General features: G+C 43.2%; 9 protein-coding genes across 12 annotated transcripts; 5 read left to right on the forward strand and 4 right to left on the reverse strand.

The window, feature by feature from the left end:
- Positions 1-67067: 67067 nt before the first annotated feature.
- Positions 67068-107209, forward strand: tmem121ab (transmembrane protein 121Ab). The gene is made up of 2 exons (XM_070987421.1): positions 67068-67369; positions 104238-107209. Exon 2 carries the CDS (start codon positions 105110-105112, stop codon positions 106052-106054), a length of 945 nt encoding a protein of 314 aa, XP_070843522.1. The 5' UTR covers positions 67068-67369; positions 104238-105109; the 3' UTR covers positions 106055-107209.
- Positions 107210-119411: 12202 nt separating this feature from the next.
- slc24a4b (solute carrier family 24 member 4b) lies at positions 119412-150549 on the reverse strand. 2 transcript variants are annotated; one of them, XM_070986751.1, is made up of 17 exons: positions 149511-150549; positions 144333-144440; positions 134040-134116; positions 131424-131498; positions 131234-131318; positions 130983-131086; positions 130609-130683; positions 130462-130487; positions 129924-129977; positions 127471-127562; positions 124153-124322; positions 123770-123911; positions 123384-123550; positions 122488-122602; positions 121696-121808; positions 121452-121517; positions 119412-120786 (listed from the first exon to the last, which is right to left on the reverse strand). In XM_070986751.1, the coding sequence occupies exons 1-17, from the start codon at positions 149671-149673 to the stop codon at positions 120637-120639; spliced, it is 1782 nt and encodes a 593-aa protein (XP_070842852.1). In that variant the 5' UTR covers positions 149674-150549; the 3' UTR covers positions 119412-120636. The 2 variants fall into 2 exon arrangements, with proteins under 2 accessions (XP_070842852.1, XP_070842853.1); XM_070986752.1 differs by having other exon boundaries at positions 123770-123905; positions 149511-150254.
- A 12903-nt stretch (positions 150550-163452) lies between these two features.
- On the reverse strand, positions 163453-170529 carry cpsf2 (cleavage and polyadenylation specific factor 2). Its single transcript, XM_070988179.1, has 15 exons — positions 170382-170529; positions 169794-169960; positions 169544-169703; positions 169331-169436; positions 169114-169243; positions 168886-169001; positions 168452-168639; positions 168075-168365; positions 167791-167891; positions 167288-167491; positions 167033-167185; positions 166540-166762; positions 166095-166412; positions 165387-165521; positions 163453-163935 (listed from the first exon to the last, which is right to left on the reverse strand). Exons 2-15 carry the CDS (start codon positions 169940-169942, stop codon positions 163843-163845), a joined length of 2367 nt encoding a protein of 788 aa, XP_070844280.1. The 5' UTR covers positions 169943-169960; positions 170382-170529; the 3' UTR covers positions 163453-163842.
- Positions 170530-170685: 156 nt separating this feature from the next.
- LOC139347283 (NADH dehydrogenase [ubiquinone] 1 beta subcomplex subunit 1) lies at positions 170686-172446 on the forward strand. The gene is made up of 3 exons (XM_070986746.1): positions 170686-170811; positions 171883-172027; positions 172236-172446. Exons 2-3 carry the CDS (start codon positions 171888-171890, stop codon positions 172270-172272), a joined length of 177 nt encoding a protein of 58 aa, XP_070842847.1. The 5' UTR covers positions 170686-170811; positions 171883-171887; the 3' UTR covers positions 172273-172446.
- A 43-nt stretch (positions 172447-172489) lies between these two features.
- riox1 (ribosomal oxygenase 1) lies at positions 172490-178284 on the reverse strand. The gene is made up of 15 exons (XM_070986745.1): positions 178171-178284; positions 177804-177956; positions 177542-177687; positions 177240-177339; positions 176713-176826; positions 175766-175872; positions 175573-175680; positions 175423-175457; positions 175042-175220; positions 173785-173889; positions 173552-173693; positions 173314-173434; positions 173086-173185; positions 172916-173002; positions 172490-172744 (listed from the first exon to the last, which is right to left on the reverse strand). Exons 1-15 carry the CDS (start codon positions 178273-178275, stop codon positions 172685-172687), a joined length of 1662 nt encoding a protein of 553 aa, XP_070842846.1. The 5' UTR covers positions 178276-178284; the 3' UTR covers positions 172490-172684.
- A 1185-nt stretch (positions 178285-179469) lies between these two features.
- extl3 (exostosin-like glycosyltransferase 3) lies at positions 179470-211130 on the forward strand. The gene is made up of 6 exons (XM_070986747.1): positions 179470-179694; positions 200709-203343; positions 204576-204703; positions 206039-206183; positions 206307-206435; positions 207903-211130. Exons 2-6 carry the CDS (start codon positions 201208-201210, stop codon positions 208110-208112), a joined length of 2748 nt encoding a protein of 915 aa, XP_070842848.1. The 5' UTR covers positions 179470-179694; positions 200709-201207; the 3' UTR covers positions 208113-211130.
- A 994-nt stretch (positions 211131-212124) lies between these two features.
- syt14b (synaptotagmin XIVb) lies at positions 212125-227526 on the reverse strand. 3 transcript variants are annotated; one of them, XM_070986749.1, is made up of 9 exons: positions 227456-227526; positions 224264-224311; positions 220492-220638; positions 218156-218293; positions 217342-217601; positions 216208-216645; positions 215607-215787; positions 215199-215255; positions 212125-214422 (listed from the first exon to the last, which is right to left on the reverse strand). In XM_070986749.1, the coding sequence occupies exons 1-9, from the start codon at positions 227466-227468 to the stop codon at positions 214106-214108; spliced, it is 1599 nt and encodes a 532-aa protein (XP_070842850.1). In that variant the 5' UTR covers positions 227469-227526; the 3' UTR covers positions 212125-214105. The 3 variants fall into 3 exon arrangements, with proteins under 3 accessions (XP_070842850.1, XP_070842849.1, XP_070842851.1); XM_070986748.1 differs by lacking the exons at positions 220492-220638; positions 224264-224311; positions 227456-227526 and adding an exon at positions 218498-220478; XM_070986750.1 differs by lacking the exons at positions 212125-214422; positions 215199-215255; positions 215607-215787; ... (2 more) ...; positions 224264-224311; positions 227456-227526 and adding exons at positions 216921-217062; positions 218498-220478.
- A 3868-nt stretch (positions 227527-231394) lies between these two features.
- Positions 231395-235339, forward strand: LOC139347474 (cytosolic 5'-nucleotidase 1A-like). Its single transcript, XM_070987122.1, has 5 exons — positions 231395-231460; positions 232460-232583; positions 232753-232875; positions 233919-234103; positions 234974-235339. Exons 1-5 carry the CDS (start codon positions 231395-231397, stop codon positions 235337-235339), a joined length of 864 nt encoding a protein of 287 aa, XP_070843223.1.
- A 2125-nt stretch (positions 235340-237464) lies between these two features.
- LOC139347473 (cytosolic 5'-nucleotidase 1A-like) lies at positions 237465-243536 on the forward strand. The gene is made up of 6 exons (XM_070987121.1): positions 237465-237714; positions 237877-238044; positions 239637-239766; positions 239962-240084; positions 241872-242056; positions 242269-243536. The coding sequence occupies exons 1-6, from the start codon at positions 237601-237603 to the stop codon at positions 242632-242634; spliced, it is 1086 nt and encodes a 361-aa protein (XP_070843222.1). The 5' UTR covers positions 237465-237600; the 3' UTR covers positions 242635-243536.
- Positions 243537-243793: the final 257 nt, after the last annotated feature.

A 243793-nucleotide genomic window follows, 5' to 3' on the forward strand; every position in this document is an offset into this window, starting at 1 on the left:
AGGCTGTGAAGGCCGAATGGAGGGAGGGAATGTCGTGAAGTGGATCATGGGGGAAGTGGTGTTTCTTGATGGAGCGTATTAACACTGCTGGTGCGTGGACTTACAAATAACAGGCAGAGGTGTTGTGACACACACCATAACACCACCATATGTGTTGCCTTTACCTTTGAGATGCAAACCATTTAGCTTGCAGATCGAGCAACCTTTATTGCACGTCTTCATCCTTTTGCTGCATTCCCTCTCTGTCACATTCAAATGTCAAACGAAGGCAGAATGCGATAAAAATAAACCTTGTGCAGCTTCAAACAACTGCTTCTTACACCAGCATGATACTGATGCCTCTTTCTTTACCTGTTTTCCTTTTTCATGGACAGGAACTGATGTAAGCCTGGGGAGTGTTACATCCACCGCTCCTGCAAGAACACACATACACAACAGCACTCACCCACATGTTTACATCTTATATCTGTGACCTCTGACCTCTGGGTTCTGAATCACTGGCTTATCCATATGCCAACAGTCCCCACAGCAACATCTCCTTCATCTGTCTCTGGTCTCTGCTGTCACACTCCCCAGAGGAACGGAATACAAACACACACACTTCCACAACCCTCCATCCGACCACCTCCACATCCTGCTGCCATCTGATACAGCAGCACTCTCCCTCCGACTCCTCGCCGGAGTTAATGTCCCCCAACTCCCCCCACTCTCATACCGGCGATGTACTCATGAATATTCATCAAAGCCGAAGCCAGCGCCCAGAGGGGAGACTCATTTTGGGGAACTGCAGTGATTGGCCACTTCATCTTCAGGAACAACACTCGTTTTATTTAGGTCTAGCTCTGGTTGTTTTTACTCCGCCTCAGCCTGAACTTGCATTATAAGAAAGAATCACTGCAGTGTGTTCTCTATGTGGGTTTGCATGTCTCTAATGTTTGCAAAGGGACTTCAACTGTACAAGTCTGTCCTTGTGTGTGCGTGACTGTGGTTACATACAGCATGTGTTTAATGTAAAGGTTTGAATAAAAGCTTCTATTCACAGTGATGTGCCTCAAAAGTCATCGAAAGAGGTAAAATTGCCAATTCTATAACAGCTCATAGCACTAGTGCTACACAGTATCATCTCATGAGGCAGTCGTCTGTATATTCAGATCATGTCATACCCAATATGATTTGATGGTGGGTTTGGGGGAAGGTGGCCTTACTCATGGTCTAAGCCCACTCATCTTTGGTTTGTGAGTCATGAACTTGTTAAAGTCACCTATCCATAAGCCGTGCTGGGAGTGACAGGACTTCCACTATTTTTGGCAGTGTGACTAAAAAGGTTAGTAATTGCTTTCATGAAATAAAATGACATAATTACAGTTACTGAGATACAAATGGGCTTGTTATGCATTACTTCTGTCAACATAATTAACATTTCAGTGTTATATACAGTAGCTGAGTAGTCTCTAAGTGCATTTCCATCATGTTAGCGTTCCCCACAGTGTACCGATTAGATATATCCCATGTGTCTCCGTTGATTAATTAAACTAGACTACATCAAGAGGCCGAGTTTCTTGCACTGATTAACGTTTTTTGTTTTTTTTTCCAGCCTAGTTAGCTGTCAGCTTCCTAAAATGTCACTTACATGGCAGTTTGTAAGAGTATAGTGACCAGACATGACTGAATGGCAGCTGGTGCTGGAGGAATTCTTCAAGAGTACAGACATACAAAAAACTCACTGGAGGCAGTGTTAAAACAAACATTAAGGAAGTCACTCGTGCATTACCATGAGTGTTATTGCTTTTTTTTTGCCCCACAACCCAACAAATAGTCTCAAAGTTGGCAAGGATTGACTGACTGTCTCTCAGTCACCTGTAGTTTTTAATTGCTGCAGACCTGCTGTATACATGACACTGACCAGTTTTCTGTTTTTTAAGAAATGATATCTGTCAGTGGAAAATATGCAACTTGCAGTGTGTATGTGTATGAGTATGTAAGTCCAGTATCTAAGTGATGAGGCAAATAGGAGCTTCCAAAAAAGAATAAATACTGTCGCCAAGTTCCTTCACAGATGAAGTAATCCCACATGTGCCTCCGGATCTGTTTGGTGTTGCTGTTGTTGCTAGCAGCCTGCCTCTGTGCTTGTTAGCAATGCAAAGCTATCACTTCTCAAGACTGCTGACATGAGAGGATGCAAAATCTGTGAAAGTCAATGCAGCTTTGACAAGCAGAGAACAAAAGGACCAAACAACAAAGGGACGCGTTTTGATACGTTTCTCCAGTTATCTGGAAATAACGTGGGTTCAGTGGGAGCCTACAGTAAAAGCTTGGAGTAAGTGACTGCACAGCAGCCTTCTTTTTTTCACGTCCCCCCTCGCTTTGCCCTGGCTCTTCCTCTGCTTCTGTGGGGCTACATCCTCTGGGTGGATGGGTCTATGAGTTCAGCACTGGCTGGTGATCACTGTTGGTGTATATTTATCTTCTTCTTCCTCTCTGGCAGAGCTCTGACACACTCCAGCTCCAGCACAAAGGTCTCCCTTTCTCTGGCCTGTGGTATTTTAAGCCTTGTTGTTAGAATTACCTGCAGATGTGATACAAGACCTGGCAGTGAAGCGCCAGCGCAGGCTACAGATAGCCTCTGGTACTTAGCATTATCTGTACATGTTGCAGAAGGCGCTGAACAAACTATTGCATAAAACAACAGTATGTACGGCATACCTCAATGGAGCACTAATGGCGGCACTTATGCCAGTTACACTGTAGTAGAGGAACAATGGCAGCTTCTGTGCAGTCCTCCCACCTAGAATCATTACCTCAAGTCACTAATGAGTCTAATTGCAGGTCCATTCTGAGATTCTGAGTGTGGGGGAAATCCAATAAATGTGCTTCATGCTATGATAATCCTCACTTTGATGAAATATTATTCACTCCTTCTGTTCATCGGCACCAGCACAGAATGGACCCATAGCTCTTCTCTTCAGTGCACAGAAATCACGTCTTTTTTGGGCTTGGTTCTCTACCTCCCCTGCCCTTTTTACTCCCTTTGTCATCTCTCTGCCTTTTTTTCTTTAGCTCAGACTCTCATTGCCTCCCCAATCTCGCCATAAATTGGATGGCAGGCAATTAAGTGAGTTGTCGGAGGGCTCGCTGACAGCAATTACAAGGTGTGCAGGAATTCATGTGGAGACGCAACGCCCTGAACTTTTGATTCCTAGACGCGTCTCTCTCTCTCTCTCTCTCTCTCTCTCTGTCTCTCTCTCGCATCCACAGTGGAGATAAGTTCAGAGAGGGGAGACAAAGAAAAGTGAGGAGGCAAAGAGGGTTCAGGGAGGGCTCATAGAGATAAAACAGGGGGAGGGAGAAAGAGAAAGGAGGCAGGATGTAGATGAAGACAGAGAGGAATGTGGGATCAGGGGGAAGATGTAGTGAAAGGGTAAAGAGAGCAAAGCGATCAAAGCCCAGTCGAGGTTTTGTCAAAGGCTGTAGGGCAAACTCAAAAGAAGCTGCAGATAACCTCCACACACACTCAGCAGAGCACACACACAAACAACGGCACCTATAGAAAAATGTGGCCATGCACAGCTGTTTTTTTCATCGCTTTTAAGGTTGTACAGGGTATTAGGGGAGAGTTAAGCAAATTAAAACACTCGGACACCCCCACACATTGCACAAGCATTTTCAAGGCTAATGGGATTTTACATTCGATCCTCTGCTTTTTAAGAGTCTCATATTCACTGTGAAAACCACATCCTTTCACTGGGATAATCTGATTCTGAGTCCGCCATTATCTTGTTAAAAAAAATCCAAAACATCCTGAAATATCATGTAAACAAGAAGCCTGGTTTCTGTAACAGAGTGTTTTTGCATCTGGGTGGAATAGTCACATGGCAGCTATTCGGCTATTTCGACCCGTCACCAGGTGATGTTGTATAAAGAGTATCGGGGCCCACAGAAGGCCATACTGGATGAAAGAGTAAAACACAGGACTTTCTAACAGGACACTGGTTTAAGTCCAGTGTCAAACCAAAAATCTACTTTTTTTTGTATTTTTAGACGTATTATTTTCAGTTTTCAGTCGCAGTTTCAGGACCAAAAATACTTTGTTGCATTTTGCTGCATTTTTGGCTTCAGACACCTGGGTGCTACTGTCATTTGCCTGTCTATAATCAGGTTAGGGTATTAGAGCAACCTGATTTCCCCAGCTAGATTTCTCCTGGAGAATGCAAATTTCTTTGCCATGTACATTGGTGAAGACTGAGTGAGCAGCAGATTGGCTGGAAGAGAGGAGTGATAATTATGCACAATGCACTGTGGCATATCCAGAGTCAGACTGAAATTTAAACTTTCACAAAGTAGCATCTGGAAGTTTAAACAAGTCGGTTTGTAGAGTTGAATGTTTGACTATTAGTGAAATGTAGTCACATTAGCGCAGTGAGGAAAAAAAACCCAACATTTTCTTCTAATTACAACATTCAACATACAGCAAAAAAGAGAAAAGCAGTCAGGGAGTCAGGACTGACAAAGTGTCTTCTATCAAATAAATAAAAAAATTATTCCAAAAGAAGGCTGTGGGGAGCAGATTATGGACCTGCTGTGTGAATATGTGGATTTATATACACAGGTTACACAGTGCATGTCAATCCATCCTCCAGTTACCTACGTAACCTGGTTTCTCTGAGTAAACTGGTTACTTAAAGGGCAACTTCTACAAATCAAAGTCACGGGGAGTTCTGCTGGACGAGTTGAAGAAGAAGTGGCACCAGCTTGACAAGGAAGAAGAAGACATTGAATAAAAATGGAGGGATCTCTGGTTCTGCTGCACTGATCCTTTTTTAAAGCTAAGAAACTGTTCATTCAGTCCAATGACGCTATAGGTGTGCAGTGCTAAACTGGTAGTCTTTCAAGCAAATGTAAACCCACTGATCATCAATAAAACAGCAGCTAGGAAATGCACTCCATTCGTCTTATTAGTGCTTCATTATTGCAATTTACTCTCAGTTTGTTGGGCCAAAGTGGACAAGCCCCCATCCCCCTGTCCCTACTGCTCTGGAATTTGAAACACATCGAAGGATTAAAGGAGCTAATTGATATTTGTGTTCTGTCCATTTGGAGCTGTGTCAAAGACCAGCTCACACTTTCATTACCATGTAAATCACACTGCATTTTTAATTTCAGTAATAGCAGCAAAGTTCCTGGTTCATTAACGCTGCCCTTGTGGCCACGGTCCACAACTGATGAACTCAAGGCTGACTCTTGGGCAGTGTATACTAACACCACACTCACACACATTCATGCTTGTGCAGACATATTTTGAAAAGCATTTCATTTGAAACCGCTGTTGGATAATAGATCCCGACACGCACACACAGAAGCATTCTTCATACACCCACACGCATTTTAAATGCTTTACTTGAATTCACTGTTGAATAATACATCAGAAACATGGTTTAAGGACATAAAGAAGCACAAAGCAATTTCACAACCTCAGTGCCTGGTTACCTGTTACATCACCATTAACGCATGCATAAATTAAGTTGTAGACAGACTTATTGTTCTGTTCAATCCACACGCTAAAAACAAAAGTACAACCCCGGAGCACAGGACAATGGTATAAATACAAGGTGTACAATAATGTAAGCAACAGTAAGCTTTCAATCACATTCTCACGCAGGCGGATAATCCGTCACAATTACGCAATTACTGAAAGCCACCAGTTGGTCGATGCAGGGCTGAATTAATCCGATTGATTTTATGCAAGAGTGTGTATATGTGTGTGTTTGTTTACTTCAATGCAGTTGCATCAGGGTCAGTAAAGCTGTATACACGCAGATTTTTCGAAAGGTAAGAGATTTCCATTTTTTTCTTTTCATGCCTACTTTGGTGAAAATCCACACGCTGACATTATTGAAGGTGGATTGAACTCAACCCTTACATTCATGCACAAACTAAAGGAATGAAGAGTTCGACAGGCTTCAGAAATTTAATGAATGTATTTTAGGCGGTGGCTGTGTGGTATTTGTAGAAGTGAGAGAGTGCTTTGTCGACAAAAACAGGCTCCTGAGTAGCATCTGCAAGTAGCATCAGCAGTGTCAATAAGTGATGAACAGCCTTGGAAAACTTTTTTACTCTCCTTGCTTAGTTTCTGCAGGACTACACAGCAGCAGCACTATGTGCACTATGTGGTTGGCTCCTGCGCTAATCACTTGTGGCAGCCAGCTGGGCAGTACTTGTTCAAATTTGTAGCCTGATAATCAGAATAAACTGGCATTTTAATTCACTTCATTCAATCATTCTGACGTGCTTGTTCATGCTGTTTCTGAGGGTCTGGAGAGGCTGTCATTTTTTAGTGGAACATGGAAGCTATGTGCAATTAGCTTCTTTCACAGTGATTGAAGTAACAGTTTAAGAGCAGCTAGCTTCTATTTCTCTGCAGTATTTTCTCACGGATTTAACTATTTTTCTGGCTTTGACACAAGAAGTTGATATCCACATTTTAATCGTACCCACACAGCTCTGGTTGGTCAATTGACTGTCCAACAATGGGCCGCCAGCCAGCAAAACTCCAGATCAATTGCATTTGAATCCTTGACAAAGCAAAGATGTGGACGTCTGGACGCAAAGCTGCCAAATTTGGCCATTGATATCATGCTAAAAATGTCAGTGATGTTAGCTGAGAATCAACCAAATCAAGCAGGTACGACGCTCTGCTACTAAACACTCAGAGGACAGAAGAAGACTGCATCGCAGACAGAATGTGATGGAATCGAGCTGCTGATGCATTCGCTGAAGGTTACTGATGACTGAAAGCGCCATTGTCTGCTTTGTGATGATGTACAGTACAGCGCTGTGTGGTTATCAGCTTACTGAAAGACCATGAAAACTATAGACATAATGTGAGAACTCTTGATAGTCTCAAAGTGTACAGGTCTAGTGGAGTCCCACTCCATGTGTAAAAAAAGTTGCATAAAGCCTTTCGTGGCTCCAGAGGGGGCTGATAAATGTCCTCAAGTGATGTCACTTGAGGCAACATTATTGGGGCTGAAGACTACAACCTGGTGGTGAGGACTTAGTGAGTTCAGACCTCTGTAGCCCACTTCTCTTTTCTGCTTCAGGCTATGTTCAAGGCTACATTAGCCTTGACTAGCACAACAAACCAAAATCACCAATCAAATTATCAGCAGTTGAGTTGCGTTGTGGAAAATGTCGGTTTGACAAGGAAGAAGATTGCCTGGGGCAAAAAATACGAGAGCTCTGGTGCCGCCGCCGTGGTGGCACAAGAGTTCGAGCGGGTCGTCCGCTGATCACAGGGTTGACGGTTTGATGCTCCTCTCCACATGTTGAAGTGTCCTTGGACGAGGCACTGAACCCAGGATGGTGAGGCCAGCTGCCTGCGTGGCAGCTCGCTGTCATCACTGTTTGAATGAGCAGTAAAAACCTTGTGAAGCTCTTTGGATAAAAGTGCTATAGAAATGTAGTTATATGTCATTTATTCTGCTACATCACTTGAGATCATTTTTTTGAACACTGTCCATTGTGAGTCCGGCAATGTCAGAGCAATGCAATGCTAAATCTGTAGAATATGCGTTTCAATGAGAATCCAGCAGTGCTTTAGCTTTATGAACAGTTCAGTTTTTCAATGTTTTTCAGCACCGCAAGCAAATTGATCTTTTTACAAAAGGCAACATCCATTGCCGACACCTCCATGCCCCTTCACAAGCCACTGTATAATTTTGAAATAGAGGACTGCTAACCTGAAATGTTGGCATTTCGGACATGGACTGTTACACAACTCACCTGACGTGAGCAACATGTGTTTGTTTGTCTTTGTGTGCTGGAATACACGGGCACAGCACGGGTGATGGATTCACTGAGCCGCAGTTAATCTAAGCTGACAGTGACCTTAACCAGGAACAAAGCTCTGGGCTATGAGCTGGAACACAGAGAGAGAGAGAGAGAGAGAGAGAGACAGCAGGTGATAATGGAGACAAAGGGGGGGGGGGGGGGGGGGAGTGAGGGAGGTAAGAATGGAGGAAGAGATGGGAGAGGGGCAGGAATAAAGAGTGATAATAGGAAGAAGGAGAGAGGAAGAGAAAGAGACAAACATGGTGTGTAATAGACTACATGGCCAAAACTATACGGACACCTACTTGTATGTTTAGGCTTGGGGGCTTTTTCTTCTTCATGCTTTGGGTTCAGACCATTTTTGATGACTCGCCTTTCTAATCTATCCAATGAAAACTGACGTGGGGAACATGTCTAACCCTGCCTGTAATGTACAGCTTATGGGTTGTAGAAGCCAGCAGAGCAGTTTAAAAGTCACCTGGCGAAAACTTTGGTTTACATTTCCAAAACATGTGGTCAAGGTCAAGTTTATTCACTCCTCCCTCCTCCTGATCGAACGATGCAGGAGAGGGAGGTGTGTGTGGAAAACCTCTGCAGCTCACACCGTTTACTAAACTACGAACAATCCAATCAAATCCATCATAAGTCAACCCCATCCACATATTCTGTTTCACTCAGAAATACAGAAGATAAGCATGCTCTAATTCCTCTTTCACTATGACTTTAATGCTAACCTGCACAATGATATTTTACACAATAGCATGCCGTGTATTTTTTCGCCGTGTGGAGCCAGAGATCAAACCACCAAACCCTTCAGTTAATGACCACCTGCTCTACCAACCTGAGCTCCAGCCTCCCTTTCACAGGCCTGCACAGAGGCCTGATCTCAACCCCATCTGACCCCATCTCCCTGAGCCAGGCCTTATCGCCCAGCATCAGTGTTCAGCCTCACTAATGCTCTTGTGGCTGAATGGGAGCAAATCTTTGCAGCCAGGTGCTAAAATATTGTGGAAAACCTTCACAGAGGGCTGCGACAGAAGCACATCGATGCCCACTGTTTTAGAATGAGAGGCTCAGTAATCACATAGGGCTGTAATGCTGTTAGTGTGTATGAAAAACAGGTGGAAGACATGAAGGCAGATACAGAGAGGGCGGCAGGATAAAGGCAGAACGGGTTATAGATAGAGATGGATGGATGAAGAGGTGAGATGTATCACGGAAAGAGGAAGTCTAAGAGGCATCAAGGATGATTTTTATAGATGAAAGAAAAGAGTAGCTGGGGAGGAGAAGGAGAGATGGATGGATGGCAGCAGTAAGCAGCCACGAAACGACAGGTGAGGTAGATGGATACAGGGATGAATGCGAGGAGGAGGGGTAAGTAGGGGGAGGCTGAAGGCAATGTGTGGCCCTGGCTGTGTCACTACAGGGTGTAGTGCCGGGCAGCGAGCCAGCCGCAGGGGGAGAACCAATCCAATCAGCTGTAATGGAGTCAAAGGTCACTGTTCACTCCTGCAAAATTGCTGTGGCCAACTGCCTGAGCAAGAGCTAAAAAGCGCACACACACACACACACACACGCACACACACACACGTCACTCACTCTCCCAGCAGCTGTAGTATATCCTGATAATAAGAAGTGTACACGTGTGTGGGTGTGTGTGTGCGCTTTTGTCCTTGTGTGTCCTCGTGAAATATGACGAGCGAGCAGTGAGGAAGAGTTTTACGCCTGTCGTCTTGTTCATGTCCACCGCTGTGAAATGTACAACCGGGACTTATTGACAGCATTGGTAGATAAGAATAGGGTTTATTGAACTTTCCGCTTGTCAAGTGGGGGAAAGAGGGTTTAATTCATGCCACATGTTGAGCTGAGCTTATTGGTTATGGCTTTATTTTCTATATAACGTCTGGTGATGCTCTATATTTTTCTTATTGTCAACAAATAAAAGTTGTGTAGCCGAGTATGATATAGTTTATTCCTCTGAGCCGTAAAACTCTAATGTTGTCCAAACACTATTAAAAGCACATTAATGAGGCACACTCGCACTGGGTGACATGCTCCTTCATTACCATCAACACGGGCAGAGGAATTCATTTTGATATGATCCCACATTAGTCCTGCTGCTGTAAATCAGAGCTCATTTGTGCCAAATCAGCAGCAAAATAGTTCCAGAAAAATACACTTTTTACTATGTTTGAGTTACACTACATGTTACGTTTCATAGGGGCTACAGTGCCCAGCTGTTTTAGGACATTTTAGCCTTTTTTTAAAAAATAAAAGCGCATATTTTCAAGAGTTGTGCCACCAGAATAATGGTCAAAAAGTTTTGGAAACCTCCTGCGACTGCTGGAATGGAGGGATTGAGCCTCTGGGGTTTTTCATGTCTGTCTGGAAATGTGCACCATTATGTCTCTATTCAAACAACTGCTGCGTCTCGCCTCTCTCCATGACGGCCTTCTGGCGCGGTCAGACGACACATCAGTTCAACCTCCAACATAGCAATCAATGGGTCTGTTGTGCGTCACAGAAAGGCTGGGATCGTGTCGAGAGATGGATGCATTGTTAGCTGTGTTTGTCTTGTGTGAGGATTGTTGAGACGAAGAGCAGAACTGACAGAAAACTTGCTCTGCAGAGTTATTAAAGTGAAGATATCTTGTGGAGTTTTTGCCCACTCGAGGTGCTTCACGCTCTTCAAGCGAGGAAGCACACGCAAGCATATGGGCGTCGGGTGCACATCGCTGCCGATGGTTTGAAGACAGTTGGTGGCGGGAAGACATCAAGAAATGCAGCAATGCACCAGCAAGAAGAGGAGACAAAGAGCGAATTCAAACATGGATCCAAGCAATGCAGGTTGTGATATACTCAAAACATTGGCTCTGCAACTATTTTATTCGTTCATCCAATTCATTTTTAGCCCTCAAGGATTCACGCTGTGCAGTTTGGTGAGGAACAGGTAAACATAACTGTGTTTATTTAGAGGAAAACTCCACAGGGCTTTAACTTTTCCAGCAGATATATTTGGTTACGACTCTCAGCTCGGATGCCACAGATTAGTCACAGTTCAAATATTACGGCGTGTACTGCTCCAGATATTCAGCTCCATTCAATCGTGTTTTTGAAGATTACTTTACTTCTAACGTGCCAACTCGTTCATAAAATGTTAATTCATCTCAGAAGCTCGTGCCCTTGATGGTTACTTCTTCTCCCTCACGGACAACTTCGATCTAAAACACGGAGCCGCATCACGTCGGTAGTGAGGTTTCTTGCCAAAACATACCTGTAGCTCTGAATTTGTGCACGAATCGACCTTTTTATATCATTGCTGGAAAGGAGGAGGAATGAGGCAACAAGGGAGTTAATTATTTCCTTTGTTTCATATACCCTGAAATTGAATTTCACTTTGTTTGGCAACCCACTTTCTTCCAGATTACAGGGACTCTCACAGCGAAAACAGCGACCAGAAGCAAATGTGTGCTATAAGAATGTCACTTATTCCTGTTTTGGAGCTGAACATAAAGTCATTTCATTGTTGTTTTTGGCTTCTTCTGTACTAGATTTTTATTGATCTTGACTGTTTGTTGACTGCGGATTAATATTGCACAACTGCAGCATAAAATACTAGGCCCTCTGCCGTCTTCCATGTAGCCTTTCCATATGTTAAATGACCAAATTCCACTTTCCCTGCTCAAAAAGTAGTTTACTTCAGTGTATTAGAAATATAATTTAAGCACAGAAAAGTCAGTACGCTTTTACTTTTTTGTGCTTCATTCAAAGATAGATTCAAAGTATGTTTGACATTGAAGTGCACTTTTAAAAAGCGTACTTCTAAATAGACGTCATTAAGCTCCACTTAAATGTATTAAAAATGAATACACTAATTCTGCAGTGCTTAAAGTGCTATTGTAGGTCTACAGATGAACTAATTGGCTCCAGGACTACAAATGTTTCTTTGAGCAACTGGGGAAATTGGACAGTATTAGAGCAGCCTCTGATCCACGTGTGTGCAGGGCAGAGGGCAACCAGAAAAACCTTTTAGAATAATACATGTGTTATAATCATTATCCTTTCCCTCGAGCCAAACTGCACTGTAAAAATAAGCCCTGTCAATAGTCCCTGGCCGGGCTACAGTATCTGTTCCCATTCTGAGTAATGATCACTGAGCTGCAGTGCGCTACAAAAAATCATACTGTTCAGACGCGGAGCCCAGAGGCGTCAGGCAGCAGGCGGCCGCACTCGTGCTGCTCTCATCCACTTTGCCTCTCAGGGTCCAAGAGTCGGAGATTGTCAAGTAATTAGATACTACACACCGGCATGATGCGCGTCGTCTCCAATTACTATCTGGACACCCCTCGACAGCCTGATTAATGTCTGCCACTGCCGCTCCTTTTGTTTCGTGCTTTAGCTGTGACTTTGTTGACTTGCCCACTCTCCACTGCATCTTCGGTGAATCTCAGAGTGCATTTCAGGCATGAATTATGGCTGCCTTATTGTTTTTAATTAAAAACACATTTTGCTCAATTTCCCCTCGTTACCACATGCAGTGAGGAGAGGAGGAGAGGCGTCGTTTTCTAAAGAGCAACCAGGACCTTTCTGCTCAAGGGTGTCAATTTGTGGTGATTTAAAACTACTTTTGGATTAATGGGGAGAAAACAACATTAGAGGCTTTTTATGAGGTGCTTAAGGGACAAATGGTCTGTTATTTCAAACTGTCCTATCATTTAGTAGGGAGCTAGTCCTTGAAGCACCTCAGCAGGGGTGCTAATGCTAAGACCTCACAACAAATCCTTGAAAATCCCCTTGGTTGGATGCTGCGGAAGAGCTTCAATGTCAGCTGCACTTCGTGAATTAAAATTTTGGAAATTAAAATCCAATAGGCGGCGTAATTGATCCTCCTTCGCCGACCTTAAAAAAAAAAAAAAAAAACGCTCGCAGCATAAGTGAAAGAGACAGAGAAGTAGTAGGGATAAAAATCGATAGGTCTCAGCATATATTACCAGCAAAGGAGATGGAGTGAGGTGAGAGGGAGACAGGAGAGGGGGACACAGACGGCCCAGCGAGGCAGCGATCGCCGGGGCGATGAGGCTGACAGCAGCACAGGAAGGAAGCCATGAGGTGGGCACGTAATGAACACATGCACTGTGACGGGCAGGGATGTCGAGGAGCCACTCGACAACGGGTTTCCATTTATTCACCTGGAGAGGTCAAAGGATAGTTTCAGCCGTCAGGCCTTGAGCAGAGGTGAAGCTGATCGACTCTACAGCTTCACAAAGCACAGCCCGCTCCGAGCTGAGATCACGATTAAAGTCATTTTCACGCAACAAGAGTGCGAACGTCTGGATTTGTGCCCCTCGAAACAGACATTTAGCATTTTGCAATTAACAGATTTGGTCAGTGTGAATGTGTGCACTGCTTGTGATTTCCCTGGAGCCGTGGCCAGGCTGAAGCTAACCGAGAGGAGAGAGGTGAGGAAAACACTAAACCATAATTATGATGGGTTTCTCTGCTGGAGAACTGGCTCGTGTCTATCTACCTCGTGAGTCCACTAATGGGAGTTGTAAAAGTGGAGATAAAGTGAGTTTTAGGCCCAAATTACAACCCTCTCACTCTAATTAGACAATATGAGTGTAATTGACTTTGCACCTTTCTTGACTGGCATACCAAACAGGCACTTCTCAGAGATTAAATTATGAGGACTTTTTAATGGTCTTTATTTTCCCCTTGAGTAAAATCATCTTATTCCATACTGTGAGAGGAGCACTCAGATTTGAAGAAGTGCATATATGATACAGTAACATTTACAACTTACAAAGCACCTAACCACAGACCATAAACTAAACTTAAGCTAAACCCTAAACTATTAGGACATTTAATCCATCAGTCTAAAGTGATTAAATTGGTGAGATAGAATAAATTGTGACATATAATAAGTGGAAATAACAGTACAATTTAAAAGGATTTTTATCGTAGAAGCTGCCGCCTTTAGCTCCTTTGTGTCACACAGATGATGACATTTTTATAGTGCTCATCGTCTTCATACCTCTGCAACACACTAAACCTGCATTTAAGTTTTTACTCTTTTTTTATGCTTCATAAGGTGCTTTTTTTCTAACCTTATAGGTATGCAGGGGAAAGCAATTTGGAATAAGGTCACAAAGATCATTGAGCATTTGTACATTAGATTATTACATTATATGTATATTATTGGGCTGCACGGTGGCGCAGCAGGTAGTGCGGGTGCCTCACAGCAAGAAGGTTGCCGGTTCGATCCCCGGGTCAGACGGGGCCTTTCTGTGTGAAGTTTGCATGTTCTTCCCGTGCATGCGTGGGTTCTCTCCGGGTACTCCGGCTTCCTCCCACAGACCAAAAACATGCTCATTAGGTTAATTGATGACTCTAAATTGTCTGTAGGTGTGAGTGTGAGTGTGAATGGTTGTTTGTCCTTGCATGTGGCCCTGCAATCGGCTGGCGACCGGCTCAGGGTGTACCCCGCCTCTCGCCCATCGTAGCTGGGATAGGCTCCAGCCCCCCGCAACCCCGAAAGGGATAGGCGGTATAGATAATGGATGGATGTATATTATTATATTAGATTATACAAGCGGTTTGAACGATATTGCATTCAGAAAGCTTCAGCTTCCTGTAGCTGTTGAAAAGAGGGTCAGTGGGAGCACTGACCTTGGAGCATGATATCACACTTCTAACTGTTCTGTAAAGATAACGAGGAAAAGTACTGCACCACACAACATTACAGTCATTTATATGAGGCTCAAACACAGACTGAACTGAAGTGCTTTAAGTGGAAGAAAAAGCCTCAGCTTGAAAAACAAGCCAGCATATTTGGACAATATTCAGTTTTATTTCACTTCAGTTTTGTTTTTTTTCTGAATTTCTTGCAGAATTTGGGTCACATCTGTGGTTCTGTATCGATGTAGCTCAACCTTTGATTCATACTTGTACACTTGTTGTTCTTTACACCCCTACACATTTGGTATTTTTGGAAACTTTGTGATCTCCACTAGACTTCTAAAAGAAAAGTTCTGTGAGTCTGATCGACGTCTAGCCTCAGAGCATGACTTTATAATGACAGCACGGCTGGCAGGTCAGTGGGCTTTAACCAGTTAAAAACACGCGACTCCCTGGAGGTGTAATCGAGTTTGAGCCGGCGCTCGTCGTTCTATCTTGGAGCTTCTTTATTAGATTTATCTTCTCTCCATAAGCCATAGCGTCTGTCTGCTGCATCAGAACTACGGTGTGCTCTTTCAGCGGACTAACAAGGGATTGTGAGCGATTTGAGAGAGCAAACACTCCCTGGAGACGCAGCTGAGCAGAACAGGTGATCCGCAAAAGGTCGGAGGTGCAGCCGAATAGCTGGGCTCTCTCAGAAGCTCTGTCTGCTCCTGCTGCTCTGTGCAGCAGCTCGGTGACAGCCGGCTCTCTGCTCCCGCAGCCTCAGAGGTCAGACTGAGGCTACCGTGCACGAACATATGTGTGTCTGTGTACTTTATCTCCTCCGAGCCTGCACCGTGACCACTCGTGTCCGGGAATGTGTGTGCAGTCAGCCGTCTTTACACGTCTGCCTCTGGGGGCATGTATGTGCGGTAAGCAAAGGCCCTCGCCTCCCGCTCCTTCCAGCTTTCTCATCAGCATTCAGTCCTCCACCCTCCTGCCACCTCCGCTGGTGACCACCGGTGTGTGTTGCTGACATTTCTGGCAGCCTGAGGACAAAACCCACACATCTCGCTGCTCTGTCACCCCACTGGTCGGGAAAAGGTGAGTAGCTGTTGTTATTATTTTTTTTCTCTTCCTCGCTCTTACACAAACACTCGCCTCCTTTGACCAAAAAACCCCCGCTGAGGCTACCTGGAAGGAGCGAGCGGACGACAGCGATGCTAAAAAATAGCCTCTGTGGCCTATTTAGGTCCGCTCCAGACAATCAAGCAGCCATCACATCAACAAAGTCTGAATGAAATGTTTCCATGGCAACAAAAACATGGTGCAATGACATTTAAATCAAGGCCACTCTTTATTAGCCTCCCTTTTGTTTTCATTCCAGGAGACAAAAGAGAAATTGAAAGCTGCCCACAGGTCTTCACCCTCCACAGGGTTTCTCGCTCCTGCGTGGAGTCTATCAGCGCTCTATATTAAGTCTACCAGTAATTTGTCAGCAGCACAATGCTCATCAGGAAAGCGGGATCCACTCATTGCTTTCCTCTACACCATTTCATTCCCGATTTGAACCTCATTTGTCTCTCAAATTTCCACACGCTCCCTCGGGATTTGTCTTTTAAAACAGGAAAGCAGACTGATTGCTTTTTAAACAAGACGATACAGAGGCGGTGGAGTATTTAAACAGTCCATTTGTGGTGACGCAATGCTCTGCGCACACCACAGCTAATGTTGAGAGACGGCTTTCTCGTATTTTTAACCAGGCGGAGAGCGACGGCAATAAGATCCAGCTCTAATACTCCCAACCGGAGGAAGTTAATACGCCACGCAGCCAAACACGGCATCTATTTTTCTCTCTGCGCGTCTCCTCGTTTCCTTTCTTCTCATCCCAACTTGCTCCCCTCTCTTTATTCTTCCCTCCATTTTTCTACTTCTCTCAAGTTGTTCCCACTAAATCTGTGATTCAGCCACTGAAATCATCTTCTTTCATTTCTATTTCTGGGCGCTTCCCTCTTTTCACTGAAGGTGTACGTGGGGAGCGATGAATGGGAAGGTTATCGGCAGCGAGCTGAAATGGAACCGTCTCTTCAGATTAAGATGCATGCTACCGTGCGACGTGCAGTGAATGAGAAAATATTGTAAGGCTGAGTCGGCGGCGAGTGGGGGCAGCTGGGGTTGCGGGTGGTGTCTATGTGAGGTGCGGCGACTGCTGGATTGGGGGCAACACTGTGAAACATCAGCAGTGATTCGCTGTAATTTGTGCGACTTCATCCATTTGAGCCTGAAACCCTTTGTTTACTCTGACTTTCAGAGCTCTGTTGAGTCAAGCGCTAAATGTCAAGAACTGGAATTGAAAAGCAGCGTTTCACTCTCCTCAAAAACACATCAAGGTGGGCTATTCGGTGGCGAGTGTAACGTTATCAAGATGGGTGGGATTTCGCAAGAGAAAAAGCAAACAAAACACTTGAGGACTAAGCGCCAAGGTCAGCCACAGGTGTGCGGGATTGAAAAAGTTTTGCTGAAGAATTAAAATTCATCTGCTCACTCACAGCTTGGATCCAACTTTGCGACTCCTTTATACTCATGTTGACTTTTTAACGGTGCCAGATGAATTTCATGAATCCTGGGACAAGTGCAGCTGTTCTGAGCTACGCATCGCCCAATTAATCACTGCTTTGACCAATGGCGTTTCCCTTCTCATTACAGGTTGCTCCTGACCAATCCCAGCCATAAACACTTGCTTCACTCATGGGCCCACGCGTTAACAGACTCGGGTATGAATGCTCATAGCCCATATGCTCTGGCTGCTTCCCTGCTGCTTCCTCTGGGGAAAACCAGACGGGTCCCACGAAAAGCCTAATTCAAACCACCACCTGGTTAATGAGTGAATACTAGAGGAATGATTCATGGCAGCTGCATACAGGCTATTACTCTTTGACTTTCTGTGCCACTCCAGGGCTCAGGGGCTGACTGACTGATGGATACGGCGGCACGGCATAAGAGGAAATAACAACAAAATTCTCACCTAGGCAATAAATTGTTTGCTAATGGATATGGACAACGTGCCACAGGAATTTATGACATTTGGGTCCTCATTTGTTGAGGCGGGGTGATATTGCAGATGACATTAAATGCGTCCGGCTGCAGCTGCAGCTCACATTAATCATACTCTGGGAGTCAGGACCTGTCAGACCAGATTAGGAAGGGAGCAGAGCTAGCTTCATTACGCCTCTCCCTCACTCCTGGGTCAAGGAAGATCACAGAAAAATGTGTGTGTGTGTGTGCAATAACACCTGCACGACGATGTATGTCCTTGTGTGTGTGTGTCTTTGGTAATAACCTGTGACGGGTGTCAGGTCGGTGTGACACGAGTGGCCGGGCGGTTTGAAGCTTCGATTGGCTGCGCCCGGCGAGACGCGGGAGAGTCGATCAAATCCGGCAGCAGTTAGCCACAGCCCATCGGCAGGGTGACCTTACCACCACTCTGTGAATTTCACAGCTGTTTTTCAGGTGTCATAAAGATTATACTTAAACACCAGATAGCAGCTGATAAACAGTGATGCTTCATAAACTTCCAAGCATCTGATAAAACCCCTTGCTGCAAGCAGGACATATTTGATAAAAAAAAAAGGAAAAAAAAAAAAGCCTTATCCCTTATCGTCAGGCTGTGCTTTTTTTTTTTAATGGAGTTGAACTTCACTGTGATTGACTGCAGGGGAAATAGAGTGTAGGCGCTCGTGGTTTTCTACTCTGATACTGGGAGGAGGGCCTCAAATTTCGAGATAAGAATTTCTATTGCAGTTATGACGGATGTGGTGCTGCAGACAGCGCTAAACTCAACAGGCTGTGCTGAGGCACCGGGAAACATATGGACGGGAGAAATTATGGAAAGAGCGAGGCAGAGGAAGGGAAAACAAGTGTGGGAGAGGACGAAGGGCAGAGCATAAAAACAATTCAAAACCAAAGCGTCATGAGTAGACCATCGTTCCAGCAAAACACGAGGCTGAAGTCTTTTCTCATGCTTATCAATGCGCGACGTTCAAATTCCTTCTTACAATCAAGAAACTATTCATATCCTCAAACAGCAAAAATTACTGTACGCCATCGGGACGCTTGGGCGGCCTCCTTCTGTGTCGCCACGATGATTCAGCAGTTGGAGCTGACAGATTGGCGGAATAATGAACAGCGGCATGCTGGGTGATTGCGGGTGCAAGCGCATGCCTTCCTTTGCTCTTCAAACTTCTGTATGCCAGCTACAGCGGTGGCAGTCCACCCCCCCCCCCCCCGCTCCCGCTGTTCCTGGAATGGTAGATGCTCATGCATAGAAACTCTTTGAGCGAGCACGACAAAACAAACAGGTTTGAAAACTTCTTCTCCTTTAGAGGCCCCAGGTGACTTTACTGCCTTTGTGTGATCTGGGCGCCTTTCTTGTTCTGTCACACTTTTCTTTACTTATTAATCCATCTCCGTCTCACCGTGGCTTTGATGCTGCTGACAGCGGAGCTGTCCTGATTCTGTCACCAAAGAAGCTCCAAAGGTGGGGTACAGTCATTGTGATGGGACTACAAGGGCTTTGGAGAACCCCAGATGAGAGGAAGTAAAACAGCCCAGAGTCCACGCAGACAGTTTTGGGAGCAGCATCTGAAGGCATCCCTGAGACGAGGTACATTAACTGACAAATTGTCAGTTAATGTACAGTACAGCACTGCTGGGCTATTTAGAGCAACGGGGAGATTTCTGGGATGGCACGCAAACACAGAGATACAACACACACACACACAGGCTTCAGTCACAATGCCAGAGCAAGGTACATTAGTGCATTAGACATTTTCTCCTCCGCACGAAACCCTGTGTAATCCCCCCCTGTGGTTAGAACAGGCTTGGCGTTTGTGATTCCTTTGGAAGAAAGCAGGATTGAAAGCTGGCAGGATGGAGAACATGTAAGAGATGGTTCAGCAGGATTGTAGCCAGTCGAAATATGTTTCAGAAAGGGACATAATGCACCCTCTGGGTGGATTAGCTAACACTGATACTCACAGTGGGGCGGCCTGTCAAAGCTCCCAGGAACATGCAAAAGCAGCGAGTCCATTGTTGATTCAGCAGCTTCATGTCTGAGCATGTTATTGGACAGAACACTGAAATAATTTATGAGAAGAAGTTGTAAATGATTAATATAGATTATTTGCTTTTTTTTGCTCACTGTTGACAGACATGTTGCCTCTGGCTGCGGCTATGTGTGTCGTTTCTCTTCCAAACAAACAGAGGCTATTTCAGAGATGGCGGCCATCCCAGTTGTAAATTACTTTGGAGTGGAGTCAAGGGTGAATGTGTATCTGTGTTTGTTTGTGTACAAGTAGACGAGGGAGAATGTCTCTCCATCATGTCAGCCGTCACATCGGGTTAAAATAATTTAAAAAGTGTTGAACTTACAAACAAAAACATTGGAAGAAAGAGCTTCAGAGAGCGTGGTGAATTAATTTGCTCAGTACATGAACAGCTGTTTGTCTCTATTTACCCTAAGTTTGTGCAAAGGAATACAAACAACTAATCTGATGTGGTAAGCGAGACTTGCTGCATTTGATTTCCCTTTTAGCGCCGGTGCCCCTCTGTTCTCAGCTGCCATCTTTCTAATCCTCGTGTAGATGTTGGGGTATATTCTTGATGGGGCTCCTGTGGGGACGATCTGTGAGTTACGGCATCAAATACCATAAACACATGCTGTTCAAGTCTGTGAACAGATGAGAAAACACTTTTGATAGATAAGTTTATGGAAATGCCATGCAAGGAGGAACTAGATGGATTGTCAAGTCATTCATATGCAGGGATGTAAATGTTACCCAGACAAGGAAATTGCTTCAGCTAATTAGAGATCACCCACATACCAAGGGACAGCTTGTGCTAAGTGGCAGATTGATGGAAGCGGCACCTTTGATGATGTCTGGTGACAAAATGGCAGGTGTAATTGTCTTGTACAGCCATGACAATGTACATTAACAAGAGTTCAATCACTTAACTGCTCTCCCTTGGTGTCAGCCTTATGTAACCGCAGTGTATCACATGCAAGAGACAAAGAACATAATGGTCTTACAGACTCCTCGTGCATGTATTAATGTTAATATTCACGGTAATGTTTGAAATTATGCAGTTTAGAAAGGCAAAACTGTGATGTTATATACAAAATAGGACACTGGCACCGAAATCAAAAATTGAAGGTAAAAAAAAAAAAAGGAGAAGCCTTGGCCTTCAGAAACTTGTGCTGGCAAAATTTGCTCTGGCGCTGAAAAAACACCCTGGCATTAAAAATGGCAGCTGAGAATAAAGAATGTAACACACTGGATCCGTTTTGACCGTGGACTTAAAATCTTCCTCTGAGGCCAACAAGCTGGGCACGTTCTGGAAATTTCCCCAGTTTATGTTTATCAGTGCTGAACGGAGTTGGGAAGCACCAAAGAGAAGCAACAAATATGTAATCAAATCCACACGCATGATGTGAACGCATTCACACAAGAGTGACAAACAAAACCGACTGCAAATTAGGCAGGAGACAAAAGAAGTGCGGTTTCATCCACAAAGGGCTCTGATCAAACAATGAGCATGACGAAATGAAGTGATTAAAACAGCCAAAACAAAAAAGTACCCCCAAAACAAACTAAATGCTCCAAAATAATAAACTAACACCATTAAACCTCTCAAAACACATACTTCAGAACGCGCAAATGACTTTTCATTCACTCGTGATGAAAAGTCACCATTGAAGATGGAGAGCACTTAAGCTCTGATGCTTCAAAAAAGCAGCATTTGACAGATTAAAAAAAAGGTGCGCAGACTCTGTATTTGTACATTAAAATTTAACAAATTTTAAGACCTTTTCCAGACCCGCTGACGTCCCATCCTCTGCACTGATAACTGCAACGCACTGAAGAGTGTTTAACCATCTGACCGGCTAACATCTCATGAAAGAAACGATGGCTCACTCTCACACTTAAATTGCTGCAGGACATGTCGTGACAGCGGTTCAACAAAATGACAAAGGGAATGGTGCAGGAGGACTGAGGCTAAATGGCTGTGTTCATATAGGGCTTTTACTCAAAGCGCTTTAAAGTGACACTCACTCACACTGATGCTGCGGGACAAGGTGCTCGCACTGGGAGCAATTTGGGGTTCTCTGAGGACCCTTCAAGGACTCTTCGACATATGGACAGCAGGAGCGGGTGATCAAACCACCAACCCTGTGATCAGTGCTCAATTTGCTCTCCCTAGGTCCTATGGGGCCATTACCTCACAAAGGCTACACACACTCCTGCACAAAACACATATGCACCACACAAAACTGGTGTGACTGCGGTGAGAATGTGTCAATCAAAGGCACATCCTAAATTATTCATGTTTATTTACATTCGAGCCACTGTGTCCCCTTATTAATAAGCTTTTAATTTCATCCTGACTTGAAAAGTGCAAACTTTGTTTCAATATGAGCTCTATAAATTAATCATGGCTCATCATCTGATCTTTAATAATGACTGAGATATCACCACAGTGTTGGCTTACAGATCCATGTGATGAATGAGCGGTACAGACGCTATAAATAGCCGCAGCCTTGCATAATGACAGCTGCTCTTATGCTGTTGGAGAACCTCGCTGATGCAACTCAGTCGGTGAAATTGTTTTGTTTGAGTGTTGGAACGGGCAGAAGTAAGGTTTAAAGACGTTTCTTCATCCATTTATGGCGAAATGCATGTGGGCCCAGTTCAGCAATGACTGAGCTTTAGAAAACAGAACCAGGCAATGCACCGCTTTATAAATCTGATAAAAGAATGCGTGTACGCATTTCTGCCTTTCTGCGTACACAGAGCTTTAGTCGTGAACGTACACTGAGTTTAATGCGTCTGGCCCCGAGTGTATCCGAAAGCTCTTCAAAAGCTATGTCATGCAGTCTGAGATAGATCAGGGACTCAGTGTCATGGATGTGAAGCCCCCTGCAGATAACAATCCCTCCTCATGAGTCACCAACATAAGTGGGTAAAAATCTACTGACTGCTTTCAAACTGGCGTGGGCTGAGGGGCTTTAAAAGAAGAAAATGACTCTTTTTCTTCAGCAGACCGAGGCAGCTGCAACAAGAAGGCATCTCTGGAAGTTCCTGCAGATTCTGCCTTTCTTGGACGTTTTTTTTCCCCAACTGAAGAGACACCTGCTGTAATTTCCCTTTAGCTGCTGAGGCCTCCCTGTCTGACAGCACCACTGTGGCGTTGTCTCCTGCTGCCATCATCAATGAGTTCATGCCTGCTGTGGACACTTTTAGCTCCATGCCTGTTCTTACTGATGCAGCCTGCATGGCTCCATTGCCACAGAGCCTTTGTCTGTCCACACTGGGGTCCAATGACTCTCTCTAGCATTGCAGCCCTACTTCCTCTGGCCATCATTACAGACAGTCTGTAGTGTCACAGCTTCTGGAACGACATCCATACCTCTCTATTGCCACAGCCCCCGTGACTCACCTGCCTCTGCCCACTGCTCCCGCTGCTGCTCCAGTCCAGTGTGCATCCTCTGGGTCCAGCTGCCGCAGAGTGGTCCTGGAGCCAGGTGAAACCAGGTTATCAGGGGCCATGGATCCAACCTGCCTGCCCCTCTTCATTCCTTTGGAGAGAGATGGCAAACAGGCACAAGATGAGGCAAACTATGAGGGTACAGTGTCTGCTGGGCGCCAGTTTTTTAAATAACTCCCACAACAAAAGAGCGTAACATTTACCAGCTTCTCTATGACACAGACTGGCTGCAGATTTAAATCTTGAAAACAGTTTGTTAGGTAGCATTCATATGAGATATCCAATGCAGACAAATGTTCTGATAACCTCTGTCAGGCTGCTCACACGGCTAGCTGCTGAACTACTGTAGCTGGCGAGCTAACACGCTAGTCTCAGATGCTAACTGTGGTCAGTCTCTTGTGCTTTACATTACGAATTCAATATGGGAAAACGAGCATGGGTTTACGAGGGAATTGCAGCGACGCCTCGGAATGAACTAATTTTGCCATGAAAGTTGGATGTTTTATATACCGGTGTGTTAAGTCAGATCTGCTGTGTTCATACAATGATTTATTTATTTTTTACTTTATCCTTGGCTGTCAATTGATCTAGTTTTGTGTCTCTGTGGTTTACACAAAACAAAACAGTTTTTTCTTCATGCTGCTCTTGACAAAACTCTCCTGGAATGAAAGGAATTGCCAATTCAGTCATTTCATTGTCATTCTGAGGAATATTAAAGTAGTCTGAGTCAACGGTGGCCTCAAAGTTCTGCAGTTCCCGCTGAAGTAACTTAAACGGAAAATGATTCCCAAATTTTTTTAAAGACATTTCTTACTGCTGCAATAATATTCTTTCATTATCTATGACACCGCGCTACCATGGGGAATAAGAGAGTTTGACAGTTAACAGGAAAATGTAAATCTGCGGATTGTGCATGAAACGCGCCATCTTTGGCTGAGCTTTACCTTTTGTTTTTCTCTCTTGATGCAGTATTCATCTGTCAGCAGGCCTCTGCGTGTGAACAGAGAGGCTTGGATGAATGTTCTGTTGCAGCGCTGAAGAGAGACTGTGGTTTCATGGATTTAATTAGAGTCTGTTGGGTACACTGTACACTTTTGTTTTTTTTAACCAGAGAAATATAGATTTTTAAGTCATCTTATTCGTAATTTGATTTTTAATTGAGTCTGTTCGCAATCTTATGTGATAAGATGGACCGTTATATCAGTGGCAACATGAATATAATTTCGAAATCAGCATGACATATGAGCAAAACACAACAGTATTAATGAAGGAAAGGCAGAAAAATAAAAAGCATTTACTGGCACATTCTCACATGTAGGGTCTATTGACAGTAATGCCGGCCACTCCAGCCCAGAAACCGGTCAGTCTGTGTGCTGGCATTTGATAAGGTGTGTACATTGTAGACATACTGTATGATGGAGGATGATAGGTTAGAGTGTGAGCGTGTTACCTTTGCGATATAGTGGGTGAAAAACTGGTTGTGGCCTGTTATCCAACACCATCTTCATTGCTTCCTGCCTTTGTGAACACTCATATTTTTGGACCTGGAGAGCACTAAGCTGAGAGAAGCAAGGGCTCAGAGAGAAAGATAAGAGATTAACGTAGCCTAATAAATGTTCACCAGTACCAAGCACACCTGACTAAAGACGACATTATGTCACTTGGAAATCACTAACTGCTCCTTGAACAGCGTCACTTTGTGCTGCTGAGGGAGCAAACGTGGTCAGGTCACTCTTTGGTTACCACCTGCCATCGCCAACTCATGCTTGGTGGCTTCGGGGCAGTCCTCCAGCAGTGGCTGTGATGGCACATGTGGCTTTTCTCCTGTTAAATCCTCCAGTGAGATGCCAAATTTCAAAAAGTGTTCTCCACCACCAATCTGTGCTGTCTGTAAAAACAGATTGGATTGGGTCTTTGGCATGCAGAGTATGTCCTCATCAGATTAATCTCAAAGGGAAGGCCTTGTGCAAGCTCCACGGGCCCAGGAATGGGTGTAGACGGTGGAACTGCCGGGGAGCCGTCCTTGTCGCTGTCTAAAGGCTGATGCACAGAGTGTACCAGCGTCAGTGTTCTTGCCAGAGGCACCGACATCGTCGACTTGGAAGCACTAGTTTGCAAAAACAACAGCCAACAGCACAATGGCTCCCTTTTCAGCTGTAGCGCCGCGACCCTGAGTGTGGTGGAGCCTGAATGACAAAGTGCTCACTGTCAGTGGAGCCATCATGATTTGGAAAATTGAATCTCTCCCAGAACTCAGCAGGTACAGGTTACAGATTACGTTTTCTATTTATCAAAAGGTTGGCAGTTAATTTAGCACTTTGAGCACATGACAAATGTTATTAGCTGCTTTCCCATTAGCAAATTTAGCAAGAAGTGAGAGAGTCTAGATGCATCTTAACTGCTGTGTTATATTTCTTGCTGCTTCTTCTTCTCTCCCAGCTCCTCTTTCAGTCTTCTGTGTTTCCCTGACAACCTTCTTGATGTCTTCTAGGACATTCTAGAAGAAGACAACCTTTATTAGTCACATTAACACACAACATGCAGAGTTAGGGAGGGAAACTGCACACGCCATGCTTCTTGTGAAATTTCCTTGGTCCGTCCTTCCTCTGCAGTGGACCAGGAGCGGTGGGCTGCCAGCCGACCGGCACCAGGGGACCCAGTTTCTTTTGTCACCATTGGTCAGGTGGTGATCTTCTTGCATGTTTTTAATGGGGTCTTTTTTAAGGAGGAAACCCCAGGTGAACTCCACACAGAAAGGCCCCTTTTCCCTCAAGCAGCAGGCACCAAAGGCATGGTGGAGGACACGCCCCCAGCGCCCACAGCGGGAATCGAACCGGGACCTTCTAGCTGTGAGGCAACAGTGTTTCCACCGTGCCACCACTACTACTACTAGGAGTGGAAGACAACGGAAAAAAATGCCATATAGGGTCACAGTAAAAAATCAGCTAATACATTAACTCCTAAGCAAAACCTACACGAATGCTTACTTAACTAAAGCAAATTCTTTTTTATTTCCGTTTAACACGGCATCCAAACTTCTTTGGCTGTATAATAAAGACTGACATCTTAATATAATGCTGCCTCCTCGTTGGATATGCCATGCCTATCTGTTGCTGTGGCTGCCTCAGTTTGAACAGGAGAGGAAGGCGACAGAGACATCGGAGGACTGACCCGCCACCCTTCAGACGAACAGCGCGCTCAGTGCCTGTCGTTCTGTCTGGATTGGCAGCAAACAGCGACAGCGCTTTCTGAAAGACTTGAAGGAACAGTTCTGCTATAAAGTGCGCAAGGACAGGGTCAGCGATCTTTGTTAAGGCCTCCAAATAAGAGTCCACATCTTCTTCCAAATCCACTTTCTTCACAAAGAGGGCGACCTCAAACAGGCCTGTGTGGGTTGTTCTTTCCACTCTTTCAGATGGTTCACATGGTAAATCTGTTTCTGCTGCTTTTTGTCTGGGTGATGGATCACATAGGTGAGAGGGCTTATCTTGCCAGTGATGATGTATGGTCCTTGCCATTTGGCCAGGAGCTTGTTGTTGGAGGAAGGAAGGAGCAGAAATTTTAAGTCGGCACTCGAGCAGAAGTGTGTTGATGTGCTGCCACACACATACAGAGAGCACACAGACACGGAGGTTAGAAATGCAGCCTTTTGTAAGAGACTGTAGAGTTTCTAGAATGTACATATATGAATTGATTAACTTTTACTTGACATACTTGGAGGGCGTATGAACTTTTGAATGCTTAAGGGGCTTTCCAACAACAAAAAAATCACTAGGAGGGTAATTTATGACAATTCTGGGTTGCCATCATGTATTCTGAACTGCCTTCTGCCTTCTTCAGCTGCTGGTGAGTTTGCTCATCTGATCTCAACAATACTTTATGCAAAATTAGACTCTGAATGCACAGAATTAAGATTCACACATCTTCTAAGTCATTAAGCTAATTCTACTTGAATTATTGTATTTCTGAATTCATATCTCCTCCAAGTAGTATGTCGAGCAAAAGTTAAGAAATTCACGAACCTCCTGGAAATTAAACACCCTCTGACAAATAATGACACTGGATCTGCAATCTTCAAGTCGAACTGTAAAACTGCCACAGGATACTTGTTAAACAGGCCCTGGACACGAGGCGCGTAGTCAGATTACAGAGTCGCTCTGTGAAAAAATACACTTTATGTATTTGAAGGGTTCATTTGCAAAAACAGAGAATATAATTTTCAACACCAGTTCCTGGAGTGCACAACAAAGCATGATTTAGAAAATAAATCACAACAGAGATACCTGCTTTTGCAAATGAACCCTTCAGGAGTTTTAACTGCATTATTTATAGACACATTCTTCTTTATAAAGCCATTATTGAGTTACGCAATCTCACATTCAAAAGCCCAAATACAAATGTGAAGGTCCACAATCCACGTGTGTTTTATCATCTTCTACATGCAAATGAAAAGAAACGGCAAATCTTTGTCACCATTTTTGTAGTACATGATATTCATATATAAACACAAATTCATACCCGTGGGCCCAAACCATGATCTTTCCTTAGTTTTTGTCTGAACTAACAAAAGCTTTGCCGTAGCGCTGCCACATCATAAAACTGATTTATTTTTCAGCAGTGCTTTCTAATAGTTTTACATTTAGATTTTGACCCCTGTCAAAGTTTTGATTTCAATGCTTCAACACTTATCCCATAATGTTCTGTATCTGTATGTTCTGTGCTGAATACTTAATGGCAAATTGTTGTCTTAATAGCAATGTCACTCCAGACCTCATGAGATGATCTACAAGACAGGGCTATTGGTATGGTTCAGGTCTTTTACAAGGAGAGGGCAGCACAAGGTAACGCTGCATTAGAGCCACAATTAACTGTGTTAATATGTACTGGATCCTCGGTGCTTTCAGCTTTCTGACAGCCAGCAGTGGCTCTGACCCTCATTAACCCGGCCACTGTACCTGCTCCTCAGCTCATATCAATAACCGGCTGGCCCTCACACTGCACAGTAATAATGTTGGACAAAGTCACATCTGCAAAAAGTATGTTATTCAGGAGTGGAGGGAAAAAAGTTAATTTCTCATTTATACTCAAATATTTTCAAAATTAGAAAACCCCGCAGGCAATGACACACCAATGACTGCATGAGCTTTTCATTCTGTTAAGAAAAAACTCTGAATAATTATCAATGTTTTACCCGCTGGCACCGACAGACGGAAAGTAGGGAGGAAGGCCTGAGGATTTACTTAAGCTAAGAACAATGGTGGTAAAATAATTAAGAGCTGGTATGTCATGCCCCGTCCAGTCCACCAGAACTGACCAAGCATCATTTCTTGACCTTTCTGAATAATAAAATGTTGCTGCGGCCGCATTTGTTTCTGTACTTCGTGACTTGATTTGGATTCTTAACTGGCCCCTTTTGCTAATCCTGGATTAGAACAACAACAAAAAAAAAAAAGACAGGAAATAGATGTTTACACTGACCCATAAATACCCGTTCGGACTAATTTCGGAGCTGAATCTCACATCTCACAGGGTCCGGAAGCAGACAGACGAACTCTTACGCCGAACAAATCCATTAGCTGCAAGCATGGCTTAGTGTGAAAAGGGCGGATGCAGAACAAAAAGCAGGTCGGCGGGCTGGACTCTCAGTCTGGGAATGGATGCCCAGAACATGAGCCAGTGGACGGCAGATCATAGGAGAGGAGTTGCCAGTGAAGTGGGCAGCTGCCTTCCTTTAACCCCCCCAGCTCCGTTTTCCCTCCATGTTTCTCTCCCTGTTTCTCTGCTCTTTCTCTTCGGGGATTAGATGCAGCTGCCTGCCTGTGTACAGTTTGGATCTGTCTGTCTACCTGGTGCCTTGACAAACACTCTCTTGTTTCTCTCCCTCCACATTTCGCTCTCCTCCTCTGCACACGCCTTCCTCTGAACCTCTGTTTAGAAAATCGACAGGCAGACAAGCGACATCTGGCTTTTTAAAAGGACTCGCTTATGCATCTAAAAGCCAAACAGAGTCGTCCTGAATAATGACTGAAGCATATCCTCTCATGTAAAAGATGGCTGCCACATTTGTCTCCTCATGTACTGCCCCACGTCTAACAATGTATAAAAAAAAAAACAAAAAAAAACAAGAATTTTCTGCCCTTTCTCTGAACCAGGTCACTGTGATCAGATAACACGGAGGACTAGCGGGCAGAACTGATTGTTTATGCAAAACAGCCTCTTTCATACTGGTACAATGGCGAGGAGATGTGGTCCTTGACCCAGTTAATTAAAATACTGGTGGAGATGTAACACAATATTGTCTTTGAAGTTAAACACAACAGTCCTATTCATGTTCCAGATTAGCATTCCTTTCTCAACAGTTTGATTTAATTTGCCAAGGACTATGGAATTACACTGCAGCTGGAACATACTGGCACTCCACCATGTTAAGTAGACCAGTAAGTAAGTACAAGAGCTGTAATTAAAGTCGAACTGAAATTCAGTTTTGCAGGGAAGTCTGCGCAGACATGCTTGGTGTTTGTTTTGAGTTGTATACTTACTGTGACAACATTTTATTAGGCGACATTTTAACACGTCACAGCAAAGCACAGATGGAAAGAATAAAATTAATGATGGCATGATTGTGCACGCTGGCTCACTGTCACACTGTCATAGCTTACTAAGACATTTGAATGCAACAGTCAATGTTATTAGTGCCACCTGTGCCTTTGCTACTATAACAGTGTAAATGTCTGCTGTGAAAAAGGCCTATAACCAATGAAAGAAAGAAAGAAATGTAACTTTTATTTATTTTTCTGTCGTGATAGCGCTGCCTACATTAGTGTTTTGCAGGGCGTACGTGAACGTGAACAGTAGCATGAAATATCACTTCATCTCCTTCAACCACAGCTCGGCTGACATTGTTAACCATATATTTTTCTGTGACTCTCACTTTGTGCTGTGATTCAAACCACTGAATAACGTATGAACTGTTTAGCTAAAAAGACTACCTGTTGCTATGAGTTTTGACAGACTGCTGCATTTGTCAACACTACAACTTGACCCATGTAAGAAATGCTAACGTTAGCTAGACCCCATCATGTCATGTTAGGAGAACATAATGAAATCTAACATCTCATGGGAGTCAGTGCTAATGTTAACTTCCACTTTATGAGTGAAATACAAAATCTAACAGCACAATGGGTACTTATAAATGTTGAATGTTAGCAAGCTAGTTCACCCAGCTTGCTAGCCTCCACTTTAAAAGTGGAATATAATCTTAACACTACAGGACCTCACAAATGGTGAATGTCAGCAAACTAGCCAAGCATGCTAACTATAATTATTATTAGACTGTAATTCGAAGAGCAAAATGGGTCCACACAAATGTTGCATGTTAGCATGCTAGTTAGCCTAGCTTGCTAGATTTTGTGCGGTAGCAATAGGGGGGTAAACACCCTTTTCATAGCATTAAAAAACTAATTACAGCTATCAGAAAAATTAACACTTGAACATACATCAACGTGATTAGAACTGCCTAAAATGACACAAACCATCTTCAGGAAAAATTTATTTGACATGTACTTTAATTTTTTTAGCTTGGTCGACAGCCCAACCACTGATATAGAGGGGGCAGGATTTATGACCTACACTGCAGCCTGGCTCCAGAGGGTGATCGATATGTTTTGGCCTCAATTTTGAGATGCTGGTGTGTTGTCCATCTTTATATACAGTCACTGGTCCTCCCATCCAATATCAAATATTGTCCGTCATGCATGGACAGAAAGCTTGAACAGCAGCTTAAAATGGTACATACCATCATCATTGTATGTCAAACTACCATGCAGGAACACCCAAGTCGCAGTCTGTCAACTACAAGCACTTCTCATGTGAAAATTATTGGGTGTGAATAAGTGTTGTGTGGCAGTGAAGAGCCATAGCGTACAAAGTGTGAGGAAATGAGAGAGGAGAGGAAGTCGCAGCCAGGTGACAGGACTGGGTCTCCGTGCAGATGGATTGTCTTCTGACAGACAGAGGCCGGCCCTCCACCTCTCTTCTTCCCAGATAAATAATAGGAGGGAGCAATGAGCAAAGACAGGCAGGAGGGATTGAGTCTGTGAGAGCCCCTACTCAAAGTGCATCGCCATTTATCAATGTCACAGAAAACAAGCCATGTTAGGCAAACACACAAAGTGTACACATACACATAATGACCACAGGCAACAGCCAAGGACATACAGTCCATGCAAGAGATGTCGATTCTGGCGTTTTTCACCAGACTGGATTGAACTGATTTCCTTTTCTGATTTCTGTCCCCATGCACCTCAGATTCTTCAAATTTCATGCTGGAATAAAAACTGTGACTGCCAAAGTAAGTAAAAACGATGTCCTCCCGCAACAATCACAGCTCAGAAAAACTTTTGGTAAGAGAAAGTGGAGAGACAAATGGGGAGCAAACACAAATGAGCTGCTGATTGTGCAGTGCTTGGCTTTAAAAAGAAAGTTTAACCACAGAGTGGGATTTTAAAAAATTGATTTTTACACAGATATTTGAATCAGTGATTTTTTTTCCCCCCTCATCAAGCATATCATAAAACAAGTGTTCAGACAGCACAGTGTAACTCAGTTATACTTTTACATATTCACTGACAGGGATTTAAATAACCATATTTACCCTTTGCTTATTGCACAGATGGGAGCAAACAAATACAAAGAATCCCACAGAAGCATCCAAACAAACTGCGCACACAAATTCACCAATGAGAACACGGTTGTAATATCACAAAACACTAAACAAAAACATACAGTCTGCCTGTGCAGCCTCCCGCACAAGCACGTCAAACCCTCTCACGGTGAGATGATATAAATAGCTTATTTCCTGCATACAGTATCACTAATGCATAAAACGGAATATTTAGCATTCCGAGCATCCAGATTTCAATGTAAATTTGAGTCCCGCTGTGTGTGACCTCTTGTATAGTATACAGAGCCTGATGACGGAAGTCTTAACTCAATATGTGTGACAGCTCAATCCTGTGTGACACGCTCCTGTCTCGTTGTCTTTATGCGCCTACCTCCCCAGGCGACCGGCTGACAGCTCTGCAGCAGCTACAAAAAAGCACAGCATCCCCACTCCGTCACGCCACTACAGCAGCCACTCCTTCCTCTTTGCCTGACACCCAGAACAGAGAGGAAGATTGAGAGACAGCGAGTGAAGATGGGAAGGAAGGAATACACAGATATGCTGTGCAGGGAGTGGGAAAAAATGTAGGAGAATTTAAAGCAGGCTCACAATTTGTCTTGAGAGCAGCCTCTTTGGATTCCTTTCACGTACCTCCCCGAACTGTGTGAAGTGGATGCTGGACATTTCCTCAAGCCTCCAGCTCTTTGAGGGGTAAATAACGTCGAAATCTAACCTCCAATCAAAGGTTTAGTGATAATCACATTTGAAGATGTGGGAGCCTTTTTGAGATTTTACTTGAGCTGGAAAACAGCATCATGGAATGGGAACATCATGAGGCAATAGAGTTTGCTCCTTAGGGGTGCATCGATTTCTTGGCCACAAACATTAGACCTGAGGCCGGTATCACATAGTGATATTCGTGGGTTAGGCAGCTTCCCTTGTGCTTACAGTAACTCAGGCTCTTCTGCAATCACAAAGCTGGCTGGAGGATCACAATGGAAACCTGTGCTGCATCGCTAACCCGGGGTCTTTTTCAAAAAGCAATTACATGCAGATCACAAATAGCATCACGCTGATTGGCGCTTTCGCAAATTGCAGATGAATTTGCAGGTCCTACAGGGTTCTGGCATACTCGTGCATGCGGCGCACTATGGTGCTCGTCTTGATTAGAGAAACATATCAAAACGGGCGAGAGCAAATGATTTTCATTTTGGAAATGTTTTGATGATGGTTCCTGCTATGTGTAGGTTAAGTTCAGGGCTCAGATAAAAGCGTACCAACGGCCTGCCTGCTGATCAATCACTGGATAAATGGCATAATCATTCCTACAGGATCCCAACTCTGACACACTGCATTTAAAAAGAACACAGTGACATATTTATAGAGCAGTGGAAACACCTTCAATGATAATTATACCAGAGAATCAGAGCGTCTGTAGCACAGCCATGTACCCACTGTGGTTTTTAAAACAGAGCCTCTATTAAACAGAGAGGCTATAGCTCACTGTACTAATGGCCTTTTGATTTGTCTTCAGCTGCATATTAACCGTCCCTTCCAGTGACTGCTGCAGTGTAGAGATCTCTTCAGTGAGATGGTGATTCGAAAGTATTTCCACTGTCGCCTTTTTGAAATATCTGCACACTGTTAATTAGCTTTCATTAAGAATGCAATATTTTGGTCCAATAGACCTTATCAAGCATTACATTCTTTTGCATGAGCCTTTTTTTTAGGATATCTGCAGTCTTCCTCTTCTAGCTTTGACAACAGAGAGTTATTTTTAAATGAAAACTGTTTTGCTTATTCATGATAGTTTGTTCATCATGATATCAAAGACAGCAAATATCTGTTACCAATTATTTTTAATTCTGGGATACAGAAGGTGTTGAAAATGATTTCTAGCCATAGCCTTGCTTTCAGTATTTGGATGTAATATTTTTCCTTCCATAATAGTTTTATTGTGATATTGCATATATTTTCACCTCCCCAAATATTACTTTCCTCCACAGCAGTAATAAAATTTCCCCTTGAGAATCACCGTTTCTTATTAAGACATATCAAATGCTCCACTCGATGCGATGATGTTGCCTGTGATTGGCTTGAATTAAGAACTTTGGCTCAACGCTCACACTTGCAGCCCATCAAACCAGTTGATAACCAGCTTCATGATAGCAGCAGTTAGCGTTCCTATCTTGCCTGCTTTCATTTTTTCGGGGAATACAGACGTTTGGGAGATGTTATAACATCCAACATCTCCCAAATGTTGAATGTTGTAAGAGGATTTGAATCATGAGAAATGGCACATAATTACTGCTATGTTGGTTTGCTGAATGGGGGAAAAACTCCCGTAGGATGTACAGTATGACATACTCCAGTCAGCAGTGCACCACTTAAGTTGACAGCGTGTCTTCTACCCACACCGGCCCCGAGATGTCAGTCAACCGCTCACATGGTAAATATCAGTTGAGAGGGCAAAAATTGGTCCAAAAGTGTCCAAAATTGGATTCATCCTCTTTTTAAGAAATTAATACAATATACACAATAGCTGTAGTATCATTAAAGTCGATATTGTGGTTGATGTGATATGATATGTTAAAATCTTCCAATCAGTCACTCATTTTTCATAACTCATTTCTTTGCTTTTTCTAATAAATAAATGAAACTAATCTCACAAAATGTCAAGAGAGGAAATATTGCTACGCTTATTTTCCTTATTGAACAGAAAAATGCAACCACACACCTTCAGAGTTCAAGTTTCTCTGTCTCACTGAAATAAGATGAGCTTAAGTCAACTCACCGTGAAACACACTATTAAAACTCCAAACAAACACAATAAAAGTGTCTTTGTTAGTCTTTCCACTGTTTCCGCACAACAATAAGCAACTCTGGTCAAGTGAAATGTGAAAATTTTCTCGCTCTAGACGCTGCTTCTCCCTCCTCTTTGTGCTGCTGGGCTCGCTGAACTGAGTCTGTCACTGAACAGCGGCTCTCACTCGGTCTTTGGAGGCAGACCATTAAATTAGCAAAGTAAAATGACAAAAATCTCCCAAAAAAAAACACCCGACGATGGACTCAGTCGATATATTCGTCCAACCATAGTTAATATATTCTTACACAAAAAGACAGGAGGATGAAAATTTCAGTGTGACTTTAATGGGTGCACATCGATTTCCTGTCGCAGAATTTGCTGTTGACAGGATGTACAAGTGGAGCCACGCTGTGTCTGAGTCACACAATTCAAATGAAATACACAAATAAACACTTTAAATATAAAGAAAACACAGACTGTAATTATGTGTTTGGTAAATGCTTTCAGTCCCTATTGATGCAGTAAGATTAGCCTTTTGGGGAATTTAAAGGCGAGCTTTATGACTGAGTACACCATCATTTCCACACAACTCCTTGGATGGAAAAGCAGCTTCTGTGAAGCACACCTCCCTCAGATTCACCACAAGCAATACCTGCTAGGAGTGGCTTTGATTGACCATCAAGGGAGAACAGAGGTTCACCGACACTTCAGTGAGAGACTAATAAGGATTTGGGGTCCAAGCAGGCATCGTAGGGAACGTCCTCTCTTCAAACACTAAATGACTATTGGCAGGTTGCTGACGTTCAGCAGGGAGGGAGAGCGGTTTAAACACACTGCTGGAGGGACACTGCAGTGTCACAGTCACTCACAATCTGATTTCTGGGTCCCGGTTCAGGAAAGCATCCAATTGGGAATCACTTATGAAGTGTCTGGTGATAACAAGTGGCGCTGAGGCTTCTATCAGGAGCAGACAGATTCACGATTGAGGCCTGAGTCCAAACGCAAACCCTTTTCTGCTCAGAGGAGAGACTGAATCCCAGCCACTGGCAGTACGGAGCGTTGGCTTCGGTGTTTCTGAACACTGGTGGGTGACATGAAACAACGAGGGAAGGACAGGCGAGATTGATCATGGGAGGACAGAGAATACTGATCCCCATGGAACGGTCTGGTCCATTACTAAATGTTCAATTCTTCATTCATTTTCATTGCGACCGTGATGGTTTGATTTATTTCTTCCCTCAGAAAATAAGTTTTAACACAGCAGAAGTTCTCACAGAGTTGAACAATTCTTCACCTAAACATGATCTCTGGTGAATCTGGTGAATCGTCATGGGAGCGGATCTGATCTGACTGACATGTGAGCTCGTTGTTATTTCATTCACAGCACCTCCAGCACCTATCGCACATGCTGGCTTAACAGCGAAGCAGGAAAGGCTGCATCTCTGCTTTTCTTTCTGCTGTTGCTGGAAGCCTCAGCACATGATTGCAGTGTTCTTGAAGGCAAATGGTGAACAAGGGATTTACCAATGTAGCTTGGTTGTAGCCCATTAAGGGCTTTGTATTCTGGGAGAATCAATCCTGAATGTTACAGGAAGCCAGTGCACAGCGGCTAAAACTGGACTAATGTGCTCTCTCCTCTTGGTTCTGGTTAATAGCCGAGCTGCAGAGTTTTGAATGAGCTGAAGTCTGTCAGTGGCTGTTTTTCGGGAAGCCAGCAAATAGCGCATTACAGTAATCGAGTCAGCTTGAAATAATGGCATGAATCAGTTTCTCAGCATCTCTTTGATTTAGAAATGGTTGCGCTTAGCTCAGCTCGCATGTCAACAGATCCATCGCCATGACAAACTCTATAGAGGGTGAAAAGTCTGTAAAAAGCTTGTGGATGGACCCTCAGTTTGGATTGTTGTGGAGCTCTTTAACCCTAACCCTAACCCTAACCCTTTCCTTTCCTTTCCTTTACTAGAATCTTCACCAGGAGTCACCTGTGATCGACCAGATTTCCAAGTCGATCAAGGCGCATTTAAGTTTAAAGTAATTCATTTTAATGAAATCACTCTGCCAGAGCTTCATCAGGACTGTGTCTCCTGTGTCACATCCAATCCAAAGCCATCACTTCCTGCTGCTCGTTTGACATTTAAGCCTTTGCAAAGGTGAGTCTTCTTTATGGAGTAGCTAGAGGAAATGCATTGTCTTTGTAACTGAGGTGAAGGCTAACAGGTATTGCTTGTTCCAACAAGAACATTTTTCAGCATTTTGGTTTTTCAGCCGGCAGCCACAATAAGCAGGTTAGATGAAAAGCTGTAAGTGAGACACTCTTCCTACGGGTAAACCCACCAAGTCCTCCAAACAATAAATTACGTTGTTTGTCCATGTCCTCCAGAGCAACAGATAAAAGCACTTTTCTTTGGGGGACAGTCTGGGAAAACCACAAAATTGATCTGATTGTAGTTGTCACAGCATGGCAATGAACAGGTGTCCCACTCCTGTTATTTACCCGTTCCCTGAGATCGCACACTGTTTTCATTTCAGTCTTTCCCATTTGAAGGCGCATCTTGAGGCTTGTTCTTGAGCAGGTGAGGGTCTGTCATTTCGTGCCGTGTGTTAGTTTCCCCTTTGAGAAAATGTAACGAGTAGATCCTGGCTAATATGTGGACATGAAAAGTGATCTTTGCTTCGAAAAAGCTCAGAAACGATTTTATTTGTGTCAGTTTTTGCTTGTTTGTTTCACTTTCACTTCAGATATGATCTCGCTTAAGGAACATTCTGCTACAATAATGCTAAAAAAAATGACTCCTTGATGCCTTAAATTTGTATTGCCCTGTGCATGTATTATCCTTTGCATAATATGAAAATTATATGAAATATTACACTTCTAATTTAATTGCCTTAACATTGAGAAAGCATTTATGTAACAACTCCTGAAAAGGTCCAATAACCAGCAGCAGTTCAGGTGTAGCAGTCAAAGTAACGATTACCTGCAGATCCATCACAGAAATGCCATTTCACATACCTGCTCCTTTCATTCACAGTTGAAAGCTAAGCTTGATGGCCGCCTGCCTGCCTGCCTGACCTGAATTTTCCATTTGGTGCCCCCCGACCAAGCCGTGGGAGAAACAAGACAAAGGATCGCGAATAAACTGATGGACGGGAGACAGAGAGCAAGGGAGGGATGTGACTGAATTGTTGATTCGTGCACATCACATAGATACAGAGATGTAAAGGAGGGAGAGTGGCGAAGCGAAGAGCCATGCCAGTCTTAGAAACTCTTGCATCACAGCTGGAAGTCCATCACAGCAACAGAGATGAGGCGTTTTTTCTGAAACGAGCCCAAGGGAGGCAGAGCTGGGGGGGGGGGCAAGACGAGTTGTAAGATGAGGCGAGGTCAAGAGCATGAGCATGATTGAAATGTATAATGCCGAAAAGTTGGCATCTTCAGAAGGCTTTCTGTCAGCTTTTACTGAGACGTTTATATGAACGCTGTCGTTCCAGAGAAGAAAGCTCCCCACAGACCGACAGCTCCTTTCCAAAGGAATTTTCTGGAGTCAAGCCTTACAGTTCCGCTCCCTCGCCTCCTCGCTCCAGCACTTCGTCCTGAATGTGAGTTCAGGTCATACGGAAACAGCATTGAGCAAAAAAAAAAAAAATCCCAAGCAGCACACGTTTTCCCACCACTGCGCACCACTTATCCCGACTTAACGCTATGTTGAGCCTTGTCAAGCACCTCTAGTCTTCGTCTGAGTGTCTCTGGGGCTGTGATTGTGAGCGTCAGGCCGAAGCACAGCACTGCGTAAGTGACTATCTGGTGCTCCATTTGGGAGCACTTAAGGCTCTCCCTCCGCTAATTACGTAGCTCTAATTAGCTTGTGGGCAGAATCCAGTAAATGCCTAATTGTCTATTGACATTATGCAATGAGCTGCAACAAAACCCTCTATCTCAGTTACCGTATCGCCTCAACAGCAAAAAAATATAGGCTGCTGAAAGTGTCGGTCTGCGGGGTTTGAAGTGCCATCGCAAACACGAGCGCACAATGGAAAGGGAATGGGAATATTCATATTCAGTATTCCAATCATGAGTTTTCAAAGTCAGCAGAGATGTGAAAGACTCGAGCCTGTCAGAGTTAGGCAGAAACGTCTCTTGTTTCCCGCTCGCTCTGTCTCTGTTTCTGTCTTTGTTCATCTATCAAAACCAAATTAAATGAGCTTTACTGGAGCAAAATGCTCATGTTTGAACAACAAAAATAACAATATGAAGTTAATGAACGATGCTGAATTGCCACAAGACAAAGACAGAGATGAAAATGATCAGCAGTGACAAACACTCTCTCTGCTACTCTGCAACAGTCGATCCCATGAGCATTTTCCACGATCCTCAAAAACTCTCCGTCTATACAGTCAGAAAGTTTATTATATAGAAGGAAGCGTCTGCAGATTCTGCTTCTCGAGCTTTGGGACTAAGCTCACATTCAGTACTTGTGTGCTTACATTTTATTCTCAAGGCTTTGGATATAATAAGAATTAGCACACCAACAGCAGTAATTGATGCATGTTATTTATGCTTTTAATCCAGCCCCTCTGCTTTGCAGGTGGAACATTTGAAGCATCAGCAGCAGCAGCAGCAGCAGCAGCAGCAGCAGCAGCAGCAGCTCAGTGAATGGTCAGCTTTTCAGGGCAGAATTGGCCAAATATAGCCATTTTGGTCCTCTTTTGATGTTGCAAACAAACTGAGGACAGAGCAGATGCATCCAGGTGGTTTGATGTGGTACTTGAAGTTTTTAGAGCGCTTATGAAACCAGCAGCTTCCACATTTCAGAGCTTTTCCATGCGGTCTTATTTTGGCACTGTGTAGGATGTAAAATTGCTGTTGATTCGAAGTTTATTCAGACTCAATCAGGGTGGTTAAAATGGATCTTACTCTTCATATGTATTAAAAGACAATATTGTATTAAAGAGAAAGCTTCAACGTCCTGTCAGCTAAAAGCTTCTTATCCTGACGAAATGTGACTGAAACATCTACTGATGGCGGTGATCACTGTCGATACAGGACGCTGTGGGAATATAAGGTTTATATGCTGTAGCTGTGATGTTTAAAGCAGTTGTTCCCTCACAAAATCCTTCCTGCTCTCATGTTATTTTTTTTCCATTACAATAACACAAGGAGGCCCTGAATCAAATGCAGTGAGAACCACAGAGGAGCAGATTCAGGCGATAATGTGCTGAGTCGACTGTTAGCTGACAGGAGCTAACATTAGCTCATGAATCTGTATTTTCCACCCAGTACGTTTGCAGACAAGCTGCAGCTTGATGCCAACACTCAGGACATGCACGCCCTGTCTGTCTTATGGGACAAATCTGTCAGAATCTGTGAGAACGATGAGAGTGACTGTCCTCAGGATTATTTCTCTGTACTGTTTTCAAATGAGTCAGAAAGGGTTAGCAAATGATCAAATTCTGTTTTACTGATGCTTCACGCAGTGTCCCAGCTTCTTTTTATGATATAATATAGCAGACTTTTCAACATAATACTTTTGTCAACATGTGAATATAGTTCAGGAAAATGTTCACTTTGATTAGAAATGAAGGCTTGAAATGCTTCTGAAACTATACCCACAGATCAAATACATGAAGTGACATTTAATATCACTGCATGTCTTGTAAATTAAACTGTAGGGGAAATGTTCAGCTTATCTCTGCCATCACCTCATGTGATTCACACAAATACTTGAGCCTTTCTTCTTCTGTGTCTTCCTCCCCTTGTTCTGTTCGTCGCTGAAGGTCAGCTGTGATATCTTTTTGTGTTGCAGTGCATTCCTACGAGGGAAGAAAATGACTGATTCAGGTGAGTGCAGACGACATAAAAATGTAACTTAAAAAATTATATTAGTCTACCTCAATAGACCTGGCAAACTCAAGGAGAGAGCATAACACCGAGAGATATGAAAACTTTCACTCTAAAACATGAATTAAGATGATCCTTTTTATACATTCTTCATTTCCAAGGTGTGGGCTTTGTTTATTGCATTTTAAAAACTTTAAAGACCCAGACAGACGGAGTTTAAGAAACAAGAAATCAGAGAGCCAGAGCCATCATTCACACTGCTGAACTCAGTCACTTTGCAGGTGCTGTTTCAGGAATGTTCCTTATGAGCCGGTCCTTCCCCCCCCCACATATCGTATATACAGATATTCAATAGGTCATCTTGGCTGCTGAACACAGCTGGTGCAATCCACAACAGCAGGTGGTAGTTGCCATCACAACTGAAAGTCAAAGTATCTGGCAGTTAGTATCTGGCACTCGTTCAAAGTATCTAGCACTCGTTGTCGAAAAATGGACAGAGATATAGAAAACCTGCAGCCGGCGGTGCAGAGAAGGCAGAGAAAGGCTCCGCCAGAGGACGCCTCAAAGATAACAGATTTATTTAAACAGACTGCAGGTGATGATGAGGACAGCGGCAAAGAGGCAGAAACATCAAAGAGGGGAGAGCAGGTGCTCCGCGATGCTCGCACGCTACGTGCTGTGAACTGACTAAAGAACAAAATGTTTTTGTTAACTTCGGGCTTTCAGGTTTGATCAATGCCAAGGTTCAACTTTTCACACTGAGTCCGCAAACTTTTAGAGATGTTCAACCTCGATTTTCTTCAAAAAAAAAAAAAAAAAACATTGACTGGAAATGCATAAAATAAACATGTAAATTTGATCATTTTCTTGGACCCGCTGAGTCCATGCTCTTCACCGTGTGTTGTGGTACAAACCCTCAGTCCTCGCATGCAGTCTTTCATTACTGCTTCCTTGAAGGGCCCTCTGGCCGCCTCGCATGCCCCCCTGTAGCTGACGGCAGACTGTCTGTACTGATGGGACTTTTCTGTTGTTCACCTTTGAAGTCCAACCTTGACAGATTGGAAAGAGAGTGGTCGGTTGGAGTGATTAACAGAGTGGGCAGAAAGTAACATCTATAATGCACTCAGATTGCAGTTGTTGTGTTGGACTGGAATTTAAATGTAAAGTATGTGCTTGTGGACAAAATAACACCTACAGCGAAATACAATTTATTTTACAGCCTATTCAAAAGCACCAAGAAGCATGACATTGACAGACTTTTCCCCATGGATCTCCTGAGTGCTTCTTGCAAGTTCGGGGGAACCGTGAAGTTGAGGTGGTGGCCTGAGGTGTGTTCTGGCATACGAAAACACACTGTTATAATTATAAAAAAAATAAAATTACTTTGCAATGGCGGCAAATAAGGACACTTTAAACAGCTCTGCACAATGCAATGTTGTGAATGTTTGACTTAAAACTGGAGTGCAGGACTTTAACATCAATGAACATCTGTTATTTTCAAGCCCTTGTCGAGCGAGTTCACGCAAAGCTGATTAAGCCAGAAGGTAAATCTCTGTAGTTTGCCCTATAAAAGAGTTTTTAAATCTGGTGTCCGGGATTTATGGTGGAGGCTATGGCATCATCAGCACGTAGACCATGTTCATGTAATTACTCTCATTGCCAAAGGAGGAGACAAAAGTGCCACACTGCAGGCTTAAAATTACTTTCACTTTCCATTATTAAGTCAGGCGCTAATCAAGATAATGGCTCAAATGTTTGCTATAACATACTAGCCTATGGTTGCTTGCTACTCACTAGATCAGCGTCAGATATTACAATCAATGGATGCCAAGACAATAATGCAGCTGTAAGCCGGCCGAGTATTTCCCCCCATAAAAAGATTATAACTTACCTCTTTGTGCACAGGCTGCTGAGAGATGAGCAGAACGTTGGGTTGAAGCTGGACCGACTTAAAACGATTTTGCTGTTTTCCTCGCCGTCCAAAGGAAACAAGCTGCATGCGTCACAGAGAAGACGTGCTTGATTCAAAATGAATCCGTCCCAAACCCCCTCAAAATGGTTGTTACCCTCATTTGATGCAAACTAAATTGGTGGGAAGATGGCTGTAGGCTTATTAGTATATAATATTATATTAGTATTTCAATGTTGTGAAAAATGAGCCATGATTGCGACATATAAACTGTGGCTGTAAAAACCAACCATCGAACAACCTTCCTGACCATAACTTAGTGTAGGATTAACAGCTTTTGCTTTGTGGGTCTCGTTTCCATTAAAGCTGGTATTCTGTCACGCACCCAGTCCTCACCTGTAAAATCACTGATGTTTGAAATAATTTCCCGGAAACTGCAAAACGATTAGTTTATCCACCCTTCCATCTGTCTTTCCCACCTGCACGTACCATCAAAGATTATTTAAATGAGAAGATGTAAATCTGGGAGTTCAGAAGCTCTTAGAGGCACTAATTAGCACATTTGCAATTATATAAATTAACGCAACAAAGGATCATACTGTAGTAAACACACAGCTACTCTCCAGCACTGCTACAGTTCACTCCTGTTCCTGTGACCAACCTCTTAAGAGAATCTCACATTTTCATGCTGCACACATGCCAGTGCAAAAGAAAATTTGTTTTTCATTTCACCCCAAACCCAATTGTGATTCATTTTGCACACTCAGTGGCTTCCCACGACTCAAATTATTCACTATGGCAAAAAAATTAAACAAGGGTATTGTCTAAAAATGCTACAGAAGGGAATTACCGACATCTCAACTGAAGTCGCCCGGTTCGTCAAAGGCTTTTTAAAACACAGCGCAGGCTCACTTGTTGCTTTGAATGACATATCTGTGTCCTGATCCCTGTGTGAAGAGATGTGAGTGACAAGGAGGTGACATGTGAGGAGTTTTGCGTCGCAGCGGCGTGAGTGCAGAGTTTGACGGTGTCATCATTTATTCATTGGTGTGTTAATGACTCTTACTGCAGTTTTTCAAAGCACAAAAGCATCCTTCATGGCTGGCATGAGTGTGAGCAGGCACGTGTGTGTGTGGAAATATTTATGAATGTCCGTGTGTGTGTGTGTGTGTGTGTGTGTGTGTGTGTGTGTGTGTGTGTGTGTGTGTGTGTGTGTGTGTGTGTGTGTGTGTGTGTGTGTGTGTGTGTGTGTGTGTGTGTGTGTGTGTGTGTGTGTGTGTGTTGGCTTGCCGGAGAGTATCTCTTGGGGCCAAAACAACACTTCTACTAAAATACAAACACAGCAGCTCTGCAGAACCCAGAGGAGAATTACACCGCTGCAGGTGTTTTTCAAGGTGTTGAGGCCCAGTGAGAGCACTTCTGTCCATCTGTCCGTCTGTCTGTCCGCGTGCATGTGTGTGTATGCTCATGCAGGTGTGTGCGCAGAGAGAAGCTGTCCAGTGTATGTACTTATATGCATAATACATGTATATCACAGCAAACTGAGCTCAGCATTTTCCATGCCGAGTGTGTGTGTGTGCGTGTGCGTGCGCGTGTGTGCGTGCAGCGTTTGAGAAGCCGCAGGTGTTTTGTCCCAGTTTGTCAGGCTGTACAGATGTCACCCACCCTCAGGCAGTATCCACTGGTCATTCTGCACAACTCAGAACTGACAGTCCTCCTTTGATATCAAGCAGCAGCTCCTCAGCAGAAAGCAACACCACTCAGGGGGAACTTCTGGTAAGATGAGAGCTGTATTAAGTTCAGAAATCTGCCCTGAAGCATCAGCTTTCCATTGGAGAGCGCGCACCTCGAAACACTCACATAAACACGCATACGTATGCGTACATCTGGACCCCTCAGTTCAAACTGTGGTAATAATTCAAAGTAATCACCAGTGAGAGGTGTCTGAAAACTCCCTCTAAAGCAGCTTTTTCTGCCAAACACCAGCTCACAGACATAATTACTGCAAGCTCTCAAGGTACATTAATACTGGCTGACTGAAAAGATTTACACACATGCAGGCGTACTGTGTATCTGTAGCAGCATAATATTCTGCATTCATACGTGCAGGTGTGGGTATCTTTTGAACAAAGACACAAAGTAAATGGTTGAGTAAAGATATTGGCAGCAGGTATGGCAGCTGCATGTCAAAGGGGTTGCCATGGTGACTGGGCACAGTCAGCTCAGCCATCCCCCCCTCCCTCTCTGAGTCTCTCACTTTATCTCTTTCACTCACTTTTTTCACTCCTAGTTATTTGGTCTCATACCAGAGGACGGCTTTATATCACTGTGGCGGCCGCGTGGACGGAAGCATCGGGGCAGAACAGTCTCGGACCGTAAAAGAGCGCCATGCCGCTCGTCATTAACGCACAGCAACATGAGACGTCCCTCCTATTCCCAGTGACAGAAAACATCTGCGGAAAAGCGTCGCCTGCTCTGGCATCATGCCTTCGTGTCTTGATGGCTTTTTCCCCTCAGAGCAACATAATTGGGGGGTGAGGGGGAGGCTGGGGCCGGAGCGAGCCCAGAGCAGATAATCACATCCTGACAAGAGAAATTATCATGTTCGGTAGCAGAGCAGGGCAGTTGCGTGTCCTGGACACAAATGTCACTCCGCTTTCTGCTCCTCTGCCTTACATGCTGAGGTCATGTGCCTCTGCGTTAATTGCTCTGCCATGGACTTTGTGACTCTCGGGTGGTGCAGCCCCCCTTTGAAAACCTCCTGAGATCGTAGCCAGCACAGCTCTGCGTCCTCAGAGAGTTTGCAAAGCCCAAAGCTAACTCCCTGATTCTGAGCCGGCCTGAGCCCGCTGCATCTATGCAAAGGCTTCCTTTCCTTCACTGTATTCGCAGGCCTGTCATTAATGCAATTTAGCATGGTCTTTAACCCACTCGTTAACACAGTCGATTAGTGCAGAAGAGCTAGGACAGGCTAGGACGGTGGCAGAGTATAATGGCTAAATGTCAGCCATATTCTCTCTGCAGTGTGAGCCCGTAATGAGAGCGAGGGAGCTCTGAAAATAGGAGCTACGGCTTGTAATGGGAGTCTCACGCAATGACTCAATGGGTTCTTTGTCTTGCTGAGCTCCCATACAGGAGCACGGTGACACACATGCACACACACTGGCACGCTGACGTTGAGATAGATAGACACACACGCTGGCACGTGCGAAGCTTTCATTTCCACTCTCGCAGCGAGCGCTGGAGTGCACACGCAGTGACTCAGAAAGTCACACAAAAAGGAAAATGATACACACAATCACACATGCAGAAATACCACATAACACGCATACTTTGAGCGTACGGACCATATTCCCCTCACGACAACAAGTTAACCTAGCTCACACAATCTCTGCTATTCTTTCCCCGTGGTAACGAAGCATGCTTAGAGAGGTCTTTCTTCTTTTACAAATGAGGCTTACAGAGGACAGCAGGGAAGAACAGAAAGGTACAAACTGCCACGCAGAGTCTTTGGGAAGAGGATTTATGGTGCAGCCAGCCAGCATTCGCCATCACTCCCATGTTGCTGGTGTCTAGAGACAGCCCAGTGAGTCCCAAAACAGTACTGTGTGCCTCTGAGACATAATTTGCACCATGAGGACCCACTACATAAACTGTTTGGAAATGTGATATGATTCAGAGCGCCAACAAAATCAGTCCTTTGAAAAGCTGCCCAGAGGATTAATGTCAGATCTACCATCAGACTATGGCCTTGACTTGATCAAAACCACCCTACAGTATTTTTAGCATTGGTGGCCCCAGTGAGAATCAGACCCCCTTAATCAAGATTACTGATATACTAAGCACAAGTTTTTCCACACCACTGCTTTTTAAAACTTTCATATTCAGGGTCTAAGAACATTTTTCACTTCTAGACTGACTGAAAGGGCTGCTGATGCAACAACAATAATATAATACAATTATCAGCGATTACTCCGATGGCTTGTGTACACATATAAAAGAGGGCAATATGTTGAACTTACTTTGTGAAAAGATTCTTTTCCATTTGTAATTTTGCATGCAACTACTGTATGGTCGATGTCGAGGTTCAAGGATGACTTCACTGTCCTGTGAGAGAACTCGAGCAGAAGTAGCTCTGCAGCAATAACAGCAACACTTCAGAAACACTTGCTTGGAAAACACTGCATCAAACAGTGCCGCTGTTTTATTTTATACTGAGTTCTTTGTGTTTCTTAAGTTCTTACAAAGTCTTAAAATTAAGGTTACTGAGGTGGGCGCAGCACTGATTCAAAGAAAAACTTCCAACCATTCAGCCTAGTAGACTGCTGGTACAGTGGGCTAATCACTGGCTTATTTTTCCTGCTAAAGGCTGAGGTTGACAGGAAGTGGGCTTATGGGCAATGGTACAATTATGATTTGTGTTTTTTGTGGGGTAAGAGCATTTGGAGATGCCGATCTGTTCCAGCGTTCAATGCGCCGCGTTCCAAATGCTGCTCCACTCCTTCCTATGAAAGTTGCTCACTTGCTTCGCGCAGCACGCCAAGACAGTTTAAGGCTTCTGTGTTTTTGGACGTGCAGCAAATCCACATTGGTATTCTTCTCTGGCTGAAGCTTTCCCACCCACGAATGGCACAAAAATAATAAGTTTCTTTCTTGGAGCTAATGGCTTAAATTTTGACAAGAGTGATTCCTGAGTGTTTATGATGGAACAATTTCTGCCTTGTTTTCCAGCTGTTAGAGCTGTAATGGTTTTATGTGTGTAACTTAATAAAACTGAGCCCCCTGAGTCTACAATTTGTTGTGTTTGATGGAAGAATGATGGATTGGGGGTCCGCTTCCATTTCTGTGCTGCCAGTTATTGTCCGGATAGGAAAAGGTTAGATAAGGTTAGGCAAGTTATTTTAGCACAACAGCTAGCTAGCTTCTATATCACACCGTGCAATCAAATGAGCACTTTAAAATGCACTACATCCATGCATTTCAATAAGCCGCTACACGCGCATGTTCACACAACCGACATCAGGCAAATCTCTAATGAACTGATAAAGTTAGACAGCTACTAGCAGCATTTACCAACTGTCAGAGTAGAGCTAACAAACCTATACTACGAGATATATAACAGTGGAATCACACACTGTATAGACCCTGTTATATATGAGAAAATGTCTTTCAGGACCAAAGCACGTCACAGCAGTTTCGACTGTGAGTGCTGCACCTGGAGGCTTGGCGAAGACTGCTTGCCTGTGGACGGAGCACAAGCCCTACTTCGCTACCACCACCTGGAACACCTCCAGCCCAGCATGCCCGTCCAGGAAAATCATCAAGAGGATCAATTTGCCAAATTCATTGTCCAGACGCGTGCAGCCATGACAGGTAAGAAGGACAAAGAGGAAGACAAAAGAAAAAGAGGAGCTGCAGCAGGTCCAGTATCAAAGGACCAATTTTGCAAGACATTTATTGAGGTGATTATCAGGGAGGTGAGCAGATTTCTTGGCCACAACCCCCTGCTCGTCCCCCTTTATTCTCCACGGGGCATATTCTCAAGGATTGGCCAACCCACCTGCTTGGATAGCTGCCATGCTGGGAGAACATGAGGCAGCAAGTTCGTCTCTCCTGGGGGTCTCCGCATCAGTCGAGGTCCCATACTGAGACCTCCACGGGTTCTTTTCCATCAGCTCTGAGCCATTTGGCCATGATACGCCTGACACCAGATCTATCAAGTTGCTAACATGTTATTCACAGTGTGTGCAAGCAGGAGTGCTATTTGTCTGCCTTCTTGGGTAAAACGGGTTAAAAACCATCCATTAAACTTCAGTAAATCTTTCCTCCCGACCTGTGGGCCCATTTCCTGCGTGAGGCTGTGTGCTGCTACTTTAAGAGGGCTTTGATTGTCAGATGGGCTGATAACCCTTCCTTCCCAGCATCTGTCAATCACCAGGGCGCCTGTGAGCCACAAGGAGCATAAGAAGCTACACAGCCAGAAGGGAAGTGACACACAGAGAGGGAATTATAGGCACACACACACACACACACACACACACACACACACACACACACACACACACACACACACACACACACACACACACACACACACACACACAGAAGTAGAAACTTACTTTGGACCCATTAGAGGTCCAGCAGGCGATGCATTGGCTGAGCTCAATCGAAGCCTGTTTCAGCATTTCTGATCATTAAACTAATGCCCAGAGTTAGAGATGGGACTCCATCCCCCCCTGTTGTCTCCATTAATCTATTAGTGTTTATTGACTGGTCTAGTTTCTTGCTTGGAGATAATCATGTTTCCCCAACGCGCCCCATTTACTCTTCCTTCCTTTGCTGATTTGACAGAGTTGCTAGTTGCTGAGAAAGACTAACATGCCCAAACTGTCACATACTGTGAGTTCATACTCTGCTGGGTCCGTATCCTCCACACGCTGTAGTCCTAACGCTGCTGATGAGCGTGCACTGAGGCCTGTTGAGCTGCTTAGCAAAACTGATTTAACCAGCACAGGTTGTAATGGACAGTGATCAATGGGCGATCAAGATGGAATCAAACAAAGCGCAAATGCTGAATTTCTTTTGTACTTTGTCTTCTGAAAAATCATGCTGGTTTATGTGACTGAGAGCAACAGTAGGCCTAATTAATAATGTAGATTTGACAACAACCATAAGCTAATGTGATTAATTTCATTTATAGTGCTGTGACAGATTTTTGCCTGAATGTATGTCAGTGAATATGAAGTAAAACAAAGTTTTCAGACAGAAATCAGGAAAAACAGAAATCTTAATCAATATCTTTGGACAAAATAATGGTTCCTGTGACTGTGCGTGATGTGAACGGGGCTGCTCGTAGTGACAAATGCACAAAAGAATATCCCCTGACTCTGCAGTTCCCCTCAGCTCTACTTCAGCACCTTTTTAGCATTGTTTTGTTTTTATGGCTGGCAACTTTACTGTTTTGATTCACTGTCACTGCTTTCATCAGAGATGTTTCTGGACTCAGAGGGCAGCTAAATGAATCTGACAAACCCACTTTACACTTCCTGTGCTGCACCAAACAGTACACAGGCAAAGCTGGCGAATAGCTAGTCTTGCATAGCCAGACCTGCCTGCACCTATTATCATTCTGGTATATGGGAAAAAAATTGCTTTGGGTTGTTTGTGTTTCTTTAAACGCAATTGTCTTGGGTGGCACAAAGCCCAGGATGCAGCAATGCTGCCTTGCAAAATAGTGTCAGGGCATGTTTTGGTTGAACATTTGCACATGTGGAGGCAAGCTTAAAATGACTAAATCCCTGCAAAAGAAAAGGGAACACCTGCTAGCATGTAACTTGCTGTTTTCAGCATATATCAGTGTGTAGGTTGCTAGCTCAGAGGTTGTTGTTTTCCATAGACACAGGGATTTTTTTAAACAGTAACACGCAGATAGCAGAAGGACCACCTATTTAAGGCAGCCAACAGCCGTCTGCCTTTATAGCCACAACCTACATCCAGTGAGTCAGGTTAGGAAGTAGCTGGGGAGCAAAGTGGAGCATAAAGAGTCAGGTGTCGGGTGTAGCGCCATGTCTGCTGTTTACGTGGCCAAAGCAATTCAGTAATGCAGGTTTAATTTCAAAGGAACCACCACAATCAGTGGATTTTCTTGCAGAGGAAAAAGAGAATTTGCGTGGTGCATTCCCTTTAGCTTGAAATTAAAATTCAACTTTGACACAAATTTGCATCACTGACCAAATGGAAGTTGCCTCATCAGTGCTAGAATTTCAGGGAATGGAGGGAAGTGGACGGTCCAAAATATTAGCAAGTAACCCTCCCCTGCAGAATAAGAGGCAATGCCAACGGAGCTTTTCTGTTTGTCTCCATTTTACTACGGCCGAAACAAGCAGCAACAGCAAGACACCGCTGAACCTGCAGGGAGCTGCTATCGCCACCTGCTTTAACAGTAACTGTAATGGATTGCAGTTACTAACTTTCTAGTGAACAGATTAATGGAAACCTTTTACATGCAGCCCCACCTGCCATCACCTATCCTGAGCAGGACTTTTTTTTTCTCCCCCAGCAGCAGCAGCAGCGGAGGGTGAATTCAGGAAATTAATGGTTGCACGCAGCCTTCATGACGCCTGCCCCCTTCATCAAATTCTAATGACAGGATTGTGAAAAACCCAGACAGCATTATACAAACAAAGAGTGGAGGTGTGATGAGGTGTCAGAGCAAAAAGAAATAATTGTCAACATGTTTCACACTCCCACCAGTAATTATGCACTAGCATGTGTGTACGTGTGTGTGTGTATAAATGCATGTAAATTACGTTCATGCATATGTCTACTTATGCATGCATTTGTGTTTTATTGATGTGTATACCTGGTTTTCAGAGCATTTGAGGGCATCCATGCATGTGGGGGAATGTGTACGCCTCTGTGCCTGTGTGTGTATGTGAGACAGTAATAAATGTGGCGAGAGGGAGGTGGCAGCGGAGAGTGATGGATCGTCTGTGTGCTGCAGGCTGAGTCTCCAGGGAGGGACACTGCTACATCCTACCAGGGAGGGACAACTTAGAGTAATTGGGTCACTGGTACTGGGAGGAGAGTTTCCACCCAGACATGCTTTTAAGTGAGAGAATGGCACAGAAGGTAAGCAGAAAGGAGAAGAGAGCGAGGATAAACAGCGAGGTAGGAAGAGTGATAAATAATGAGAATGTGGTCTGTGTGAAAGAAACGAGCAGAGGCAGGGGAAAGCAGAAAAAACAGAAGCCGGAAAAAAAAGGGAGCAATAAAAACAGGGAGCAGGAGCCCAGCTGGCAAAAAATAAGCTGCTATTTTGTTTTTTTGATACCTCCTAGAAAAGCTGCCGTGATTACAGGCAGCTACAGATTCGAGGGTTTTTTTTCTTTTTCCTGCACAGCCTGGAGTGAGGATGGATTTCAGCCTGCACAGCCACAGTCCTATCAGGACGTACACAATATGCAAAACAAGGGCTGAGGTAACGCTTTCATGCATCTTCTTCTTCTGTTCTTCTTCCAGCGGAACACAGCGGTTAAAGCAGATCAAACTAGCCTTTAATGACCACAAAGAGGTGCAAAAGACCGGGCGGGAGGGAGGAAAAAAAAAAAAAAAGGCAGAGTCTTCGCTTATTGGTTCTGAAGGGGGGACTCAAGAGGTTGAGAAGAAAGAGGTAGAGATGGAGAGAGGAGACAGAGGGAAATGTGGGCGTCCTGTGCTGCTTTGGCAAGACTGAAAGGTCAGAGATTGAGTATTGTGTAAATCTATCACTACAACGCCGGAAGGCTTAATACACTAGAGCTGGCTGCCACCCTGCTGTTTCTGGCCTTGTCTCCAACTCTAGCCTGTCCAGGTCAACTGTCTCTTCTTTAAGTTTATGGAGACATACTATACAGGTAAATCTCCCGCTTTGTTGAATTTGCACCTTTTGTGCAGGTCTTTGCAGCCTCTTTGCACAGAGTAATAAAATGCACATCAGGTGAATTTGAATAGATGTGATTATGTCTGCTTGAATCTGAAGCCCGGTGCATGCTGGGATATGCTACAGTCTAGTATGACCCAGAATAAGAACTATTAAACCCAAAGATTAGATTTGGTGTTCAGTGGAATATATAGTATGTAGGAAATACAGCTCTTTGCAGCTGAAACATAAACTTGTCAAGGCTCTCTGGTGGCAACATATTTTGCCTTTGTTATCCAACAATTTCTCATTACCTATCAGCTGACATATACAAAGATACCAATATATTCTATCCGCAATAACTTAATGTCGGCTGGCATATCAGCCCAGAATATTTATTGGCCAAGCTGTAGTACAAAACATTTAGCTGGAGGTCCATTTTGTAGAACAAATTGTCATGTTGTTATCTGGGAGGTGTAAGTCCAGTGTTATACTGCTTATCAGACACAAGCAAGCCACATTTTCTCCAGAATGCAAACTGAAGAAAACTTACACTGTATGTATTATTGAATTTGGATGCTATGATTCTCTTCAGGTCTGTATTATTGATTAATCTGCAGATTATTTCCTTCAGTATATAGACAGACAGAAAGACAGATAAATAGATGTACTTATTGATTCCAAATTGGCAAAGTCTTGTGCTATGGCAGCAGGTTGTGTAGGAACATTAATAACACAAGCCATATTCTATAAAATGTATATCTAGAATATTTATAGAAACGCAATAAAAAGAATAAACTAGCGGACCTACAATACACTCAATGCAGTCAAATACATAAGCATAGGGTAAAGTACTACATAGATAGATAGTTTTAATTACTCCTAATAAGTTGGTGCATGAAATGTCCAAAAACGTTTGTATATAACATTTGTGCAATATTGTTTTTGTCCTCTTGTCCTCTGACTTCTTGCTCTCTGTCTTGTTGCTGCTGTAATGTGAATTTCCCCCATTGTGGGATAAATAAAGTCTATCTTAACTTAAAAAGCATGCGAATGATGCCCATCATAATTCCCTAAACCAAGGTTATGTCATCAAAATGCTTTGTTGGACCAATACTCAAAAACCTAAAGACATCCAGTTTAATATCACTTAAAAGCAAGAAAATCAGCAAATTCTCTCAGATGAAAAGTTTGGCATTTTTGTTTGAAGAAAAGCTTTAAGACATAAATACGATTAAAACAGCTGCTATTCAAAAGGCATTCATTGTTTCCAGCAGGTGCATTATGGATCAGTAAGAGCTAGCTTGGCAAATAAAAGAGCAGAAAACTTCTTCAACGGGAAAACGAAAAGAAGACATCACCCTGGTGGACACACTGACGAGTGACTTCTGAGAATAGCAGTGAACAAATGTCACTGCAGCAAAGACGAGACCAAATGAAAAAGAAGAATCACACATTTTCCGCACTGCCATGTCACATGTGACGAACGGTGGATTTCTAATTTTGGAAAGCTTCATTTAAAGGTCAAAACCTTGATTGATGAAGCAAATAAGACAAGAAACTCCTACTTCTACATCACCATACTGTATCTCCCATTTGCTCATCTTTGTATCTTATCTTCCTCTTCTGTCCTTCACCTCTTCTTCTCCCTTTATCTACCTCTCACATCTTTGCTGTCCTCTAATTATTTCACCTGCACTCCTCGTTCTCCTGCACCGCGATCCATCATCTGCTCAACCAGCCCTCAGACCTTTCACACTGTGTCACTGCTCTTAGAGGAAACACAGATTATCCAGCAGAATTTGAATATTCTTCCCATTTATTTGTCTGAGCTTCTGTTTTTCTTAATCTAATCCAGTTATTGAATTTGCATAATGAGTCAAAAAAAAAATGTCGAGAAGCTAAAACATGCTGTTCTGATTAGCTGCTGTGGTTTACTCATGCAATTAAATGATTTTTAAACCACAAATTAGACTGAGGACAAGATAAAGCAGACAAGTTTCATACTTTAATTGGGCTTAGAGGCAGAATTTCTAAACATTTTCTCATTTCAATCAGGTGTTATTGCTGCAATATCTTGAAAAAAATGCAAGAGCTTGTATATATTGAGCGTTAACATTCCAGTAAGTTTTACAGGCAACTAACCAAAGAGACATTTAGGTGCTTTTGCTGCTATCAGACTGTATGATTTATCATCAGCCGAGCAAATGTGAGCTGCATGGTCAATAAAATTCATTAGCTCATGTTTTGTGGACATGAATTGACTTTATGTCTAAAATCAAAAACGGCTGTCAAGCTTAAGAGGCCCTGAGTTTAGAAATTTCACAAATGAAGGGAGGAATCCAATGAAATATACATTTATTTGATCGTAAGTCATCTAGAAAACGCAGTTAGTCTCTGATGATTTGCCCAACTAATTTATGCATCGGCAAGATTGCAAAAGTGGAAGCATCATAGCCGGATGCCATTTTAATTCCTCACAGACGGTATATATTATTAAAGAGTACACGGTAATGCTTGTCTCAGTGATACATTTTTAAGTTTTGACTCGACAATAAATAATAAACCCTCACTTTACGTCAAAAGAGCTCAGGGAAGCGATGCAGTGATGTCTGTCACCTGAGAATCAATAGCATTTAAGAAAATCATTTCTGTCATTGTCATCTCGTCTCCACTCGCGCTGTTAATACCCCCCCGGGTGTTCTGCAGCACGATGAGTGCGCCATGGATTCAAATGTCCACTAATTACCTCATCCTCTCCTACATTTCACTCTCTGATAATAACCTTGTCAGCCTTACTCTGCAGCAGCCAGCGCCGCTTTCTTCAAAGATGCTCATCTTATGCCGCTCAAGCTGTTTGGTGAAATTCGATGCGGCTTTTATGCCGTTTTGAAAACGATGCTTACGTTCACTTCAGCCGAGAGAGAGTGCAGGCTATTGCACTAGTGCATTGCATTAGGAATAGCAATGTCAGGCAGGACTCTGCTCCTGACAGACATATCCCATCAACCGTTGGATGGAAATGATATCCGGTGCAGACATCCATGGCCCCCAGGTGAGGCTGGTATCCTTCAAAAACTTTGGATATCGATTCTTGAACGATACTTTTTTCTGTACCAACTTTGAATCCATTTGAAAAAAAGAAAATCCAGTTACGGCACGATTACTCACTTCAAAGCAGGAAGTCGTTCAAAGACCTGGAAGCAGCAGTTTTTTTCTCTGCACACTTCACTCAACCTGAATAAGTGGACTAAAATGAATAAACTGACTGAGTATCTGTGCAGTCCTGGACCCCAACCCCAATTAAAAAAAAGTTAATAGTATAATATTCAATGTTTGACCTCATCAGCTTCAGTGATTTTTGTAAATATCTGCTTATTCAAACAGAAAAATGCTCCAAAAACACCTGTTTGGGACATTCCACAGGTAAACAGGTGATGATCGGATTTATAAAAATTTGGTTCAGGCATTTTTTTGTACTCAATAGCATTGAAGCAGCCGGTGCCCTAAAAGTATTCATGTCTAGTTGGTGATTCCTCAGCTCTCTTTAGTTGGAACAACCAACAACCAAATGCCTGCAAAGCCTCAGCTGCACTTCGGGTTTTGTGCTAATTAGCAAATGCTGGCGAGCTAACGAACAAAAGTATGATGTTACAGCACATTATCATTGTCATTGTTAGCATGTTGGCATGCTTACGTTAGGATTTAGCTGTGCAGTGTCTGACTACAGCTTAAAGAGAGCTTACTGCAAATCCAATTAACAGCAAATTAAAGGGTTAATAACTAATTTTCATGTAAATATGTATTAAAAAAAGCAGCTGATGTTTGTCTTTCCACATATAGCCATCTAAACACACATTTCCTGAGTCTGTTACCTGTTGTACATCATACACAACTTCACTCAAGAGTCCCTTGGCAGTCATAGACCACACTAATTACATCCACACCTAAGTTATTAATCAGCCTTTGTACCTCCAGGCAAACCTGCAATCGGATCTGTCAATCTAAAGAAGCAGCATCAATCCAAGGGAGATGAAAGTCTGGTGGAAAAGCTAATTAGTGTTAGTAATGGTGAGGGAACTGTGTGTTTGAGCCGTCTTGCACAAGATTTCGTCAGTGCACAGATATCACGGTCTGTTCAGAAAGGGACAATCATATCAAGTCAGCCCGCCCTCCGCTCGGTCTGGTCTTAGCTGGCTGCACCTTCACGCCGCTGGAGGCTGATCAAACAGGTGCTCTGGGACTGTGTGTGAAGCTCCAGAGAATGTCAAGTAAAGGAATCCTGTTAAAGAGAGAAACCTAATCCTCTCGGCCGCTCTCTCCATGCTGTTCGCATCGATAAGGTTTGTTTTCTGCTGTGACATCACTCCTTTTCGAACCAAAGAGAACAATAAACCGCACTGACGCTCACTTGGATAAATAATGTAAAATATGCCTTTAAGATGTTCTCATGCAGGAGCCCTTGCCTGTATTTGAAGGCACGTGCAGAATGAAAGCAGCGCCGGTCAAAATGGATCCAGTGAAGAGACTCTGGTTCCCAACATAATGTGTGTTTAAGTACATTTCGCCCATCTGTTCTGGCTTATACATAAACATACAACAGAGAGATGAAACGATGCAAAACAAAACCTAAAGTCAGAGTCTACAATTTAGCAAATTGATGGCTTTTCAAATCCAAACAGGAGCAGTGGTCACAAGTTCCAACTAAGCTACGGGGATAAGGAGAAAATAAACAATACAAACTGGATGGGTTTGATACTGCTGATGAGCGCGCAGCATACATTACCCACCTGTGTGTCTGTGTTTGCCATCGTGATTGAGCTGCTTCAAAGCTTAAAAGGATAAGTGTGTGTATATTTTTGTTAGTCAAGAAAACCAATGAAAAGTCCAAAATCAACAATGACTGTCTGCTAACGAGTCTGTGTAGCCAAAGCCTAAAAGTTTATTCCTCTGAGCCACAGAGCTCCAAAAACACATCAGTGAGCCACAGCGAAGCGCTGGGTGACATGTTCCTTCATTAGCAGGATCTTAAGTCAAACCCACGTATACCGTCACGGCGCCGTAAATACCCAGAAGCGTTCAAATGTCTGGCTGCCTTTAACCTTTTTTAAAAATGAAAGCATATATTCACCGACCTATTTTTAAAATCCCCATCCACTTAAAAATGGATTTTGCTTATTGTTACTTCACTTGGATGTTTGACCTTCTCTGTGCTGAATAATGAATGTGCAGAGCTTGACACGAGAAGGTTGTTTCCACCTTCATCTGTTGAAAGAGGTACGGTTTTCTGCGTTCGCCTCCAATCTGAGTTAAGACGGGAGAAAAGTGGGAATGATTTATTTTTGTTTTTTGTTTTTTTTGTCAGTGGCCACCAATTAGTTTGGAAGTCAGTCGTGGTCCAATATGCAATTTAGATGAGTGAGACACCAGTGAAGATAGATTTTAAGTTTTGAAACCAACAGTATTTCCATTTTGATAGATTCTGGATTTTTCAATCAGGGAGAAGATGCAGTAACGATGCAGTAATTCTTAACAGGGTGGTTGAATTTATTTTTTGTGGAAAAAAAAAAGATAACAGACACAAATTATTATTCTAGGCGAGTGTTTTCATATGTCTCAAAACATGTCTGGAGGGGACCTTTAAGGATTTACTCGTTCAGCAGGAACAAATGGGCTGAGTGGCACAGATAGGGCAGCAAAGTCGGGAAGTTTTAAGAGACAGACGAACACGTTGTTTGTTTTGCTTTTTTCCTGACATTTGTTCACAATGACAAAGAAACAGAATATTTCCAGCCTTGTCATTTAAAGGTATATTATGCAGGAATTTGTCAGCTACTGTTTGATGTTGGATGCCTGCTGCTGGTACCTGGTTGCTGTTTTTTATAAAGTCCTGACATCCTATTGGCTGAAGGGTATGTACTCATGATAGTCATAAGTGATGATTGAAGGGGTTTACTTTTGTATGAATCTAAGCATTGGTTTTAAGGAAAAGTCCCATTTTATGAAGCTTTTCATCAACCTCCTGTATAACTTTCTACAAAGCACAATAACTTAAAATGACTTGCTGTACGCGGTCAGAAAACAAATGATGGCGATCATTCTGTTTTGAACACAGAGCCTCTTTTCAGCTTCGAAAGGTCTCACAACCTCACATTTTCTGACGGGAATTACTCCAGCCCTCCATCTTCTGTGCTAGCACACCTCTGCAAGATTCCCTTCCCATCCCTCATCTATCAATGTCCCTTCAATCAGCTGCTCCCTCCTCTCCTCAGCAACTTGTTTCAGAACATGCTGATCCAAGGACAGGTAATGAGGCACGAGCAGACCACGGGTCACTCCGGCGATCGAGCTGTGGGAGGTGAAAAGCCTCCCGGTTTCTAACAACGTGTCCCCCCGATTGACCTGTGACCAGTCTGTTATAATCTCCGAAAGCTTTGGCTCACCTCACGGCTCACCTGGCAGAGCAATCCTCTTTCTCTTTCACTCTGCCCTCTACTAATCCCTCTCTCTTTCCCCCACCTCTAATCTCACTTCCTCCCAACCCCCCCATGCTTTTCTCACTCTCATCCTACACATCCATTCAATCCATCCCTGCAATTCAATTTCATTTGCTATATTAGCATGGGACGAGAAATGCTTATCTTGCCAAAACATGTATATAAGAAATAAATGGAAAAAACATAAAACAACAGGCCATAAATATGAGTAAGGATTAAAGTTGGTAAGCCGTCAAATTTACTTGCAGCCAAAGTAAGTTTTGCAACAAAGGATTCATATTCACAAAGCCATATGTGCCACAAGAGCAGGATATAAGTCCCTTGGCTGTAATAAACAATGTTATTTTTTATATTCAGCTTCATCAGATACACAATCAATATGCAAATGACTTTTTTTAGGAAGCTAATTCTGCCAAAAACTCAACATGCTGATCTAAGTCTAGTTTTATCTTGGAACGAGCCCCCTGTCTCTCCACGCGCTGTGCCAGGCAGGCTTTTAATGCACTTCACCACCTCCACTCGCATATCAGTGCACGCACACGTACACACACACACACACACACACAGGGGTGCAAACAATATGCTTCAAAGCCCCCTAGCTGGCTACCAAATGCCAACTGTCTGCCTAATAAATACAAACACAAATGCATTAACGCACACGTAATGACATGCAGCCACTTCCCGCGCACATTTCACTGGAATCCTCCCACATTTACACATTCGTTAAACAAGCCACGGATCCATGTGTCAGACTGCGCGCTTGCTCAAATCCACCTCATTGTTTACTGGCTGTGCTGTACGGGGTGTAATCCTTTATGCCCCATGTATAATTTTATTTCATTTTGACTGCCTCTGTGTTTGCACTCTGGCTCTTTATCATCCCTCATACAGTCTTTACCTCGGGCCAAATCCCCCCACCTGTGCGATCACGTCCAGTCCCACTGCACTTTGCTGCCCTTGCAGATGGGGGGCTGGAGAGAGGAGAGACTACAGGTATGAGCTTTGAAATGGTAAGAAGCTCTGTTTATAGTGCAACACAGATGAAAGTGAGCTGTGAGAAGATGCACAAGGCCAAGGGGGGGGAGGTGGCAGGAGGACGTGTATGTGGAAGGGGAAGGGAGAGGGGGGGTGGCTCGTTTCGGCTGCCAGCGCCTCACCTACTGTACGCTGCTGCCGCTCTTACCTGGAAGGATTTACTCTCTCTGTCTACTTGCCTCCTTCTACTTATCTGTCTTTCTCTATCGCTCCTTTGATCAAGGATAAAAAAAATATGAAACAAGTTCACATCAAGGTGATGATGAGAGGTAAAAAATGCATGGACATCCAAAGAGGAATTTGTAAACGACTTTGTTCAGCACAAATCCATATTCCCCACATTTCATACCTACGTCATTCTGCATGAGAGCGCGTACCGATGTGCGTTATGCATCTGCGAGAAGCATGAAGCAGAGCACTGTGGCCTCCTTCTCTTCACTTACGCTGCTACATTATGTTGCACTGCACTGCCCGATTTCGCCATCGGGATCTTTAAAGTTTCATCATACTCCAACTTATTAGGTATCCTCAGTAACAACAACACTGTGGAAAAGTCCCTCCATAGTGCTTTTTGGTGTATGTATTGATTCTAATGAGCCAAAAGGTAAAGTATCAGAAAATTTCCAAAGTTTTAAAGAAGGATTTCAAGATTTGTTTTCATTGCTTTGGGCTTTTTAATATATATATATATATATATATATATTTAATTTGACTTCTGATTTAGTTAAAATGCACCATTGCACAACACAGACACTTAAAGTTGCATATGTATGTAAAGTTTTGGCCATGAAGAGTGTTTAAATTCAACTGAATTTAAAGTACTTTAAACTGTTATTAAGAAACTCAGAATAAATCCCAACTCACCTGGTCCAGACAGCTGGGCTGGGCCGGCACCATGACATCAAAGCGCTGCTCAGAGCAAACACTGAAGGGAAGCTGGGGGGGGGGAATAAAAGCTTAACATGAGGAAAAAGCCTGAAAGCGAAGAAAAAGCAAGTTGTGTGTGGAGAAAACATGAATAATGGATAGCAAGTGGAAATCATGCAGATGAGAACAAATAGCAGACTCCCAATAAGAGCTGCATTAAAACAGACATTATGAGGCACATGACTGGAGAGGAATTTAGTGGATGCGGTGGCACATACACACACAGTAATGTCCACCAAACAGAGGTATCATCTCCTGATGTGTTTGACAGGAACGAGACGAGGGCAGAGCACCGGATTTGAGGAGCAGAGGCTGCGAGCAACAGAAAGGCAAGCAGAGCATGTCAAATCACCCTTATGTGGGACAAAATCATGATGTCACCACAGACTAATCTGGCAGCCGCAAACCGCAATTGGTCTTTTGGCAAAACAAGGGTCAGTGGCAGATGGGTAGAGGCTGGAACTGTGGAAGTAGCTGCTGGCCACACAAACACAGTGACTGAAACGCTAACCTCATTTACACCAGTTTCTGTTTGGCTCCCGAGGGCTCAACCTAAGTTCTGAGCCCAAGTAAATTTAGGACAGGCCAGGGGAGACCGTGGCTTCAATGGCTCTGGTCACTGGAGGGTCGCTTACAGCTGTCGCAGTGTGAGCATCGAGCGTTAAAAATGCACTTTTGCTGCAGAACTCGAGAATATTGCAAGAATGTAAGTGCAAGAAAAAAGTTCTTTGGTGCAGAGACAGAACACAACCTGCAGAGAACGGCCAGCTCGAAGGAGACTCTTTCTTATTTTGTCCTCCTGCTGACTTCATAATCTTTTCGATTTTGCCAATAAACTGGACGATTCTTCAAGCACTAAAACACTTTCCTGGCTTCTTTCTGAATAAGTGACGAACACTGTGACAGGAAAAAATGTTTGCAGTCAAGCTGTGCTGGTGAGTCACAACAACTGTTACAGTTTCAGAATAAGACAACTGCTCCGGAAAAAGGACAGACATTATGAGACGAAACTTGTCTGCTAAAGTTTTGAAACTGTGATGCAAAGTGTGAAGTTTTTTTTGTTTTTTTTTTGGGGCAGCCAAAAAGACCTTGAGAACACATTAGTGACTATTTCAAAGAAGCAGCAGTAAACATATCAATTTATTTCAGTTCTGTTTCATTTGGTTAATGTTAAATACTTTTGTACGCTAGTTAGGATTGATGAAGACCAATTTAACAGCGAAATAAATGGATAAATAAAGTCAATAGATGAGTTATAACTTGGATCTGCTTGACTGGGCTTAATTTTCAGTCTTGAAGAACGAAAAGAAAGAAAGAAATCTGGAATTTTGGTAAAGGCCAAATTGATTTTGAGGTTTCAATCTCAGAGCTTTTGATGACTTTGAGCCATTTATGACCCGTATGTGAATCTGTGACCTCAGCTTCTTGACTCTGGACTTGATCGCTTCATTCATTTTTCTGTTGCAAGATGCCAAAGATGCGGTGTTAATAGGTACTTGATGCTCCAAACTGCAAGGCAAGGGAGCAAACACCAAAATAAACTATTCAACTTATGACACTTCTGCTTTGAGACCCAGGACACGCTGTTTTCTCTTACTTGGAAGAAGAAGCTGCACCCAGATATAAACAGTATGTAACTCAGTGGAGCCAAGGCCAAACTACCCTGAAAACAGTCTCCGCAGTCTTTATTTTCCTTTGGTCCAACAGTGCAACCCTTTTTGGTGATTAAAGATGAAGAGTTTTTACAACGATGTTTACCTTCACATTGCTTTGCCTTCATAGCTACTTAGTTGTGCTGGTGGGATGTAACACAGTAAATAACACAGTAGATTTACTCATGATGTTTCTAATTCACTTATTTTCAGAGACAAATACTGTGCTTTTCACTCCACTACATTTGTCTGACAGCTGGAACGACAACATCCATCCATCCATTATCTATACCGCCTATCCCTTTCGGGGTTGCGGGGGGCTGGAGCCTATCCCAGCTACAATGGGCGAGAGGCGGGGTACACCCTGAGCCGGTCGCCAGCCGATTGCAGGGCCACATGCAAAGACAGACAAACATTCACACTCACACTCACACCTACGGACAATTTAGAGTCATCAATTAACCTAATGAGCATGTTTTTGGTCTGTGGGAGGAAGCCGGAGTACCCGGAGAGAACCCACGCATGCACGGGAAGAACATGCAAACTTCACACAGAAAGGCCCCACCTGACCCGGGGATCGAACCGGCAACCTTCTTGCTGTGAGGCACCCGCACTACCTGCTGCGCCACCGTGCAGCGGAACGACAACATATGAAGCAATATTATAGATTATACAGAAGACTATTATAAATCATCGACATAGACCTAAACTACCCAACACTGTGCGAAGCAGTTAAAAATCCACTTTAAAGGACCGCTGTGTAGGATTTAGAGGCATCTAGTGGTGATGCTGCAGAATGCAACCAAGTGACCCCCCTCACCTCAACCCTCCATTTTCAAGTGTGTTGGAGAATCTTTGGTGGCTGCTAAAAACATGAAAAGCCCTTGCTAGAGGCAGTGTTTGGTTTGTCCATTCTGGGCTACTGTAGAAACATGGCGGCACAACATGGCGGACTCTGCAGTTCCTGTATGGAGCTACAGTATCATTCCTTTTGAGTGATGTTTATGTCTACCTGTTGGTCCAATATTAATCTCTTTTCGCTCTTTGTTTGGTCTCTTCCACCTCCACAGGACAATATCTAGCTCTTTAGCAACTAAATGCTCAACTTTGTTCATCACCTGGTCATAAACTGTCACTTTGTTTGCACTTTGGTGCTGAGCAGGTATTAACGGAGAGGGAACCACAACAGTGAAGCTGTGATCCAGAAAGCTAAACAATGAGCTGAAACTCACTCTGAAGCCCATTTCACGCTGTTCATTGTTATCATAAAAATGCCAATCACAGCCACTTAAAGTAAGATTTTACTTTTGTACAGAGTGCTTTTACGAAATACTTTTTCCACCACTGCTCTGGTTTAGACACCGTTGTCTCTTGTCTGATGCTGCATTCAGGTGCATTAATCGAAAGAACACTCAGCACCAGATCTTTTGTGCTCGCAAAGCTAATCACTGGTCAACAAACACAACAAAGATGTAATCTGAGGAACAAGCCCAGCGCTACGTGAACAGAGCGGCCAAAATAAGCTGCTTTGCCACTATGAAGTATAAGGCAATATGGGCTAAAATTAACTGCAGCTTTGGGCTTCATCTTTGCACCTGCTGATCCACTTGTATGTCTGTTACACAATGTCTGGCCCCAAGACCAGGCAATAACATGGTGGCACAGATGTTGTAATCTTAATCCTGTTGCAGTGATTGCGAAACTCATGTGTTACAAAGTCTCTGGCTGATGTCACTTTATCGCTTTCTTCCACATTTTTTTGTACAACATTCTCGGTTATTTTTTTTTTTTGTAATGATAAAGAAAGATGTATTTGGGTGTATTGTAGAATAAGTCTGCATCAGTCCATGGTGCCTAATTGAGATTAATGTGGAATTCAGAGATAAATTCCCTAATAGGATCTTCCACCATGTGATACTGTGAACTGATTTGAATACAAGGAAGCGTTAGTTTTAGAATATAAAGATGGATTTTTCTGAGCGGGAAACAACTGCTGCTTTCTTTCACCGACTGCTCTGTAAATAACATCTGTAAGAAACGTTTTAAGCAGCCACTTTAAATTCTGCTGCAGTAACACAGGTAGCAACAGTGGACTGTGCTGAGTGCCTCAACCCTGTATGATGAAAGCATGCATCATACAGTCAACTTCCCCTCCTTGGCTGCCAGAGGACAATCTACCCCACACCCCAAAAACATGAGAAAAATCGTTACATAACGCTGAAGTTGAGATCTATCAGGGGAGGTGGGGCGGTGGGTGGGGGGGATCCTCAATATTTAACACCTCTCATCCTGCATTCACTTTGACTCAGACCGAGGAATAACCTTCTGATCTCCCCCATCAAAGCTCACTCGGTCACCTGACATCTCCCTCTATTGCCGAATCTAATCGGCTCTGATTGGCTTATGAAAATCCTAATCATTGAAAATTACTTTTAATGCGACGCCGGTATGTGTGGGGTCTGAATAACTTTAAAATGACGAGCAAGCGCAGGAGGGTTTTTCTGTGCCTACTTGATTTGAAGTAGCTGTGCGCAGTCACTCTCTATAGATGTGGTTTTGAAAGCTAATGAGACAGAGCAGACTCCTCTCCTCTGCAGGGAAGGGGGCAGCCAAATCCCCGAAGGAAAAACACTACAATATTCCTATTATATTCCTACAGGGACAAAGCAGGCCTATAGACTGTATATGGCACTTCAGCTGTGACTTTACAGTGCACTTGCATCTATTTCTTCATCTTCTATGGCTTCATGTATTATGTAATGCTCCTATACTGACTTAGACTATGTCTGAGTCAGTTGATAGTGAATTAGTGACCTTCTCCCTGTTCAGTTTCATCCTCTACATCTATAATATTAGCATATGATAGCCACTTAGAATGCGTGCATGCACTCTGCTGTGATCTTACGACCTTATTTTACATGACAGCATTTTAATGTCTGCATAGATATGTCTAACATACAGAATATATTCCCTGCCTTGTGCTTTGTTTCTATTCAACAGTGGGAAATTCATCATATATGTTTCTGTTATTTATATTTTCAGCCACCCTACAGCAGCATGGCTCTATGGATGGCAAAGCCGGTCGGTCAGTGCACCGCTTTGGTCAGGACTGAAAAACCTCTGCAACTATTAAATGGATTTCTATGAACAGGCATTCACTGTCCCCAGAGGATGGACCCTACTGGTTTTGGAGATCCCCTGACTTTTCATCTAGCGCCACCTTGAGGTTGACATTTGATGGATGGATGGATTTCCGTTAAATTTAGTATATCCACGCTGCCCAGAGGATGGATCTTAATGATTCTTTGACTTTCATCTAGTGTCACCAGCAGGTCAAAGTTTCCACTTATCCGGTGAAATATCTGTTAGGTGGACTGGCACAACATTTTGTACAGACAGTGGTGGTTCACCGTAGATGAATCCTAATGACTTTGGTGATCCCCTGACTTTCTCAGTGATATTTATGAGGTTGACCTTTGCGGTTGTGAGTGGAATTCCTCAGTGACTATTGGCTTGTCATGAAATATGGTCCACATATTTATGTCTCCCTCAGAATGATGTGCAATCACTTTGGTCATCCTCTGAGTTTACATCTAGTGCCACCATCAGGTCAAAATGTCAATTTGTCCAATGCTTTTGTTTATGTTCAAATACCTGCAAGACTAATGACACTGCCATCAGCCTCAGCTCTACTTTGTGTGCTCTGCTCACTAATGGTAGCACTTTACCACCAACTTATGTAGCATTAATCAGCAGTATATAAACATGTAAGAAATTGCTTACATTGCAACACATTATGATGTGGAAGCACAGATAAGGGCATTTTTAAGGCACAGTAATTGACAACAATTACAGGTTCTCTTAGGAAGACATAATTTCAGCTGCATTTTACTATACTGTCATTCATCATCTGTTTATGCACAAGCTTCACTCCCACAGGAGTCTCAGTTGTTAAGAAATACATTAGCAGTGCTTTGACTACAGTACATTATAGTATGTTATAAACCATTTATGAAATGTTTACATACTACTTGTAAAGGTTAAATATAGGGGTTTAAAGCAAAGCGTTGTCCAATTTCGCAAATGTTGACATGCTAATGTGCTAAAATAAGAGGGTGAACATAGTAAACATTACACCTGCTCAATATCAGCCTGGTAAAATTGTCATTGTGAGCATGCTAGCATGTGTTAGCTCAGAAACATTAGCATTACTGTGCAGTACGGTACACTTACTCAGGTTTGATCTTATGACCTTCTCATGCATAGTAGGATTTTGATGTTTATCATATAGTATCACATGATATATTCTCATTGTCTTGTGCTTTGCCTCCTCAACAGTAGATTTTGTGATTTGGTAAAGCCTGAATGAACTGATTATACTTTTTGATTTCCTATCGCATCACTTTAACAACAACAATGATAATAAACTTTATTTGGTTAGCACCTTTCATACAAGAAATGCAGCTCAAAGTGCTTTGCAGAGTGAAGATGAAAACAGGGATAAAAAATTAATGTTGAATAAGATGGAGAATAAAACCCACTTGATAGCATTTAATATTGATGTTCCAGTACATATTATGTGAGTTTAAAGTGGCCTGACTCTACATTATGGTATTTTGATCCGTCACAATGTCACTCATTTTTATAATCTTGCCATCCGGGTTCCGCTGTGACACTTAAATTGATGGCACCCATCCCAAATTAATTATCGCATTAGTGCTTTTCTTTCATGACTAATCCTTCTGTCGTTGTTCTTCACTCCCATTTACCGCAGAATATTCTGTGGAAAAACTGTTGTTCTGTCAAAAACAAAAGACAAATATGCAACAAAATGACAGGGCAGGAGGCGGCCGAAACAGATGGTTGTTCCCTCTACATAAGTAAATTGACCATAAATTCAATTCAATTCCCCACAGTGTGCGTGAGAGAGAGAGAGAGAGAGAGAGAGAGAGAGAGAGAGAGAGAGAGAGAGAATGTACCTCTGTCTTCATCTTATAGCTTGCATGCAGCAGTGACATAATTTTTTGGCACAGTCGCATTGAATTAAGTCGAATTGAATGTTTCTTTATCGCATCACTGCCAATAAAGCTAATGCTAAATGATTTCTGTTTCACTATTGGCAGTCATTTGCTCGCGTCTATTGTAGCTTGTATAGGATTCTGGAGGCTATTGGTTTCCCTCTTGTCACTCCGGCATATTTGAATTGAATAGTGATTGATAGAGCGAGGAGAATAGGAAAGAGAGAGAGAGGGAGAGAGAGAGGGAGGGAGGGAGAGGGAGATGTGGTCGAGCCTATCCGGCAGAGAAGCCTCAGCAGTTACACTTGCCAAAGCGGCTCCGCGCAGCCAGCAGGCTCCACTCCGGTTCACATTTAGATTTGACATCACAATTGTGAACATCTCTCGCGCTGTCCGCGTGGTGTTGGGCCACGCGGCCGGGAATGGGATTTGCTTTGACTGTAACTTAAGGGCGGCAGCAGTTTGTTGGACCGGCGTTTTCGGCGCCTCCTCGCAGCGGATTTACAAAGCCTCTCCTGAGCCCGCAATGAGATTCAGCACCCCGGAGAGAGACTGAGCGGTTCAGCACCCTGGACAGAGACTCCAGTCCAGAGGAGGTAAGAGAGCAGCTTCTTTTTACATGTTAGTCGACAAAAAAAGGAGCCGACAAGGGGGTGGGGGGGTGGGGGGCGGCACTCTTCCTATTCAACAATATGTTGAACGTGTTACGACTTGTCTCTGCGCTGCTTCGGAGAGAGGCGAGCCAGACATTACAAATGGGAATAGTCGAGGTTGGAATCCAGTTTTATTTTGTAAAGCAGTTCTGCTGAGTTTTTTCTATCCTGTGAGTTCAGAGGAAATTTCCCCCCGGTGCTGCCACTTTCTACCGCTCTAGTTTGAGACTCTTTCCGCCGCTCTTCTCGGTGTTAAACCGGCGCATTTTGGCGCTCTGCAGCAGCTCCTGGTGAATTCGAGTGATGTGGCAAAGGAGGCTAAAGTCGGACCCCGAACATTGCTTTTATTCTCTCGTGGCTAACGCCGCGCTGCCGCTCGGCTCGCTCTCGTCAGTTTTATTGAAGGCGGCTGTTTGTTTTGAAGAGTCAGCGCGTGCCCAGGCAGCAGCGGCTCGTGCCTCCGGTCCGCGCGGAAAATCAGCCCATCCATGTTCAGAGATGTTCAGAGGCTCCCACCACCACCACCACCCACCACCCAACACACACACACACACACACACACACACACACACACACACACACACACACACACACACACACCACCCCCCAACGGCACGCAGCCAGCAGCGCGCAGTCACTGAGCAAATATATAACCCTCACGACCCCCGCGCTTTCTCACCACGCCAATATTTCAGACTGACTGATAATGAGCACGAGACGGGCGCTCCTCCCTTTTAACCTATATGCTTTCATTATGTAACATTTGAATGCTGCCAAACCAGCTGATTTACTATGAGTCTGCTTTTTTTTGTTGTTGTTTTTTGCTCAATGGCACTTCAACAGGAAACATGGCTGCAGCATGGACCCTAATTATGGGTTCTTCTGGCACCCATTCAACCAAGAGAGTCCACAAGTTGATCTTGCCAGCTCATCCATGATCATGCTTGTTGTTGATAAATATCAATAGGCATTTGACAAAATACTTGATCAACCACATAACAACATCTTGGTAACCATAAGTCAAAAGATGAGCTGAAATGATCAGTTGATTAATCATTAGTCGCTTGAAAATGAATAGGCAGCTAGCTGCTCCACCTTATCAATTGTGGATATTTGCTGCTTTTTGTGATATGTGACTATGGTTGGATGTTTTCTGATATTTCACACACCAAACGTTTCATCGGTTAATGGAGAATATAATCAGCATATTAGTGGTTGGAACCACAGTCATAACATGAATGTCTCAAGTCAAGTGTTGGTAAATACTGTCACGTTCAAGGACTTATTTATTTGACACCCTTGTAATCCCAGCAGCATATTAGCGGCTGCTGGGATTAAACATGTGACCTTTTGGTTACCACACGGGTGCTTGGAATTGATGGGGACCACCCAGGGCTTCCGGCTTCTCGTTCGCTCCTGCTTGCTGCAGCTCTTTAGCACAAAGAAATTTATTCTGAAAAAGTAAAAGGAAGAAAAATGCCCATGTCAGGCCTGCTTTGAATAAGAGGTGACCCCCATGCTTTTTGCCTGCGGCGCTCTAACAAGGCTCCGATAGCCCTTAACACACACTCGCGTGCACGTAAGCATAAACACACACACACACACCCCGACTGTGTAAACCCACAGTGATGTAATCCACGGTTTTTAAAGCCTTGATTTTAATGATGTTCATTAGGATTTTGATTGCGCTAAATGTGTGATAACCATCGGCTCGGTGCTAAGTGTGTCTGATATGTCGTCCTCATACTGTGAGTGACAAGAATTTAGTGGGAGGAAGCAAGAAGTGTGAATCATGGCAGATATGTTGCCACAGGGCTCCACTCCAGTGTCCTTGTAAGAAAGAAAGCACATTTTGATATGCAAGTTTTGCCTCTGGGTTATTAAACTCTGGGCGCTACTGTATAGAAATTGCTGCTCTATATCATGGGGATGATGAAATAAATGCAAATTAATCTTTCATGCTCAATTTATTATCCAATAAACAGACTATGAATTTGAATTTGAATAGTGGCTCTACAGAGGGCAGGCCACACAATTGCCTGCCTCCCTAAACTGCCTTTGTCTAGTTAGAAATGAAACTCCCAGGGTTGGAGGGCGGGTAAGACACTGAATTCAGGGCATTTATCCGGGGGCGTTTCTCCGCCATAAAAGCAAGGCCAGACAAACAGTCATTCGCCACCCAGAGGGCAGCCTCTTAACCGGTGCACTGTCTCAAACTGTGCCTCGTTGAAAACATAGTACGGCACACATCCTTAGGGTCAGCAGTTACGAGCCCTCGTTGGCATCCGGGGGGCTGATGGGTTCTGCTGTGGACTTTTTGCATTACACAGATTGCAGTTGCTTTTCATGAGCGTGATTTTTTACGCGCTCATTGCACGGCGGCTCATGTTACCGCATGCCTGGAAATCCATTTATGGGTCTCTTAAAATTCAGGCCTCTGCCAGAAACGCAATTAAATTCAATATTGCCATAACCACATGACGGGCTGGTGTGAAGGCCTGAGAGCGGGACGAGGTGGTGAACGCCCACTCGCCATCCTCACTCCACAACCCCCCCTCCAAGTCATCCCCAGGCCTCTGAAAAACCCTTCCCCCACTTCCCCCCGTGCCGTGAATTGTGGTCAATTTGAATGATCAACCGAAGACAATCTGGGAGGCAATGGCTGTCACAGAGAATATTAGGCCGCAATGAGCCGCACCAATAAAAAATCTGTGTGTCTGGAATAGTCAATGTGATTTTTCCCTCCCCTGTGTGTTTCTACAGCTCTCTTTGGCACAGATGGAAACTACAGAAATGAGACTACTCGGTCTTTGCTATGCTTGGCTCTACTCTGGGCAAGGTTGTGCCATGCTACGCTAAGCTGTGTGGTTTTGTGCTGTGCTTCGCTCTATGTCATTAGCTGAAACACAGCTGTGGTTGCATCTGACGCAGTAAGCACTCAGCTCATCTCATCGGTTCTCAGCCACTGGTTTTCCACTTCAGAATCACTGTGCTTCGGAGGGCTATAATCTCACTGACATAATGGCATCCACTCCAATCAATAGCCAAATGGCATGGTGAATCAATAGTGACCATACTGTACAATAACGTGGCCTGGGAGTGGCAGAGGGGAAAGCAGCCTGCAGCCATCACATGTTTAACTCTGGAAACTCTTTGAAAATACACTCCTTAATTATGGATCAAAAATACCAACCTTGTTAACGAGCCATGTATTATGGATTGCTGCATGATCTATGCTAATGTAAGCACAGCAGTTGAAAAAAAAAAACCTGGCACCACTTTGCTTGCTTCTCTCCCTCTAATCACTACGCATGCAAATACCCACACAGAGTCTATGCACCCAGAAGCACAAAAATAAAGCCAAACTAAGACATAAAACTCTGCATACTTAACAGCAAACATGCATACTCTTCCTAGATGAGAATGGCAATACATTTCTAAAATTTTTAATCCTTTTTAAACTCCCACCTCCCTCAGCTCCTCCTTGACACACTTTTGCACCAACCAGAGGTTTTCCAAATCAAGCAAGAAAGTAGCGTTCACAACCTATTCAATTAACGGTTTGTTGTCTTTCCCTGAGGAGCCATAAAATTCATTGGCTTTTTAAGTGTTAATCAAGCTTTTATCCAAGCCCAGCTAAAAGAACTCTAATATTAAACAGTCATTTTATATGTAATAAGGCAGCAGTGTTGCAGTTTTATCTGAGAGAAAACAGCTACAGTGTTTCACATCCTAGAATAAAGGCCCTTAAATTATCCAGCTGTTTGAAAGGCTCTGTCTGCAGCATCCTGAGAGATAATAACGCACAGCAAAAAGGCATAATGGTTTTGGCAAGAATACAAATTGGAGAGGTAACTAGGTAAGGGTCACAGCAGAGCTCAGTAACTGCTGTTATTCCAACAGAGAAGCAAACTGAGCTGAACGGATGATAAGAAGTTTACTGTCAGTACAATACTTCAACATGGTAAGAGCCGATGTGTGATTGGATCGAGCTTTAAAGTCCTCCTCCACTCAAAAATGTGTAGGGTGATGTACGTGCAGAGTCTGACACTTGAAGGCTGTTTTCACATTCATTGCTGAAAGAGTCAATTTTCTCTGTGCTAATTGAAAACCTGACTTTAAGGGACGAACATCACAAATAGTTTGGAAGCCAATCTCGGTCCAATATTCGACATTCACAAGCGTGATGAGGAAACCTGAAGCCTCCGGTGCTCATGCTCTGAGGCTGGACTTCACAGTGACGTAGGAGACATCTTGTGTCTGGAAGTTATACTTGTGGAATGAAAAATATTTGCATTTTCACATATTCTGGGATTTTTAATGAGGGAGAAGAAGCAGCAGGATTTTAATGCGGTGATTATCGTTTTTTTCCGCAAAACCATGCCAGACAGACATGAGACACTGTTTATGTGTGCCTTACTACATATGTGGTGGGGATGTTTAAAAAATTTGTGCTGCAAGAGCAACACTGAACATTTAGAAATCAAAGACTTGAAATCTGTTGCTGGAGGAGAAAACAAACGTGCAGATTTGGATGGATGGATGGATTTTGACCAATCACTGTCAGTGTTGAGTAAGACGGGTGTGTGTTATGGTATCATAATATTCTGCACCATCTGCATGGTGGTAAAAGATTTTTTCCTTATCACTGTTTTGACTGCGGGTATTTTCTTGCCGCTAGCTCAGCTAATTTGCTACAGTGGAAGATGGTTGACAAGAAATAAAATAAAAAAAGAGACTCGTAGCAGGAGCAGAATGCGAAGCCTCTTCCTGGCCTGCATACATGCAGAAATGTTTGGCACGTCATTACCACAAAGTCACCAGACAGTCTCACACAGACCCATCCTCACGTACACCCACACAGCCACAGCCACCCACCCACACTTCCACACATTGACAACCATGCTTTAAACAGAGCGTGGCTTTGCGGGTATATAGCGGTGAAATATTGGAGCCATTGCAGCCCTCCAGGCATGCAGTTATCAGGGATACAGAACTGATGGGAAATCAATCTGCTCAAGTGGAGTGACCTGGCCTTTGGTGAAGACAGGAGTCTTGTCTTTTCCAGATGTACACCTTGACATCTGCAGCTCATTGTTCTAACCACTGAACCACAACATGCATGCATTGAATCTATCTATCTACCTATCTATCATCACTTGTGGTTGGGATTCATATAAAGGTCAATCTTAATTGCAGGTCACATGCTTATGCACCATTCTGATCCGCCCATCCTCGCTTTCCACTTTGCTACATACAGGGCAGGGCCCACCACTTCCTACATCAGCTCTGAACGATGGTGTTGGTGTGACATATTGAATTGTGACGGTGTCAGCTTCTCATGGTCATGCTAAGAGTGATTGTCCTCTCTTTCCTCATGATGCTGGGACATGCAAAGTGTCTGACAGTAGATTCTGACCAGTAAAATTTATTCAGCAGAATTTTATTGTTGGAGAGCTACATTTTGTACCATTAAGATCAAAGACTTCTCCACACTGCCAGGAGGAGAAAAATGGTGGCTAAACGCGGAATCTGACAGAGGCCTATAAGTCCTGGAAGATGACATTTTCTAACTTAAACCAGCGTGTTGGATAAAAAATATCCAACACGTTACTTTTTCCATTAGCCGGAAGATGTTGCTGAGTGAAATGTGTTGCGCTCGTCAATAAAACATCCTTGATTATATTTTTATGTGTTTCAACCACAAACACTTTGGGTTATTTTTTTTCTGGTTACGTGTTGATGTTGCAAATTACCAGCACTTCAAACACTGAAGAGCTGGTCCTCTTTTTCGAGTGTTACTTTTTTAATTGGGAAAATGGATAATGTTCATGCAGGAAGTTGTTTAGGAAGGCACTGATAAGTCAGGTTGTTTTGTTGTTTAGGTTTCAGAACTTGTTTATCTATCTATCTATCTATGTACCGTATCTATCTATCTACTTTTGTGCTTGTTCAGCTCAGTGTTAAGTGGGCGATGCAGTGTGAAGGCAAACAGCAAACAGATCTGTTACATCTCTATGTCAACCTCATATCTAATTCATGCACTTTACTGTTGCTCTGCAGCTGTGTGTATGTGCTATGAGGTGCAATGGCAGCAGCTTTGGCCAAAGCTGAATCACACGCAAAAATGAACAGGGCAAAGGAATGCTCTGTAGCTGGAGGCTCTAGACGATTTGAACGTCCATAAACATTAATAAGCCATATCATCCCACAGAGACCGCTTCCTTTATAATGATTTTAAGTAGGAATGTAAACCCATTTCCATGGAGAGTTCTCAATGGCTCCATCTTGACGGGAGGCAGGGACAGGAAGTGTGTGTCTGTGCTCCATTTGCATTTTCACATTTTACTGGAGCTCTTACAGGAAACCGCTTAGAACGAGCGTAACCTTACCGGCTTAAACGCCTGGGCTGCCAGTGTAACAAGCATCCACATTAATCTGTCAGCATGCGTGCTCGGTTGGGAATCTGTATGTGCACATACGTTCTTCCATGCACAGCGAGGGTGTCACAGTAGCGCTTCTGTTTCTGGTATCTAATGCTATTAGAAAGGAACCGTGTCGCACGTTTTGCTCCTGTTTGCATGTGTTCCCTGCTCATTTCCATCCTCTCGGATCATTACTGTGAGTGCGTGCACCTGCCCAGATGGAGTGTGTCTTTCCTCCTGTGTGTGAGAATACAGTGTGTGCGCATGTGTGTGGGAATCTACTTGAGCATGTGTTTGTGGGAGTAGGTGTTAGCTTGCATTGGCTTGTACTTGAACATGTGTGTGAGCATGTGTCGGTGTGTGCGCGTCTGTGTGTCTGTCACGGGTAGGAAGCACCCTGCCAGTGACAGTGAGATGTCAGCTCGGCATTTAACGGTTTCCTGTTCACCAAACCATGAATGACTTGGTGCATAAATAACTTTCAGCTTAAAATGAAAGGTGAGGGAAATCAACTGAGCAGTTCAGAGTGAAAAGTGTTGTGGTATTTTCCACTTCTTTGGCTCTGAGGTCCTGTTAGTCCACTCGTCAAAGCCCCACATTGGTGACAAATAAGTGAGCGGAGAAGCATAACGAATGCATGAATGTTTCTATGCAGGGTCACCGACGTAAATCACGTTTATCCAAAACAGCATCTTTTCAGTAGCTTAGAAAAACAGCCCTGCTTTCAGCTTAGTGACGAAGCATCTTTCAGAGTCCACTGGGTTTTGAAAGTCGGATAACTTTCTCAGCTCGCGAAAGAGCACTTGATCCTTCATTTCATCTGAAAATTTTCAAAATCACCAAAATTGGAGATACATGAAGCAAAACCTGCGAGCTGGTGAAGGCAGCCAACTCGAGTCTGTCGCCACAGTCACATGGCAAACCCCTGTCAGTGCAGCATACAGTATATCCAATGTACCCTTTCAACCATGGCGGTGTACTTAAGCTGACAGTGCTCTGCTCACTCCTCAATGCCATGCCTGCTGCCACACCGCTCACCTGAAAGCTATGCTGTCACTTGCTGCTGCTTTTGCTGCTGCTACTTCTGCTCGTATAGCATTTCAAAGGCTCCTTCGTCACGGAGCATCCATCTGTGGCACCCGCGACCGCTGCCACTCCCTGTCGCGCAGAGCTCAGCGAGGGGCGACAAGTTTAGTCAAGGCGTCAAACATTTATGCTGTACACGTTCCATATTAATTGATAATGTATTCCACTGGAATTGACTGATTGGTTTTCATTGGACATCAATGATATATTGAACATTTATGGGAGATTTTGGACGAGGGTTACTAAAATAATCTGTGTTGGTTTTTACTTTAATATGTCACCCATCTGTAGGTCCCAATTGCAGGGACACATTTTAACACAGCATCACAAAAGATGGAGGACATCAAAATGTCATGGCACGGTTAACAGTGAGATATGACATTTTCCACTTTTTCCTTTTGTCCTGGTGTTCTGTTAGCATGCAAGTGACAGCTAGGTTCAGATCAGGGTCCCAGGGTGACGAGAAGGTTTGGCCTCACGGTGGCCCGGCCTGTACGCTGTCACGCTGGTTAAGAAGCCAGACGGATGAACCGCGTCTGGAAAAACAGGCAGACACAGTTTAACGCAAAGTGTACGTCCAGGGCCTGGGTATGTTTGTGTGTTTGTGTATTGTGTAAATGTCCTCAAAGGGTGAGTCCGTGCAGCTGTGCATGTCTCTGTGTATGTGCAAGCAATGATGTGTCACCATATATCTGTCTGCACAGCTGTATGCTGCTTAAACTGATTATGGCACGGTCCAGTAAGTTGAATAACAGCCGATATGTGCACATATGTGACGAATTTCACCCAGCTGGAGAGCATAAAAATATTATCATAATAGCCACGACACATTGTGCTGACAGTATCCTGCTGTACTGTTTATCTATTTACTAATGGGCAAAAACAGCAAGACTGAAGGCTGTATGAGCTACAGCCCTGTCCGAGCTGAATGCATACAGAAGATAATAAGGGGGCGTCATTGGGTCGTCCTCTAAGCATGCTTATTGGAGCAAGTTGAAACTGTTCCTGGAGAAAACATTGTTTGTATTGTCTTTCTCAGAGCAGGCTGCTGTGCAGGTGTGGTTGTGTGTAATTACAGTATGTGTGCTTGCTTGTAATTAAGTCAGACTCACGGAGTCAGCACCCAAGCCAGTCTAGGCTTCATGTACAGAGCTCCAAAACAGAGACTCTCATGATTTAATTACCACACAAACACACACACACACACACATGCACGCAGAGAGCACTCAGCCAACAGACCATGTCTCATATGCTCTTGTGTTGCTCTCTGTATTCCCCCCTCGTTTGTCACTTCCTGGCCTTTGCCAGCCCTCCATAAAATCAATGGCATTGTGAAGTACAGGAGGGTCGCTACCGTGGCAGGGAATTAACCCGGCTGCATGGGGCCACCTGACCCGTTTGTAGGACATTATTGCCTGCGTGTTGTGCGTTTCAGCCCAGCGAGTGCACTGTTGTTGTGAACCGTTGTGTATATCAGCATCGATACAGATCAAGCCAGATGAGGGGAAGAGTCAGACTCCCTCGGTCGGGCTGAAGCCAGGACCGGTGGACTGATACGTCCACGGCGGCTGCTGGTAGTCGTAGCTGGGGGGACAAACGTTGCTGCGTGTGACTGTGGTTCTGAAAGGCAGGAGCAGCTGCTGCTGTGTCACTGCCCCTGGGCTGTGGAGGGGGGACTCTGGATTTACAGGGCTCATCTCCCCTCCTTCTCCCATTCCTCTATCTGTTCTCACCTCACCTCCCTGTCATCCCTCTCTCTTTCTTTCTTTCTTTCTTTCTTTCTTTCTTTCTTTCTTTCTTTCTTTCTTTCTTTCTTTCTTTCTTTCTCTCTCTCTCAGCAGCACTTAAACACCAGCACCAACAGGCAAAAGATAATGCAAGGACACACACACACCCGGCAGTGATGTACTCTCACGTGTACCGCTTCATTTTCCGTGTGTGGGCTCGAATACAAAAGGCTTGTCTGTCTTATCTTGGCCTGTTGTTTTCATGCCTGTGTGTGTATGCCTGTGCACGCTAAGAAGGAAGTAGAGGAGATTTATTCTACATATAAATGTGCGTAAGTGCTTGTGGGTTTTTCTGGTTTTTAGTGATGAGCAGGTTTTTTTTTTTTCCACTGGCCTGTCTCTCAACTCAGCACGGCACTAATAGGCATTCTGCAAGCCACTCTGCTCTGCAATTAGCCGAAAACCATGGGAAAAACATTGATAAACAAAGATGAAACAATTCACGCCTTGCCCGTCGCAAAGCCCCCAATCGAAGTCAAACGCTATTATCATCCCGGCGATGCATTTCGGCAGGTGGAAGCCCACACTGCCAAACAGACAGTACTATGCCCTTGAAACGCATCAAACAAAAGCAGATGCAAGTGCCTGTTTGTTCAAACACTTATTAAAAGCCCATATAGGCCGTTTATGTGGGTGTTGTTACTGGAACTGGAGCTAAAGCGGTGGCGGGTGCTTCATCCTTGTCCACACAGTGCTCTGGCAGTGTGGGCCCGGGGCTGCTGCCCATAGTTTCATGTCAGAGCCAGAGACAGGGACTGCAGCCACCACCAAGGCTGAAAAGCTCCATCATCCAGCAAACACGCTCATCTATCCTGAGCTGGCCGCAGAGTAAAAGAGATGGCTCGAGGAATTAAAGAAAAAAAATGAATTGTTCTCTCTGTCTTTTCTCATTGGCTTTCTATCTCTCCCTCATCTCCCATTCCCCAGATTTCTCTCATTTCAGGCTATTTCTTTCTTGAAAATGTTTACACTTAATGAAACCCGACCAGTCTTCTCCCTGAAGTCTGGTGCCTTTGAACATTATTCTTAGCCTCAGCAGATCAATATCACTATGTTCCCTGTCCGTCTGTTCACAATCGCTAAAACTTTGTAGTAATGAATTTTTTTTTTTAACCTCAAAACTCTCTGGAGTTGTCTGATGAAACCAGCAGCATCTGAGTCCTCCGGTAGGTTTTTTTCCAAATAATATCTCATATAGCTCTTAACCTCACGTCGATAATTGAAGTGTAACAATAATGAAATGCGCGCGTTCCCAATCACAGCAGTCACTCACGGTGATGCAAGTTGATGGAAATCCACAGTGGAGGCTGGGGACCAGATGAGGGAACGAGTTGCATCACAGCAGCAGACAGACAGCATATTGTATTGGTCAAACAAGTGCTCTGCTGGCACTCTGTTTACATCAGAGCTGGTCAACAGGAGTCAAGGAGGTGAATCAGAGGTTGACCGGTACCTCGTTTCACTGGACTCAGTGAGTTTTACAAGGTCTCTGTCAATAGCTGTGACAAGCTACAAGCGACGTTTCCGCACTCTTGACTTCACTGTGGACCCCGTGGGTCTGGGTATGGTGTAAGACTTCAATTCCCACAGGGCCTACATAGGAGTTTACAGTATGTATTTGCACAGTGATAAAACATAGACGTACTGTAAAAGAAAGAAGGAATAAAGTGCAGGTAAGAGAAAATGGAGTGAGAAATCAAGGAGCTCGAAACACCTTCAAATAAACAAACTAGAAACCTAAAGGCATACTAAAAATGATTAAGACATGCATCAAAAAGGATTTCAGTAACGTCAACTGAAGCCCACACAACACGATTCATCATCGCTGCGTAGTGGAAATATACAGAAAATGTGCCTCTCGCTGTTGTTGGTGCTTTGTTTGTCAAGATTGATTGAAGAAAATTTAATTTAAAAAAAAAATCAATAGGCACTTAAGAGCTGAACTTATTAGTCGATTAGTCAATTAGTCAGTCAACAGGATGACAATTGGCAACTATTTTGATTATCAATCAATGGTTTCGTCATTTTGCAGGCAAACATGTCAAACACAGCCTGGGCGCAGCTTCTCAGTTGTGAGGATTTGTTGCTTTTCTGTGTCTCATCTGATAGTAAGCGGAGCGTTTTCAGCTTTTGGATTGTTAATTGAGCAAATCAATCAATTATGAACATGTAGGATTGAGCAGTATGACGGCATTTACAGTTTACCGGCGTCCACTGGTACAGATCTGGTAATATTACTACCCTGCTACACAGCAGGCATGTTGATGACTTCAGGCTCTTTTCTGCTTGCTTGTATATTGTTTTCCACTCTTTCCACTCTTGCACTCTCTGCAAAATACAACCAATAATAAACATATAGTTAAATTAAAATCTCTCTGACAGTGTCAAAACTGAATATTATTATTATTATTTTGCACTCAAGCAAAAGTAAAAGAACTGGTTGATAGATTACTCGTCATGGTTTTGGATGTTAGTTATTTCCTGTTTTATGCTGAAAGAGTTCTCCTCATGTGTAATCATTCGCTTTACTTCCTGTTTTGTTGCCTTTGTGATTGATTTGTTTCACCTGTCCTGTATTAGCCTTCCCTCCTTAGCGTGTTTAGCTCTGTGTGCTCCCTCAGTCTGAGCCAGTTGGTCTTAGGACCTTGTGTCAGGCGTTCCATCACTTTCCGGTGTTTTTTGGGACCATAGCTTTGTTTTTCCAGACCATGCCTGTTTTTTGGACAATTTTGGATTCTTGCCTGCTCTGTGTTGGATTAGTCTTCCTATTTGGACTGCCTTCTCTGGTTTTGACCCTTGCCTGTCTCACCATCCTGTAAGCCTTTTGTACATTGAACTGCAGCAAGCCCGCTTTTGCATCTGGGTCCTAGCCCTTGTTTTCCTGTATCCTGTACGCATAACTGTATGCATGTAAGTGTTATTTTCCGTTTTAAGGTATTTTACAGTGTGTGCAACAGTGCAAACTAATGAAAACAGCACTTATGACACCAATTTAAAAGCCCAGCAGACCACTAGCCATAAGATAAGTTAATGTTATTATCATGACATCAAACTTTAATGCTACACATGTAAAATGTATGTGACTAACATTAGCTAGCTGACTACATTTTCACCTGCAGTGTGTGCTCATAGAGGAGTCTTTAAAGTGGAGATATCTCAGGGTTTTTTGGGAGGCACAGCAACAGTTCATTGTTCAACTACTGTTATCTTTAGGTTTTGGTATAAAAAGTGTGGCCAGGGACCGACACTGGACGCTGCTCCTTCATCTGGGCTCTGCTACGTCTTCATCGCATTGTGCTCAAAAGGCCGGTGGTGGTACATTTTCTTCCATTCAGCTACCAAATCTGCAGTAGAAGTGCACCTTGCGAAACCACCCCTACACTCAATCCCTGTATTTAGAGGAGACTAGCTGTAATGAAATGGTACATGTAGCAAAGTAAAAAGGGGATTACTGCCTCGAAAATATACTTGAGCAAAGTGTAGAAGCACAGTTTAAAAAGAAAGGAACATAAAATGCACTCTGTTATTCATGTGTGTTCTCATCCTGTGGCCTTGGAGTCTTCTGTGTCTGTATTAAAAACGAGTTTGTACAGATAGGCACCCCATTCTTCATTCAGACTTACATGATTCATGACTATTGTCCAGCAGCAGCCTTGCATTATGTTCCCTCCCTCCCTCCCTCCAGCCCCGACTCCACAGCTGTGGTTTCTGCCTGATCAATGCGTGTTCTTCGCAACTCCATCTCTTTCTAATTAAGATATTTCACTGTGTTCTCCTGAATGATTTCACAGAAAGGTCAAGCTGACTATTCTCCCATTTAGGCCTCAGTGTGTTCATAAAGGTCTTGCTCGTCACAGCAACACGACGTTCCGGGCCGAGCATTTCCACGTGACGGGAATGTCAGCGACTGATGACATTAGGGGTTTTGGGAAGTGAGGCCCGCACCTCGCTCAACCCGCTCCAACTCCATCAGACTCACTTACTGGCGTAATCACCTCATGTTTCATCAGAGCATGCCGATGGGACAAATGATCGCTATAAAACACAAGGAAACAAATTAACCACCGGTGTCAAGATTTTAATGGTTCCAATTAGTCAACACTTTGGGGAATGTGCGTTATTAAGAACGATAGCGTGCCACTTCCAATCTGTAAGTTTCACCTACTTTGCGGCAGTCAAAATGAAAGCGTGCAACAGATTTCACACTTGTCGTCTCCTAACTTTGCTGTAACTAGTGCTGATTAAGCACACTGATCCATGATATGACAGCAGGGCGTTCAATCAGACTGACATCACCTCCCAAAACCCACACACATACACATTTCCACATGCCAACAACATCACCGAGGCTTATCCTGATTTCATGCCAAAAAGGATGGAAGCTAAATATCCAGACAAATATATGTTTCAGGCAAGCATATTTTCTCTGCTGTGTCTGCAACTTGGGTTCTTCCCTCTTAAGTGTTGCCCATTTGTAAGCCAGCTCACAGAAACCAAGCCAACTGGGTAGCAAATATTTCCCATTTTAACTTTTTTATTACTTTTGCTTTCCTCTAACTTGCTATCAGAAGTGAGCGTTGTGATTTGGACGCACAGCTGCCAGCAGCTCCTGCCCGATTTGTTCCCAGATTACATCCTTTGAAACGTTATTCTTTTGGCACCGTCTCCCTCCTCTGCAATGGTCTGATTCCAGACAGAGACAGTAAGCAATCAGTTATACTTAGTATGCTTTCCAGAGGTTGTGGAGCCAGCCAGAACAGCTTCTCCCTTTCTGTCAATGTATGGATAAAAACCATTTCTTGTTTCCTTTAAAAACATCGAGGACTTTCAAGTGCAAGTGTAACAACACTTTGCATTTTTATGAGAGTCTACAGTCACACTAGCAGCTCTGTGAGGATGTGACGCTCACTGTAGTAACAGATAGGTAAACCGAAGTAATTGAAATTCTGATCTGATGATGCTGAGGGATGAACGTCTGCACCAAGCTGCAGGCTAACCCATCCAACGGTCAAGACATTTCCCTCTGAACCACAATGTCAGCCTCACAATGGCGTCAGCAGGTCTTGACTGGGAATCCCCAAACTCATCTGGATCTATCCACTGGGAACCATGAACATGACAGCTGATGACAAACAGAAGACCGCTGTTTGAGTTATGTTTGAGCCTGGTAGTTATAACAATTCTCAACTACAACCCTCAACTATAGAAAAGTCATTACTTTCAAGTACTTTTACTTTTTGGGCTTAATTTAAATTATGTTTGACATCTACTTGCTTACTGCTTGAGTACACTTAAGTATACTTGGAGGTGAAAAAAAATAGCACAAAGTGGACTTGGTACATTCTTCAAAAAGTAGAACTTAAGTCAAATTTTTTGTCACCAGGATGACCTTTTCCTAACCCTAACCAAGTAGTTTTTGTGTTAGAAAGGGTTGAAAAGTGTTGAAAAGTTAAAAAGAAATGTACGATGCCAACATTTACTCTGGTGCCTGGGTTGAACAGTTTGTCCCGTTGGTGGAGTTAAATAAAGAATCTGGGGCTCACTAACGTCAGAGAGATGAATCCTCTGGGGACCACGAATATTAACGCAAATGCAAAAAATTAAGTTTGTCACAGTGAGTTTAAAGAAAACACAAATATCATCATTACATGAAGCGATTTCTTCTGTCTTCACAAGAAAGACGACAGAAACAAAATGATAACCTGAAGACACTGGCAGAATGAGCAGCGCGAGTTCAATAACAAGCTGGCACAGAGGAGAGAAACAATAATATGCGTACAGTAAATGGGTGTGAGGCAAATAAAATAAATGTATTCTTTTTGCAGAACTAAATCCATTAAAAACACCTCTCAGGCCTTGACTGCATGCCATTGCATGAGTCTGCCGATTTAGACATGCTGTATTACTTGGCATAATTACCATTTCACATTTCTGGGGACATGCTGGACCTGTGTTAGCAGAATGTAAGGTATAACAGTCGCTGATTGCTGCACATATGACACACCACAGGCCCATTAGCCAAATGGCACTGGAATAAATGCCTCTGCTCTTTAAAGAGTCGCTTGGCCTCGGAGCTCTGAAAATGGCTGGACTACAGAGGATCCGACTTTTCTTCCGAACGTCCAGAAATGTGTTTCAACCATCCTTTTCTGCCTGGCTTATGGAGCTCTACACTGCAGGCGAGAGAGGGCAAATGAGGGCTCTGCCTCCCCCGCCTCAGCATTTCTCCCTCTACTTGTATTGACGAAGAGGCTTGGCAATCTGCTGTGTCACCTAGGGATCTTAGAGGGTCCTCACCCGACCCATCACCCCACAAGCCTCACCCGAAAAAAACCCTCCTGCCCGCCCCCGACCTCTGCTTCCTCAGCTGAAACACCTTGAGGGAACAGAGGGGGAGCAGAGGAGGCAGACAGTAAGCAAGCGTGTGTGCAAATGATAAGGCGGGAGCGTGTGTGGGTGACATATTTAGCGTCTGGGAACTTGTGTTTGTGTCTCAGAGCGCTGGCATGTTAAGCGTGCGAGCGAGAGACACGGTATGTCAGATTTAAGTAAAACCGCAGAGAGATAGAAGCAAGGGAAGAGACTTTAAAGCACGCCGCCGCCGATGAAGGTGTGCGGCTGTGTGTGAATGATAGAACGCTTGTGTCGCTCATCGTCTTTCTGCTCACGGCCGCGGTTAATTATTCACCGGGGTTGTGCTGCAGAGATGAACTGAGGGGCTCTGGGATAAAGGCACTGGAGGAGGAAGATGAAATTATAAAATCCTAATGACGGAACTCTGGCTGAATGGTAATTTCTTAAATTGATTTTGAAGAGGTGCCCAGACAGAACCGGCATGGAGAGACACTGAGACGAGGAGAGCGAGAGGATTCCTCCGTCTCCTTCCTCTCCCTTTCACTTGCTCTCTCTGGACATGTTCCAGCCCTCTTCACCTCTGGCCTAATCTGCCTTTTTATCCCACACTTAAGCTTCATTGCCACAAGTCTGTCCTTTTGTTTCAATCTCTTCTACTTAACCTCAACTTCTCACCTGCTCCTGCCCACGTTTTCTGTTCACATACCCGCACGACGTGATTATCTTATCAACCATTATCTCGTCTTACAATCACAAGTGTGCAGGACTGTAGCAAAACTTCAAGTCTTGAACTGCAGTGTGATTTATTTGGATCGACAGTGACGCAAAATATTTGATTTATTCCAAGAAAGACAATATTCCCGCTAAGATGTTTACATGGCTAATGAAAATGAATATTCCACTAATGCTCCTGTTTACATGCAGCTGTTCATACTCCAACTAATGAACGCAGCCTCCTTTCATCCATTCAACCACCTGTTTCAAAAGGTCGGCGTTAGGATGTTTGCACGTATCCAAAAAAAAACCTGTTGATATTCAACGTCTTTCATAATGTTTAAAAGTAGATGTGTTTCTCCTTCTGGCTGAAACTTGGACTTTTATTTTGTGCATGCATCCCTACCCCAGCTCTGCAAACTATTGGCTGGTTGGGTTGTTTACAATGCACAGAGCTGACTGCAAACAGGAAAGAGGCTATGTGTCGCACACTGTGGTAAAAACCCCCACTGAGACCCATAATCTGAATGCGTCCAAAGAATGCTCCGAAAACCAGAATAATATCAGCACATCCCACAAGTCTTAATCTGAAAATGCTCCATTCAGAATAAGGACTAATTTGAAATATCCAAACAGAATATACCATTTACATGAACCAGGATCAAGCTTTAGACGTGCTGATTGTCTTATTTTTCAATATTTTTGGAAGAGCCAGGCTAGCTATTTTGCCCACCTCCAAACTTTACACTAAGCTAAGCTAACAACATGAAGCCTCAGCTCTACATTTTAATGTACACACATGTTTGGTGTCAGAGTTCACATCTCACTCGGAGAAAGCAAGCAAACTTTGAACTTTTCCTTCAAACAAGAAGCATGAATATGTATCAGCCAGCAAACATTTCTTTCAAAGAGTTGTTTTTTTGTATTGAGATATTCAAGTTACACTGCTGCCTCTTCCTTTATAAAAATGGATGGCCACAAAGTTCAGGATGAGACCTGTAGTTCATGAGGTTAAATTATTGAAAACCAATTGTCCATTTCAAGCCAAAGCCTGCAGTTTTATCATCTTTTTAATATATACGGAATATTCTTATGGACATGTCTACTCCTACTGTGGATCTGAATGTTAGATTAAAAATGTCAAATTTTAATCAATCTGTGTTCGACTTATCTAGCCAGCCAATGATGTTTGACTCAGTAAGAAGCTAAAAAGATATAACATGTGATACATTAGCTGCTCTGCCACTTCTGCTGCAGTTTCAGAGAAAACATGAAAATTTAAATATTTAATGAAACAGTCTTTTCCACAACTGCCACCAAGAGAGAAATTTGAAGAAGTGATGCTTGCGCCTGAGTCCCGAGTAGCCTTATATTAAGTTAATATTTCAACAAACAAACAGCTTTCCTCTTACTTGAGACATGCATTTGGTTCAAATGTGTGTCTGAAAAGCTTGCATGTATATCACTTTATCTGTTTACAACCATATACTGTATACTATATACGAGCTTATTTTATTTTGGAGCACAGCGGTAGCCTCAAGGCTAGCCAAAAGGTCTTATGAGTGAAAACCATCAATAGAAGCAGCCAGACAAATGTAGGAGGGGAAGTTCATATTATTCTCCTCTCATTCAATAGCGACTGTTAAGTTGCCATTGAACAAAGCACTTAACCTCCAGCTGCTCCAGCAGAGTAGCTCAGTGGATCTGTATGGATGGATCAGAGGATGCTGAGTTTACTTGAATTAAGTGGCTTCTCATCCTTCCTCTTTTACTCCACTTGCACACAGTTTTACACCTTTTCACACTTCAGCACACAAGCCATACAGAGACGTACAAACACACACCTCTTTGATCCTCCCTCACCAAATCTCCCGCTCCTTCTGTCAGCTCCCTTCAGCAATTCTGCCTCTCCTTCCTGTCTGGCTTCCCTCTCGTCCTCTGCGACCACCACCGCCATCCTGGCCAGGCCTGCTACCCTGTTATCCGTGCAGCGGGCCGCAGAGGAGAGCGAAAGGCGCGGTGATTGACAGAGATAAGACCTCTAATTAGAAGCAGTGATTGGGGGCTCTGGAGGGGGCTTAGCTTCCTGGCAGGCAGAGACAGAGGAGACAGAGACGTATCCAGGGCACCCAACCCCTCCGCAATTAGACACACATCTGCTATCAGCGATCAGCTCAGTGTCCCTGGAACGGGGAGACGCTCTGCAGCACGTTGCCTGTCAATGTCATTCATTGTCCCTTTTACTTCCCTTGCACAACCCGCCGCCACCCCGTCCGATGGATTGGGAGATACTGATAGTGCCGCGCAGACACAAACACACAGACAGTATGAGAGAGCATGATGAATATTCATGCAGAGTTTGAAGCATGCATGCATGCATGCAAGGGGACAAATACAGTCATGCATACACCGCCTATAGTGCGCACTCATGCTCAGTCATGGCTGAATGCGCTCATGCTGAGAGTCGAGATGCCAAAATCTCTTCTTGTGTTAGATCTTGTAAGTTGTGCCTGTACAGTGTAAAGTCATACGCGCATGCAGTCATCATCAGAGTTTAAGTAAATGGGATAAATGCACATGCACACACAGGAACAGTCTCACCCATGCCTATTGTACATACGCACACACATTTAACGTACAATCAGCATGCACTGTCTGACTCAGTGCTCATACTGCGGGCTTTGAATTTACAGTGTTGAGAGTAAGATCAGCCTGCGGAGATTTTACAGCCCGGGCGAAATGTCACATCATCTCAGCGCCAAGTTTTATGGCTCTAATCTGGGTGGCTGACACAGGCGCAGCACCCACTAGCATGTTCAAAATGGAATAATAGTACATTATGACACACAAGAGCATACATCACGGGGGTTCTTTGCAGCTGGAGTGTGTTGTCAGATAGAGCCAATTTATGAGCCGATAGGTCTACAGCCTAATTCCAAATATGAGGGAGCCGTCATTTGAATAATCTACACCAAGGGAGCGGAAGGCTAAGGGATATTTAACATGATGAATAAGCCAGAGCCGTACAACTTGTGCTATCTGCCAAGGTCTTAAATCTCGTCCTAGCCAGGGGTAGAGGGGTGATGGGATGTCGGTTCGATGCTTTTAGAAAGAGGGAAAAGACCAGACAGTTGAACCGAAGGCTGAGTTCAGGAGCGAGACGCAGGGGGCCGGTTACACATAGACTCCAACGAAAGCCATTTCTCAACAGAGGGATCCGCTGAAAAGGCAAATTAGTCTAGGAACAGGCGTAATCCATGTCTGTGAAACTAGCCACGAGTGTTTTCTCTCCAGGGAGTCAGGTCTTCATTACAGCCCTCTTCTTCAATATCACACCCCAGTCTCTGCCAGGATACCTGTCACCTCAGCAACAGAGAAATTTAGCTTTTTTCCTCAAACATGCTATGCTGGTCGGTTATTCAGCCTCCTCTCCGCATTACTGTTTCATGATTATATATTAAAAAAAAGCGTATATCTTGTGGAGGTTCATTTCTGATTCCAAGCACTTGTTTCTCCTCCCTTGCTATGTAAATATGAACAGCGTGAGCTTAGCCATGAATAAATGACCTTGAGCAGGGTGTGCACTGTGAATGCTCAGCATAATGGGGAGCAGGAGAAGATTGTTAGCTTTGGGTGGGGTGAGGAGGGCAGAGTCGAATCCCCTTAGTGCAGGTCAAACAGGCTCTGAGAAATAAGGAAGAAATCAGGACAGCCAAGACAGAGGGAGACAGGAGCAGAGTGGGAAGGAGGGGAGGAATCTGTGAGCTCGCTCAAGGAGAGAAATGGGAGAATTGGAGCATTTCCCCCTTGTGGATACTCAACATTTATGACCAGACAGAGAGACAGAAAAAGACAAGAGTACTCTTATCCTTTATGCCTGTGTTTGTCACTCAGGCTGATGTCTGGCACCCCGTGCAGCTTTAGAGATAGGCACCTCTTCTTCGCATTTCAGGCAAAATCCTTCCTCTGCTGCTAGCTTTCCAACTCCGTCCTGACACGTGAGTCATTTAAGTCCAGTCGAAGCAGAGCAGAGGCGCATTAAACAATAACACCAACACAGACCCAGACCAACAATCTTGCGACATTCGACTAATCTGCAATTAACGCCACCTAATCTGTTTATACCTGCTTGAGAGACCCAAAATCACAATACCTTTTAAGGCTAGCCTCTATGCTATTTGCCGCAGCTAGACAATGTAACGTTATTTATGTCTCTTTGAAAAGGTGGAACAACATACTGACGATGTTTGTCCACACAATAAATCCTTCTAAACCTACTGCTGCAATGAATAGATATTACATTGGATTATATTAATGCCAACATTTTTTAAATGCTACAACATCTGAGCATGGCAGCTGCAGCGAGGGCATGTCTGCGGTTATATCAAAAAAGATGATCAATTGCAGGTCTGTGACAGGACGTTAGCGTTTATGAAAGTCTCACATGCTCCATTACTGTACTACTGTATTTCCTATATTTGCACTGAATGTTGGCAGAGGCGTAGGACCTGGGGGGGGGGGGGGGGGTACAGGCATAAATACTATGGAATGATTAGCCATGGATGTGGGGAAGGATATGGGGTCCAGATCTTTGTACTACGCCCCTGTACGTCGGCATTGCTCATAAATCACAAGGAGCAGAATTGTCCAAAATGGACGTAATTTCTGGGGATCTGGGCTGATGCATCTGCTTCTGTACTGTCCAGTAAAACCTGAGCAGCTTGTTGTGTTTTTACAAGTGCAAATTAATGTTTACTTTGTTAGCAAACACCAAAAAAAGCTGTTGTTCCGTGTTAGCCACAAAGAATTAAGTATGCTCACATTTCTACAGCTACAACAGCTGAGGTAGCACAAAGGGCCATAGTTAAGCATACACAGTGTGCTTTAATCATTTAATAAGAATGATTTAATAAGAACTTTGTGTTTCCCTGGTTGACCATAAAATAAACATAAGCTGTGGATGTTCGCACTATTTCTGCTGCCTTTTTTTTAGCCTCTGTGTGTGTTTGCCTGTCTGCATTGACCTTATTATTAACTCTGTGACAGACTGCACAGTATCACATAGCAAAGAGACAGTTTGAGAGAAGTTTGAGCGCTGACAGCACTATTAGAATCTAAAAGTGCCTTCCTGCTGCATGCAAACTGAATATAGCAGCTCTGTAAGTGTCTCATTATTATAATTGGGGCGCTCGAGCATGTTCTGCTGTTAACAGGCTACTTTTGAGCTGCCGTTTTCTGGCTCCTCCTTATCTCCTCTTGTCAAGATGCATTTAATGTTTCCAACTTTTGGTGTTTTGATAATTTTAAGCGTTGCTTGCGACATGCTGAGGCACTGGCGTCTCATAGAATCGGTGACAGTGAGGCAGAGTGAAGGTTGAGTATTTATGAATGGCCTTTAACAGCAGGGGAGAGATGAAGTGTTGGATTTTCCCTGCTCTCGTCTCTCCGCCTGCACCCTCCGTCTCTCGTCCTCTCTGCCCCCTCCCCGAGTCAGTGCGCGGCCTCCCGTCGTACGTGACATTCAGCCTCAGTGTGAAAATCAGCAGATGGGTAATTTTGTTTGTGTGGTTAGTGTGAGTGTGTGTTTCTGTCTGTGTGAAGAAAAAGAGTGGGTGAGGGAGAGCTAAGGAGCAGGGAATAATTTATGACCGCTGTACCCTATAATTAGCAAAAACTAAATTGCGTGTCAATGTAGGAGGCAGTTAAATAGGGCTCTGCGTCTGTCAAAGGACATTACAAACCTCAAAAAGAACTACAGTAGCAGGCGACAGTGTATTTCCACTGACTCCCTCGCTGAGCTGAAAAAAAAAACGGGATTGCTAAAATAGGAGCCCATGGCCTGAATGATTTTAGACCCAGTTTGGCGAGACCAAACCGCCAATAACTTGCTGATGAATTGCTAATTCTCAATTACTTTTTGGCTTTTAATCTGTTAATAAAGGCGACACAGCACAGCCCAAAGGCGGAATCACGTTTGGAAACACAGAGCACATTCTGAAGAAAAGACGGCAAATTGCTGTTCCTTAATTCTTCCTCTGTACACTCTGTTGCCTATGAAGTTGCAGGCTAGCCTGAGGTGCGTGTGTGTGCGTGCATGTGCGTGTGTGTGTGTGTGTGGTATACATCAGCCTAGCACTTCCACAGATGGAGGCTGTTCTCATTTGAAAAGGCTGACAGCGGTTGGCTGATTGATCAAATTGACTTTTTAGCTCACAACAACCCCCCGAGCTTCGTCTGAGACCTTGAGTAAAGACGGGACAATACTTTCTCTCACCGTTCACATCAATTCATGAGCAGCGTTCACAGTACGACTCGAGCATCATTAGATATGACAAAAATAAAGCTTTGATGACAACAAAGGATGCTTGTGCAACAAAATGCCATCATCTGATTGTCTGTTTTAGCCTTTAAAGCTTAAACGGTGAAGAACAACCGAGCTATGTTTTCTTCTTAGAGAAGAATCAACACATCGCAGGAAATGTCTCACAGCTGATTCAAGATATTCCTAATATACAGCATTTACCTTTGACTGCATAAAATATAACTCACTCATTACAATCTCACAGGAAACCCAAAGCAGTTTGAGCTTTGGGCGCTTCTTTTCATCACAAGCTACACTGGAATCCAGTTTATATCACAGTTCACAGTACTACAGTAATACTAATAATATAGCCGTATTACTGCTGTGACTGAATATAGTCATCCACCTGGTTAGCATGTCACTTTGTTGACCCCTTCACGCTAACAACCCTCCTTTGTCCACAGCTGTCGTATTTTATTTTGAAAGAATTCATAGACTTTATGGAGTTTTCATACATAAATAAGTGATCTGCCTTCATGCAGGGAAGATTTTTGGTGCTCTGGTTGCTAACAGAATGTGTATAATAAGCCAAGGAAATGGATTTGACCTCAAAACGACAAAACTGTACCTGCACGACTTCCTGCCTATCAACAAACAGCAGTTGTAGACTAATTAACAGCTTTTCATTTCGGTGCAGCTGAGGCATTTGTCAGCTCGAACTAAAATAGAGGGCAACCCTGACAGTCTGAATAATCGCAGCGTCTTCTCTGAAACTAGAGCTCTGTGCTTGAACCATCCGATGTAACATAGACTGCGATGTGGATGCATTGATGCTTTAGCTCGATAGATAGAGCCTGATTGCTCGGCGTGCTGCAAAACAACTGCATCATGGGTGGTGGAAGCGCTGTTTATGCAACCACGGCACACACTTAAAGGTGCCGCGAGCTACACATTAAGTAGTGCAGTGTGTTTTTCAGCCCCTCTTGATGCACATAATCAAATTTTTACATCATAATATATTGTGACATATAGCCTGATCAATACTTTGGAGCCTGAGAGCAGCCACGTATGCCTTTGCACTCACTTACAAAAGGCGACTGGGCCTCTGCCAGGTGGGCCCTCGTTTCCCTCCTGATAAACAGAGGCTGGTGAATTCAGCAACGCATACATCCTGTAAGTGTCAACCTGGCACTTAACATATATCTTAGAAATGTATGAACAGTGTTTTTAACAATTTCTCTCTGTATTTCACACTTCAAGCATCACAGACACATAATTAATACCTCAGACTTTAATTGCTTATCTTAATGACTCCTCTGCATTGTTGTTTGCAAACCACTGCCTAGCATTGTTTGAGGAGCATGACATAACAGAGGTTTATTAGCGTGGCCCATCTGCTTGGGGCCTCTGTAGGGCTGTTTACATCAGGCAGCCTGATGTTCATGTCATTCTTGATAAGAACATGCCTGCATTAAGAACAGCACAATATGCGATTATCATTAAGTGGATGTCATCGGCGCTTGATGGACTTGACAAAGCTCATTGTGTGGAAAGGTCTTTGTGGCGCGCTAGTCATCGCACACAACAGTACAAATTGTTAAACGAATTACTCGCACCATTAATATTAATTAATGCAAGTCAGCCATTTTATTGATTCCATAAAGAGATACCCATCATAATAATCCACTCTAGATGTGGCGTGATTATTTTCTTTTAAGTGCACATAATGAAATACGTGATGCCTAATTGTCACTGAGTGTCTATTATAGATGAATACCTTGACACAGTGGCTCTGAGGCTACCCATCACAGGCCCCTCAGCCAACACTGCGGACCGCGATCCTGCAGCACCGGTGCCAGGAAACCTAGTGGCAGAGATTACAAGTTTGCCAAATCCTGTAGTCACTTTAATGCTCTTTGGCTTTTGCATCAGTATGTTACACCAAGTTCTGCCGGAAGGGTAATACTATTATTATAGAGGGCATGAGCCAGCCAATACAAGAAGTAGATGTTTGCCTTCTAGCTTCCACTGTTCCTCTAACGGTCGGTGCATGATATTTTAAATTTCACAAGCTCAGTTGGTTTAGTTCTTAGAGGTAAGTTCAGTTCTCTTCACATACGTACTTTGATCAGACCTCTACTACAGCATGGAGGACATTACACAGCCCAGATGGCAGAATAAAATGTTGGTGTTGTAATAACTCCCTCATTCACTTCTCTCTTTATGATGTCCACTCTATAGTCGACTCTGGTGAGCATTAAAGTGAGATTTCAGATGTTTAGTGATCATCATTATTGTGCTGCATTCGTGGATTTTTTCCATCTATAAAATGCAACCCACTGCATTTGGAGATTGTTAGGCAGGTCCATGCCATGAGGGTGATTTTTCTTTCCATTGTGAGCGGTTTTGAGTCCGCTATTCTGTGCGGTGCATAAATTTCACACTTGAATCTGGACATTCAAATAAAGCAGAATAAACAATAACAACAAACCTAAAAAGAGACGTCAATCAAGTACAGTTTGCACATTCCCACACATTCCTAAGAGGAAGGGCTCCAATCAGGCAACATGAGTAAAACACCTGTGTGGGTGAACAATAGGTACGTAGGCGTTTTGAGCTTTACACAGTACGGACCATGTTTGCATGTGTTTGTGCATCACTGCTGGACAGTAACAGGATTGTGATAACTCAGCATGAGTTATGCAAGGGATTTTAATTTGAAATTACATTGCAGCTTACATTTTAACTAAGTATTTAATATTTATGCATTTGAGGCCTCAGAGGTGTGCGAGCGGAGAAGCTTGCAGGCAAACCACAGTAGGTTGGACTGCAGCTTAGTCGAGCGTTTGCTAACCAGTGATAGCCGGGTCCTCAGTCTGTTTATAGCGCTTCATCTTTTACAGATTTTGTCCAAATGTATAAATAAATACATACATACATAATAAATACAGTAAACCCTGTAACCTGGAAGGCGATAGTTAAGCAATGCGTTGCATTTACTGCCTCAGTTCTAATCAATGATGGGTGAAAATTTTTTCTCAACATTCGCTGGTCAAAAGCTCATTTTTACCTTCATTTGGGTCAAATATTAATATCTGACCACATACAAAGACAAAATACCAACTTTGAAAGCATGGGATTTTTTCTCATTTCCTGAAACGTAACAGTTTTGGACAGACAAGGTCTGTCCTCACAGCGACAGTGTGTAATGTGTGAGAGCTGAGCGGCTTGCGACTCACAATTTCAACATGGAGCCAAATTATCCATTCAATATCAACTACCCATCAGAAACTGCACAGTGCTGAGCAGATTCACAACAGCAGACCAAAAGCCACTACAGTCTGTTCACAATGACTCAGCCAATAATTGCAAAGAAAACTCTAGTAGACAACACTCTAATAAGGCCTGAAGGGAACGGCTGGTTGAGTAAGAGCCCCATCAAGTTGATGACAACCAGAAGTAAAATTATCACAGTTGTACAATTATTGTGGCTTTGGTAAAGTTCCAGTGAGTGCACGCTTTCAGAGATGCACAGCACTTCCGAACTTTTGATTCATCCCCGACCAGACCTCTGCAGAAGCATGAGAAATTCTCAAACCAATGGCACGCCACACAATTGTCTAATCCTGAGTGAAATACAGTCTTCCATTTCATTATCATACAAAGCAGGTGTCGCCTTCAGCAAACACCTTGCCCAAGAGACACATTCGAAGTTCTGCAACATTTCGTCGAATACCCGGTTTCATTTCACAGACGTAGCAGAAAGCACGTGAACAGAATGTGACAGAGATCCTCATTCGCTGCCAAACATCTCCACTTAAGGTAAATGGTCTTGTACTTGGTTTTAAAAACCCATCGTTCTGAAAATGGGGAACATTTCTCACACCATCAATAGATTTTCCTCACTTGCTTCATGGAAAATAAGTTTTTAAGAGTGAATGTAAGATGAAATGACTTGTTGAAAGGGACAATTTTTTTTTGCTTCTTTCTGCCTTTTTTTCCACATTATCATCATAAATCCCTGGCTGGCAATATTTAAATCTGTTTCCTCTGCAAAGCTATCCGTTTTAACTCCCAGCTCATTAGCAGCACTTCAAATCCTCCCTCTATCGCATCTCTTCTGCCTTTTATTCAATCACGTGGAACAGCAACCCTTGCTCTCTTGCATCAATCCCTCTCTGCCTCTCCCTTCCTCTCATCTCCTCTCCGGTTTTCTCCAGTTAGTTTACTTTTCCCTCTGAGGTCGGTGCATGAAGGTGACTGGTCCTGCCCCTTTACCTGCCGGTGCACATCTGTTTTATGCAAACTGGTGGGAGCAGCGGGGCGAGTGGGCGTTTAATTGAGATAGAAAACAAAGTGAGCTTTGGTGGCAGAACTCGGAGGATTCTTACTTCTCTGCGTTTTCAGCCACGGTTCGCCTCATTAATGCAATACAAAAATGATAAATACTGAATAGGACCTGTGAGGTTTTGATGTCTTTGGGAAGTCATTTTACCCCCAAGTGCAACGGAAAGCAAACAGAGTGGAAGCGTGACTGGAATGGGGTATGGATGCCACCTCCCTCGGGGTGGCTAGATTAGAAATGGCGACAGTGAACACAGGAGGAGGAATTGCAAGGCATGGCAAAAGAGCAAGCTGAGGAGAGGAGAGGCGGGGGGGAGTGGGTTATTGACACAGAGATTAAATGGATCTCCCCGTAAAACCGCTGGATAAAAATCACTTCTGTCCCTGGGTGATCGCACACCCAAATTATCATTAGAGAAATGAATATGAGAGTTGGTGTCGCATGGGCGAATCAATACGCTTGTTAAAGTCTGGCCTTTATGTGCATGGTAGAATTAAAAGCTAGGGGAGTGCGTAATAGTGTGTTACCGTGGTACAGCTTCAATGCCATGCTGGAGATGTTTGTCTGAGCGTGTGTGTTTGCATGTGTGTGCGTAAGGATGAGGGGTAATGGTAATCACTGCGGCACTTCATGCTCTTTTGTGGCTCTCAATTTAAAAAATTAAAAGGGGGCGTCCAACAATCACTTGAGGGGACAATCCAATTATCAGTGTGAGGGGTAGTTACAGTATGTGCTTGAAGGTGTGTTTTTTCCCAACAGAAGGGATTAAAGGGGAGCAAGGCTTAATTATTCAGGAATTCCTAATTGTTATTACTCAAGTTTAAGTCGCAAAAGCAAAAAGGCCAGGACAAAGCAGCCGGGATTTATATGCGGTCCTGCTCCACTGACTGCATTCTGGGAAGTTTGATAAAAGTGAGAGAAAATGAAGGGTTGTTTCAAGGGGGGGTGAGGTTATGTTTTGTTGATCAGAGCTGACAGCAGCATTAGAGGCTACAGCACATTTGGGTATTACAGCGCCTTTTGTAGGTCAGCTGAAATGTCAGAGACCACAGGTGTAATGGGGTTCCCCCTGTGTGGGATCAGGTTTACAGACTGGAGTGGTGGTAGCGTTTCCCCTCTTAAACGATGGCAAAAGGGTTCCTCGTCGTCTATAAAAGCACCAATCAACTCAAACATCATGTAGTATCGGGAGAACGTCGTATTTTTGGTCTTTAAAGCTGCATTAATCAATACTTTTATATGAGTGCATGTAGCATGTAAAGGGTCACCCGCATGAATCCACAGAGGAAGATCAGCAGCTCTGCCACTCCCCTCAGCTCTACACACAGTGTCCTACAGCTCATTGTTTTGGGTTTATGGCCCGCGACTTTACTGGGTATTTTTTCAGTCTCACCGCTCACCTCAGCCTCGTTTCCAGCCTCAGCAGGCAGCTGTTTTTAACAAAAAAGCCTCGCATAAACCCACTGTATGTGACTTATCCAACACCAAACAGCAGACCTTTTTTGTGAACGTAGTGGAGCTTTAAGCAGCTAACTGGGAACCAAAAGAAATCAGTAACAGGAGGCTGAATATTGGCTTCATGGATGCAGAAACAACATTTGAAATTGATGCTAATGCTGCTTGGTGTCAACTGGATGTGGAAAAGGGCAACTGTTTGCAAACACTTATGTCAAATCAGCTTTATAATGTCATAATATGTCAGTGTTTCCAGCTTGTTCTGCCACCAACGCATCACTGAAAATGAATGCTGCTTTAAAGTCTTCATCAATATTGATTTCTTTTTTTTTTTCCAGGCTAACTTCTTCCCTTGCAATAACACTAAGTTTTGATTAAAGTTTTCAAAAGATCATTTTTATCTACAGACGCAGGACAGGAAACAAAAGCCTGTCTACACAGAGCACTGAAGTGAAACCAGAACTTCCAGATTTTGTTCCAGAAGTATGAAAAACTCAATTAAAAAAAATAAAAATAAAAATCACACTGATGTTTGTAATAACGCACGTTAACAAACATCCAACCCTGGAACATCAGCTTGCTCAGGAGTATGTCCATTCCTCCTTTTGAATAAAAGCCTGAAATGTTATTGCTATTTTAAGCAGCCTTTAATGAACACTGTTTCCCAAAAGCCCGAGCCCACCACGGCTTAAATGTCAGCGGTTTGACAGACCGAGGCCAGCTGAGTGGCAGGGCGAACAGGCAGGAATCAGCGGAGGTTACAGCTAAAAACTGAAGCGAGAAGAGATGGTGGGCGGAAGCCACTTCGAAATCTAACGGGGACTATAGTCGCATGAATGCTAACAAATAAATCATGGTTGAGCTTTGATAGAATCATCAAGGGCTCAAAGTGTAATAGCGAGTGCTGTAGCAGATACTCAGTGATCGTAGAATATGGATGGTGAACCCCGGGATTCTCTCTTACAGAGCGGCAGATGAAAGAAACCCTCAATGAGAGATTGCATTGAGTTACAGAAGCTTGTGGCACGGCGGCTCTCGGTGTCGTCAATGTATTGACTTGATACCTTTGATATCAGCCTCTTCCAAACTGCGCGTTAGGAGAAAACAGAAATTATTCAAACAAAAGGTTAAACTTCTGCCAGCCGTATCCACTTATACAGAATCATTTTTGGACAGCGTTCAAGAGGGGCTTTTCTCATGTGTATACGTTGGGCAACTAGTCAGCGTCGCCCCCTGTGTCAGTGACTAACTGCCGGGTGGGATGTCAGAGGGCTGCTCTTCACTTTGATGATGACTCACTGTGGCATAGTGCCTTTGATCCTCTCCCCAGCTTTGTGAATAAAGAATACACTTTGATTGACGCTGCGCACATTATGGCCGTTTGAGAGTTGGCAGGGGAGAAAAAGACACGTCTGTCATGTTGAAAAGCCCCCCTGTTTTTGCTGCTGGGGGCCAAGTTGGAGGATAGCACTTTGGAGCTGCTTTCAACATCTAACCCTATACAATGCCTATTATGGGTGCCTACCCTGCGTAGCATCTATCCATCCTTTGTCGTGTGCAGCTTGTTTGATTTCAGCAGCGTTTGATCAACACCCACGGCTATTTAAAAGCACAGACAGCTCGAATGCAGATTGGGTTAGTTACAGTTATGTGCCGAAATGAACCTTCAGTGCTTATCACACACACAGTGTGACATGGCAGAGGAGAGTGAGGATCAGCCTTAATCAACTATAATGGGTGATAAAATGAGCTTAGCCACTGCTACAAAACATGGCCCTCGTCTTAGTTTCAGATCCTCCTCAGTATTCCAACCCAGTGCAGTCTCACAAGCAATTACAAGCATATTATTCAGGGATAACAGGAAAACAAGAGAATGGGAATCTAAGAGCAGCGAGTTACATACAAACCTCGTGTATTGTGCTTTGACTAAATGAGGTGTGTGCCTTTGAATTGCACGAAATAGGTGGAAAGGACTAAACAGGCCAAAAATAATGGCAACAAAAATGCAAAGCGGACGCGTTTAGAATTTCAACGCGCGACAGTGATCTATTAGACACAGCAGATATAAACTGTGAATAATGCATCACAGACAAGGCTAAGCCCTATGAGGGCAGCTGACTCCGGTGCTTTTAATACGTTAAGGAAATGTGCAGAGCGCCTAAGAGATGTCACACACATTCATCAGAGCGAACGCGGAGAATCAGGCGGACATGTTTGAATACAGCCCGCTTGGTTATTGGAGACATTTCTTTACATGTATTCAGGGATTTGAGGATATAATACCTTGCTGTGGTATAATCAGTGCAGGATGTATGTGATCAGTGTGTGGTTACAGCGCGTTATCAGGCAGTGAAAGATGGGATAAAGACGTGACCTGCAGATTGCTATCCTGTCAGCAACCTTTCAGGCGAGGAAAGTGTGTGTGCAAGAGACTCCCACATGCACACATGTGTGCATGGGTGCATGCTTGTGCAGTACGTGTGTGCGTGTGTGTTAAGCTGATGTGTGTGTACAAGTGTTTGTTCCGCTGAGCTGTGCTGAGCTGTACTCTGTGTACTGGGCAAATTCAAAGCAATCTGCCACTTCTCCCAAAACTAGCCGAGCGCTGACTGTAACACAAAGGACGGCGCAGAACACCTGCTGAGATGATGGAGGTGGCATGCAGCCAAGACGACATATGGGTCTCATTCTGGCCCTAATGAAGACAACCTGACATAAATATCGGACAAAACGGACCGCTCCGGAGGCCTGCGCCGTCCCACTGCGGCGCTGCTGACATTGACGTAAACATCTGATCATCCTCGGGGTGTGGAGGCAGGAGAAAGGAGAAAAGCGTGGAGCGAAAGCAGAGTTGGGGATATAATACAATACATTTAATGCATATCAATGCGGTTTCCCAAAAGCATAAACATCTCAGCCTTCCTTGAAGCCTTCAGGTAACAGAGCACACTACCCACAGTTGCAGGATGAAATGATTTTGCTGCTGCAAACAAGTGCTAGCTCACAGTCCTCTCAAGGTTTATGAAGTGTCAGAACATCTCGGCGTTAAAAGAAAAGCTTCTTGAAGCTCCGCTATCCTTAATCTCTGAGACGGTGTCAGAAAAGACAAACATCAGTGGAAAGAACACAGGTAATTAAGTTAAGTCAGTGCTTGAAAGTAAACCTTTTTTTTGGTACATACTCAAAAGCAGCACCTGCAAACAGCGCTGCTTCAACAACTTCTGATCTGGTTTTTTTTCCCCACACAGTAAAGAGTAGAAAAAGTCCTGTGCCAAAATACTGTTCTTCCAGTTCTACTGACTGTCTTACTCTTTGGCCCAAACAGACCTTCCCACTGTTTTTCTAAGAACTGACAAAAACAAACAAAAAAAAAAACCTAGCAGTAACGCCACTGGCTGTCCCGACCTTTGTCCGTGTTGTGATCCATGCGGAGGCCTGCGGCCAGTCAGGGAGGCTAACTGTTAATATAACTGCCTGACAAGGAAGCGCTGGCTGTTTAGAGAGATAATGGCCTGGACCACAGACACAATAATGGCCTCCCTCTGCGAAGAAATGTTGTACTGCCACTTCACAGCCCTCTATGTTGTCTATTTATAGTACGCCATAATTAACACACCGTAATTGAAGTATATAAGCAAAGCTGAAACGTACAGGGTGCAGCACACAGAGGGAAACTAGTTCAAAGCTCGTTTGTCTGTCCAGACTCATGCGACACATGTCCTTAAGACTTTGAAGGAATTTAATAAAAAAGACATTATCTGTGAAACATGCTGTCTTCACTTAGAGAGGACTGAGAAAGCTTCATCACATGGTGCCACAACATGGATGCTGCTGCAAAGAAGCTGCAAATTGTAAAGCATGGATGCTTCAACACTGCAGCACAGAAGATCTACACAATCAGCGCAGTTTCAAGGTGGACACCCAAGATTAGTGTCTTTGATTCAGTATCTGACCAAATGAGAAACATGTTCACAGTCTGCGCTTCTGTTCCCGAGCATCGGCGTTGAACAACGGCCAAAAAAGTATTCTTGTGCAACATTATGATGTCACAGTGAAGTTGACCGCTTCGACCTATTAGATGTAAAATGTCATCACTTTAGTTAAGAAACCTTTCTTATCCTCAGAGGGGTAATTTGTAGTACAGCACGTCGCGCGGGAATGTAACAGTAACAACACACTTCTTTGTTTCTAGGTTTAAATTTTGTCACCAGTGGACAAAAACGTGTTTTGTGAGGTCAGAGTGATCTTGACATTTGACCAGGGTTGCAGCAGTGCACTGCTTTCACGGTCTACCAGGGTATGAATACTGATGGTTTTCATAGCATGTGCATCTGCTTGATCTGAATTCTACCATATTAGTGTAACAGTTCAAGTTTATATAAATTTTCAAGCCTGTCAGGACATAATATTTTATGAAATTGTAATAAAATATTTGCTGAGCCAAAAGCCCTTTTTTCTCTCATAGTTTAAGGATCACAGTAGTAACTGTGTAATGCTGTGATTCCATGACACTGTGATATTTTCTGGTACAGTTATCGATGAAAAGCTGACACCACTGCAACCCCACCTTTGACAACCAAATTCTCATCGTTGCTGAGACATGGCGTTCAGGAGAACAGGACGGACGGACAAACTGCAAACACAACGCCTCTGGCTACGACTGCCTGCCTGCGCAGAGCCATGAAAGTCAAGCAAAGATGTGAAATTATAGTCAGCACAGTTGTCAAATATCATATCAATGGACATTTCTTTCCTTCTTTTTTCTATTTCTGCAGACACTCAGGGCTAATCTTCAAGCCTGGAGTTATGCATTATAAATGCTGAGCAGAATATGCAAAACAGAGCAGCGCACTTCTGTCATCGCTTCGCTCAGACAAAGGCACTTTTCTGCAGTACATGACAGAAGGATTAATAATCATCCATTACTGTCAAAGTTCATCAACTTCCTGTTTCATAAGGCGCCCATGTAGCGCCAAACCAGTGCAGTAACATCTTAGGATCAGTGTTTCGCAGATGAAGTCATAGTTCATGGCTTCATTGCTGAAGTCACAGGAGGTTCACACCATCCAATTCAGCACTCTCACATTATCAAGCCGGCTGTAATCCGTTCATTAGGGAAACAATCTCAAAGTGTCTTTTTGATAATTAATGGCATTTAAATGATGATGTGATGTACTGTATATGCGGGAGCAGCCTTCCTTATAGCATGTTAATGATCCACAGCATTCTGCTAATCAGTCAATTAATCACCATCTTATGAATTTAATCTCTTACTTAGGCCCTGTTCTACATAATGGATTTTAAACATTCAAATTCATGCTTGGATTACAAATGAGGCTCATTCCGGTGTCATGCTCTTCTTAAACCAGGCTTCCATTGACAGCCGTGGATTTGCTGTCTTCCTAGATGCAACATGTTTTGCTTCTTTATGTCACAATGACGGAGCTTACAGTGCATTCCTTGAAAAAGGAGATATTAAAGCTCTGATTTTGTCTGTATATCCTTTCCGGGTGTACGTGCAGCTTGTGTTCTTCCAGGGTGGTATTTTCTGATGAAAAATAACCTCTCCACAATCCTTGGATCTCCTTCAAAAAGCTCAAAAGCCCATTTTGCTTTGGTGATTTCACACAGCGCGGCTGAAAACAAACTCATGTTTATTTATCGCAAACTTAAATCTCTCGAATCAAGAGCTCAGTCAAAATGTGAGTGAAGTGGAAGTCTTTGATTTAGAAAAGCAAATATTGTCATGGAACAATTTGTAATACATTTCTGGGTTGCTTTTTTTTCCCCCCCAAAAAAATCAAATCCATATCAGTTTTCAGTGAATGGCAAGAGCACAAATTTAAGCTCTGACCTTGAGTTTTTGTTAAACACTGTTGATGACATATTTAAGACCATTTCCCATTTTATTCATGTTATTTCCAACCTTTGTACCACTTCCTTATGAGACAAGCGTTGATCATACGCAAGTGTGCTGGTGGTATTGATCACCTCATCAACGAAAAAGTGAATTAGCATATTTGCGTAAATGTTTAACTTCAATTTCTTTAACAAAATATTTGCCAAAAAGTTCCTCAATTGCACCAAAAACGTTTTTAAAAACAAGTGTTAATGCACTTCATGGAAAGATGGCTACTTCTTCTGCTGTGTATATTACATACATGTGTAACATCGTCCATATTTTATTTACTTTACTAGCTCGAAAACAGTTGATGGAAATACGCCCAATTCACATTTTTTGCTTTTATTTTTCATATTCGCGTGAAGCAAGGCAACTGAGACTTAGAGCTACACACTCAATGACTTAAAACAAAGCCTGAAAACCATCAGTGGATTACTAACATGTTTAACTGCATTATTACCTAATAGCAGATAATGTTTCACAACCTGACAACACAGCATTTGTTGGTGTTAATGACTTCTGTTATCTAGAGCTGTTTATCCTGAGAGGATCATGGGGGGCTGGAGCCAATCCCAGCTGGCCTATCACAGATTATTAATATATAAAACATTAACAAAAGACTTAATGACTTTGTTGAAGTCGTCATTAAGGTGCATTATTAGAAAGTCACACCTTAATCTTAGTTAAGGAGGCACTTCATTGACTTCACACCTCAAATTCAAATTAATTGCCATGGAGAGCACAATTCAGCCCCCCCCCCCATAACCCCAACGTCAGCATCATTTTCATGCCCTTATTAGACAGTGATACCAGAGAGATGACAGGAAGTGACAGAGAGCGATATGGAACAACGTGCATCTGAGGCCACCGCCAGGATTCACGCTGGGGACGTCACGGTTCGTGGCTGGCGCCCCCTGTTGCTTTGATCGTGACCTAATTCAAGTCTGTCTTTTTGGCCCATCTTTATGGAAAAGCATTACTGACTAAGTGGAGTGCCCCTTTAAGATCGATATTTAATGTTTATGCACACTTAAGGCTTTCACCTGTCAGTTTTTTTAGACTAAAGTTACACTACAACTGTTACATGCTATCATTTATTCATGTCTGGCTCTGTAACGTAATCTAAAATTCCCCTCACTGCACATTTTGTGACCAGAGGAAGATGGCTTGGCTACACACTTGGCTATTAGTGCACTGGTGGTGCTTTTTCTGAATGATACAATCGTGTCCTGATGTGAGACGGACCTCTGCTGACAGAAACACTAATGCGATTTATTTGTGTTCTGCTTGAAGTATCCAGTGACGGGAGGAGCAGACAGGAGTGAACAGAACAGGACAGAGCGACACATAAATTCTAGTTTCTGCTGAAGCTCACCAAACTCGACCTGAGCGAGAGGTTTCTGCTCAATTAACACACTTCACTTTATTTTACCCAGCCTTGTTTCCTCTATATGCTAATATTTAGACAAGCTGTGTTATTTATGGATGAGGCCAGTGCACAAGGTGGGCTCCTGCTGGCTAGTTAAATGCTCGGCGTCTGTACATATTTATTTATTTTTTATGGAAAGTGCTGTAAATGCCCAACTGGACTGTTGATGAGAGGCCCCCCGCACCTCGAACCGTCACACGCCTCAACACACACATCAGCTGGAATACTAAACAGGTCAAAACAGAAGCACCTTGAAACATCATTCAACAAAAATAGACTGTAATTGCTAAAATAAAACCTGAGGTATGTCACCGTTATGTGTACAGTTTTTATGTTAGACACTTAGCATGCGTGGAGACACGTGGGTATAAGAGTGTAGAAGTGTGGTTTAGTTACCAGACACTCCATGAAAAATACACAATGTGCTGCACACATACTGCAATCACAATTCCCTTGTTTCCATTTAGGAGCTACTGTACACCAGACTGACTGAAAATGTGAAAAAAAGTGAGCTCTGCCATCGTTTCTCACCCATCCCCCCCTTCCCTGAGAAGAAAATGCGCCATGTAATGCAGAAAAAAGCAAAAGAGGTGCTGAGCAGTTAGCTACTGTATGAGACTTAAAAATTAGTTTCTACAATTTCTAGTTAAAAAAAAAAACTATTAATTTAATTCCCCAAATTTTAACTACTGGACATTATGGCTCCAAATGTGCTGAATGTAATAACATTACCATTGGAGCATATTGAGCCATGCATCCGGCTGTCTCGTGACACAGACAATAGAGAGGTAATGACATCCTGAAGCAGTCTCACCGTAACGTGCAATATGTTCTGCCTATCAATAGTGAAACAGGCTATATTTGAGCCAAGCTGACACATTATTTGGCTGCTCATATGTGGACGGCCGTTGGCAATGAAAACTGTGTTATATGGCCCAGTAGTGCTGACAGGTTTCTTTCTCCTTCTCCTCTGCCCTCCCCCTCTTTTCCACTTTATTTCCTCCCTCTTCTAGGCCGTGGAGAGGCTGGCACGTGGCAAAAGGAGGGGGGAAGGATGGATCTTCAGCGCGGTGTAAGAGCCACCCCCCAGGGAAGCCGGCGTGGGACGCAAGGCCTCATGGGCCGTTGACCTGCTGTCTTGTGTGATTTATGGCGGCTGGGGGCCTCTGGCCACTGCAGACTCCTCTCCTCTCTCTCCTCCGCTTCCCTTCACAGACGCTGCAGGATTGCAAGGCGCCACACACACTGCACCACCGTCTACGGGAGTATCCAAAGAGGAATTCCTCGCACATGCTGGGCTGCAGCACCGGCGCGCATACATCCACTGCTTCCAACACGGCCTCATACAAAAGTAAACACCTCCATAAACATTTCTACACTGCAGCACCGTGTCCCGCAATCCCATCACATGTCCATTAGACCGAGCCTGCTCTGTGAGTATTCGCCATTTGACTGTGTGTGGATTACTATCAGTCATGGTGTGTCAGGCGTGGAGCCCTCGGTGTAGCTGCTGCTCGCAGGCAGAGGCGGATCAATGGAAGTGCGTTGAGTAACGAGGTGATGTTCCTGTTTTCACATAGTCTGAGAGCAATCGGCAGCCAGCATACCTCCGCTGACTCCACACACTGCTCTGCTTCTATAACCGCAATAACCGTCCTCCTCTATGGACTATTAGTGTCGTGACTTATAGTATTATTTTAATATTAGACACACTAGCTGGACATTTGCTCCTGTGCACACCAGAGCTGTCAGAGCGCCTAAAATATCCCTTTTTTTCCTCCAACCATTAAGGTTTGGAGTGGACACAGAGCTGTAATTTCCTTCTGGACTATTTTTACCTTTGAAAGCTGGGGACTGAGAGTGAGAGCCAGCAGGTGCCCTCGCCATGGTGTTGCCGCCCCCAGACAAACGCCACGTGTGCCTGACCACCATCGTCATCATGACCAGCATGGCCTTCATGGACGCCTACCTGGTGGAGCAGAACCAGGGCCCCAGAAAGATTGGTGTGTGTATCATAGTGCTGGTGGGGGACGTGTGCTTCCTCATAGTGCTGCGATACGTGGCAGTGTGGGTCGGCGCTGAGGTGCGCACCGCCCGACGAGGATACGCCATGATCCTCTGGTTTCTGTACATCTTTGTGCTGGAGATCAAGCTCTACTTTGTCTTCCAGAATTGCAAGGCAGACAGGAAGAGTTTGGAGACGGTGGCCCGGAAGGCTTTGACGTTATTATTATCCGTATGCGTACCAGGCTTATACTTGGTCCTAGTGGCTCTGGATAGTATGGAATATGTGAGAACTTTCCGCAAGAAGGAGGACATGAGGAGTCGCCTGTTCTGGGTTGCTCTGGACCTGCTGGACCTGCTGGATATCCAAGCCAACCTGTGGGAGCCCCAGCGGACAGGCCTGCCCATCTGGGCCGAGGGCCTGATGTTCTTCTACTGCTACATCCTGCTGCTCATCCTGCCCTGCGTGTCGCTCAGTGAAATCAGCATGCAGGGGGAGCACATGTCGCCCCAGAAGATGATGCTGTACCCGGTCCTGAGCCTGGTCACCATAAACGTGGTCACCATCCTCATACGAGGCGTAAACATGGTACTGTTTCAGGACAGCCGCGTTTCCACCATCTTTGTCGGAAAAAACGTGGTGGCCATCGCCACCAAGGCGTCCACTTTCCTGGAGTACCGCAGGCAGGTGAAGGAGTTCCCCCACCCGCAGAACGCCATGGCGCTAGAGCTGCAGCAGAACTCTGTCAGCCACACGCAGCCGCTGCCCAACGCCACCAGTTTGCCACATGAACCTTCGCCGGCACAAGACGTCATCGACACATGACCGCCAGCGCCGGACGGAGCGCTGGACCATTAGAGACTGACTGCTTTTTATGAAAGCTTCAGTGAGTGGAAGTAGAAATCAGCTGCATGACAGGATGATATTCTGCTCTTGTCAAGCCCACATGAACTGCGGTGAAACCATAAAAGAGATTTTCAGCATCACCTGCCTGTCAGAGCATACTGTAAACCTACACTTGACTGAGCGCAGCGTGTAGACTTTAGAAATCAAGTCAAAGGTTTTTATCGTGCTATTGTGTTTTTAATTGTTTCAAATGTTTTAAAAGTTCAAACTTTTATTAAGAGACAATCTCCACACTGCGCAGCCCGGTGACATTATGTTGTGTAAAATGGACAGTTGATCCCCCCCACGGTGAGTGTGTTGTATTTTCTAAAGGTCACTTTTTCGGCAGTGTGGCATTTCCTTTGTATTCCAGCACTAAAGGACAAGCCACTCAGTGTGAGGCACTGATGGAGAGGCGGAGCGGAGAGTGACACGGGTCAGTCATGTGGGGCTAACTGTGCTGTGCTCGAGCGAGGTCGGTAGCAGACGAATGCTTTTCCTTCTGTGTTTGCTGAGAAAGGAGCTCTGTGGAAGCTGCTGCCTCGGTCAGTGCGACGCTTTACGACCAAAAGTCTGATTAAAGCACCAGAGCTCAGCGCTACACCAGCCACTGCAGGCATCCAAGCGTGTGTTTTACTGGGTGTGTGTCTATGTGCGCGCACAGCCGGTCCTTTGGGTGTGTACGCCTGCAAGCGTACATGTTCGCCACAGCGGGTTTAGCTTATTTCAAATTGTTTTGGAAGAGATGTGAGTGGTTGATGTGTGCGATGAATTGCAAATGAGACAAAACATGTAGAGAAAGGGGAAAAAATATATGATAAACATGATGGGGGTGAGATATTTTCTGTTTCCTATACTGTACATTCCTCTAAAACTAGCTGCAAGTCGGAGAATGCAGAGACCAGAGTCCAGAGAACGCCTCGCTGAAGAATTGACAAAAAATTATAACATAAATACAATAACAAACAGAATTTCTGATGTTATTCAGTTGATTATTATTATTATTATCATTATTCTTATTATTATGTACATTCTTTACTTGTCGGAGGCCAATGATGTTTTAATAAAAGTATAAATAAAAGAATAATGATGACAGCATGGTTTCTTCTTCCAAATTTGTCATTACGATGAAATAAATCTTATTTTTAGCTAAATTGAGGAGTATTTGGTGCTCTTGTACTTGAAAGCAACGTAACAGCAGCGCCACGTCTGTTATGTTTTGCATGGAGGAATGCACACGGCACATAAATATTTAAGCTGAGCAGCCTCCTCCTGGACTCCGGCATTAATTTTCCACCCCTCAGGCTAACACGTTTGGGGAAAGCAAGCAATGAATTTATCTTTAAAAATGTGATAAAAATTTATGAACCTTTTCTTAAATTGGTTCCCCTTTTCCCTTCCAGTCATCCTTATCACCTTGCCACTTGCAGTTTTGTTCTGTTAACACTAATCTTCCCTGCACTGACCCGGTATCAGTTATCAAACAGAACTTGTACAGCTAATGAATTGCCTTCGTGCTACCGTGGGGAATTTTTATTAACTGACCTGAGTGTTGTGGTGGGAGGAGGAGAGGTCAGCCGCACGAGGGAAGTCTCTTTACTGTCGACAGGTTAACGAAGGTTAACTGCTGATCTCAGCTCACGGAGACACACTCTCCAAGACCCTGAGGGGCTTCCACTCCATTAACGATAACCGTCAGCTGCAGAGTGACAAAGAGACTGGGTGATTACCAAAGGAGTGATGTTTCTTTTGACTTTACATAAACATAATGTAGGACATTAAAAAAAACAAAAACAGATCATTCTGATTTCATTCTTGGTTCTCAAAGCAGGACAAGCTTCAGTCCTATTATAATTTTTAAAAAAAAAGTACATACATGCCTGCGTTTAATCTTTAGCATCAATGCTATCATTAATTTAAGTTGTCCTCATTTGCAGGCTTAAAACTACAGAAACAGGACAGATGTAAGTAGGTTTGCTCACTGTACTGCCAAATATCCTTAGCAAAGCAAAGACAGCCATCGCAACAGCTTAATTAGATTCTTATTTATACGCAGGTAAAATTATGCTTGGCTGGCAAATTGCTACGAGATCCAAGTTCCAGTATATTTGCTTACTTACAAACTAGGAGGGTTGTTTTTTTTTTGTTTTTTTTTGCAAAATATGCAAAATACACAAAGACTCACAAAATCAGGGAGAAAATGTACACACTGAAGTGCTGATTTCATTCCCCATGCCCTCAATATTCAAGCTCATCAAACAACCAATCGTTTACGTGGGTGAGCAGGATCAGTTTGGGGCTTACACTATCTGTACAAACCCTTCTCTTCTCTCTCTTCTGTAGAAACGTATCGATTGTTCTTGCCGTTGGAGTATTAAATATTTCTGAGGCGTATCTCTACGGGCACATCCTGTTCATTCTGGCTGTCGGTTTTCCGTCCAGCTCCTGTCTTACAGGACCTCTCCACCAGAAGCCCTAATTACAAACTTGCGAGCGAAAAAAATATGATGGAGCTTTGACGTAGTGGAGCTTTGTTGCTACTTGCAGGGGATTTCCTGCTGCTGAATTCTGCACCATGCTCAAAGCTTCTATCTGCTATTCATATCTTATTTTGAATTCAGATTATTGATCTGGTCATTCTGCTTCATTCCGGTTCATAGTTTTGATTCGCTAAGGTCTCAGGGGCACGGCGTCATCGCTAAAACAAACAAAAAAAAAGGTCAGAGGAAAAAGCATGTGGGTCAGATAAGCGCGGGTTTCAAACAAGTCCCCAAACAAAAGCCACAGCCAAACATATTAAATATAAACATAAGAGAAAACAAGGGGTGAAGAGTAAAATTATTTCAGGTCTGACACACCAGAAGCGTGAGTCCAACACTGAGCAGAGCATTTCCATTATTTCCAATGGCGAGCACAGACCGTAGCTGTGTGTCCTGAACTCACTTTCTGCCACGTTTTGCAGCAAAAGTTCAGCGGGACTGAACGTTTCCAGAGGAATTCTGGCATGGAAGTAATGACGGTAATCATTTTAGTGTAGAGAAGTAGTGAGGAACATTAATTCTGTGCATAACTGACTTCCTGCAGTTATGAAATTCAACTCCGTGGATTCGAGGAAAGAAATGTAACAGCGTGACTGTTTACCTTTCAACGAAGCCCGTAGCGTCCTGTATGCAAAGCTGTTTCATAGGATTATGTGGCGGACGGCATCTATTACATGCCGCCTCATGCAAACTATCCTTAACCACAGGTTCACAGACCAAATCATATTTACTGTGGTAGAGGTGCAATGACAGATCATTACTGACATTTTGGTTGCACTCACTTTCAGTTTTACCTCCAATCAAAACGGCTCAGATAATCCACATTTTTGGCACGTTTACAAGCGAGTGATGATCTGAAGGCGTGTGTTTCTTGCCCCGTCAGAGTTTGCTCTAGAAATATTGCATCATCTCATAACTGAAACTACAAATGAAGTCAGAATAAACTGGAATTGTCCTTGAAATGTGACAAACTTCTTGGTCAGACTCAAACTCTGCACATCTCTGCTGCATCATTACATAATATGCTGTTGGGGTGGAATCAGTTTCTGTTAATCCATTTTTTTTCCACTGTGCAAATCCACTGTTTTCACATTTATGCAAACACTGCATCACACTCTTTACTGTCAATCATCTGTCACCCACAGGAAGCCATAGAAGACTCTCCCTCGATAAATAAACCCTCAAAATCTTGTCAATTTGCAGACTTTATTGTCAGATTTAGGGCTCTATATTTAGAGCATCCTTGTTAGCGGGGACAGCAGTTAATCTACGTTTGACGGTGCAACATAAACAAGTAGATTAAAAAGAAAAAAATCTAATTACACACCTCATGCACCACAAAATGATTTGTTAAATGTAAATATGCCATAACTCTAAATGTTGAAATGACACAGATATTATCTTTTTAACTGCAACAGAACCAAAGTCGCAGCACTGTGAGGGGCCTAAATGTCACACTTGAGGCTCGACACTGACAGCTGATATCCTGGTTGTCTCCCTGCTGCAACTCGCATTATTAAATCTCTCTTATGCTCTCCAAAGTAAGCTCAGCAAAATGGCTTTGTTTTCTTTTTTGTTAAAGAATGCAAATGAAGATCCAGGCCTGAAATTTAATTAAAATGTCTCCCTGTTTGAATAAGAGCCACAGAACTAGTTCTTGGTACCATTTAGAACCTATATGTCTGCAGCTGAGACCAAAATCTTTGTTGTGGTCTGGATCACAGCTCATTGTTAGGCTTACAGCATAATGCCACTATTGTTTGAATAAATCGTGTCAGCACAAGTGGTTGAAGGGGGGAAAGTAAATGGCAAACTTGGGAATAGAATAAATTACCTGTGGCTGCCTCTGCAACAGATCACCTTTCTGAGACCCCCTGAGCGAGGGATGCATCCATAAATCACTGTGCCATCAAATCAGGAACATAACTGTGCTCTCTGTGTGTGTAATAAGTCGGCAAAAGCGCTTTTTCTGACTGCCTGTGATTTACAGCGTATCCATGACTTCCTCAAGCACTTAGTCTCAGCAAAATTAAATGAGAAACAATCGGACGACGGCGGCGTTTCCATTATTACCGGCGCTCTCTTAACCATCCTTGGGCTTGCTGACTTCTGGGACTTTGTCTGCTCAGTTGCTTCAAACGTTATTAAAAGTCTCTGCTCTCACGCCACAATCACTCTGTGGGCTCACCACCCCTTCAACTGGACTACCCACGGTGCACAGTCATCTATATGGAAATCACTCTTTGATGGTGTTTCTGTCATAAAACTACGAAACATGCATCGTCCACTCACAGTTTGGACAACAGACAATGACCCTCTGTTTCACCAAAAGGTGCTGAAAGTTAATGTTCAGTTAGGGTTAGTACATTTACTCAAGTACTCAAATCTGAGGTAGTTGTTACTGCTTGAGTGTTTTCTTCCAATGCCACTTCATACCTCTACCGCATTAGATTTACTTTAAATATCAAGACTTTTGCACACAAAACATATAAAAGTGTACAAATGTACAAATGTACCCGGCTGAATCTATTAGTCTGAGAAATTTTACAATCATCATTTTTCATGCAGAAACATTTTTGGGTTCCAGCTTCACAAGTATGAGGACTTTTCCTTTTAATTGTTTTTAGAATGATAACACATAAGTTGAGTACTATTTTGAATACTTTGAGTACATTTTCCTGATTGTTATTGCATACTTTTACTGATGCTGACACTCCTGCAGCCTCATATTTGCGTATGCACAGCTCTCCCTGTAAATGATTTATTCTTATTCCGGACCAGGTTTTTTCACAGTCTGACACTGTGGGTTTCCCCTCAGATGAAGTTCCCACATCAAACAGGAAGTGTTGCCATGGAGACAGTGAGTCAGCCGGCTATAACTTTTAAAACTTTTAGCCTAAATTTGTTCACATTTCGGCAAAAATGCGCCATCAAAAGTATGCCGAATTAGCCATTAGCTATTACTGTTTACAATGCCTCCAAACATGTAGAGACAACTATCACTAATTTACTTTGATACCGAAGAAAACGTAAAAATGTGACGATTCTCGGGCAAGTTCCAGAGTTAGCGCCTCGGGAAGCGTCCTTCTGTGATTTCGAAACGATTTTATGTACTGAAGATTATAATTAAATGCCCTGTAAATAACATTATCAATCACACGACATTCGCATCTCTTTCTTTCTCTAAAGATAAAGTTTAGAGTTTCAAATGTGGATGTATAGGAGCACACTGTGCAGGACGTTACCTGAACTAAACAGCAGTCAGGCGACATTAGCATCTAGCCGCGAACATACTGTAGCATTAGCAGCTAAGAAGCCTGGCAGTTCCCTCCAGAGTTAGTGGAAACAATAAGAAAGCTAAAATAAAGAGTGAATGTCGGACTTACATTTGTCAGGCGGCCAGAAACACAACCTCAAATGCCAATGTGGCTCCATGGCTGCCTGTAAACAGGTAAGTGTTTGCCACTAAACCAAGTTTACATGGTGATATGTCGCATTTCCAGGTTGTTGATCTGCTCCCAGGTGGCCAAAATAAAATTCATGAAGCTTGAAACAAGTCTGAAGAATCAGGTGCTGACAAAAACCAATTAAGCACCACCATAGAAATGAGACACATAGAACAGATTTAAAAGAAAATGGTGTTGCATTAGCCTACGTAGAGATAGAAATAAAGAAGATGCATTACATGTAAAAGGAAAACAATGAGGACAAAAATGTGAAAGGGATGTAACATGTAACAAGAAATAAAGGATAAAATAGAAAAAATAAGGACTAATCATGTTTGCCACACACAAATACTCCAATGGCTACCAGAAAAACTGTTTTCAGTAAATCTTTATTTGTGCTGAAATAGATTCATTGTACATACACACAAATTTAAATTAATTTAACGATACATTACACACATTTACAGTAATTCACCAATAAAGGAGGAAGTATCTCCATTTTAATTATGGATAGCAATACGCTGAGTAATGGCAAAGATGTCTATTTAAAACCAAGCATCCGAGTCAGCTTTACTGTCTTAATTTAATTTTACATTCGATTCTGAGCGTGAATCTATATTTCAGGCCGCAATAAATGCAAACCTTGGACTATTTCCAACACTAATGTGTTCTTGTAATGATGGATGCGTGTGGAATAGCCGAGCAAAACTCTTAACTCTGACCTTGATTAAAGGCCTGAATGCATGGCTCACCATTAGTTGATTTTCCCAGATGGTTTTATCAGAACTATCAGTCTCCATTGTAAACTGGAAGCCTCACCGGGGCTGACTGCTTAATATTCATACATACGTAGATAAGAAGGCATTGTGTTACCGTCATGAACTGTTCACAGTGTGCAGAATGGATTAATCACTGAGCCACAATGCACAGGGGAGCAGACTGAGGGAGCTGTCATAAACTTAGGAGCATAAATGAAAGCTGAGTGTGCATTGTGGTCGAAAATTCGGCTGTTACTTTTGTCCTCTCGCTTTACGGCTTGATTTACATGCCATTTTAAAAGCGGCTTCATTATTGGCTGGGATGCAAAAAAAAAGAAAAAAAGACCCAAAACAGGCAGCGACCACAGGTTACAGCTCTGATAATGTCACTGTCCTCATCATTATTCAGTTTATTTTAATTTTATCTGCTTATAAAGTTAGCAGACGATTTAAACACCAGGGAAAGGTCACATGGTGGTAATAGAGTACGGTAGCAATGAACCATTTAGGGATTGTGGACTGTCAGTTAAGAGACTTTAAATGGACTCAGCCTTTAGTGTTTGGACTGCTGAGCAGAAACACAGGCTGCCCATTCTGAAAACCAATAAAAAGAAGCAACATGACAAGGCCAGCTCACAGAATTGCTTTTGAAATGTTGCAAATATGCTGTTGTGTTGAAAGGTTTCAGTCTGAACGATGTGCAGTGCTTTGAAAAGCATTATGAAATAAAGGTTTAGTTCAATCAAAGCATGTTTCTATTGCCTCTAGCTGTCCGTACTCCTCCAGAGAACCTACCTAATTCAAAATCCCCATTGACTTTTACAACAAATTACTAAAAATCTGGCCCCACAGCATCTATCATGTATCGCTCCGTGTCCCAGGACGGAGGGATATCAGACGGAAATGTTCAAAACATTCTCAGGCATTCTGAATTCTGTCCTGGGAGCTTCACTTTCCACATCTGTATTAAAAAGAGATCAGCAACAGCTTCTTTCCTGCAGTCTGACTGCAGCGAAACATGAATTTTGACTCTGGAGGGAGAAGAAGAAGAAGAAGAGGAGTTCCCATTTTTCAGCTGTGGCTCACTGAAATGACCAATACCCTTTACCTTGAAAAAATTGGAGTTGCAATTCAATAAGACCTGACCGCTCCTCATCTGTTACCTGAGAAACAGCCCACAGTGGACACTCCACGTTCAGGCGGCTGACAACTTTTGTTTTTATTATTTTCCACTGGACCTTTATTGTTTTGTACTACACACCGAGCAGGCGGGAGGTAAGGTTGGTGTGTTACGAGCCTTCTTATGTGTGTTTATGTTGCCTGTTGTATTCTCTTGCTTTGTTTTTCTTAAAGGAAAATGTCCTAAGTACCGCCACGCATCACTCATTTTGTCTGCAGAGTGATGGCGAATTCTTAATAAATGCATTTTTAGTGGTTCACAGTGGTCGCAAGGTAAATGTGAGGGCTGCGCAAAGCAGCAGAAAACAATGCTACCGCTTCATTTATGCTACAATAACGTTGATTTTTCCGACTGTTTTTCAAATCACTTTTTTGTTTGTGAATTACTGGGGAATTTTACATCTCAAGGCACCTGAAACATTTTCAAATAAAACAATCTGAGATGGAAAAATCGCTCTTTGGTTCAACTGCGCACCACCCAGTGACAGTCTGATAAGAGGTGGCAAGACGAGTTTTAAGAGCACAGGCAAGAAAGGAGCCACAAACCCAAGACTCTCAAGGGCGACGTGTCACCGGCTTGGCCAGTAAAGTGGTGGGCAACTGCACCACGATGCAGAAAATATGTCTTTTGAGGAGAGATTACAGCTATTCTGAAAATGACAGTCAACAGTTTTCATCAAGTAGTTAAACTGAAAGCTATTCAGTGTTTCTTGAAAGAGATGTTGCTGTTTTAATATATTTTTCCCCATTGCTGTGAACAAAACTCTATTTACTTCCACTGAATTAGGTTGGAGGTAGTATTTCAGAATCAAGACTCTCTACATGGATAGAAACCACTAGAGTATGGCTTTGCAATATAGTATCTGTATTATTTCAATATCCTGACTTGTTGACATAATGATGTCATACCGTAACAATACCCTGAAATATCATTTCAGGGCCATATTGTCTACCCCTCTGCAAGAGGCAAGTGAGAAAATCCTTTTGTTTTTGTAATTTGGATGAACCTTTCAAACACAAATGCACAGTCAAAGTTCAGCCGTTAATGCTGCAGAGGAAGCCAAGCCAAACCAGTAGTTAAGGACTCCGGGGCGACCCACAACACCTTGCGTTCAGCAGCCCAGGATGCCCTTCTGAGGGACTGCAGCAAGCAGCAGCAACCCAGTTTGCTCACCATCCATCACTGCAGCACCTAAAACAGCAGTGTAGAGTCAGAAGCACCGGCAAGGCACAAACAAGGAAAGGAAATGTCCCAAACTGTAACTGTGGGGGCGGCAGGGTGAGCAGATAAACAACTTTTCAAAGCAGGATTACAGTGCTGTATATGTCAAGGCCAGGATGCGTGGGCCCTGTCTCTAAATGTGGCACAACAAATAGAGGCGGGAAGCTAAGCCGGCGTTCACGGGAGACACGCAGTAGCTGCCCAAATGGGCTTGTTAGGGGGCAGAGAAGGAACTCATCAGTGCACAAGATCACGGCTGACAGAGAAGCTTGTTAACTGCTGCACGGTAGCCAAGAGGGTGGCTCATTAGGGAGAAGCACCAGTAGCCTGCACGGGCCATGCTGGTCTCACCAGATGGCTGGCTGGCTGTCTGCTGGCTGATGAAGGATATGGACATCCATCATTAGCAAATAATGTGCAGTGTGTTTTGTGTTTTGTGCAGGGAGTCATATAGGAAGTGTTCATTCCAGTCAGGGTTTGAATATGTCACAGTTTGATATTTGAATCTTCGTGTCATTGACTGCCAGAGTCCTATTCACTTGGGGGAAGAGCTCCATTTTCATTTCATCCTCAGCTGTAACAAAGTTTGTCTATGACACTGGGATATGAACCCTTTTGCAACATTGCCCCCTACTGGTGCTGATAGCTAACAAATCCAGATTTATGGAGGCAAGACGTAATCAAAACATGAATTTTCCAATCACTCGCCCCTCAATGGACTCTTCACATGGTGCCAGCTGTCACTATAAATAACATATTGTTTGCAATCACCCTGTCTGTCTAAGTGCAGCGCTCTTCAGCTTGATTATCACACAAGACAAGTTTCCAGTAAGGACCAATAAATCATTATTCATCATTCACTCACGGAGAAATATACGCAGTCGTAGCAACATCTCAATTACAAGTGGGACTCATTCATTTCAATATTCTTTTCAGGGATGCTTCAACCAAATGGCAGATGATTTATTTGCTATCTAATCTCACACATATCCCAAAAATTAAAGGTATTGTTGCATGGTATTACTTTGAAGGCTGGCTGAGTGTGAATTAATCCACAGCTGATCCGATGGGAGGATGCTGGAACTTTAATTAAAAAATCTGTAAATTTTGTGCTGCAGAAAAGCTCGGCCGGTAGAATGAAGAAAGAAAGGATGCAATCAAGCCAGGGTGATATGGCAAGAATATATTGAAGAGTTTTGGAGGGGGCATCAACTACTTTTCTTAAAAAATGACTTAATCACTTCTGCAGCTGAGTAGCCGTAAGTGGTACATCAAACTCATTAACTTTACCTTGAGGGTTATTTCACCAATAAGGATTAATTACATATCTTAAACTGCTCATATCAAAAGTGTGAAAGCTGCAGTGTGTCATTTAAAAAAAAAACCTTTCAGTCAGCGAGTTTTAAGTTGTCATCCCGTGTTGTCACCTTCTCTTAATTAAAACTTACTGCAAATAATTAGAGATTACAGAAAAGACCATTTTTTTAGTACAATTAATTGTTGGGAGATGATTAATATTTTCTGTATACCTTCAGAAATGTACATTTAAAGCAATAATTTAAGCAAATAACAGAAAATACTCCATTTCAAGAAGAAGTCCTGCAATCAGAATCCAACTTAAAGGCACATTCTACGAATTTTAGACATGAATTCAGGTTGTCTGCAATGTGGAGCGTCCACACAATTGTTTATGGCCCTGGAAGGAAATGTTGCATTATGGGAAATGTAGGATTGAGTATTGGTGGAGCTTCACTCACACCTGGTACAAAAGATCAGGGTATTGCAGCCTTTGCAGCTTCAGTTTTGGTTATTATTCTAATGCATTTCCCTCAAGCTCCTACGTTTTATTGAGGTGCAATACTAAATTATAAGTAGTATCTGGAGAACGTACTTTAAAATCAAAAGTAGTCATTCTACAGACAAATGGTTTTTGATGTAAGATTTGCAAAAAGCACATTATGTTCCCCGGACGTGTAGTGCATCAGAATGGAAATGCAGAGGTACATTAAAATTGTACATTAGTAGAGTACTTCCACCACTGATTTTATCCAAAATATGGGGTAAAAATAGTCAAAGTTCCCTTCAAATCATCTGTAACTATCAGCATATGCTGTGAAAAAGACAACAGCACAACAGATACATGTACAAATGGCTTCATTTAATTTATGCATTTCACAAACAATCCAAGAACTTATGAGACAAATGTACAGGAATTATTTTGCCATTTTATTTTTTTTTTTCTTCACATTATTGCTTTACAGTAAAATGCATTGGTTGGATATGTCCAGTATAGCAAGACAATACATTCATATAAGTTATACAGATGTCCTCAGTAATGTTTTATAGTAACTAACTTTACATTAAATATATTTTTTAATCATTTATTATTCTTGACAAACAACTCCCACATCACATTGAGCTCACAGTGCATCAGGTCGCATTCAATCAAGAAACATACTGCTCTTCTCTTGTGTTCAATTGTCATCTTTAACATGTGTTTTCTAACGTGTGCGCTTAGTTTGTACACAGGATTTCCATACAATCTGGATTTATGCAGAGCTACGACAAGTATGGCATCTGAATTCTAGTTTTTTTTTCTCTCCTCTTCCAAAAAAAGTGACTTGGGTACAAAGATGCGAGTCAGACAACCGGTGAGAACGTACGCTGTGTGTCGAGATGAGGACAAAAACGAGGAGCGGTGTTTTTTCCCCTGCTGTGGCGTAACCACTCAAACCTGGCAACCCGGGACATGACCACACAGAGCAGCGACAAAATATGCACACACACAAATAATATAACCTTAACACTGCACATTCTGAATCAACTCAAGCACAGTACAGACGTGCCTTCCTCACAAAACGCGTCAAAAAGTAGGTCCTGTTTGGACAGACGACCCACAGAGAAGGTTGAGGGGGAGGGAGGGAGGTGTACAAGGATATCAGTGGGTGTGTGGAGGAGTCTGTAGGCCCTGTGTGGTCACCTCCGTCCAGTAAACACAGCTGTTTGAACCCCGATAGAGTAGCAGCTTAAGGGGGTCCAGCTTTTTTTTTTTCTCTCTACTTCTTTAAATTGCTCACATCCAGGTCCTTTGAAAAGTGACCAAGTCCCCGAGGGCGGTGGAGGAAAGCCATCCATCCATACGTTCCCCCTGCTGCTCCTTCAGCTAGGGTTGATGGAGAGTTAATGCCCTTGTGCAAGAGGGGACAAGAGTGGAGAAAGAGGGGAAAAGGGAGTAGGACGGGTGGGGAATTAGACTTCCCTCGAAGCCGCTGATCCAGAAAGGTCCATCCTTTGGGCTCAGTTCCTCAGCTGTCACACACACCTGTGAGCTCACACATCAAGTACTACTAGACAAACTGACGTCACATCTCCACGGGATCCCCCATCTTTATATGGCAATCTTGCAGGGGCCTTCAGTCACATAGAATTCTTTAAATTGAGATTGCATATACAAGTGCCTGCTGCCAACAGCGTGGCAGAGGATTATTTTCAACACTTAAAACACTCCCCACACAGTTTTTAGTCTCTGCACCTCACTTGTGGACTCCTCACAGGCATTTTTGCATGATGTCAAATGTCTGGATTGCAGTGTAGCTCGTAGCTGCCGATTTTCGTAAAGTGGGTCGGGCTGTTTCCATGGAGATGCCCAGAAGCCCTCAGCCTTTTGCTGTGCTGTGGAGGAGCTGCGGTTTAATGTCCCAGCATGCACTGCAGACAGAGGTGGGTGTGCTCATGGTGTTACAAGGTCTCGGTCTGTTCAAGAGTCGAGAGCCCGGCGTGAGAAGGGTGGCGTGGGCCCATACTGAGCGCACACGCACACACGCACACACACAATGTTCTCTCACACACACAGTCACGCAGACACATATACACTGAAAATACACACACACAGAAGGAAGCACTAGTTGATTCAGAATGAGAGGACGGCTGTTAAAGTGCAATATCTACATGTAACTCAAAATCAAGAGACCATCACCATCGACACCTCCTGGAGTTGTCCTTCTCCGAGTTTCCCTGATAACCAACGGCTGTGGTTGGCACCCCTGTCCTGGGTAGAGGGGCTGCAGTACCCCCTACTGGCCAGAGGGTGTTATAGCAGACAGTCAGTGTTGAGAACCGTCTGGATTCTTTGCATTTTTTTTTTTTTTTTTTAAACAACTACCTCCATTCTGCTGCTGTCTCGAGATAAGAGCACATCACCTGATGATGACAAAAATCAGATGCATCCCACAGATCAGGAGCCAGTTTTTGATTCTGAAGTTGTGCAGAGGGAATAGTGGACTGACCCATCACTGAATGAAAATAACACCGGAGTGGAGTCGTCGCCACCACCAGCCAGACGCCCCTCTGAGTGGTCAAATCTCCTTACAGCACAAAGCAAGAAAAGCATTTCCATGTGCAATTTGTTTCAGTGAAAAACAGGCAATGTCCTATATTTGCAACACGCTCTCCTCCATATTTCATACTAGACAAAACCTTGTTTTGAAAAAAATAAATACAAAAAAAAAACAAAACAAAAAAAGTGTTTACAAGTTTACATTGTGCCGTGCTGCATATGCATAACACCCTCACAGTCAACTGACCTGGACTGTGAAACATCTTGACACCAAGTGTCTTGACAAAATGTCTTTTTTTTTTTCTTCTTCTTTTTTTTTTGGAAAGAAACAGCAGATTTGATCAAGCAGATGAGGGTTGAATAGAGTTGCGGTGCAGAGGGCGAGTGAAGCACTAACAGTATCTGCTCCCTGATGCCAAAGGCCATGCCAGGGCGGTTGGGTCCAGGCCGGAGGAGGGGAGCTGCCAAGGACAAAGCCCTCCTCCAGGGGGGCGAGAGGGGGAAAAGGAGTGTACTTTTTCTTTGGGTGCGAGGGCAACTCTGTAATTCTTTTAGGAATGACTTCAAGGATTTTTTTTCTTCATAGACTCTGGTTTGGTTTGTGGAAAAGCTTTGGAAACGTGTGGAAATCTACAATGTGAAAACGGTGAAAACACATACCAACAATCAACAGGGGCACTTATGATTCTGGAGGTCCCCGACATCTAAAGGCATGCGAGATGGGTAGAAAGTTAACAGGCGCACAGAGGAAATAAAGACTTTACTGCAATAACAGGCAATGCCCGAAATAATGGGCATTAAGGACTGGCACTGTGTGACAAGAGGACAAATTAGAGACATAGAATGGAGTCCACTCTTACAGCGTGTACTGCCTCTTGAGGAAATGAGACTCATATTTGGGGCTGAAAGGATTACAAGGGAGAGAGCGCGAGGAAGGAGAAAGAGTCTGCAGATAGGTCCAGTATTATTGAAAAAAAAAAAGAAATTGGGGGTTGCTATGGGAACGTTGAGGTTTTGGTATCCGAGGCATGCTGCTGTGCTCTACTCCTCCACGCACATGGGCAGGTTGACGAAGGTGAAGACGTTGTACTCGATCATGACGGAGAAGCAGAGGAAGATGGCGTACAAGACCAGGACGTACAAGCCCAGCTTCACGTCCAGCCTCCATTTGTTCAGGTGGATCCCCAGCACCTGAACATGCACAGATACATCAGGGTGGCTTCTGCAGGCCATTGCATCACTTTCCTGGACTGAATATCACTTAGCTTAGCACATAACTGTGCAACCAATACGCATATGATTAGCGGTTACTGTGCAGCAGTGTGTCGCACTACCGCTGTGTGTGTTTCAGACACCAAGGTCAGAGAAACACGTGCAGGGTTTGTTTACGAGCTCCAGAAACTCACTGAGTGCGTTTAACAAACTGAAATCACTGCAGCGATTGATTAAAAAGACCCCATCTTAAAAAAAGTAAAAGATTAATCTATTATGAGATAATTGTAATATTTGACCATTTATTTTCTCCAGTAAGAGTTTAACTTCCAATTTACTATTGAATTCAGTATAACTACCAAAATCTGTTCTGCTTATCCCGAAAAGAAAAGTGCATCACTTCCTCTGCATTCCAAGTGTTCATAATACTGAATTTTAACATTATGAGCTAATTATATAACATGGTTCAGTCACTATTGCATAACAGTGCATCAGTCAGTCATGAGAGAAGCCAAACGGAGATGTCATTTATCTATATCAAAGTACTCTGGATTTTTTTTTTTTTTTTTTAAACGCATACGGTACACCACAGCATGGTCAACATGTGGAACCAGTGTAGCGTAACAACATGAAGTACTGCTCACCGTGAGGGCCACAGAGCCCAGCAGAAGCACCACAGAGTACACCAGACCCCGACTGTTAATCATCACCTGCAGCACACAAGACGGAGAGATCAACAACTCCTCTGTAGCTCTTCAATCTTGACAGTCAGTATCAGAGACGAGGAGCGTCTCAGCAGGAGAGATGAGGACTTTGGTTGTTTGTCACTCGCACAATAATACAGAAATGACAAGTTCTGAGTTGTTGGAAAATAAATGAGCTCCTTACCACTGATCCATAGCTGACGCATATGGTCTGTATCGCCCAGGGGACCCCCAGTCCCACCAGAATGTCAAACACATTGCTCCCAATAGTGTTGGACACCGCCATGTCTCCCAAACCTGCAACAAAACCAAATGAAGTGATTAAAAAAAGCAACTTTAAGCAAGAATATGAAGTTTTTCATCTTGACTTTCAGGTCAAAGCACTTTATTCCCAAGTGGAGATTAATATTTTGCTGTTCTGTACTTTCTGATATTCACAAGGGCTGCAACCTTAATTCAGCTGGGAAGGCAGTGACACAGGGATGCACTGTGATGTCTATAAACAGCTCTGCACTATTTCCTCTTGTCCCTGTGCTCTGTCATGCTCTTCACTTTCCTACGTGTTCAATTATTTTCCGTGCACGTAGGAGAGAACACATTTCTGAACACTATTTTATAAAAGTACAAGCCTTGAAAATGTGCATCTCTTTGTGTATCTGTGCAAGTTTTATCACTTAAAGCCAAGGTGCACACATGCATGTTAAACTCCATCTGCATGTGCTTAGCTTACAACATAGAGGGATGGAAAAATGAGATATTAAGATATCGGTCTATGCACAAAAGGAGAAAACACATTCACCACAAACAAGACTATTTGTCTTGTTTATTTCAATCACCAAAGGAAATGAGGATGTCCTGGTGGACTAGTGCTATTAAAATGTGTGCTGACTAACCACAGCGTCCATTTGGCTCTCCACTGTGTCATAATAAATCCACAAGAGCTCAATCTAAACATGTTTCAGGGGGAAAGGCATACCTTGCCGAGCCACAATGAGACTGGCTATGCAGTCTGGGACGCTGGTGCCTGCCGCCAGGAAAGTGATGCCCATGATGACATCAGGGATTCCCAGAGTGTAGCCAATTATAGTCACCTGAGAGAAATATACACTGTGTGAGAGCTCAACAATAACATTTACACAATTAAAGGGTAATTCCAGTATTTTTAAACCTGGGCTCTATATTTTTGTGTCTGAATGCCTAACAGGTACAAAAAGTCTTGGAATTGGTCCACTAGATCACTTCAGCCAGCAGATGCGAATCAGGCTGCAACGTAATCCTTGGGGGAAATCGGCCATCAAAGCACATCCACTGAAAGTGCTTGTTTTTGTACTGACAGGCTCAAACTGTTATTCAAAGTGTCTGAAAACATTATGGAAAGAATCCCTGCAGAGGCAGACCTTTTTGTTCAGAGTAAGATCCTCTTTGTTTAACCAGAAACAGCTGTTGTATCGCTCTGCTCAACGCCACCAGACTCCATTGACAAAAACGGTAATTTTACCTTGCAGAAGAAGGGGGGTTGCTGATTTAATGCCGCTGCTCATTTGTTTGTCTTATTGTGTGACTCTGGTGTTTTCGAGGATCTAAAGTAACTTGTTAATCTCCTTCTCTATAGGGATCCTTTCCATTATGTTCTCAAATACTCAGAATAAGCCTGTGAATAAGCCTGGCAAAAATAAGCACTTTTGGTGGGTGTAGTTTGACGGGCAAGGACTACACTGCAACCATAGCAGCCTGACTTTCCAGGCCTCTCCTGGTTTAGGATCATTTTAGAATAAACCTGATGGATAAAACCATGAATGGATAGGAGTATGCTCGGGACATCAGGAGCTACAGTACAATCTAGAAGTTTCCCCACACAAACCATGCACTCACCATCCAGACCATGATGTAGGAGAAGACGGCAATCCAGATAGTGGACAGGATGAAGGAGAGCATAAAGTATTTCTCCCAGCGAGGCTTGGAACAGTTTGGGATGGTAAAGAACAGCAGCAGGAGCAGAGGCCATGAGATCAACCACTTCACCTTGCTGCCAATGCCCTCTGCAGCAGAAACACACATTAGCACAAGAGATTAGACTCCTGATTTTATATGAGGCCACTGACTAATTTGAGGAAGGGCCCTATACAGGGTGACTTAAAATAGATAGAGACAGACAAATATGTCTGAAATGTCAAAGATGATTCAAAATTCTATCATTCTTGTATAATTTTTACCCTCTAAAGTGGTCCATCCATCAAGCAAATACACGAATCACATACTTGGAATATGAAATGGCGAGATGGTGTCATTTTCCTCCGCTTCGGCCGGCTTGTCCTCTGGCACGTTTCCATTCTCGATTTCAACCTTCCCGTCAATCACTTGTGTCTCCACTCCATTGGCAGCTTGGACCAACTTCTGGCGCTTTCAGGAAAAAGAAACTAAGTCAAAGAGCACATGAGCAAACACGCCGCTACTGTGACTGCTGGGCTGCCGCCATATTTCTAATGTTTCTCCAGTCAGAAATGGAAAAACACAAATGTATGTATGCTGTGCGAGCGAGACAAGGAGATGCTTGAGAGCCTAAAAAAAATTAAAATAGTATCCACTCAATATACCAGCAGCAGCTAAATCCTTTTATTGGAGCAACAACGCGCAGCTGTACCTCTGTAATGATGAGGCGACTCGCCATGCGCAGGCGGGTCTTGGGTCCAAAATGGCTGGTGACCATGACGCGGAGGCCAGCTTCTGGAAACCTGAACTTGGAAGGGCTGGCGTTCATGATCTCATCCACCATCACCACCGATCCACGGCTGTAAGCCTTGCTGGGCTTGACTGATGGGGTTGGAGGGGTATGATACAAATATAAAAAACATATCTAATGAATGCATGAGCGGTGCGTCACTCTACCGGAGCAGACGAGCACAAAACTGTATTTTCAGTCATTTCTATACTTTTTATTTGTTTTATTCAAGTGCACGTACTTAGTTGCAGCCAATCGGAACATCCTAAAGGGCAAATTAAAAGGAAGGAGCACTGAAGGGAGGGCTGAATTTGTTTGGCTGTTAAGTTTAAATAATCTTTCAGCAGAATCGCTCACTCCACCTTTAAGAGGGGGACAGCCATCAAGAGCTCTGCTCTGTTCTCCAAGAGTCTGTCGTGTAATTTTGTGGTTTGCAGCACTACAGTGTCCGGGGCCAAGTTACTAAGGAATATTAATGGACGCTGTGCACAGTCATTTTGTCACCATGTCAGACTTAAAGCTGCACCAGGCAAGATTTTTATGTCAACGTACACAACTCGCATTACCCCAAATCACACTGTGGCCTCGGTGCAGACAGATTCAATGCCTACACAAATCAAAATGTCCCCTAAACAACGGCGTCTAGACAAGGTGGGGTGCTTTCCAAAGCTCTGAGCATCATTCCTCCTTTCACTCCATTGTGTCCTACGTGACCTGGAAATTGATGTTGGTGCCTTCGTGTTGCTTGTTGTTGTCTCAACAGACACGAGGGAACTGATTTGTTAGCATTGTCTGATGAAGGACACAAAATTGTTGTATTTCCAGCAAAACAAGCTGTACGGCATCATCGTACAGTATATAGGTTTGGACATTTTCATTCCAGTACTTCATAAAATAGTGTCTTCACTCGAATGTCCTGTAAAAACCATGCATCTCCAAAACAGCAGCTCTTCACAAGTGACGATGTATTTTTCAGATGAATCAAATTTTAAATAGTTTAGTTAACGAAGGTGAGGAATCATTTCTTTCAACCCATAAACAGAAAAAAAAAATTAATAATTTGGAGACATGGTTTTCTTTGGACAGTGACAATGTAGGAAAAGACTTGATAGTGAGAACATGTTAAGCCTAAATTAACCTACATATGCAGAATTAGCATAATGTAGCCCAGGTACATATGCTAAACTATGAATGAGGGAGAGTGTAAAATCCTTCGGGAAGCACCCCTGGACTCCACCCGTGCCCTCATCCCTTTGGTGTATAAAACATACACACAAGTTGGGTGAAAGCAAGTGTGTTGTGTGCCCTTACGTCACATGATTTCTGGGTACTGAACTTCAAATAGCTTTCCCAAATTGCCTGGTGCAGCTTTGATGTTTGCCTACCAGTTGTGAATATTTATGGGTGGACCAAGATTGATTTCGAAATCTGTGACATGAAAGATGTAACCTCCGGCATCTTTGAGCCGACGATCTCGAACTGCTACACAGGTGGCTGAGACTATGAACATATGGTCGAGCACAATCAAGACAATTTGGGCTCTGACAATAACACACACACACACCTTAAAACGTTTAATTGGCACCCTATAATTCATTTGCTCTGTGCTCACAATATAAGATGCAGTGCACAGGGAATATAAAAGTTCTACAGTACGCTTATTAGTTTAACTCAGCCTTAATTTGACTTGTTATGCATGCAAGAATGCACATAAATTAAGTGTGTAAACAGAGCAGGCATAAACATTTCCCCTTGTGAAATTCATTACCACTTCAGGAGTGAGTGGGTCTACACCCCAGAGACCAGCAGGAGAAAAGAAGTATGCAAGCAGAAAGAACTGGCACACAGCAGCACAACACTGTTGACAATAAGCAAGAGTAGATTTAGTAAGGCTAAACAGACAGGCGTGTTAAAACTAATGCAGCCAAAGTGGGAAGGGTTAAATGTCACTGATTAGACTTTCTTTTTTGAAAGGTCAAAGAAGGAAAGGAAGAAGCAGAGAACTGTGGCTACGAGGAACTCTTCCCCAAACATGACATTAAAGACTACGAAAAGGCACATTTTTCCATGAGTTTTTAAATCATTTGAAACCCAAGACAACAAAGTCTCCTGACATTAAACTGCATTACCAAAGGAAGATTAAAGAATATCTTCATTATGCTGTTCCCATTTTTAACAAGAGCCTTTCATTTTGTGCCCCCTGTATGCTCAGATAAGCTTCTGTTGCTTATCACCCAGAAAAGGACTTAACAGGTAGAGAAAACTAATGGAGGAATATACATATTTAATGTTTAAAAATACAAAGAAAAAGGGAAAAATTTGACAAACCGTTGCTTCGGGTAGTGCAGGTCAGTGAGGTCAAAAGATTGAAGTTTTCTTGATCCTTGGAAAATTTAAGAAAGTGTGCTTCTGCAGAATTATATTTAAATTAAATAGTTTGACATTTTGGGAAATGTCATTTCTTGCTGAGAGTTGAGAAGATAGATACCACTCATGTCTGTATACCTAATATAGTAAAGCTATAGGCAGCAACCAGTTAGCTTAGCATACTGTAGCAGGGGAAATGGGGGAAACAGCTAGCCTCGCTCTATCTGAATGTGATAAATCTGTCTACAAGCACGTCTAAAGCTAATTAATTAACATGTCATCCTGTTAAATTCATACAAACTCTGATACCACTCATGTCTGTACACTGAATGTGACACTACATCCAACAACCAGTTAGCTTAGCATAGCATTGAGACTGAAAACAGCACGAAAAAGCTAGCATGTCTGTCCAAAGGTAGCAAAAGGCATCTACCAGCATCTCTAAAGTTCACTAATTAACACTCTTGTTTGTTAAATTCATACCACTGAATATGAAGCTACATCCAGCAAGCAGTTAGCTTAGCAAAGCATAAAGACTGAAAACAGCAAGAAGTGTGTTCCCTGTGCAAGAAAGCAAATTAGCGTATTTACTCAAAATGTTGATCCGCCGCTTTGAGAAAATTTTAGCAGAACGCAGTACAAGCAGAAGAAATTCCAGTAAGTTCAGCAGAAAAGAGCAAAGCCACAGACCCACAGCCTTCCAGAGAATCAAGTCCAATTGTTTAATATAATCAAATTTCATATCCACAGACATCATCTGATTAACTTCCTGGGAGAAAATAGTCTTGGGTACCCAGCCTGTCTGATTAACCTTACCTGAGAGTAAAGGCGATGACGGGTCGTCATCCCAAACATAGTCATAACTAGTATTACCGTCCTCCATCTCACTGCTGGCCGCAGCGTTACCATTGGCCACGTTCTTCTTAGGCTTCCCCATGAAAAATCTCTGCATGCTGGAGTTGAATCTAGTAGACAGATGAAACATAATCCCTAAATTAGAGATAGTCAAATAGTTCAAACCAGAGTCCAAAAGGGAAAGAAATAAACAAGATGGGACAATCTGTGTCAAATGGATTTATGAGCTTCAGATGAAAGGCTCACCTGCTGTTTGAAATATAGATATAATACACATTAATTAGCCAAAATAAGCAATTACTCTCCATACTTCCATAGAATTAATTTAAAGTTAAGGTGGCCTACTTTCTAAAAAACATCCTCAGAATTACACTATACCAAAAATGGCTGAAATATGCCGCTCTGCATCAGAGGGGAGAAGAAAGTACCAGCAAAATGTTCCCAAAAGCCAATCACAGGGTTTTCATCAGCCAAACAGGCCTTCAGATAAGACCATTGAGTGCCATTACATAAAAATGGATCACAAATACTGAACACCCTGCTGCTGCCTTTGAACAAAATGTGTGGAGATGTAACACCGGCATCATAAGAGCTGCTCCATCCCTTTCAGAGGTTCTACGCCTTCAGAAGTTCACATTAACACTAAAAATGTCTCTTTTTTTCCAGTGCTAAAATAATTCATTGCTATCAAGTCAATTCCACATCTTGTTTTACCTTGTGCTAACTTTTTCCATATTTGTATTGAGGGTTTAAGGGTAGGGCCCAAAACCATCAAAAGGCTGTAAAAGATGATTACGAGTCAAAAATATAACAGTAGGGTAAATAATACTGTTAATTAAATAAGTTAAACAGTGTGTGGAAGTGCATAGCTTAATATTTTTCCTTCAACCTCCAATCAGGTGAAAAAGCCAGCTAGCTTGACTGAAAACACTGCTAAATACATTAGCCTTGTTAGCTATAGCTACCTTAGCTGAAGCTTTACCTTTCATCAAAACTACATCAGCCAACATGTACAGCTAAATCGCCTTTAGTGGCAGTATAGATGTTGCCTATAGTATTGCAGCTGTCAAGCAAATGCTAACATAATTAGCAGTTTACTGTAGCTTAGTTTAGTTTGACATTATGAGAAATCTACAAAATGTCGCTTTATAGCATGAAGATTGTTATTCAGATCAGTTTTAGGCCCAAGAATCAGAAACAAACTGTCATCATTTAAAATTCCAAAGTTATTTTGTGCTTTTTCCCCTTTGTGGTTATTAGTTTTACAACTGGCAGCACACACGTTATTTGAGAAGGGAAAAACAAAACCACAGCCGAGCCCTGGAAGGTCACCTCAGAGCACTGATTGCGCTATATAAAACCCACTCTACTCCATTTTGGCTGCAACAGCCCAAAAATGGTCAGTGGATATTTTGGGAGAGGGGAGACATATGACAGCATATCCTACAGTAAGCACTTCTTTCCTCCAAATGAGAAAGGAGAGGAGTGATCCGGTTAAGCCTGTGCTCTTAGCCACTGCAGAGGGAGAAAGATTAAACTCTTATGGCAGGGAGAGAGCAGGCTGCTGCTGAGTGAAACACAGATTACCAGCTGGACAGAGACAGCGGCACAGGGCGACGTGGTTGGCATTATGCGGTTTGGACTGTAAAGACACAAATATGGCGTGATAGATGCAGGCTGTATTTTCTGCATCATACAGTAAAAGAGATTGGAGACAAGGAGTTAGCAGGGCAGATTGTAACCCAAAGCAGTGATCAGATGATGCATACCCCAGACAAATAACTAAAAAGACTGATCCTTTTTAGAGTAATCTCAAGATGAAAAGAAAGGCTAAAATATGATGGATGCGAGTATGTGTCAAGGGACTTCAGTTCCATGAAATCAAATACATCTGAAATAAGGATTTAATGCTTTGAATTCAGATAATTGTCAACTGGAAGATTACATGCACAGCAAGTTCCATTTAAATAGTATTTGATGTCATCAAAGACCCACAATTGAGAAACTGTAAAACTGCGTCCCCACTGTGTGAAGCTGCATCAGAAAAATTGCACTTAATTCATTAGAGGTGCAATCTTTCCACCAGAAGGCTGGGCTTCAGCTAACATCTGGGTAGGCGACATGAATGAGACACTCCCCTCCAGCTGGGGGCCCGCTCCTCTCTTTTGAAACTACTGAGTGCACAGTTGGTCCTACTCATCAGCCCACAGGTATTAGTATGTAAGAGCTTAAGCATCTCTCCCCATGCACACACACTCGTACCTGAATATAACAAAAATATGTTAACTATGAATAAAGCAGCTAAAGCCATTTCCACTTCAAGCAGCTACAACAGTAAATCGGTGCTCACACATCGATGCATCGGTATCAACAATAATGACATATATTATACTGTATCAGTCACCGGGACCACCTACACATGTTACAAGTACTTTTAATTTAAGTGCATTTGGATGACGTGCAGAACTCACTTCATGACCAGGATGTATCCAGCGTACATGACCACCAGCACCAAACTCTCCCACCTGATGAAAGAGAAAAAAAAACAGCAGAATGAGGTTTAAAAATGAATGAAAATATGAAGATTTCTAGGTCTTGTATCTGCCTGCTACAACCATTATTTGGCAGTATACTGAGAGAGAAATGAGTTAAGTTAGGGTTTAGAGCCAGCGACTAAGCTTGACATTAAACAAAGGAGGAAAGTCCTTGTTGATTTCAGATCTAATATTTCCTTTCACACAAAAGCAAAGAGTATGTAAGATAACAAACTGATTCATTTATGTAAGTTATAGCAACATCTATCTGAATGTTGCTAACATTAGCCACCACAAGCTAATGCTCACATCAGACCAAGTGAGGCTGTGGCAGCAAACTCTGATCAAGGCTGTTTTATTGATTCTGAATTTAGCTTTTTACAATCATAACAGAAATGTGTTATTTCCTCTTTCAAATGTTATGTAATCTCTAAAATCTGGACACACGTGCAGTTTAACCTGATGAGCGACTTACCAAACTATCTTCTCATCGTAGATGAACTGAAAAATGAAGGGAAACATTTCTATTAGATGGCATGTTAGATTAGAATAAACAACAATCAAAGAAACGTCAGGTGTGGTGTTCATTGATGAACACATGCAGTGAAGTTGTCCAACTTACTGCAATCAAAGCCACAACAGACAGGATGTAGTAGAAGGAGTCCCTGAAAACTGCCCACCAGGTCAATATCACCACCTGAGATTTCACAGGGAAAAATGCAAAACATATTTTTTGGACTGTTTGCAGCAGAGTTCTGTGAAGTCTCTTATCGAAAGCACTTAATATGTAAATTTGACTTTACAAAAGAGCTTTAAGAAGAAACAGATTTATGATGCCTCTACGCCTCCACAGTTTCCTCCATTTCCACTAAAACTAACTGAAGCAGATGGTTTTGTTTCCCCTCAGCAAAAAAAAAACTTGTGCCACACATGTGCTGCTCTGCAGTCTATAAACAGTGACGCCGCTGCAGCAGGAAGTCCCGCCCTCAAACACACCTGTCCAGCAAAGATCCCGCAGACGCCAATGATGCAGAGGATGTTGAAGACCGCTGAGCCAACGATGGTCCCCACCCCCACATCACCGTGGGTGATGAAGACACCTGCACGCAGGGAGGCAGCCAATCACAATCAGCGGTGACTCCAACCATCTGGGAATGTTTGAGTGTATGCACACACTGGTTGTGTGTGTGTGTGTGTGTGTGTGTGTGTGTGTGTGTGTGTGTGTGTGTGTGTGTGTGTGTGTATACCAATGACAGATGCAAAAAGCTCTGGTGCAGAACTGCCAGCTGCCATGAAGGTGGCTCCTGCAACATCTTCACTCAGATCTAATTTCTGCAGAAAGAAAAGCAAAGATTAGCGGTTTGCACGGTTTACGGAGGCAGATCACCATCGAGCGACTGCAGCGCTAAACGATAAAAGATTACAAGTCCCAAGTACCTCACAGAGTTTCTCCAGCGATGTCACAAAGTATTCGTCGCACGTTATGGCGAGAGCGAGAAACATGTAGAGCGTCTGCAGACAGAACCAGCAGAGTTAAGTTTGAACACTGTGTGTGACAAGGACAAGATAGAGCGAGGATACAAGTGTGTTTCCATGTATAGATACGTCCTTTATCAGCAGAAATTAGCAGAGTTAATAGAGCCTGGACAGAGCAAGATATTCTCCTGCTAAAGGACGGGTGAAGGGGAACTGTAAAGCACAGCACCTTATTAAAATGAGACCTGCATTAAATTCAAACATCAATTTCGTGACAAGCCGCTTTCCATTAAAATTTGAAAAATCGGGCTTATTTCAGTCGCTGAGCAGAGATCTATAAATTATAGATCAGCTGTGACATCACCACGGCTCCAGCAGACATGTTGTGCTCTCTGCTATCCACAGGGGGCAGTGCAGGACTGCAGTGAGACCCGACCCTGCATGCACACTTTTATCCCTCTGTCTCTCTCAGCAGTGAGGCCAAAACAATATGAAGTCATATTATGACTTCATAATATTTAATGAAGCACAAGTGAAGTACATTCGATTACAGCGCAGTATGTGTCACTAAGAAGAACTGAAGCGACATCAAACTCAGTCAGACAACAACACCCAGCAGTCATCATGATGTTTAGTGGCGTACATTTATTCAAGTGAAGCACAGATTTGAGGTACTGAGGTGAATACTACTGTACTGTACTGTTTAGTACATTTTATCTGAGAGATTTACACATTTTTGCATATAAAACATATGAACTGCTTATAAAATATGATGCTTTGTTATAAACTAAACAATCCAGAGGAGCACACACAAGTAGATCATTTGACTGTTTTACAAACCAAAGAGCCAATCAAGAAAACAATCACATTAATCCATAATTATAATGATCAGTAGCTGTAGTGCTATACAAAACCTTCAATTAGCCGGACCTCAACCAGCTACAGCAGGAAAACACTGCTTACGCGTGAATGCATGAGTGATAATCTAATACTGGGTATGATAATATTAGTCACAGCAGTCATTTTTCTACATGAGCACTTTCACTTTTAATGCTTGGTGCACATTTTCCTGATTACACTAGCATACTTTTAAGATTTCAAATACATGACTTTTAATAGGGTATTTTTATGGTGTACTATTACTGCTTCAGTGAAGGATCAGAACGCTCCAACACTGTAAATGTATTGCATTTCTGCTTTCATGCAGGTTTAGAAAAAGTAAGATATGAGCTGCTACTATCCAAGGCAGCAAGGTGAGGATCTGCGTGCTAATATACTCACTGCAGTGAGAAGTGCATAACCATGGCGTGAAGGCAATGTACTACAGTTTACACCTCTGCTCACACTGGCTGATCCCACTCATCATGCCTGTAAACTTGTCACGTCTATGAAGAAGTCAGAAGACATGCGGTGTGTTCAGGGCACTGACGATAATGAGGTCACGTCCTCTGGAATTGTTTATCCATTTATGTGACTTTAAAGGGTTTCGGCATCATCATCTTCTATTTTTGGCCCAACAAGTCATTTAACATGTGTCTTAAAGCAACAGTCAGGTGGCCGTATGAACACTGGAACAGTTTTTGCTCGCTGTAATCATTCCTCCTGTTCATACTGGGCATGAAGAGATCTGCTCCTAATGAGCTTCCAGTGTCAGGGATGGAGAACAAAATCCTCAGAAAGCCCTCGTTCTGTGCAAAAATATATTCAAAATTTTATGTTAAGCCAATTTGAGGCCTCAGCAGACTGAGTAAGACAAATCAAGTGGGTATCCCCCAAAGTGACTGTCTTGCAGTATAAAATTCCCTGTGTTCCCTTTGCTGAGCTGCAGTGGAGGCATATAATAATAAAAAAAGGGAATTTTTTACTAAAAAGACTTCAAGGCAGACTTGAAAAATTGTGAACCTATTTTACAATCCAACAAAATAATAGATTATTAAAAGACTTGAGGATTTAAATATGAAATCCTGGCTACAGCCCTGGCTTGCATTTGACAAAAAGAAACTTAAGAAAGTCGGTTAAATCCAGCATGAAGAGCAATACTTACTGAACAATACTGAGTAACTACAGGTGGCTTGTGTCTTTATGTCCAGTCGGTGGAGCTTAGAGTGACCGAATGCAGTTTTTCATGTGGAGAAGCAGCTCATATAATATAAATACAGGACAAGAATTATCCTCCATGCTCAAATTTAGAGGATATTTATGCACAACTCACAGCCTCAAGTCTCAAGTCAACAGCAGAGATGTACTACTGACCTTAACCACCCACGTTTCTTTCTCTCCCTGCACATCTCCCTGAGTGTAAGCATGTTAATCTGTGTGTGAGTTTACATCTGTGTAGAGTTTGCTGCGTACTGATTTTAATATGATATCATTAGAACATTAAAAAGCTCCTCTGCAGCAATCTGACTATGCAAAAATTGCCACCGTAACCCGACTTTGCTCATTTTTAGTTTTTAAAGCCTGGAAGGTAGCGGGGCTGCTACGTGAAAAGCTCCTAGACGCACCTGCAACCATGCTGATGTGATGGGAGATGCAGGTGCAGCGTCTTAAAAAACAAACAAAAGCAAGGCCTCTTACCGCCATGATGTGCAGCAGAACGGCCCCACTCTTTCGTTCTTGGATGGTGAAAAGGTCATCGGGGAACTCGTGTATTGCTGAGGAGAGAGGAAATGTCACAGTCACCACACATCAGTGGCACGACGGCAAGATAAGATGTCCCCACCCCACCTCGACGGAGCCTGGGATGCCCTGTTGGTTCAGAAGGATTACACTGAATTCATTTGCTTACGCCACCTATGGGAGCGTTATTCCTTGTCTTCTTGTTGCATCTCTTTTCACATCTAATACAGTAAAAATGTCTTGTATACCTGAAAATCAGGGCACCACAGCCAGAAGGGGTCAAACGCAAGTGAAATAAGAGCCTGTGATCATCATCCAAAAACAGCTGGAAACTCAGACGACATCAAGGGCTTTGAATTTTCAAAGGACTGAAATGGCTCTAAACACTTTCTGAAAATCATCGTCAGCGTGCAGTATGTCACACTGCTCGGCAGCCAATGACTTCATAACTATTCATGGAAGAAGAACAAGAACAGTCAACCATGACATCTCCCAAAAAAACTGATGTAAAAGCCTGGGCTATATTAAGAGCCTGAAGTCATACAGAATTAAAGCAAGCAGGCAGAAAAACCTCCCATGCTGAGGACTCGTCATCTATCATCCAGAGCTCCAGCTGGAACACAGTGTGGTCATGCTACCACCATACGGCTCGGGTCTCTGGGAGCACAACCGCACCACAGCGCACCTGGCTGGAGACAGAAGCTGGCCGTCATCCTGAAGGGACCCGGCATCTGTGGCGGGAGGCCTCTGTCCGACCTGTCCCAGTCGGGCCCGGGCTGCAAGCTCACATCTTGCCTCCCCTTGTAACGAGCCTGCAGCATAAGCTAGCATATTGCTTACACGAGCTAGGGCTATCTCTAAGCTACTGCTAGCCTTATTAGGCAGGCAGAGTAAACTACCCACCTGTGTGACAATACTAAGAGGTGCTAACAATGTCAGTTTTAGCAATGTAATGTTCAACATGTTCATCATCCTGTCTAGTGCATTTGCATGCTAACATTTGCTAATTAGCGCTAAACACAAACTACAGCTGAGGAGCTGAAGCTTATGGTCATTAGTTTGGTATGCATTGGACAAATTAAAAATTTGACCTGATGATGGCTTTTTGACATTTATGCTGGCTTATATTATATTGTTTGGTCTCATTGATGCGGTGGGATTTTAATGAGCATTTTTCTGTGGTTTTAATGAGCATCCGAGGAAGACTAGCGAGCACTTTGTGGAAGCTGTTGGGGATCCGTTAAAGAATAAAGAATGACGGTGCTAGATTAAAAGCCGTTAACGTTAATACAATTAAACCTGAAGGGGAAATGACTGTATGCAGTACATTCACTCAGTACCACAAGTGTCAACCTCATGGTGGCAGTTGAAAGGATCACCGAAGTCAGTCAGATTCATCCTCCGGGAGTCATGAATGTCTGTATGAAATTTCATGACAATTCATCTGACAGTTGAGGTATTTCCTTTGAGCCATGCCGCTGGCAAAGCTAAAAAATAATAACCAGATGGGAACTGCAGTGGTACTATTTATGTACAGCACTCTGAAAAATTCAACTACACTAATAACATGACAGCAAAATGTTATAGTCTGAGCCAGCAGAACAATGCTGTTTACGACAGAAAATACAGGCAAGATATGAGCTCTTGTCACATATGGACTCGCGAAGTGGAACAGCGCTCACCTGAGACTTCTCACTGCATCTGTCCCAACCTCACCACTGCCTGTTTTTATGATATCCGACGGTGTGCACACATGACTGCATCAGCGCAGCCTTTGGAACACTGCACAGACAAATCAAATACTCCACAGTATGTAGTCCAACCCCACTTAATCAGCTGCATGCTTCCTGGATTTCACTCAATTACATCACATGTATGGAAATGTGGTACATTTTGTTATCTCCACATGTCATCTAACACGTTATCTTTGCAACAGAACAAAGAGCCACGACACAACAGAATCTGCAATGCTATTTCTGGCAGCAGGACATGAATTAATCCGACCTTGATTTGTGGGAGTTTCTGTGTCTCATGTGCAACGCTGCAGCACACAGTAAATGCAACTGATTAGAAGACAGGATACTACAGTTAAATGCATGAGTAATTGTAGGTTATGACCTTAAAATATAATGAGAAACTGCAGAACATCTTGCGACGACCCCTCCTGTGAGGCTGCTCTGCTTGTTTAGCTTGGTGTCTGTTCTCTACCCCTGTCAGGAAGAAGCCAGGCAGAGAGGAGGTTCACCTTGGCCTGGGGAGCCTTTAAAGCTGGCCTGGTCAGTCCCTCTCTCTCTCTCTCTCTCTCTCTCTCTCTCTCTCTCTCTCTCAGCTCCTGCATGGTCCCCTTTGTTTATCTGGTTTGTTTTCCGAGTACATCCATCACTCACCCATGCACACACCTACGTCACTGAATTCCCCATACTAGTGCTTTATTTGGGTCAAACCTCTCACGTATTCTTCCTCCATTTTTTTCCTGAACCATGAGCCAGTTCATGACAAAACGGGGGTTCATCCCAGGCGAGCCTATTGTGTATTTATTGGAAATAACTTCTTACAGAAAAGTATAGGGTGAAGATGCATCAGTCCTGAGTGGAGTGTAAGGAATTTGTTTGTTAAAAGACCTTAAAAACACAAATATTCCTACTAAGCTGTTTACATGGCCAATGAGAATGAATAGTCCACTAATATACACGTTTAGATGCAGTCTTTTGTCTGCACTGCAATTGCCAGTATTGCAAACTGTTGCAAAATCTCAATGCGCTGCATTGAATGCTCCTAAAACCTGTATAATGTCTGTATGTCCCACACGTGTTAATCGGAAAATGCCCCATTTGGAGTAAGGCCTTATTTGGAAAATCCAACCAGAATATTTTGTTTGCATGACCCACATAAAATTTGGAATATGGTCATATCCTGAATAATAGTGTGCATGTAACTGTGGAAAATGCTGGCGGTTACATACACAGGTGCCATCACATTACCCTATCGACCCTCCCTGATTGCAAGCTCCTGCAGGAAGAGGCCAGCTGAAGCACCGCAGGCAGAAAGGGAGGGGTCTTAACAACCTGGGTGACATTGGAATCTCACAGCAACATTGACTGTGGCAAGCGGCTTTAGCTCATTTAATTTCTGACGGGTTTATGTGCTGAATGAAACGTGTCGGAAAGCCGACGGCCACAAGCAAAGGTGCAATCAATTACGGGATTTGTCAGCTGTGCCGACAGAGGTGACTGAAAACAAACTGATGCCAATACAGACGGCTAAACTCCTACTGATACCTCACACACAAACAGCTCCACAGACATGCTTTATTCTAGCTGAAGGTCACCCGTTTGGCTTCTGAAAAACATGAAAGCTGAAATCTATGGGAAAAGTATGGGGTCTGAATGTCCTGCTGTCCGAGCCTTTTCACGCCCTGCTCCCACGTTCGGCTACCAAACCTGCAGGTCTGCCATTAATCAATAATTAAATGCCTTTGCCATCCATGTCCTTCAGCTACGTGTTCATCCCTGCGCCACTGTATGCGATCAGGCCTGGCTGGAAGTGTGTTAAAAATAGGTGATCACATAAGGTGTTTAAAAGGCGCCAGCACTGGGACAGCAGAGAGATGACAGGCAGGCAGCGGTCACCTCTCGGTCCTTGTAAACATTTAAACCAGACGGCGTCTACAGGGTTCGTCTGTGTCTCCTCGCTGCAGAGGTCAAACCGGACATGTCCATACTCCCACAGCCGGGCAGGACGGGATGTACACACAGGAGCAGATGGACTGCTTAAGCGATGCATCTCAAATGATGGCCATAAATAGAATCATAAATAATATGTCGTCGCTCGGTTGAATTTTTCATTTGAAAGTGTCATTTTCACAGAAATTGAATAAATTCGATAAGGCGCATGGATACGATGCACTGTGTTGAACGAAGTGAATTCCTATTTTTACGTTTGTTAATCAAACATTTGCAGGTTACGACACGAATTTTCCGCAGATTTAATGAATAATGAAAACTGGCTTTCACAATTTCCTTGTTTTGCCTGATCAATAGTGCAAATATGATCAGTTTATTATCAATAAGATTAAGAATGGCAGCATATCTTCACAAGTGAGAAGCTAGAATTCGGGAATGTTTGGTGTGTTTCAGCTCTAAAAAGACTTTGCATGCTTTTAACCATTTTACATCAATCATATCTTCAATAGTTCAATTTGTGTGTCATGGTCAGACACATGCTTGTCATGCAGTATAACACTAGGGTTCAGACCTGTGCAGCTATAAAAACATTTGGCATCTCAAACCAAATGGCACGTGCCAGTTCGTTATTAATTACGCCAGAAATTCAGAATCTTCAGGTTAATATGTTTAATGCTAAGCAAGCTGCTTCTGTTCTGGTGAACAAAGGTTTTATGATCGTACAAATCTGGAAAAAACCACCACAACTTTCATCTATCCTGCTGTTCTCGTGTTTGCATGAGACTGCTGTCTTTTTTTGGAGGCCACGAGGGACAACGTGAACAAGGGACGTCTGGATTGGCACGGCAGACAGGAGGCAAAAAACAACTCCTCTTCAGAAGCTAAGCTGCAAACCTAAAAATAAACCTCGGATTCTCTGTTTGGACACCTGACTGTGCCGCTTATGCAAGAAATTACTGGCAACACTTTTGTTCATCTGCCTCCCAAAACCCCCTCCTCCTCCTCATCTCAACCTCAGAAGTCCACGCAAGTGCTGGGAGGATTTTATGAAATGCAGAGCTGCCATCACAGCCTAAACTGTGCTCAATATGAATATCAGGCGGAAAGGAGGGTCACAGAGGGCTGTTTTTGAGAGACCAGACGAGGTCATTAATTACATTTCATTTCTGTCTTCCCTTGCAAGATGATAAAATAGGTCAGAGTTTATAGGGGATCATAAAGCTTTGGCACATGCACAGATAGCAATATTTCATAAAAAGAGAGGGGAAAAAAAGTTAAATGTGTCATAGAAAATTAGTTATAGCACTCAGCTCGACATGTTGGTCCCAGTCCACTCAGCCAGCGGCAGGAATAACTGTTTAACAGCTAATTATCAAAACAGTGACGACAACACTCACAGTTTTCCTATATTTGCCTTAAATTTGGCTATCACTAACTCAATCCTTCATATAGGGTTGTTGGCTATATGGAAATTTTTCTAACCATGTTTTACAAGTTGAATCATTTCAATACCAATAATAATGTTATTGTTTTGAGATATCTGAGTGAGGGTTTTGCAGGTTTTTTTATAAATTAGAGGGAGGGTTTTAAAGTGAAGCATAATGCTCACCCTCCTCCCCGACACAGTAATTTTGCACAGTCCCTAAAACTCGGTTTCACCAGATTCCTGCTTTTATTCCATGTGCTATGAATAAGCATATACTCCTTTGGAGCAATGGATAAAAACAATCGCATACTGTCTCCACAGATTCCTCTCTTAACATAAAAAAAATCCCCTCAGATAACCTAATTTATCGACGTATTAAAGCCGGAGCATGCCGGCCATTCTTTACATTTGTGCAATTATTATGCCATAATCTGATAATATTCCAGATATTACGGTGGCGTTACATAACGAGGCTCAGTATGGAGTGCCGTCTGTCCTGCAGATAGGACAGTTCAGAGCAGGCCAGGCTTCACCCAACACTCCAAAGCAAAAAAGACATTTTATTCGACACACAGACAACAATGGAGCCATGCTCTGAACACATTTATGCAAACCTGTGTCTACTGAATCTTTAAATAGCTGAAGGAAAACATAAGTCCATCATATATTAAATAATATTATCATGTGAGCAAGATGTTCTGGCAGAGCGCCTGGTGCTACCTTCTGCCACAACCCGCTCACCGCCCCGCAGACCAGCCAGGTCATTAACACAATGCAGTTGACACTCCAGTATAGTAGTCAAGAGACTCTTCAGAGGAGAATGATTCCTCTGGGTCATTATTAGTCCATTAGATAATTAGCTCGCTCCAGCAGACTTCAATGAGCAGCATGACTCGACTGCGACCGGCATCGGCTTCTTGTAAACATGACAACAACATCGCAAGCTGCCTTATTGGAAAATCTCTGGGTCACATGGAAAGTTTGGAAAAAAGCAGGGGCTTGGTTTACCCAAAACACGCGATTATCCTCTTGTTAGGTCAATACTTTCAACATGCTCAAACATCACATGTACAATGGCTCTCACATGGTCCTGTAAGCGCTTAAACACATGCAATTTCACCTGCATGAGCACACTCATACCTACTACACGTCTACTTTTAGCCTGAATTCCCTTCTGCCTTGATGTGATTTTATGTGTATGAGGGAGAGCGTTGAAAGAGGCCAAGCTGGTGGACCAGAAGACTCCTGGTTCAATAACCTAAAGGGGACACCGCTGTGAAGCGTATGCATTCAGCTGTGTGCAGGAGAAATAGGTAAACAACTCCCTCAGGGTGAGGTATGGATCTGCAGCACCAAAGCGAGAACAGAGCTACCTTGATGCTGTGACTGTACCTGTGCGTCTTTAAACCTGCCGACACGTCCTTTCTAGCCTCAGATTTAACAAAAGGCAGTCCTGCGCACCAAAGGCAGAGCAGAATGACAGTTTCCGAGTAGCAACAAAAGGCTGCAAATCTGAAACAGGACAGAATGTGAATGAATAAATACATAAAGAGGTCAGGCGTGTTTGAACCGCGCAGCGCGGAGAGTGCTCTGTGCAGGTGCTCGTGCCTGTACTCCCCTCTCTGCTGCATTGTTCTACCGTTGGCATGCAAGCGAGAAGCAAAGCGAGGTCAGTTTCCATTATGCACAGCAGTATAATCCCTGCTTGTGTAATTCCCTTTTAAAAAGCCGCCTTCTGGTGTTTCCCTGGAGTTGACAAACCTGCATTTCAGCATGGACTGGCTGCTACTCGCTGGCACGTTTACCCCCGGACTTGCCGCCAAATTTTTGTCTCCCAGTTTGTCTCCAATCCTGCCTTTTGTTTTCAGAAGCAGAGCAGAAGTCATACTCTACTCACAAACAAATATTTAAACCAAATGAAAAATGCTGCTTTTGCTGGGTGATGACACATTTGCTTTGGGTACCGACAGTTCCTCCTCACCCAGACCACTTCTCATGCCTAACATGCAACATGTGCAGTCCCTGCCCAGGAGCAGATTAGCGCCATATCTAAAACCACTATAATCAGATCCCGTCGGATTAATTCATAGTACAAACCAAGCCACAGTAAAACCTTTCCTTTGTTGTTCACTTCTACTTTCTGCCCTGTCGTCTACTTCTGCCGGGCCAATTACGCCACCCAAGTGGGAGTTTTCAATATATGGTATTAGCAGCATCTTTATTAAAAGCAAATTATTCCTCCTACACAACATTAGCCACGGTGCTCTGCCCCCTCTCTGATTTTTCTGCACACCACAGCTGGCATCACTAAATTTCACGGGGGGGGGGTGTATATATGAGTATGATCTAATATTCCGTGTCCCCAAGTAAACCTCAAGTGTGTGATCAGACCCCTCACACGGCCTGACAGAGCTCTTAAATCATTTGAATTTCAAAATAAAGCAGACATTACTTTTGTTCCAGTGTTATAGCGACGTGTCAGATTTAGGTGAAACAGTGAGTATGTTTGTTCCATTCGTCATGAGACTGGCGCACGGCATCTCAAGGGGTGATATTACTCAAGGCCTGCATGTGACTCAAGTATTCAGAGGTTGTATCAGCCCCATGCAGTGTGATTTAGTACCTTGTGGATCACAAGCACGCACGGTAATCAAGCAGGGGCATAAAAAAACAGTCCGGACAGCACCTTGTGCTTTCCAGGAGTTATAATAGCCAATAAAAGAGGCACTTATGATGAATGGCTGCCTTAGCAGCACAAGTCTCAGGACAAGCAAAGCATTAATACCCCGCGAGCCCAGAGAAGGGCTCCCTCGCTGATCACAGACATAATGATGAGGAACCGGCAGAGAGACCAAAGACAGCTGAGTGGAATCGATGCAGCCCACAAACAGCAGCTTAATTAAAACAGAGCTTCAGATGTTGCACACACTCAGCATAAAAGCAAAAGCCTCCAAATAATTCTCATCCAATCAGGCCTGGGTCCGTCCACGGTCAGCGCTTTACCCTGGAGGGGTGCACACCCGCCGCCATCACTGTGTGAGCCCTGTGGTCGACTCATGTAAGAGATGAGACCGCTCACCATGAACCAAGGCGTCTGCTCGGTTCTGGATAGTAAACAAGTTCTGGAAAGATCGGACTTCTCCACAGACCATCAGCAGCCGTCCTGATTCAAACTTCCTCGTGTCCCTGATTGGATTTGGTTTCATTAGCAATAATTCCCCTGATTCCTTGAACATGATTACAGTTTCACCCAACAAACAATCAGCTTATTTGTCCACCGAGGCGCGTTTGTTTACAGTGATTGTAAGGTCTGAAGTCATTTTAAGTTTACTGACCCTCATTTCTACCTAAAATTCCTTAAAAATATCAAACTCCACCAAGAACAAGTACACTGTCATCACCTATTGGCTGATTTTTTTTCCCATTTTGAGAGAATTTGTCCTCCAAGTCTAAGTGACTTGTTTAAGAGTGTTTTTTACAGCATAACATATTGTATAGGCAGCTACAATCAGAGCCACTGACTGCCCACAACAGGCCAAAACAGAGCGTGGTGCCTGAAGTCTGCAGCTATGACAGGATTATTCACGAGACCCAGAGCAAGGCGTCATATGATCAGCTCACGGTGACGGCAGAGCAGCGGTGGGATAAGAGGAAGGGGGACCAGAGCCGATGAGAAATGTGTGGAATGTGGAGTACAGTCTGGTGCCTCCGGAGCGGAAGACATCTGAACAGGAAAAAAAGGTAATCCTGGAGGATTAGCAGGAAAACTTGCAGCACATAATCTTGTCATTTCAATAGGAACCCACTGCGAATCTGAAAAAGTTCACACTGAATACTCACAATGTGGAATAGTTCCAAGCCAGGGGTGTAAAAGTATTTGTTTAGCTTGTTTCTATATAAAATAGCAGGTTACAGCATCAGTGATTCGCTAATCCCCTGAGGGATTCTGCCTGCTGTGACCAGTAATGAAGTAATAGCCAGTTAGCCTGTACTGGGTCACTTGTGATGCTGCAAAAAAAAAAGGTACATTTTGAAAATTACTTCCTAAATTGTCTGCGCTCTGGTGTCATCCCCTGTGAGCTCGTCAAATACAAAACAGAAATAGCCCCTATATTGAGTTTCACCCCATTTGAGCTAAATAATTACTCCCAGGGCTTAAAAATCCTCCTTCAACAGGTCTCCTTTTCCACATTTCCACTTTGTGACTTCAGATTTAGAGGTTTTCCTAGCGGTTAAAGCAGGTCGTCCAGAGGCGCACGCAGCACATGTGTTATGAAATGGCCTCAACCTCTAACCCTGGCATGACGGTCACAGAACAAGTGACCCAGTGGTTGCAAAATAAAACTCAAGGCCGAGGCAACTCAAATGACATGGAAATGACAAACAAATGATGCGTCTGGCCTCTGCTGCTGGTACATCAGTACCAGTCATTTCATGAAAAACGTAGCTTTACTGCCTTTAGCCTGAAGCAGACGTCAGCTGTGTCAGAGGAACTGTCAGCATACACTAAAGCTGATTACAGGGAATGCTGCTTCCTTTAAGAGTACCAGAGATGCTGTAACAGAATCGATACCTGACCGTTTTAATATCCCTTTCAGTGCTTATCACAGTGCAAAAGGAGGTGAAATAAAGCATCATAACAACTCAAAAAACACCACAACTATTGGAGTTTTTCCTACAGCTTTATTGATTCCACTAATCTGAAGCAGTTTTCATTGATTTTTTTTTGCCTACTTGGGGCATTTTCACCTCATAAAGTTAGCAAACGGTTCCCGTTTTGATACATCCAGCATACGCAGAGCGGCGTTAGCATTTATCTGCGATCATGTTTCTGTCCACCTGAGGAATGTGAACACTCTCCTGTGAGCTCGTTTCATTCTCTAAACAGAGCTCCCGAAGGAAATATCTGGCTCTTTAGCCCCTAAGAGCTCCACTACGTTCACCTGCTACTTGCTAACTTTGCTTTTCTGCAATTCAGTGCAGTTTTTTTGCAGGTGTGATTAATGAAAGTGAGAGTGAGCCAAAACAATGAACCAAAGGATGCTAAAACGCTCCTGAGGAAAACTGCACTGTTCTACGTTGGTGCATCACTCTGAGGAACTGCCATTTAACCCCCTGCTAATAATAAAAACAATGACTTACCTGGCTCTGAACAGTTCTTCTGCTCCGTTTCATTGCCTGGTTCTGTAGCCATCAGACGTCTTCCCCAGTGGTCAGCGCTCGGATGCACCTCCATGACCATGCCGTGGCCTGCAACAGAAAACAAAACAGCTCTACTCATCATACATTCAGCATCTCAGCTTGTAGCCAAGACAGATCACAGCGTGTTGGAAGTTAACGCTGAAAGAACGATTGTGAAAGCCTTTTCTTTCGCTGCAGAGAGACCTCGACACTCCATTTTGCACGTCTTAAAAACAGCAATCGAAACTAACATGGCCGCTGTTGTACGAGTATGTTTCATGAGCCAAAACATCCATGATCACGGCCATTAATCCAAACAAGGTTGCCTTTCTTTAATCCCTTAAAAGTTTTCTCTTATGTAGATATGACATTTTCATCTGGCGGCAGCAATAACGCGCCAACATGCAGCTGCTGTGCCATTATGTTTTGGGGTGAGAGAGTGGGAGGAGGAGCATACACGTTTCATTTTTCATTAAACTGCTCTTAAGCCTCTGTAATGAGGACATAAAAGGACCGCAGTCCAAAATCTATTATGTAAACCAACGAGCTGAGCAGCGCTTCAAACTTGAGATTTTGAAAAATTTCACCGTGTAAATGCAATGTTGAATTGAACTGACGAAGACGTAGCTTCCACAGTCATGAGCAGATTGCTTGGGAATACCCTGCGGACTGGCAAGTTGTTGAACAGGCTGCCTCTTCCTGGCTTTTGGTTGTAGGCTACACGCTGGCTGTGAAAGACTTTCTGTACAGCAGAGGACTCACATGATCTCAAGCGCTTGTAAAAGTCTCCCTCACCATGTGAAAGCCTCCGTATGATCAGTCTCAGGAGGCACATTCCCCTTCTGGAAATTATTTTGAGGAAGTAATGACTGAGACAAACTAGTTTAAGGGTAACAAACTGAAGACCATTGACTTAATCTGAAGTCTAATATATATGTGAAGACATCAAGGTAAATTTTACTGTTTAAAACACTAATTTCTTATAGAATATAATAAACCTAGATCAATTAATAGACCATTATCATCTTACTGCAGATACCTCAGTATTGGTGTACACGCTGGCTAATTGCAACACAGAAAAGCTATGTTTAAAGTTGACAAACATGTTTGATCTGCTGATTATTTTCTCGATCATTTGGTCTATAAAATCAGAAAATACTGTCAGAAAATACTTAAGAATGCCCAGTTTACTAAGGCAACATCAAATTGTGAGTGGCATTTTGCTTCCAAAACAGCCACATTTACATTAAGTGCAGATAAATTTTCTGTCAATCAATCGACAATCGTGTCAGCAACTGCATATTGTGCCCCCTCGGTGCATGTTTGTATGTATAAGTCAAACATTTACTCTCCTTTTAGCTCCATTTTGCTCTGCGCCACCCAAAATATCTGTGTCTTCAGCTGCTAAATCCACCATTGTGGCGCTAAATGGAAACATTACTGAGCCGGTATACGTAGTACAGCAGGTGATCAATCACAGGTTTTTCTCAGATAACGGCTGCATGGTGAGGCTGGGCACGATGCTGATGATGAGAGTCAATCTAGCCAACATATTAGATCAAATTTGTTAAAATCTCAAAAGCCAGTAATCCGGAGTCGATCTGGTTCTTTAACATCGAGTGTAAATTTAGAAAAGAAAACTGTGCTTTTCCACATCACAGATTAAAATCTTCATTTTCTGGCACCGTTACTCATTTTCTATTCTCCCACCTTACAGTTGATGCTTTTCTGAGGTAATCTGAGGGTAATTTTAGTGTACTGACACAGGAAAGTCTTCATTAAATGGCTTTCAATCCAGTATAGTTAGACAGCCTGGCGACCAGCAGGCAGTGGACAAACAGACTGTACACAAGGCGGCCGCAGCTGCTTCCCACAGCTCTCCAACCCAAAAGACCAAACCCTCCAGACATCGCTCCAACCTGTTCCTCCTCACTAACCAGCTCGCTTTCACTCCTCTACTGCCTCTGGTTCTCCCCTTTTTCTTTCATTTTGTTCTAGCAGCGCTGACAAGAAAACACTGTCCAATTTAATGCCAGGGGAAGGACACAGATGCCAATTTGCAAACGCAACAAGCATGTGGAGCACCGCGCCAAGAAATAATCATGTCTGTCATACATAGCAAGAAAGAAAAGAGTCATGTGCAGAGGAGGCTGATTTTCACATCTACATGACAAACTGGCTTGGGCATAGTGTATTATTGTAAAGTCTTGGGATTATGCGTGACAGTCTAAATGCAATTTGTCCAGGCAGTTTGGCACCACAACTGTGAAATCTTCTGTTTTTAAAAACACAATCTAGGTCGTTTCCTGGAAGATTAAACAAGGCAGCGTGCGAGAGAGAGAGAACATGGGCTGTTCAGTGTGCTGCCTTCTCGCTGCCGAGCATCTGAAAGGGAAAACAATGAAGACGTGATTCTGTCAGTGCTTTGTGGCGGGCTCGGGGTGAAAGGGGGTCAGCCTGTTGTGAGTGTGATTCGCTTTGATTATTATACTTCACACTCAATAACCATGGTGTTTTAGCACCGTGAAGAACATGGAGGTCTTGATTAACCCAATGGAATTTGGTGGAGCTTCATTTTGGCCCTACAATAAATCATCATTTCATGTATGCTACGCTGTTTGTAGTGCAAAGAGAAGAGACACTAAACCTACTTCAGAGCAGAAACATTAAAAATTGAAAGATTAAAAATGGCTGTGACGACACTTCTATCAGACTACACTGAGTAACAGAGGGAGACGAGAGTGCGAGCAGCAATGGCACAGCTGGTCTGTCCAGGCAGCTCAGCAGCAGCAGGGAGATGGACCACAAGCATCCATCAACCTCTCTGTGTGCGGTGAACATGCTTTCCTCACATTCACTTCCTGTTAGCAAAAACATCTCCGGCACAGCCCCCGCCCCCGCCTCCCAGCCATCACCGTCGGCCTTCTGCAGCTACCTGTCAGAGCCGAGTCCTGCCCTGCCTCTCTGAAAACACCTGTTTCAGTTCCCCGTGCAGCGCTCCACCACTCACACGCAGCTCTGATCAGCATGCATGACAGCATGTCGCGCCCCACCCCTCTTTATGGAGATGTAGCCCGGGAGTAGTACATCAAATCCCATCCATCTGGACCGTTCAGCACATAGACACTCCCGCACGCTGCTATCAATCAAATGTGTGGCTAACACAGGGCACAGGTTTTACTGTGACATGACAAATGCTTGCTCCCGTTGTGATGGCTGAAAGATGAGAAGGCCGCAGCTATTCAATTAGACAGATCTGATTATGGCGAGCTTTGGGTCTCGTGGGTTCGGGGGGGGGGGATTTCTGGTCCTCTCACATCAAGTACTTCTCATGCATGTCACCTTGAATTCCCGCCATTGCCACCACCGCAGCTGCTGATGGTCAAAATTCACGAGAAAGGCCTTCTGTCAAATGCTCCCACATGACAATCACTGTGTGGGTCAGGCGAACTTGATTAAATGAAAAAAAAAAAAAAAAAGGCAAGCCATTAGTGACCGAGGGGGGCTTACTTTGGCTCCCAGTGCCTGCCTTTGGATGTAAGAGATTTGCACTCGTCTGTATGATATCATTCCAGAATAATCTTTTAAGCCTCTTGTTGTTTTTAATGTAATTAATAAAACTCCCGATACATCTACAGATCTACAGTGAGGCAGTAGTTGTGGTGAATTTACAACCGCTTTCAGTCCTGTGGCCTAAGTGGTTGCAGATGGACAGGGTCTGGGGCTGAGGCTTAGGGTTAGAAGCACTTTGGGGTGGGCGGGGTGGGGGGAGCAGCTCTTCTTTCATGCAAAAAAATAAATTCTGATTCAAATGCATGCAGCAGTTGAGACTCCCCCGCTCTGCTTGCAAATGTTTGCAAAATTCATGTTGGCACTGAACACAGTCTCTCTGTTCCCTTCATTTGAACACTATTGTCCTAGGGGTGTGTTTTGTCTCGTTAACCTCTGATCCCTGTGGTGTGTCAGATATCATTCTTCACCAGCAAAATGTCAAGGTTGCTCGTTAGATTACATAACTGTGTGTGAGGCTGTGTGGGATGCTCTGCGTGGCAGCGCTTGCACGGGCCTGAGGTAAGAGTTTGGACATGTGTGCATGAGAGGGTAGGTTGTTTGGAGAGTGTGTGTGTGTGTGTGTGTGTGTGTGTGTGTGTGTGTGTGTGTGTGTGTGTGTGTGTGTGTGTGTGTGTGCATGTGGGCATCACACGCATCACGCATGATCAGCCATCTGAGTCGTTAGCTAAGCGCACACCTCGGGCACCAGCTATGAATATTGCAACATTCAAGCATAAGCAAGCCCAGCGTTTAACACCCCCGCCACGACCAAAATGACCGTCGGGGGGCCTCTGCGTAAAATCAGCATCCCTCGATGGCCATGCGGAACCTGGAAGCGTGATGAGATGCTAGAGAGTGATCCAGTGTGTGCAATGGTGTGTGAAGCCCCGGGCCACACGCGATGATGCCAGCATTAACCACGATCCTGAGCTCCGGTGTAGTGTGACCGACGATGCGTCTGGCGCCAAGAAAAAAGGAAAAAAAAGAAAAGCGGCACATTTGGGGCGAAAAGGGCAACGCGCAAACAAACCAGAACCTAATTGTGTTCCATCTGGGTTCGGTGACTTGATCGCTGCGTGCATGTGGAGCGTGAAGTGTGCGTGTGCCGTGATTATGAGGCTGAAAATTAAAAACGTGCCGCTGCCAAGGCGCGCACACTGCGGCATACACGGACAAACAGACGCATGTATACTCCAACATTGAGCTAAAATATGCTGTGACCTGACAATAACATGTGCAGCTGACTTTTTTTCTACTGTGATGGGCCACAAACACCGAACGCATCCATGTGTTTGCAGCATTTTAATGCACACTTCATCTAAATGGGTAGAAAACCAGCGACAACGCATACGCATTTTGGATAGGAACCTGGCTCCTGTTTGAAAATCCAGACGAATGTAATGCTTTGATCCCATGCCCTTGACATTAATGCATACTGGTTTGTCTCTGATCGATGAGAGGTGCCCCTACAATTACAATGAACTGATGTGCGTGTGGGTGCATGATTTCACTGCAGATTTCCGAGCGTTCTGCTCCGTCCTCAGCTCCCTGTGCCCCGGTGCATCTCAGCGGTCTCTCCCCACTCACCTGTCTTGGTCAACAGCGCCGACATGCTCCACGCCACGAAGAGGACACTGCAGATAAAGCACACCTGAACGAAAAGCATCTCCCTCCTCTTGCGAACTTTAAATATCTTCGCAATTATTGTCTTTTTGGACGCGCTCGCGGTGTCGGTGTCGTCCCGCTCCATGGCTCGCAGCTCGGCCGGCGGCCACTTTTTTCTGTTGCGTCCTTGAGAGCCGAAGAAACCCCGCTTGCCTCTTCACACGCAACACAGCCGGGATGTGGTCCTCATTTCAAGCCGTCCAGGGCGCAGATGAAGAGTAGTGAAGCGGACAGTTTGTTTTTTTTTTTTCTCGTCTGCTGCCGCTAAGAAGACGCTTTTCAGCTGCCGGGACTGCAAGACTAATCAATGACACGGCGGTCAAATTCCGATATAGGTCTCCAAATCAATTCTGCGATGCTCCTGAATTCGGATTCTGCAAGAGGATGAGTATCGGACGGGCTTCCATTGCAACACGCATCCTGTCCCGTGGAAGAAAAAAAAAAAAAAAAAAAAAAAAAAAAACATCCGCTGCAATATCCTCGATCCGTGTGTTTGGCATAAAATGCGTCAGTGTCCGGTCACAAACGCGGACTTGCTCCACTCCACGCACCTGCGCCTGTTAGGTGAAACCAATCTGCGTTCATCAAGGTTAATTGCTGAATTCGGGCAGCGGTCGGCTCGCTCGGGCGCCTCCCCCTTCACGCGAATCCCTCTCCGTGCAGAATAGCCGCGCTCACGAGCGAGGACCATCAGCTGCTCTGCTACCATGCGCTCTGCGTCCACTTCAATGAGACCGGGCCCCTTTAACTTTCCCGAGGGCTGCATGTGCAAACAGCCATCAAAGACAAAACCACGCTTCTCCTTCCTCCACCTCTGGTCTGTTCACCTCCGGACAGCTGCGCGTGGATCACCTGGTCCCTGCGGGGGGAAAATGTCACCTTATTTGTGCGTCGAGATCAAACGTGTGGGGTTGGATTTGCGCGACGAGGCAAGCCCTATCATGCTACTCAAAACAAGCCCGACACACCAAACACCGGTGTGTTATGAAACCAAATCCAATATCTTTCTAGATCCCGAGCACAGCCCCTTTAATAACCGGCCTACAAGTCACCTGCTATCCTCAATTGATATCATGCTGAATAATTGAGGTTATAGATCTTCAGGTGCAAATCTTATGCCATGAAATAATTTCTCATTGCCTGAAGGCTGTTTTTGCCAAGATTGCAATGGTTTATGCGTCATGCCCTTCAGAAAATTGCTTCACACAAACAGACCTGTGCATACTGGAGCTGAATAATGTAATGGGGACCTTTATGCCACTGTGGCTGTAGTAAATTAAATGTGGGTGATATAAGTCCCGCAGTCAGTGCAGCCAGAGCCAAACAATTACCATTACACTGAGAAAAATCAATCGTTCTGTATATTCTGAAAAGCATTAATATGAAAGGGCCTCTCTTCACTACATTTACGTGTCAAATGAATTTTCCACAAATGAATACGTCAGCTTATAACGCTGAGACCAGCTGGATTTGGCCTCCACTACACCCCTAATTATTGTTTGATAGTTGGCAGTCCTGTAAATGTGGCGTCCATGCAGGCTGCTGAGGACTCAAGAGTTCTGGAGACTTCATAGCATGTGATTTCTGAGGGTCAGGCGTCATTGCTCACCTATTATTTGGTGTTAGCTGTCATCACCTGGAGCTGTCACTTTTTTAATGATTGTGGCTGTGTTACAGGGAGTAATTGGGCAGTTTTATTCCCTGGACTCTCAAGCGTACCTTGTATGGAAAGATCAATATGTGAATGGATGCAACACTTTGATATCGGACGCCAGCTTTTATGATGGCCGATTCAAGTGTAATTTAATGTTGCAGTTAGGAAACAGACCAGACGTTTCCAAGATATTATCTCTCTCATCTATTTCCTCCCACAACACAGAGAAGAGAGAGATTCAAAGATGTTTGTTTGATGACTCTCGCTAATAGATTAGACTTTACAGCAGTGTTGGTAAGAAAAGGCCTGCTGTTTTCTCTAATGCAGAGTTCCTGTTATCACCCAGCTGTATTTATAGACTCAGGGAATCATTAAGCCACTTCCCATTCTTGAGCTTTTAATACAGTAGTTTGGCCCATTCAGTTGAGAGCACATGATGTTTCCACTCACGAAAGCTTTAAACGAACAGATTTGGGGAAATTTACTTATTCGCTTTCTTAGAGAGCCACCAGACGAGAAGATTAATACAACTCTCGTGTCTGCCATCTTAAATATAAAGCTACAGTCAGGAGTCGGTTAGCTTAGTTTAGCATAAAGACTGGAAACAGCTAGCCTGGCTCAGAAAATCAGCCTACCAGCACCTCCAAAGCTTATTTGTTTAATCCGCACAAAAACCAGATTGTAAAAACAAACAATTTGCCATATTATAGAAATTAATGTGCTGGATTATTTCTTGGCCAGGTGCACTTACATCTTGTCCACAACAAATGCAATACAATATGTTAATTAGTGAGCTTTAGAGCTGCTGGCAGGGTTTTATTACCCACGCCAAGCTAGCTGTTCCCATGTCCTGTCTTTGCGCTAAGCTAACAAACTCCTGACTAGCCTTTTTTTTTTAACAGACAGGCTTGTTTTCAATCTTTTCATCCAATGCTCGACAAGAAAGAGACTAAACATCCTCCCCAAAATGTCAAACGATCTACCTTGTCTTGAAATTACAAACAGCACGCCCAACTGTTGGCGGACTTGCGAGGCTGCAGAGCAGAAGCTGCTCTTACTGCCTCCAGGACAGCTGTGGGTCACCTTAACTGCCAACATAACACACAGCTAAGCTGCCTTGACCCCCGTCGTCATCTGCGCACTCAGGTTGAGATGGCTGAAGCAGCATGTCGACTTTTACAGCCACCGCTGCTGCCCACTTAAGCAAAAACCGAGCAGCATGTAAAGGTCAAAGGACTCACACTCCGACGCAATCTCCTGCAGACCACGGTTATGTAAGACCAGGACTGTCCCTGTTGGTACAGTACGAGGCAGACCTCCAAAAACATTACCCTTCATCTCTAAGGAACAGCCAAGATTTTGTGTGATGGCTGCTAGTTAAGCATGAAAGGCGTCGCAGGTTATTAGTCAGGGTTTTCAGAATCTGTCGCCAGATCTCGCCTTTCTCCTGCAGCTTGGGTCTTCTGCATGAACACACACAAACACACACAAACACGTCAACATGTGTGACCCGTGCCCATGCCAAGGGATTAGTCCCCTCCAGGCCCTTGCCCACACAGCAGGCAGGCAATTGGGGAGCAATGCCAGGGCCCGCTTACAGAGATTTAGCCACTGCTTTACACTCCGTGGCTCGGTCAAACATACACACATGGCCTCCTTTGCCGTCTGCAGGACCCAGCGGACGGCGGCTGATCTGCACCACAGATAATAACCTGTGTGAACTGTGGTTTCAGCTGCAGGGGGACAGTGAGAGATTTGCGTTTTAAGAGTGTCTGAATGTGTGCAGATGTCAAAAGGAGCAGTCAGTGCAAAGTAAATGTGTTGTTTGATTCAAATGCCAAGCATGTGTCATGTCCTTGCACTGCAGATCACTAATGAGATGATGTCAAGGGTGTTAACAGCGATCTGTGCGAGCGTTGCACAGCAATTGTCGTTTGACTCAGCGCTGCTCATTTCAGCTTCCAACTCCATTGTTGCTGCGATGATTCATTTGGTTTATTCATGAAAATAAAGTCTTTAAGGGCCATACGAGCTGACATTGTGTTTTTGTGTAATTGTGGAGATATTTTTTCAATGCAAACTCTACTGTAGGCGTTTGAATGTACTGACAATATGTTCCAGTTATACAAAGCACTGTTGGTTCTTGATGCTGTCACAGGCTTGTATGAAATGCTGATGTACAGAATTAAGCTGAAAAACTAGTCTGTGTCATTCGATTGAGAATGATTATCAGCTCCTTCTATTTTCTATGATGACACATAACTACAGCACGACGAGGTATAAAATCTGAAACACAGAAGGACTGAAATTACCCAGAAAATCCCATGAAGTTCCTCCTGCAAGCAGCTAGAGGAACAGTCTTGTTTTTTTTAGGTGCATTGTTGGTTCTTGACCTTGAGGAAAACAATCTTAGCACTTAATCATCCATCAGCAACTGGATTTTGCACAGTTGTCATGACATTGTGGATGTTCAGGTTTCCATTTTTTCCCTGCAGACTCTATAACTTTGTTTGCAAATGACTGCATTCTGTTTTTATTATGTTTCACGCGGCGTCCAAACTCTTTTGGAACTAGGCTTGTATAGTATACTGCACCTTGTGGCCACGAGGGGTTCTGTTGAATAAAAGTAACAAAGTCTTGCCTTGAGGATTAAAAATGGAAATTTGAACATCTGCATTTCCATGACAGCTGAGCAAACTCCATCTGTTCTCTGTTCTCCCAGGAGAAACTGCAGCATCAGTCGTAGCAGCAGTGACATAAGTTAATGATCAAGTGACAAAGCCGTCTGACAAAGACTTGACTGACTTGATGTTATTATAGAATGACAAAGTCCTTAGCAGTGAAGGTTTCCTAACATTAACAAAGAACTTATTTCAACCCAAACCTTTCTGAAAAAGTCTGATCAGAAAATATATCTTTGTAATTCAGGTAACAATTTGAAAACTGTGACATAGCTCTGAGTATAGCTTTAAATTCCCTGTGTTTAGATGATACAAAGGGAGAAAAGGGCAGTGGGAATACAGTATGTCCTTTTGGAGTGTTTGCACAATAGCTACACAGTGCTGGGATATCCCGTGTACAGTATAAGTAGGGCTGATTCTGCTGAGGTATGTTTGTGGTGGATAGAGATGACAAGGTGACACTGAGCCAAAGACAGAAGCATGGCACTGTCTATTAATCACTGCTGGCATTGTAACTAATACAGTATTTTAGTAATTATCTGAAGCAAGCAAACAGATGGAGGAGAAATATCTCCAGTTTTGCTCCCTTTCATTTTCCTCAACCTGCCAGCGATTGCCGAGCCCACTTTCACCAACGGCTGTTACTAACAGTACAGTACAAGCTCGGTCTACACGCACACGCACAGGAAATGTCTCTGGAGACCTGCTGATTTTACTCCTTGCATAAGCTCCTCGGTGAGCTGCAGGAGAAATAAAATATTAATCACGAGTGTTGAGCATTCTGTGGAAGCACTGCAGGTTTATTTGTATGCCTGTTCAGGTGTGAAGAGTAAACAGGGCAGAGAGGAGCAACAGAGAGTCTAATCTGTGTGTTCTGGAGGCGGAAGTCATCTCCTGCGCTGCTGTCTTCATCTTCCACGACATGAAAAAGCCCATACACCCATACAGCTGTCAACAACAGAAGTCAGCTCAGTCAACCCCAGACAGTACCAAACATTAGGATTCAAACAGTGTGTCTATACTGTAACAGCATGAAATACTGTTTTTTTTATGCTCCAGAAAACAGTGTATTTATGTGTCCCCTCCTGCTGACTCTGATTTATTTTCTTTATCTCTCAAAAACCTCAGTTTCATAACACATGATAAGTGCCAGGGTGGTGTACAGTAGGCGGCTTCTGACTGCCTTTACTCACATGTTAGGTGTATTAATTCAGTAGCTGCACGGGGTGGACAAAATACAATGGACACTTATGCAGTATATTATGCAAGCCAATACAGTAGAAATGTGTTACCTTATTATGGTCATATTTGAGGCTGCTGAGGAAGACCATGAGATGTGGTTGAAAAAGGCAGAAAAAGCTCGTGAAAGGGCCTTGAGTTAAGATTTTGTTGCCAACTTACTGTTTCAAGGACGAGGATGTACTTTCATGCTCAATTTGATGCTCTAATTCGTGGTGCTGCATTGGAGCGCTTTATTTTGTAGGGTGTTCATGTTATTTTGTCCACCCTTTCCACACGCGCAATGTTAATGTGGGTCTACCTGTTGTAAATACGCTTCTGCTACCGTAGAATAAAATGTCTCTTCACCACCTCTGATGAAATATCTCAGCGTGTCACATATTCCTTTACTTTTATGTTAATTGCTTTCAAGCTGTTACTCCTTTCTTATTATTCTGGTGACTAACTCAGTTAACAGTTCGACCAAATCTTTTTGTCACTTTTCTTACTTCCCTCCTCCGAGCTGCAGTTCACCTATCAAAACATCACCCTCATCCCCTGGGCCCAAGACACCAATTAGACTTTTTGGAACGGTTCTATGCATTTGAGCGTCAGGACGGTGTGAAATTGGATGAAGGTCTCACCGTTTTGGGCGCTCTGCTGCCTAACGACGGACAGTGGCTAGAGGGAGGAGATTGGCTGTGTGTGGGGGAGACTTAGCCTTTTGTAATGAGCTGCACATAAATAACTTCATTATTCATTTGTCTGCAGAGATGAAAGGGAAGGGTGGGCAGGCAAAGAGCAACCTTTTTCCCCTTGCAAAGAACAGTGGAGTGTCCCATTGAGACTGGCCACAGAGGTTACGCCAGCAGAAGCATGCAGCCATTCATTCTGGGAAGATAGCATCGGAGTTGCAGAGACAGGCTACAAAGTTTGTATTAATACAGCCAGCAGTACTCTGAAGCAGAGGGCAAGCGAGGGTGAGTTCTTTCACTTCATTCACTTGGAGCATCGGGGGTGGAGGGGTGTGCAATAAAGTCAGTGAGCCACTAGATTTCCCTGCTGTGTGATTTCATCACCCCGCACACCTCCATATTGGACACAAAAGTTATAGGCACTGTGTAGTAGGAGGGTGAGTAGGAGTTGTTAATGTCATAGTGTTGTTATTCATAAGCAGGCACGAGGACTGGAACGTGCTTTTTGATGGAAAAGTTATCAGAAATGTTTCGAAAGTAGCACTCCACCGATTCAACACGCAGAGATGAGTTAATGTGTCATGAAGATTACTGCTCAGCCTGTGAAAACAGTTGTATAATTTCTTCAGTGGTTCTGGAGGGAGCTTTTGGAAGCCTGTAAAAAAAAAACATCCCTGATGCTTGAGACATCAAATTTTTAACAGGAAGCCTGAGTTACAAACGTGGGGGTAGAGCTTGGAAAATGTGGGTATTCAGAGGGTCTAACTAAAGATGCTATTGCATTGTGTGAAATGTAGAATCCAGTGTTTTTGAGTACTGTTGCATCAGTTTTGACCATTCCTTTTTAATCTGTCTCTTATAAGTCCCACAACTTGATGAAAGTGGAAATTAATGGGATGTCCTTGAAAGACTCAGTCAAGGTCACAAGTCTTCATAGGATAACTCAAAGTACGACGCACAGGGTTAATTTATTTAGCATTTCTCAACACAGCGTTGTGTAACAAAATGCTAGTTGTACTCCCTTAATGCTAAGCAGAAAACAAAAATTACATAAACAAATGAATAAATAATAAGTCAGAAATGAACTAGTTTTTATGCTGGGGAAATAGAGGATGAGTTGAGTCTCACAGCCTGAGGAAAGACGCTGCTCTGCAGGCCTGTGGTACGGCAGTGGATACTTCTGTATCGCTTGCCAGAAGACAGCAGGATGCAGAGGCTGTGGCTGGGGTGGGTTTTGTCCTTTAGCATCTGTAGATGAAGATGGGCACCGATGCAGTCATGGGTGTACAGTGGGAACAGCAGGGGGCTGAGCACACAGTCCCGGGGGGCACCTGTGTTAAGCACTACAATGGAGGAGATGTGAGCATGAATCTGAACTGTCCAGTTTGCAGAGTGTGCTACTCAAGTCCAGAGTCCAGGAATGTCCATGTAAATGTGTTCCAGGGTATTTCTTCCCCTGGTGGTGATGTGCACATGTTGGTGGAATTTAGGTAAAACTGCTCTGAGGTCTGTTTGATTAAAGTCAACAGCTACAATACAAATACCATCTGGTTGTTTTCTCATGTGACAGCTGATGACCTCATACAGCTCCTGACGTCTGGAGGAGTGTAAACAGCAGCAGCAAACACTGAATTCTCCGGGCAGACAATATGGTCGACAGTTGAAAACTGAAAATCAGTTTTCAGTCTTTCAGGTTTTTGAATAGTTACCATTGAGATGGTACAGCATTTGAACTTTCGTTCAGAGCCTAGCATGTGTGGCAAAGCCATCTCAACACAAAGGTCCACTTTGAGACTTCAGGGTTAAAAAAACAAAGGCTGAATTACCAACCAGGCAAAGTGGGCAACTGCCCCGGGGCCCCAGAAACTCAGGGGTTCTGAAGGATCCAGCATCACCATGTGGTGTTTGTGGTAGTTTGCTAATGTCAAATTTGTTTGGTGATACTGTATGCACCACTAAAAGCACATATTAAACTGCAGTCACAGCGGTTTAAAGGTGACATCTGCATATTACATAATCCAGAGGTCAGTCTTGTAGACGGGGTACTAAATGAAAATCTACTTTTAAATCCCTTGTTAATTCAGATGATCTCACATGATGTATATTCATTATACATGTCTGAGTGGGGAATAATAGGGGTCAGCAGCTAATTGCCCTGGGGCACCCTACGTGGAACCTACAGAGGAGGGAAAGATCACAGCAGCTGTCTTGGCTCTCCATGTGCTGATGCAGACTGTGACGTGGTCCCAAAGAAAGCGAACAGATGGCCCTTTAAATTGTCACTGCCGTCAAGTTTTAAGTCACCATTTTTGTGACTTAAATCCGGCTCAAGTCCACCGCTCTGGAATCAAGCTTATCATTTGGCGGGAGATGGCTCGAATTTGCCTCAACAGAGAATGTAACAGAAAGCATTAGGGTACTTAAAAGAATATTTTGACACTATCTGCATTTGTCTGATGCAGCAAAACCTCATTTGTGTTGCGCTACAAGTTAAAACAAGCAGACTGACTCGGCCATCCGAGGCCACCACTCAAAGTGCTGGCATCTAAAGTGAACTGCACGAAGAGAAACAGTTGTAGTGCTGAGTCACTTCTCTGGATTCACACTCCTCGGCCTGGCCTCTACTCGTTTTCACATCAACATTGTTCACTGCGGATGATTCAGCCTTATTACACGGCCCTGTGTCATGCCAGAGAGGCCTCCTGAGTTTAGGAGAGACGTCTGCAGGGGTAAACACAGAGAGAGCTAATCCCCATCGTGTTTTCTGAGCTTGAATTAATCATCGGCAGGGCCTCCTCACAGCTCTCAAGGCGGTGTCAGCCATGTCACATCAGATAGGGCCGGTTACCTCTGATGTGCTGAGCAGAAAGAGCAGGCCAGCCAGGTTGCATTCTGCTGACTGGCTGGAACCACATGTCAGCCAGAATGCAGTTTGCTAAGAGGTTGATACTGCTCTCATCCAAGAGCGTGTTTCCTGATCCTATTCCCTGCATCGCCTCAAGTTACGGACAACCAACTGTTCAGGTTTGTTTTGCTCTGGGAGGAGAAGAATGTGCTGTTTGTACACAAGCCAAGCAAAACAATCTCATGTGATCTGTCCTAAATATCCAGTCACATACACATGATCGCTAAGTCATCCTCATGCCTGTGCCAGAGAGCCAGCCGGGATCAGTCACAGCCACGAATGCGTCCAACAAAACCCATTGTTTCATCAAAAAGGAAAAATGGCAGCTGCAGTATTGTGGACTGCGGATAATCTGGCAGCGAGTGCCTTCGTGGATTTGCGCTCGTGAGCATTCCCGCTTTGTGGACGGGTGTGAAGAGCAGGTTGCATAAGAGGATCACCTACGTAATGTTGTAATTCAGGATTCCTGCTCAACGCTGCCTTTTAATGTGTATCTTAAAGAGCGGGTGGGCAAAAGTGGTTGCTTTACTGAAGGACCATTACCACAGGAAGATGCTGGCACACAGGGATTACCCACAGGGACAGGAATTAGGGAAGAGATGGAGGAAAAGCAAGCAAGGGCCTAGAGGGGAATTAAGAGGTGTTGTGCGGGGAAGCCTGAGGGAGGAAATGAAAAGGCTAAAAACAGGAAGGGGAACGGACAGTTTCAAAAATAACTTTTAGATTCTAAATATTGTGCAAAAACAGATTTATATCTGTATTGTAGTAGTTCGCAAAGACATAGATGAGGGATCAGTATCATTCGCATGTGTGCTAACTATCACGGAGGCACTTAGCTTAGCATAAAAACTGGAAGCGGGGGAAACAGCTAGCCTAGCTCTGTTCAAAGATATAAGAACCTCTAAAGCTCACCAATTAACTGGACCACTTGTGTTCATTTGTTCCAAACAGCCAATACACCAACTGTGCAGATGTTAGCTTTAAGCTAGCTAGCAGCAGAAGTTGTCTGTCTGTGGGAAAATAGCCGTGTTTAGCTTAGACAGCTTGACTACGACTGATCCCAGAGCTCACCAGAAACTCCAGCTCATCCTGTCATTTCTCTCCAGTCGCTCTCCTTTCTCCTCTCGTCCGATGTGTAGTCATGTCTTCCATTGACTTTGAACGCTCCTCCAAAATCCACCTGTCTTCTGTGTTAACTCACAGCAATATATTTTTAACTTCGGACAGAGCGAGGTTAGCTAGCCCTGATTGCAGTCTTTATGCTAAGCTAAGCTAATCAACTGACGGCTCTAGTTAGTTGCATTTATGCGATGTTGCCAGAATGTTAAAAATATAAAAACCTTGTTTTATTTCAACAAATGTCAAGACACTTATTTCCACCGCTAGCATTGTCACACCAATAACTAGCCTAAATTTGCTATTTTTTCTGTTCTTAGGAGTGGTTCACTCACAAGTAAACCTGAAACAACTGTATAAAATTCACTTTACTTTAGCTGAATTGATTGAATCTGTGTTAATGTTCATGGATTTTATTTCAATGTAGGTGAAGGCGCAAATGATATGACATCAACGAAAGACAGAAATTTTAATTTTATTTATTTTTTTATTGTTTCACTGTTAATTTCAGTATTAAAATATTGAATAGCCATATAATTTAATTATTTTCAATGGTTAATGTTTCAGGAAAAATTTGGAGGCATGATGTTACACGTTTTTAAATACCTAGAAAATGTCATTATATCAAAGGACTGCTTTGTATTCATGAACAACCTGTGCTTCAGCTTGTACAACAACAGTATTAAAGCTCCAGAAATTTCAACATGATGTCCATTTGGGCAGAGTGACAAGGCCAAATTCCATTTTTAGAGCCGGGTATCATGGGATTTTTGTGCCTTATGTTATGTTTGAATATTGTGAGGTTTCATAGAAATCCGTCCCCTTTTCACATTATTACATTGATGTCATTGGCATTAAGTGGTCTGCTTAGTGAGTAGACTGGGAATTCAAAAGGGATTAAGCTCATTCATCCTCCAATCCACACAGATGAATGGCTACGCACGACCAAGATGCTCCCGTTTGAGCACAGCTTCCTGCCAGTGAGTACAGTGTGAAAGGCAGAGGGGTGGTCACCCTGGAGCCAGGTTCAGGATTAATGATTTGATTTGTGGTCCGACAGATTGGCGGGGCACCTGTTGAGTTGAGAGCAGATCTCTCGCTGGCCTCCAGGGGGCAGAGCGGCCTCAGTGCCCCAGGGCGACTCTGTCCTGTGCTCTGGGCTTAGCTGCTCGTTACATTAAAACAGGGGCTTCTGTGACAGAGTCAGCATTATGAAAGCTAAGAGGATTAGCTGATGGACATTTCTGGCGTTCTCGGTCAATTATCAAAATGAAATGCAGTGACTGGGCAGGGTTGGCATGCTCTGTGGCACAGAAGAGCTCCTCTCTCTCCTCCTCATCTCCACTCCAGCTCTCTGTCTCTCACTCAGCGTCTGTCTGTCACAGGTTACTGGGGGGGTGGGGGTGGGGGGAATAAATAAAGGCCTCATTGACGTGTTTCTGGACATGAAAGTTTGTGTGTGTATGTGTGTGTCTCTGTGTGTGTGAGAGCTACGGATTAAAAAAGAGCATTTAAAATTTAATGTTTCTAAAGTGCAAAACTGTATGTTATGCAACTGTATAAAAACAGGCCTGCACGTCAGCCAGCCATCCGTGCTCAAGTCTAACTCCTCCAACCATGTGCATGATCACCCCCCCTCCTCCACACACACTCTGTCTAGCGCTGCCTTCACTGTCCTACTTGTGTGTGTGCGCACATGTATTATTCTCAATGTGGGGATATAAATCTGTTTGCAGGGACTCTGTTCTGTTCTGTTTTGTCCCCATAAGGATAGCAAGTACATCATTTAATTTTAGGGTGAATGAAGTGTAAGTGCATGTAATGTCCCCAAAAGTGACGGAAAGATTACTGTGTGTGTGTGTGTGTGTGTGTGTGTGTGTGTGTGTGTGTGTGTGTGTGTGTGTGTGTGTGTGTGTGTGTGCGTGAACCCCCTGTGATTGCTTAACAGGCTATCAGTGTAGGAGGAGTCTCCACCACTATGATGACACACGTGACGTTGAGAGTTGGAGATGATGAAGAGGAATTGTGGGGAGGCAGGGAGGTGTGTGTGTGTGTGTGTGTGTGTGTGTGTGTGTGTGTGTGTGTGTGTGTGTGTGTGTGTGCCTGTGTGGAGGGCCAGGGAGGGGGTGGGGGGCGGTTGTTTGTGTATATCCATAAAAGTGGCATTCCGCAGCTGCCTGTGTTAAGGATCTACCCTGGGGATTCACACAACGCTGCAAACGTAATCAACCGAGTCAATGTGCCACCACGGCTGCAGCGGACACATCTCTCCGGCTATGACACCCCGCCTCCCCTCCGTCCTCAACGCCAGCAACATCCCCTCTTATCACCCAACTTTCTAATGCACCGGTTAGACCTCGCTGGAGCACAGCAGAGGTGAGGCTGTATATCCATGTGTGCCTGAAAAAGATAAGAAAACAAACTGCTGAACCGTTTCATTATTTTTTTCTTTAGCCTGTCACAAACAGCCACAGAGGTAAACAGTTTTTTTTTCTGCTGCGGGAGACAGTTGCCTAAAGTATAAAGTGAAGAACGGTAATTCTAGCTCACTACATAGCAGGCTGAATTATATTCAATCCCAGTTATCACTTCAGGGACAATGTCACCGCACCACTGTATTCCAGATGGTCCTGCTGCATGGGCAGATTTGATACGGCTATTCAGAGGCCAGGTGGATACGGCTGAAAAATGTCTCCATTACTGCAGCAACTAGCTGACCTAGTGGGCAGTAAATCTTGCGTGGTGATAAACAAACAGCACGTGCAAAAACAAAAACATCACGTTGAGTATGGATGGGTACTGTTTGTAGAGATACAGTGCCTTCGTTTGAGGAATATTAACCTTTTAAAATAGACCAAACTCGAATGCATTTAAGGGGACTTCCACCAATTTTACACATGAAGATCAGTTTACTTGAGAAAATTACTCCGCTGATGTCATCAGGGTTATCTCCCTTTGGGCTCGAGACACCAAATTGTTCACTGAATGTATGCTGCATTTTTTTTCCTCTAGTAGGAGCTAAACCTCTGCATACTTTGACCTTTGCTGCTTTGATTTTCAATATTTTTTATGTCTCTTACAAGGTTACAAAATTTATAAAAGTGTGATAAATGCTGTCTTTGCATAAGCAGCCGTACATAAGTTTGCATAAATTAAATGCGGTTTCAAATGTTATATTTATATATAATCAAAGAATACTTCAAAAAGACTAAGGCTAAGACATATATCCTCTATCACCTCATTTGAATGTGCAATCTAGTCTAATAATGTGAAATATATCCACTAAATACCAAAAAATTCCAACAATGGAACAAAAAGCAGGCCCATGGCATGTACACGTCTTTACAGATGGATGGGATAATTACAGTTGTCCTCCATCTCGATTTACTACTCACTACAGAGGAAACTGCTGTGTCTATTATACGGGGAGTATTGAATGAGTGAACTTGGACAGAGTTTAAGAATTGGGCCAAGAGTGCGATGCCAACTTTTGATACTTGATGCTTCGGTCACGTTTTGGTCAGTCCTCGTAAAGCGCTGAGATTCATTAACCAGCTCTAACAATGGACACCCAAGACAAACCTTCAACAGTGATGCGTATTTAAAAAAGACTGGTTTTAATGACAGAATCGGAGGGGAAACGCATCCTTTAGTCCATCCAGTGCGTTAGATGCTACTGTACAGCCGGAGTTGTCCACACAGAGAGGTCAGTCCAGGGGAAAGCATCTGCCTCTCGCTTCGTGGAGGTAAACTAACAGTACAAAAAAAAAAGGTTATCTGGAAAAGAACTATAAAAGGGAAAATGTACAACAAGGTTTGCAGTGAAACAGCTGGAGCCGCCCCTGAGGCAGAGGTAGCCCGAGTGTGGTACACTCTGCTCCTCTGGGTAAAGTCCTCGTAAAGGATTGTCTCTGTATTGCCGTGGTCTGCTTGTCTGCAGCACGTCCTCCTCCTCCTCCTCCTCCTCCTGCTGCTGCTGCTGCTGCTATACCACGGCGTACTGCTGATACAGCAGCTCCCGGATCTTGTAGTAGTCGTCACACAGGCAGCCTTCCAGGCCAATGCGTCCGGCCTCCGTCTGGACAAAGAGCACGAACATGCACAGGTCATGAGGGTCCACGCATGGAATTCATTAACACTTTGTTCAACACGGTTTCACTTTTAAACACTGACGCACAAGCTCTGCGCAGCCGACCTCCAAAAATAAACGTGCTTCCGGTTCGTTCCCACAGACGTTCACAGACTTGGGATTTAAATGTCTAATGAAGCAATCCACTTCCAGTTTTCCCATTGAAATAGCGTGCGCGCACACACACCCACACACCCACACACACACACACATTCCTTCTCCTCCGTTCTCTTTGATTTTATTTTCTGGGTTGCGTCTATTTTAAGTTCTTGTCAATTATGCATTTTGTTGTTGGTATCTTGGCTCGCTCCGACTTTTCCTTTTACTTTAGTTCTAAAGTTCTGCCTGTGATTCTTCTTCTTGTGTGTGTGTTTCTTCTGAGGTGAGATGTTTTCGTATGCCGCTGGGGTTTTTCATCCTACTTAGACAGGCTGTATTTGTTTCTCTTTGCGCTTAATGTTCCAGTTTGTGTTAAGCACTAGTATTTTACAGCGTGCAAATAAATAAAGCTTCACCCCTGAACCATCCAGAACCTCACTTGTTTTCTGTCATTTTCGGCTTAATGCAGAAATAAAACTATCAAACTGATAGGTTTTGTGACATTCTGAACAATTAGATTTCATCTCCAAGATTAAATTGAGTCTTTTAATGTTATATTATCTGACTGTGATCATAAATACAACACAATCCTGCCAGTCAAACCACATTACCTACACTACAACAACACCACTTAACTGCAACGCTAACAACCAGATTTTGGTTCACTGCCAACACCTGCTAACACACATCGGAAGACATCCACATACAATATATCTACAGCCTCCTGCCTCTGCTTCTCTAGACTCCACTTGCATTTCTTAGATGTGAAACAACTTGCCCGCCGCTCTGAACAGCGCTGATGGCTCGGGATGCGCAATCCATCATCAAACAAAGGGAGAGGCTGAATGTGTCACACTGCTTCACGACAGCATTAGTGTGTCTGATGGGGGCAGTTTTCAGCTGTGCATCGCCGCCTTCGATGACTCAAGCGACAGAATCGGAGGCAATAAATACTCCACTGGAAATGAATTCATTCTGTGTCTATTTGCTGCAGCAATAAATTATTGTTTGCAAGTTGTTTCAAAGGCTACAGCAGAAGTTTCCAGAAGGTGCAGACGGGAGATGTGACAGAATTCCATTAAAAGACTAGTTATGCACATATCAACTGTGCATCTCCTTTGCACGTCGCCTTAAATATAATTAATCATTATGGAATCAAACCAGAAGCTCGACAGTTTGACTGCATGGTTTTGGTTCAATGTGTCTTCTGTGCTGGCTGCTTTCCCTGTCGAGGTGACTAGTACCGCAGGGAGCTGGAGGACAGCTCGCTCGCTCGCTGAGCCAGTGGGAAGAACGCTTACCCTGCGGACGGCCACCATGTTGTTGCATACCAGCACTCCTCCCACAAACTCGGCCTGAATGCCCTCTCTCAGCAGGACCTGCTTGAAGTCAGACAGGCGGGGCTCGTTGATGAACACCGACTGATGCCCTGGAATCTGGAGGGAGGAATGAAGCGAGCGCCGGTTAGACTCGGGGATGTCTGGACTGCTTACACGCCCTTGTGGACACATACTGGGAGAAAAAACTTCTCCATTCACAAGTGTGTTTTGTTTATTGTTGCTTCATTTGCATGTTTGAGCTTCACTCTGCAGAATGATGTATGCTTGACACTAAAAGGTTGTTTTCACATTCATCCGCTGACCTGAAGGCATGTTCTTACGAGCATTATTCTGGGACATCAAAACTAGTTTGGAAGCCAATCACGGTCCAATGTGTAACTTATGCAAGTGTGATGGAGGAACTTGAATCCATTAGCGTGTGCGCACTGAGAATGTGCTTCTCACTGAAATCAGAGACCACCTCTTGTGACCAGCACTTAAACTCTTGAAATGAAAATCTTTGCATATTCATGGATAGATCTTTAGGGAGAATGAGGTAAATACATTTTTCAGAAGAAGGAAAAAAAACATATCAGACACTAATTATTATTCTAAACAGGGTGGAGATGATCTGTTATCTTAATGATGTATCACTGCAACAGCTTGGCTATGGAGTGTTGTCCGCCTAACCTCGTGTGGAGGCAGCGGCTCCAGCGTGGGAATGACGTCGCTCTCTTCTGACAGCTCCTTCTCGTCCTCCCCGAACAGATTCTTCATGGCACGCTGTGTCGCCACCGCTGTGGCGTTGTGGTCGATGCCAAGATCGGGGGCGACGTCCATGGCCAGCTCCTGGCCGTCCTCAGCCTCCTCTGTCACGCCCTCCTCCAGCATGACGCCGGTGTCCACCTTCACCACACGCATGTCCAGCACGCCGTCAATCCAGGCCAGCTCCGTGTCTTTGGCCTTGCAGAACTGAAGGGAGCTCACCAAGGAGTCTTTCAACCGCACCTTTAAAGAGGAGAAAACACTGGTCTGTCATGGGAGGCTGCATTTATGCTTTAGCTATAATCACGGCTAAAGAAATCAACCTTGTCACAGTTAACTTCTCGGCTCGATTAGAAAGTGTGAAGCCGACCTGGTAGATGTGCGTTTCACTGGTGGCGTCTACAGTCTCCTGCAGTTTGGGCGTGTAGACTTTGATGTCCTTGCTGAAAGCCTTGCAGAACTCAGCCAGGTCGAGGCTGGCTTCTGGCGGCCCGTGAACGATCACCAGCTGTCTGGGCTTCATCTGAGTGATAATTTTCTTGATGGAGTCGCCATCGGAGCGACCTTCGTAATCGATGTAGGTCACCCTCGCTCTGTAGAAGGAGGCAGGCGGGATAAAGCTCTTCAACACTGCTGATTTGTCAAACTGTTTAATAGCAGCACAGAGAAGACTTCTTGATAGGACTTTATGCATGAGAGATTTGCTGAGCAGACACTCAAACGGTCACACTCATTCGCACCCGGAGGCCATCCAACACACCACAGCGCAGTACCGCTGGCCTCTGATCAGCTCTAGTGGCAATTTATGAAGGGACTTAAACCTACGGTGCTCTTGTCACAGATGGATTTAAAGGATCACTGACCTGATCTCAAGATTTTCGATGCTGCAGATGCATTTGGTGGGAACAACGGAGAGATCCTGGTCCATGGGCTCATCGCCGTTGGTCAACCCAGATTCCAATTTGCTTTTCTCCTCCTCTGTGGCTTGCAGTTCAGGAACTAGAAACTCTTCTAGCCTGTGAAAGAACAACAATAGCTTATTGATGATGGCAGCAAACACAGACCAGTGTAGTTTCTCTGTATCCATCTGATGTTCACATGTATCAGTATTGTTTCACCTGATGATTTCCCCGTACTCGTCCCATTTGATTCTCTCTTCGTGTGTGGGGAACATTGGGTAAGACTTTTTGGCTTGTTTGAAGAAACTGCCTTTGCGGCTGCCCTCGGCCTTCATCATCAGGTCGTGGTGTTTCGTTTTCACTGTGGCTGGCTGGTCCAGATCATCGTCCATATCGCTCTCGTCACTGGAGTCAACATCCACCCTGCAAGTGCATGAAATAAGCATTAAATGTGTGCATAATTTTTCAGAGGACAGGCAACAGATTCTTGTTCAGCTGCAGAGTAGAAATTATGTCTTAAAGTATCATGACTCATCTCCCATTTGCAGATTTCTATTTAAATAGCCTGTTTTAGATTTGCAATCTAGACCACCATTTGCATTTCTGTTGGCTTTTTATGTAATTGTCTGTTGTCTGTGTTTTGTAACACTAACAGGCATAAAACACCATCAAAAACAGACAGCTAACCCGGCCGACCCGAGTCTATTTCTACTGGCACTTACTCTTTTGCTTGTTCAAGCTTCTTAGCCGCCTCTTTCTTTATTTTATCTTTTTCGAGGTATTCTTCCAGCTCCTTGCCTTCGAGCTTCACTCTTTTCCTCACCTGTCATAATGAGAAGAGTGAAAGATGGATTACGGTGCAAAAGACAGAATGACACATTTTGTTGTTTCGTCAGCTGGGTCTGAATGTGAGAGACAGTAACTCCCCACGGGGCAAATGCTGCATGAAGAGATAAATCGAAACCCTCCGTAACAGGAAAATGGGCATTGTGACTGGTGGCCTCACCTCCAGATCCAGCATCCTCTCTCCTGGGTTGTCGATGAGGTAGCGGGCCAGCGTTCCGGGTGTAGTCCGGTAGGTCAGAATGACAGAGTTTTTGGCGTCTTGGCACCACTGGATGAAGAGCTCTCTGGAAAAGCCAGATTCGAGGTCTGGCTGGCTGCAAAGGACCACCTTGGGACTGGGCACCCGGGCCAGGTCAGCCAGACTGTGGCACAGGGTTAAGTGGCGGAACTGGAAGGGGTTGTTTCTCTTGTCTTCAAAACACCTCATGAGCTTATCACTCATCCACTCCACCTACACAAAGCCAACAGATTAACAATTATGACTGATGAACAAAAAGGGACTATTATTTATTAAGTGTGAAAATTCGTGATTGATACCTGGGACTTTGAGAACTCCACCACATTATAGCTAACATTGTTAAGCAGAGCGAGTGGGTAAACTCCCAGCCCGGCATCCTTTGTCCTCCAAATCTGGTCCAGGAGCTGAGCCAGCTCCAAAACACGCCCAGCTGTATCCACAGCAATCAGGACATTACCGTCACCACGAAGGGTTTCCATGACATTGGCTGTGGGTAAAAAGAATATTATCGAAAATAAACAGTGATTCCAATATATCTTAAGTGATTATTAATGCGAATACAAATCTGACTACAAGAAAATTGGGACATAAATAAGACAGAATGTGAGAACAGATCATTTGATATGTTTTTTTGAGATATACTCAATTATATACAGTACAAGGCGATATATTTAATGTTTTACCTCAGCAACCTGATCAATATATATGCGCGTGTGTGTGTGTGTATACTTACTGAGGAGCATCTCATCTCTTTGCTTGCGACGTGGTTGTACATATGTTGCATTGAAGGAGTCTGTGATAAGTAAAGAGGGACGACTGATGCTCTCCAACGTGCAGCCGTTGAGGTGGCTGGAACAGAGTAATAGAGTAAAAAAAGGGTAAGACACCAACAGCCAAACTAAAAACAACCTAAACAAAAAAACAAAAGTCCATTTCATATGAATGCGTTGTCCGTGCTCACATCTCTCTCTTGTGGTTGAAATCCACAGCATAAACAACCTCCTCCTCCCCATCCTTCACAATTTTCCAGATGGTACCTCCAATCATGTGACCAGCTGGGAGAGGGGTGATGGAAAGACCGTGCCCTTTCCCTGTCAGGTAAAAAGAAAGAGAAGAAACACTTGTGATACACAAACACGGGGTGGCTCCTGACCTATAAGGGTCTGTAACTAACTGACCTTTCAGGTTGACAATCTGAGAGTATTTCAGCTGCTGGATTTTATCAAAAGCACAATCCACATCATCAAGGGTGAACAGTGTGAAGTCTTCACTGTTGTTTCGGGACTAAGTGGAGAGAAGGAAATGATAAAGAAAGCAACTGTAATCATGTAATCGTGCTCTATTAATAGATAAATTAACATGTGTGACGCTTTCCCACATCCCCTTCTTACCTGATACAGATCATACATGAACATCTGACCCATCTTGTAGACAGGAATTGTAGCATAGATAGTACAGTTCAGACCCAGTTTGCCCACAGCGTATGGCAGGGCTCCCAGGTGTATGGGGTCAGGGTGGGAGAGGAGTACAGCATCGACCTGATGAACGTATCTGGAGGGGGAAAATGGACATGACACACTTGTTTTAATTCACAGAGCAGATAGGAAACTGATGTAATCAGAATATGGATACCATAATTACCGTTTCATAGCATCAATGATGTCCATTGAGAAGTTCTCATCCCAGCCACAGTCCAGGAGGAAGCGGAATTCATCCACCTGCAGCAGGTAACAGAGGGCCGACTCCTCCTGAACCCCTGACACGGCTGTCAGCTTGATAATGGACGTCATTTTTCTTCAGTTGTAACGCTGAAAGTAGTGAAGATGAACATTAGGTCACGCTGACCATAACGCAAACATCCTCATTAACAACAGAGTCACCTAGCTAACGTTACGTTCAGCTGTGTGGTCGCTTACGACTTTTCTACGACTACAAATGAAACCAAACTCATTCAATTCAAACAACAAAGAAAAAAACACGTCTTCATTGTGAACTGAAACTGTACGATATTATACAGCACAAGTTCGGACTGTAGAATACTTGGCTAGCTTGTCGGGCAGTAAGTTAATTAAAAGTAAACTGTTGCTAGCCACAGCTAACGTTAACGTTAGTTCGCGCTAGCATTAACGTTAACAAATTACCCGGCAAAGTCTGTCCAGTTAGCATGCTAGCTACATTTTAGCTTGTGGGTGTAAGTGACTTGGATGGACAAAAGAGCGTGCAACATACCATTAAATGGGAGATAATATAAATATTCACCCGTTGGGATAGAAACACAACAAGTGGATATTCTATAATTCCAACATTAAGACATTTTGGCTAGCGTTTATAAATACACACTGTATCTAGCAAACGCGTTAGCCGCATCGTCATATGTGAAAGGGCAAAGGAGCGTACCAAGTTTGGCGGTGTTAACGCAAACTAATTTCGTTACAAAACACTGAACGCTCATTTTATCCCACTATATTTGCATGAATGTGCTTTAACTTTATTTTAGTAGGCTGAGAGTGATATAATTATCCTCTCCAAGGGCCAATGATGTTAATAATACTGTTTTCATTCTTCAAATAACACTGTCGTGTTTTGACAGTTGGTAGAGTCCTATGTCCTCTGCCTAGCGAATGAAGAGCTGAAGGCCACGACTGGCTGTAAACATAAGGTAAAATTTTATATATTCCAACGTCATGTCATTTTATTGTTTATGCCATCGTACTCCAACACATTAATTGTACTAAATTCAACTAATTCAACTAACTAATAACTAAAAGAGACACCATTTTCAACGAAAACAGACCTATTATTAACGCTAGCTAGCTAACTGATTGGTTAGCCAGTAGCTGCAGCGGTATTGCTGCAATTATCTTATGATAGCTGGGGTTAAAAGTGTGTAAGGTAGCTGTATTTTGTAGCATTTTAGGTCCATATTGTGTGTAGATATAATGTTGTGCACAGGTTAGCTGTGTACATATCTGCCGCATAAATGGTTTTAAGCAATCGTCCTTGCACTCGCTGGCGTTTTAGAAAAGTAAACTTTTGGTTGATTATTGAGGTTTAGAAATTACCTTCACTTAACAATAACTAGCTCAGAGCTCTGTTTTTCAAACGTTAACAACAGTAAGATGTCGAAAGAATACTTTACCCTCCATATTTTTTTTGTCAGCATAGTCCAAATGGTGTCTGCAAATAATAAGCTTGTGTAAAGACAAAAGGCTGGCATGTAAAGGCTGCATCAGCCATGATTTGTCAATATACAGTTTTAGATGTGCAAGCTTTTCAATTCTCAATCAGCCAATGAGCTATTTGTGCATCAGCTTTAGTATCACACAAGTTTTGTGGAGGTTTTGTATAGTAAGATGGACTGTCCTAAAATAATTGGGAGCCTTGTCTCCTGTGTAGGTCCGCGGATGCGATGGGGAAAATGTCATTTAGTAATGGTTAATCGTTTCATGCAGATCCAGTGTGATACCGTCTAGAGGTTTTTTAGAAGTTTTTTGACAAAATACAGGAGTGAAATGTTATCCTGGCCTCATGTGGGCACTTCTCTGCATCCAGTACTCCGTGTCATGCAAATGTTGCTCTGGTTTGTTTCAGTGGGCTGTGATTCCCAGATCTGCGCTGCAGTGAAGCTACAGCAATGCTGTGATCTTGATTAGCCCTGTGATGGTTTTCAGATTAATGTCAATCATTGCCACAGATTTTGTGATACACTGTCTTGTGCTTATTTCTGTAGGAACTATGGTGAACTTTTTAGCACTTGCCCGTGACCACTGGACAAACATCTTTTTGCCCCTGGGCTTTGCGATTGGATGGTACCTTGACAAACAGCAGGACAAGAAGCTGACAGTTTTCAGGAACAAAAGTGTTTTGTACGGAAGGTAATTAAAAAAGCTGATTAGAGCATCTAATTTTATGCATTTTACCTTGTCCATTTGCTATATATAAGCAGAGGTCAGTGTACTACTTTGCAATTGTTATGTCTGACTGTGAGATAGTATGCATTTTAAAAACTTGTCTCACATAAAGGTCATCTAATGCTAATGTTGCTCAAGGCTTCTGCAGCTTTCTAACTTCTGTTCTCTTTAGGGAGCTGAAGCCTGGTGAGCAGATGACATGGAAGTAGACGGCCCCTACCTGCAATGTGTCCTGTCATCTGTGGTGTGAATAACTGTTGGGTGGCCCTCAAATCAGAATATTTAAGACTTTTGAATCTGTGTTTTGGAGTTGGATCACACAGTAATCTGTAATATTTTGAGTTGTATCAACCAATAATAAACATGTCCTTTCATCAAAATCATTTGGTGCTTGTTGGTGATTTTGGTTGCATAACACACATCATTAAAAAAAACTGAAAAGACTGGTTTATTTGATCCTGAACACAGACCACTCATAAGCAGGCTGTCCAGCATGACTATTCCAGTGAAACTAATGAAGACTACACAGGACGAGACATGTTTTGCATTGAAGATCTTATTTTGTACAAAGGCAATTTGAATCTATTCAAGCAGTCAGCATGACTGAAGAGTTTGTGGCCACTACAGAGGTTCTTCAGTGTGGATGATCCCCCTCTCAAAAAGCAGCTCAGCCAAAGCGATCTGGAGGAAAAAAAGCCACATGAAAAAGTCAAACTACTAATATCACAATCACACAGGCTCAAGTATTTATCATTTGGAATAAATAACTGTCAAACGGGATGTGTTGTACTAAGTCCATGGACATTAGAGAAGGGTGAGAACATGCCTATGACCAAAAGACAGCATGCATACCCTGTCCTCTGCAAAGTCACACGGCAAACTGCCCACTGTCACAAATTTAGGATATGAATGGATCAGAAACTCCACGGCGTCTGTGTGCTGAAAGAAAAACAATATGTGGTGACGCCATCGCTCAGACTCGACGCAGAAGACATTCGATTTCCACAGATCTTCAAATCTACCTCGGCTTTTATTTCGAAACTCTTGAGCTCCTCTTTGTGGTAAACTCTGGAGTTGTCTGTTGTGTAGAAAAGATGAACAGCTTCTCCATCACTGCATAACCTGGGAAGACAGAAAGCTTAGCTGCATCACATGATGAACTTATGTTGCCATTTTTTTCACATTTCTGTGTTAATGGATCATTAAAGCAGGTGTTGCCTGCAGTGAAATGCAATTAAAAGTTGCACTACCTTGCACATCCAGCACGCAGAACTCTGACTCGGGTCTGCGCCGTGAATTGTGCGCCTGCGTCCGTAACTTGGCCACGCTCCCATCGAACAGGTGCTCCGTTCACACTGCTCCCCAGTTCATCTGAATTGGCATGAAACAGAAACAGAAACATCATGGATCTCAATTTCTAACCACCTTCATGCAGTAGCACAATTTTCATCTGAATTAAGTGAAATAATTCCCCAATCCATCTTATACCTGGAGTGAGCATGGGAGGAAGGCAGTCATGGAGGAAATCTCTGGCTTTCTGATCCACGGCAGCGTCAACCGCGGCGTAATTTGTTAGCTTCTTCATCAGACTCTCAATTCGTGAGAAGAATTTCGTCCTGCGTGGGTCATCCTAAACACACGAGGGGGTCACGGGTCACTGGTGAAAAGTCAAGGATGGTGACAGGAAGTGACAAGCAAACACAGAAGTACTGATTAATCACCTTGTCAGAGTTCTGTACCCCCATGTACGTCAGGTAGTCAAGAGGCAAGCCCTGTCTGAACTCCACATCCTCCTCCATTGCTATTTCCAAGGCTGCTGGAACCACCTGGAAAGGGGAGATAAAAAGTGGAACGACCTTTGGTAAATGTAAAAATGGAGCATAAAAACCTGGTTAAAGAGAGCCTGTTTAAATTCCTCTTCACAGGTCCTGAAGCTGAGAGTGGAATTGTTTATCTATTGCACCATTTTTGTCCATAAGTATCACTGGAATAATGCACACCAGAACTATCTTCCTCCCATTTTCTATAAATTTGTACACATGCAATGCAATGTTTTGCGTTTGTGTCGTTTAGCTTGACGACTCTCCTACACATTAAAACAGACTAGTCGTCACTGTAAACTGGCGATAATTCACACGCTTCTTGTGTTTCGGGCTTTGTCCTCTCCTTTGGTGCAGAGTGCTCACTGCTGTGGCACTTCTGCAATCAAACAGTCGGGTGGTACTGGAACATTTTTTTCCTTTGGATTATCTCTGGATTAAAATTTGGGTGTCTTTTCTGTGTGTTAAACCACGTGGGCCATCAATCCTCAGACTAACTTTTCTTCTGTTTATTCCAAAACAAACATCTGTTGCTGCAGCTGCAAACAGAAAAAGCATCACTGCCTGCGGAAATGTACTTTCATAATGTGGCTGTAGATTAATAATGTTCGCTGCTGCCCTATGTAAATCAAAAACAGAATCAAAAATGGAAAATGTTCTTTGACCTCATGCTGCCCTTTGTTAAGCACTTAGACCAAAGCCTTTGCCTTCATCTGTAGTTAAAAAAAAGTTTTTTATTTTTAAACTGAACTTTAAATGATAATCCACGGGGCTCTTATATTTAGGATTTGGTCCTTGCCTGAGTGCACTCATCGCTTTGGTGTTTTTGGATTGCGCCAGCCGCAGATTTACCAAACGAAACTTAGTTCCTCTTCTTCTGTGTTCATAAAAACCTGCTGTTGCTGCAGCTGCAAACAAAAAAATGCTGAATTTCCTGTGCACCCTTTTTCCAGGAAGAACTGAATGTGATTAGATCAGCAAATTGAAAAGCTTTCATAAAGTGGCTGCAGGTTCAATCACAGGTATCATATAAGGGAATGCTATTGGTTATTACACACCTGTAATGCTGTCAATAAGTGTTTGATGTAGGAAACAACTTGCAGCTGCTAATGTCCCCATGCCCTGACGTGGCCTTTTGTTAACTATGCAGGCGCGTACCCTGTGCAGCAGATCCCCCCAGCTGTTCTTCTGGTAAGAGGAGATGGTGATGTGGAGGGAGTGAGCATCTGGGAGGCAGTCGCCCTGGTGGATGAATCCTCGGGGGAAGTAGAGGAGATCCCCGGCTTCTAGCACCACCTCCAGGATCGGCTTCCCAATGTCTGCCTGATTAAAGTTTGCTGGAGAGGAAACGCAAAGCCGTCACGTCTGAGCAACAACAGCTGTGTGCTGTACGGTTTATCAGCTCCAGACAGATCACAGGTAGACAGATGGGACAATGCAATGAGACGCCTTTCTCTGTGGAGATGTGTGTAAAGCTAGAGATAAATGACTTTCACTGCGAGAAAAAAGACTGGAAAAGAATTTTTTTCTTCAACTTACGACTTGACAGCACAGGCAAGACCTCATCTTCTGTCCTAAGAAAAAGTCAGAAAAACAGCTTCACCGCGTGTTCCTTGTTAAAGTTCACAAACAGCACAACAAAAGAGCAGAAACAAGTTGGTGTGAATGTTTTAAAGGTTCCTCTCTCACCTCGGGTTGTACACTCTCCAGTGTTTCTTCCCCTCCAGCTGGACCACAAACGCCTCGATGTCGTCGTAATGCGGAGCGAAGCCTTGCGTTCCAGGTGGTGTCAGATATCTGGTTAAAGGAAAACAGACATTTAATAGCAGTTGAAAGTATCCAAAACAAGGTTTTCAGGACAATGCCTGTCCAGGATACCTACATGTTGGCTCCTGCCATGCTGCCGAACTGCTCTTGGAGGATGGACAGCACGTTCCACACCGTGGAGGAGAAAGCCTGCGGATTCAGCATGCGGAGGGAGCAGCCGCTCTGGGAAATGGAGACACGGGGACGATGATGATGATGATAATTACTTTGTTGTTCTGTGATTACAACAGCCACACTCTGGGACGAGCACTCGCTTTTCGATCAGTGTCCAGGCCAGCTTGGACAGATCATTTTGAGTATTATTATATTATAGATGAGTGATGCATACTGAGGTTAGAGGCAAACATTTCCCAGAATCCGGCCACAGGATAATATTCCCAAAACATATAAAAATAAGCACAGGCAGTGTTTATAGAACACGCAGCGCAAATAGGGTCAGCAATTAATTTCATTAAACAAAGCTTCCTTAGCGTTATGTACACTCGATGTATAAAATTATAGTGAATTTGCTGGTGATGAGGGTTTCTGGAGGCTAGCAGCGTGTTGGACCAGACCTTGCTCCAATCAAAAGCTGGGTCCAGGTCCAGGATATCAGCCCTCATAAAGCATCCACTGCCAGCAGTCTTTAGAAGAGAGCTGTGAGAACTTATGATGATGATGATTACTGATCTACAAGCAGCGCAGATGGTGCACTGACACGGTTAGTGCACTTAACGCAAAATGACTTCCAGCTTGCGGCACAGAAAACATTAAAATTAATTTATTGCTTAATGCATAAACATACATCTGTTTTTTTTAATGAAGTTGGTCCTGGAAAATTTGAAAGTTAGACGGAACTTTAATGACCCCCACTGAGGAAGCTGGTGCAGCTAACTCGCTGCAAAGGGCCCAATTATAAGGAATGTAATCCAACCATAAAAAGATGCAGAATCACGGTTATGTTGCTTTAGAAATAATCACAAACTGTGTACAGATCTGCCTCCTGCATCAGTGTGGTCTTACCTCATAGAAGTCCCACACAGTGAACGGCAGGGCTCGCCCTGGAGGATTGTGAGTCTCTCTCGTCCCATTAGTGTAGCTGGTGACATCCAGGTTCACTCCATACTGAACATCCTCCTAAAATTAAATATCATTCAGTCATTTTCTAACCGACTGTTAAAATGGGAAAAATCTGCACTCATTTTCACATAATAACAGGACTAAAAAAAAGGGGCAATCTAGCTCCTATTTGGTTTCTTTCACTGAATCTAAAAAATGAGAGCAAACTTCATAGAAATTCCCCTGATGATTATCAGATTATGCAATTACAAGTTCAAGAAGAGGCAATGTCTGTAATTAATATTAACCACTCAGCAAAATCAGGCTTTGTTGGGCTCTTCCAGTGATGGAGAACAACCTTTGAAGTGGCAGCAAAGCCTGCCGATGCGAGTCAAAATAATGCTGTGTGAAATGTGAATGTGAAAAACCTGTGTTGTTAATAACATACAAATTGCTAAACAGGCTGTCTGTGAAATGCTTCAGATCATTACCTCTCTTAATATGCGATCAAACTCCTCCGTGGAGAAAAGTCCCTTGTAGTAATGTGGATTTTTACGTTGAACAAGGATGGGCTTCTTTTCCCATGTCTCCCTGAGGAAAGAGGACAAACATCAGCCAGTGAACGCTCCAAGAAAAAGATGGCACCTTTGTACAGAGTGGATTCTTTGTCGTTTTGTATTGTATGACCCCATTGTTTGCTGCCTACTGACATGAACATCTTCCTTTAAAGTATTTACATCAATCATCAATGCACATTTACAGACAGACATACAGCCAGCATGCTCATCTGTACCTGAAGAAGGACTTGGCAGGAATGGGGTTGATGAGCCACTGGAACAGCTTGCTCGCTCTCTCCCTGCTGTTGCTGACTTTTGTCAGATCGGCCAGAAAAGCATCCAGAGCCTCACCGTCTCCATTTACACTCTCCTCATCATGCATCTGAAGCATACAGACTCCATGAGCCACAACTGAATAGCATGATTGTTTTAAGTTCAAAAATACTACTACAGATATTCATAGATGTGGTCACGAACATACAACAGGTGCACATTTACCTGTGGTGTTCCCTTTGGCCCCTCCTCTCTGTGTGCAGACTTTAGGGGGCGGGGCTTCCTCCGCACTTTCTTCCTTTCAGGCTTTAATTGAGCTTTACCTGTGTTGCCCTTACTGTCTCCATTCTCCCTTTTCTTTCTCTTCTTCTCTGGCACCTACAACACCACACAAGTTAGCATTAAACTAAACAAAGTCAAGCTACACAGTCAGTCTGGAGAAAGGGAGATAGCATATGTAGCATGGTTTGATCAGTAACTCGCTATCAGGAGGACTGTGCTGGTTTGAGCACCGGTCCTCGTGCAGCTGCGACAGACATGTCTACCACAGACACTAAACCAGCATCAATCGGATTATTTCAATCAAATCTACCTGCGGGGAAACCTTCGAAGCAGGAGCGGGCACGTCTCTTGAAAACGTTTGATACAAAGCAAAAGCTGACATGTGTTTTCTCTCCATTTTCCTGCCGTACGTCATCACCCTGCGACTGCTGGAGGTATCTCTTCTTCGAGGGCTATTAAGGTACATTTGCTCTCTGGTAGACTCACTACTGCCACCCATAGACTTTATACTTGAAGTTACAGCCTTGAAAAGCTGTAAGAAGCTTATGGGACCATCTGAAAACATCTTTTTCTTAACAAATGCACTTTTTTCAGTTTTTTTTAATGGTTCAACAAATACACATATAAGCAAGCAAATGAAATAAGATTAACACACAAACAGGGTGTAAAAAAGAAGAAAATGTTAAGCAAACAAGTAAAAAATATTTTATTCTTCAGCAAATACAATAAGGTATTTTCCCTTCATTTATCAAAAATGTAAGTTTTTCAAGAGCAAAACAGTAATGGTCCATTGAGACAGAGTTTCCACTACTAAGACTATTCTGTGTTTCCTTAATCAGTAAGCAGAAGACTGTAATTTTCTCATTTGTTGCTGTACATGTTTAAATTTGAACATGAGAAATTACGAGCAGATACTGTATTTCACTTGGTCAGTTAATTCACATTTATATGCTCAGTCTGACTTACAAAGTTGACTACCTTTTTAAATAAAAGGTCAATTAGATTCATGCTGTGTGACTTATGTGCTGTTTAAGTGTATTTCATAGTCTACTGCACATTTAAACAAGCTCTTCTGGTGTTATTTCCCACATCCCATAATGGTAAAATCAATTTGTTTATCATGCATTGCATCAAATCATCTCTTCTGAATTATTGGTTGTGTATGTTCGTTCATTACTCTTTTACAGCATCTGTGCTTATGGTCTTTGTTGTACTGTTTAGCTTCTTGTTTTTCAGTTTTTATGAACTGTCTTTTGTAAGACAGTACTGAGCATATAACAAAAACAAGCAAAAAGAAACAAATAAAACAACTATCATGAAGAGGTGCTGCAGACCTTGCCATCTGTAATATCCATCTTCAAATCAGAAAAAATATATGACATAAAATATTTGTTAAAAATGATTTAAAAAAAAGCATTAACACATGTTGTTTCAAATAAATATTTTATTATATGTTAAAATATTAGACATTTAAAATATATATTATCTCATGGAAAGCTTTTCATTCTTCTATGTATCAATAAACAGTACACATTTTGACCACTAGGTGGAGGCTTTTCACAATTTTTCAAGTGTTTGAGTGACACATTGAAGCAACACCGTTTCCCACAATGCTCTGCGGCGTGCTGTCGGTGCTGTTTGTCCAGCCGTCGCTCCAACAATGCAGCTTTTAATGGTGCTGTGAGAGGTGCGAACTGAAAACGCAGCGGCGCCGCAGGCTCGTCCGGAGACCGAAGAGTCGCTCAAATTCAGCACGGCGAGATTTTTGCGGTTTGACAAACGTGGCGGGCGGCTGTGACTCAGTTTTTAGGACATCCTGGACTCTTCTGCTGGGGTGAGTAGCTAATGAAGCTAACATTGGTGTGCAAGTGTAGTAGAGAGCAAATGCATTTTGTTGTGACCATTGCTGGCTAGCAGGCAAGCTAATTGGCCAGATGAGACATATGGCCCCTTGTGTGTTTCCCCTGCAATCCCCCTGTCCGTCTTTAAATCCGAAGCCCTCTCGATCTCATTGTCTCAGATGCGGATTTTCTAATTGGTGAAAATGTAAAGGGTTGGTGGGCTTCATAAAGACTTTGAGGCAGTTGAGTCGCTCTCCGTAGTCGCTGTAAGTCGTGAGTCTGTTTTGCTTTGATCTCGGCAGGGGCACACGTCAACCATGCCGGTGTAGTCGGTGCTTTGCCGTGATGTAACTTGTCTGTGCATACATACCAGCCAGGGCTGGTCTGAAAAATGTTGGGCAGCGAAACACATTTTTAGTATTTGGGCCCCATTTGGTTATCAAAACCCACAACCGCAAAACGTGCCGCTCTTACGGTGTGAGTAAAATGTCACGCCAAACTTCATTAAATGAACTGGCAATTTATTGTCGACCTTCGCTGGCAAGCGTACACACTGGTATGCTAATTTATACTGATTATGAAAGCCATAATGAACTTCCTTTTTAGTCAAAATGTTTAAATACAACGACGATCGTTTCTGCGCCGTGCTGGCCATCACTGGGTACATCAGTGCACGAAAACTACCATAGCTGCTATTATTATTTTGTGTCTAATCATAAAATCATGAAATGCAAATAGAAGTTCTGTTTGATGGTTACAGGTAAGTTGTAGGTTTTGTGTCTCATACGTGGATAAGTTTGAGTCTGTGAGTCATGTTTTACCTTTGCCTTTGAGCAAGGTGGCATTAATTGTAATAATTTTAATTTATTGGCTATTATAAGAAGATCACCAGCTATTGCTGCTTTAATGTGTTGCTCTATCATACAGTATTGGTTCCCTATAATGTAGTTTATAATGTCAGAAGAATAAGTTGTTTCAATAGGTTTTATGTCCCATTTTATTTTTAAATTAAACTCACCGTTGATCAGTTTCCATCCAATCAATATAAATGAAAGTAGACGACATATTAGAATCACCTCTCACTATAACGCAGCACAGTTCAGCAGAACCACAAACTACAGCCTCCTGAATGACCAGAAAGTTAAATCAATACCTCTCTTAAACACTTAAGCAAAATCTGACCGTCACAACCTACATGATGTTAGGAGTTAGCACAGCATTGCTTTAAGTCGTACCTCATAAACTGGAAGGGGAGTGAAGAAACAGATGTTGGCGAATTTGCAATTTGGTGGTAATCAATTAATGACTGATGGGACAGAGGAGCTTATCACAACCCGCTGTAATGGGTTGAATCAGGAGAGCCAGCCACTTGTAGTTTGGCACTCCAGTAACTGCTATTAGGGCTTAGCCTGTTTATGGGAACACTGAGGTTATTGCTTTTATAACATGCCTCAGTATCTGTCTTCACTCAGATTTCTAAGCCCAGAGTTGAGCACTTAATAGCGGCCTTACCAGCATTGTTGGCCCAAAGCTTTGTGGTCAGTTCATTTGTGGCTGTGAAGGATCGTGCGGATCATCAGAGTACGCGTTTTCTACGTGACAGGAGGATGCTTTTGTCAAATCACTAAATACATCACAGATAGTGAGTTGAGCATGTGAGTCAAACTTCATTGTTTGATTATATTATGCCTCTGGAGGTCTGAAACGTGGTGGGAAAAGAAAGTCGCTGAGCACGAACAAATGCAGTGTCCTGAATCTGATGACGGAGAGAAAACTGAAAAGGGATTGCAGGGATTCGGCTGTGTGAAACACAAAATATTCACCTAATGTATGGAGGCAGCGAAGGTTATGCAGTTCACGCCGCTGTCTGGAGTGAATGTTCCTTCCACACTTTCTCACTCTTTAGTTATATAAGCAGTAATATTTGTCATGTATTATTAGATTAATGAGCGTCTGTGTGAGATGTGGAGGACCGGGCAGCAGTAACCCCACACAGAGGTGTAGATTGCCGTTCTTGTAGGTCACTCACCCAGCCGGGCGTACAGTCTGTCAGCGCTTCACAGCAGATGCTCGACAAATGTTGTTATAGGTCTGTCGAAAACTTAGACGGTCATATGGATTTTATCTCTGATGATTAACTTAATACAAAAAGAAAAAAAAATCATCTGGCAGCCAGTTGTGTGATTTGAACTTCTCCCTCGTTATGGTTAGATTGGACCACAGCGTGCATTAATATGGACTGTATGGGGCACCGTGTGTCCCGCTGTGGACAAGAATATTGATCTTTTTCTCATAGGAGTGTGATTGCTTCGCCGTCTTTGAATGATTTTTTTTTCCCCTCCTGTGGTCACATTGTAATGAGCGAATGCCACAATGCAGAATAATGGCAAAATCAGCATTTCATTATGTGACAAGGTGCTTGTAGATGTGCTGCCCTCGTTAAACACTTGGACACCAGCCTGATGCTACAGTGTTTCTCAATTTTCACTCGTGTAGAGGCCATTCTATCAGCATAATTAGCCGTGTGTGATCGCTGTAGAATACTTTGGCTTGTACAGAGGCTGATAATTGGGAATTTAGAAAAAATATATCCCATTGAGTGACTGGATAGCATTTGCAGCTTTTTGAAAGGCACTTCCTTTCAAATTAAACCTCAAATTTGGGTGCTGTTGCTGAAATACAAGCACCAGTTTCATATTCATTTTAGCAGATTTATTTTCACATTAACAAAGAATGAAATGACAGTTTGAAAAAACTCATTCTTAGTGTTGGACCTACACAGGATCATCTGCAGCTTCCTTCAGCTTTATTGTGAATTTCAGGTCACAAACGTAATGGTTTTGGTTCATTCTCGCCGCTCTCATGGGGTCGTTTTCAGCCACCTCATGGAGCTTTTACGCGTTCCCTGCTTAGTGCCTTGCAGCAGGCAGACACAGTTAGTGACTAGCCGTTAAACAAAGTGGAACATTCAGCAGCTAAAGAGCCAGATATATTCCTCAGGAGTTGGTATAGACCAACAACGGAGCTAAACGAGAGTGAATATTGGACAGAATTCGATAGGTAGACAAAAACATGACTCCAAATGATTTCTAATGTTGCTCCATAACTGCTGGATGTTTCTGAATTTAAAAGACACTGATATGTCAATCTTGTGTTCTCCACTTGTTTCCTCTTCCCCCAAGTGGCCAGAAAGTCTGTTAGGGTGGGTTAAAACGAAGAGAAGCCATTATTAATGTCACCAGTTACACCCGTACTCAGTTCTTTAGACACAGTATAATCAGGCAGAATGCGCTTGGCCTATGACTCATCAGGAGAGCAATCTTACTACAACAGACATTTCTCATGGAAGACATTTAAATTTTTCACGTCAGAAAAAGCACAGATGTAACTGATAACATACTGATGCTGCATGCACAGTACCAATGCCCCGGGACTGTGGCATCTTTTTACATCATAACGTTTCAGAATGTCTGCTGGGAAAAGGGCTTATTGTGCAACTAGCAAAAGCACACAAGCTAAATATGATGTAAAATCCTCTTCCATCTGTTGTCAATGGGAACTGATAGACTGTGCCAGTGTGCCAAGTTAATATTGTGTCAGTTAGATATGATCAGTTGACCTGACTGTCATTGATGCCTTTCAGAATAATGTAGTGTGAATGTGTTTTCACGATTCGTGTGCAAATATCTGCATTATTGCTGTTTTAAAAGTCAAAATTGTACCATTACTCAGTGGCTAACCACTTATTTTTTAAGAAAAAACATAAAACTACATGCAATACAAGAGGCTGTCCTTTGAGTCCGGCACTCCGTGAACTACTAACACAACCTGACCAACACACGTCCGGTGAGACCTCATGTCTTCACCGCTGAAGTCAGATTCTCCGCGAGCTTCACGTGTGCCGGACAGAGAGGCTCAGAGCGAGGAGCCGCATCGCGATGACAGGTGGTCGTGATGTAGCTTTCATTTTGTGAGAGCTGTCCAGCAGTCTGCAGTCAGAGCTGGTCTTCCTGCTCCGGCTACCTCGAGTTCTTTGAATCCCTCGCTCTCTACCACGCTGATCGACGTCATATTGTCTGAATCATTAGGCACACCAGCTGTGTGATGGCGGTAGAACGGTGCACGTCAGACTTTATGCCCCCCTGTAGCATGATTGTAAGCTGGACATGGCAGCCAGGTGATTGGCAGCTTATTTTTGACTCTGTACTTCCTTTGGCACACTTCATTTTTTACCTCCGACTGCTAGCTAGTGAAGCTGCTCGTGGTGTGTGTGTGTGTGTGTGTGTGTGTGTGTGTGTGTGTGTGTGTGTGTGTGTGTGTGTGTGTGTGTGTGTGTGTGTGTGTGTGTGTGTGTGTGTGTGTGTGTGTGTGTGTGTGTGCGTGTGTGTATAACCAATTAATTGTTAACCGTTGACATCGGGGACAGGTTGCTGCTCCTGAGGAAAATTCAAAGACCTTTATTTTAAGCCTTTTGGCTGGCATTTGATGCGGACAGGATGTGGTTTGATGGTGCAGCACGCCTTTATACCAGTATCAGGGATGGAGTACACTTCTCTCTTGCAGCCCTGATTCGTGTTTCCGGCCTGATAAAAAATCACAGGCCAGAGTGAGAGAATGTGGCTGCTGTGGTGTTGAACCTTGAGGCTTGGGCATTAATTGCCTTGTCCTTGTAATGAGCGTCTGGATGAATCACCGAATGGAGCCGCTGCCTCTTGACTTGCTTTCTGTCAAACTGTCCTTGCTCTCGTCTGAGAGAGTGCAGAGGTTTAGCTCTACTTGAATGGCTGAGTGTTCCTGGTGTGGAGGAGCGAGCCCTTCTACTCTAATGAACATATGCTTTAAGAGGCAGGAAGAGTTAGGCTACATTAACCCAGGACAGCTTGTTCTGTGTGTTTGTTGAATAACAGCAGGATTTTCTTTCATTGCGCTGGGCCGGAGAGAAATAAATGGCATGAATAAAAGTCCAGACAAGAGCAGATGAAAATGCAGGGGAGAGAGACTGGTTTTATTTTTGGCAGAGCAAATCAACAGCAGCCCTCCACGCCATGACTGCAAGTCAAGAAGTAGGATTTCTTTATTAATTCATTTTCCGAGCAGCGGTTTCTCAGATCAGGCCGCCTTTTACCGACCTGAGGTGGACTGTGGTGTACTTCGCCATCAAGCTCATGATAAGTGCCATATGCGACTGCAGCAGTTAAAAATAAACTCTTTGTTGCGAGGCAAAAGTGAGTATTTGATTGTCAGCCCTGTCATTCTTCTTTCTGTCACAATGAGGCCATTTTTATCTCCCTGATTTATTTTTTTTACTCTAGAAAGTGATGAATTGGATCAGTACCCCTGCACAGTCGTGCCACTTGTTGTCACTGACGTAGGTTTCAAGCGCAGCGCATTTCTAAGGCTAAACAGGCATTAACAACATGACTTAAAGTAGTGTGAATGCCCTGTCTTGACACTTAGGTGCAATCTCTTTTGGGGTGGTACACTGCAATAATTCTCCCATGTCAGGGGCTAATCACCCTGGCTCATCTCCCACAATCCATCAGTGTCTGGAGGACGAGGCTTGCAGGGTTCTGGCAGCTGTTGTCGGGCTGAGTCAATCTGTTCTGGTCTACGCCAGCCTGCACAGGAGGGGGAGAGGAAGAGCTCTCAGGAGGACGCAGCAAGCGGGTCTGCTGCCGCTGCTATGGCAAGATAACAAGAGGATTTATTTGTTAGGAGGGCCGGATTTCAGGGCCTGTGTGTTCATTTCGCTGTGTTACCCATTAACTGTCTTCCCTGTAAAATATTTGCAGGGGAGGTTGAAGGAGGAAGGATTTTACAATCCCAATATTCTAATCAAACTAATGATAGTGGATCTAAAACCATTAGACGACAGACAGAAAATTAATCACCAACAATTCTGTTATTGTTTCAATTAGGGATATCAGCAGTTAACCATTCATTTTATAACCACCCGAGAACATTTTTGTCTGGTTACGCGTGTTGATCCATAGATTAATTTGCACACACACAAATAGCAATAGCAATATAGGGTCAAAAAAAGGGGACGCTATACAAAGCTCGCTGTAACGATGTAACAAATTGAAATATAAATTGTGCGATGCTTCTCTTCAGTTTGTCATTAGCACTGGCACTCTGCTGTACCACATTAAGAACAATCACCCAGCTGCCATGTCCAAAGATCACGCTGCTGCCAGCTGGGAGGAGAAACTGACGCACGCCGGTTGGAGGCCGTCACCCAGAAACTGTTAGTTACAGTTTAATGGGTGTCGGGCTATCAAAAGCAAAATGCACCAAAACTCATGTCCCTAAGAAAACACAGAACGTTCTGTTTTTGGAGCTTCTCCAATGAAGCGAGGATGTGAGGATCGGCTCATTTTCTATGCTTTATCTCTTTATACCTTTTAAATCGTTGTCTTTTTAATTGTGGTTCGGACAAAACGACATTTAAAGACGTTGCCGTGCACTCTGGGAACGTGATTTTTTTTTTTTTTTTTTTTTTACCATTTTCAGGTGAAACGAGTAATTGGGGAAAGCTATAAGATAATTACAGTAATTGCTTCTTGCAGCCATAAATGCAATGTATTGAAAAACTGGCCCCAGTATTGATTCAAGTACATGGTCTTTTCCTGTCCTTAGCTCATATTGTCCATGCTAAGCTAGTCTGTTGACATGTGACTTCCAGATCCAGTGTTTTGGCAGAAATGCAATATCATTTTTTTTATAAGAATATTTGTGTTTTTGTTACCTTAGACTGAGCTCTTTATGTCTACAGAGGGAGCAGGTCCTCTTCCACGCAGTCCACCATGTTGCACCTCCATGTTTCTACAGTAGCCCTGAATGGACAAATGAAACATGGATTTTAGAGAGCAACATTTGCATTTTTCACATTGTTAGCAGCCACTGTAGGAGAGGGAGGGAGGGAGGGTGGGGCGAGGGGTGGTGAGTCTTATATCGTGCCAGTAACTTCTCGTTCTTAACTCAAAGCTTTTCAACAGCTGAACAGCTTCACATCAACAAAGGAAATTCCTGTGACTGTCATGACATTCATGTGAGCAGCATCAAAGTGATATATGTTTAAATGGTCTTATTCAGGGAAGGAGGACAGCACTCTGTGGATTCAAATCACTTTTGAGTGGTCGCCAGACATAGGCTATTTTTCTATGTGATTATCATGGCTTACAAACTAGTCCTGTTTATGGATTTGGCCAAATTGCTGATTCTGCCAGGCTGGCACGTAGTGGCTGTTGATGCTTGGAGATGAAATTGGCAGAGGCCGCCCAATTAGATTCAGTCGGGGAAGCAAATGTTTGGAGTCTAACTTCCATTTGCAGAATGTTCAGATTCAGTGCACAGCTGTTTACAACTTTTTTTTTTTTTTTTTGAGGGCAGATGGAAGAGAAAGGCACAATAACATGATAACTGAGAAAATGGTCAAAACTAAGTGAGGGAGTTGCTGCCTCCAAACCAGCAGGTGTACTTGATGGCATACTAGGGTTTCTGATCAAAATGAGCTCTTTCACATAGTTGACTTTTTGAGTAATCAACAGGAAACATACAGGTGTAACTAATAACATTCATGACGGTTCTGTTCCATTTCGCTGTGAGTAAGCCTTGTATATGAGCCATTACGCTCAATACAACCGCCCAGACACATTAATGTCTTTTACACCTGTGTTTGACAGGTGTGCAGTGGAAAGAAGCGCGTGTCTAACGTGGCGTCATTTTATTCATGAGGAATTCGAGATCGTGTACTGTAGATAGCGTGTGACAACAGCTGTTGTCATCAAAGGTTTCGGTGTCTCTCTCATGTGCAGACAGTTGTTCACCACCACGTGGAGATCCCCCAGGATAACGGCGGTTAAATTCGTCCCCAGCGGCCCGGTGTGTTCACAGTTGGGGGCACATGATATGAAAGCATTTGTGAAGCTCTGCTTGAAACCTCTTCCTGTGCTGGTGTGTTCATCTTTGAGGGATCGTGTCAGTCAAGTTCTGCCTGGTTCTGTCTGTCACTGCTCTCCCTTCCTCTCTACGACATTTTCATATTCCTTCTAAAATATGCACAAAGCTTTGAACCATTTGAACATGTTTTCATGCATTATGTCCAAAAGAGGGCAGAGAGTTTCCAATTGGTGTCCCAGAAGTTCTGGTCAAATATCATCTGTGTTTATGGACCCTGTTTTCCCATGTTTTTGTATTTAAGTGACAAATGGGAACTACAAGTTTTGAAGTTTTTCTAGGATTTCATGAGAAGGCTGCAGCCATGAAAAAGGCTGCAGTGTAATCCTCCAGGGGAGTAAGGGAACTCTTGTCTTGTGATTCCTGTCCGTCATGCAGTGCATCCAGTGCATCCTGCATGGCGCTGCGTTTTTCCCCCCAAAATCAAATATTAATTTTCACAGTCAATTGGATGACGGCCCTAATGCGTGTAAAGGAGCACCACGTGGCACCATTAGCTGCTTTATCTGATTCCTGTTTTCAGTCTAAGACGTTTTAATGTTTTCAACAAATTAGAGAACAAAAATGTGTGTTGTTTTCAATTTTGAGCGAACCTTACTGGTATCTGAAACTGCAAAGGCTAAAAGCGCCAGACGAACATCAACATGAGCTTTCCGTAATGATCACATGGAGGTGCTCGTATTTGTGCTATTTTTCTATCACACTCTCTTTTAAGCTTTTTTAAACATCTGTTCTTTGCGCTCTCCATAAATGATTCATTCTCTTCAGTGAGGTTTGCCAGTGTTAAGATTTACAGTTTGATGATATAAATTAGAACATTTTCCATATCATTTATACTGCATTAGCTATCCCTTTAAATATCTCTGCATCTGATTTTTGCATCAATGTGGTGGTGTACCTTGACTTTTCAGACATTCGTAGCTGGTTATTTTAGCCATCAACAGTTCTTCAATTGATTTTCCAGATAATTTGCTGTGTCAGCATCATAAAATATAATTTCACCATGACAGGGGAAGTCATCCATCCATATGTTGACTCTGAATATTTGGGCCAATTCAAATACTCCCCAAAACCAGAAGTCCAGAGTGAGGCTGCAGTAGTGGTGTTACACACTATAATTAATAACATAATTAACTAAATATGTGTATGTGTGTATAAAAAGCAGTGAAGGGTGACAATAATAGCTTCCTCTTAATGACCAAGCGACAATATTATTGCCAGATTTGTGCTAGATCTTTCCCACGCTCCCCATGCTTATTTGGGTGGCTTTGGGAAATGTTCGGCTCAGATTCAGGAGATGAGGAGGTTCGGTTGTTTTACCATCCTCCGTGTACTCCTTTCATGTGGACCCTGCTTAGATATAGAAAGACCGGATCTGGACGCCATGCTTTCACATTATTCAACTTTACGTTAGATGTTGCCACAGTGAAAGAAAGAAAGAAAGAGGTTTCTTGTGACACACGAGAGCCTCTGTTGCAGTGAACTTGACGTGTATTCAATCACAGACACAGCTTCCACTCTGGAATACAAAAAGACTCTTCATTTTCTCTCTGCCCTCATTCTTCTTCCTGTCTTGGACTAACTGTTGTAACACTGAGCTGTTGAATTCTTGTAGCTGTGACGGCTGGATTCACTTTGCCCCAGATAAAGCGTGATTACAGCCCAGGCCACTAATTAAGGTTGGCCCTGCCCTTCAAGACGGTGACATTTCGACATGTGAAATGTGCCAGCTCTTGATCAATGAAAGGCATTTACCTTAACTGTAGCACAACCCGTTTGATACGCACCGGGCTAGAACAATTCAGACAATTGAGTAAAAATATATGTACATATATGAAACAAACACAAAAGCAACCAAAGAAGAAAAAATGAGTAAACAATTGTCTTTTATATCAGATGCAATGCCAGTAAAAAGTGCTGTTTTTTCCAAGGTATGTAAGTAAAGAGGTACCATAAGGTAGTAAATATAGAGATTGGTCTAAGTAGTGTAGTATTACATTTAGGCAGTACCTACTACTGCAAAGTGAGCCACAGAGCAGCCACACACAGCCATGTTCATCCTGAAACTGCTTTTCATTTCCGCTTTAGGTGATGCTTTACTTGTTTCTGCCAGGGCGGACATACAGGCCTGTTTATAGCCTCAGACTCTTCTGTCCCCTTTCATCTGTGCCTTAAGTAATTGTGTAGATGCAAACGGTTAAATGAGTAGCATATGGCAGCCTGTAATTAGATTTTTGGTAATGAATGGGTCAAATACCAGTTGCAGGAATTCAGGCACAGAAATTCCCTCTGAAGACGAGGCTTGACAGTGAAGCTGATGCATCACGGGGGATATGGATGAAAAGCTTGTTGGACAAAAATTTCTTGTTAGTGTTCCACATTCAAAGACCTCCACTATCGTTCAAAAGTTTGGAATCGGCTGCCACGAAAGCTTGATTGGGTGCAGTACTCTGTATTTTTCAGTGGTTTTTCTTGCTTTTAGGTTGCAGGGGAGTTTGCAAAGAGATGTTATTTTGTATGAGTTTGCAAAAAAAGGGAATGTTTTGTACATGGGGAGCAAAACGCTGTGAAGTGGTTCCACAAGACTGACAACTGAAAGAACAGAAAGAGACTTAGAGACATCTGAGCAACAGTTAGATAAGAATATGAAATATGAAATTGGGTGTTTAGCATCAAAGTCTGTGCAGATTTCAACAGGAACAGCTTCCTGTTTGCATGTCAAGTGCACAGTGACGACTATAACAAGCTGACATGCATGTTGCTTTAGCAAAGCCTATTTTTAAAACTTTACAGCAGAAGTTTTCCATTGAGTTTAGCACTACTGGAACTGAACAGTGGGATATCAGCAGAATATATTACGGACCAACAAATCACAGTTTAAACTCGAGGTTAATGAATTGGTTTGGTGGTTTAATCGGTGGCAATAGGACATTTTACAAACTATTGTTATTGGTGGAACTTTATCTGTAAATTATGAGTATGATCAGGTTGTTGGTTGTCGTCCTTTGCTGTTATCTTAATAGTTAAACGTCTGACAGTCTGTTTTATTCCGATTTGCTATCCTGGTGTTGGCGTGTAGCAGGAGCAGTCCACAGTGAGGAGAGAAGCTCCTAACCATTGTTATTATGTCAGCCTTGAAAAATCCACCATCGTTCGACCTGAAGTTTAAATCTATTCAGTCTAACTACTGAGTAGACTGCAGAAGCACCTCTGTGGTTCAATAATGAACTTGGTGTCAATTTGGTGTCTGTATACTGTTTTTATCAATGTTTAGATATCTATAAATGAAGGGATGAAGAAAAACATCACTAGAACAGGTGTTTCCAAACCTTTGAACAGTAATATATGTATGAGATTCCCAGATTATTGGAGCTGTTAACACAGTAAATATTGGCCAGTCGGTGCTGCTCAGAAGTGAAAATCATGATTTTACACGACCACTTTTAAATGTCAGTCTGAAAAAGCTGTAAATTAAGCCCCACCCTGTGCAAATGAGCCGTTAACCCAAGTGTTATTTCAAAGGAAAAGACAAGCCAAGTCTCGTTTAGCCAGGCCACAGTTTGGACCTGTGGGAAACAAACTCAAACATATGACCTCGAACTGCATGTCCATGAAGCAGCACTGGAGCGTTTGAAGATAATTTCTCCCTACTGAAAGTTAAAAGCTGAAGAATATTTCCTTAACAACCGTGACTCTGTCTGTAACTACATGCTCATGCAGTTTCTCCCCCTGATCAGTCAACAGGATCAGCTCCAGCATCACTGATTAATTCAGGAAGCTCATCAGTGCCGACTGTAGACTAATCGAGAAAGCTAGGTCAGTCATTCATTTAGGGGATCAGAAAGCAAACTCACATAGATATAACTTAAGTTTACTGTTTGTTATCACACATTAAAAGCCCTGTCAGACGTTTTCTGCACCGTTGGATCAAGTGAAAATAATTGGAAAACCAAGTCAATAGTGGCTACCAGTGTGTGTTCCACAGTCAGTGCAAGGTTTAGTGCCACAGCAGCTCTCTTTACAGAGGTGGAAGATATTCTAGAAAATGTACGAAACTCTCTCTACACAGGCGCTTTGGAAAGACATTTAACTCTTCAGGCACGCACTATCTGACCTCTGCAATGCTGTGGATAACCTCAAAAGCAGCCCAGCTCATGAGTAAATAACATTTCAAAAGTTAAACGTGGGTAGGCTGTGCGGGAAGAGGAAAAGCCAATTGGAAAGCCAAGAAAATGTTCTGCTTTTCACACCACATCAAGAACGGTTAGCTGTGCATCTTGTCTGGAGTCGCTGGACCTCCTGCTCTTCTCTTAAAGACTCAATTGTAGTTTTGTTATATATTAAATTTGACACAATTTGACTGCAGTTTGGTTCAAAAAGAATCATACCTCCTCATGGATATTGGACTTCAAAAAGAGATACCAGTGGAACTATAATTAAAGGAAAGGATATAAACGAGCTGCTACTCTGTCTTTTCAGTATTTAGGTATTTAGGGAGGAGTAAAGTAGCAATGCTAACTAACTGTTTTTGGGAAACCAACTGCTTCATAATTAAATTTTTGCCTACTGTGTGAGTTTCTGGCAGCGAAAAGGCAACTAACAATTAAAAATGTCAGTGTCCCTTCAGAGATTTTTCGAAGTTGGAGCTCATTAGAAAATATGTGAGAGCTGTTTGTGTGCTGAAAAATGGGGGAGCCCTGTGAGTCTGCACGTCTGCTCTGACTCTAATTGGCTGTCACATTTTCAATTCTCACCAACACAGTGAGAGTCTCTCCTCGCCTCACCCCTGCGGGGCAGCTCGTGCCACAGCAGTTTTACAGCAGAGGCTTTAGTGACAGATTAGCACTCGCTGCAAAGCCAGCGTGATGCATTTTGTTTGTATCGCTCTCCCAGCCCTTCGAAACACAGAGCCTCCTCACTGACGATGTGCACAGATTGGTCAGCGGATGCATTCAAGTTGCCAGAACAATACCCCTGGATGTTGTGGGTGATGTTTCTTTGCATGCGTTTTGTATTTGCTTTACCATGGATCGTAAAAGACGAACATGTGCAACCCCACAAGGACACGGGCACCTTTTTTTTAATTGCTCTCCTGTGTAATCTTTGTCATATTGCGGGAGCTTTGGAGGTTGGAAGGCGCCCAGGCCCATCTGTCATGATGAACTCATTCCTTCTCTCCCTCTCTTTCTGTGGTTATCTTTCTCCGTCTCTCTCTGTTTCGTCTACATCTGCCTGTGCAAAATGGCGTTCAGCAAAATTCTGAATATGCATCAAGTCATGTGCGATGCTCCTCTCCAAATAACGGGGCAGTGAAGGGTGGGTTTTGTGTCCGCCTCTGTTTCGTCTTTGTCTCTCTTCCTGTTTAATGCACACACTGAGAGATAAAGGTCAGTGCGCTCATATATTTTGCACTGAGTAGGAGGTGGTCCACATGGAGGCCGATCTTAATTGCTCCTGCGCTGGGTCATCACTAAGGCAATGCTCCTGATGATCGTAACGGCCTCATTGTCATCTCTTCAGCGTTATTAGATAATAAAAGGAACGGCAGTAAGCGGCACCCACCAGCGTTTCTGGAAAGTTTTCAGTGCCGATGAAGATGAAGGGTGTGGTGCTTAACATTTGATACTTGTAAAACTGTAATTAACAAAACATTTCATTAGGCCTGTATCGCAAAATATTTCATTTTTAATAAAGCACGTTAGAGTTGGACTATATGACGACACAAAGCGAGATACGACTTATAACCTGGAACACAGCAGAACATTATCCTTTTGATCACAACCCTCCTTCCCTGCGCATGAGCTTTGAGAAAAATGGCCGCTGTGTGAATGTGGTCTATTGTCTGCATCGATGCAGGCATGTCTTTGACTTGTCCACATCCAGCCTCTCTTTATCCTCTCTGCACCGGCTGAGTGACCCCTGCAGTTAAGGATGAGTTTGTTTTCTGTCTCCCGGACTCTTGGATTTAATGTTCTGCAGCATTTGGTTTCTCCATCTGATCACCAGTGAAGGGAAATGAGAGCAATGATGTGATTATTTTCTGTATTACTGTTGCAGTTTTCACGTTGATTTAAACATGTTTTTCTATCGATACATAATTTATCACATTTTGTCTTTTACTCACTAATTAATACAGAAATGTGTTGATGATGCACCTGCGCACATTGCAGGCAGTGTGATCAGAAACCTGGATACGGTGTTTACATGTCACTGTGTCCCAGTTTCAGTCAGAGTACTGCATTCATATTCAGGTTTCTCAACGCCAGAAGCCAAAAATGCAGGGAAACTGTTAAAAAATGCCATTCACAATGTCCCAAAATGCCAGATGACATCTTGGAATTCATGGTTTTAACAACCCAGTGAAAGAAAAAGGGGTCAAAAGGCAGAATTAAACCGATTACATCACGCCTTTTCCTTAAAAAAGTACTCAAGAAAATATACATTTGACTTCTTGGAAAAAAAAGTCATACATTTTCTGACTTTCTGAGTCCCACTCCACAGCCCTACAGTCACCTCTGTAATTTACCAGTGAAAAGGGTCCTTGAGATGGCTCAGTCAGCCGTCAGCAGATGAGCTGTGATCCATGGCTGCAACAGCTGCTCCCCTCACACAGCCCTATGACTGTGCTTCCCCCTGCAGCTGCCTCCATCTTTTTTTTCCTAGCATCTCCACAGGGAATGCCCTACCTCCATCCTCTCCATGAAATCACAATTAATTATGGGAAGGGTTGTCTGCAAGCACAATGAGCCAGAGCCCCTTAAAGGGAGAAGTGCATCAGGGCAACCTGGAGTCCCAGCAGGCTTGATGGTTTTCTGAAGTGCAGCAGCATCACCTCCAGAGGCCTGTGCTCTCTGCCGCAGTAAGCCAGTTGTTTATGTTTGTGTTTACAACACTCGCGCTTCAGTTTTCAAGAGTATCTCTTTCTCGAAAGTACAGCTTCGGGCTGCAGCTAACAAATATTCATATTAAAAAATAATCACGATTAATTGATTGACTGTTTGTGTATTTACATTCTCTGAAAATGGTGGAAAATGGCTGTCACAATTACCTAAAGGAGGAAATCTTTGAATGTCTTATTTTTTCCAGGCAACTGTCCAAAACCCAAAGATAATCGGTTTCAAATTAAATAAAACAGAGACAAGCAGGAGGGAGGAAGAGTTTGGCATTTTCCTGGAAGATGACAGAACTGTCGCAGATTAATTTTCTGTCAGCGGACTAATCAATGAATTGTTGCTGTGCTGGTACGGCTTGTTCAAGACAGAATGGAGTGATTAGAAATACAATTTCTGACTATACGAACACTGATTCACACCCCTGAACAGCAAAGAAAATCCATAAAAAAAAAGGTTTAAAAAGGACAAACACTCAGCGCCCTCAGCACCTATTGCAGTGTAATATGTGTGCAGAACATTTATTTATGGAGAAAGAAAAAAAAAAAAAAACGGTAAGTTATTTTCTTATTGATCTCACTGGATTTACGATAAGTGGTCCCAGCCCCACAGTACATATATAACCTTCCTGCTGCTGCAGCGACAGTGCTAAGTGGCTGACTTTAGATAAATACTCAGATATAAATGTGTGAACTGCAGAAATAGTCCTTCCTTTCTCCTTGGTTTGGATAAACTGTAAGTTGTGTCAAATATGAAGAAAATGACTGAAAAACACTGAAATATCTCAGCAACTACTGGATAAATTGCTATGAGCCATTAGAGCCATTCATGGTCTCTTAGAAGGTGAATCCTACTGACTTATGAGATCCCCTGACTTTTCCTCTGGCCCCAACATGAAGTTAAAGTTTTTGTTTCTGAAATAGAAATATAGAAATATCTCAAAAATCAGCAAAAAATGTACAAATATTTCCCACCCAGTCCAAACATTGTGTGGTGATTTATGCTGCCCAAAGACTTGCAACACTGTACAGTGACCCCTTTGACAATCCTGATACCTCTGAAGCTGATGAGAGCCAATTTGGTTTCAAAACAAACACGTTTAATGGAAGAATCTATAGGCTTACTCAAATATCTGGCCAGCTTTTGGATCGATCCCCATGAAACTTGGTAGACGTTCATATGACTTTGATCTCAGGTCCAAATGTTCAATACTTTTATGCCTAAATACTGAGATACCTGCGCTTGTTTTGCAGGTACCTCAGCTGTAAGTAGCAATCAGCAAATGTTAGCATGTTATCGCGAAATTCAGATGGTGAACATAAATGAACATTGTACCTATGAAACATCAACATGTTAGCGTTGTCATTCTGAGCACGTTAGCAGGAGGATGCGAACATTTAGCTAAAAGCATCAGTGTGCCTGAGTATAGCTTCAAGACCAGAAGCCCGACTAGACTAATTGTTTGTGAAGGAGGCCGTCTGACAAATTACAGATTGCTTTATTATAGTGTGTCTTTGTATATAATTTATTTTCAGATTGATTTAGCAGTGAGTCATAGATAACGCGGTAGAAAGGAGTGTTTGAAGTAGTGTGGAAGGGCTCTGTCAGTCTTATCATTAGAAGTTAGCAATTTTTTCTTGAGACATTAAAAGGAAAATCAAAGATCCATCTTCTTAATATTTCAGCCGTTGCACTCGCTACCTCTTTCGCACTTGCTGCCTGGGGCCTTATTAAAAATACAAGCTGTGTGATCTTTCTGTCGGCCCTCAAATCCCTCAATTCGTCTCACTAACTGTCAAAGCTCAGTCAGATGCCTCATAGGCAGGCGGAAAAACGCCAAACACTCTTACTCTCAACTTTGTTGCAGGATATGCCGGAAACTTTTGGCTTTCAGTCATTCACAAGCTGCTCCTTCTGCCTTTCAGCACCCCCCCCACATTGAGATATGACCCTTGAGTTGGTTGCGGTCAAGTAAAAACCTGTTATATTTGGATGTCGGTTCTGTCTGTGCTTCGTGTAGAGGAATTTCAGGACGGTCTCAGAAAGCACAGTCAGTGTGCAGAGACTGTTCAAACATTTATACAAGCGCTTGCCCTCAAATGTCTGGGAACTTGGAAACAGCATCCCACTTCTTCATTCAGACTCTGAGCTCAACACCTGCTGCTGTTATTCTTTTGACTTCAGATGAAGATATTTTGTCCAGACCTGCTTGGTATTAATCGCAATGTGATGCATCTCACGAGTGCCTGCAAACATTACATTCTTTCACTCTCCTTCGCTTGGCACGAGCTAAGAACTCGATCCTGATTGATGTTAAAGCCTGTGTTAAATGCATCTCGTCAGGTTTTTTAGCTCTAAATCAAATTAACAGAATGCCAGACTAATGCACTCGGTGATATTCATAGGCCTGACCACTAATTTGCTGAGTAAGTCATTGCTACCATGTGGAGCAAAAGGTTTTCTATCTGGGTCATCAGCGAGGCGGCTGTGCTTCAGCTCCTCCTTTCCCTTGAGAAACTACAGACCTCTTGATTTGAACGTGTCTAAAAAGGGGCCGGGTTGTATATCACATTTGTATCGATTTTCAGTTCGAGTAATGGAATATTTATACTATAATATACAGAGATTAGTCGTCATCTGTGAGGAAGTAATTCAACATGGTAAAGTCTATAAAAATAATTATATGTTACTCGATTACAGCAGCCAAGCAGTGGCTATTACCCAGTGGCATCATGTAATGCTGTAACAGCAGACGGTGCTGTGAAAGGCAAGGATGAGGACACATATCTGTTATAGCTCACGCTTACACCTGTGCTGCCTTGTATGCGAAGTGAAAAAATGGCTACAACGGCAGCCCCTTAGGTGCTTAACCAAACCCCCTCGCAGCTCAGCGGTAGGTAATGATGGCATTATCATTGATCCCCCCCCCCCCCCCCCCCCCCCCCACCACCACCCCAAACTAAGTCTGGAGCGATCAATGCTTCCCTGTGTTTTTTCCATGCAGACAGCAGTCAAATTAAGCCGACTGCAGAGAGGAGAAGACATTCTGCAGATTAGAAAGCTACAACTGAAGAGATTGAGATTTAGCCTCTGTGTGACTGTGTGTGTGTTGTGTTTCCCCCAGAAGCAGCCACGGGCTTCAAACCAGCATGTTTTTGGCTCCAGATTAGGCTTAGCAACAGCGTCTGCCAACATCTGTCTGCCATTACCCCTGTGACACTGGCAGTCATGCAGCAATTAATCAGACTGTTGTGATAGTTGCCTCTCGGTCACTCTGCACCTCAGGCACATCACTAAGCAGCAGGGTGAGGGTCAGCGTTCAAATGGTCACATGTCCTGGGGGTTTTTACCGTACATGTTGCTTCCTAACCACACCAAAAACCACTGGCCTGTAGTTACTTTGTCCCCTAACCCTTGCTGATGTTAACCTGGATTGCTCTGTTCCCTCATTTGACTGCAGCTGCACTTTTCGTAGCTAATAATACACGGTACATTCACTTCTGTATCTAATGCATACTGGTGCTCTGTAATTGCTACATAAGCTGGCATTTGGAAAATGCAAAGCAGCCACTGGTGAGTAGTTTGATAATGTTTCTCTTAATTTTAAAGACAGACTCGCTGCTGTTTTTCTGTTTATACAGCAGAATTAGAATTGAATATCTTTTGGTTTTAGACATTAGAATATGTCACATTGGGCTTTTGGAAATTGTGAATGGCATTTTTCACAGTTTTCTGACATTAATCGTAAAAATAACTGACAGACTATCTTAAAAAATGTTAGTTGCACCCCTAGCTGAAACGATAAGTCAATTAGTCAAACACGTAATTCATCGCCGACTGTTTTGGTATTCAACTATTCATTATTCATTACTATTCACTATTCAACATCATTTTTTTCCATTTTTTTCTGTTTTCTATCACTGTAAATGACGCAGCCTGATAGTATGTAAGGTTTTATGGTGCATTCAGACATGCGCTTACGAGGAGACAAGTAGCAGCAGGAAGTCGATCATTTCAGGAAAGATGAAATCATGTGCCTGTCATAGGATTGGCCAGTACCTTTCCTTGTTCTTCTCCTTGACAGGCACGCACACATGTGTGCCAGCTGTATTGCAAGATGCTGTTTTTCAGGATAGTTGGGGGAGCGGTAATCTCCAAACATCAGAAATGCCAGTCCCATGGAGGCAGCAGGGAGAAGTGATTACTTGACTGAGACAGAATGAAAGACGGCTTTTCCCTATGTTTGTTTTTAAGATGGTATCTGTCTGCGTTGTGGTCGAACCCGCGCAGCAATGAAAGCATTACAACCACAGAGGTCTGAACTCACCAGTAGCCCAGGGAATAATATCCTTATCAAGAGGAGCTGTTTTGTCAGCAAAGGTAAACACCACCTGCATTCCTGTTTGCTTCTGGTGTCTGTGACTGTCATTCTGAACTGCGCTGCTCAATCAGGGTTCGCTCTCAGTGCTGCGGGTTTAGAAGTGCATTTGATTAGGACTGTTTAGCCCTTTGGCCTATTGGTTGACATCTGAAGGGCTTGTGCTGTGGTGTGATATAGCCTGGGGTCAAAAAGAAGACTTTCTGCTTCACATGGAAGGAAAAGATCTTAGATTGTGCTCATGATTTAAGAATCTCTCCGAGATGCCTGTTTAACGTAGGACTTGCAGTTGTGTGTTTCAGCTGACAGTTTTCCTTTCAGAACATCTGGACACTGAAATGCAAATGCAACCTGAGGTCTTGACTTTTTCTTACCCTCACTGCCCAGTTCCTAATGAAAGGTGAAACTGAGCTGAAGAGGAAGATGTATTTTAGGTTATTCTTGCAATGAAACAAAAGCTGGGGCCCTATGAGTTCCACGATGCTGAAAACACAGACTGAATCACAGAATTTACTAATAAAAACAGGATCTACAGTTCCTCCATGAAGCCCGTTTACCTGGTGTGAATGGAGGCTGTCTTTCAGAAAATCTGTAAATCTGTTTCATTATATATTGTGCAATGTTATGTTGCATGAAATTCATCGATATCATTAAATTTTGCATATACTTATTGAATTGTGGTACTGTTATTCATCCACCATGACTTGACACTCTAATGACAGAATGTGCTCAAATCATGAAGCACAGAATTCAGAAAAATGAAAATTGACAACACAGAATTTGGTAAAAAAAAAAAAAAAAAATAAAACAGAATCTGAAAAAAAATATATACAAGGGATTTCATAGGGCTCTATATTATATATCCTGAAAGCTCGCCTCCAAGGGCGTCAGGAGTATCTTGAAAACTTGGAAATAAAACTGGCAAGAGTATAGAAGTCTGCATCAGAACGTGCTGCTGGTTTTCCTTTGTGAAAGCCTTTTTCTCTTCTGAGCGAGCAAAGATAATTCCACATCACTCTCTGAGATGGACTGTTATCAGGGATGCTCAGTAATTTGAGTCAGTGATGAGGTCGGGATGCAGGAGGAGGCCTTTAATGAGATTTGCTGGAGGTGTTGGCTCAATTACTGTGCCGAGTTTACCAGTGATGGCTCTCCCCTGTTTGGTGCTCTTTCTGTGTGACTTGGAAAGAGAGGAAATTGAAAGAAACAGATACCCCCTGGTATTCTGCGGCACACTGATGATTTTTTTTTTCCTGGACTAGGCAACAATGCACAGATTGCAGAGAAAAGCAGGATGAGCTGCAGAGTCTTGCTTTATAAAGAAACAGTGGCTGATGATGGAAAGCCAGATAATGACTATATATATGTTACTTAGGACTCCAGGGCCCTGCAGCCATTCGCCTCTTGTGTCTGTTATGACAAACAATACTGTCCTTTATAAATGCAAAAGAGAAAAGTGACCAACATCTAGACCGTATCTAATGAGTTTGCTTTACTAAATGTTACTTCATTTCATGAAAAGACATTTTAATTTCATTGAAACTGGATTTTACATTTTGTCCTTAGTCATAAATTTTGAGAGGTACATGAAAGAGATTTAGGCACATAACACTGAGACTATTTTTTTGTGTGCCACCTCAACATAGTCCATTAAATGAGGCACATTCTTTCTTATAGTTAAACAGTAGTCCCTTTGATCTTGCTGCTGATAATTATTGAATTGAATTGAATTGAATTGAATTAATTGAATGTGGCTTTTTTCTGTTATTTTCTCTCCCAGGTTCCTGTTTTGAGAAGGAAGAGGAGATTTCAGAAGCCTCATCTCAAGAGGAATACCTACCAAGGGGCCAGAAAATGAGCACATCCGAGATAAAAACAAGTGACCCTCCCAGCTATCTCGCTGACCTGTGAGCAGCCATGCCTTTCCTACATCACACAACGAGGGGAGCCCCTCTTCAGATGCAGGATTGTTTTCTGACATAGACCTGGAAGAATAGCTGAACCTCACAGTAGAAATGGCATTAGTTTGTGTGGGCTATAATACATCAGAGGACATATTAGAATACAGGTGAGGCCAAACCTCCAGCCAATATCCACAGGACTCTTAAGAGGAGGTAAACAGCCTCAGATGACCTTTACGGAAGGACAGAGTTACAGCCCAGCTTTGATGATTTAGTATCCATCCCACTGCCTTGCTGACAAGGTCGTACAATGGCTGCTGCTGATCCCCATAGCAACGGTTCCTTGGTGGGGCGAGGAGCAGACTGAGAGAGTCAACAATGCAGCGTAACGGTGGTGGGGTAGGTGCCGGTGGCCAACCATGGGTGTTGCGGCGCGTGCGTCTCACCTGGCTTAGTTTCATGCTCTTCTTCATCCTGGTCTTCTTCCCACTCATTGCCCACTACTACCTCACTACCATAGATGAAGCTGGAGGTCCTGATAAGCGCATCTTTGGGCCAAGGCCTGGTGGTGAACTTTGTGAGGCCAAACATGTGCAGGATCTGTGCCGAATCCGGGAGTCTGTCAGCGAGGAGCTGCTGCAGCTTGAGGCAAAGAGGCAGGAGCTCAACGGGGAGATCGCCCGACTCAACCTACGCATTGAGGCCTGCAAGCGCAGCATTGACAGCGCCAAACAGGATCTGCTACAGCTGAAGAATGTTATCAGCCAGACAGAACATTCCTATAAAGAACTAATGGCCCAGAACCAGCCAAAGCTGTCATTGCCAGTCAGGCTGCTGCCGGACAAGGAGGACCCAGGACTCCCACCACCCAAGTCTGCACGCTCCTGCCGCCTACGCTCCTGCTTCGACTATGCTCGCTGCCCTCTTACATCTGGGTTTCCTGTGTATGTCTATGACACAGGCTCCTATCCATGGGCGGACTATCTTGACCCATTGGTGAAACAGGCTTTTGCGGCATCGGTTAAGAGCAATATTTATGTAACTGATAACCCCAGCATTGCCTGTCTGTATTTGGTGCTGGTAGGGGAGCTACAGGAGTCCTCTTCCCCACTGCCATCTCCTTCAGAGCTGGAAAAACAATTAAAAGCTCTTCCTTACTGGAGATCTGATGGACACAATCATGTACTGGTGCATCTCACTAGAAAGTCCATGATACAGAACTTCTTGTATAATGTAAGCACAGGACGGGCAGCAGTCGCTCAGTCCACCTTCCTGGAGCAGCAGTACCGTGAGGGCTTTGACTTGGTTGTCTCCCCACTGGTTCATGCCCTCTCAGAACCAAACTTTTTGGAAGTACCCCCTCAAGTTCCTGTTAAGAGAAAATACCTCTTCACTTTCCAGGGGGAAAGGGTGGAGTCACTGAGGAGCAGCTTACAGGAGGCCCTGCCTCAGTCTTTTGAGGAGGAAATGGAAGGAGACCCACCAGCTGACTATGATGATCGCATTATTGGTACCTTAAAGGCAGTGCAGGACAGCCACTTGGATCAGGTACTGGTAGAGTTCACCTGCAAGAACCCACGGCCAAGTTTGCCAACTGAGTGGGCTCTTTGTGGAGAGAGGGAGGACAGGCTGGAGGTGCTCAAGGCTTCAACTTTTGCCTTGGTGATTGCTCCAGGAGATGGACAGCTGGTGGCATCAGCAGGCTGTGGGATGAGGCTCTTTGAGGCCCTCGAGGTAGGGACCATCCCAGTTGTGTTGGGGGACCACTCCAGACTACCATATCACCAGTTTATTCGATGGAGTGAAGCTGCCATTATAGTCCCCAAACCTCGCGTCACAGAGCTACACTTCCTGCTGCGCAGCCTATCAGACAATGATATGTTAACTATGAGGCGGCAGGGCCGCTTTCTGTGGGAGACCTACTTCTCCACCTCAGAGAATGTTCTTAACACTCTTCTGGCCAGCATCAGAACCAGTATTCAGGTTCCTGCTGCACCCATCAAAGAAGAACCCGCCCACGAGATTCCTCACAAAGCAGGGAAACTGGCTGGAACTGATGCCAACCTGGCTGACAATGGTGACCTGGATTTGGGTCCTGTTGAGACAGAGCCCCCATATGCCTCTCCACGCTTTCTCCGCAATTTCACATACACAGCTGCTGACACCTATAGAGCATGGAACCGGGCCCCAGGGCCTTTCCATCTCTTTCCTCACACTCCTCTGGATCCTGTGCTACCATCTGAAGCCAAATTCCTCGGCTCTGGTACTGGTTTCAGGCCTATTGGTGGAGGTACAGGAGGCTCTGGGAAGGAGTTTCAGGCAGCCCTAGGAGGGAACGTGCCCAGAGAACAATTCACCGTGGTCATGCTTACATATGAGAGGGAGGAGGTGCTGATGAACTCTCTGGAGAGGCTGAATGGACTGCCGTACCTGAATAAGGTAGTGGTAGTGTGGAACTCGCCCAAGCCTCCTTCAGATGACCTCCTGTGGCCAGACATCGGCCTGCCAATTGTGGTGAGTGCTCTTCAGAAGAATCCTCTAATTCATCAAATGTACACATATTCTTCTAAGTGGTGATGGTTTCTTTATTAGGGAATATGTCTGCTTCTTATCCTGTCTCTCTGAACTGCAAGAAAGTAACCTGTAACATTTCTGTCAGAGGTGGTGCGAAGTTTGCTTAAGCACATTGCATTGAGCTGTTTGGATCAGTGCCTTCTTGAAGCTCTGCAGGAATTCAGAGAAATTACCAGCAGCTTTACAAAGACGATGTGAAGAAGTTTCACATGCATGAATAATAAAATTTGTGCTTTTGAATTAAGCCTGAAAAAATTAAATATTCATGTTGTTCATATTCACACCATTAGTTGGTGACAGAGATGTTATGGACAAGTGGTAAGCTGTAAGAGAGAAACTAAAGAATTGGATTCTGTATTTGTCAGAGCTAGAAGAGTCTTTGGTGCTACTTAGCACTAAGATTTGACAAGCTTATATGTTTACTTCATGTATAACACATGTATACCTACATCATATGATCATACAACCTAAATAGCAAATAAATTCAGGTATGGAATACTTTTGCACAAAGTTATTTTAGGATTAAGGATGCTGCTTAAAGCTGCTATAGTCAAGATTACAATAATAACAATAGATCAAATGACTGCTTGTGAAAGGGGTTGCTTATAGTGATGAACCCACAGAGGACAATCACTCACCTACAGAGTGTGTTAATGTACCATTTTGATTCACTCTCACTGCTCTCAGGAGGGTCGGTTACAGCCACGGAAGGCAGAAATTCTCTATATGATGTAGTAGTGGAGCACTTGGCAACTAAAGAGTCAGATGTTTCCCTCAGGAGCTGGGGGAGAGCAAAACAGAGCTAAAAAGAGAGTGAATATTGGACCCATATTGGGCTTGTGTCAAGAAATGAATGAATACAAATGTTGTTTTTCATCTCCTGTACGTGTAATTAATCAACTGTTTGTTTACAAGTTCACCATATGAACTTAAAAGGTGATAGATAAATGTCAATAATGTGTTTACAACTTATTTCTGTTGCCCCCTAGTGGCCAGGAAATCAATAGCACAGGTTTGTTTAGGTCAGATAGAAGCACAAAATGTGAGCGTACCATTACACAAAACATACTCAACTATACTAACCAGAGTTGCTGCGAGTAGTGACATGTGAAGTGCCTCACATGCCTGACAGAAATATTGTTGCTAAGCAGAATCTTGTCTTGTACCTGCAGGTCGTCCGCACAGAAAAAAACAGCCTGAACAACCGCTTCCTTCCCTGGGATGCCGTGGAAACCGAGGCCATCCTGTCGATTGATGATGATGCACATCTCCGCCATGATGAGATCATGTTCGGGTTCAGGTCAGGGATGATTACAGAATGCATGAGGCTGGACGCTGTAGACAAAATTTGGACATTTGTCGTTACTTTTGCCATTTCACAGTGCCTGCAAAAAGTATCCACCATCCTGGAAGTTTTCATGTTTTATTGTTGTAAAACATTAAATGAAGATGGATTGAATGTGGATTGTTTTTACACAGATCAACAGAGTATACACTTTTATGTCTGACAGTGAAAACAGAGCTCTACTAAATTCATTACAAATATAAAATATGAAATACTGGTTTGTGTTTGTGCTGACCTTTTTATAATATCAGCATAGACACTTAATTCATTGAAAGGTTAAATCAAACTACGGTAGATATAGGAGGGAGAAGTGCTGTAAAGACATTTGAACACAAAAAAGCAGTAAAACAGAAGAGAAACCTCCCTTGAGAAGTGAAAATGTGCAAAATTGCACAAGCATCACATTCTTGAGAACAGTGAATTAGACAGAGAAACCAAACCAACCACTTGAGACTGAAGCAGAGAAAATAAAAGGGAAACATTCTCTCAGTACCTTGTATTTATGATTCATTTGTTAATACCATACTCAGAAAAGCTGAAAGTGAAGGCCATGTTTAAACCCATTAAAATGATCAAGTGCACCGTTAATGTTATTTTTGTGCACCACCCTTCCCTCTCTCAGACTTGTCTACAGCTTGGTGCTGTAGCAGCTTGTTCAGGCAGGCATAAATTGGGGTCATTTCTCATGAATTATCTTAACTCCCCCAGAATTACCCAGGAATGTTTCCTCGCCTCCACTCTCGCCAAAGAGGGAAAAATTACACTCAGCTGACTGTGTCAGACATTTGAGTTGTCCCACATGAGCTCATTTGACGCACGAGACATTCAACAACTCATTAGACATTGGCTCTTTGAGATTTCTTGCATCTTGCTCGTCTGTGGAAGGACTTCCAAGTGTCTAATCACAAAAAAAAAAAAAAAAATTTCTGAGACTTTTTATCAGCGACTGGGCAACAGCACGAGTAAATATGTGCCAAGAGTGACATTTTGGTTTTAAATATCTTACAAATCTGTCACATACTAATATAAGATTACAGAACGGTTACTTAATTACTCACAAGAGGCGAATTGTTGTCACATAGCTTCTATGGATGACAAGTTGAAACAGATGGATGTAAAAGCGTGGCATATGCACAGGCAGACACTTGGAAACCAAACTGAAGATCATAACAAAGTAACACAACTACAGAACATTTAATTCTGCACAGTCAGGCTTAATCAACTGATCTTAACTCTTAATTAATTTATTGAAAGCGAGGAATTGACTGTGTGTTCGGCGGTGTCTCACAGAGTGTGGCGCGAGGCCAGAGACCGCATCGTGGGTTTCCCTGGGAGGTATCATGCGTGGGACGTCAACCATCAGTCTTGGCTCTACAATTCAAACTACTCCTGTGAGCTCTCCATGGTGCTGACAGGAGCTGCTTTCTTCCACAAGGTCAGAACTTGTACCCCCACGTAGCAAACAAAAAAAACCCAACTACACCCAGTCACATCGATCTTTTTGCTATCTCATAGCCACATCATTCACCAGTTCCCCCGTGTGTGTGTGTTTTTGTAGTACTACGCCTATCTATACTCCTACGTGATGCCCCAGGCCATCAGGGACATGGTGGACGAATACATAAACTGCGAGGACATCGCCATGAACTTCCTGGTATCTCACATAACCCGCAAACCACCCATCAAGGTCAGTGGCGGAGCATGCAGTCTAGCCTTGTTCAACTCAGCATCGACCAACTTTGTATCTCCCTCAGGCCTCAGTGTATTTATTTTTTTGCCCACTTAGCCTTGCCATTACTCAAACTGACATATCCAATATTCCACACAAATGATAAATCAAATACACAAGATCGAATTGGTGTGCTATGGCTGATTTTTACCCTGGATTTTTATTGGAAGGACATTTATTACCAGAGTATATATTTATGGCTGGACAAATAATTATAGCAATCAAGCCAGGGAAGCCGTTGGAACAGAAATGTCAGCGCAGCCCTCAGTTTAAGTTCTTTTTGATTTAGTGGGGTGTTAATATTCAGGGTGTTTCAGAGGGGAATTAAGGACTGCTTTGATGGAGTGTGTTGCATGACAGCAATTCACTGCTAGGAATAAGCCTTGTGAATAATGAATTTGGGGCAAGTTTGAATGTAGAGTCCTAAATGGTGAGGGACGATATTTCTTTTAAAGTCCTAATAAGACAAAACAGAAAAATAAATTACTCTTTATGCATCGGTGGTGTTAAATTTCCACAAACGTTCAAACTCAGTTTTAGGCATGTTTTTCCTTTTCTTAATTGGCCCATTTCCTAATCCCCGTCACCTTTCGCATGGCACACATGCAGTTTGGAAATAATAATGATGATACTTTTACCACTTTAAATCTGTTGTAACTGGGTCTTTGATTTTAGACAGTGGTAGACACAAGCAGGCATCTCATTTCTAGTCACTGACAGTCAATTTTGCCAGCTGAAATCACAACTGCCACTAGCTAATTAAGCTAATATCAGTTCCTCAGCTGGTTTAAAAACTCCAGATGACATTTTAATGTCTCTGACTCATTTAAAATGAGAATCTTAATTGCACCCTGGCTGCATACATTATATTGTGCTAAGCGTCTAAAGGGACTAAAGCTGCATGTCCCAAAAAAGTTAGCATCCTAACCAGGTGAGGACCCATGTAGTTAGACGACATGGAAACAAAGAAACTGCATTGTTCTTGTATTGCAGTGTAGAGTTGGTGAGTCCTGCTTATTTTAGGACAAAAATACCCCCTTTTGGCTGCTTAGCTTAAACACTTGTTTATATTATCAAACACTATGTTCTCATATTCAGTGTCCCTGAATCCAATAAACAGCTGCTAATGTTAGCCTAAACTCTTCTTTTTTACTATAGAACCCCTCAAACTAATGTAGTTATCGAATGAAATGCTCCTTTGTCTTTGAATTAATGATTGATTACTACTGTAGTTAGGTTAGCTAGTTAGCTGGACATGCTAATGATTGCAGCAGCATGCTATATGTTAGCTGTACATTATGGTTTTAGAAAGGCTACAATAAGGACACCACCCACCATTTTTTTTCATGTAACACGTACAAATGACATGCAAATACAGTATGTTTCAAAGTAAATATGACCAATGACTGACTCTATCTGTGTTAGGTAACATCTCGTTGGACTTTCCGCTGTCCCGGCTGCCCTCAGGCCCTTTCGCACGATGACTCGCATTTCCATGAACGCCACAAGTGCATCAACTTCTTCGTCAAGGTGTATGGCTACATGCCACTGCTGTACACGCAGTTTCGCGTGGACTCTGTGCTGTTTAAGACTCGTTTACCCCATGACAAGACCAAGTGCTTCAAGTTCATCTAGCGTCGGGGCTGAGTGGCACAGCAAGGAGCCAAAAGCAGAGTGGACTGAAGGACTGCAAGTGTTTTAAGGAAAAGCACTGCGGGCAGAGATGAAGATGGATGGATGGACTGCCAGATAAAAGCACAGAGGGAAAGTCTGGGGTTAGGATTTTGCCCAGGGGGATAGACAAGTTAACCTTAAAAGCCGTTGGCTTGTGGTCTAATCCACAACTCGACTGAAAATTTGAAGAGTGGAAGCTGAAAGGGACCACTGCCAACAAAACGAGCCTTTTCAGTGGATGCCACTCCTCCTTTTTCATGTTCTTCAATCATGCTCAATCATCAACCACTACAGATGTCATTTGCACCTCTTAACGGCCTGCTGAGGAAAGAGGGTGGTTGTACACAGTGTACAGAAACTGTCCCACAATAAACCCTCTCTGACAATGGAGCTTTCAGTTACTGATTCACTGACTGATGTCAGGCTGCTTTCGGCCCAGCGGCCTGTTGACAGTTTCAGCCGGGAGAGCAAAAAGTGGCAACAGCACACAGCTGCCACAGCGCTTTTTTCCCCCTTTTGTTTTCCATTTTACAGTTACAAACTGTACTTCTTGTACATGTACATGAGAGAAGCACTGATGGTCAGAAGTATTTTATTGAACAGTCTTTCTTTTTTAAAAATAATGTTGTCTAAATGTGTAAATCTCAATGTCGAACAAACATTTTCCAGAACCTCTGCCTGTGGGAGATCAGACACAGACTTGTTAGTCTGAGAACGAGAACGAGACCGGACCTCGTCTGAAGAGTTAAACAGGTTGACCCAATCATCTTTAGTAGTGCTCAAGAAGGAATTCACTTCAGCGGTCACCATAATGCCTCGAATTTGTCATGAGAACCAGCCACCATTTTGTCATTTTGTTATGCTTACAGGGTCTGCGCTCTTTGATGAGTGTCTAAAATGGCCTGTTTTTTATGCTAAAGGGTGTTTACAAATGTTTGTAAAATTGGTCTGAGGTTGTAGTCATGTTTAAATGTAATAACAATCACCAATCAACGGTTACGGTGTCCCTCACTGAAGTGCATCAGTCAAGAAACAGCTGCCAAAATAAATAGAAAATAGGTTTGGATGTCTAATTGAGGTTGTAATTATAAAGAAAGCCTTCAGTGAAGTTAAATGTACTATTGTGATTATGGTAAAAAAAAAATGTAGGTTTAATGGGAATAGTTTGATTTTGGGGAAAAATGTTCTTTTGCTGTCTGGCAGAGATTTAGATGAGAAGATCAGTTCCTCTGTTAAATAACAAGCTACAGCCAGCAGACAGTTACTTTAGGTTAGCATAAGGACTGGAAACAGCAAGAAACAACTACCCTGACCTTTCCTCGCAACACCTCAGAAACTGTTTAATTGAGAACAATATCTTTTTTAGTCTGTACAAAAAACAAAGTGTAAAAACAACAAGCTGTTTCCCTATTTCGAGTCTTTGTGCTAAGCTAAGCTAACTGGCCACAGGCGGTAACGTTTAAGCCTTATATTTAATGATCAGTTTTGAGAAGAGTAAAGAGCTAACTCTCTACCAGAGAAGCAAATCAGCATATTTCCCAAGATTTTGGACTATTCTCTGTAATATATTGCCAGTTCTGGCTTTGCAACATAAGTACTCCCTATGTCCTGCCATGTTCATATCACCCTCCTGTGTAGAACTTTCCCAGCTCAGACAGACACGTCACTTTACAGTGTCGCCATATTGGTTCCACTTTTAGTTTTTTCTTTTTTTACCATTGCTTGATGAATGTTTTCTTTGCCAAATAGGTACGATGTCTGCTGCTTTACAGTATATTTTTTCAGGGTGCACAGTGTGAATGATTGCTAAAGGGATGCAGTCTGGTACACCCATATCCACTCTGCATGGTACTTTACCAGGAGTCAATCCATTGGAGCCCTTCCCATCATGTATTATAAATCCAAAGTCCTTTATTTGACCTTGTCAGACTTAATTCCTGTAATCTGGACAGATATCCTATAAAAAGGAAATTGAAATCATTTTAGGACTTTTTTTTTCCCCAAAGTAGGTTCTAACTGTGCAGATGCTTCTATGAAACAAAAACTCTCATAAGTCCATGGTTCCTGTATATTTATTGAATATATTATTAAAAAGATTTTTTAAACTGATAGACGCATTCAATAAAATGACGAGACATGGTAGTTTATTATTCCTAATCGCAAACCTGACTGAGTGGTCAGCTCATTTCATTGCCAAGGAAAACTAGCTCGTGCAGCTGAATGCTTGAAGGGGAACTTAACAGACCTGAGAGCAGCACTCAGGCAAGCAAATGTGTTTTATAGACAGCAAGATGACCTGGTTCTTAGAAAGGTCGACCCGTTACAGAATGTCATAAACTGAGCTTCTGCAGCAGTCAGCGGACATGTAGTTAAGCGTTTTTAAAACCAAATCCCTACCTGTTCCAGGTGGCAGCTGCCGTTCTTTGGCTCGTCCGGTGAAATATTAAAATATGTGAGTGAATAGGTTTGGCTGAAGGGGATAAATGAGGAGCCAGATTCCCTGTAAATTAACTGTTCATAAAATGGCACTACAGCTAACACAAATCCAAATTTACACCTCTGCTGCTCCAGACTTGAAAAACCAGCCTGGCACAGAACACATCTGAACACTTTTATTGGAGCTCCAGGGGCCTTGTAATTACCTGGCTGACTCTCAACCTGTCCTCGGGGCGTAGATCGGGTCGGCTGGTATGTTGGAACCTCACATTCCTCCAAGCCCTGGTTTTCCCACCTCAAGGATCTGTGGCACAGCTGCTTTTTCAGGGCCCAGAGTTGGCTAAACTTCCCCTGAAGGCTGCAGTCACTCTGTAGGTGTAAGGAGTTGTGAAACTATGTGCTCCAGGGTCTGATCCACAACTGTGGGCAAGGCTCCAGCCACCTGCAACACTGCTTGAGCTGTACCAGACTGATGACTGATGACAGTGTCAAACATACCATTGAGGGCCAGATAAATGGAAATAAAAACCCAACATTGTTAAAACATTATCTGACTTATGGCCTCATTCTTTTCTCCTTAACAAAATACATTACTGCACAGAGTATTTGATAATGTCTGAAAATAAGATGTCAAAACTTTAAAAATATCATTCTACCTTTTTGGTAATAGGTTTATTTGCTTTCTTGCAGAGAGTGAGCTTGTTCGATGAAAGGATTAGTACTGCTGTCATGTCTTTAAGGTTAAAATGAAGCTGCAGCTAGCTAGCATACGAGAAAATGAGGTCTGGTTCTGTCCAGAAGGAACTAAATCGCCTAACGGCACCAGGAAAGCTCACTCGTTGACACGTTATATCTCGTTTGTATAATTTACAGAAAAAATAAAAAATAAAAAAAGTGTAAAAATGACAGTTCATGTTTTATTAGGGGTTGTGGACCCGGCTACTTGCTGGACGTGACAGGACCACTTCTTTCTTCTTCTTCTTATTTTTTGGCCGGTTACTAGGCAACCACCGGGGACTCCGGGAAGTTTACTGGTCCCAACAAAAAAAAAATATGTGGCATGTTATGACTTAACATGCCACAATTTTTTATTCCACAAAACACCAGAAAAGCAGCAAACGAGAATATATGTGTTCATTTGTGACCTTTAAAGTTATTGTTATGAAACCTTTTTGACAGAGAGTGGCTGTTCACACCTGTTTTCAGTCTTCATATTGAAGCCGTATCATGCTAACCGCTAGCTAGCTTAGCATGGTGGCCCACATCCGACCTACAGAATATTAATGGATTCAGAAATTGCATGCAACAGTGTTACTCACCAGTGGAGGAAGACCAGTCCGAAGACCGTCCCAAAATGTCTGCAAGTCATAGTTCACCGGAAAACAGAACCGAGCGACCCTCCCCCTCATCCTCCCTCCTCCGTGGGGACTCAGAGAGGTAACACCGGGCCGGGACATTGACGAAGATTGTTTATCAGACGCAAGATGCGTCACTTAGGTTTATTTTCGTTGACCAGTTGTTGTTCTGAGTCTGAAGTTATTGTTTGCTTTCTGGTACCCTGAAGAGGAGTTTTTAGCCCCATTAAGGACTGATTCATCGTGGGTTTTGTATTGAGCACCCCGTTGGTGGGGGTCTGAGACCATTTTCTAGTTATGAGAAGATTTTCCATGTTTTTATGAGTCTGTTCACACTGCCTCATAAAAATAACATTATTTTTGTAAGAAAGTGAAAATGTTCAACAATAATAGGCTAATTAGAGCTAAATAAAAGTATTTTTTATTTGAAAGTCCAGCCCTGACAATGCTGAGACAAATCAGGCCCTTGGTTAAAGCTCACGGAGGACCCCTGGCTTATTCCTCCAGCTGCTCTAACTAAAAATGCTGGTTATACACAAAGTGCGCCTGAACCATAATGCAAGCCAAACTTGTAATTTAAAAAAAAAAAAAAAAAAAAAAAACTCCAGTGGGTGTTAATTCCCCTTTCTGCAACCAAAAGCCGACTGTTTATCTGGTAGGAATGTTCCACATGTGGTTTTCATCTGATAATGAATAAAATTTGACTTCGTAGAATTTGGCCCTGCAGCAGAAGTGAAGGTGTGGTTGAAGCACCCCAAACTCAGAGGAGGGGGTCAGCTCTGACATCAGTGGGACGAGGAATGGAGAAAAATGTGTCCCACACCCCAAAGCTCCAGCCAGCAGAGAGAGAGGGTTTTATACTTTTCACTGAAGCACGGGTGTGGCTGTGTAGTCTTCAGTCGTCTTTTTGGGGATTTTCTGACTCATAGCTTTTCTCTTCTGACGAGGATTCATGATTGGCTTCGCTCTCCATGAGGACAGGGCAGGTATATTGTGATTTCTCATAGCTCTGGACAATGTTTTCATTTGTTTAACCTTTATTTAATAATACATCTTCCATTCACTTGTAATGAGAAAATATGATTTACCTTTTTTTCCCGTACTTTCATTTTGCCACTCCAGCTCACTTCACAGCCAACACAGCCACAGCTGTCATCGCCACTGCCTCACACAAACAGCCAGGTTTATTGGACTGCGCAGGCTTTTGCATATTCCTCCTCAGCGGGAAGCACCGTGTTTCTACATGAATGAACATAGCTGAGTTGTCAGAAGGCTGAATGGTGAGAGAGGCTCAATCTGTATTACACAGGAAAGGAAGCTGCTCTTTGATACCAGTGGCATGCAGAGCTGTGTCCAATTCTGTAAGAGACTCGGTGAGCACAAGACAGAATTTCATTCCTCTCGTTTAAAGTGGCGTCAGATGCATAGTGTACTGAGTTATGCAAGACCACAATGAAAAAAAATCTGTCTTTGTGTAACACGTACCCCAGAGAAACAGACATAAAACTGGTAAACCGTTTGACTGATGATCCAAAAACATAAAAGGGGAAAAAATGGATCTTGCATAATGTCATGTGCATGTAAACAAACTGTACAAAGCATAGCTTATAAGCATAGTTGCAGCATGTTGCAGGTCCTTTGTAACAGTCTTTTCATTGCCTTCTCTTTTGTCAATGGCTGATAGAGAAATGTCTGGTATGCTGGTGGCAGCTGAAGTCCAGAGAAGCCCAGAAGAAACAGGGAGGAGTCTGCTAGTCCTGGACCGAGCTCTTTGGTCCAAGATTCAGAGACAGAGAATGTTTGGAAGTGTCTTCACATTGTCCTGTAAACAGTTAGTGCACATGCAGATCTTGCTGTAGGCAGAATTACTGGAAATCAAAGCGTTTCCGTCTATTCTTGGTTAGTTCGGTGATTAAAATGTCATTAATTTTCAGTCTGCCGGTGCCGTTTTCTGTCGATACAAAGGCTGGAGCTGGAGCTTCCCCCTCTACAAATTAAGTCTGTCTGCCTCAGAGAAAAGTGGCAGATTAAGGGGTACTCATGCAGTCTCTGGCAGTGAAGACTGGGAACCCATGCCTGTCCTCACACCTGTATGCAGCACACACACGCACATCACACTCTGCCTGTCAATGCTGTGAAGTTCAGCCTTTGTGAATCTTCCTCCTATGTGTCAGTAAGCGTGTGCCAGTGGCAGACCTGCTGTCCCTCCGCCTCTTTCATCTCTGTCCAGTGGGCCTGCTGCTCCTCGCTGGAGCTGTTGAGGCCCAGGGAGACCCAGCCCAGCCTCTCCCTGGGCCTCATGCTGCTCCGGCGGCAGAACACCGACAGCACCAGCGACACCTCGGACAGCTGGAAGAGCGCCACCTGGAACACGAACGTCTCCTTGTAGGTGGGGTTGGGCTGACCGCGGCATACGGCCGTCTTACACTTGGACATCTCTTTCCCTTTGGAGTCCAGCATGGTCAGCTTCACGTAGGTGTCTGAAAGGAGGTGTGGGAGAGTGGAGAGAGAGTGCCATCAAGTGGTGGGATATCAGTACTGCAACAAATATTAGATATCAAATTGCATGCATTCGGTACGCGTTTCTCTTGTGCTTAAATCAAAGAGCAGTTTAAACCTCAGAAGCAGAGCAACATCTGGAAATAAACCCAAATTCTGGTCTCAGCAAAGACAGGGATTGAAGTTCAGTGCTGTCTATTAGAATATGTGTTTTTTTAAAGGGCCAGTTCACAAAAAACAATTAAAAGTATGTTTTCTCAGTCAGCAGTTACTGGTGTCTAGCCATGATGATAGTTTCTGTTTTTTGCCCAGGATTTTGAAATATCTCTGAGATTTTCTGATTCTTTTCTGTCGTTTATAGCATTAAAAACAACATTTTTAAACAATCAGAAGAAATGTATCTGAATAATCCAGACATCAGTGTGGACAGTTTTCAACCAGACTCCTTCCTACCAAGAAAAAGAGAGCACCATAAAGAGGACAAAAAATTATTCATTTATCAATTTTGGACTCTGGATCGGTACATGAATCAGTGACGTCAGTCCGATATCTTATGAGTGAATCATGTAAACACCTGATACTGATGTTAGATCTGATCAGTCCCAACTCTAGTTTCATTGTTTATTTACACACTGCTGGAACTTCATCCAAAACAATTCATGCAGGATTCTGGGCTTTGAACCTATAACAAAGACATATTTCAAAGACTTCTAACATTGATTACCAAAAGATTACAAGTGATTCACTGCTGACTTACCTCTCATGATATAAAGCTGGCCCCCTACAAAGTGTTTTATACAGCAGAACAGACCATCTGAGGCACACACCACAGCACAGCACACAAGGTTGGAAAGAAGAAAGAGAGGAAGCAGTCAGAGTTCAAGTGAAAGATTGTGATACACAGCAGAAGGTCACCTTTTATGGGAACTCTGTTCAGCAGCAAATGCTTCAGCATCATGGCTCTAATCTCTTCGGTTATTAAAAAGCTGGCGCTGTTGCCAGGAAACATTTAAATGTAATGGTGCGCAATTCCCTTTTGTTACATGCTACTTGAGAGTCTGGTTTGCCTGAACAACTGCCTTGAGTATCAGCACATTACAAGGAGAATTTCACTGGCACAAAACCCAAAAGCTGAAAGGACTCAACACGAAGCTTTTGTACGTACTGACGGGTTTATCAGACGCTGTGGTTTTGAAGTGGCATCCCTGGATGACCTCAGCTGACAACTGTCCCGTGGCAGAGTTGTAAATGAGACCCAGGAGGATCTCTGGCAAAGAAGAATCTTCAGTAGAGCGATAGGACAGAGCTCCTGCACTGCGAGACACACTCACCAGAGAGCCGCAACCCTGGCAGAGATGACACGCACACACACGGACATACTCAAAGAAAGAAAGCATCAGCGGGGTTTTTATACTTTGTACACACTCCAAAAAAGAGAGCATTCCAAGGTAGTTTGGCCTTCACTGCAGAAGATAACCAGGGCAAAATTGGCTGCAGCATCTCTTATCTTAAATGGGTATTTTCCACTGTTTTATGGTTTCATAGACCAAAAAAACTAATTAATTATTGAGAAAATAAGAAGAAGATTAATCAGTTAATAATGCTGACATGAATCAATAATGAAAGTAGTCCTTAGTTGAAGCCCTAGACTAATCTGCAATTGAATGAAACAGCTCTGCAGTTGCTATCTTTATTGTATGCAATATCCCAAAGCCTCAGAGAGAGCTGTGCACAGTGCGGGATATAAATGCACAAAGTGTTCTCACTGTAAGTTCAGAGCCTGGCTCCAGGGTGACAGGTAGAGCGATCTTGCCCTGCAGGTTGAGCTTAGTCAGGTAGAACACCTTCTCTCCCAGGACCTTCTCTTTTTTCATCCGCCTGATGCTGTACAGGCGGAAGCGAACAGCGTAGTCCCCCAGAGCCTCCTGTTCCACCCTGGAGAACTTGAACGTTTCCGTGAACACGGGACACGGGCCCTTCTGCACGCCGGTCTTGGCCCGTTGTTTCTTGGTGGGCAGCAGGACCAGGTGGACCTGCCACGCGATGTTGCCCGTCTGTTTGAGAGCAGGAATGTCTGTTGCCGCCGTGACAGTGACGGCCAAATACTGCTCACTGGAGTCGTACTCGAAGGCGACGTCCAGCGTGCCGTATTTGGCGAGCGGCTCTGGCTCGTAGGCTGTGGGGAGCTGAGGACCGGAGCCATCCTGAATGGAAGAGAGAATGAGAGGAATGGTGAAGGGGAATCTAAGGTGTTCATCAACCGTCATCAACTTCCTCCTATTCCTGAGGTCACTTAATGTACCTTTGTCTCATACAGACGTGGGTCAAAAGATAGCTCTCTGGCACTGATTGTCTGTTTAAAGCTTGTAGGTGTTTACGTCTCAATCAAAATAACAGAAACAAAAGACATAGTTTGATGACGGCGTGAAGTAGTGTGAGATCTTGGTAGTTGTTGTCTTCCTTGTCAAAGAACAGTCACTGCCAATGAAAATCTATCTGGCGTGACTCAAGCAGAGATCATGTTCACAGACGAGGTCGTGTATCAAAGTTTTATCGACGCTGCATTTAGTCACGACCGCCGATTTCCTTCCTCGCCCTCTGACGAGTCATCTGCTGTTTCCCTGAAAGTTACAGCACGACATGACAAAACAAAATTATACCTAAAATTACAGATTCCTCAGGGTTTGGAGACTGATGGAAACATTTAGGATAATATAAAAAGATAACAGTCATCACCTGTGAGTGTAACTGACACTGTTACAGAAGCAGCATTTGTACAGTGAACAGGTTGTCCGGTTACAGTAGTATACTGGTAATAATGATGATTTAAGGTATGAAGAGAATTGTCATGTGCTGCTTAAGGACTCAGAAAGGGGAACATTCAGTGACTCTGATCCCACCTCTGGTCCCAGCACAGCTGTGCTGTCACTGGGTATGTCCTCCTCACAGCCTTTGTTGAGGTAGCTCTCAGTGTCCTGGTCCACGCTGGCCTCGCTGGAGCAGCGGGGGCTGTCACAGCGCTGTGGGGACGACCCCCTCCTGACCCCTCGCTCGGGGCGGGAACGGGAGGACGCCCGCGCCGCCGAGCCCTCGTCCTGGTACGGGGGAGGCTTGTGCTCGCTGAAGGAGGAATCTTTCTTTATTCTCTGGATGCTGTTGGCTGTTTTCACGACAGTAACAGAGAGAGATACAGTAGCAGTAATGTGATATGAAAGGTGCGTCACTGGAGACGTACTGTGCTCTGTGCTCATTAGGTATGCAACATACAGTCTACCGCAGAGTCAAGCCACTGTCTTAAACTGTGCCGGCCCCACAGGCCGAGAGTCCAGCCTTCCAAACTAAAATGGCCAAGAGTTGTTTAAACTCAGAGATGTAAATCATATTTCATGTAATGATGCATCCAACAAAACATCTGGCATCTTGAGTTTGAATATTTTACTGTGTGTAATCATCACGTAGTATCATTTAAGTAAATGTTTGTATGTTTCATATGCATCATATCAACGTGAATCTTTTTATGTGATGTGTTTTGTGCTCTTTGATTATTATGATCCAATCCACTGTGAGCGTGTCTTGTGTGTTTTGTAACCTCTGTGTTGTGTGTTCTACAGTGTGTGTGCTGCTGTTAACACGGCCGGGGACCCTCCTGTAACTCTCTCCAGTTAAAATAAAACGATGTTTTCACATGAGTGCAGTACACGTGCACACGCTCACCCCGTTCGCTGGAGGCTTCGCTGCTGTAGCCTCCCTGCTCAGTGGACTGTTTGCGTTTGTTGCTCCACACAGAGGTGGTGTTCTGCTGGGCCACAGCCTCGGGGTCTTTGTCTTCCTCGCTGTCTGATAAAACTCCCTCTGGACAGGACACAGACTGTGGGTCAAACACTACATTTATCTCATGAATCATAATATGTGCAGCCTTTAATGCAGCAGATGAGAGCAAAGATGAAGATGCTTGAAAAGCGGCACACAGCACTGGAAAGGTTCAGTTTGAGAGTCTGAAAGCAAGAGGAGAAGAAGAGACCCAGGCGGGGGCCGAGAAGCAGCACACCATCTAACCTTGTTTGCCTTTCTTTTTCTTTTTGCCTTTCTTCCCTTTTGCCTTCTTTTTCTCCACATCCGGTGTTTCCTCCAATTTCTTCGAACCCCTCTTTGCCCCTTTCCCCTTCTTCTTGTCTGACTTTTTCTTTTTAACTGCGGAGGAAGACTTAGACACCTCCTCCTCCTCATCATCATCTCCCTCTCTCTCGAGGCCGTCCTCCATCGCCTCCTCTTCTTCGCCCTCTTCTTTTTGCTTTGCCTGCTCTGGTAAGCTGCTTTCGGCCTCTGGACCAGGTGACTGAGGAGGTTCATCGCAGTCATTGGCTCTTTGCTGAGCAGAGGATTGGTCTCCGCTGTCACTCGGCGTCCTGTCTTGTCCACTGTTCTCCGTTTCCCCCTCTGGCTCTCCATCTTTGGATTCCTCTTTGGTTTTACGCGACTTGGCCTCTTTCTCCAGCTGCTTCTCTCTCCTTTCTTTTCTCCTCTGCTCTCTCTTCGCCTGCAGCTCCATCTCCTCTTTCTTCCTCTTCTCTTCCTCCGCTAGCTCAGCTTCTGTCTTCTTAACTCGCCAGCATCCGTCCCTCCATTCCCACTCCAGCTGGCTCTGAGTGGACTCTGCCTCTGTAGTATCACTGCCCTGGTTAGTCTTCGAGGCTGTGGTGCCTGCTTCTGACTCTCTGGACATTTGCCACATGCTTTTATTGCTGGCTTTGCCTTCCTGTGCTGTGGAGCTCTGACCCAGCTCCTGGCTGCTGGTGTTCTCCCCCTCCTCCTCATCTTGCACCTTGTTGATGATAGTGGTGACCTGCTCGGTCAGCTGATCGCTGACAGCGTAAGTGACGTCGCTCACGGCGTTGGCCAGGTCATCCACGCGACTGGTGACTGAGTCCAAGATGGAGGAAATGTTGACAGATGGGAGGTTGTGCTGGAAGCTCTTGAAGAAGGCCATCTCTCAGCCGGGGATCCCGTCACCACGCTGACCGCTAGATTAGCTCATCAGAGGCGCTGACACGGACATGTGGTTGTTAGCAGGGTGTGGTGTCCGCATCGCAGCGTGTGCTGAGACCAACGCGTGCATGCACACACTAAACATGATGGCGACTGTAGAGGTTATGAGCTCTCTCACTCTAAAGTCTCATGCTCAAACATTAAAATATCATTTTTAGGAAGCAACCACAATCGAATGTACATTAATTTGTGAACTGGGACGGCAGCACTCCAAAAACACAAGACAATATCAAAACTGTGGTCTCAGTTTTTACACGTTTCCTTCTCATCCACCTTGTTTTTCCCCCGGTGCCGACCCCAGTGTTTTTCATACTGTTAATTATGCTTCCTTCCATCCTCCTCTGGCCCGTGACCTGGACATTGATCGAGGTCTGCCATCATTGAGGATGTTCCAGTCCTTTAAGTTAATTTTTTTTTACTCATATTCATAACAGATTCTCTATGCAAAGCTGTGCTCCCTTGTGTTTGTAGGTCTTTAATTCATATTAAGAGATATCATTGTTTATTGTGGCAAAAAGTCAGGATCTCCGCTACACAGATGGGTTGATTTCTTGTTCTCTATGAAAGGAGGGGGATACAATTCTTGTGGTTCATTAATGAAGGCTCATCAGCTGTTATCATTTTGGCAACACATCAATGTCACTCAGGAGAAATGTACGTTTTGCTCTGCATATGCATCTGAATATCAGTCTTAATGCAGCGCTGAAGATGGAAGATTAAATGTGGATCATAAAAACCTTAATTTCATGTTAGTAGATGTGGATTGTTGTTACTTTATAGATGCATGTTTTACAGTGATGCAGAGGTGTATTATCAAAGGATGTATCCAGTTTCTATTTAAGCCTGCAAGCCTGGTGTATGCGCTGCAAGCTGTCTTTTGCTTGGATTTGTTGTCATATGGGACACATGTCTGAGGATGAAAAACAACAAGGTGATCTTCAAGGTCTTCATATAAATCCAGAACAAGGCCAATAATCCTCCTAATGTGTGTGTGTGTTGAGTACCTGGCTGGTTGTTCTTATAGCCACTGAGCTGTGACAGATCGTCAGGACTCTCCACTGACAGCTTGTTGCTGAGGTAAAGAAAAAACAGAGCCATCAACGCCATGAAGGCTGCAATGGAAGACAGGACACCCAGAAGCTCAGGAGAGACTGAGGAGAAAGAGAACAGAAACAAAGGGAGAGGGAGGGAAGAGAGGAGACGGGGGAGGAAAAGGAGAGGCAGACAGAAAAGGAGAAATCCAAAATTAGACATCGACGAGCACAAGTAATACTGATTATGGAGGTATGTAACTTTCCAAAGCCAAGTCTTTAATTTTTAAGAAAAAAATGTCCCAATGGCTATAAATACAAAGAAACACAGATGGCTGCAAGCTAAAAAATAAAAAAAAGAAGCTAGTTTGAACTAAACACTTTTGAGGCTGTAAACAAGGCCACTTTGATTCCATGAATAACTCTGATGATCGGCATCTTATTTTGGAATCAACTCTTCAAATGCTGCCTTGTCAGGGGAGCATTAGCTGTTGTACTTTTAAACACTCAGTGGTTTTTCCACTTCAAAGGCATACCAGATACAATCTACAGCAGTGTATGTAGGCCAACCATACTTCATGTAACCATGCAGCCCTCTGCTGCTGATGCGCTATTTTTATGAGAGCCTCAAAGGGACTGTATCTTACTGAAACGTAGACTCAGTAAACCAGCCAAACCGCACTGGGCCTGCACTTGATAGGCTACAACACAGGCACACTGCAGTGCAATAACGGGAGAAAAGGAGAAGCCGGCGGACAATGAAGCATTAAGACCAAATGCCTCAGCAGAAAGGGCAGCTTATAAAATGAAGCACACCGCAAGAGGGGCTTTGTGATGTGAGGTGTATGAATTTTAAGTCAAAGTACTTGATCCCGCAATTATATGGACGTATTCAACAGTGAATCCCTCAGTATTTTATTAGAGACACCAACCCTAAAGGCTTTGCACACCCACACAGGTGTTTTCAACTGACCGTTCACCAAACCCCTCCCCTGAACAACGAGTGTCAAATCGTAGCGTAGCAACTGCAGGCAGGCCTGTCAGGCTTTGGGTTTCTCCACATGTTCAGGCAGTGAATATGGAGCTTTAGAGCAACACTCTGCACTTCAAGAGTCGTGAGGGAGGTGTTTGTTAAACCGAGACGCAAAAACAAAACTGTAAGCGAGGGTTTTATTTTGCTCTCATACACGCTTAGCTGCAAAAGTTAGCATGCCTGGCTAACTAGCTTACTACCAACAGTCAGTACATCATTTACTAACTGCATTAGTTTGTGTTGCTACAGGTCACACTGGAAAAAGGCCCGTTGAGGACGAGCTCTCCACTCTGCAGTGTTTTCTCACTGTGTGGAAGCCGATCCCGGAGGCTATCAGGCTTGCTCCATATTGGATAGGCCTACTGTTTGAATATATGTATAAGCAATAACCCAAAAATCAGACTTCTGTGTTGCAACATTAGCATCCATTTGGAGTTATGTTTCTGACAAACTGATGACTGTTTGTCCAGTATTGATTGTCCTTTAAGCCTCCAGCATTGCCTGAGTGAAATATCTGATCCTGTAGCAGCAACATGCTCCACTACGCTCACCAGCTAGTCCCTGACTTTTAACTGATTGGTCATTGAACATGGAGTCATGTTCAGAGGGTTTATCAGAGGTTTGTGTCTGGAAACGACATTGGTGAGAACAGTGAGAGTGAGCAGTCACATTATAGTCGCCAAAACAATGAGCTAAGAGATGCTAAAATGGGACTGCAGAATCGCACAGTAATCCTCGGCGGGTTCATCACTATCTGTGGTTAAACAGCTCCAGCTGAAATTGGCAGTTAATTATTTGAATGACAGCTAATTAATAGGGAACTATTTTGGCAACCACAGATGACAAAACTGAAAAAAGATGAAACTGACATTTTATAGAACAAACATTTAAGATGAATCAATGATGAAAACATTTGTTCGTTGCAGCCCTATGTACAAAAACAAAGACATAAAACGGCAGTGCGTTTAAGGCCAATGCGTCTGGTGAAGCAGACACGGCCCAAATGTCGGAGCATGTGGTCTGTAGCAGGTGCTCATTTCAGAAACAACCACCATCACCAGTCACAGATCAGCAGTGTGAATCCTCGCATCTCCCTGAAAGCACAAACGAGAGCGGAGGAGAGAAAAGCAGAAGCACAGTTTCTCAAACCTCCTGACTACAGACTGAACTTATGGACGGACTCGTTTCACCATGGAAACAGGCAGAGACCACTGCAGCCTGACAGCCAGTGCTGCTGCAGCCTGCCAAAATGATGAATGCTAAACCCCCCCCAAGAATGGCAAGAGAAGTAGGAGAGAGATACGAGAGCGTTGTGGCAGCAGAGGCTTACCTTCTCTAAGTGAATATCCTCTTTAAAGCCAGCTGTTCCCAAAAAGCACTATCAGTGCTTCTGTTGCTATACATAGTAAATGATCTAAGAAGAGGGGAAAACAAAGTTATCCGGCTCTGAAGTAATCCGACATGTAATAAATCCCTCACACTTAGTCCGGTCCAGCACTTGCCAGGCTTACGTATCAACTCTCACTGCTGACAGTTGTGTTGATTGAGGCAGAATGACCTCTGCAGCCACGGGCGCAGCAGCCTCCTGTCCAAGTGAACAGCTTATGGCCCCGTGCCCCGGGCCGTGATGACACCTCATACATGGCCCTGTTCTGTAAATGTCAACGACAGCTGAATAATTTAGACACCTGAGGAAACCCGATCCCTGCGTCGATGTACGCTGGAAAGTGGAACGGGAGCGAGCCGGCCGTTGAAACAGCTCCCCCCGCTATCAGTTATTTTTAATATAATACCCGTCATTCTCAGGAAAGTCTGATATTTCTCTTAACAGCAAAGCAGATTAAGTGGTTTTTTTTTTCCTTCTCAGTCACTTTCACCCTATCCCATCTTCTCTGAGTGTGTGCGTGTGCAATTTGTGTGCCTGAGCAGAATAAACAAGAAAATATAACGAAATAAATCTGTTTTTTTCAGCATGTGAACTGAGGCTGAACTCAGGACTCTGAACTGAGCCTCGGGATTCAGTCTGCTTTCTTTTTTTTTAACGTACTGACTAATAAACATGAAAACGCAGCCACTGAAGCATTCAATGTAAAAACATCGAATCAATAATAATCATTTAGATGAAACGTTTTCAAACAAACAAAGGGATGATTCCGTCATGTGTCTACATCTTTGGGACGCAAGACAGAAACACATCATCTCATTTCCTCGTGGTGAGCATTAACCTTCATTAATCTATTCATGTAATTACTCGTCCCACTTTTGGGGTTTTACAGCAGTGCGTACGTAACTTGGCTGTAGTTTATAGGGCATGCTTGTTTAAAAAGTAGGTAGGCAATCTGGAAATGTTGCTTACACATGGACCTCCGATACGAAACAAAACCTGCGAGCTGAATAAATCATGAACACACAGCTGCCTTCTTTTGCTGAAGTGAGCCAAAACTTGATATGCCATGCATAATTCACACAGACATTATGCTTTCTGAGGTCTATATAGAGACACACCAAACTTCAGCTGAAATTCACAGGAACAAGGGAGGTTGAGAGCTAAATATTTGGACATAGCAATCAGCCGCGCTTTTAAAGCGATGTGGTGGAAAACAGCCGAGCATGCACGTCATTAAACAAACAAAACACACGCACAAAAATGTACTCTTGTGCTGACTGAGACACAAAAGTGCAGGGGCACGCTGGGCCGTAACGTGGCCTTACCTCGTCTGGCACAGATGAGCTCATGGACACCACAGTTCCTCCCCCCTCCTGGTAGAGAGAGAGAGAGAGAGAGATGAAGAGTTGAGAGTCCGAGGTTAAAATATGATTCCATGTGATGAAGAAACATATGTTCAGCCTCAGGTTACTCAGGCTGCCAGATGGTTATGCCAAGAAATATAAAAGTGAGTCGCTGGTACCAGATGAGAAAACTCATAATCAGAGTGAACTTAAATGCACCATGAGAGGGAGATACTTGAGAAAAAAGCATAGAGGTAGATCAGAAGATTAATACCACTTTTTTATTTGTCCATTAAATGTAAACCTGGACAGTTAGCCAGTTAGCTTAGCGCAAACTAGACTGGAAGCAGGTAGTAACAGCTGGCTGAGGACTATTTCTCAGCTGTGTTCATTATTGAGCCTTGGGGTGGTCGTAAGTAAACTTTTCTTAACTTCAGACAGAAACAAGCTAAATGTTCCTACTCCTTCCAGTCTCTATGCTAAGCTAAGCTAACGTCTCCTGGTTCAGGCCTCAAAGGAGGCTAGCAAATAAGAACATTTCCCAAAATGCTGAGCTATTCCTTTCAAATATTATGTACACTCAGGGGTAATCAAAATAACTCTGAATAAATAAATAAATGAATACACTGTAAGCTACCATCTCCACAGCAGCACTACCTCCTGTTACAATGGATTCAAATATCTCACTCCAAATGGGCCAAAGCTGTGCTGAAGCCCATCAGTGTCATTAATTATTCATACTAAATGCAGCGATTAGTACTTCAATGTGTCTTTCATTAGATCGAAAGTAATAATTTTGTTATAGTCAGTGCTGTAGTTAGGTTTGTTGAGTCAAGACTCCCAAAATGAAAGACTATAATTGTTTCAATGTTTGGATGTTATTTATTAACTTTATTGAAGTTTCTTAAAAGTGTACTTCAACAAATCTTTTTATATTATCTGGAAATGTTTTTAAGATTTTACGATTTTCACTCAGTTAATGGGACATTTTTACATCACATTTTTGTTACCTTACCTGGTAATTATGACATATCAGTTATTTTAATCCCCACGAGGCCTAATAGGGAGGATTCTCTGCCTCACACACACAGAGGATACATGCAAACACATATTATCTGTCTTGGCTAAGCGACTCAGTATTTAATAATTTAGGTATCTACTAAGTTTCACACACAGATTTGGCTCTATAACAGTCTTTGCTTCTTGTTGTTTTGATCTAGAGAAACGATATTGTCCTCCCCTGAACTCTGAAAATGTAAACAAATCATCTGTGGACTTATTGTTCCAGTTCCCTCACATCAAGGACAGGCTGCTGAAAATGGTCTGAAGCGACAACTCGATGTCAGAGGGAAGAGAAAAAGCTCTGAAGCAGACTCTTCTTCTCTCATAGAGCAGACAAACCCTCTTGGGACCAATTCACTTAATGATAGAGAAACTCTTTGTTTGCTATTCTTGCAGAGACAAACGCTTGCCAAAATGTGGCAATCAGTAATACGCTTTCCATAAAATCCCTGATACTCTGACAAGAGAGATTTATACAGTCATAGGAGGATATTTTCAGTGTGTTCTTCTTCACTCATGTAAAGTTGTTTTACTTTCAAGCCATCATCATGATGCCAATTTAACGATAGTTTAAAGCAAAGCAGCAGTTGCAATTAAGTTATTTTTGGAGCATTTCTTCTATGTTTTGAATATCAGCGGATCTTCTGGCTTCTAGAACAAGCCGCATATTACTGAGCCACTTGTTTGTGTTGATTGTTTTAAAGTAAAACTGAAAATTTCAAACTGCAGCAATGCCTCTGTCCACGTCTACTGCATGTACTCCTCCACATAATGAATAACAATTAGATTTTGCATTATATCTTAAAACGTTTAACTACTTTTAGCCATAATAGGTCTTTCATTTTACAGTAAAGTCCATTCTGCACTGGATGATTGAAGTTCACACATCACATTGCAGTAAGTCGCACATATGGGATCATAAAACTCATGCTCCTACGTCCACATATTAAACTCAATAAGAAATAAGAAACGTTTCTCCTTTAGTAAATGAATATGAAAACAGCCTTCATGTGTCAATCATTGTACATGCATCATTCTGCATTATGAACTAAAAAAAAAAACTTTAAAGAACTTACAACTGCATTGATTCAAGAGATCCCTGATTACATTTTAGTCAAAATTAAAGTTTAAGATATAATATGACTCGTAAAAATGAGCCATTTAATCTACAGTTCGACTGTGAGTATGTGAAATGTGAATTCAGGATATATTCAGGTTGGTGCCTTGTACCGCTGGTGTCCATGGTGAGGCACTGCTAAAGTTATGAAACCGTACCCCGTCTCCCAGGTGTCACGGTGTGTCAACAAACACTGCTGCACGCATGGCTGCACGTGACACAGTCAGAACTGCGCCCGTAGCGGGACAACGGGCAAGGCACGCGCCTACTCCTCACTGGCTCCATACTTGCGTCACTGCTCGGCGATGTGTTCCGGTCACTTTCAGTAAAAACCTTGAGGAGCCACTTTTGTATCGTCGTGGGGTCTTTTATGTTGGCTGTGCACATTACCCGTGAAGACGAGGGAGGGCATCAGCGTCACGTGCAAAATCACAAAATAACGGTTTGACAACAGGGGAGTCGTTTATCAAACTCCAGCGATCTGTTTCATCGATGTTATTACACCATATTCATCCGCCAAGTAGCCGAACAGTAGCCTAACAAAGTAGTTTCCACGTTAAGTCGCCTGCCGTGATTTTCGGTTAAAGCCAAAGCATATATATATATTTATATATTTAGATAAATCGTTACACTGTCCTGCGTTAATCGGATATTTCACAAACGTCTTCAAACGGTTAATCAAAGCACGGGGACTAGCTGTGCCACTGTCCACTTCAGCATCACTTCGCGGGGCCGAGAGAGCACGCGCGCATCCCATGAAGGGATCACAACATTCCTGCATCGGTGCGGGTGTCCGCACTTCAGCATCAGCCCCGCGCTGCTAGCTGTCCCAGCTCCGGAGCACTGCGGTACTCACGGCGACGCTTTTAAAATAAACTGGGTGGGAAAATAAGAGACTCGCTGAATGTAGAATGTGACTTTTTAACGGCACTCTCATTCTGCCCACAGCAAAGTTTCACACATGTCCCGCAGTACACCTGAGACCGAGTACTTACCGTCTATCGCCATGATGCTCCGTCCCGGACTCTACCAACTGTGGGGGGGGTGTAATGGAGGAGGGAGGTCATTCATGTGCCAGTGGACGGTGTGTGTGTGTGTGTGTGTGTGTGTGTGTGTGTGTGTGTGTGTGTGTGTGTGCGTGTGTGTGTGTGTGTGTGTGTGCGTGAGTGTGTGTGACGGGGAAGGATTGTGTAAGCATTTACTATTTCAATAACTCTATAAGATACTCAAGCTAAACACACGACATGTTAAAACAAGATAAGATAAGATAAGATAAGATAAGATAAGATAAGATAAGCCTTTATTGATTCCCAGAGGAGAAATTCAGTTGATTTAGCAACAAAAGTACGGGAAAAAGTACAAATAAATGGAGAAAGTGACATAAATAAATAAACAGCAAAAGGAAAAGGAAAAGTGACAGTGACGTGATCTAAATCTATTTTCTGTACAGTAACATTTGGTCCACCCCCCATGAAATGACAAGACAGTGCCACATATCAAACATCAGAAACATGAAGAAATACTTTAAGTCATGTTATTATTAGCATTATAATTACAAAACAAAAAGAAAGACATCAGTCATAACATTTTGCGTACATGTCAGGTATGTTTATGTACATTTCAAATAAATTGCATTGAATAGCAGAACAAAGAAAAAATGCTGCAAGACTAGAAGTCTTGGTGGTTAAAATAATCCTCATAATGGGTTTTTTTCCCTAATCTTGCGAGCTTTGTCAAAATAATTTCTGACTAATGTTTCCACTGTGAATATTTCAGAATTGTTCATGAGGCATTTTAGAGGTTTTGCAAAGTAGCTCTCCCAGACAAGATATTTCAGAAGAAAGAGGACAAAACAGAGCATTTTTTCCCAAATGGTTTGTTTTCTTACAATGATGAAATACATATTTTTTACAAGGATCTCAAAGTTGACTTCACATACAGTATTTAGCATTGCGTTCATGTGATCACAAGACATGAAATATCACCTGTAATCATCAGATAGTAGATAAATCAGTCTGTGCAGTTGTTACCACTGCTATTGTTTGCAGCATCACTGTCCTGTGAGAACCATGTAAACAAAACAATATCAGTACAGTATTTATGTTTATGCCCTCGCACACCCTCTTCAACATGGTGGCAGAGAGGAAGCCTGTGCTGGGTGTTGTCCCTAAAATCCAGAGAGCATGTTGTTGACACTGTCCACAGCAGGAAAAACTTGCTTTTGAAAAGCAACTAACTGTGATTAACGAAATGAAAGTGATTCACCTAAAGCCACCTGAGTTCTGAGTTCTGATGAAGGCCTGAGTCCCAGGAAGCCTATGCTGGGTGTTTTCCCAGAAACGCATAAAAGCACTGCGTTGACAGTTCACAGCAGGAAGAACTTGCTTTTAAAAAAGTAATGGACTGCATCTGTCATACTTTCAAGCCTTGCATCAAGAGTCTAGTGGAGAGACCTTAAACCATGTTGCACTGAAGACCACACCTCAAAAAGTCATGTAGAAGCAGGTATTTGTCATATCCACTGCTATTATATGCTAGATATTTGAGGATTATCATGTACATCTAATCAATTTTCTTTTTAAAGAATTATGATCTAGATACATACTGAAGGGACATCCATCCATCCATTTTCTATACCCAACTATCCCTTTTGTGGGTTGTGAGGGGGCTGGAGCCTATCCCAGCTGTCAACGGGTGGGAGGCAGGATAGATGTATACACTGATACCCATATATCTGTGATAACATAATAATAATAACACCTCTGTATTCCCTATATGTATGTGTTGTAACATTTGTGTTGTAACCTCACGTTGAAAGCTCTGACACAACATCCTGTCTTTCGCCGTCTGTCCTGTCTGGCCGTCTGATGCATGTCAACTCTCGACTGATGGAGCTCTAACAGTCAGTAAGGTCTGTTGCATTAGATACACGCCAAAACAACACTCACACACAGGTTGCTTATCACATTCCAAGGACAAGATGTGGACAGTACTTGGGCTGTCCACGCCTTGGTAACTGGGCAATTACATTTGGTCGCATAAGTCCAACTTCTGTACAGGGCTGGCTCAGCCCAAGAAGATAAGTCTGAACTTTTATCGGAGATCTGGGCTCTTTCTGACAGAACTCCAGCGTGAGCTCTGTCACTCCAGCCCAGCAGTGCTATACTTTGTGAACACATGATTGTATGAAGGATACATTAGTCAATGTAGTGTCAAGATGGCTGACACTGAAGTCACCTGTGCTACCTGTGCAGATCGTTTGAGCTGTTTGAACCAAAGATTGGAGTTCAAAAGTAGTTCTTTAAGATTATTTTTGAGAGGAGAGTGTCTGCAAAAAAGGCAAAAGAAGAGATGGATGAGATTAAGCAATTTCTGAGCACCATTCAATAGGAGATTGGCAAAACTGCCATGCAGCAAACACAGATTCTCAAGTTGATTGAAAAGGTAGACGGCCTCCAAAAGCAAGTGGACAGTCTTAAAAACAAGAACAAAGAGATCGGGAAAAAGAAAACCTGAAAGGAAAAACTGATGAATTGGAACAATACTCGCGCATTGATGATGTGATTATCACCAGTTTGAAGACCAGACACCGCTCCTGTGCAAACGTCACAGCCTCCGATGAACCCGGAGGGGATTCCTTACAGGCCGAGCTGGAGACACTGGAGACCCAGGTTGTTCAATTCCTCAGTGGCAGGGATTTGCCCATTCAAAACCAACACATCGCGGCTTGTCACGTTCTCCCGCGCAAACAAACCAACGCGGAGCAGCCTCCAGCGATCATAATACGATTTGTTAATAGAAAATACAAAGCCGAGTTACTGAAGCAAGGACGCGAGCTAAAGGGGACCTGTGTTTACCTGAACGAGCACCTAATGAAAAAAATATATCGCCAGAGAAGCCCGCAGACTCAGGAAAGAAAAAAAGATCAAGTCAACATGAAACGAGAAAACATGAAGGACGGCTTGTCTGTCATTGCAGTAGGCCTTCCGCGATTGTCAGGATCTATTATTCTTTATTTAGGTATGGACCGTGTCTGCAACTGTGTATGGTCAATAGTGTTCTTTTTCATTCAAATGACCTGCTCCACAGTTATGTTATTTTTCCTACTCTATGTCCTCTACTGTCTTATCTCCCTTAAACTTCGGGGTGTCTGCTGCCACAGCTCATACTTTCAGTCCATTTGGGCTCAATAAAATCAGGCATATTTTGTCTCAAAATGATGCAGAAAAACTAGTCCATGCATTCGTAACTTCCAGGCTGGATTATTGCAATTCCTTACTATCAGGCTGCCCAAATTCGTTGCTGAATATTCTCCAGTTGCTCCAGAACGCTGCAGCACGTGTTCTGACAAAAACCAGGAAGAGAGATCATATTTCTCCATGGACGCACTGACACAACATCGGGATGGGACACATCCACCAGGTGATTTGCCTACGTCAATGCTGGAGGACACGCCCACCAGGCAACCTGCCTATATAACTGCTGGAGTACAGACCAGACCAACGCCACCACACCCTCTCTTAGAGCATTTCCAGAAAGTTTGGAAACTGCTGCAGCTGCCTCGTCTTTCACTCGGGCTTCGTGAAGGTCCTCAGACTCCAAAACGCCTCTAAAAATGAGTGAGATCAATCAAACAAACGAACCGAGACCTGTAAGTATTTTGCTGAAAAGATTATCACCATAAGCTTTGGTTTTATTGGTGGCTTTGGTGTATGAATTGTGCTATACAAATAAATTTGCCTTGCCTTTTAAGCTGCACATACTTTCACTTTCACTTTCACACTCTCACTTTGTTGCTTTTTTAAATGCTGAACATACCTAGAATCATTGCACTATAATGCTTTATATAATGTTTTTACCACCTTTCCATCCTCTGCCAACCCAACACTCAGGATGCTTTCACCATTGCCGTGTCCGCATGCACCCTCTTCAACATGGCTTATCAGGTGGAGCATGAAAATGAACATCTGATGCCAGGACCTGCTTTCCCCTTCGTCAAGGTAGGCCTGAGGAAGCCTGTGCTGGGTGTTGTCCCTAAAATCCAGAAAGCATGTTGTTGACGCAGTCCACAGCAGGAAAAACTTGCTTTTGAAAAGCGATCTCTTGTGATTATCCATCCATCCATCCATTTTCTAAACTGACTATCCCTTTCAGGGGTTGCGGGGGTGGGTGGGGTGGGTGGGGGTGATGTGTGTGTCTTTTGCTCGCCTTCCATGTTTTTTCCCCATCAAGACTTCCAGATACATAAGCAGAAGGGCGCTATCTCTCCTCCAGTTACTCTCTGGAATCTCAGGCTCAAAAATGACACCTCATTCGACCAATGACAATCTGGCACATGATGCCTAGCAACCAGAGAAGCCAATAAAAGTCTGAGTTGAACCAAGAAAAACAATATAAGATAGGTTCTTATCCTGGACCGAGCAGTGTGGCTCAGAGAGATTTACATACCATATTATCTTTGCATTCAAAGCCGCAGGGCGCCCACAGCATTTTTCGCAGCAAGTTTGACAAGGCGTGCAAGATGGCGCTAAAGCCATGGCAACAGTTCCCATTCCCACAGATCTCTTTCATTCATGACAACCACGTCACCAAAACAGACAACATCCATCTGTTCACAGATGCATCCCCTTCCATTGGCTTTGGTAGTTAATATGGCAGCAGGTGAACTTTCTGAACTCACTACTCTTACCCCTCCCTCACCATCTGCGAATTGTACCCAGTCATCACAGCAGTCATTCTTTAGGGGCACAAATGGTCCAAGAAGACCATTACTATTTACTCCGACTACAATAGTTCATCATCCATGCCTTCCACATCCCAGGCCACATTCCACATCCAGCCTTCTACGCTGCACAGAGTTCACAGCCACGACCCTCTACTACTAACCATCTCAACATGTCTATGTATTCCCTTTTAAGAACCATGTGACTTGTGTTGTAACCTCACGTTGAACGCTCTGACACAACATCCTGGCTTTCGCTGTCTTTCCTCTCACACAGGCGCTGATGCAAGTCAACTCTCGACTGAGGGAGCTCTACCCAGACAGCGAGGAGCTGTTTGACATCGTCTTAATGACTAACAATCGTGCCCAAGAACGCCTCAAAAATAGCATTAAACACCACGGTACGCTGTGTCCTGAAGCAAACATGCTCTCCTGTCGCAGCAACAGCAGGCATAATCAAGACCAGCACTGAGTCTTGTAATTACACACTAGAAATGAAGAAGAGCTGTTATAGTGTCAGTACAATGGGATTTCTTCGTTCACACATCTTCAGCTTGCTTTACTTTTCAGATTTGACCATAGACAGACTCTATATGACAGGAGATGAAAGTCCTATCGTCTACCTGAAGACCTACAAGAAGAAGCTGTACCTCTCCGAGGACTCAAAGAAAGTCACAGATGCCATAGAGGAAGGTAGGTCAGGTTATAATCCTGATTTCTGTCACACACACAAGCTTTTTTGTATTGTGAATAGATCTGTACATCTGCAGCCTTGAGGTGTATTTGCACTACACTGATAATAAAAAAAAATCTGACACCAAATCACAGACTTATATCATTCCATGACCTCTGTCTTTATATGGTAGATCATTTGTGGTGGAATTTGTGGTGGTGAGATACAGACAACCCCTGCAATTGTTAAAAATTACTCAAGATCCTAAGATTAAACTACTACCATGTTAACAGGCCTTAAGGAAACAAGGGAGTAACAATTAGCCACTTTAGAGGAAAAGAGAAATAAATTACACTATTATATTATATATATAATTATATTATAATTATATTTATATAATTATATTTATAATATTTATTTTTGTAAATTCGGGCTGCCTTTGAGGCACATTACTGGTTAATATAAACATGTTGTTAACAATGTTTTCCCAAAGACCTCAGTTTTGTTTCCTAGTACTGTACAGTACATTTATTTGAGAATCACAAAATAACAGGTATCCATATCGAAGGCTGAATTTGTGCACATGCAGTACATGTGATGCGTGCTAACGCTGCCTCAGCCGTGTGAGGTTTTCCAATCAGACCCACCTGACCTGTAATGTACATGGACAGACTTGAAATACAGCTGAGTAACAGTGAAATCTTCAGGCCAGGCAACACATCACCTGCATGCTCATCACAGGAAGCATGTGTGAGAGTCTCTTTTCACACAACAGATATTTAAAATGTAAATTTGCATCTGTCCTTGCTTATGAGCAACCATATGAACAGGCAGAATGTGCTCTTGTTCTGTTGCTCACTTGTGCTACTGTTTGATAGACGGGTTTCTGATGTGTACCTCAACCTAAAGGCTCCAGATTTGTTTCTAACTCAGCGGATCATCAAAACGGGCTTGCTTCAATCGGCACGCTCCCTCTACATTTGAATCTCTTCAAGAAGGGTAGCAGAGAAAAAGTTTCTGATCTGCGATTGATAAAAAAGTGTGTTTTTGACCGTCACTTCAGGTATTGCTGCTGCCACGATCTTTATGCCAGAAAAGGAGAATGAGTTGAGCGACACCCAGCTGAGAGTGGTGTTTGATGGTGACGGCGTCATCTTCTCAGACCAGTCGGAGATCATAATGAAGACGAAGGGCCTGGACGCCTTCCTTGAGCACGAGAAGAACTTTGAGAACAAACTTCTCCCTGAGGTAAGTGATGGTTATTTCTGTGTATTTAAATGCAGAACGTGTTGGATTTGTTGGTATGTAAATGTTATTCTGAATTTGATGCAGCAACACATTTTAAACAAGTTGGGACGGGAGCAACTTAAGACTGAGAAAGTTGTGGAATGCTCCAAAAATACCTGTTTGGGTCATTCCACAGGTAAACAGGTTCATTGGTAACAGGTGATGGTATCATGATTGGGTATGAAAGGAGCATCCTGGAAAGGCTCAGTCGTTCACAAGCAAGGATGGAGCGAGGTTCACCACTTTATGAACACATGATTGGATAAAGGAAATTAGTACTCAAGAATACATGTTTTACACAGCAGCCCAACCTTTTTGGAATTAGGGTTGTTGTTAGGTTTTGATTGAATTTACAGGACCCAAAGTGCCAGGCTCAGGAAAATGAGATGGGAGGCAGGAAAACAGTTCAGGTATTTTAATGAATAAAAGAGGTAATGATAGAGTTCAAGCAAAGCCAAAGTCCTTATACAAAGCTGAAGGGTAGACGGGTTCTTGGTGAGAGCAAACTTACTAGTCAGTACTGATCCAAGTTCTTCTGTGAGAGCAGACTGGCAGAGCACAGACAAAGCAGGTGTAGGTTTGGCACCATGCAGGAAGGCAGATGATACAACAAATACTGGTAGTAATCCGGGTGCTTATATATGGAGTGAACAAGTGGGTCTTGAATGGTGATGCAGGTGAGTTCAGGAGGAGAAAAATTTGCATTAATAATTACAAATAAATATATACAGAGTACTTGTGTGTTCAGTCCTTCACTGATGACACTTTTGATCTGTCCCGGTGTTCTTTATTTCAAAACTGTAACAAAACTTCATTCTTTGGCTCTTTCAGGGTCCCTTAAAGTGTTTCCTGGAGGCTCTGTTCATGCTCCAGAGAAAATTCTATGCCAAGAACGAGCGTAAAAACTGTCCCATCCGAACCTTCCTGGTCACATCCCGAGGTACTGCTAGCTGCAGGATTCGTGTCCTGACGACTCTCCGCAGCTGGGGCCTAGAGATCGACGAGGCTTACTTCCTGGCTGGGGCTCCTAAAGGGCCCCTGCTGCAGAAAATAAAGCCCCACATCTTCTTTGATGACCAGATGCTCCACATTGAGGGGGCCAAGGAACTGGGAACCATATCTGCACACGTCCCCTATGGGATTGCACAGAAGTACCACCGGGGGAAACTGATCAAGCAGCCTGCAAAAAAGGAATAACGTAAGAATGGTTAAAATACCGAGTAAGCACTACTGCTGTTGCTTTCATGATGATATGATAAATGATGATAAAAGAAATAACAGTAACTTTTTCAAGGATTTAGGGGAATGTATCTGCTGTAGTAGCTGTTTTTTTCTGCATTGAATACATATATTGAAAATCACCAGCTGGGGAAAAATTTTTTGGTGACAGGCTTACTTTTGCACATTTAATAGGAAATATTAACACATTTTAATGTCGGTTTTAAAGGGATACCAGTCAGGGTATAATGTCTATGAGGAACACTGGGGTTCTTTCTTTGTTACTGTCTTTGCTGTTTATGTACACAAACTATGTAAAACGTGTGCTTTGTATTCCTAAAACTTTTATACTTGAGTTCTGTGAATTGTTGACACTTTCATACTTTGGAGTGTTAGGCAGCACACTGTAACTACACTTTTCTATTTTTTTTTTTATTGGATTAATTACATACATTATATATATATATATTTTTTTGCATTTTTTTTGTTTTATATAGCATGAGTATGAATATATGCAGAACTAAACATCGAGGCATTACAGCTACTTTCACTCATTTGTAAATGTTTACATCATGTATCGTTACATTTCTGAGTGGCAGATTAAGTGATGCTTTGTATTGACTGTACTCATGTTGTGATAACACAATAAAATGTTTTTTGCAGCATTTCAGCCTCCAGCTTTGGACTCACTTGACTTAACTACAAACTGCATATTAAGTAGTTAAAACCAACTCCACCTCAAATAGCTACAACAGTAAAATGTTATTGATGCATCAGTATTATGGCCTAACAATGGAATAATATATTAGTCACTGAAGTGACATCACTTCAGACAATTTATTAAACCTTGCTCCCTCTGGAGCCATAAATAGCTGTATTCAACTTGTTCCATATGCAGTCGTACTCCTCATGACCTGTAAACAGACTGTGATTAGCTTAAAATACTTAAAGCATCAAAAGTAAAAGTGCTCCAAAATGTTACAGCAAATTGTGATTTATATTTAAGTACTGTTAAAACTAAAGTAAAGAGTAAATCTACTTTGCTGAATTGCATGACTGCAAACTGAGTAAGCTACGCAGGAACAGACAGATTGTTAGTGATTGTCTTGATTTCTTGAGTGTTTCTCTTGAACGTGAAAGGTCGATACAAGGGCAGCAGCTGAGACAACATAGCAACATGACCCTAAGATAAAGACACACATCATAAATCATATTTATCTATTTGCTGTACAGTAACATTTGGCCCACCCCCGAGATTACAAGACATTGCCACATATCAAACATCAGAAACATGAGGAAATATTTTAAGTCATGTTATCATTAGTGTTATAATTACAAAACATAACATTTTGCATACATGTCAGGTATGTTTATGTACAACATTTCAAATAAACTGCATTGAATAGCAGAATAAAGAAAAATGCTAGGATATAGAAGGATCTCAAAGTTGACTTCACATACAGTATTTAGCATTGCGTTCATGTGATCACAAGACATGAAATATTTATTTAATCACCTGTAATCATCAGATAGTAGATAAATCAGTCTGTGCAGTTGTTACCACTGCTATTGTTTGCAGCATCACTCTCCCGTGAGAACCATGTATCTCTAAAAAGTCAAATACAGCCCCGTTTTCATGCTTGTGACAATACATTTTCCAGCTAATCCAAGGTTTTTTAAAAGCGTATTTTATTTGTTTTAAGAGGTCGGAGAATTTTCTCAACTCATGTGGGAGCAATAATAAAAATTTACATGATTTTCACTGGACAGAAAGGGTATGAAAAATTGTAACCTGAAAAGTAACCAGTAACTAAAACTGTCAGGCAAATGTAGTGGAGTGAAAAGTACAATATTTGTCTCTGAGATATAGTGGAATAGATAGAAGTATGGAGCTGCATAAGGAATCTCAAATTTGTTCTTCAGTACAGTACTTGAGTAAATGTACTTAGTTACACTCCAGCACTGGAAAGAATATATTATTTTCCCAAACTGTTACCACAAAGTTGGAAGCACCCTATTGTCTAAACATCACTGTATGATATGTGTGTACGTTTACTCACTCTCATCCAACCTGCCTACGTCACTGCTAGAGGACACGCCCACCAGGCAACCTGCCTACGTCACTCCTGGAGGACAGACCAGACCACCGCACCCACACTTTCTTTTAGAGCACTTCCGGAAAGTTTACAAACTGCTGCAGCTGCCTCACCTTTCACTCGGACTCCGAAAAGCTTCTAAAAATGAGTGAAATCAAGCCGAACGACTTAGCTCCTCCCGAGGATAGCGGAGAGGAGAAAGACTGGGCAGCGGCCAAAGCTTTCTTTGACAACCTCAAAACAAACAAACCGAGACCTGTAAGTGTTTTGCTGAAAAGTTTATCACCATAAGCTTTGTTTTTAAGCTGCACACACTTTCTAACACACGCTTGCTGCTTTTCTAAATGCTAAACAAGCCTAGAATCACTGCACTATAATGCTTTATGTAATGTTTTTTACCACCTTCCCATCCTCTGCCAGCCCAAACCTCGCTTTGCTGTCACCGTCGCCGTGTCCTCGCGCACCCTTTTCAACATGGTGGCAGAGAGGAAGATCTATGAGGATGAAGGGCTGGAGAAGTACGTGGCTCATCAGGTGGAGCACGAAAGCGAGCCTCTGAAGCCAGGACCTGCTTTCCCCTTCGTCAAGGTAGGCCTGAGCCCCGGGATTGCCCGCATGCAGGAAGCCTGTGCTGGGTGTTGTCCCAGAAATGCTTGAAAGCACTTCGTTGACACAGTCCACAGCAGGAAAAACTTGCTTTTAAAACATGAAAATGGCCTGCATCTGCCATACTTTCAAGGCAAGAGTCTAGCGGAGAGATCTTAAACCACATTGCATTGAAGACCACACCTCAAAAAGTCATGCAGAAGCAGGTAATGCTCGTGTCTGTTCAGTCATTCTCCAAATGTCAGCTGTCAGGAAGTCATGCCACCACCTTTGATATGATGGAGGTTCCTCATTGACTTCTAAATTCCTCATTCAATGTGAAACTGACCCAGACGTTCCTCTGCTGCCACACGCCCAAATAGTTGGAATCCTTGTCAGAAAGGTGTTGTTCAACACTCACTTTCCCTTCAAAAACTGACTTCAAAAAAAGACTTCAGCAAGAAAGTGCACATGTTTTGAAAGATGAAGGAGATGAAAAACTGCTGTACAACTGCCCTTAAAGGTAAGTTAATGTTCACAGCCGGTGATTGTGCAGCCCTGGATGTGTTTAGCAACTTGTTCATGGGCGTGATCACCCTGCAGTGACTGCACCCTGCGGCTGTAAAGTGAATGTGTGTTCCTCGGCTGTTCTGCAGCTACTCAACACTACTTAAGGCTTCAGTTGGCTTTCTCCAAATGTAAACCTGCCTCGATGTCAGGTGTGACGTGGTCAGTGACTCACTGGAGCAATGCATAATCACTCCTTTTCTTCTCTGGAAGCAGTTTCTTAAATTATCAAAGTTCATTTAGTGCCATTTTCCAACACAAAGCTGCACAATGAAATGAAAGTTGTAGACCTTTCATGCTGCTTACAGATCACACATGCAGTATTTGGATTAGAAGCATTTTGCAGCACTAAAAATACTGGTGAAAATGCCCCAGTTTCAGCTTTGTGAAGCCCACAATGAAACATATTTGCTGACGCTGAGTGACAGAGGTGTTGACTTTATTCACGTGAATGACTACACTCTTAGAAATGTGGCCACTTACCAGTTGGAGGCTGCAGTTTGTGGTGGCGCTGTATTGGGATGTCATGAGAGGTGTCTCTAATATTTAGCCGATCCTTGTTTAAGCACAGTGGACAAAATATTAGGAACACTTCACAGTAAAATGCAACGCAACACCACCACAGACTACAGCCTCCAACATGGCCATAAAATTCATTCACCCCTACAAGAAAAAGTCAACATTAGAAACTCTGTGGAGGTAAAATTTATTGCAGGGCTGTTGTATTAGACTGGGTTACGTTTAGCTAGATGTAACCAAGATATTTGAGGTTTATCATGTATGGTATATTCAGCCAAATACGTTCATGACTTACATGCAAAATCCCTCAATTTTCATTATAAAGAATTATGATCTTTATAACGAAAACATAATATAATAATATGATAACATAACAATAACGCCTCTGTATTCCCCTTTAGGAACCGTGACATAAACTTCTGTTCGTGTGTTGTAACGTTTGTGTTGTAAGCTCATGTTGAACGCTCTGACACAACATCCTGTCTTTCGCCGTCTGTCCTCTCGCACAGGCGCTGATGCAAGTCAACTCTCGACTGAGGGAGCTCTACCCAGACAGCGAGGAGCTGTTTGACATCGTCTTAATGACTAACAATCATGCCCAAGTTGGAGTGCGCCTCATAAACAGCATTAATCACTACGGTACGCTGCGTCCTGAAGCAAACACGGTTGATTGTCTTAGTACGGTGGCGGTGGCGGCTCGTCCGTTGCAGCAGCAGGCATAATCAAGACCAGCACTGAGTCTTGTAATTACACTAGAAATGAAGAAGAGCTGTTATAGTGTCAGTACAATGGGATTTCTTCGTTCACACATCTTCAGCTTGCTTTACTTTTCAGATTTGACCATAGAGAGATTCTGTATGACAGGAGGGAAAAGTCCTATAGGCTACCTGAAGGCCTACATGACGAACCTGTACCTCTCCAAGGACGCAGAGAAAGTCACAGAGGCCATAGAGGAAGGTAGGTCAGGTTATAACCCTGATTTCTATCACACACACACACACTTTTTTTAAACTTATTTGTATGTTTGCAGCCTCGAGGTGTATTTGCGGTACACTGATAATTAACTTCCACTTCCATGTTGACTTTGTGTGTGACTCGCTCTCAGCCCCGTGCTGTGTGGCAAGAAGGAGCTTGTTGAAGAGGCAGTGTGATTTGTGGCTCCGTGAACAAAGAGACATAAAACATTAAAACAAGTTGGGAGGCTGCGTAAAGCAGAAATAAAACAGAATGTTGATAACTTGCTAATCCTTTTTGAATCATGTGTCCACTTGCTTGCATGAAGGATATCAGTACAGTATTTATGTTTTACACAGCGTCGCAACTTTTTTGGAATCGGGTTTGCATCATCAATCACAACAACATCTCTGTGGGGTTAAACAAGGGAACAGGCATCACTGTTGTCTTTGTATTATCGATATCCTCAATCCAAAAGCAGTTTTCAGTTTCCCAACTAATTTGAATCTGGGTTGTCGTGCTGAAAGTCAAAGTCAAGTCAATTTTGCCGTATGGTTAAAGGTTAATAGGCAAAAATGCTAAACATTTGCAAGTTCTAGTTTCAGAGTTCCTTCTGTTTTCTGTCACTGTAAATTGAATATCTTTGGGCTTTGACGAGGTATTTCAAGACATCACTTTGGGCTCTGGGGAACTGTGATTGTGATGGGTAACAATGACACAGCTCATGATTCACAGTGTAATTGTGTTGTATGAATTAGGTACCAATTAGGTACTGACCTGCTCCTACTGCTATTTAAATTTAGGTACAGAGGAAGAAAACAAGACCGTAATCCCACTCGCAGGAGACGAGTATTACCAGAGAACCTCTGTATTTTACTCAAATTGACTGACATTATCCCCCAGATACGATGTGCGTAACATCACCGTTTCAGAAGCCGGGCATCTGTTCTTCAGCAGCCATATTAACAGCATAGCTTAGACTCAGATCGTTTAGATCAATTAGCAGATGCTTGCAAATGTATGACATCCTTTTGTTGCTCCTAACCTTCTTTGTCGTCGCTCATTTTCAGGGTCAGTTTAGCCGTGATCAGATTTCATCCTTCTTCAGCTGTCTGGCAAAAGAAGAGAGATGTTAAAAAAAATCCAACCCCAAATCACAGACTAATATTATCGCATGACATCTGTCTGTATATGGTCGATCATTTGTTGTGGAATTTTTTATGATTAATTTTATTAATACAGAAAATAGTATTTCAATTTGAGCATCTCAAAATAACAGATATCCATATCGAAGGCTGAATTTGTGCACATGCAGTACATGTGATGCGTGCTAACGCTGCCTCAGCCGTGTGAGGTTTTCCAATCAGACCCACCTGACCTGTAATGTACATGGACAGACTTGAAATACAGCTGAGTAACAGTGAAATCTTCAGGCCAGGCAACACATCACCTGCATGCTCATCACAGGAAGCATGTGTGAGAGTCTCTTTTCACACAACAGATATTTAAAATGTAAATTTGCATCTGTCCTTGCTTATGAGCAACCATATGAACAGACAGAATGTGCTCTTGTTCTGTTGCTCACTTGTGCTACTGTTTGATAGACGGGTTTCTGATGTGTACCTCAACCTAAAGGCTCCAGATTTGTTTCTAACGACGTGGATGATCAAAACGGGCTTGCTTTGATGGACACGCTCCCTCTACATTTGAATCTTTTCATGAAGGGTAGCAGAGACAAAGTTTCTGATCCATGATGGATTAAAAAGCGTGTTTTTGGACCTTCCCTTCAGGTATTGCTGCAGCCACGATGTTTATGCCAGAAACAGAGAATGAGTTGAGCGACACTCAGCTGAGAGTGGCGTTTGATGGCGACGCCGTCATCTTCTCAGACGAGTCAGAGGTCATTGTGAAGAAGCACGGCCTGGACACCTTCTTTGAGCACGAGAAGGAGTTTGAGAACAAACCTCTCGCTCAGGTAACTGACGGTTGTTTCTGTGTATTTAAATGCAGAATGTGTTGGATTTGTTGGTTTGTAAACATTTTTCTGAATTTGATGCAGCTACACGTTTGAAAGGGGCATCCTGGAGGTTCACTACACATGATTGGATAAAGGATACATGCATTCAGAAACACACGCTTCACACAGTGTCCCAATTATAACAAAACTTCATTCTTTGGCTCCTTCAGGGTCCCTTAAAGTGTTTCCTGGAGGCTCTGGGGAAGCTCCAGAGAAAATTCTACGCCAAGAACGAGCGTATGAACTGTCCCATCCGAACCTTCCTGGTCACGGCCCGCAGTGCTGCCAGCTCAGGCGCTCGTGTCCTGAAGACTCTCCGCAGCTGGGGCCTAGAGATCGACGAGGCTCTCTTCCTGGCCGGGGCTCCTAAAGGGCCCCTGCTGCAGAAAATAAAGCCCCACATCTTCTTTGATGACCAGATGTTCCACATTGAGGGGGCCAAGGAACTGGGAACCATATCTGCACACGTCCCTTATGGGATCGGACAGAAGTACCACCGGGGGAAACTGATCGAGCAGCCTGCAAAAAAGGAATAACGTAAGAATGGTTAAAATACCGAATAAGCACTACTGCTGTTGCTTTCATGAGAAATGAGAAAAGAAATAACTGTAACTTTTTCAAGGATTTAGGTCATGAATGGTAAAGCCGTCAATAGGCGCCAGACACTATTTCACTCAATTCTGTTTTGGAAGAGACACACAAGATTCATTACCTGTCAGTGCCTTTTAATTTACATTGCAGTCTATGTTATTTTCTTAACACTTCTATACTTTGTTTTATTTATCTAGGTTTTTACTGTTGGTCCATGCTCAGTGCGACCAGGGCAGGGGAACGTATCTGCTGTAGTAGTTGTTTTTTTTTCTGCATTGAATCTTTCATACATTGAAAATCACCAGCTGGGGAAAAAAATGCCAATTCCAGCCAAAAATTTCCAACATTTTTGATGACTGGCATTAATTTTGCACATTTAATAGGAAATATTAACACATTTTAATGTCAGTTTTAAAGGGATACCAGTCAGGGTATAATGTCTATGAGGAACACTGGGGTTCTTTCTTTGTTACTGTCTTTGCTGTTTATGTAAACAAACTATGTAAAACTTGTGCTTTATATTCCTCAAACTTTTATACTTGTGTGGATTGTTGACACTTTCACATTGTATCTGAGTATCAGGCAGCACACTGTAACTACACTTTTCTACTGCGTTTTTTATAAGATCGATTATATATATATATTGTGTATGTGCATTTTTGTGTTTTATATAGCATAAGTATGCAAATATATGCATCACTAAACATCAAGGCATTACAGCTGCTCTCACTCATTTGTAAAGGTTTACATAATTTCTAGTAACATTTTTGAGTGCCAGATTAAGTGATGCTTTGTATTGACTGTACTCATGCTGTGATAACACAATAAAATGATTTGTGCAGATTTATATGCCTTTTGCTCATTTTACTTCAATAATCGGAGTACTTTTCACCACCACTGGTCTTTTTACTTCTCAGCAGTAGATGGGGCTGTTCAGCTGTAGTCGTCCACCTTGATGCTGTAAACACAGCTTGTCTGACCGACGGCCTTGTGTTTGGCAGCTGGCTGTCACTTCCTTGTGAAAGTAAACCAGCTGAGGTGAAACTTCAGCAGCGTTATCTTTGGGCAGATCTGTCCTGTCATTAATCTCCATGTCCCTAAGTG

This window comes from Chaetodon trifascialis, chromosome 19 (assembly GCF_039877785.1).
Source record: "Chaetodon trifascialis isolate fChaTrf1 chromosome 19, fChaTrf1.hap1, whole genome shotgun sequence".
NCBI lineage: Eukaryota > Metazoa > Chordata > Actinopteri > Chaetodontiformes > Chaetodontidae > Chaetodon > Chaetodon trifascialis.

What these genes read in the sequence shown, in the direction of transcription:
- tmem121ab (XM_070987421.1), top strand. Translation starts at nt 105,110, where the DNA reads ATGGTGTTGCCGCCCCCAGACAAACGCCACGTGTGCCTGACCACCATC.
- slc24a4b (XM_070986751.1), bottom strand. Translation starts at nt 149,673, where the DNA reads ATGGAGCGGGACGACACCGACACCGCGAGCGCGTCCAAAAAGACAATA. An exon ending in CTCGCCATTTCATATTCCAA is followed by an intron (nt 123,551 to 123,769) that starts GTATGTGATTCG and finishes TTTCTGCTGCAG; the next exon opens with AGGGCATTGGCAGCAAGGTG. An exon ending in CCTACATCATGGTCTGGATG is followed by an intron (nt 122,603 to 123,383) that starts GTGAGTGCATGG and finishes TATTTCTCTCAG; the next exon opens with GTGACTATAATTGGCTACAC.
- LOC139347474 (XM_070987122.1), top strand. Translation starts at nt 231,395, where the DNA reads ATGGCTTATCAGGTGGAGCATGAAAATGAACATCTGATGCCAGGACCT. An exon ending in CTGCTTTCCCCTTCGTCAAG is followed by an intron (nt 231,461 to 232,459) that starts GTAGGCCTGAGG and finishes CCTCTCACACAG; the next exon opens with GCGCTGATGCAAGTCAACTC. An exon ending in CACAGATGCCATAGAGGAAG is followed by an intron (nt 232,876 to 233,918) that starts GTAGGTCAGGTT and finishes CCGTCACTTCAG; the next exon opens with GTATTGCTGCTGCCACGATC.
- syt14b (XM_070986748.1), bottom strand. Translation starts at nt 219,428, where the DNA reads ATGGCCTTCTTCAAGAGCTTCCAGCACAACCTCCCATCTGTCAACATT. An exon ending in GAAAAAGAAAGGCAAACAAG is followed by an intron (nt 218,294 to 218,497) that starts GTTAGATGGTGT and finishes TGTCCTGTCCAG; the next exon opens with AGGGAGTTTTATCAGACAGC. An exon ending in CGAAGCCTCCAGCGAACGGG is followed by an intron (nt 217,602 to 218,155) that starts GTGAGCGTGTGC and finishes TCGTGAAAACAG; the next exon opens with CCAACAGCATCCAGAGAATA.
- LOC139347473 (XM_070987121.1), top strand. Translation starts at nt 237,601, where the DNA reads ATGAGTGAAATCAAGCCGAACGACTTAGCTCCTCCCGAGGATAGCGGA. An exon ending in AAACAAACAAACCGAGACCT is followed by an intron (nt 237,715 to 237,876) that starts GTAAGTGTTTTG and finishes ATCCTCTGCCAG; the next exon opens with CCCAAACCTCGCTTTGCTGT. An exon ending in CTGCTTTCCCCTTCGTCAAG is followed by an intron (nt 238,045 to 239,636) that starts GTAGGCCTGAGC and finishes CCTCTCGCACAG; the next exon opens with GCGCTGATGCAAGTCAACTC.
- extl3 (XM_070986747.1), top strand. Translation starts at nt 201,208, where the DNA reads ATGCAGCGTAACGGTGGTGGGGTAGGTGCCGGTGGCCAACCATGGGTG. An exon ending in ACATCGGCCTGCCAATTGTG is followed by an intron (nt 203,344 to 204,575) that starts GTGAGTGCTCTT and finishes TTGTACCTGCAG; the next exon opens with GTCGTCCGCACAGAAAAAAA. An exon ending in CCCGCAAACCACCCATCAAG is followed by an intron (nt 206,436 to 207,902) that starts GTCAGTGGCGGA and finishes TATCTGTGTTAG; the next exon opens with GTAACATCTCGTTGGACTTT.
- riox1 (XM_070986745.1), bottom strand. Translation starts at nt 178,275, where the DNA reads ATGACGTACGGCAGGAAAATGGAGAGAAAACACATGTCAGCTTTTGCT. An exon ending in GGCCAAAGGGAACACCACAG is followed by an intron (nt 177,688 to 177,803) that starts GTAAATGTGCAC and finishes TGTATGCTTCAG; the next exon opens with ATGCATGATGAGGAGAGTGT. An exon ending in CTGTGTGGGACTTCTATGAG is followed by an intron (nt 175,873 to 176,712) that starts GTAAGACCACAC and finishes TCCATTTCCCAG; the next exon opens with AGCGGCTGCTCCCTCCGCAT.
- LOC139347283 (XM_070986746.1), top strand. Translation starts at nt 171,888, where the DNA reads ATGGTGAACTTTTTAGCACTTGCCCGTGACCACTGGACAAACATCTTT. An exon ending in AAAAGTGTTTTGTACGGAAG is followed by an intron (nt 172,028 to 172,235) that starts GTAATTAAAAAA and finishes TGTTCTCTTTAG; the next exon opens with GGAGCTGAAGCCTGGTGAGC.
- cpsf2 (XM_070988179.1), bottom strand. Translation starts at nt 169,942, where the DNA reads ATGACGTCCATTATCAAGCTGACAGCCGTGTCAGGGGTTCAGGAGGAG. An exon ending in TCAGATTGTCAACCTGAAAG is followed by an intron (nt 169,244 to 169,330) that starts GTCAGTTAGTTA and finishes TTTACCTGACAG; the next exon opens with GGAAAGGGCACGGTCTTTCC. An exon ending in GAGTACGGGGAAATCATCAG is followed by an intron (nt 167,186 to 167,287) that starts GTGAAACAATAC and finishes GTTCTTTCACAG; the next exon opens with GCTAGAAGAGTTTCTAGTTC.